The sequence below is a fragment of the Filicampus tigris genome, chromosome 2, assembly GCF_054856515.1.
Source record: "Filicampus tigris isolate MCC_2025a chromosome 2, RoL_Ftig_1.0, whole genome shotgun sequence".
NCBI lineage: Eukaryota > Metazoa > Chordata > Actinopteri > Syngnathiformes > Syngnathidae > Filicampus > Filicampus tigris.
In genome coordinates this window covers 2,889,467-3,156,471 of record NC_141218.1, presented here as the reverse complement: position 1 = coordinate 3,156,471, position 267,005 = coordinate 2,889,467, and the positions used below count along the sequence as shown (strand labels likewise).

At 47.3% G+C, this 267,005-nt stretch overlaps 28 protein-coding genes, 2 long non-coding RNA genes and 16 other non-coding genes across 83 annotated transcripts in view; 15 read left to right on the top strand and 31 right to left on the bottom strand.

The window, feature by feature from the left end:
- Positions 1-7,642, top strand: part of col4a6 (collagen, type IV, alpha 6) — a 59,491-nt gene extending 51,849 nt beyond the window's left edge. For all 5 annotated transcript variants that reach the window (XM_086021471.1, XM_086021464.1, XM_086021445.1 and 2 more), the window contains 17 exons: positions 612-734; positions 806-987; positions 2,184-2,247; positions 2,322-2,396; positions 2,475-2,582; positions 2,681-2,788; positions 2,866-2,937; positions 3,075-3,194; positions 3,327-3,443; positions 3,530-3,691; positions 3,792-3,890; positions 3,987-4,139; positions 4,296-4,412; positions 4,486-4,677; positions 4,744-4,915; positions 5,019-5,133; positions 5,908-7,642. In XM_086021471.1, the coding sequence (XP_085877597.1) occupies positions 612-734; positions 806-987; positions 2,184-2,247; positions 2,322-2,396; positions 2,475-2,582; positions 2,681-2,788; positions 2,866-2,937; positions 3,075-3,194; positions 3,327-3,443; positions 3,530-3,691; positions 3,792-3,890; positions 3,987-4,139; positions 4,296-4,412; positions 4,486-4,677; positions 4,744-4,915; positions 5,019-5,133; positions 5,908-6,168 (2,240 nt within the window). In that variant the 3' untranslated portion in view covers positions 6,169-7,642. The remainder of the gene's footprint in view (positions 1-611; positions 735-805; positions 988-2,183; positions 2,248-2,321; positions 2,397-2,474; positions 2,583-2,680; positions 2,789-2,865; positions 2,938-3,074; positions 3,195-3,326; positions 3,444-3,529; positions 3,692-3,791; positions 3,891-3,986; positions 4,140-4,295; positions 4,413-4,485; positions 4,678-4,743; positions 4,916-5,018; positions 5,134-5,907) is intronic.
- Positions 7,643-9,169: 1,527 nt separating this feature from the next.
- tmem88b (transmembrane protein 88 b) lies at positions 9,170-12,859 on the bottom strand. 2 transcript variants are annotated; one of them, XM_086056594.1, is made up of 3 exons: positions 12,715-12,859; positions 11,565-11,930; positions 9,170-10,117 (listed from the first exon to the last, which is right to left on the bottom strand). In XM_086056594.1, exons 2-3 carry the CDS (start codon positions 11,922-11,924, stop codon positions 9,836-9,838), a joined length of 642 nt encoding a protein of 213 aa, XP_085912720.1. In that variant the 5' UTR covers positions 11,925-11,930; positions 12,715-12,859; the 3' UTR covers positions 9,170-9,835. The 2 variants fall into 2 exon arrangements, with proteins under 2 accessions (XP_085912720.1, XP_085912730.1); XM_086056604.1 differs by lacking the exon at positions 12,715-12,859 and having other exon boundaries at positions 11,565-12,118.
- A 1,043-nt stretch (positions 12,860-13,902) lies between these two features.
- LOC147150889 (uncharacterized) lies at positions 13,903-34,836 on the bottom strand. Its single transcript, XM_086056580.1, is given in 24 exon segments — positions 13,903-15,196; positions 15,274-15,444; positions 16,948-17,074; positions 17,776-17,917; positions 17,986-18,173; positions 18,819-18,933; positions 19,020-19,168; positions 19,253-19,321; positions 20,105-20,244; positions 20,336-20,541; positions 20,615-20,720; positions 20,839-20,965; positions 21,040-22,644; positions 22,646-24,153; positions 24,776-25,288; positions 25,371-25,541; positions 25,629-25,796; positions 25,889-25,966; positions 26,039-26,333; positions 26,424-26,519; positions 26,726-26,849; positions 27,877-27,974; positions 29,701-29,786; positions 34,157-34,836. Coding segments are annotated over 21 exon segments (6,198 nt in total). The 5' UTR covers positions 26,845-26,849; positions 27,877-27,974; positions 29,701-29,786; positions 34,157-34,836; the 3' UTR covers positions 13,903-15,091.
- Positions 34,837-72,386: 37,550 nt separating this feature from the next.
- On the bottom strand, positions 72,387-104,819 carry dnah2 (dynein, axonemal, heavy chain 2). Of its 3 annotated transcripts, XM_086022942.1 has the most exons (89): positions 104,688-104,819; positions 104,263-104,396; positions 104,029-104,133; positions 103,576-103,913; positions 103,337-103,501; positions 103,031-103,259; positions 102,063-102,173; positions 101,749-101,984; positions 101,495-101,686; positions 100,585-100,742; positions 100,421-100,508; positions 99,605-99,810; positions 99,412-99,541; positions 99,134-99,316; positions 98,850-99,058; positions 97,987-98,133; positions 97,753-97,909; positions 97,566-97,675; positions 97,327-97,456; positions 96,528-96,716; positions 96,175-96,319; positions 95,903-96,095; positions 95,628-95,828; positions 95,390-95,546; positions 95,103-95,277; positions 94,846-95,009; positions 94,620-94,781; positions 94,447-94,550; positions 94,205-94,361; positions 94,033-94,115; positions 93,778-93,958; positions 93,561-93,699; positions 93,265-93,482; positions 93,096-93,188; positions 92,893-93,018; positions 92,350-92,460; positions 92,023-92,211; positions 91,800-91,903; positions 91,529-91,718; positions 91,274-91,454; positions 91,062-91,189; positions 89,732-89,884; positions 89,519-89,644; positions 89,232-89,450; positions 89,024-89,141; positions 88,643-88,917; positions 88,409-88,564; positions 88,176-88,328; positions 87,907-87,998; positions 87,642-87,840; positions 87,460-87,517; positions 87,293-87,396; positions 87,096-87,200; positions 86,832-87,020; positions 86,657-86,742; positions 86,441-86,571; positions 86,220-86,369; positions 85,952-86,119; positions 85,573-85,873; positions 84,906-85,038; positions 84,665-84,804; positions 84,376-84,586; positions 84,165-84,281; positions 83,958-84,099; positions 83,126-83,295; positions 82,940-83,056; positions 82,695-82,859; positions 82,502-82,624; positions 82,066-82,214; positions 81,844-81,910; positions 81,566-81,716; positions 81,329-81,477; positions 81,084-81,217; positions 80,869-81,013; positions 80,580-80,779; positions 80,365-80,491; positions 79,725-79,911; positions 78,974-79,122; positions 78,402-78,585; positions 78,080-78,270; positions 77,802-77,993; positions 77,558-77,742; positions 76,266-76,500; positions 75,414-75,562; positions 74,654-74,768; positions 73,866-74,042; positions 73,179-73,253; positions 72,929-73,079; positions 72,387-72,854 (listed from the first exon to the last, which is right to left on the bottom strand). In XM_086022942.1, exons 2-89 carry the CDS (start codon positions 104,324-104,326, stop codon positions 72,700-72,702), a joined length of 13,716 nt encoding a protein of 4,571 aa, XP_085879068.1. In that variant the 5' UTR covers positions 104,327-104,396; positions 104,688-104,819; the 3' UTR covers positions 72,387-72,699. The 3 variants fall into 3 exon arrangements, with proteins under 3 accessions (XP_085879068.1, XP_085879059.1, XP_085879075.1); XM_086022933.1 differs by having other exon boundaries at positions 87,293-87,517; XM_086022949.1 differs by lacking the exons at positions 100,421-100,508; positions 100,585-100,742; positions 101,495-101,686; ... (6 more) ...; positions 104,263-104,396; positions 104,688-104,819 and having other exon boundaries at positions 87,293-87,517; positions 99,640-99,766.
- Positions 104,820-106,408: 1,589 nt separating this feature from the next.
- acadvl (acyl-CoA dehydrogenase very long chain) lies at positions 106,409-112,248 on the bottom strand. The gene is made up of 21 exons (XM_086023938.1): positions 112,105-112,248; positions 111,809-111,894; positions 111,628-111,691; positions 111,018-111,086; positions 110,857-110,929; positions 110,712-110,776; positions 110,501-110,635; positions 110,275-110,419; positions 110,018-110,147; positions 109,534-109,659; positions 109,213-109,411; positions 108,990-109,094; positions 108,830-108,916; positions 108,682-108,744; positions 108,480-108,581; positions 107,907-108,004; positions 107,752-107,824; positions 107,581-107,653; positions 107,430-107,502; positions 107,263-107,338; positions 106,409-107,167 (listed from the first exon to the last, which is right to left on the bottom strand). Exons 2-21 carry the CDS (start codon positions 111,880-111,882, stop codon positions 107,030-107,032), a joined length of 1,968 nt encoding a protein of 655 aa, XP_085880064.1. The 5' UTR covers positions 111,883-111,894; positions 112,105-112,248; the 3' UTR covers positions 106,409-107,029.
- Positions 112,249-112,961: 713 nt separating this feature from the next.
- LOC147150886 (uncharacterized) lies at positions 112,962-115,288 on the bottom strand. Of its 2 annotated transcripts, none has more exons than XR_015085739.1 (2): positions 113,931-114,015; positions 112,962-113,355 (listed from the first exon to the last, which is right to left on the bottom strand). XR_015085739.1 is itself a non-coding variant. In XM_086023939.1 (2 exons), exons 1-2 carry the CDS (start codon positions 115,284-115,286, stop codon positions 113,053-113,055), a joined length of 342 nt encoding a protein of 113 aa, XP_085880065.1. In that variant the 5' UTR covers positions 115,287-115,288; the 3' UTR covers positions 112,962-113,052. The 2 variants fall into 2 exon arrangements, 1 of the variants encoding a protein (XP_085880065.1); XM_086023939.1 differs by lacking the exon at positions 113,931-114,015 and adding an exon at positions 115,248-115,288.
- A 1,365-nt stretch (positions 115,289-116,653) lies between these two features.
- Positions 116,654-119,918, top strand: pnp5a (purine nucleoside phosphorylase 5a). The gene is made up of 6 exons (XM_086017551.1): positions 116,654-116,822; positions 117,737-117,906; positions 117,983-118,086; positions 118,160-118,335; positions 118,399-118,589; positions 119,527-119,918. The coding sequence occupies exons 1-6, from the start codon at positions 116,800-116,802 to the stop codon at positions 119,739-119,741; spliced, it is 879 nt and encodes a 292-aa protein (XP_085873677.1). The 5' UTR covers positions 116,654-116,799; the 3' UTR covers positions 119,742-119,918.
- capn1 (calpain 1) lies at positions 119,872-132,893 on the bottom strand. The gene is made up of 22 exons (XM_086017541.1): positions 132,681-132,893; positions 131,748-132,104; positions 129,258-129,327; positions 127,258-127,376; positions 126,679-126,812; positions 126,429-126,597; positions 125,274-125,357; positions 125,108-125,193; positions 124,958-125,032; positions 124,720-124,880; positions 124,492-124,652; positions 124,408-124,419; positions 123,090-123,301; positions 122,983-123,022; positions 122,043-122,108; positions 121,892-121,949; positions 121,760-121,824; positions 121,585-121,653; positions 121,436-121,514; positions 121,248-121,364; positions 121,111-121,169; positions 119,872-121,045 (listed from the first exon to the last, which is right to left on the bottom strand). Exons 2-22 carry the CDS (start codon positions 132,000-132,002, stop codon positions 121,019-121,021), a joined length of 2,118 nt encoding a protein of 705 aa, XP_085873667.1. The 5' UTR covers positions 132,003-132,104; positions 132,681-132,893; the 3' UTR covers positions 119,872-121,018.
- Positions 132,894-133,250: 357 nt separating this feature from the next.
- sf3b2 (splicing factor 3b, subunit 2) lies at positions 133,251-141,292 on the top strand. The gene is made up of 21 exons (XM_086017488.1): positions 133,251-133,461; positions 133,756-133,802; positions 133,885-133,935; positions 134,016-134,231; positions 134,302-134,398; positions 134,467-134,567; positions 134,642-134,750; positions 134,840-134,934; positions 135,007-135,210; positions 136,876-136,998; positions 137,150-137,230; positions 137,305-137,532; positions 137,824-137,973; positions 138,039-138,128; positions 138,205-138,312; positions 139,246-139,353; positions 139,424-139,569; positions 139,685-139,786; positions 139,858-139,957; positions 140,043-140,231; positions 141,138-141,292. Exons 1-21 carry the CDS (start codon positions 133,332-133,334, stop codon positions 141,207-141,209), a joined length of 2,547 nt encoding a protein of 848 aa, XP_085873614.1. The 5' UTR covers positions 133,251-133,331; the 3' UTR covers positions 141,210-141,292.
- Positions 141,293-141,799: 507 nt separating this feature from the next.
- On the top strand, positions 141,800-151,240 carry pacs1b (phosphofurin acidic cluster sorting protein 1b). 2 transcript variants are annotated; one of them, XM_086017477.1, is made up of 24 exons: positions 141,800-142,101; positions 143,225-143,312; positions 143,880-143,969; positions 144,144-144,269; positions 144,338-144,482; positions 144,568-144,659; positions 144,777-144,854; positions 144,942-144,998; positions 145,072-145,232; positions 146,097-146,190; positions 146,292-146,372; positions 146,541-146,662; positions 147,565-147,694; positions 147,765-147,869; positions 147,954-148,060; positions 148,166-148,320; positions 148,393-148,503; positions 148,898-149,000; positions 149,074-149,116; positions 149,201-149,243; positions 149,317-149,455; positions 149,536-149,786; positions 149,856-149,975; positions 150,304-151,240. In XM_086017477.1, the coding sequence occupies exons 1-24, from the start codon at positions 141,974-141,976 to the stop codon at positions 150,420-150,422; spliced, it is 2,688 nt and encodes an 895-aa protein (XP_085873603.1). In that variant the 5' UTR covers positions 141,800-141,973; the 3' UTR covers positions 150,423-151,240. The 2 variants fall into 2 exon arrangements, with proteins under 2 accessions (XP_085873603.1, XP_085873594.1); XM_086017468.1 differs by having other exon boundaries at positions 141,801-142,101; positions 144,939-144,998.
- Positions 151,241-151,506: 266 nt separating this feature from the next.
- On the top strand, positions 151,507-159,819 carry ccdc171 (coiled-coil domain containing 171). 2 transcript variants are annotated; one of them, XM_086017457.1, is made up of 20 exons: positions 151,507-151,700; positions 152,145-152,388; positions 152,455-152,620; positions 152,701-152,842; positions 153,160-153,308; positions 153,378-153,452; positions 153,530-153,610; positions 153,762-153,901; positions 153,995-154,133; positions 154,375-154,450; positions 154,515-154,606; positions 154,719-154,808; positions 154,880-154,984; positions 156,720-156,884; positions 156,959-157,114; positions 157,195-157,809; positions 157,879-158,019; positions 158,128-158,307; positions 158,549-158,681; positions 158,756-159,819. In XM_086017457.1, exons 2-20 carry the CDS (start codon positions 152,315-152,317, stop codon positions 158,770-158,772), a joined length of 2,736 nt encoding a protein of 911 aa, XP_085873583.1. In that variant the 5' UTR covers positions 151,507-151,700; positions 152,145-152,314; the 3' UTR covers positions 158,773-159,819. The 2 variants fall into 2 exon arrangements, with proteins under 2 accessions (XP_085873583.1, XP_085873576.1); XM_086017450.1 differs by having other exon boundaries at positions 153,750-153,901.
- A 146-nt stretch (positions 159,820-159,965) lies between these two features.
- LOC147150880 (uncharacterized) lies at positions 159,966-161,920 on the top strand. Of its 2 annotated transcripts, XM_086017519.1 has the most exons (6): positions 159,966-160,356; positions 160,460-160,687; positions 160,760-160,943; positions 161,011-161,260; positions 161,604-161,654; positions 161,782-161,920. In XM_086017519.1, the coding sequence occupies exons 1-5, from the start codon at positions 160,312-160,314 to the stop codon at positions 161,650-161,652; spliced, it is 756 nt and encodes a 251-aa protein (XP_085873645.1). In that variant the 5' UTR covers positions 159,966-160,311; the 3' UTR covers positions 161,653-161,654; positions 161,782-161,920. The 2 variants fall into 2 exon arrangements, with proteins under 2 accessions (XP_085873645.1, XP_085873638.1); XM_086017512.1 differs by lacking the exons at positions 161,604-161,654; positions 161,782-161,920 and having other exon boundaries at positions 161,011-161,565.
- Positions 161,921-161,972: 52 nt separating this feature from the next.
- On the top strand, positions 161,973-169,684 carry LOC147150879 (uncharacterized). The gene is made up of 19 exons (XM_086017500.1): positions 161,973-162,135; positions 162,216-162,316; positions 162,390-162,459; positions 162,517-162,647; positions 163,280-163,368; positions 163,432-163,531; positions 163,626-163,669; positions 163,765-163,842; positions 163,909-164,105; positions 164,174-164,238; positions 164,314-164,420; positions 164,583-164,685; positions 164,745-164,844; positions 165,078-165,117; positions 165,201-165,361; positions 166,384-166,467; positions 166,537-166,654; positions 169,128-169,218; positions 169,306-169,684. The coding sequence occupies exons 1-19, from the start codon at positions 161,973-161,975 to the stop codon at positions 169,378-169,380; spliced, it is 1,917 nt and encodes a 638-aa protein (XP_085873626.1). The 3' UTR covers positions 169,381-169,684.
- Positions 169,685-169,837: 153 nt separating this feature from the next.
- On the top strand, positions 169,838-172,435 carry LOC147150878 (lecithin retinol acyltransferase-like). Its single transcript, XM_086017528.1, has 2 exons — positions 169,838-171,067; positions 172,162-172,435. The coding sequence occupies exons 1-2, from the start codon at positions 170,468-170,470 to the stop codon at positions 172,312-172,314; spliced, it is 753 nt and encodes a 250-aa protein (XP_085873654.1). The 5' UTR covers positions 169,838-170,467; the 3' UTR covers positions 172,315-172,435.
- A 5,586-nt stretch (positions 172,436-178,021) lies between these two features.
- Positions 178,022-184,493, top strand: npy2rl (neuropeptide Y receptor Y2, like). Its single transcript, XM_086016142.1, has 6 exons — positions 178,022-178,164; positions 180,111-180,528; positions 180,591-180,723; positions 181,205-181,370; positions 181,457-181,610; positions 183,107-184,493. Exons 2-6 carry the CDS (start codon positions 180,373-180,375, stop codon positions 183,695-183,697), a joined length of 1,200 nt encoding a protein of 399 aa, XP_085872268.1. The 5' UTR covers positions 178,022-178,164; positions 180,111-180,372; the 3' UTR covers positions 183,698-184,493.
- Positions 184,494-184,507: 14 nt separating this feature from the next.
- fga (fibrinogen alpha chain) lies at positions 184,508-189,039 on the top strand. Its single transcript, XM_086016117.1, has 8 exons — positions 184,508-184,668; positions 184,745-184,849; positions 185,013-185,196; positions 185,285-185,430; positions 185,505-185,603; positions 185,780-185,923; positions 186,430-186,994; positions 188,335-189,039. The coding sequence occupies exons 1-8, from the start codon at positions 184,612-184,614 to the stop codon at positions 188,961-188,963; spliced, it is 1,929 nt and encodes a 642-aa protein (XP_085872243.1). The 5' UTR covers positions 184,508-184,611; the 3' UTR covers positions 188,964-189,039.
- Positions 189,040-189,192: 153 nt separating this feature from the next.
- LOC147150875 (fibrinogen alpha chain) lies at positions 189,193-192,656 on the top strand. The gene is made up of 4 exons (XM_086016208.1): positions 189,193-189,965; positions 190,147-190,330; positions 191,217-191,362; positions 192,085-192,656. The coding sequence occupies exons 2-4, from the start codon at positions 190,273-190,275 to the stop codon at positions 192,397-192,399; spliced, it is 519 nt and encodes a 172-aa protein (XP_085872334.1). The 5' UTR covers positions 189,193-189,965; positions 190,147-190,272; the 3' UTR covers positions 192,400-192,656.
- A 632-nt stretch (positions 192,657-193,288) lies between these two features.
- fgb (fibrinogen beta chain) lies at positions 193,289-197,462 on the bottom strand. Its single transcript, XM_086016130.1, has 13 exons — positions 197,302-197,462; positions 197,197-197,229; positions 196,968-197,071; positions 196,806-196,908; positions 195,829-195,897; positions 195,421-195,535; positions 195,236-195,342; positions 194,917-195,031; positions 194,734-194,853; positions 194,094-194,216; positions 193,930-194,024; positions 193,666-193,856; positions 193,289-193,568 (listed from the first exon to the last, which is right to left on the bottom strand). Exons 1-13 carry the CDS (start codon positions 197,398-197,400, stop codon positions 193,337-193,339), a joined length of 1,506 nt encoding a protein of 501 aa, XP_085872256.1. The 5' UTR covers positions 197,401-197,462; the 3' UTR covers positions 193,289-193,336.
- Positions 195,651-203,334, top strand: LOC147150871 (uncharacterized). 2 transcript variants are annotated; one of them, XR_015082512.1, is made up of 3 exons: positions 195,651-198,335; positions 198,610-200,561; positions 201,428-203,334. It is a non-coding gene; the product is annotated as an uncharacterized LOC147150871 (long non-coding RNA). The 2 variants fall into 2 exon arrangements; XR_015082511.1 differs by having other exon boundaries at positions 198,594-200,561.
- rnf175 (ring finger protein 175) lies at positions 197,590-201,289 on the bottom strand. Of its 2 annotated transcripts, none has more exons than XM_086016156.1 (9): positions 201,128-201,289; positions 200,877-200,914; positions 200,614-200,755; positions 200,392-200,546; positions 198,813-198,920; positions 198,626-198,746; positions 198,228-198,361; positions 198,049-198,150; positions 197,590-197,967 (listed from the first exon to the last, which is right to left on the bottom strand). In XM_086016156.1, the coding sequence occupies exons 1-9, from the start codon at positions 201,146-201,148 to the stop codon at positions 197,847-197,849; spliced, it is 942 nt and encodes a 313-aa protein (XP_085872282.1). In that variant the 5' UTR covers positions 201,149-201,289; the 3' UTR covers positions 197,590-197,846. The 2 variants fall into 2 exon arrangements, with proteins under 2 accessions (XP_085872282.1, XP_085872290.1); XM_086016164.1 differs by having other exon boundaries at positions 200,614-200,796; positions 201,128-201,234.
- LOC147150855 (uncharacterized) lies at positions 201,361-207,949 on the bottom strand. 16 transcript variants are annotated; one of them, XM_086016250.1, is made up of 14 exons: positions 207,392-207,846; positions 207,136-207,185; positions 206,877-206,915; positions 206,626-206,664; positions 206,374-206,425; positions 206,124-206,161; positions 205,885-205,911; positions 205,634-205,672; positions 205,382-205,433; positions 205,127-205,165; positions 204,632-204,670; positions 204,381-204,419; positions 203,886-203,924; positions 201,361-202,874 (listed from the first exon to the last, which is right to left on the bottom strand). In XM_086016250.1, exons 9-14 carry the CDS (start codon positions 205,427-205,429, stop codon positions 202,737-202,739), a joined length of 342 nt encoding a protein of 113 aa, XP_085872376.1. In that variant the 5' UTR covers positions 205,430-205,433; positions 205,634-205,672; positions 205,885-205,911; positions 206,124-206,161; positions 206,374-206,425; positions 206,626-206,664; positions 206,877-206,915; positions 207,136-207,185; positions 207,392-207,846; the 3' UTR covers positions 201,361-202,736. The 16 variants fall into 16 exon arrangements, 11 of the variants coding, with proteins under 11 accessions (XP_085872376.1, XP_085872385.1, XP_085872392.1 ...); XM_086016259.1 differs by lacking the exon at positions 205,885-205,911; XM_086016266.1 differs by lacking the exons at positions 205,634-205,672; positions 205,885-205,911.
- On the bottom strand, positions 201,525-201,617 carry LOC147150872 (small nucleolar RNA SNORD14). The gene has a single exon (XR_015085976.1). It is a non-coding gene; the product is annotated as a small nucleolar RNA SNORD14 (small nucleolar RNA).
- On the bottom strand, positions 203,755-203,847 carry LOC147150870 (small nucleolar RNA SNORD14). Its single transcript, XR_015085937.1, has one exon. It is a non-coding gene; the product is annotated as a small nucleolar RNA SNORD14 (small nucleolar RNA).
- Positions 204,007-204,099, bottom strand: LOC147150869 (small nucleolar RNA SNORD14). Its single transcript, XR_015085925.1, has one exon. It is a non-coding gene; the product is annotated as a small nucleolar RNA SNORD14 (small nucleolar RNA).
- Positions 204,250-204,342, bottom strand: LOC147150868 (small nucleolar RNA SNORD14). The gene has a single exon (XR_015085959.1). It is a non-coding gene; the product is annotated as a small nucleolar RNA SNORD14 (small nucleolar RNA).
- LOC147150867 (small nucleolar RNA SNORD14) lies at positions 204,501-204,593 on the bottom strand. The gene has a single exon (XR_015085968.1). It is a non-coding gene; the product is annotated as a small nucleolar RNA SNORD14 (small nucleolar RNA).
- On the bottom strand, positions 204,751-204,843 carry LOC147150866 (small nucleolar RNA SNORD14). Its single transcript, XR_015085914.1, has one exon. It is a non-coding gene; the product is annotated as a small nucleolar RNA SNORD14 (small nucleolar RNA).
- LOC147150865 (small nucleolar RNA SNORD14) lies at positions 204,996-205,088 on the bottom strand. The gene has a single exon (XR_015085903.1). It is a non-coding gene; the product is annotated as a small nucleolar RNA SNORD14 (small nucleolar RNA).
- On the bottom strand, positions 205,260-205,352 carry LOC147150864 (small nucleolar RNA SNORD14). Its single transcript, XR_015085892.1, has one exon. It is a non-coding gene; the product is annotated as a small nucleolar RNA SNORD14 (small nucleolar RNA).
- LOC147150863 (small nucleolar RNA SNORD14) lies at positions 205,503-205,595 on the bottom strand. The gene has a single exon (XR_015085948.1). It is a non-coding gene; the product is annotated as a small nucleolar RNA SNORD14 (small nucleolar RNA).
- LOC147150862 (small nucleolar RNA SNORD14) lies at positions 205,754-205,846 on the bottom strand. The gene has a single exon (XR_015085973.1). It is a non-coding gene; the product is annotated as a small nucleolar RNA SNORD14 (small nucleolar RNA).
- On the bottom strand, positions 205,993-206,085 carry LOC147150861 (small nucleolar RNA SNORD14). The gene has a single exon (XR_015085881.1). It is a non-coding gene; the product is annotated as a small nucleolar RNA SNORD14 (small nucleolar RNA).
- On the bottom strand, positions 206,251-206,343 carry LOC147150860 (small nucleolar RNA SNORD14). Its single transcript, XR_015086007.1, has one exon. It is a non-coding gene; the product is annotated as a small nucleolar RNA SNORD14 (small nucleolar RNA).
- Positions 206,495-206,587, bottom strand: LOC147150859 (small nucleolar RNA SNORD14). Its single transcript, XR_015085996.1, has one exon. It is a non-coding gene; the product is annotated as a small nucleolar RNA SNORD14 (small nucleolar RNA).
- LOC147150858 (small nucleolar RNA SNORD14) lies at positions 206,746-206,838 on the bottom strand. Its single transcript, XR_015085985.1, has one exon. It is a non-coding gene; the product is annotated as a small nucleolar RNA SNORD14 (small nucleolar RNA).
- LOC147150857 (small nucleolar RNA SNORD14) lies at positions 207,013-207,105 on the bottom strand. Its single transcript, XR_015085974.1, has one exon. It is a non-coding gene; the product is annotated as a small nucleolar RNA SNORD14 (small nucleolar RNA).
- Positions 207,255-207,347, bottom strand: LOC147150856 (small nucleolar RNA SNORD14). The gene has a single exon (XR_015085975.1). It is a non-coding gene; the product is annotated as a small nucleolar RNA SNORD14 (small nucleolar RNA).
- A 19-nt stretch (positions 207,950-207,968) lies between the features above and the next one.
- trim2b (tripartite motif containing 2b) lies at positions 207,969-216,359 on the top strand. The gene is made up of 13 exons (XM_086016103.1): positions 207,969-208,135; positions 209,400-209,606; positions 209,677-209,822; positions 211,395-211,575; positions 211,681-211,940; positions 212,084-212,222; positions 212,297-212,467; positions 212,585-212,884; positions 213,078-213,245; positions 213,463-213,631; positions 213,700-213,770; positions 214,045-214,185; positions 214,299-216,359. Exons 2-13 carry the CDS (start codon positions 209,508-209,510, stop codon positions 214,449-214,451), a joined length of 1,998 nt encoding a protein of 665 aa, XP_085872229.1. The 5' UTR covers positions 207,969-208,135; positions 209,400-209,507; the 3' UTR covers positions 214,452-216,359.
- Positions 216,257-218,686, bottom strand: gltpd2a (glycolipid transfer protein domain containing 2a). 3 transcript variants are annotated; one of them, XM_086016177.1, is made up of 6 exons: positions 218,550-218,686; positions 218,333-218,444; positions 217,944-218,232; positions 217,775-217,880; positions 216,860-217,056; positions 216,257-216,624 (listed from the first exon to the last, which is right to left on the bottom strand). In XM_086016177.1, exons 2-6 carry the CDS (start codon positions 218,421-218,423, stop codon positions 216,396-216,398), a joined length of 912 nt encoding a protein of 303 aa, XP_085872303.1. In that variant the 5' UTR covers positions 218,424-218,444; positions 218,550-218,686; the 3' UTR covers positions 216,257-216,395. The 3 variants fall into 3 exon arrangements, with proteins under 3 accessions (XP_085872303.1, XP_085872311.1, XP_085872321.1); XM_086016185.1 differs by lacking the exon at positions 218,550-218,686 and having other exon boundaries at positions 217,944-218,104; positions 218,171-218,232; positions 218,333-218,491; XM_086016195.1 differs by lacking the exon at positions 218,550-218,686 and having other exon boundaries at positions 217,944-218,089; positions 218,171-218,232; positions 218,333-218,491.
- Positions 218,687-218,781: 95 nt separating this feature from the next.
- On the top strand, positions 218,782-235,903 carry gpha2 (glycoprotein hormone subunit alpha 2). 3 transcript variants are annotated; one of them, XM_086023903.1, is made up of 10 exons: positions 218,782-218,926; positions 219,247-219,357; positions 220,702-220,969; positions 223,635-223,794; positions 226,115-226,507; positions 226,958-227,155; positions 233,169-233,583; positions 234,716-234,878; positions 235,161-235,345; positions 235,456-235,903. In XM_086023903.1, the coding sequence occupies exons 6-10, from the start codon at positions 227,022-227,024 to the stop codon at positions 235,558-235,560; spliced, it is 1,002 nt and encodes a 333-aa protein (XP_085880029.1). In that variant the 5' UTR covers positions 218,782-218,926; positions 219,247-219,357; positions 220,702-220,969; positions 223,635-223,794; positions 226,115-226,507; positions 226,958-227,021; the 3' UTR covers positions 235,561-235,903. The 3 variants fall into 3 exon arrangements, with proteins under 3 accessions (XP_085880029.1, XP_085880030.1, XP_085880031.1); XM_086023904.1 differs by having other exon boundaries at positions 220,699-220,969; XM_086023905.1 differs by lacking the exons at positions 218,782-218,926; positions 219,247-219,357 and adding an exon at positions 220,283-220,314 and having other exon boundaries at positions 220,699-220,969.
- Positions 219,919-227,023, bottom strand: LOC147150852 (atrial natriuretic peptide receptor 2). Its single transcript, XM_086024569.1, has 23 exons — positions 226,991-227,023; positions 226,418-226,529; positions 226,216-226,348; positions 225,928-226,060; positions 225,761-225,865; positions 225,595-225,697; positions 225,386-225,531; positions 225,246-225,318; positions 224,988-225,132; positions 224,832-224,918; positions 224,031-224,174; positions 223,851-223,972; positions 223,629-223,767; positions 223,471-223,519; positions 222,591-222,692; positions 222,406-222,525; positions 222,244-222,337; positions 222,093-222,180; positions 221,883-222,022; positions 221,556-221,708; positions 221,114-221,212; positions 220,913-221,004; positions 219,919-220,847 (listed from the first exon to the last, which is right to left on the bottom strand). The coding sequence occupies exons 1-23, from the start codon at positions 227,021-227,023 to the stop codon at positions 220,707-220,709; spliced, it is 2,553 nt and encodes an 850-aa protein (XP_085880695.1). The 3' UTR covers positions 219,919-220,706.
- A 1,008-nt stretch (positions 235,904-236,911) lies between the features above and the next one.
- On the bottom strand, positions 236,912-238,697 carry gphb5 (glycoprotein hormone subunit beta 5). 2 transcript variants are annotated; one of them, XM_086056102.1, is made up of 3 exons: positions 238,298-238,697; positions 237,765-237,996; positions 236,912-237,141 (listed from the first exon to the last, which is right to left on the bottom strand). In XM_086056102.1, exons 2-3 carry the CDS (start codon positions 237,993-237,995, stop codon positions 236,953-236,955), a joined length of 420 nt encoding a protein of 139 aa, XP_085912228.1. In that variant the 5' UTR covers position 237,996; positions 238,298-238,697; the 3' UTR covers positions 236,912-236,952. The 2 variants fall into 2 exon arrangements, with proteins under 2 accessions (XP_085912228.1, XP_085912237.1); XM_086056111.1 differs by having other exon boundaries at positions 238,312-238,697.
- Positions 238,698-239,738: 1,041 nt separating this feature from the next.
- On the bottom strand, positions 239,739-251,641 carry ppp2r5b (protein phosphatase 2, regulatory subunit B', beta). Of its 5 annotated transcripts, none has more exons than XM_086056065.1 (13): positions 250,926-251,641; positions 248,900-249,096; positions 248,724-248,825; positions 248,568-248,660; positions 248,364-248,494; positions 248,217-248,276; positions 246,868-246,976; positions 245,170-245,223; positions 244,569-244,739; positions 242,628-242,755; positions 242,440-242,553; positions 242,192-242,363; positions 239,739-242,100 (listed from the first exon to the last, which is right to left on the bottom strand). In XM_086056065.1, exons 1-12 carry the CDS (start codon positions 251,116-251,118, stop codon positions 242,231-242,233), a joined length of 1,485 nt encoding a protein of 494 aa, XP_085912191.1. In that variant the 5' UTR covers positions 251,119-251,641; the 3' UTR covers positions 239,739-242,100; positions 242,192-242,230. The 5 variants fall into 5 exon arrangements, with proteins under 5 accessions (XP_085912191.1, XP_085912184.1, XP_085912197.1 ...); XM_086056058.1 differs by having other exon boundaries at positions 239,739-242,363; positions 250,926-251,195; positions 251,322-251,641; XM_086056071.1 differs by having other exon boundaries at positions 239,739-242,363; positions 250,926-251,195; positions 251,371-251,641.
- Positions 243,726-245,182, top strand: LOC147150849 (uncharacterized). The gene is made up of 2 exons (XR_015090166.1): positions 243,726-244,018; positions 244,545-245,182. It is a non-coding gene; the product is annotated as an uncharacterized LOC147150849 (long non-coding RNA).
- A 1,350-nt stretch (positions 251,642-252,991) lies between the features above and the next one.
- Positions 252,992-260,144, bottom strand: mus81 (MUS81 structure-specific endonuclease subunit). Its single transcript, XM_086056038.1, has 16 exons — positions 260,057-260,144; positions 259,747-259,891; positions 258,869-258,998; positions 257,908-257,987; positions 257,681-257,785; positions 257,513-257,593; positions 257,346-257,434; positions 256,703-256,870; positions 256,481-256,567; positions 256,271-256,398; positions 256,121-256,212; positions 255,188-255,403; positions 254,481-254,603; positions 254,305-254,408; positions 254,149-254,232; positions 252,992-253,502 (listed from the first exon to the last, which is right to left on the bottom strand). Exons 2-16 carry the CDS (start codon positions 259,885-259,887, stop codon positions 253,436-253,438), a joined length of 1,695 nt encoding a protein of 564 aa, XP_085912164.1. The 5' UTR covers positions 259,888-259,891; positions 260,057-260,144; the 3' UTR covers positions 252,992-253,435.
- Positions 260,145-260,682: 538 nt separating this feature from the next.
- On the bottom strand, positions 260,683-266,240 carry ovol1a (ovo-like zinc finger 1a). Its single transcript, XM_086056089.1, has 5 exons — positions 265,761-266,240; positions 262,479-262,708; positions 261,767-261,958; positions 261,526-261,670; positions 260,683-261,266 (listed from the first exon to the last, which is right to left on the bottom strand). The coding sequence occupies exons 1-5, from the start codon at positions 265,858-265,860 to the stop codon at positions 260,941-260,943; spliced, it is 993 nt and encodes a 330-aa protein (XP_085912215.1). The 5' UTR covers positions 265,861-266,240; the 3' UTR covers positions 260,683-260,940.
- Between the last annotated feature and the right edge of the window lie 765 nt (positions 266,241-267,005).

The window sequence follows — 267,005 nt, the reverse complement described above, 5'->3', positions numbered from 1 at the left end:
AGTATTTTTTTTGAGCAAATGTCAACAGTCAATAATGCATCTGTACTGTTGCGTTTGTTTGTTGTTTGTGTGCTGCCTAAACTAATGTTACAGAAGCTAATTAAGCGTGCTGTTTCTTTATACACATTGAAAACCGCAAAGGTCTGCCCAACCAACAAACCCTACATGTTCTACACATTATCATGTAAGATAATGAATTGACATTGGCATAACAAAGCTAACTTTAGCCTGAAGCTAGCTAGCTAGCAGTCCATTCGCGCTAGGAGTAATGTGGGAAACGTTCTGCTTACTATGAAATTTCGGACAAGCCGATTGTCAATTAACATTATGTGTGTAAAATACGTTACGATGACAGCTAACTTGTCTTTGAATGAACACCGGCGTGGTGAGCATGGATTTTGAATGTCGGACAGAACATCCCTTACATTTTTTTCCACACCTTGTCACATTTCAGTCATCAAAGAGCACCATTGTTTAACAGCCACTTTCACGTTGTTTGTCATAATTGACAAAAACAACAATGTTCACAAAACATATCCAAATTGTCCCAAAGCTATGTGAAGTTCAGAATGTAAGCCGGACAAATGTCCATGTGTTATTCTCCTGTTTAGGTGAGCCAGGGTTGCCCGGTCCCACGGGCCCACCTGGCCCTCCAGTTTTAGCGGTGTCGCTAGCCAGAGGAGACCCTGGAATCCCTGGAGGCAGTGGCCTTCCCGGCTTCACCGGACCCAGCGGTATGCATTGCTTCTAGCCATTTGCATGAGACAGGAGAGGCACAAGAAAAAACTGTATTTGCTTTCCACAGGTGACAAAGGCTTTCCAGGCTTGCCGGGTCGTCAGGGTCTGCCTGGACTTCCTGGTTTTGCTGAACAGAGCAAAGGGCTGCCGGGACAGCCCGGTTTTCCCGGGCAGCCGGGATTTCCGGGCGGCCTTGGTCCTAAAGGTGAAGCCGGAATCCTGGGATTTCCTGGCATGTCTGGAGCAAGGGTAAGGAAAGACTCACAAATAAGCAGACACGGCTCACAAAACGTTAGGAATGTTGGACATAAGGTTGACATTTTGTGACTTTTTGGACAATTTGCCGTTTCCTGACATTTCTCCCAAAGCAGAATATCTCAAACTTTTTGGGGAGTGGTAGGGATGGGCGAGTAGTATCAGGGGTATCAGGTAGGGCTGAAGTCAAGCCCACCTTTATCGAGTCCAAGTCAAGTTAGAGTCACAAAGGTCCATGTCCAGATGAGATAAATAGTAAACCTTTGGATAGAAAAATACTCTTTTCACGACCACAAAATTTGAGAAATGGCATTATTCTCAACACTCTTCTTATATGACAGCTTTATTCATATATGATAGCTTTAGTAACCGAGGGTGCAGATGAACCATAAAAACAATTACCTCTTTTTGTGGGGCCCTTGCAAGTGTCGAACAAAGTTCGATGTGGTGCCGTATGTGCCCGAAATTGTCTTATTAGAGAATGTGCAGGTTGCTTCTTGTTTTTTTTTCCAAGACGTTGTGGCTAATGCCGGTTCTCGATGGTTGGTAAAACCAAATTTTATAACATCGCTGTTGGCTGATATGACTGAAAGGAAATGTCAGGTTAACCAATCAGATGGCTATTTTGATCATCTGAAAAACATTCAAGTTTCTTTTGAAGGATGACATTCGTTTTCAGGAATAAAAACACAGCTGACTCGGTCCAGTCGAGAAAAATATTTTGCGAGTCCAATGGCCATGTTCGACTCAAATGCCAAGGAGTCCGAGTCAAGTCCAAGTCAACAAAAAACAAAAACATGTCGAGTCTGAGTCCGGACTGGAGTACTACAGCTCTGGTATCACGTATCGCTATCAGGCCGATACCGGCTTTATTCCAAGCTCTCAGGTCCTCGTGGAGGCGGCCGATACCGTCCGCCGATTCTTAAGGCGACAAAATCTGACATCGAGGGAGTCCCCCTCACCAGAAGTTGGCGTTATACTGCAGTGGTTTGACACACTAACAAATCACTTTATGTGTGCCAGAAACAAAGAGAGATTTTTGTTCACAATTAGTGGCATTGGTACTCAGTTTGTAATCGGTGAGTACTAAAGAGTGAATACTTGTATTGGTCTGTAAAAAGTGCTTTTGAACATCCCTAGTGAGTAGTTTGTAAGTGAAGCATTGAGCTTCAAGTTCTTTTTGTTTGCAGGGTGATGACGGCTTGCCCGGGATCCCTGGCAATCCTGGACAGTCTGGTCGTCCTGGTACCAAGGGTGAGTTTAATTTCGCATCACACACAAAAACTTTGACTGTTTTCTTTTAAAATCAATTTATACGTATTCCACAGGTCAGCCTGGAGAGTCTTATGGCTATCCTGGCGGTCCCGGCTTTAAAGGCCAGCCCGGAGATTCAGGATTTCCAGGTAAAAATAGAGAGAAAGGTGCGGCTCACAACCCTTCAATGCCCTTGTGATGATTGGTCTGAAACTGTGTCCCCGAAGGTGGGCGTGGCAACAATGGCGCTCCTGGTGATGACGGCTTCCCAGGAAGTCCTGGTTTCCCTGGTGTGAAGGGAGGGCCTGGAGAAGCTGGAGGGCCTGGAATAATGGGTGGGTTCGGCAACGGATGCCATGTTTGAATTCTTCCTCAATAGACTCTTGGGTGTGTATGTGCACTGACCAACGTATTTATGCACTCATGTTGGCAGGTTCACCTGGCTACCCAGGTCCAAAAGGTCAGTCTGGCTTCCCTGGAAGAAGAGGGTCTGATGGAATCCCCGGTTTGCCCGGAGGCCCTGGAGGTCCCGGACCTAAAGGTCAGACAACGACTGTTTTTTTTTCTCTTTTTCTGAGTGAGACATGAATTCTAGACAGAAACCTTGTGTTTTTACAGGTCTTTCTGGAGCTCCTGGTTTGGATGGACTTAATGGCCTTCGTGGACCGAAAGGCCTTGCTGGGACGCCTGGTAATTAGTTTTTTCAGGAGAACGATGAATTCATGGATAGAAACCAGAGGCACATTTTTTCCTGTTTATATATATATATATTTGTTGTAAATTGTACAATGATTTTTTATTTATTTATGTTTTGTTTTTTTTTAAAGGGGCGAGTGCTGGAACTCGACAGGGTGCCCCTGGTATTCCGGGGTTGAAGGGCGAAAGAGGCGTCTCCTACCCAGGAGTACCAGGTTTCCCAGGACCGAAGGGAGAGAGAGGAGCACCAGGTGAGACAAGCTCGGAAGGGCAAGGAAGAGAGACATGGGAAATATTTGACAGATGGACGGACGGACGAACAGACACACAGATTACATAAGGATAGGCTGTAACACAATGGGCTTGTGTGCGTGCATGGTCAGGTGGTCCTGGACTCACAGGATTTCCAGGTCGACCCGGACTCCCCGGTGCTTCAGTCGGCTCAGACATCCCTGGGCCATTGGGAGATCCCGGCCTCCCTGGCCTGGATGGAGAGTTTGGTTAGTGCAGGTTTTTCATGTTCATCTTTTCATGTCCTACCCTCTTGGCTTTTACCCATCTCACCTTCATCTCCCCTCCTCTTCAGGTTTGACTGGACCTCCAGGTCTTCCCGGGCCACCCGGTCCAGGCACGGACCAGGGAGAAAGAGGTGATCCTGGGCTCCCGGGCTTCCCTGGAACCCCTGGCAGGAAAGGAGAACCGGGGATACCCGGAAGCCCCGGACTCTCAAGCAGTCCTGGCTTCAAAGGTAACTTGTGCTTCTTTGAGATCTACTGTCTGAATATTGTTTCTTTTGTTTTTGCTTTTCCACTGGGAACAGTTTTTAAACCATTAAATCGACTTTCTAGGACTCCAAGGTGACACTGGATTCAGTGGAGCTCCAGGTCTTAAAGGTTTTTCAGGTGACCCTGGCTATTACGGAAGAAAAGGAGCCAAGGGTTTCCAAGGTAGGAGGACTTGGAAATTGACAAATGTGGCGCAAGCAAGGACGTGACTCCAACCGTTATAATAAAACATTTGTTTCTTCCTGCCCACCTGCCCAGGCCCTGTGGGTCCAAAGGGTCGCCCTGGTATCACACCACTGGGGACAGTTCCACAGTATGAGCGACCCTTCGGAGATGTCGGTCCTCCAGGTGACCCTGGACCCCGCGGTATCTCAGGAGGGCCTGGTCAGCCCGGAATGCCTGGACGTGCAGGTGAATGTTTACAAAATGAGACGATTGCTTCTTACTCTTATTTGTCATATGCAGCGGTACCTTGACTTAAGAGTGCTCCAACTTGCAAGTTTGTGGAGGTTGTCGCTTGGTCGATTATTTTGAAGTCAAGGCACGACCATTTTCTTTTCACCTCAGGTCCAAAGGGACGTCCCGGCTCTGTTGGTAAACTGGGCCGCACTGGTTCTGTTGGTCAGCCTGGAACAATTGGCGACCCCGGTCCTCCAGGTTTCCCTGGACCCACTGGAGAACAAGGTCTACTTTAGTGATTTGCCTCCCATTTGTGCCAGAGATACATGAAATAACCCCTTTGCGTGTTCTTTCTCAGGCCTTCCCGGTGGTGTCGGTCGGCCCGGTAGTCCCGGCTCGGTGGGCCGTAGCATCAGTATTGGCTTCACTTTGGTGAAGCACAGCCAGAACGCGCAGGTTCCCATGTGTCCTCAGGGCATGGCCAAACTGTGGGACGGATACAGTTTGCTTTATGTGGAGGGTCAAGAGAAGGCTCACAACCAGGACCTCGGTATGAGAACACGGCAAATGATGTGATGTTTGCTGGAAACGACGCGTTTCGTCTTTGTGTCTCCAGGTCAGCCGGGGTCCTGCCTCCCCAGGTTCAGCACCATCCCCTTCCTCTACTGCTCCCCCAACGAGGTGTGCTACTACGCCAGCCGCAACGACAAATCTTACTGGCTCTCCACCACCGCGCCCATTCCCATGATGCCCGTGGGCCACAGTCAGATTCGGCCTTACATCAGCAGGTATCGGGCGCTTTCCACCTCTGCATGTGGAGGTCGGGAATTCGCCGGTCCTCCAGCTTTTACGTTTTAAACATTTTTTGGGGGGGCGGGGGGGGACTCCCAGGTGTTCAGTGTGCGAGGCGCCATCTCAAGCTGTGGCGGTCCACAGTCAGGACTCGACCATCCCCAACTGCCCCCCAGGCTGGAGGAGTCTGTGGATAGGCTACTCCTTCCTCATGGTTCGTATAGATGTATTCGATGTTGTCATGTTTCAATATTAGCTGTGGCAAATGAATAGCTCACACGTTGTTTCAGCAGGAAAGAATACTTAAGCGGTGACGACTCCCCGGAACGTCCGCTAACAACCCAGGCTAAACTGAGCTACTCCCAAATGTACAAAGATCTTAAACACTTGAGTTGTGTCATTTCAGCTACTGCTTCCCTATTATACAGAGCTGTGGCACTATCTTGTGGCATTGTAGCTCAGCTCTTTCAGCAGAGCAAAAAAATACTCATGCGGTGAAGACTCTCTGGATCTTCCACTAACGACCCGGTCTAAATTTAGCTCCTCCAGGACATGCCTGGACCTTTAACAGTCGGGATGTGTTGTTCCAACGGCGACTTTCCCTTTCAGTACCATCTTAAGGCATCTTTGAATGACTTTTTTAGCGGAGCAAAAAAATGCAAACATGGTGAAGACTCTCTATGCCGGTTAACTTTAGCTCCTCCCAGACATGCAAAGATCTTAAGCAGTGGTGACGTATCGCTACAACTACGACTTTCCCACTCAGTGCCATCTTGTGGCATCTTACATCAGCTTTTTTTGGCAGAGCAAAAAATACAAATCTGGTGAAGACTCTCCGGAACTTCTGCTAACAACCCTGGCTAAACCTAGCTCCTCCCCGACATACAAAGATCTTAAACTAAAAATGTGTCACTTAAACTACAAAGGAACCTGTCTTTTACCTGCGAGTGATTGGTGCGGTACAAACAAAATGTTTATTTCAATTCAGCACACAGCAGCCGGAGCCGAAGGCGGCGGCCAGTCGCTGGTGTCCCCCGGCTCGTGCCTGGAGGATTTCCGGGCGACGCCGTTCATTGAGTGCAACGGTGCCAAGGGGACGTGTCATTACTTCGCCAACAAGTACAGCTTCTGGCTGACCACGGTGGATCCCAACCGCGAGTTTGTCTACTCGCCGGCGCAGGAGACCTTGAAGGGAGGCCAAGAGCGCTCCAAAGTCAGCCGCTGCCAAGTGTGCAGCAAGGTCCTGTAGGAAGAGGCCACGAGGGGGGAGCAAAGGAATTGATGGAGGATGAGGTGATGGGGAAAGAAATCTATTAAAGCGAGAACACGTGACTGAAAATGAGCCTCCTCTGCTTGACAATAGTTTTTAATTGTCATCCCCTTTCAGAATGAGCGGCTTATCGTGGGTGGGGGAGAGCGCGAGGGATGAAACGCTGAGTGGAGGGTTCTGCTCTCCTCTAGACTATCACTGACAATGGTGCTATGTGTTTAGTGTTGTGTATGTCTTTGCTCCGGTGAGCGGAAATCATTCTCGGCTACCTCAGAGCGTGCCGAACCTTCCGCAAAAGCGCCGCGCCGCATTAGGGGCGGGGCCTCGGCATCACTTGTTTGGATGCTGATTGCTTCCTAAAATTTGAATTGGCGTCTGAGCTGATTTAACCCCCAGCTCGTGCAAAAGAAAAAATAAAAGCTGTTTGTGGTGAAATAAACATCACAATAGTTCATCTGTTTTCTAAAAGCTTTTTTTTTTTTTTTAGTAACAACTGGCTAACATTCATGTATACTTATATGCATGCTCTCATCAGATGCAAAAACGAGTAATCCTGAAATTTCACGCGACTGTGGTGACAGTATTACGTGGGAGAAGTGTGCCCCTTTTCTTTAACCGTCGGGCTGCCTGCCTGTAGTTTTAACGACAACAAATGTAGTGACACAGCACATTCAGTTCTTGTTACATTTACAATGCTTGGATTGTTTTTAGTCTGCATGTATGTTGTTTTTGTTCTTCTCACCGGTGCTACTCGGAGGTGCAAAATCAAAGCAGCACTTTTCCACAAATTCCCTCGCACGGCCAACCAACACCAGTTCTGGATGACTTGAATGAGGCCACGTTTCATATATTTTGCACTGACTATGTTTTGGAATAAATATGACAAACCAAACCACTGCCCTGCCTAAAAAAACTTTTGTTTTCGCTTTTCGTGCTCGCTAAGTAATCCAACACAACATACACTTGTCTGATAGAATGTTAATTATTGCTGTACATAGTTTTTACTGAATTTCCCTGCATTTTGCCCTTCAAATGCTTTTAGTGCTGTGTTTGTTTTTATTTTCTAGGCATTTCTGCAATTGTCTTTGGATAGGATAAGAGTTTCTGCTTTTTAATGTGCGTTCATAAGGATGGACTGCTGGATTCTCAAATATATAAGTAAGAGTCAAAAGGAAGCCTGGATGGTGAAAGCTTTGGGATGTTTTTTTAACCACTCTGACCACATGTCTATAGCTCTGGCTTGTTGTTGTGTTGTCAAACATGTAATTATTTTACCTTAATCATGAAACTATCCCTTAGATAGAGGGGGGAGGGGGGCTTTCCGAGTGTTCTATATGGAAAATAAACTGTATGTTCCCTCTGCTTGATTGAATATGTTATGCATCCAGTGTCAGAAATGATGGGAAAATAAATGTGGTTTTCCTCAAAGAGGACCAGAACCAAAGAAAACCAATGTTATCGCAACACTTTAGCATTCATTATCTGTTCCAACACAACTTGCTCAATTACACATTTTGGAAAATGCACGTCTTTTGTAATCTGGATTTATACATCTAACTCGCCTCCACCATGCACAGCTGCAAAAACAAAAGCACTATTAGCTGCGTGCGGGTTATTGAGTTTGTTTATGTACTCAATACCCTGGTGCAGTTCCTCTTGTCCAAACTGCTGCCTCCACAATCCTGAAAGACACAAAGGTTTGATTTGATTTGATCAATATGGTGGGCTACTCCCTCGTGCCCTATCTATACTGTACACCCCTACTTTCAAATTGTAATGCTCAACCAACCAACAAAAAGCTGTTTCCTGGATTTACAGACCATCTCAAGCAAAAGCCTTGAATGTACCAACATCAACTAACCATCAGCTCTATCAACATTTTCCGTACCTGCTCACCTAACAATCAGATCTTTCAATCACACAATCACCATCTACTGTCGCTTTCTTAAACCAAGGCGTGCCACAAAGCTCACTACACTGCCCCCTCCTGTTCACAGTATACACCAACAGAGGTTTGTGTGCCGTGTGGTTCCTAAATTGACGGTGAAAGCACACAAAGGCTGAACCGCATCATTAGGTGTGAGCAGTGAGCAGTGCTCGTTTGTTTGTTTGTGCATATCACCCTCTTTCGATCCATCCCTCCCATTGCTCTTCAACACAATATACATTCCTAAATGGAATGCATGAAAATACAAAAAGTTCCGTTTTTGACCCGGTCTGCAAATATCGTAAGACACTACACAAAACAATAAGACGCCAGTAAAACCCGAGTAAAACACACAAGGAAAAAAGTGTACAGTACAATTCAACAAAACCACGAAAAATCTCAGTAAGCGACGTGACGTGAGGGAGCTGCCTCGACTGCTGCCGCGAATTGTGCTTGCTCTTTCTCTGCAGCAAGATTTTTGAGAATTAGTGCACTGCAAAGTTGCAAATGTGCACACGTTCCTCCAATTATTTCGACGACTGACAGTGAAATGGCCACAAATAAACGCCAGATTTAGCCCAAACATTCACATTTATTCACAAAGTCAAAAAATTATTTTTGTGTGTGTGTGCAATGACACCAGTTCAAAGGCGGAACCACTTCTGGGAGGTGCAAACATTTCCCGCCAAAGTGCAAGCCGGAAGTCATGACCCCTGTATCGCGCTGCAGCTTCCGGTGGGGGCTGTCGCCGCCTTGTGGTCAGAAATTGATGTCTCTTAGGGTACGTGTTAAAAAAAATCTACAAAAAATTGCTTATGGTTTTTTGTTTGTTTGTTTGTTTGTTTGTTTAAAATAATGTTTAATAAGTTCTTGCTGTACCTTGTCTTTTTTATGCCTTACTGTACAGGGTCTTTTAAAAAAGTTGTCTATATTTAAATCCGTAAATCCTCCATGGTCTTTCAAAATGCTTTACTATAGTTAGCCTGACTATCTCCCTTTTTTTTTAATGTTCAGAAGGAACAGAACTCCACAGAGAAAAGCTTTGACAAAGTATTTGGGACGAAATCTTGTTTATTGTCAGTGCAGGATGATAGTGACTCAGACACAATACAAAACGCGTGCAGTGGGAGCGTATGACTTTTGTAGTTTGCAATTGAACAAATACTGTTATGCTGTACATCCACGAGGAGCTGACATTGTGTCCATGTAAAGATGTTCGCTCCTCATACTTATTTATTTATTTATTTATTTAAAGTCGAGCTCAACCCAAACATTTTTTTTTTCAAGAATATGTTCTATGCACGCCCACCAGTTGAAACACAGCATTCTTGCGTTTGTGGAATATGAGTTAAGCAGTACAATCCACCTGTTTATAGCCATCACGGTGGCTGTGATGACCTTTTTGTCACTTAACTTTTGTCACGCCTAAAAATGACATCACAGTTGCTTCGGGCTCAGTTAGTGACCAATCATGGCCTAGCTTCAGAAAACAGGTGAGCTGCGATGGTCGTTACCCGAGCCCTGAGTAGTTGTGTTGTCATTTTCAGTCGACAGAAGAGTAAAAAATGGCCGCCCCCTTAGATGGCTAAAAATGGGTGGATTAACTCTTATTCCATAAACGCAATATTTATCAGAATGCCTTGTTTCAACTAGTGGGCCTGCATAGGAGCTAAGATATTTTTGGAAAAAAAAGTTTGGGTTGACTTCAGCTTTAAGCTTTCATACCCAAACCTTTCCCTTGCCCCCGCCGGCCACCCCGTCCCGCCCCCGGCAGCAGCCCCCCAGCCCGCGATGTTGAGTGGCCGGCAGGTTCTTGTACACGGCCCGGCTGTACGGGATGAAGCACAGGCCCAGCTGGAGGTGTCTGGCCAGGCGGCAGTAGGCGGCCAACGCCAGTACCAGCAGAGGCGTCACCAGGACAAAGCCCACCACCAGCAGAGCCACGCAGCCCCCGTCCGTCAGCAGGTCGGAGCAGTACGGGCTCGTCCCGTGCGGGCGCACCTTCCAAAGATGGAGACAGCATCCGTGAGTGACAGGCAGCCGGACATGCGGCCATGAGCAGGAAAATAGAAACCGTTTCTATAGCCACAAAGTTTTGCTTACTCAAGCCAGAGGTCAATGGCGGCAAGTGTAAACACAAGAGGGAGTTTGAGAGGAGACAGCAGGACTGAATCATCCTTATCGCCTAGTGGCGTGACGGAGGAGGAGAATGTCGGGAGTTGAGGTGAGGCATCAATCAGCTTGGGGGCAGCGTGGGTGATTACAACGTTTCTTCCAGTGGGAGAGTCAAAACACGCTTGGCGGGCAGACGGAGGGCTTGAGAGGAATGTACGGAGGTTAAGGGAAGGCTTTGTGGCGCATTGTCTTGCGCAAGCTAACTTACATGTCAAGATACGTGCTATTGTGTCTCCAGAGCTAAACCCGCTGTTAAAAAAAAGGATTTGAAGAGTGACGGAGAGGACACATGGGGAACGTCACCACCAGGTACTCCCCCAAACCTTTTTTTTTTTTTCCAATCTTGCCAGGTCTGTCTTAATCCCCCACTAAGCTGCTGTCACATGAAGTCTCATTAGGAGACGGGAGAGAAAGGTTGCAGTAAAGTCCGCTCATTAAAGGACGTCGTATGAGAAGTCAGTGAACCGTGGCCAATTCTTGGGCCCGTCTTGACTAATGCTTACTGGCCTGTCGGTCTCGTACGGGTGTTTCCTTTCCTGTTCCCGAAAATCTTTTTAAGATTATAATATGCATGTGATGAGAAGATCCCATTCATCCTTAGCAACCAGGCCTCAAAGTAGTAAGTAGTAGTAAGTAAACACGTACTGTCTCTGATTTCATACTGTATATTTGTTTAAAGAGAAATGCTGAAAACACGTGAGAGCTACCCAGTGTTGATTTGTGGAGATACAGCAGTAAACTTGTTTTCTAGTTTTGCTGATGTAAGGGGCGTGGCTAAAACAGCAGTCCGGCATGACTTGCCCCCTCCCGCACCAGATGCAGTCAAATCTTTAGCGCCATTAGCGGTTAGGCAGCAAAATTGCGACATGAAGTCAGCTAGCTAGCTACACCCCTGAAAATGTGTCATTCCTTTGGATGGTCCGCTAGCACGGCCCCTTAAGAGCGCCTCATTGTTGGCCGTGAGTGCACGCACGTCACGCAGCGAAAGGCGGAGGAGGGAGGAGGTGGGGTGGGGATATCAATTTTTTTTTTTAAGTCTTGACATGACAATGGGCACTTAAGAGCGCCTCGTTGTCGCGGGTGCGGAAAATCCCAATGACAACATGGCTTTAAGCCATTTGATATACCAGGCCATTTTTTTTAAATCGTTTAAATTTGGCAGGGTTGTAAACAACACTCTTCTCTGCAATGTGTCCAATTTACACGATATTTATTTTTACTTTACGGGGGACTTTAATCGCTAGTCCGGAGATGAACCTCCACTCCCGCTTACCGTGGAGTGGCAGAGGAAACCGAAGACCACCATGACGATAGCCGGCGTCAAGATGCTACCACACACCAGGCCCGCCAGGCAGGCGTTGACGGCGGCGATGACCAAGTTCTGAGCCGTCACCAGCACCGAGCAGGCCCAGCAGTCTAGGGACCCTCGCAGCTCGAGCGGGGCCTCGCCCTCGGCTGCGGAGTAAGGTGGGGGCACCACCGCGCGCGAGGGCGTCTCCCTGCCGCCTGCCGCCGCAGGAATGGAGGCCAGTGGCTGGTGGTTGCCGTGGGGGTGATGGTGAGGCGGCAGCTCCTCGGAAAGATCCAGGACCTGGTGGTGTGCCCCCTTCTCCAGAGTGCCCGTTATACTCATGGCGAACTGTGGGAAAGAAACATCATCTTTACGAGGGCATGAGGGGAAAAAAAAGCAACGTGTGAATACTTGGAGGTTAGCGACTTTGACGTCCGTAGTGTGATGATTCTCGCGCTGTAGCTAATTGTTGTCTCTGGTGTGAGACTAACAAAGTTCAGGGAGCTCTCAGCATCATCAGTATGTCGTAGAGTTCGATGAAAACGTAGATAATAGCTCCCAATAGTTTTCTACAGTAAATAAAGTTCTCCAAAATTTCAACATGTTCAAATTTCACTTTTCTTTGTTACGATTTCAAACACAAACAAAAAGTGCAAAGTGTTCCCAGGGAAATAGTTCCTTGAAGTTAACACAGCTTTCAATGGATTTATTATCGGCTATCAGATTTTGAAAAAAGGCCGATACCGATATTCGTCAAAGTGCCTAATATCGGCGCCGATAATCGGGCCGGCTGATAATCGGTCTATCGCTAACATCGACACGCGGCAATTTTTTGAAACAAGTCAATATTCTTTTTCCAAATACGTTAAAAATAAAGTAGACAAAGTTGCGGTTAGCATGTTGGCTGAGCCCTCGGCAAGCATTCCAATTTTGAGTTTTTCATTTGTCTCCTTGCAAAAATGAATAGCCCACCTCGATGGCCCAAAACACACAATCATGCATATCTACTTTTCCTGCCATTTTCCATTGGTGGTGTGTCATGAGACTTTTTTTCTGTTGTCAAATATGCGCATCGGCAACTCCTCAACATGCAAAAAAGGCCAATGAGGGTTGTGTTGCGGACTGCACTCACGTTGTCGTCGCTGTGCGCGAGGGTCCGATGGAGCTCTTGCCGCTCCTCTCACTTGGTTTTCGTGGTGTGGAAAGGTCAAGACCTTTTGAAGGCTTTTTCATCTGCTGCTGCGCTCGATGTTTCTCCTGGACGCAGGACTCTTCTTTGTCTGGACTCATCTCATTGAGTCCACGATGTTGTCCTCCCTCCACTTTCTCCCCACCCACAAGGCTTATCGAGCCCCCCCCCGGCTCAGCCCGGCCCTCCTTCCCATGCAACTCCCCTCAGCACATGCATTCCTCCTCTCCTATCCAGGGCATGAGTTGCACCCCCTTTCACCCTGCGCCTGTGTTTTCATGGGGGATGGGCGTGCGGGCGTCTCCTAAGAATGTGTCGGCTCTTGAACGTTGCTTGAGGCCAGCGTTGTGTGGGCGGGTCCACGCAGACATCAATAATGCCCATATCGGTTTAATAAGGGCGATCGTTTAAGTTTAGCAATAAGCGTGTGATGTCATTTTTGGATTGAAATTTTATAAGGTGGTACATTACAGCTGGAAAACTGGAAAAAAAAAAAATACCGCAAAAAAGTGCAGTGTAATATTTGTCAGAAGACATACTATAGTGGTACACTAAGAAAACAAGTTTGGTATTTTTGAGACCAAAAAATATTTTGGATGAAAAACGTTTGTTCTGCTTATGCCGGATTTTTACACTCATGAATGAAAACATATCCACTTCTGAAAACACCACTGGGTCATTGTGGGGTTTTTTTCCTTCTCACAACAACGAGGCACTCTAAAACTTCCAGCCTACCCAAAGCCCTGCTCCACGCGTTTAGTGACAAGTCAGGTTTTAGATTTTTCCCCACTCCTTTCGCTTCCCCTTTACCCAATGTGGCGCGCGCGCACTCATAGCAGACAATGAGGCACTCTAAAGCCGCCACATATCAAGCTAGGTGCACGTCGCAAGGCTTTCAATACCAACCACGACTTGTAGTTGTACCTCACAAAGTGGCCATTAGTTAAATGCTTCATTATCTTTTTTTTTTTTTTAATTTATGGCTAGAACCCCCACAGCTTGTCAATGACAGGAAGTTCCAGTCCACTACTTCCTGTGACCCATTGCCACTTGTGCAGCGTCCTTCCTCCAGTCTACATGCAACCGCCATCCTGCTTTTGTCGTGTTTTTGAGAGGTGACCAGCCAGGGTATACAATTCGTCTCGGTTTATTAATAGTCATAATCATGTCACACAAGTTCACAAAGTGTTTTAAGACAAGTCTGGCTCAGTTTGGTGTGAGTGTGTATGTGTGTGTGTGTGTGTGTGTGTGTACAAACTTTCTACACAGTGCAGTTATAAATAGATGAAGACAAAGAAGGAAAATGGTAATATTGCAACAGGAAAAATAGAATTCTCATGAAAACAAAGAAAGAGAATTTTTAGCACCATCGATCCCATCGTCACACTCATCAGATTACAGAATAAAATCAATGACGTTTCATCTAAAATACCCCCGAAAATGAATGATCATACAAATTCTACGTGAGCGGTGTGTCTTTAGTCTACAGGAAAATGTGGCGTTATAGCATTTCATATACATTAGAAGTGGGGGGGGGGGGAACTGCATCATCAAAGGACAGCATGAAAATGAAGGAAAGCCCTGTTTTGTTTTGCTTCGAAACGTCGCTGTCCAATAAATAGAGGGAATGTTTTTAAATTAAATGTACATTTTCCCCTCTCCAAGAGGACACAGACATACTGGATCAAAACAAGCAGGCGAGCACCAAGCAAACAAAAACAAAACAACTTTGAATATTCATCATTTCCAGGAGCGATACATGTAGGAAGTCATTAAAAAAAACACACACACAAAGATCAAATGAAACCCGGCAATTTAAAAAAAAAACAACAAAAAAAAACCATTATGAAAACCCGTATGTCTTCTTGAAGCATTCCTCACAATTGTACATTTCAAAATTCTTAATGCTTTAGAAAAAAACCTCCATATTCTCTATTATTAGTCTTTTTGTCCATTTTCTCTTTTGTAAATACAAGTGACAAGGCCAATGTGGTATATATATCTAGGCGAATCTAGTTTAAGAAAACAAATAAATTACTTTTATCTTAAAAGCAAACAGCATGTACAAATGTATTCAGTATTCAAGACAACAAGAGAAGAAAGAGTTGTTTCACAAAGCACCATCTGAGAGGCGTAAACTGCTGCGTCTTGATCTGTAAACAGTAAAATCGAGTAAACAAGCCCATTCGACTACCTTCAAGAATCAACGTTGAAAGTGTTGTTTGTTTTGTTGTTGTTTTTTTTTTTTTTTTCTTCCTTTTGTCCTGACTGGCAGGAGTTTTGGTTGTGGCTGGGGACACGTGGGAAGGGAGGACTCCGGTCACCGTGACGACGACGACGACGACGACGAGGAGGGGGAGGAGGAGGAGGAGGAGGAGGAGGAGGAGGAGGAGGAGGAGCAACTGGAGGAGGATGCGCAGGAGGCCTGGAAGAGAGAAATGACGAGTGGCGGTAAGAGAAAGGACGAGCCGAGGCGACGAAGGCGGCGGCGAGTTGGCGTACCAGGCTGAAGGAATCGTACGTGGCGGTGAGCTCCTCCATGGAGTACTGCTCCAGCACCACCACGTTGGTCAGGTTGGGCGTGCGCTCGTGGGCGCAGTCTTCGCAGTGCACCACGTACGTCTTCCTGCTGCTGCTCTCGCTCGTCACAAACAGCAAATTGAACACCTCCACCTGCAGCCCAAAGATCGCACGGTAAGCCCACCGCCATCGCCGGCTCGCCATTCTTTTGTTTTGTATGTGCGAGGAACTCTTTGAATGCTCTTGGCTGGAGAAAAGTCGTGGTCAACTCTGGTTTGATCATTAAGCTGGCAAAGTAAATGGTGTGGCCACCAGATGGCAGAGTTGGCTCTCTTTTGGATGAGATGAGCACGTAAAAAAAAAAAAATTGCTGCTTGACGCTTGAAGCAGCTGGTGATTGATCAAAGTGTTTGTCATGTTAAGTCTACTACAAAGAGTGTCACAGAAGAACGAGATTACTTAAATTTCCAAGACATGATTAACATATATACAGTACACACACACATAGACATGCATGCATACACACACTACTAAATACTACTACTACTTTTGTAGGATGAAAGTAGTAGTTAATACTAAATTGTTGGTAACGTTTCTCAAATGTGAAATTGTTACACTGGTGATATTTGTAAAACCATTATTTTGCCAACAAAAGCACATTTTCATTGTTGTTGGCATTTTATGAAAGAAAATGACTGTTCAGATGTTTGAGATGTCGCTAAAGAAAAGCTCAAATAAATCTTTTCACAAAAGGCGTGTTTTCTGCACTTATAAATCTAAAATAGGTGACTTGGGTGAAACCAACCAATATTCTACCGCTGGTTACAAAAAATGGAATCAGGTAGACAAAAACTTTTTCGTGTGTGATGAAAGAAGAGAGTTTAATCTTTCGTTTGGTAGTTTCTGTGTTGACGTAGTCCCAAAACAAATTATTTGGCGAGCCTTGAAATATCAGTCGGAATGCTCTAAATTGGTTGGTTCCTCTTTTTTTTGAAAATTGCTGCCATTGAATGAGTTAATGACAATTTTGGTCTAATGCTCATTTATATCAGGTGTAATTCCACTGGTGACCCCTAGATGGCGGGACACCTTTTTGGTTAGCTGTAAATTAGACAGAAGAACAACAAAACAGGACGTGCTATATTACAGCACAGTCACCTTTTTGTTGAGAATGATGTAATGATGATGTAATGATGATGTAATCCTGCTTTTTGAGCCCCCAGAAAGTGATGGCTCATTTTACAATGCACATCTTTTTGTGAAATGATGAAGTTAAGTTTGTTTGGGAAAAACAGAACTTGCTTAAATGTAAACACATTCAAGGCTGGGTACACCGTAAGACTGTTTGTGCAATATTTTGGTGTTAGCCATTGCTCTTCTTGCTCTCTCTCTCTCAATAGATTATATGTGTCTAAATGTGTTTATTTTTGTTGTAAAAGTATGTTTAAGGAGCTTGCCAAGAAATAGGGTCTGGAACGTAAACACCGCGATGGAGGGGGGGGGGCGTACTCGTGATCCGGTCCTTTCGGTTTATTGTTGTGCTTGTAGTTTGCAGTGATGGCCTTTAGAGGGCGCAAGCACCACATCAAGGCTACACAGAGGAGTACGGCGCTGACTTTTTGAGCTGTGACTCGACGCCAATCGGGGTGCACTCACGTCACACTCGTTGCAGTAGTAGGCAGGCTCGTCCTTGACTCGGCCCTGGTAGGAGATCTTCTTGCCCTGAGCCACCAGCTGGTCACGCAGGATCTGGATGTGCTTCATGGACTGCAGCAAACAGTGTCTGCAAGCAACGTCGAGAGAGAGAAAAAAAATCATCATGTGCAGCCGTCTAGACTACACGTCTTCCAATTCAAACTGCATCCTTCATTTTCTCCACAGAGAGCAGTAAACGCATCTTACAAAGATCATGACTCCCCTGAGTAAAAATTGTTAATGATGTCACGTGGTTCAGAAAATGATTAATAACCTCAAATTGTCAAAACCATTAAAAAAAAAAAAAAACATTAACTATGGTTTGCAGTTGTCAGGACCTTTGGATAAGATCACCGTGTATCAAAACGGAAGCGATAAGCTCATGGAAATGGCGGACCTTTGGAAATTTGAAGGTGGTAGACTGTATTCAAAGAGCTAACTCTCTTGACTTTACTCTAGATGTCCAATTGTGCAGAGGCGGGCATTTGAATACATTTTGCTGGTCCGTCATTTTTTTGTGACAAACCGAATTGTAATCGTCAGTCAGTCAGTCAGTCAGTCAGTCAGTCAGTCCATCCTTCAGTTAGTCTGTCCGAAGTCGGTTGGTCGGGGGGACCAGAAAAGAAAAGAAGGACGGCAAAACGGGCATCCGTCAGTAGCGGACCGACGGATGCAGTTAGTGACGATTCTTTTGACGGACGAAAATCCACTTGCGTCAGAGCTTGGCCCGTCATTTTGAATGAATGAACTGTGCTGATTGAAGTGACAAGATCCCAAAGTCGTCCTCACCTGATCATCTTGTAGGTGTCCGGGTCCGTGATCTTGAGCGTGCGGGCCACGTTCCACGACACGTGAATCATGGGTACGATGGACTTGACCTTCTTCACTTCGTTCCACTCAAACCTTTCCAGGGCCAGCTGGTACTGGTAAGCTGCACGGAGCAACACCGTTGCACTTCATCCGCGCCACTTTCTCCGCACGGCCGCGACGTCCGCTTACCGTTCAGGGGTCCCACGTTCCAGGCGATGTTGTTGCACCAGCCCACGGCCTGAACCCAGTGAACGGTGCCGGCGTTGATCCACACCAGGTCGCCGGGCCTCTGGATGAAGCGGTACACCGGGATGTTGGCGTTGTAGAGGTCCTCCAACACGGGCCACCAGGAGCCGGTCAGGTAGTCCACCCCGTGCCTGTGGCAAACGCAAGCAATTTGCGCTCTGAATTTGGGGGTGGCAAATGGGATGAAAAAAATATATATATCTGGACCCCGTTCGTTGACAGCTTCGGTAACGGTATTTGCGGGTGATGTGGTCACGTCGCTGCAGTTGCGTTAAACTTCATTCATTTTTTCAGTCATCACAAATTGCTTTCAGCTTACTTCAACTCTTACGCAAGTTGGGAGTCATTGTGTGTTGATTGGTTGATTTTTTTTTTTTTTTTTTAAATTGCAATATTGTGAAATTCAGGGTGGAAGTCATTAGATGAGAAGTTGCACTTCTTTTTGGAGAAAACTAACTGTGAGAATATAATGGGATGTGAAAAGAAAAAAAAATTAAAGTTGTAATTTACATGAACAAAACGTGAATAAGAGCAAAAACGCTATCATTGAGCGCGGCAATATTATTAGTATCATTATTATTTTCAACAAGAAAAAAACAATCTGACATTGCCAGAAAGACATGAGACGATTACGGGGAAAGAAATAGCCAGAAAATCAAACAAGGCAAATTTGGAATGCCCAAACGAGCAAACAAACGACGGAATGACTTTTTCCATTCCCATCCCTACCGGCGAGCCCTTCACGGATTTGTGTTGTCGTTTTCTCCGCTACTCACTTCTCACAGAAGTCGTTGATGGCCTGCCAGTAGTTCTCGTGCACAGAGAACCACTCGCAGTCTCCGGGGCCGATGTTGATGTTCACCGAGCAAAAGTTGTTGTTCTCCTGGTGGCCTGCGACATCGGAGCATCGCACACCAGCCCGGTTAGGCGCTTGCGTTCGCGGGCTCGCTGCCGCTGTTAGCTAGCAAAAGGCTCACCTGGCGTCCGGCTGCCCGGCACCTTCATGTAGAGCTGGACGGTGTTCATGCCCAGGATGGTGTGTCCCACGTGGCTCAGCATGTTGCCGCTGGACGCCACGCGCATGAAGGCGGGCAGCTTTTGGAGCTCCTGCAATTGCGGTTTCCACCTGAACGACGCAAGCCGGTGTTGTCGTTGTCAGCCTTGCCTGGGGGCGCCATCGGCACGCGAGTGACTCAACGGCAACGCTTACCTTTTGGGATCCGACAGGTCAATGTTGGTGCCAAATTTAATGATCTTCCCCACTGGTTTCTGCTCGCCGCTGTGGACAATCACACCATCAAGTATTGTGCATAAAATATTGCCATTTCATATGCGATTACTTTTTCACGATCCTCTTCCCACATAATTTTGAACAGACACAAGTTAATCCGGATTACAAAAAACAAGATCAGATTTATTCTACGTAAATGTTTTGGTGTAATAGGTTATGCTTACACTAAAATGAACCATGATTTAAAAATGAAAGAGGGTTTCATTATCGACTTCTATTAGAGGTGTTAAGTTGTTAAAGCGAAAGTCAACCCAAACCAATTTTTTTCAAGAATATGTTCTTCCCAGCAGGCCCACTAGTTGAAACACGGCATTCGGATTCATTTTGCATTTGTAGAATATAGGTTGAGCAGCAAAATGCACTCGTTTTTCGCCGTCTCCGGGGGCGGCCATTTTGTCTTCTGTCGCCTGAAAATGACCTCACAAGCGCTCACCACGACCCATCGCGGCTGACCTGCTTTCTGAATCTGAGCCGTGATCGGTCGCTGTGAGCGGTCGTGAGGTCATTTTCAGTCGACAGAAGACAAAATGGCCGCCCCCGGAGATGGCGAAAAACGAGTGGTTAAACGCAATATTGATCAGAATGCCCCGTTTCAACTAGTGGGCTTGCATGGGACTCGCAGTCTTTTAAGCGTCCACTACGACAACTTCACACAATTCTACCGAGCAAGTGAGTCAATAAGTCAGAAAGAATTGCATCCGACTACACTGACTGGAATTTGCATTTGATGAATTCTCCGGGCCGGTTGGGCTTTGTCATCAAAATCTTTACCTGCTACTTTCTTTTGCGTTGTTGTCCTTGGTTGGGGTTTCCGAGTTGCCGGGCGGCTTCTTGTCATCTCCTTGCTCGTCGTCGTCCTCCTCCTCCTCCTCCTCCTCCTCGTCCTCCTCCTCGTCGCTCCCTTTCTCCTCCTAACACAACGGCATTGTCACACCGTCGCCGCTCGGACCGCGGCTCCCCGGCGCTCCCCGGCGCTCCCCGGCGCTGTGTCGCGGCCCTCACCTGCAGACTCTCCTGGAAGCTGGACGCTTGGTACTGAGCGTACTTGGCGATGGTGGTGTGGGAGCGGCTGCTCTCGCAGGGCCACGTCTGACCCGTCCCGCTGGGGTCCCAGTTCTCGTCGGCCGGCTGCTGCACCTGCGTCCTCACCTCCACCGCCTGCTCCGCGTTGGCCTCCACCAGCGATTTGGTGGAAAACAGGCCCAAGTCTGACGAACGAGAGGGAAGCGTTCGCATCAGCGCCTGCGACTTGTGGAGGGCAAAGCATCGGCGCAAACTTACTGATCCGCAGAGATCCGGCCAGTCCTCGGATGACGGTGACGGGGTTCTTTGGGTCGGTGCAGAACTGCAGCAGCACGGGAGAGAAGGCATCCCTCTTGCTCTCCAGCTGCGCGACACAAGAAGGAATAATGAGCATTGGCAGGAATTGGCTCTATGCTTTTTTCTTTTTTTTTTCTCTTTCCCATCAAGGGCAAAAAGTCCCCAATTGGAGTCAAGCGTCTTACATAAATGCTGGGTGTGGGAGGGTTGAGCTTCTCCCTCGGAATGGGCTCCTCCGACGTCATGACCGGCTTGACGGAGAAGGCCGGCAGCAAGAGAGACTCCCTGAACTTCCCCTTCACTCGCGCCCCCCTGAGACAAAACGCAGAGACGGTTATTAGAGCGGGCGTTGGGAGGCGCTCTCGCGAAAAGCCCGCCGGACTCACTTGCACGATCGGATGATTTCGGCGGCCGTGTTCTTGATGCTGATCTCCCCCAGGGGGATCCTCTTGTCCTCCACCTCGGAGGCGATGAAGGTCTCTCGGTCGCCGCTCTCCACTTTGATCAGTCGGATCTTCAGCTCTTTGGGGGGGCCGTCCGACAGCGCCTTCAGCTTCAGCAAGTCCAGCGGCGAGCCCGAATGGCCGCTTTTCTTCGACCGCCACTCGCCGTGCTCGCCCTCGCCGGCGGAGGTGGCGCCGGACGCGTCCTTGCGCTTCTTTTTCTCGCCGTCGTGGTGACTGCGGCTCTTTCCCTCCTTGCTCTGGAGGTTGAGGTCGCACAGGATCCGTCGGTCCTTCTTGTCCTTGTGGCTCTTGCCCTCCTTGTGCCGCCTGTGGCCGCCGCTGGACGACGACAACGAAGAAGAGGAGAAGAGCGCCTCGTCCCGCTTGTCCCGGTGCTTCTTCCTGTCTTTCGCGTCTTCCTGCTTGTGGCCGTGGGCGTGCTTCCTCTTCTTCTCTTTCTCCCGCTCTCTGTCCTTGTGTCGCTCCTTGACTTTCCCCGCCTTGCATCCGTCCTCGGCCTTGGCGCGGCGCGCCGGCTGGTCGGGCTCGCGGCAGATCGCGGCCCCGCAGCCGCCGTCGGTCAGCTCGGCCAGCGACAACTCGGAGATGGTGGTCAAAGGTCGCTCGTCCTTCGCGGCTCGGTAAAGCGTTACGGCGGGCGTGATCTCCTTTTGGACAAGCCTTCCCGCTGGCTCCCTTTCATCAGCAGGCTCCGCCTTCACGCTGTGGTCTTCAGGCGGGCGGGGCGGGGACAACTTTGGAGGAGGGACGGCTGGACTGGAATCGGACGCGGGCGAGCCGCCGCGCTGTTGGCGGCAAATGTCGGGGCCCAGCGAGAGCGACGAGGAATATTTGACCCCAAGCAGAGCCGACGGCGGGGGTCTCCCAAACGGTCCGCCTCGGTACGCGTACTTCTGGCTCTCCAGGTCTGTGGACAAAGACTTGAAGATGCTGTTGACGCCCGTTTGGTGGAGGTGGGGTCTTTGAGGTGGCGGGGAGCACGACGGGGTCTCGGAATCGTCCTCCTCCTCCTCCTCCTCCTCCTCCTCCTCCTCCTCATCCGGCTCGCTTTTGGCCTGCTCTGGAAGACCGTAAAGTTTGGCCAGGTCACTGTGGCGGTAGGTGCTGTTCCCCACTCCCACTCCCGTGTTGTGGGGAGAGCGTTTGAGGAAATCCTGCTCCTGCTCCTGCTCCTCCTCGTCCTCCACCTCCTCGTTAAGCGAGGACGTCCGGCTGCACGGGGACGCCAGCGAGCCTTGGCGGCTGAGAACGGGCGGGCTGGCGAGGGGATCGGCGCTGAAGTCTTCCTGATTTGGCTGATGCTTGAGCGCCGGGAGGAGGTCGGGGGCACAAAGGTAAGTCTTGACGGGAGGGACGCTCGGCGCAAACGTATCGAGGAGCCCCTCGCTGTACATCTCCTCCTCCTTCTTGATGGATTCGTCCAGCATGGCCATGATGTTGGCCAGGCCGTCGGGGAGCAGCGTGGACAACTCCGAGGGCTCCTCCTCGAAGGGAGAAGTGTCCGAACGCAGGGCGGGCGCAGACAGAGGTGGGGGGGGCCGGCGGGTTCTCTCGGGGGAAGGCCTGATAGAGCTTGGGGGGCTCTCGGAGGGTGGGCAGAGAGCCGGCCGGGTCTTTGGACTGTTTGGGCGCAGCCTGCATGGCGGGGGGCTTGGCAGAGTAGAGCGGCTGCTGCTGGTTCGTCCCTGAGGTATTGAGCGTTGGGGGGGGGCCGCCCCACATCTCCCGCTGCCTCTGCTTCTCGCGGGCGTAGTCCGTCTGCGGCGTGAGCGGCGGCGGCCGCAGCCGCTCCGGGCCGGCGCCGGCCGCCGTGGCGCCGCCGCGGCTCAGCCACGGGTAGGGAGGCGAGGCCTGCGAGGAGGCGGGGCCCGGAGGCGCGCCGGCAGGTGCAGGTCTTAGTGGGCAGGGCCGCGCGGGTGGGGGCGCATTGGTACACAGAAGTCTTTCCAGACTCTCCATGGCAGTCTGCTCCTGAGCCTTTTTCCGCATCACCTCCTCCTCTCGCCTCCTTTTCTCCTCCTCCTCCTCCTCCCTTTCTCTCGCCAACCTCTGGCGCGCCTCCTCCCCTCGCCTCTTTTTCTCCTCCGCTTGCCTTTCCCACTCCCTCCTCTTGCGCTCCCGCTCCTGCTTCTCCCACTCCCTCCTCTTCCTCTCCTCCTCCTCCTCCTGCAGCCGCTCCACTTCCCTCCTCTTCCTCTCTTGCTCCTGCAGCTGCCACTCCCTCCTCCGCCGACGCTCCTCCTCCTCCCGTTTCTCCATCTCTCTCTTCTTCCTCTCCTCATCCCTCCTCTCCTGCTCCCTCCTCTTGGTCTCCTCCTCGTGCTTCTGCTTCATCTCCAACTCTCGCTTGCGCCGCTCTTCCTCCTCTCTGTCCTTCCTCCTCCTCTCCTCGGCTCGCATGTGGCCCGCCAGCTCCGCGTCCAGCTTGTCCAGCGCCTCCACGATGGACTGGGGGTCCGAAGCGGGAACTGGATGAACCTGCCGCTGGCAGTACGCCTGCCGCTGGCTGGAAGATTGCAAGTAGACGGGAGGAGAACTGGCAACAGGCTTTGTCACTCTGCTCATAATGACGCTGTCCCCCGTCCTGGGGAGCCCTGAGGAGAACAAAGACGACGGCGCCGAACACGCAGGAACCTGCGCCACTTGAGCCTGAGGATAGAAGGAGGTCTTCCCCTTGTGGGCTTTGGGGGGTGCATTTTCTTGAGGTCTTCCTCGTACCTCGTGGTAAGACTGGCTGGCACTCGGCGGAGGGCCGGGGGCGGCTCCGCGGGGGCCTCCGCTGGAGCTTTGGGCCGCTGGCTCACTCCTCTGCCGGTTCCTGTTGGCGGCGTTCACCAGGCAACCGCCATCCGAGCCGCTGCCGTTGCCGTAGCCACCGACGGCGCAGGAGGAACGATTGGGCGTGATGACAGGGGTGCGGGTAGAGCTGACGGGGCGCGGGCTGACGTGAGGTTGATGCTGACTGTCTGGACCCTGATTGTGGCTCTGCTGGTGATGAGGTATCAGCCCTGGAGGTCTGGAGACGCCGGAATCCTGAGGGATGACACCAACATCATGAGCAGCACTCATCGCATGGCCGCTAAATTGCATGTTCACGTCACTAACTTTTGCGCAAAGCTTTTGGCAACGTTTGTGGAAGTGTTTACGCTTTTGGTAACGCCAATGATTTTCACCCTGAAAAATCTGGGAAAGCAACGCCGGGGCAAAATGAAGTTTCAAGTGATGGAATCGGAAGTCAGACATTCGCATTGCCGGCGCAGCGAAATGACGCGGATGCGCGGGGACGCAGGGTTGAAAAGAACGTTGCCAAAAGTGACGCGGCATGACTCCTTCTTGTGACTGGCTCAAGTCAGCCTTTCGAACATTCAGCAGCTCCCAAATTGCAACGCCGGATTCAACGTCAGGCACGATCATTTTTATTTCGGGCATTTAAAAAAAATGTTGACACGAGCCCGAAATATTTGTTCTCTCCCGTTGCCTCGCCAACAATAACCGCAGCCATTGTTACGCACAGCGGCGCCGGTTGACACTTGGCATCATGACGCATTATTTATAGACACAAAATCAGCCGCAGCAATTCTAAACAAGCAAAATTTTTACAAGCAAATTTTTCGCCCAAGCAAACCTTTGCGCGTTCCTCAAGTCCACAACTCACCAGGGCGTGGCTGCCGGGCCTACTCTGGTACCTCCACACATCATAGGGCCCACTCTGCTGAGGTACTGAGGTGGCGCTGGTGGGAGGTGGTGGAGGTGCAGGGGGGCCGCGCTGCCCCAGGCCTGGGTGAGGCTGAAAGTGGCTGTAAGGCACAGCGCTGGCGCCGCCGGCGCCGGCTGGGGGGTTTGCTGGTGAAGATTGGGCGTGCCGATGCTGCTCTCTGTCCCCTCTGCCGGGGGCCGGCGGCGCGCTGAGAGGGCCTCTGTGGCTGTGGGGCTCCGCGGCCAGGCAGGGAGGAGCCGGCCCCGGCTTGGAAGCGGGGCTGCGATAGGAAGAGTGGGGGGACTGCTGGTTGACAGCCTGAGGTTGAAAGCAGTCCCTCTGCTGAGGAGGCGCACAGCCCGCGTTGAAGCTCGGAGGAGGCGGGTTGAGGGGAGGCGACGCGGTGGAGGGAGAGGGTGCGGCCGGTGCTGTCTTTTGGGGGTAGCTGCCTAGTGCTTGTTTATGGGCCTCCTGAATGAGACAAAAACGCTAGATTAATGTTTGCTGCGATGTCCCCATAGATGGCAGCGCCAAGAACCGCAAAAGTCCTCACAAGTCGGCCTTGGAACTCCGGCGGGGGCGGGTTCTTGCGATCGCAACTCTGAGGCTGCCAGGTACAGTTGTCCTTCTGAAGGGGGTTCCAGAAGGCCGCTTTGGGGTGGTGGGGCTGAGAGAGCGAAGCCTGGCCCGGTCCAGGGAAGCGCTGCTGGCCAGGATGCGAGACCTGCGCGCAGGGTGCAAATGCGACAGGGTGAGCGTGAACGCGCCAAAGACTTTTGTCGGGATTCCAAAGTGAAAAGTCTCGCCCGACCTGATCGGAACTTTTTTTCCTCTTGCTGGGGCTGGGCCAGTCCTCTGTGGCCGAGCGGGTGGGCGGGTGCACGGACGGCGCCGGAGTGTGCTGGATGACAGAGTGTTCGCCGAGCGGAGGGCGCGGCCTCTTCAGCTGACTGGCGGCCATCTTGCCAGTGTGTCCCCTCTGCCGAGACGGGAGCGAGAGACAATTGTGATTGCTGCCGAGCGGGCGGCTGGGTGATGAAACATGACCGCCGCCAATTAGAGAGCGCTCACCTGATGCACCTGAGCCCACATGTCGTCTCCCAGCGGTGGTGGCCCCCGAGGGGCGTGGTGCTCCTGAGGACCCCCAAACTTTAACAGCAAGCAGAGTGAGGAAAACGTTTGAGGTCGCGTTTGACTTCAACAACCAGCGCATGAACTCACCTTCAGCGGTTGGTTCGGCCTACTGGCGGGGAGATGCGGGGTAGGGGGGGCCCCGCCGCTGCCCACGTAGCCGCCATGGTGGAGGCGGAGCGAGTGCTCGGGGAGAGCCACGCCGGGATGTCCTTGGGGAGGGTGGTGGGAGTCGTACAGCTGGCCCAGTTGCTCCCATGCTCGGTGAGGAGGGGGAGGATGAAGATGATGAAGAGGATGATAAGGAAGTGGCCTCAGCTGCTCCCTCGGCAGACTCGGCAACATCGGCTGCGGGAGATCCAGCTTCTCCCCTCCTCGTATGGGCCTGGAAATGAAAAAAATAAAATTAAAATAATTTTTTTAAAAAAGCAGTCAACTAAAGTTGCAATGTGGCTTCCATTTTGCACTGACTTACCCATTATTAAAGAATTTATTGGCTTGGTTGAGTCCGTGAATTGGACCAGGAGGTAGATGAGGAAGGAGTTGGTGTTGGCTCATTCCAGGCAAACATCTGATGGGCAGGATAAGACATCAAATGACGCGTTTACACCGCACAGCTTTACAAAAGTTAAAAACAAAAAAAACAATAACACTCTTAACGCACGTCAGCTTTACGACAAAACCATCACGCTCCAATTTGAAGATAACATTGTTGCGCGCGTGTGTGTGTGCGTGGTTAGACAATCTGTTTGTGTTTGAGTTGGTATGGCAACCCACCTGCCAGGTGGCTGCCAGGCGCGGCCGCCCACGGGAGCCCAAGGTCCCCGGTTGAGTCCATCCAGAGAGAAGGAATCCCGTGTGCCACGCCCGCCAAACTGCTCCACTGCGTGATGCATCCAGCCTGTCCACAAAAAGGGCTGGTGAGGCCTTCATGTCATGGCAACACAGACCAAAAATACATCATATATACTCTATATATGATACATATACTCTGTGTATATATATATATATATATATATATATATATATATATATATATATATATATATATATATATATATCACACATATATACATATATAGTACATATATATATATACATCCCTACTTCGTCTGTAATTTTTATGCAATTTCAGCCAATTTAAAGTGGTGAAAATAGTAAATGCATAAAAACAGGTTGACAGCCACTCCTGAACAATCTTGTGCGGTGATACTACTTCCATTTCCTCCATCTGCAGAAGCCGTGTAGCGCAATGGCCGCCTCTATTTACCATCTGGGTGTTTTGTTTTTGTTTTTTGTTTTTTCTCGACAATATCGAGTGAAAATAGTGCGTTTCGCTGGATTAAGTTGGCTTCTGTGTGTAATTTGGGTCGATGCTTCGTTGCAGAAGGACCCTCGATCGGTGTCACGAGGTAAGTCTCAGTTTCATTTTAATATCCACTTAAAAGACGGGGTTAGTTGGCTCATTCTTTTATTCATTCGATCACCCGCTGGCTTTAAACCTTTAAAAAGGCGTTGTGTGAAAGCCTTTTTAGCCTAAATGAAGCTATATCGTATCGTATGGTATCGGGCCGACTTCTGCTGTTGTGACATTTGCAAAGGCTTTTTGCACGATGTCGGCTTCACATGAAGGCAGACTTTGAAATACTCGGCTGCCGCCAGCTTGCTTTTTGTACTCTTTTAATCAATGCAATCAGATTAGCGATTGAACGTCTTTTTTAGGTAGTATTATATGACGTGAGTGTGCAATGTCAATATACGGTATAAAACAACCTGAACGAAGCGGTGCCTGGGCACTCAAACAAGCTGCTGTTTGTTTTGACCTCCTGTAAAGTTGTCATTTTGTCACGACGAGAATTACGCCTGACAGCAACGATATGTTGTTGTTGTTTTTTTCCATTCCAGTGATGGGAGGTGTTTCTACCCACCAGACTAGCCGTGTCCGTGAAGCCCTCCACTGCAGCACAGAGAGGGCCTCACTCCAGTGCTTGAAATACGTCGACTGTCCCGTTCGCTCTGTCTTCAGCTGTGACAGGAGAGTGCATTTCATTAGGTCACATTTATTTTTCAGGTCCAAAGTCGTGTGATTCTTGTTGCCGGTATCACGGCGTAAATCTGAAATGGAACATAATGAAGGCCTTTGTGTGTGTTGTGGCTGCACTGCATCAAACGGCCTGTTGGGGGCATGAGCACAACAGTCAGTGGATGATTATCAGGGCCCAGATGGCTTATGGGGGAGCGTGGGGGTGGGCGGGGGGTTCACCTTTGAGGACATACCCTGGTTACTGTAATCCTTCCAAAGGCCTTGTGATGATAAAAGAAAGAAAAGACTTGCTGTGCCAAGTGTGTCTGTAAGTGTTTGCAATGATGGAAGTGTTGCCAAGTGGGAGAAGTGGGCGACTGTGTGCATAAATTGCGTGCCTGGTGGACACACGGGGGGTTTAATCTCATTACAGCAGACATGATGGAGGAAGGGGGTGGGGTGCGGTGGGGGGGGGGGCAGTGACAGACGGTTTGAGCAGGACGGAAGGATAGATTAAAGAGAAAAACAGTGGAGATGGAAGGCGGGAAGTGTGGGAAGAGAGAGGACAGGAGACCCACACATCTTCACAGTTGGCCCACGAAAAGTAGACACACAAAAGGAAAACACGGACGGACGGACGATTGGCTCGTCTCCCTGCTGCTCGTGGAACAGCAGACCACACAAATGATGGACGGCGGCAACAACATACAAAGAGGGTTCCAAAGCACTTCATGCCATTAAAGCGGGCCTTGTCAAAATGTCGGGGTCCGGCCAGAAATTGTTCCAAGGATATTTTTCATAATCCTAGCTAGGGCTGCACGATATTGAAAAAATATGCGATATGGATGTTGACTAGGGTGATGTCGATATTATTGCGATATTTAACATACACCTAAAGAAATGACATTTTCATGATCTAATGAAAGAAAGAAATGTGTTCATATGGCAAGAGAAGCAAACCCAATGTGCTCTTAGCTAATCAATTGTAATTGCCCGAGATAATGTTCAACTGTTGGCTGGCGATGCACATTTAAATTTGCGTGTGACTGGTCAAATTCAGATAAAAGCAGACAATTCCAGAAGAAAATGATTGCACGTCTTTGCGATATGCACATTGCATCGACCAATATCGCGGTATCGATATATTGTGCAGCCCTAATTCTAATGCCAATTAAACATGACTAACACGTATAATTTATTGTTTGTATTTGTTAAAAAGAGGACCTTGAAAAAATTAGTCACATTAAATCACAAAATTGTGGGATAAAAAACAACTTGCAATTCGACGATTTTTCAAACTCGTTCAGCCCTATCTAACTCATCCACCGCCATTGACGAATTGATTTGTCTTTTCACAATCCAGCCATTCAATCCCAGGAATTGATTTCTGTTTTCAAATTTTTCAAACGTTAGGGTAAAAGAGAGTCTGAGAATGTCTGGCAGCGAATGAGTTAATGGTGCACGGCCAATCCGTACCGGCGCTCTCTTCCACCAGTGCTCCCAAATTAGCTCTGCTCATACGCACGTCGTCCTCTCACGCACCCACACACACAAACTCGCTCGCTCGCTCGCTCGCTCTATTTAAAGCTAGGGATACTTTTAGCTCGTCGGGACCGACGCCGCCCGAGCTTATCTCGGCACCTCCTGCCGCCACCGAGCCACGCGGGGATGCTTGCTGAGAGCAGATAGGCCGCCCACTTTCCACACGCACGTGCTCGCGCTTGCTTACCTCCAGAGCAGCAGCAGGTTGTCGAGTGACGGTCGTGTTGCGCCTCAGCTTCGGCCGCCGGTCATCTCTCGGGGGCGCCCCGGACGCTGCGACACACACGCGGCACAAAAGACCTTGTTGTCAAATCGTCCACGGTACGACGCTGACTTCACATGATCAACTCGACCTCCGTCGTGGTAATTCAGACTTTGGGCAAAACAAGACGGCGGACACCGGCACACACACGGGCGAGCAAAGTGATGCCAACGACAATGAACGTGCGTCTAAAAGTGTGTGCGTGATGACTCAGCGTGCACAGCAGGGACAGGGCTTTACCCCCCCCCCCCCCCCCCCCAAATGGTTCCGGAACGTGGCTTTACAGTCAGGTGAGTGGGAATTTCTCAAAGGCCGCGATGTCATGTTTCCAAAGTTGCGTACAGGCGAGCGAGCGTGCTTGACAAACAGGCTGCTAAGTGACAGGTGGGCGGCTGTTTCGACTGAAAGGCCACGAAAAACACAAACCGGCTGTAGGTAATCAAAAATCCCCCCCCCCCCCCAACCCCCACCTTTAGATCTGGTGTAATGCCCCCACCACCACACTCGCCGTCATAGCTACGCAAATGCAGAGGAAAAATAGCACTCATGTCAAGGTAGCTGAATGTACTTTGTGTAAGCTGCTTCGATATTAGTTGTTCTTCGCAGAGGATAAAGAAAACCTGGCTGTGAGAATTGCTATTATCCAACTACGTGTTGCTCCACATTTGTGTTCAAATATACACCGCTTAAAATGTTCTAGCACGGTGACGCCGATGCTAAACATTAGCCCGTTTCCAATTATGTGAAGCATTGAGCCGGTTCACGTTAAGGCCAACCCGGACGTCGAGGCGCCTGAGCCGTGCTCGGGCCAGGCCCAGCTCAGCCTTCAACCCCGACAGGCAGTCAAAACAAAACCGATTCAAGCCGCCCCTCTGACGCTCTCTGTTCTGGATTCTCGACGAGAGTCGCTTTGAGAGCGCACGGCATGCTGGAAAAAAGTCACACAAAGCAGGGACTTTGTGGAAACCAAATCAGAAGACGCCTCTCCTTTAGTATCGCTCATGAAGTGCTTACATGTGACCTTGGAGAAAACAAGGTACATACTGGAGTCACAGTGTCTATTAACAATATTAAGGAAGGAGGAAGTCAACCCCAAATTTTTCTTAACAAGAATATATGTTCTATGCGCCTTAACTATTCTAAACACGGAATTGTGATGAGTATTGCGTTTGTGGAATATGAGTTAAGCGCTAAAATCCACACGTTTGTATTTTTAGTCATCTCATGGGGCGGCCATTTTTGCTCAGCTTCAGAAAACAGGTAAGCCGTGATTGGTCGTTACCTGAGCACCTGTGACAAGATGGCCGCCCCCTGAGATGACTAAAAATGAGTGGATTTTGCTGCTTAACTCACATTCTACAAACGCAATATTCATCACAATGCCATTTTTAGACTAGTGAAGGCGCATAGAACCTATTCTTGCAAATAATTATTTTTTTGGGTGGGGTGGTGGGGTCAAACCAGGCTGCCTGATTTGTTTATTGCAACACAGCTCAATTTATTGCTCGTGTTTATTAAAAAGACACGAGAAGAGCACCTTGGGAAATAATAGCATATATAAGATTAGACAATTGGATTATTTTTCAAAATGGTTCTTGGTGAAGGCAGACAGCGCCTGGATTGTGCAGGTGTACCTAATGACGTGTCCAGCCAGTGTGTGTGTGTTTGTTGGCATTGAAAGGGAAGGAGAAGCTAGCTTGGAGGGGAAGAGGAAGCTGTCGTCACAGCCAGAGGAAGTCGGCCTCCCTGCCCGGCCAATGGGGTGCCGGCATTGACGACTGCGGCTTCCTGTTCGACATAAACTGCGCCAGGCTCGCGTCACGGCGCGTCACGTCACGTCAGCTTTGGTTGAAACCCCCCACTAAAAAAGAAAGAAAGCCTTGCTTCCTACTCTAAGATTTTGGTGAAGGCGTCTACGTGTGTGCGACAGCTGCGATTACTCAACATTTCTAGTCGTCGTCTCAACCGAGACGCGTCAGACAGAAGACAATGAGTCAACTCCGGGACCGGAATGCTGACACACAAAAGCGCAGGCGGGCACGAGTCACTCTCCATTTCCACATCATCATCAAACTTCCCCTCAACTTTTGCCTCTTGTGACTCGCGTGCTGGCTGAAACGAGCCCCGTCCCCCAAAGTGACAAAACAAGAAATCTGATTGGCCGCAGCGCAGCAGTGGCGTCATCACAGCCACCCGGCCGGCGTGTTGACTTTGTTGCGGCAAAAGTCCGCAGGACGTCCCGGGCGTTGGTTTCTCCGGGCGCATTTGGGACCAAACGAGCGCCTCTTCTCCACAAGAGCAACCGCATGAAGAGGGAAGGACTTTCCCGCTTTTCCAACCGAGCGGGATCCTGCCTCATTTCACCACGTGTATATAAAACGCCACTGTGTCATTTTCCCAACTGGCCAATAAAGTCTCAAAGCGGTTCATAATTATACTGAAGCCAGCTCGGGAAATAACAAATAAAGACTTCACACATATGCCGCCACTACGCAGTTCATCTTTTCCAGCGCTCGACTGGAAGAGATCATTCAAAGCAAGAAAAGGGCAAAGTTTCACAGTCACCTTCAACTGGAAATGACAAAACGGATTGAAGCACGCACGCTGCGCATCTTTTCCGGAGAACTAATAGGTACAAAAGACTACTTTAAAAAGTGTGCTTTAAAACCCCCTTTTTAAAATATATTAAGACATGTCAGGTGTGTCTGGAACATATAAGCGCAATAAATGGGGCTTCAATGTGACCGGTGTGGTCGAAGGAAGTGAAAAGTAGCGCGTCTGTGGGAACATCGGCACGCATACAAGCTCAGTCTCACTGCCTGGTGGAATTCCACACGTAGCCGCCTGTGGAGCGCTTAAAAGCTTCCTCGGTGTCACCCTTACGAGGACAAGCTGAGGTGTCTGCGCAAGGTAGAAGGCAACACAACACTGGTGTGGCGCGGCGTCAACACAAATGTTTCGCATCCCCTTTGAGGGGCCGACAAGCTGCGTTAACACTTGACCTCTTGCTGTGTACGCGCTGTTATTCTACACCTGCCTTCGCTCCATGGCTGAGAACCGACACCACAAGCAGTCGCGCTACACACACGCACAAAGGTGCCTTTTTTCCTTTATTTCAGCATGTCATCCAATCCGCACTGTCGCTTGCTGTCTGGAGAAGGCAACAAAAGCAGTCACGGGGTGGCAGACACCCCCATGCCCCCCCCCCCCAAAAAAAAAAGTGTCACAAAAGCAAATATACACAGCGGCTTGTTTCCCGTTGCCACGCAACCGGTGAGTAAGCACTACACTTACTGACCCATTTCTTATGACACACGCCGTAAAATACTCAAGCAATACTTGGCTGTTTGAGTTGACTGGAGGGTGTGTCACTTTAATCGAAGGCAGTCTTCATAGTACACACACACACACGAGACAAACGTGGGAGTGGGCGTGGGGGGTCTTTTAGCTTTTTACAGCCTCACCATCAAAGCTGTTTTTCCATGTCAATCGATCAGCTCGGAAGTGAGCGTTCAAAGGCTTTTTGGAAAGGGGAGGGGCTCGGCCAACAAACACTACGGGGGGGGGGCCCGCTGTAGAACTTTATGAGCCGTAATCGAGCGGCGCACATCAAGGGGGCTCGACCAAACAACAACACTTGCGCTTTACTGTCCCGTTTGTCTGCTTTTGGCTGTGCGTAATTTGCGTAAAAATGCGCACAAAAACGCACGCGGCAGCCAGCAGGTCTGATGACGTAACGAAGCCAACCCCCTCCTCACACAGCTTTGCTGTGGTGTCCCGATTCAACCGGGGTGCTGAGGGTGGGGGGTGGGGGTTGGGGGTCAAACAGTGCCCCTCCCCCGCCAAACAGAGAGGTGATGCAAATCACTTCCTTTCAATCCGTCTCTTTGTGTGCGTCAGGATTGACTTGGGGGGCGGGGGGGGGGGGGGGGGGGGGTCAGCTCGCCATTCACTTCATACGGCTGCCGGCCCACCCCCCACTCCTACTCATGCACAATAGTGAGATCTCCTTACACAGGCATTTTCGTTTTCAAAACTCCCCGTCTATTTCCAGCAAACGGACAAGAGCAGAGCAGCGCTTATTACTAATGAATGAAACTCCTCAAATAGACCAATGGCGCGCAAGTTACTCGAATAAATTTCCCCCACATGTGCGGAATGAGTGTAAATAGAAAATAAAGAAGCCTAAACGTGTAACTGAGGTCAACGGCAGGAAAATGAACACGTAATAAAATTCCCCCAGGCCACCTCTTTGAAGGTTTGTCCTTACCACGACGACACATTGACAAACAAAAGACTTCCAGTAAGTCTCGTGACAAAAACTTCGAAGCAGCACACATGACATAATCGCGAGACAAGTTTAAAACGCGCACGCACTCACCAGGGGAAACACAAAAATGCCGATCATCCAAAATCCAAACGTGTATCCGCGTCCCTCGCGTTCGTTTACATCCACAATTTGGCGTAAATAAATAAATAAATAAATTTTAATCCCCAGAGAAAAGCAGCTTTGTAATCCTCTGAACGAGCTCCGGGCGTTCCCCCGGACAAGATCCGAACGTGTGGCCGAGAACGGCGCCTCGTACTCCGCCTGTGTTGCTTGCTCCTCGTCGAGCTCGTCTCCGTGTGGCTTTTTACACACACTCACGTAGACGCGCACACACACGCGCGCACGCAAGAGCCACGCAGCTCTCGGGTTGCGCTCGGCTCACTTTTTAAAGGGACAGAGCCAGCCACGCACACGCACACGCACACTGGCGCGCTGACGTCAGCCCACGGCCCCGGAATTCCCTGACAGAGCACACTGGCATTGAGTCAGGCCGCCTCACGACTCGCCAGCCGGTACCAGAACCGCCCCCTCCCCGACCGCCTCTGCACACTTGAGCACACAATCGCACGCTGATGAATGGACTGGGCCACTGATGCCCGTCATAAAATAAAAAGGGGGTGGCTCAACACGCTCGGCAAAGAAATATCAGGGAAGACGAGCATTGTTGCTCCATGGCTCCCCCTAAAGGTGCACTACAACCCTGTCTTAAAAAAAAAAAAAACAACGAAACCAAGCGATGAATAGATGAGGAACATATTTAATTTCGGAGAAAATAGCAGAGAGAACAGGAAAATTCGACTTGGCAAAATCTCTAGAAAAAAAACCTAACATCTACTAGTATCAAAGTATTTCTTACTTGAAGATAAACTCAATTCCTTATTAAGATTTTCAAGCAAAAAGATGCATAAAGTGAACTTCTTTTGATGCATAAAGTGAACTTCGTTTGTGCCTCAAATCATCATCACCCACTGAAATGAATAGAAAAGCCATGAATCCATTCCAGCCTCCCCCCAAAACATGAACAAAAATATTTGTATTTGTAATGTGTTTGTAATAAGTCAAATAACACTTTACTATATTGCATTTTACAAAAGTTTAAAACACATTTCAATAGAAAGTTTAGAAATAGACAGTTCATGTATCATGATTGATTCATTGCGGTTGGGGGTCCTTCTGGTGTGCGCAACTTGGCCAACAGGGGCCATATAATGTCATGCAGACAAATGAAGAAGAGTCTCACAACTACTGAGAGTAACTCAGTAAACTGCAGTCATTTTTGTTATTTTGTGCTGAGGATAAAGGCTATCTGCCAGTGATCTTGTTATATTGTCTGTGTTAATGTTGCTGCACTTTGTATTCAAATATCCTTTGCTTCAAGTCTTACAACAGCACATGGACACAATTTCTTAGCCCATCTATGGCTTTTCCAGTTATATGTTAGCATCGAGCGAAACGCACTCCAAAGCAAAGTTATGTGGTTGGTTTGCAACATGTAATTCCATTTGTTTTATGTTTAGTGCGACAGTAAACGTCAACCGGGAGTGGCAATACAGTTTGCAGCCTCTTTTCCGAAGGGATCAAGGCAGAATAATCGACCAAACGACAGCTCGTATCTTGAAAAATATGCAAGTCGCATGACTCATACCTCAATGCACCTCTGCATTGAGCTTGATGCTACCAAAAATGAAAAACATTGCGACACACATTGGAATAGCTACATTAACACTATCATAACATTAGACAGTGCCGTGGCTGGGCCACTGATATAACAGAGCTCTAAATAAAGTCATCCTGGGCCACTGTTTCCAAGCCAAAGAGTGAATTGTCCTTGATTACAAGCCAGTGTCACATCATAATACTTTGAAAAGTGCTCCTTTCACACAGCAGGCAAAGATCATCTCCGAAACACAAAATGGGCCTCTCTCACAGGCCGCAAACATTTCGAACCCATGTAGTCATTTTCGCACTCGCTAATAACAGCAAAGAGCAACACTGGTTAAACGGACTGAGGGTGTCTGTGTGTGTGTATGTGTGTGTGTGCGTCGCACGCTTGTAAACACCAAAGCAGCTATATTTAGCGAGCCCTGGCTCAGCAGGACAAGCAAAATGATGAGGGAGAACGGGAGGATGAAGCAGAGACATAAGGAACAATAACCATAACAACTCAGATGACGCACATTCAAACGGTTCCTTGTGGTCCAACTGATAAAGCCCCCCCCCCCCGCCCCCCCCCCCAAAAAAAAAAAAATGTAATGAGAACATTGTGAGCGAGCCTCTGTGCCTCAACAGTTGTGTTGGCTCACATGACAACAAGTGGCCCATTGACAACAGAAGACGTTTTGTAGGAAGGACCGATGGAGTGTGTGCATGGAGCGCTCGGGTCCATGGGAGTCAGTCCATTGTCAAGTGAGACTCAAGGAATAAGTAGCACATTGTAGGATTTACAGACTGGACCCTTGCCTACTAAGCTGTTTGTGAGCGTTGCTGCTCCGAGTGTGGTAAAGCAGAATTAACGTAACATCGGTGATGAATACATTTCATTAAACCTCTGTGGCATTCCATCAAATGTTAGCATTGGACTTCGTGCTAGCCTGCTAGTACAATTGCCCAAGTCAGTGTGCTTGCTCAAAAAATGTGTTTTTTCTGGTAGATTGTCAGTTACCCGGGTTATGGGAATCTGCAAATGTTGAATCGAGGCAACTTGACTCTTCTTGTTTGATGAACTTTAGTTTTTTCTTGTTTTCGCAAAATGTTCAGAAACGACCCAGGCAATCATGCTGTTGGGCTAATGATATACTTCCTAAAAAGATGTAAGGCTTATATAGCACTTCTTAGGATATTCAAAGCGACTTTACACAAAACGGACCAGTGAGAAGGGTAGTGCGCCGGCTAGACATCTAGCTAGCTAGCTAGCTAACTCGAGAAAGGAGGCAGATGTCGCTGGAAACTAAGATTTAGCGCACAGAGACATGTGTAAACCTGCCCAGGCTCTACTTTTTGCCACAGTGCGACGATCCCGGTAAACCGTTTACACTGAAAAGAAAACTTTTCGGAGGGGGACGCGTCGGTCAAAACGCTGCAGCGTTTCTCCTTCTGTGAGTTTAGTTGAGCATTTTTGCGTACGGTCTAGTTTGCTTTTGTTTTATGTGTCAGTTTTTCACTCAACTTCAAGTGGGAGTGACAAACAAATGAAAAGTCTTCAAAAAAGTTGACATGGTCTCTGTATTTTGAGGATTTTAACCAATTGCCAGCGGGTCTGGAATGTATCGCCTGCGATAAAAAGGGGTACCCCTTGTACTCTAAAATGTGCTTGTATAATAAACCTAATGTGCAGCCCAAACCACCATGTGATGAAAGGAGCATGATTTTATGATTGGCAGATGTGGGAACACACACACTTGCCGCACCACACACGCTGCGCGTGAGATGACAAGAAGAATCTGCAACAAAGGGCGGCGAATGTCGGGAGTCAGTCATGGAGGTCCAACTTGGTGTGTGGCGCGCACGCTTATCACTCTGATACTGATGTGTGAAAACGAGGGAGCCATGTGTGTGATGTGTTTAATTCAAGACAGCGGCTCCGTTTCTCACATTCCCATCAAAAGTGTCCAGTCTAAGCAGAAAAGTCCCCCACCACAGCAGCTGTGTAGAATTCCACAAATCGAGCTAAAAAACACGAAGGCTGCATGGCATCGTGTGTGCTGGTAGGAGATTGCGTGTGTGTCCCCTCCGCTACAGATGGCGCATCTCTGCCTCTCATATGGAGGCTGGTGCGTGGGACCACGCATGAGTGTGAGAGAGACGGCCTGAGTCAGCCTTTTGGGTACACTGGGAGAGTGACAGACACAATAAGGATCATCATGACGAGAATACGAATACAGTCAACACCTGCTATGTCGCGAGTCATCCTAAGTGGCTGGTTTTTGTTTTTTTACGGGTTTTGACTTTCCACGCTGCAGTCAGAATTTAGAGTTGTGTGCGTCTTTGATGGAGTACCATGCTGTGCCACAACACTGCCGGGCAGTATTGAACGCTAGAGGATGGAGATGCAGTCAAAGTTGTTTTCGGCCTGTGAGTAGTGGTGTATGCTTTTTTTGTATTTGTTGCAGTTGTTTGAAAGTTCGGAATGACACGGATAGCTATGCTAATGTCAATTAGCATGTCAGCATTAAGCTATCAGACTTTTGTTAAGACCACAATTTGGGTTGGGCATTTTGGTGTTGACACACGATACTGAGGATAAAATGTTCAATATGGGGCCAGACATCGCCATCGTCCAATTTCATGAATGAAACTGAATTCGACGATGAAATGATGTTATTCCTCATTTTACCGCCAATTGGAATGCCTGCTTGTGCCCATGCCTGTTTTAAAAATTGGCACATACACGTTTCATTTCTTTATCCATAGACAGTCTAGTTAAGTTCAGTGTTTACGTGCTGTTCACATGAAACACGAAAAGTGGCCCTTGAATCACAGTGGCAAAAAGAGCAATTAGACGATTCTCCAAAATGGTTCCGCCCTATACAGTATACTATACCATTAAACACATGTTTGGTTTTAACATGGTCTCTCTATATGGCAGATTTTGACCAATTGCAGGTTGGTCCGGAAATGGTTCACTGTACACAGAGTCCAAGATTACGGATTCCAAGGTGACCATATCTGGCAAAGTGCAAAATGCCAGGCAAATGCATTTCTGACTCTGACACGAGGAGACCTTTGACATCTTACACAAGCCTCAGTGTGCCAGCTATTGTGAGCGCGCCTCACACGCCCAATTATTACACAACCGACAACCTTCGCAAGGAATGACGGCGTGGGCCGCTGCTCACGCTTGCAACACTTCTGGCGCCAGCGCTGCCAAAAGAGCCAAAACAAAGAGGAAGCACGCCTTACCACGTGATCATGGGTAGCGGAGCGAAGTCCGTCGATTTCACCAGGCCGCCATCATACAGTCCGCCTCCTAAAGGAAAAAAAAAAACAAAAAACAACAACACACAAATCAGCCGGAGATTTAAAAGCTGCAGATATAATAGTCATCTTTTTCTTGATTTTCCTGAAGGCCCTGATACACCAAACCGACGTCGGAGGTCGTGAATAGTCGTGGCGTCTTTAAGCGCCGTCTGATTGGCGCGGTGGCCACCGTCGTGGTGTCGTAACCCGTCTGTAAGCGTCTTGGGGGCGTTTGCGCATGTTGAATCGCCGTCGCCAGTCGTGACATTTGGTCACTCTGATTGGCCGTTAGCTCGCAAATCAGCGCGCGGGAAGTGACAAATGCGGAAAAACAGTGAGCGCGCCTCCGCTGCCTTAATCTTCTTACAAGTACGAGAGCGAGGGTTGACAATGGAAGTATTTCACAATACCGTGTCAAGAACGTGAGGGTTTACTTCGCGTGGGAGTTCATCGTGAGCGAAGAATAGAGCCCAATGCATTGTTTAAGTTTTTATAATCCGCCCCCGGCCAACAGCTTTCCGGTCGGATTTTTCTAACCATGAGAAATAGTGACTACCGCCGCCGATGGTATGGAAGGGTATTACATCTTATGAATGCGCAGAAGCGACTTTAATGGTCAGCGTCGCTGTCTGTCGTTGCGGTGTGTTTTGCCAGCGCGACGTGCCGACAGCCGGCCGGACGCCGCAGGGGGTAAGCGTCTGTCTCTGTTGGTGAACGTCGTTTTGGTGTATCGGGGCCTTGAGACATCTGACACTGAGGTACTGGGTTCGAAGGTTAAAAGATCAACAGTTCGAGCCAGGCAAGTGTGTGTGTGTGTGTGTGTGAGAGACTCATAGTGTCAATGCCGGGCTGCTTGGCAAGAACAGGTGGCCCCCCTGATGTCCCCCCCACCGCTCCCAAAACACACCTCCGCTTGCACCATGAGCTCACACACAACACCTGTGATATGTGCTCATGCACAAACACGCCCACACGTTATCCTCAAATGACACCACCACACCCCCCGCCCCCTTTTGTCACCTGCCGTAGAAGCCATGAGACAGTCAAGACTACACAACACAAATCAAGAGTTTCACAACGACTGAAAGTGACCAGATTGGTTGTTCTTTGCAGAGGATAAAGAATATATGCACGTGAGTATTGTTATTTGGTCTGTCTACATGTTGCTGCGCCGTTTGTGTTCAAATGTCTGTTGCTGAAAGCTTTGGAGCCGCAGCCTCGGGTGTTGTGTGTGCACGTGTGTGTCAATACAGTTGGCCCAGCTCTACTGATCTCGCAGCCTGGAGGGATCAAAGCCCCCCCCCCGACCTCCGAACTCTCGGCCTTCTGCGCCTCACCGTCGAGCACATGTGTGCGCAGGTGGGCGACTATTTGCGTAGCGCCTATCCCCGCGGCAACACGCTCATAAAGCAAATGGAGTAGGCAGAAAAAAAAAAAAGCAGGAAAGAGTCACGGAAGGCCAAGCAGCGTAGCGGTGAGCGCAATCTGCAAGCCGCTCGGCTGTTCATGAGCTTGTCACGCGACCGCAACGTTGGATCAAGAACGCAGTCCCGAGCCTTTTGACCAAAGGTTAACCAGCACGGTCACAAGCACTGTGCTACATTTACAACCTAGATGGACAAATTGTTGAATAGCCATTTATTCTAGGGATGCAGATATGAAATGTTTTCATACACCCTATTAAAATGTCTATTGCGTAATGAAGTATTTGGATAACATATATATTTTTGCTTGGTTCAAGAACAATTATGAATACACAAAAGGAAATAAGACATTCTACTTCCTAATAACCAATTGTTTTTCTTTTTTTCGATAATCAACATTTTTTCTTCAATAGAAATGTTCTTGTCGAGAAAAATGAGTGGGTGAGATTTTCATTTCAAGTGACCTCAGAGCCATCGTAGCACTTTAGCTGCTTTTGAGTTGGCCTGCTTTGTTGAACTGTGTCAGGCTGTCAGCATCCAAGTGGGCAACAGGCATCACTGTCGCCGATTCAACTGTTGTCCAAAAGTAGTCAGAGGGCTGGTGTCGCCGTAAATTGGACACTCGCTGCTCGCTGCTAGTAGCTAGCTGCTAGCCACTAATGCCAGAACTTGGCCCATACTACACAATGGCAGCATAACTAATTATTTATTTTTTTATTTTTTTATTTTTGCATCGTCAAGTAGCAATTGATCATGATTTTGGGATGACGTAGTGTTGATGTCTGTGGCAACAATTTGTGATGGCAACAAAAACTGGGCTCAGGCTAGCTTCCATTTGGGAAGACAAGTCACGCCGGGCCAAGTTCATAACAAAAGCCTACCAAGGCATCTGTGTTGATATTATTCGGGAAGTGCGCTGGCGGCTTGTTTGATCGTTGTCGCGGCTAGCTCGACTTGTTTTGCAGCCTCCCGTTCAAAACCCGCCAACGACAATGACCTCTTGTCGCCTGCTCGGCGAACTCGGAAGCGCGGCCAAGTAACAGGCGAGCCCACATGGCGTCAGCACTGATTCGCCGGCTGCCGTCAAATTCTCTCGCAGGCACACGCAGGAGCCGCGCAAGACAGCAGCCGCTCGTTATATTCCCAGCTTTCCGCGCCGAGTCGCTTCACATTTGCGCTCGCAGGAGCCTCAAGCGGACAAGCCGCGATAGAAGGAGCGCTATTTTGGCGGGATGGGCGGGTGCATTCAAGGTCATGTGTGTCGCGTTCTGCCACATGCGCTAGCCAGCGCGCGCGCGGCGGCGGCGGGCCGGACATGGCAGAGCCACAGACATGGCGGGGGCGTGCTAGGCCCGCATGCGGTTGTACTTGGAGCCCTCAGCCAAAAGGTCATGTGAGCACCCCAACAAACTGACTTCCGCCCACAGGAGGAGGAAGAGGAGGAGGAGGGAGGGAGGGGGGTGCAATCAGTCAGACTACGCCACGCATATGGCAGACATGTAGCAAGACAAGACGGACAGACGGATGTTTGTTTTTGCGAAAATTCACATGACACAAGACAGCAACGCTATTTTCAAAGACGGAAGTTGCGCCTGACAACTTCTACATTGTTTTATTTTTTAGAGCTTCTCTAAATATGCAAACACACAAAGAAACTAGTTACAAAGAAAGCAGCAACAACAAAATCATGACTAATACTAAATGCTAAACTTATTTAGTATTTGCCTTATCACGAAGATAGCATAACGGGCGTATATTCTTTCTCCTCTGTAAAGAACGGCAACTATTACTGCAGCTTTGTGAGGAGTTGTGACCGTCTCCGTGTGTATTATCTGCAGGTCGGTATTATCCTGACCTAACGCGGCCAAGCCACGCCCGCCTGAGGGAGCAGCGCAATGTTTGTCGACGTGAACCAAAACAATTGGGATTTTCTTGACAAAATGTTGACTGTTATGGACTTGTTCTGTCTCAGCACGCACGCACACGCACACGCACGCGCACAGAGCTAAATGCACAACAAAGAGCCACAGCAGATCACAGTCATGTGACAAGCGACGAGCGCTCCCTCCCAGGCATGAAAACGACATCCAACGAGGCTCTGCGAGCACAAAAAAAAACATTTGAGGAGAGATTTTCTTCCTGTGAGAGCGGCTCACTCACACTGGAGTCCTGCTGGCTGCCGGCGTGCCTCCACTCGCTTTTCCACATGTGATGCTCTCAACCACGCCCCCCCCCCCCTTTCTCAACGCTTGTCTTCTTCAAAAGCAAACACCAGCACATTGTGTGTCAGGATGTGTTCTTGTTCTACTTTCAAGATGTACTCTGGGCCGCGCGCCTGTGCAAGCATGTAACGTAAAGTGTTGCGCAATGCCACTTAACTTCATTGTCACATAGCAATTAGGGTGACTCAGGGATGCCTTTGTGCGTGTTTCGTACACGCGATCGTGAATTGAAAAGCTTTTGGCCTAATGTATTGAAAATCCAAGAAAAACATCAAAAGTCCACACAAGCCGCGAGGCTTTTTAGAACACGTTAGCGTATGTGGCGTGATCAGGTTCAATTCACTCCTCCTCGAAGCGCCTAAGGGCTCATCTCGATGGCCTGTGAGCCCCAAAATGGCACATCATTCACAAATCGGTCCCAGTTGCCATGGAGAATAGCATCTTTGCATATGTCCAATACATGTCTTAGTGTGTTAACTGTGTATGTGTGTGGGTGTGTTTGTCCTTGACCAGCTGCACAGAGCAGAGGAAATGAGGTGGAACCCAATCTGGTCTTCACCTGTTTTGTCTTTTTCTCTGGAGGGGCCTCAGACACACACAACTGCAGCTCACTCGCACGCGGGAAGCGACGATGTCTCCGGCGCAGGAAGAGAACCAGCGAGACGGCCGCGTGAGAGAGGGGCGGTGGGGGGGGGGGGTTACACTGGGACGCCAAAACCCGATGACAGGACACAGAGGCGCTCTGCTACTGTGCACGGAGGCAGAGCGGAGGTGGGGGAGGGGTGCGGGGGGTGCAATGGAGCGACTTGACCGTGATGAAGAGGAGGAAGAGGAGGCGGGGCGTGCGGCGGCTCAGAGAGATGGAGACGCTGCGCATCAATCGAGCATTATGGGACATTATTTGAATTGAGGCTGAAGGATATTTAGAAAATAATGTCATTGTGATTCACCCCCCCCCCTTAATATTGTAATTGCAATTTATTGGACGATTACTTTCCAACACCGTGGAAACAAATGAGTTCTTTTCCAGTTGCTCATGATAAAAACGCGGCCCTGACAACTTCCCCTTTTTACCTCCATGAATGGATTGAAATCATATGAAAGAGAGTTTATTCATCCACTTCAATTAGTCGCAAACTTACGCAACGCCTCGACTTGCAGTCTGCTCGGCGTTTACGATGTCAGCTTAAAATTTTACCGACCGATTGTAGCGTGAGCAGATTACAACCAAACGAAGGCTTTGTCACACGAAATTGCCTTGTCCTACATCGCGATGTGTTTGGCTGCCCGTCATCCCGAGACCTTCTAGCAAGAGGATGCTCGTTTTGGGGCTCAGGCTAAGCGCTGGAGCACATCTGGAGTCCAAAGCCAGCCAGCGCCCGCTGCCAAAGTCATTACGGCACCGACGCTCTGTTCGTTAATGTGTGTCAGGAGGTCAAGTCACCGCGACGTCACACAGCAGACAGGGGGCGCTGCGCCGACAACAAAGCGCCGATGACTCGGAAATGAGGCGCGGTGGTCAAATAAAGTGTCGCCTCACTTACGCAGCTCCATGAACGTGCTGCCGCCCCCACATGAATATTTGATTTCTTCCCATTGCAGCATAGCTACATGTTACCATACATACAAAGTGCATCCAGGAAAGATATCAGTCTGCCATCTCTCCCGCAACACCTGCCAAACCTACACCAAGGTCACACACCTCAATTACCCCACTCACGCACGCACGCACGCACACACAACGAGTGAGCGAATGCGAGATCAGAGAGGGAGGGAGGGTGGAGTGGAACGAGAGCAGATTTCACGCTAGCCTGAACACTGGCTAACACGCGGCGGCATTGCTGACATTTTATTTATGATGTGCAATGTTGGGGACCCGCCCTCTCCTCTCCTCCGTCGCGACTGCTGCAAGAAACGCTTTCAGAAGTCATGCTCCCATCGGGTGCTTCCAATTAAAAGGGCAAAATCACATAATTGTTCAAAATGGAATGATTTCACACAATCATCAAGCTTTGCGCAGATATGCAGCCCTAACCCTGTCAAGTACCTCGAAAATAGATTTTTCCTTTTGATAATCCGTCGGTGAGGCCGCTTTAGAGCGCCTCATTGTCGGCAGTGAGTGCACGTATGTACCGCAGAGAAAGATGGAAGAGTGAGGAAAGGGTGAATTTTTTTGTATTTTTTTTTTGGGCTGAAAGAGCGCCTCGTTGTCCGCAGGCTGGAAGCGGATCTATTTTTACATCTCGAGCGTCATTTTGTGCAGGCACAGGAAAGACGCTCGACACGTAGCATCGTAGCTCGTAGCATCCATTTTCCAGGCTGCAGCTGAGATATTTGATTGACATTTGATATTTGAATGGGGCGTGGTTTTGGCACAGTCAGCGGACACGCCCACAGTGCTCCAGAGCGGACATTTTCCAGGATTTCGAAGCATTGTCCGGCAATTTTTTTTTTACATGATTCAAATTTACCACACTCCTCTTCCCGCTGTGCCATAAATTTGCGAGACACTTTTCACCTTACAGGGCCTTCAAAATGCATTAAAAAGTGTGCACTGCCTGGAGTAAAATTGGCAAAGGTGGAGCATATCGGCCGAGTACAGTCAGAGAAATTACAGTCCCAGCTCCACCCCTCCCCCCGCCTTTCAAAAGGCGCACACACACCCTCCTCTGATCTCTGCAATCGACACCATCTGATCACAGTCGCAAGCCCTTTGGACTCCACAAAGTGAGGGTTTGGACAGCTGCACTTCAGCTCCGACGACTTACGGTGAGGTAAAGGCAAAAAAAAAAAAAAAAAAAAGAGCGAGAGAGGCAGCATAAGGGAAAGCGGGATGATAGAGTAGAGGGGGGGAGGGGGGGAGGAAATCAGAGACGGCCGCGGGGAGACGAAGATGAAGGCAAGAGGGAGGAGGCCGCAGACAGACAAGGAAGAGATGGAGGGCCTCCGCTCCCCGAGACAGATCATGTTCACAGTCCGGAGGGGGGGGGGGGGGCACCTACACACACAAAGTCAGACCCACCCCGGTCAAAGTGCACCCTGTGCCCTCGTGCCACGCTCACACAGTCCCACGTACGAAAGCGGCGACGACGACGACGACAACGTTGAAATCTCACAAATTTGCCGTTTATGGCTGGCGGTTTACACAAGCGAGCGGCGGGGTCGGGGTTCAGCGCGGAACCGGCTTAAAGAGGCAGTCGGGGCCAGGAAGACGTCCAAGTGCACAGGTGGCCAACCCAAAATGGAGGCACATGCAAACGCCATCAATCCCTTTAGGAGAGACAATCAGGTTAATGCCTTAGCGTAAGCTGATCAGCTGCATTGATTGAAGTCAGGGGCGGGGTCACGCAGGTCATGCGCGCTCTCGTGTGTGTGAGTGTTCGTCGCTCATACATTGAGGGGGAATGTGCGCGTGTGTGTGTGTTTGAAACCAGAGCGGCCAGTAAGACTAGCAGGACCAGTAAGACGGCTTCACGGAACACTTGAACCGCAGTTCACACGAAAGACTCACTTTTCATTCATGACACGCTCACGACAATGTTTGTTTTGGGTTTTTTTCCACACACACAAAATCATAAATTGCAGTGCTGCCTCGTGATGTGACTTGCGCAATTTACCGGGAGAAATACACGCCCTTATATAATACGTCGCCAAAATCACCCTTGAAAACATTTTTCCTCTCTGTACTTGTGTGTCATACGCTTGTATCCTAAATTGTCCGAGTGAATATGAATGAATAAAGATTCCAAACATACAAATTTAGTGTAAATGCTTTACAATCCAGGTTCAAAACAATGTTCTTTTGCCATATTTACGATTAAGGTTGTTCAAAACATTTGTAAAATCATGTTTTCCAAAATCTTGTTCTTGCTCTTTTAGTCATTTTACCAAGCCACTGTCAATGTATTTACTTTTACTTTTGTTTCTAAGTGCTTTTAAATGATTTACTTTCAATTATGTGAAGCACATTGGGTGTGTGTGAAATGGAAAGCAGTGCTCCAGACTCAGTTTACAATCGGTGCCCCTAAATATTCTACTTGTGCCCCTAAAATTTCAGGTGAGGGGCCACTGGTTAAAAAAAAAAAAAAAAAAAAAAGAAAAGAATTCTGACATTCACTAAACATTTAGGTGCTTAAGAAAAGACATGGAAGTGTAATGACGCCATTTAGTGATCGTAAAAAATAATTACACTTCGTGACATTATGAAAAGCTCACATATAAGTTAACATATAGTTAATTCCACACCCTCCCACAGTAACTTAGAAAAGAGCAACAATCGTTGCCCTTGCTAAGTTACGATGCCCTCGTGTGTTTACAATTGAACGGCTTGTGGCTAATGCTAGCCGGCTAATGTTTCCAACTGACGCACAACCATGTGAACTAACTGCAAGATACGACCACGGAGCATGTACTTAATTTTAGTCGACAAACCGGTGCTGAGAAGAACACCAATGAGTTAGGTAACAAGGAGTTTTGACTAATCGCTTTAGTGTAGCTGCACTGCTGCGACCCAACTGGAAACAGCAAATGAAATGTCCGCCACAATGACAGACAACGTCGATAAAATGTTAAATACTTTCAAATTTTCTGTCGACCCTGGGGGGACAAAAAATTGTTGTTTTTTTGGGCAAAAAATTGCACTGTATTCATCACCTACAGTGCTGAAACAACAGAACCCACAAGCATATATTCTTTATCCTCAATGAAGAACAACTATTAATGGGAGCTACTGAGCACTGACCCATCTTCATGTATATACGCATGTCTGTATTATAGTGCCCCCAGCTGGCCAAGGCGCGCACACCAGAAGGAGCAGCACGATGTCCATCGAATTGAGGCAAAAAGTGTGACAAAATCTGGTGAATTCTTCACATTCTATTTAAGTATTTAGAAAGTACAATATTAGAGTGCTATATTTCTCCTGAATAAAAACATTGTAAAAATTTTTTTTGGGGGGGGGGGGTAGGACTGACTAATGGCATTTCCATTGACAGCCGTCCAATTGAGACAACTGATGAAGCTCCTCTTTTGAACAAAGCTGAGCACAGGGCCTCCTCCTCTGTTTCTCAGTCCATCGGCATGGCCGTGACCTTGCACCACACGCCTGTCCCTCCCATCTCGCCCCACCCTCCTCCAGGCTAATTACTCACACGGCTATCTTGTGCGCTCGCCATTAAAGCAGCGAGGCCAAAAAAGCAAGTCTGCCGCGGCCCTTTGACAAGCGCATAATAGAATTAAGCGCAGAACCCTAATCCAAAGTGCACTCGGCGACCCGACGAGGCCCCGGGAGTGTTTAGCGGCGGAACAAAATGCGGCTACTGTTTCAAGCATGTGTACAGCATGTTCCGCGGCTCAATTGGGATCATAAAGAACTGGCCGCGAGGGATGAAAAATACGCTCGCTTTAACAAGCCGACGGCTGTGCGCACTTCCACGCGCGTGTCGAGCATTGCAACAAAGGCAGCTGGTGTCACCTAGACTAGCAGACACCGCTGCGTGCGGGATTCTGATCCCTGCAACGCAAAGCCAACATGGCGCTGCCTTGAGATACGAGTTGAATTCATCCCATCGCCACGTTGCGCGAGTCAAAACACTCAAATCATCTTTCCCTATTGAAAAAAAATGGAAATGCCATGAAGCTGCTCCAGCCTTAAAAAAAAAAAACAAGAAAAATCTTTGTAATTTTTTTTTTATTAAAATAGCACTCATATCAATGTAGCATCATGACCTTCATGAAACATACAGCAATGACAATTAAGTAAAGACATGAAACACTTTTTGCTTCCATTCAATGGACACTGTGCTGGTCCTTCGGGTGTGTGCACCTTGGCCACCGGGGGCAGTACAATGCACACAAGCAGATATCAGCCCTTCAATAAGCCGCAGTATTGTCAATCATTCTTTGCAGAGGACAAAGAATAGATGCCTGTGAGTGTTGTTATATTTGTGTAGGTTTCCAAAACTGTGAGCATCGATGCTAATTGTTAGCATGTAAATGGCCCTTTCCATTTTATGTTAACGTTCAGCTAGTGTGGCTTTTCTTTGGGCAGTTTGGTTGATTTAACCTCACAACACGTAATTGTCTTTGTTTGATGTTTAGCTTGACAAGCGACTTCAACTGAGAGTGGCATTAAACGGCTTGAACTTCACTGCCACCGTTACAGAGCTCATATGTAAGCAAAAAAAAAAAAAATCATCCAAACGGTGGCTCAAATCTGGAATAAGTTTAACGTTGGGTGATCCGTATCGCAAGGCACTACGCTTGAAGTTTGCACGGTGGCCTGACTTCCTGCAAAGATTTTCCCAGGGTTCCTTGCAAATTGTGCATTTATTTACATGGCGAGTGCCCAGTTGTAGACACGGCGCCAGCGCCAGCCAGCCTCCCCGCACCTCCTCCACTGGCTGTCTGCTCCCCACTCCCTTGCCCCCCCCCCATGTTTTGAAACACAAGGCATCAGCCGGCCCCTTCCCCCGCTCCCCTTTCTCTTTTTCTTCTGCTTGCAGGCAGCACACTCAATCACCCCCTCCTCTCTCTTTCTCGCCATCTCAGCCTCCATTCCAATGAATGCACAATCTCCCCCCTTCAGCTGTGAGGGGACAGCCCCCACATGGCTGAGGAGGGAGGGCAGCCACACATAAAAAAAAAAAAAAATACAAAAAAAAAAACACCCCCTCATGTGTGTTTGCACATCTGCAGGGGATAGGCAGGAAGTGGACAACCGTCATCATGTTCATGCATAACCCGACATGTTGACATTAACTAGAGCTGCCAAAACCTGCACAAAACTTCAACAATGAAAACGCACGACACTGGAAAAGTTGTTGTTGCAAATAATCAACCATCAGTGGACGTGCCGCTATTCTGTCCCCGCACTCAATCCTGATCAATTCCCGTCTATCGTAATTGAATTAGCGCGCATGTCAGTTCACATCATAATAACAACACAATGATGCAAGCAAGGGAAGCAGTTGTGTAAACAGATTAGCGTAGCATTAGCATCCTGCGTTGTCAGAGGACGGGCGACCCGAGCTGAACCGTGCCTGGCACGCTGCGACGGGATGACGGCAGATGGACAGGAAGTGGTGGTGGGATTTTTGTGTGAGGGGTGGGTGGGGGGGGATATGGAGCATGAGGAGAATAAGAAGATGATGCTCCACTTCCGCTGGCAGGGAAGGAACAGATTTCCCTCGGGCGAGGGGAGCAGGAGTGTGCAGGGTGCAGCAAATGGAAGCGCGTACGTGTAAGTGTCGGCTATCAGTTGACAGTGTGAGACGCCTTTCGAGGAATCTTTAAATACGGGGGCAAGGATTGAATAAGGACACGCGCATGCATACACACGCGCATCATTCGCTCCAAACAGGCAACAGAACAAGTGTTGTGTTTTTCTCTCTCTCGCTCTCAACACACACACACACACACACACACGCGCGCTGGCTACTTTTAGCTCGATGCTGACCGCAGACCAGACAAGTGATCAGAACATGCTGAAAGGCCACAGCATACTGCACTTCCTCATCAGTCCAGATTCAAGGAAAGATGGCACCTGGTGTCAGGGGTAAAAAAAAAAAATGAGGAGGGGGGGGGGACAAGAAAGAAAAGGAAGAAAATGTGCGTTGTGAGGACTGAGCGGGGGATTTAAATGCCCTGACGTCTTCTCCTTTGTTCCAATTCTGGCTTTAAACATCGTTTGCAGAGTGCTCCGTGCAGCTTTCTGACGCCCTTCACGTGCAAAAGTTTGGGATGCCCCGTGACATAAACATTCCATCCACAAAGAGGCTCACACACAAACTCAGCTGGAGCATACAAGCTCCCTTTGTGCAGCATTCCTTCCTGCCTGCCTGCCTGCCTGCCTGCCTGCTAGCCTGCTAGCTTAGCTCCTCTCCCATCTGCTTCGCAACTTTCCCCCTCGGCTTTTGTCTGAGGGCCGGCCGGCAAGGTGAGGAATGGAGAGGAGAGCTCGTCTTACCATGGGAGACGGCGGGGAAAGGGCACGACGGGGTCTCCAAAAAAAAAAAAAAAAAAAAAAAAAAAAAAAATTCCAAAAAGGGGTCCGTCGGTTCAAGCGGCAGCCAGCTCAGCAGATTCGCAGCGGCTCTCCGGCGGCGTTCCTGCTGCCCGCTTGCCTCCCTGCACTCCCAGCTTTGTGTGCTGTGTGTTTTCCCTTTAAATTACTCAGGCTGCCTCCCCCCACCGCCTTAGCTCACTCCCTCACACACACACATGGAAACACACACACATTTACAGTCCAGCCAATACACTAAAGCACTCCCAGAAATGACATTGTTGTCAAAAGCATCTAGTAGTTGTTCAAATCATCTTGCGCTTAGTCCTCACAGAAATCCTTTTTGTCTTCTGTACAAAAAAAAAAAAAATCCCCCTGAAAAAAAAGCATGACACTGGTTTTGGAATTGCTTCCCCTCTCATGTGTTTTCTCCTCCTCACCCTCTCTCAATATTGCGTCTCGCTTTTTTTTTCTCCCACTCAGTAGTCAAACAAAGAAAGGAAAGGAACAGAGAGAGCTTGCGCACACGCGCACCAACACACGCGCACAAGCTTGGAGCCCAACCCCCAGGTTTTTTTTTTTCACTCCCTGCCTTTAAACTGCACACACACATTCATGCGTGCACACACATACAAACACACACCAGCACCGCCCCACCCCTCCACCTCCCTCCCTCAGCCTGATCTGGCCTGGTTCTTATTCGTCTACTCCCTCCCTCCCATCACCACTACACACTCCCCGCTTGTGTCAAGCAGATGGGATTAGAGAGCACACACTACCTCCACGCCTGGTGTGCACGCCCGCTACGTGCGTGCATGTGCAAACCGGCACGGGCCGGGAAGCGGATATTTTGATTATGCATGTCTTGCATAATAACCAGAATAGTACAATGACAATAAGACAAATCAAAGGTGCGAATGTGGTTTGAAAGAAAAAAAAAATGCAAAAAGCTAGCATTGATATGTGCAGTATAAAGAGCACGGAAGTGACTATGATCAATAACAGGTTTATTAAACTAGTCAATATTTGTACTACATTTTTGTCACACTTAACATCTGTGATGGAGCTGAATGCAGAACAGTAATCCCGAATGGTGAGCAGCAATTACTGTATTAAAAATGGACAGCGGAAACGAGCAGTACACACGTGGGGTTTGCCTGATTAGTCGACTAGTCCACAAGTCGCCTTTACTACTCTCAACATTAACCTTTAAAGCCTGAGGTTGAAAATTACAACAGTCATCCCGAACGGTGAACAGTGATTACTGTATTGACAAACTAGAGCAGGAGCAAGCAGTACACACTGCAGGGGGTTGATTCGATTAGTCGACCAGTACACAAGTCATGTTTAGTACTCAATATCGATGTGTAAAGCTTGAGGATGAAAAGTTGAATAGTAATCCCGAATGCTCAACAGTGATTACTGTATTGACAAACTACAGCGGAAAACAAGCAGTAAAGCCATCGGGTTGATCCGATTAGTCGACTAGTTCACAAATCATCTTTACAAATCAACAATGATGTTTAAAGCTTGAAGTTGAAATATAGAACAGTAATCCACAATGATGAGCAGTAATTACTGTATTGACAATGTACAACGGAATCAAGCAATGCACACACGGGGTTGATCCGATTACTCGACTAGGCCACAAGTCGTCTTTACTAGTCAACATCAACGTTGAAAACTGGAGGTTGAAATGTGGAACAGTAATCTTAAATGGTGACCAGCGATTACTGTATTAAAAAACTATAGCGGAAACAAGCCGAACACAGGTGGGGTTGATTCGATTAGTCGACTAGTTCATCAAGTGTTCTAAAAATAAACCAGTGGTGGAAGAGCATAGTGGTTAGCCTCATTAGCTTTGCCTATTCCGATTATTGCTAGTCTTCAAAAATTCATACAAGCATCACATCGGGACTGAAACTTGTCTATGGTGCAAAAAAAAAAAAAAAAAAAAAGTGGAAAAAATATAAATGATCTCATCGATTAATCGATTCGGGATCTACCATCATCACATGATAGCAAAAAAATCTTTAAATCACACTTGTTGGCATGTCACACACACACACACACACGCACAGAACGTGTTTGACTGTTTCCCATCAAATACACACAAGCTGGCATGCAACGCTGTCCGAGTGGCAGCCACGTGCGGACTGAAGATGGAATTCCAGAGTCGGGAGAAAGGAGGGGGCGGACACAACCACATGAGGGACGATGGGATGGAAACTACCACACGGAAAGGCGAGCATGCACTCTCCGACCAGGGCAGCGGCAAAGGAAATATCGGTGCTCCGACCGCACTCGCTGACTCCTATAGACACCCCCTCCCCTCCCCTCCACACACACACACACACACACACACACACACACACCTCAAACCACCTGCTCCTCATGAGACTGCCGAACACTTCCAGACAACACGATCCGATCCTTAAAAAAAACGGCAGCTGAATATGCGCCAGCTGTGGCGGTAGCACACAACAAGTGTGTGTCCAGGGCAACGTAAACAGCTGCAAGTACACACACACACACGCGCGCGCACACGCACACGCACACATGCTTCACAGTGGTGCTTTGAGATAAAAGTTTTTTTTTTTTTATCCCCCCCCCGTGAGCATGATCGCATCTCAAAACACAAGCAGAGGCGTTGGTCGATAGGTTAAATATGTGTCAGCAACACCCCCCCCCCATTTTCCCGCCCCTGGACTAGAATCTAACGCAATGTTATGCTCTATATTTTGCATTTGTGATATGAATGTGCCATCAGGAAAATAGCAGTCTGCTCCGGTTAAACGAGGACAAAGACAAACAAGACCAGACGAGTCGATGACTGAGTGTCACCTGGGCGGGGTTTGGGAGCAGCCGCAAACAAATATGAAGGCGCGTTACATAATTCTCCGGCTATATCGATTTCTCATCTTGCCCATCCGGCCCCCGGCCAGCGTGCTAAAGCATTTCTAGTATTTGCGCCGGCGACGGCGAGAGAGGGGAAAGCAGATGGACTGATATGGGGTTGAAAAAGACGAGGCGACGGGCCTAATCGCCGGGAATCGTGGGACGCGGCCAAAGAGCCGGCGATAAAGTGGGCAGGCCATGTCGGATGGTGGAGGCAGACAAGAGGGGAAACAAAGCGTTGAGGAGAATATTTAATTGAGTGGCAACTGAAGAAAAGGGGCAGACGGGGCAAATGAACACGGGCAACGACCCTTTTTTTTTTCGGAATCATTACATAAGAGCTTCGGAAAGACTGGGACAGGATCGACAGGATCCCAAACTGAAATTCCTTTGGGAAGCTCCTTTTCTGTTCCAGCATGACAAAGAAAGCAAGAGGCAGCAAATCACAAGTCTCAAGCGTTACGTAACTTGCAAGCCACAATGGGGGGTGGTGGGGTGGGGGGGGGACAAAAACGAAAAACAAGCAAGTGGAGTCAAGTCATCCTCAGTCATGTCAGACAATCTTCACAGTGGCCCTGTTTGCACTTCCGTTAGTTAGCTAACGCGTTCACAACGGTGGCTTTTGATGGCCGAGCCATTTTGAAAAATGAGCGCATTGTTTTCCTCAATATTGCCAGCGCGATTTAACATACGATTTTTTTTTTCTTCGAGGTCCTCGAGATCTGTATCGCAATAATCATCATCAGATTTAATACGCAAAAATAATTTGGTCTTCTGGATTAGGTTTACAGCAAATGAACAATGAATTAAGACGAAAGGCATCAATGCACTTCAGTCAGAGTCGTTAACGTATTCAACATTTTGACGGATCAAATTAAAACGAGCAAATAGCAATTCCGAAATCGGTGTTGAATGCTGTAAACGAAAGTCGCACCCTTTTGTATGTTTGGTGTGCAAACAACCTGTTCAACGTACGCTACGTCCTGTTAGCGACAATTACACGATTGGAGCTCAGTTGGCCACAGTCGCTCGGAAAGATAAATTAATTGCCAGTTAATGTTTAATGAGCTACAACTGTGTTCAATTAACATTGCCTTAGAACACACGAAACACACGCACACACACGCACATCACTCTGCTGACTAGGGACTGACCAATTAATCGGCCGTCCGATTGAATTAGCTAATATTGACAAAAATGATAAAAATCTGACAATTTCTCTCTTTTTTTTTTACATATTAACACATTTGAACATACGACAAAGACAATGACATTGATGACAATGATATGCCCCACCCCCAAAAAAATGCTAAAATAAATAAACACTTTTTCTCTCTTTATAATGTTAAATCATCACCAACAATCATCCATACTTTTATTGTCGTAACAAACAGCAGCTATTTGATTCATTCTAGATTTTGTCATTTATAATAACAAAATAACAATAACGTTACGATTAATCGTCCGATTGACGATTAATCGTAACGTTATTGTGCCGAATATCGCAACCGGCATCTGCCTCATAAAATCCATACCGCTGACATGAAATACACACTTAAAAAAAAAAAAAAAAAAATTTACTCTGAATCCAAACGATCATCAACGATCCCAAAGCGTCATGTAACCCAGAAACAAAGACGGAGGAACAAACGCAAAGTCGTGAGCCGATTGAAGGCGCCCGCACACGTTCGCGGTCACACACGCCAAAATACCGCGCACGGGCGACACAAAGACCACATGCGAACAAACAAGGCGCCACTGGCGGCGTGACGCAACGCCGCGCAACAAACAAACAACACACGGCTTGTTTTGCCGGAGCGCCAAAGTGGGACAGGATGAGATCAACGCAAAGACGTGCGCGTGACAACATCTGACACGGACGATTGTCGCGCCCTGCCGCGTTGCGGCAGCGGCCCGCACGGTTCGCCAAGATAATTTGAAGCGATTCTATGCCTGAGCAACCATTTCAGGCAAACGCTTCAATATTCCGTCATCCACAATTCTCCTCAAATAATCCCCTTATCGTCTGGAATTCCTCCACGGATTATCCTTTGGTGAACAATGACGAGAGCCGAGGGGGGAATCTTGTTTTAGGTCTGCGAATCTTGCTGGCCTTGCATTTCCCCCCGCGGACATGCTTTGCGTACGTCCATGAATGTGACACCCCCCCCCCACCACCACCACCACCACCACCTTTGTGTTTCTACCCCTTCCTTTCTAGGTATGCAGTGCAAGTAAGCCACAACAGCCTGGGGGCGCGTCACAACACAGCGAAGGGAAAAGAGAGCAAAGAGGGGCCCCGAGACGCAGCCTTGAGGCACTCCGTCCTGGCCACAAAGCAGGCGGCGGCTTCTCTTCAGCGGCATCGCCGAGCGCCTTTGTTTGGCGGGGCGACAGCGAGGCCCGCTCGCCTAATTTTGCCAGGGGAGTTGGCTGAGAGCGGAATGTAGAGCGGGAGCAGCTCGCATTTCACGGCAGGGCGGGGAGCCCCGTGAACTCGGGGGGTGGGCATCCGGCTGGAGTGGGGGCTGCATAGAGGGAAGGGTGAGTGAGTTTAGCTGCTATTTTTAGGCCAGGGGGGAGTCTGGGTTTCAAGTCCTCACACATCTGCAGGTCGGGTTGCAAATCCCACTTGAATAATGTGGGGGGGGGGGGGGGGGGGGGGGCTCCCTCTTGGGCACCTGCAGGAATCAACAGCTCACTCCAACTTTTTGGGGGTTCATTAGCTCCTCTGGCTCCCTCCCTGCACTCGTGTCCCCCCCCCCCCCGCACACCTCTCTGACTCTTCTTTTGTTTGCCGCCGTCGCCATGACATCTTGCTTTGCTCAGCGAGGAGTGTGTGACAGCCTGCACATGGAACACGCCAGTGAGGGGGCGGTGTGTGTGTGTGTGGGGGTGGGGGTGGGGGGGCGTATTGGATGAGATTTTGCTGACAAAGCGGATTAAATAGCACAGGCAGAGGCGCTTTTTTTAAAGGCTGTCTGTGATTTACGTCTCCTAATAAGTCCCCAGCCCACTTGCTTTTATGACGCCATCGTTATGAGTTACAGCGCGCCTAATGAGGGTGGCGGCCGTGTCCCCGACAAGTGGCCCGGCTGCGGAATGAGGCCGGTTCAAGAGATGCAAAGCGTGGCCGCTCGACGGCGGCGGCCGTAAATAACAGAGAGGCCACGGGTTCGGGAGTCCACTGAAAAGATTCAAATGTGCGGGAGTCGCTCGGCCCAGTTGCTAGGACACCCGCTCCAGGCACGTGCGACGGCCCCGAACTTTGACCTCAGCGGGGCCGGCCACTTGCTCTCCTCCAGAGAAACCATCACAAACGCAAGCGTTTTCAAAAATATTTTTCCCCTCACTATTACGATTTAATAAGCGATTGTTGGTTTTCACGGAACCCCCCCCCCCCCCCCCCGTGTTTTTTGTTTAAGGCAACTCAACTATCTTCATAGGGCGCTTCCAAACAGCCACAACCTTCAGACACAGCAAACTTTTTTTTCCTTTGCGATGTCGATTTCAACTTGATTAATCGTCCGACGTTGTAAGGAACGACGCAATGCCAGTCCAAAAAGCAGCCGAGTCAGCACTTTTGTGCAGAAGAAATAGACCAAACGCACAAATGCACACATGCAACATAAAAATCGTGCGTGCAACTACAAAAGAACAACAAAAGGTCCGACACACACAAATGCGCACATCTGGCTCCTCTTACACACACGCACACACACACAAGTATATATGTGTCTGCCTGTGTGTGTGCGTGTGTGTGAAGGGGAGTGAGTCGCTGTCAGACACACAAACACAAACCACATGCAGCTGTGCTGTGTCTGCCACAGATGCACGTGAGACACACACACGCGCGCGCTCGCACACACACACACACACACACACACACAGAGGCGCCGTAGCAACCGGAGAAAACATGGCTGTAAGGCCACTGCGGGTATGTTGGATGAATTCAGCGGCACGTGCGACTGTGGAAACCCTCAAGTGAGTGCGTGTGTGCGTGCGTGCGAGCGTGCGTGCGTGCGAGAAATGAGGAAAAGGGGCATGCGAGGTGAACGGGAACGAGCTTTCCGATCCCGCACAACGTTTGAAGTTCCCTCCCCTCTCGGGCCACGTGCAAACTTTAACATCAAGCGCTTTTTCTCCTGGAACCCTTTCGCCCTTCATCAGGGCCTCCCCCGCTCCTCCTCGCTCTTCATCCTAACACCCCCCGTGCCCCACTCCCCCACTGCCGCTCTCTGATCTTGCCGGCGCGTCCTGCAGATAAAGCGGCGGCCAGTCAGATTAGACACACTGATGCCAAGCGTTCTGACACACACACAGGTCAGCATGCCCTTGAGTGAGCGAGGGGGGGGGCGTAGAAAACGATAAGGCAATAATCAAGCCCCCTCTTATCTGCCAGGTTTGTGTCAATGAAAAGGAGCTGATTCAAATTTGGAACCTTCAAGGATCAGATTGTTGCACTGCATCGCACGCAATTGCTTCTTTTGAGCGTTGGGCGTTACCTTCAGTGAGGGAAGGCGGGGCCAGCATCACGCATCGGGTTCTTTCTTCTGAAAAACTGGGGCCTTAGTCAAGGTCAAGGGAATTATGAACAGTTCTTAAAAAAAAAAAAAAAAAAAAAAAAAAAAACGTCACGAAAAGCCTACTAGAACAGCGGGAATGTATTTGGCATAACTCAGAGGCAATCGGTTCGTTCTGAACACAGCCACATTGCCAGTGAGAAGAGGGTGTGCACAATTATGCAACCTCGATGTTATTTTCATTTGAGTTGTACGTTATACGTCACAATGGCGCAAAACGCTTTGAAATGATTCCTCTCGGTCCCCTTTTTGAATATCACAAAACGGCGGCATTTGAAGAGGGGTGTGTAGACTTTTTGTATCCACTGTAAAAGGATGTGGGCGGTGGGGGGGCGGAGCAAACAAACGAGGGTGATGACGCTCTCGCTGTGGGTGGCTCGGACACACGCACATGGTGGCGCTCACTCGCTTTTACGACTTGGGCATGTGGCGGGGGCGGGGCCACGCACTGCCACCGGATGACAGACACGTGGAACACCCACGCTGCAGAGAGAAGTGCCGACGCATTTGCTGAAGACGATCGTACAAATTCACTGAGCTACACTTATGAAATATGTTTGGGTTTTTTTTTTTTTTTTTTTTTTTTTTTAGATCAACGCTGTTCCGATAACCGATTAATCAGCCGATCGATTTTTAAAAAATGTATTTCTTAACGACATAACATAACGAGTAAAGTTACTGACAAAACATTTTTTATGCATCATGCCCTTTAACGTTAAATGACGTTTGTTCGACTTACGTCGGACAGCCAGAGCTCCATCTAGTGGACAAACGGCTCCATGACAGCATTTACCGTTTCGTGCCAAATTAAGTCGGCGTTTGATCGGGAAAACTGGTCGATTATGATTACGTTGAAAAGGATCGTTATGATAAAGGTACATTAAATAAGTCAATAAAGGGCAGATGTCTTAAAGGTGGATAAAGAAATGTGACGCTGCCAATAAAGAGAACAAGCAACAGCCACAGACTAAGAAAGATAAAAAAAAAAAAAAAAAAAAAAGAAAAGAGGCAGGCAATAAAATGACAAGAGTGGAGCATCTGGCCCGGTCCCAGCTTTGTCTGCGCTCTCGGGGGGCGGTAGGGCTGGCAGAGGCGAGCGGGCCGTCTGTCCTGGCTCGGCGCCAGGCGGCACGCCGCACCGCTCGGCTGCCCCCCAGGAAGGCCCGAGAGTGGCGAGAGTCGCAGGCGCGCTGGGAAGCCCCGAGTGGAGGATGGCGACCGAGCTGCGTCTGGCTCCTTCACCTTGACGCCGGGCCAAGGTTGAGACGAACGCAACACTAGTTGATTAGCCATTTGCGCCACTTTACCGACCGAAAAAGATAAGATAACGCTCAGATGTTCTCTCGTCAGACCAAAGTCCACTTTCAAATCAGCCATGAGCATCACAGTCTCCATGGTGACGTTGCATCATTGCGACTGCACAACACACACATGTAAGGGTGGACAATATGTGTGCGTGCGCGCGCGCGTGCGTGTGTGTCAATGACCTATGTGTTGGACGCGCATTCATCACCTCAGCTGGCCTTTCGTCTGTGCACAGGTTTCATCTTACGATTGGCTCCAGACTCGTCTTGCTCATGTTGAGCAGCCCTCACCTGGTCGACCGCGCAAAGACAGGAGACAATGGCCCCCATGAGCGCCCCCCCCCCCTCCCCCCCACGCACACTTAATCAAAATTATGCCAAGGGGCCCCATCGGGGTCACGCACACGCTCGACCCTGACCCTCCCCCACAAAATAGCCTTTTATCGATGAGGTCACCGGTTGAGAGCTCGAAGAAAGCGAGATGCTAAAACGGAGGCGCTGGAAAAGCGGCTGGCAAACTCTGGTACGAGACGTAACTTGGAGGTTTAATCTGCGACAAATTATCTTGGAAGAAGGGTGACAAAAGTCGCTAAACATAGCAACCAAATTGCCAAGTTGCCGAGACTGGCTGCTTTTAGAAACTAACTCCTCTGCCCGCGACCATGTTGTTAGCGAACGCAGCACACGAGAGCTAGCGGATGATTTTGGGATGCTCTTTTCTATTAAAAGCCAAGTCAAGTCAAAGAGGATGTCCTATTTTCCCCCACTAGTCCAAACACGGCATTCTGATGAAAAATGTGTTTGCGGAATCAAGCCCCAAAAGCACCTGTTTTGATCCATCTCAGTGAGCGGCCATTTTGCCTAGCTTGCACTGCCACTTGCTGTCGCCTGAAAATGACATCACAGTGCTTCAGCTCCGGTCAACTTGCGAATGTCACATGACCAAAGCCAGAAAACAAGTGAGCCATGATTGGTCGTTACCTGAGACCGCCACTGTGGGGTCATTTTCAGTCGACAGCAAGTGTCAAAATGGCCGCCCCCCGGATGGATTTTGCTGCTTCATTCCTATTGCGCGGACGTAATATTCATCACAACGCCGTTTTATGACAAGCGGGGGCGCATGGAACAAAGAATTGGAAAGAACATTTACACTTGACTTCCTCGTTGAATCATACACGACCACCAATGAAATTCTGGTTTGTAAACCACTGTCACGATTAACAAACAGCTCCCTGTAGATGGCGCTGTTGCATTGGATTGGTGATCAGTACAACTTTTGTGTAGAAGATGAAGAATCGAAGTGAACGCGAGAGAATGTCAACTAGTTTAGGCGGCTCACACTCGAAAGGAGTTGATATTTGGATGATTTAAAAACAACTCCCGCGTCTCGTCACACAGGACCGAGCGCGCCGAATCGCCGAGATGGCAAGTGGAGCAACGTGCGGCGGGCTGAGGAAAATGGCCGACACGCATTGGAGGTGAACTCTTCGAGGCGTGAAGCGAGTCCTCCTCACGAGGAAGCTGCTGCTCCTTCTCGCTCTTGAGATGAGCGCCAAAATGTGCCACTTTCTATTTTTACACTCGCTCGCCAACACGCTGCCAGCTGCACGCTTGGAAACTTCCTCAGTGTGTGCGTGTACAACATTTTCCATTGTTAGCGGACGACGTGCGCATGCGTTCTCAGCCACGTCATAGACGTCGCCATGCGCCCATTGGCAACTATTTTTTTGTCATTTCCAACTGGGAGTTCAACTTGCCGAGGCAGCACACACAAGTACAGAAAAATAAAGAACAAATACAGATCGGCGGGATTGGCGCTCTTTCATTTGTTTTTTTTTGTTTTTTACAACGCACCAGGTGAACGTGCCCCCTCCGACGCGCACATGCTGTTCTCCTGATATGGAGCATTATTCATGAATGAGGCGAGCGCCAGTGCCGTTGCGTGTGGACGTTGACCGGCAAGCAGGAAGGAAGGCGCACTTGCGCGATCCCCCTCAGCGCGGCAGATCGATTCCACGCACAAAAGGCGGCGAGGCGGAAAGAGGGGCGAGTGATGACAGCGGAAGGAGGGAAAAATTGCGGCTGCCGGAGAGCTGAACAAAGAGAGGATGAGAGGCAGGAAACAGGAAGTGGAAAACGGCTTTGTTGGGGTGACGTACAACATTCCTGCTGGGATGAAGGCGCTCCGGATGCATGGCAGGCTGCTCGCCACAAAAACAACCACCCAAGCAACCTTTTGAAAAGCGCACCCACTTAAATGAAGCTGCAGACTTGCAAGTCCCTGTCAAGTCAAAACAAACCGATATTTAGCTCTTTGACGAATATCGGCATCGGCCTTTTTTAAAACTCTGCTTGCCGATAATAAATCAATTTAAAACTGTGGAAATCAAAACAAAGATATGTGAAGGTTTAAGATTTCTGTCATTTTGAAATTTACTGTAGAAAATTTCATGGAGCTATTGTTTAAGTTTTCCTTTTAGACTTTTTAATTGTTGCTGACAATCCTGGGTGCTCCCTGAACGAGAATTTTATAACAGAGATGTATACTGTCAAAAATTTCTTGTAATAAGGATTTTTTTTTAAATCACCATCATGCAAACCTGGAACATCGTTCAACAAACATGCTTAAAAATGTTGCAACAAAGTTTAGAGTACATTTTTCTTTAGATTTTGATGCCAATATTTTCCTTTTCACTGAAAATGAATATCGGCTCAAAATATCGTTTATCGGCCTCCTTGACTACTAATAATCGGTATCGATATCGGCCCTGAAAAAAGCATATCGGTCTATCTCTAATATGTACGGTCCAAAACTACATGTTTGAGGCGGGAACATTTATTTGCATAAAGCCTAAGTCATCATGGGGAATTTTCACGACACAACGGGGCACTCTAAAGCGGCGTGAAACCCCGGTCAGACTTTAAAAAAAAAAAAAAAAAAAAAATCCTCCCTCCCCATTCTTCCGCCTTTCTCCGCGTGACGTGCACGCACTCGTGGCCAACAACGAGGCGCTGGAAAGCAGCGATGCCAGCGGACAATCCAAAGGGAAGATGCATTTTCTGGGTGCGGGCATAGCAAGTTAGCTGACTGCACCTCACAAGTGTAACGGGTGGCTGGTGTGAATGCTAGACGCTCACGTTCTCATACTGTGGGGAAGGGGCGACTCAAGTGAGCCGCACCCCAAAAGTCTGAAAAACTCAACTTGGTGAAAATGTGTTTAAGCGTTGTCATTGTGGTACGGTATAACGTGTGTCAACGTACCTTCTTTTCGTAATCTTTCCAAGCTACTCTTGGTTTGTCTGCTTTGCTTCTGTTGTGTTTGTCGATGATTTGAGGTGTTGCGTCTCCGCTTTTGTGAAGCACATTGAGTTGCTCTGCGTATGCAATGCGCTTCATAAATGAAGCCGCCTTGCCAAATGTAATTTGACTGTGCTGTATCTCCGCCATTGAGTACGTGTTTTCAGCAATTCTCTTCAAACGCGTATGATATCATTGGAAACAAAAGTCACAAATTCATTTTACAGGTCCTTGAACTTTATAAAGTGCATTCGAAATGACGCCTGCAATCGTTCCGCACGTGAAAGTGACCTCGCTGGGTTCCGCGTGAGCAAGTCACACCTCACTCGCGCAACAGTCAGCATGGCAACCGCGAGAAGTACCGGCAACAAGTGACCAATCAGATCGCTCTGCTCTGACCCCGAAAAAGTCTTCTTTCTCTGCTTGGCCTCACCGCTGTAACCATTTTCTGTGTACTGTATACCACAAAAGGATGAACGCCGCTAGCCCAAAGTGCTATTCATAAATACATCAATAATTACACGGCGCTCACACTGATTGCAGCTGTGGAGAGTTGCGTTGATGACGCACAAAAGTTTCAAGGCAGGGTTCAACGGGGTGCGCATGGAAGTGTGAAGTCAACGGGGAAGTTAGAGCCTGGGCTGCGGGGGTAGCCAAAAGGGTGGAGGGCCTCAACATTCACGCACATACACACACACGCGCACACACACACAAGATACAAACAAAGAAAACACACACATCCACAAACACACACACACACAGCAGCTTGTCGACTGGGAGCACAACACCACATTAAATATTCAGTGAGTTTTTCCAGCATGTGCTCTTTCCCCTTTCACACGTGTAGAAGTGTTAAAAAAAAAAAAATGCAGCGAGAGAGGGATGGGAAGACAGCAAGGAGGTGGGAGTAGGAGTCAATGAGGGCAAAGCAGCACAAGAGAGCTAGCCAGCTTGAAAATGACTGGCAGAAAAGAGAGAGAGAGAGAGAGAGAGAGAGAGAGACAGAGAGAGAGAGGGAGAGATAGAGAGAGGGAGAGAGAGAGAGAGACAGAGAGAGAGACACAGAGAGAGACAAAAAGAGACAGAGAGAGAGAGCGAGAGAGAGAGAGAGAGAGAGAGAGAGAGAGAGAGAGAGAGAGAGAGAGAGAGAGAGCGAGAGCGAGAGAGAGCGTGTGTAAAACCAGCTGACTGTGTTCCAAGCCACTCCCCTTAGCAACAGCCCCGGCTCCGCCTGCATGCTATTGGCCCGATGACAGCGCGCATCACAATCCCATGCATGGCGCTGCAGCCAATCGGGGGGACCACCGTGCAACTCTGCATTTTGGATTACGTCGGCATGGCAACACAAGCCTGCACTTGGCCCTGACTGTGGAGCACTCCAAAGTTGCAAGCACCCGTCAAAATTTAAACAAGTCTTTTGGTGCTCATGTTTTATAAAACTGTTTGTAAATCGGCACACCCACGCAGCCTCGTGCTGACCAGTTACCTTGGGATTCAGGAGTTTTGCTGAAACCTTAGTGGAATATCCATAATTTAAAAAAAAATCCCCATCCTTGTTTGCTACCAAATAGTGAAGTGAGTCTACAGTTAAATCCTGCTGGCCATTTTAAAACTGCATCCTTTCAGCAACACATTTTTTTTTTCTCTGTGGAGCAGTTTTGCAAATCAATGACTTCATCTGAGGAGCAATTTTCTAATGTTGTGGATTTTTTTTTTTTTTTTTGCGGGTCAATCCCATGAAGCAAGGGTTTAATAAAAAAATTAAAATGCCAAATAATGAAATTAAAAAAATATATATATATATAATCAATAGTTTATTGATTTATTTATTTCTTAAATTCACATAGTGAAAAGCAGAAAACTGTATTTTCTTGTCTACAAGCAAAGCTAAAAAAAAAAAGATTAGATCGGCTCTAATGTAATTCTGGGAACATTTATTGTGCAGACCTCAAAAGTCAAAATCAAAACTGCATTACAAACAAACAACATTAGTGATATTATGAATATTTTATACTTTATACCGTATTAATATACTTTGAATCTTATAGGTCACTTCTCCTGGCTGACGTCTACAAAAAGTGGACTTGATTGTGGTGTTCAATGCGCTAGCCAAGTCAAGCTTTGGTTAGCTAAGCAATTAGCATGGCTTCTCCATCTTTTCTCGTCATCCCTGCATGAGAATGATACTTCAGATCATATCAGAAATGCATATTTCTATTCACCGCCTCGATTACTGACTTGACAGCGACTCCGCAACGTGTTTAGACGCACTAGTAGGCTGCCCAAGCTCGGTGCGGCCTAGCCGCCGCGGCGTAAGTAGCACTGAGCTTCCCTCTACCTCCGGCTACCCCCGCTAGGTGATGTGAGCCCAGAGAAGCTTTGTGGGACCGTCTCGGTTTTGCTATTCGGCGGCTTTTGATCAGGCGCAAAATGCTAATTTTGCTTCGCAAACTGTGATACGAAACCACTTATTTCGTGTCAAAGAGGGCGTTGCCCGGACATGTTTGCACGTCAATAAGCCAAGACTGGCTAATTAATAACAACAGCAACGCTTCCCCCTTGGATTTGGTGATAAGCGGTGTAAGTATACCAAACCAGCAGCAATTAGCCGGCTAATTACCCCGGGGCCTAATTACAGTCTGCATCCACGGGGCCAACGGGGAAAGAAAATAACGGGGCGTGCTTGTACGCAAGCCTGTGTTTGTCTCAGTAATCAACCATTAGCGTGACGGCGGCTAAAGGTCAGCACCTCACAGGAGATGGCAGAGGCGCGCGAAGTGACATTTGGCGACGCTGTGGACCGACGCTTTACCCACAATGCCTCAATGTGACAGTTGAAGCTGCAAATTCAATAATGCGGCTCGGTTTCAACATCGGTAGCAGTCGTGTGTGTGTGTGTGTGTGTGCGCGTGAATATGTGTGTGCTCGGCTAATGGAGTTAGCTGTGATAACAGACATGGGCGGCAGCTGGCTTTCCAGGAATATTCTCTCAGACGACGCGTGCGAGTGGAAGTCGCGCGCGCACGCCCTTATCCACCGATTTTTAAAAATGCATGTGAAGGACTTGGCGGAGGGCGAATCCATAATGCATGTTCACATTCGGAGATGAGCATATTAACGTTGGCACATCACTGTGGCGCTACGTGGCCAACAACGTGAGGTAAAGCCGCGCAATCAAATGCTTCCCAACCAGTGCGCTGCCCTGAGAGAGATCATCGGGTGCGCCGCGGGAAATCATCCAAATTTCATTGAACTGATCAGAAATATTATTTATTTACTCCAAATAGCGTATCTCTGTTCATTTATCTTTGCCAGCAATATATGGTGACATGCAGAACTGTTAAATGTTCTTCCACTAGATGGCAGAAGGTACCTAAGGTTGTGTCCACATTTTGGGACATTTTTGTTTGATGGTGTACCATGAGATTTTTTTCCATGTAAAACCAAAATTAGCTAAAAATATTGGAAATTTTGAAAAAAAAAAAAAAAAAAAAATCAGCATATGCTGTGAAACGATAGCAGCACATAACGTCCCTGAAGTGAACGAGATTTTGTTTGAGGAATGTCTTATTTTGTAAATCCGATCAATGACGTCATCAATCGATGGCAAATTTGAATGTTACAACCGATCGCCAATTTTGCATGAAAAGCAAAAAATAAATGAAAAATTCTGTACGCTGACCCGATAAAGACCTGATCAGATCTGCGTAAAGTCTACTCGGTATTGTCTAAAAAAAAAACAGACGTTCGATCTTGAGGCAACACAATGCTGCACGACTCCAGCAGAGTCATGCAAGAGGCAATGGTATGTGCCTTAGCTTGATAAGGTGCGGAACTCGACGATACACTCGACGCAAGCAACAACTTTTAGCCCAAATTTGCTTGCTCGGACCCATTTGAAGTCCACCAACAAATGACGTAATGCCATCACTCGCCACACATCGGGCGCATGCAGAAAGCGGGACGCAAAGCTGCGGCTCAGCAGGGAAATCCAGAGAAAAAGGATCCATCTCGTCTGGCTCTACCTCCTCGCACTACTCTTCTCCCTTCACTGGCCTCTTCACACAAAGGCTGAGGGGAGGGGGAAGGGGGTAAGCACAAAAAGGACTCTTGCCTGGGGGAGAGACAGCGTGATGAAGGGGAGTAGATGGAGGGTAACACACAGGTCAAAGGGGGGGGGGGGGGGTGAAGCATGCTGGGGGGAGTGAAACCTGAGAGGCAGAAAGCCATCGAATGAGAAGCCGAGCTCTAAACACGAGCTGCACTGATTTGTCTTGTTCTCTCGGGGAAGATTTTTGGACTGCTCCCTCACCAAACTCTTGCAAGTATTCAGCTCAGGCCCAGCTTGGATGTCAAAATCAGGTTTGTGAACCTCCCTTAATGACTAACAGATCTCTGTAGATGGCGCTGTTGCATCACTTTGGATTGGGGATCAGCACGGATTTTGCATCGAAGGTCGAGATGAGGAGGTGAATTTCGGCGCGCCGAGTGAATTGTAAGGGACAAAAATGCAAACACCTTGAAAGTCGGACGAGTAAACTCATTCACTGCCAGACATTTTCAGACCCTCTTTTATCCTAACGTTTGAAAAAATGTGAAAAAAATAAAAAGAATTCCTGGGATTGAATGGCTGGACTGTGAAAAGACAAGTAATTCCGTCAATGGCAGTGAATGAGTTAAGAGCCCTCACACTCAAACATTACAAATATGTTTATGTAACAGGTTACAGTATATTATTAATTTCACCAAAACACTTCTATTACTGTTGGGATTGAATGTGTATTTTCGTTATTTTGTTACTGTTTATACCTGTACATTAATGACGCGAGCTGGTCTGCGTGCTGCTGGGAGCGATCGCGCGGTGACGTCACGCTGCCTGTGCGAGCCCGGCCACTCTCGTACTCGGTGTGGCCGAGGTAGCACACATGCGTCGCTCTCTTCCGATAGCTGCACTAATGGACGCGGTAGAGCTCGGCGTTCCGACAAACGGGGTGTGCTGTGGTCATTAGTGCTTTTGGTGGAGGTACTCTGGGTGATTTTGGGCGTGTGTTGTAATCGCGGGGAGACCATTTGGGGCCGTTGTCCGTCGACGGACTGAGCTAATGTTGCTAACGCCGATTGCCGCGCACCTTGTTTGCGTTGTTTGTGATCTCCGGGGGAGCCAGCAGGGCTTTAGGAGTTGCACACCAGTCCCACGTGTCAACGAATAAAACACCGCACAGGTCAACGAATAAAACACCGCGTGAGACCCGATTTGAGTCTACTTGACCATCACACAGAACACAACGCAGAGAACCGGTTACATTTAGTATAAACAAGAGTATACCGTGACAACACCGACACACAAAGCCCAACGGCCTTCTGCTGGAGGCAAGCTTATACAAGCCTCCAGGCGGAGGAGCTTCATTCGAACCCTCTTCCAGGTTAGTATTTTCGTGTTCTTTGCAAGCGAACGGGAGCGCGCAGAGACGCCCTCACAAAGTGGATGATGTCAGCCACGCCTCCGCTCCTTCTGCGGAGGATGACAGGAGCAGCATGAGGACCAAGAGGAGGAGGCTCACACACCCCCTACTTCATCCTCTACCTCACCCACTGCTTCCTGCCATCCACACACACACACGCATGCATGCACACCCCTCCGATCTGACTCAGCTGCGCCTCGCTCAATCTACTCACAAAATCATTAAGATGACAAAAGATTCCATGATGAAATCGTTTTGCTTTTCAGCACCACCTCCTCCTTTGTGCACCGTAATGTGTGGAACACACAGCTGACAGTATAAATACGCACAAGGATAACCGTGTTGACGGAACTAGTATGAAAATATGAGGCCAACTCACCAACATCGTCAGACTTGTCACTCATGGCTCCAGCCAGGGGCAGCAAAATCCTGAACAAACGTGAATTTGGGTCATTCAATTGAATGAATATCTTAATTCATAACAATGTCAATATAAACTGCTGCTATTCGCAAGCACAGAGGAGAAAGCAATGGATGGGTTGTGAGAGTCAATGTGAAGTGTCTCCATCTAGTGAACAATATTTTGTATTGCAGTTCACACAAGCCACAACATTAGGTAGAGCCGAGGTAAACTGATCTTGAACAGATGAGTGATTATCCCCCCCCCCCCCCCCCCCCCCCAAAATCGGAGCACTTTCACTTGATGCTCAAAGCATTCGGCAGAAGTTATGCTGTTAGAAATGCAGAGGATTTCTTAACCCTCCAATTGCGCTTGTTTCAATGTGAAAGTAGAATACAAATGATCAGAAAGACTCCTTTATCACGTTATTTTGTTGTGAATGTTTCAAATCGGGGATGTCCAGATCACGCGTTTCTGCACCCGAGTCCGAGTCTTTGGTTTTAAAGTATCTGCCGACCCCGAGTCCCAATACAATACATCGGCAATGCATTAAATGGAAAACAACCCTTTTTCCCCAAATATATAATGTTCTATGCAAGCTCACTAGTTGAAAGAAGGCATTCTGATAAATATTGCGTTTGTGGAATAAGAGTTACTCCACCCGTTTTGAGCCATCTCTGGGGGCGGTCATTTTGTCGACTGAAAATGACATCACAATTGCTCAGGTAACGACCAATCACGGCTCAGGTCAGTCGACAGAAGTGACTATATATACAATTAATTAGAAATTGGTATAAAATGAAGGAAACACATTTGTCTACTTATTCCATTGTTCTGCTATATTTACATGACTGTTGAGTGATTCCGATGAGGACACCAAAGCTACTTCAAAGCAACCCAGATACATATCAATAAATATGACAAATATATTTCTCATGATCTGCTTTTCCTTTTTGTCTAGTTGAGACATCTGACCACGCTGCAGTGCACTTGTACATGAAAGCACACTACAAATACAAGATGTCATTTCAAACAATTCGTCATTTTTGTGGACGTGAAATCTTGCTTTGGATCTGGCCATTTGTGAATGTCATTTGGAGTTAAACGCATTTAGTCGTAAACGTTAAGCACCGCTGTGAACGCAGCTCACCAGTTTCCTGCAGTGCTGTGGCGCCCTCCGGTGGCTCTGAAGGCGAGTTGCAGCAGGAACGGCGCGCAGAGGGGTGGAGACAGCAACTGCATCCATTCGGGAGGAAGAACATTCAAAACGCTCTTCCTGGAAATTGCACAGAGAACCCGCCACAACTTCACCACATGACATATCGTGAGACCAAATACGACGAACTCTCCTCCCCAACAAAAACATTACAAGCCCAAAAAGACACAATTCCCCTCCCCGAAATTGCCCGCCAGTGCGTCACTTTGCAGCGTGGGCACGACTCTGCGCACTGATTTAGGAGAACGTCGATTGCGACATCTCACCTTCCCGTAAACTATTCCCTGTATGGCATCAACAGCATCGAGTGTGTCCAACTTAACATGGCTGCGAAGTGGATCCAAGCATACGCACACGTTCTGTTCATTCGCACGCTGCTCGTGAGTTTCGTTGCAAAAAGGCCTGCAACAACGTCGCAGCTTGTTCTAATAGCTGCGGCACAAATGTTGCCTTGTATTGGATTTTTTTTTTTCCCCCTCACCTTTTTCATGGCCTAGCAGTTTTAATGGAGAAGGCGCATCTGCTCTCCCGGCCACGGATGACGCAGAGCAAGTGGCGATCTGCACATCCATGACGCGTTTCGTTGCAAACATGCGCAGGCAGGGAAGGTGTCGGCCCATGGGCAAGGCATGATCCACACAGCTCGTTTCTCCTCCTCTTGATGCGAGGCACCATCTGCTGGAAAAATCGGCTGCTCAAAGACAATCCCGGGCGAACGCGGTTGACGGAACCTGCGATAGAATCCGCTCGGGAACATTTGCACACGGGAAGGTCCACGCAGGCACTCGTCAAAAAGAAATTGCGCAGTTGTATTTTCCAGTGACACGCTGCCGAGGCTCCTTTTTCCTTGTGTCCCCCTCTGAAGGGCCCTTTCCCTCCCTTTCCTCCTCGTCCTCCTCCCTTCCTCTCCTTTCTCTCTTCCCTCTTGCAGGTTTATTTTCGGTGGAACTGCCTCGGACATGAACCGCCCCGCCTCCATAGTCACTGTACTGTAAGAACTAAAAAAAAAAAAAAAAAACTTGCCAAAATGTGTTGATGCAAAAGTGGATCTCAATCCCACGTCTCCGATTCGGGAATCAAACGTTGGGAGATGCTATTATGTGTGCTAATCTTATTTTCCCCAAAAGGATAGAAATCGGCAAGCAGACGCTGAAGCTGCAAAGCCCCAAAGGCCCCCGCCCCCCCCCCAACTTCATTCCAGTCAACAACAATGTGCTGCGGGAGATGTCGCCAGTCTTAATCAATGAATTCATCAATCAATCAAGTGGATCTTAGCCAGATCATATTGAGGCCAGGTGTCCCAATACATTAGTCCGAATCAACGCAGCTTTTATAAGGACACTAACAGATGTCAAGTCGTCTACATGCTATATAAATAAAATGTGATTGATTGATTGATTGATATGTTGAAATTCTGTTTCAACACAGCTCAGTCAGTATATACACAATTTTACTTTTTATGTAGGCTACAGTACAGTTCTGTTGGATTTAACTTTTAACTCCAGCACATTTGCATTTAATCTTTAATGTGTGACGTTCATTCAAGCACCACCTTTATTGAACTTGTCTGTGCAATTCTTAATTTAATCACCAAGTAAAGTTTTTTTCCATATATTTAAAGGGACCATCGGGCTTGGATGACCCATTTTTCACTCAAAAACTCGATGTCAATTTTGATCAAAATGAAACTAGCTGGTATTTTCAATGTTATCAATGTACTTTGGAGAAATCCGTTTAACCCCCCCCCCCCCCCCCCAAAAAAAGGTCTTCAGGTTCGTGCCTTCTTTCCTTGAAAAGTAGGCGTCATTGAGACAGCTCAATACCGTCACAAAGCAAACCTAAAATCACTACTGTGTCATTTTGTGGGAGTATTTTTTACTGCCGAAATCCATTTTAAGTCGACAACGCCAACGTTGGCGTCATTGCTGGGTTCCTTGAAGCCTCGCGGTTCAAACGACCGTTACGGCAGTACAATTAGACTTTCTCGCAATGAAACCGCAAGCTTGTTTTTGATCAACAATGGCTAATTGTTTCAATGTTGGTCATCATGCTGGTCCTCGGGGAGCCAAGTCTTTTGTGAGGCGGAACTTGGGGTAAAATGTTTGCGGGATGCCGAGAAAGCGCGTCGGAAGAGTGGTTGCAATTCTGCAGCGACGGCTTCGTCCCCGCATTGCAAAGACTGTGACTGGCTGGCCACTGGTCCCGGGTGTTACCCGCCGCTAGCCAAACGTTGTCTGGCATAGACTCCAGCTCGCCAGCGGCCCTAATGAGGACACGCAGTGCAGAAAGTGGACGGATGGCGAGGAGGAGCTTATTGGAATTTGAATCTCCCACCCACACGGAGACCACCAGTGTCTCCACACAGAATGAGCCAGCTCCGATAAAGAGCCTCTTAAAGCCAAAGCGAGTGTGTTTGGGACAATCCTTGAGTCTGAATAAGATCTTGAACTCACCCTCAACGGCCCTGCGTCCGCCCCCCCCCACCATACCCTGCCCGCCCCCGCCCCAGACCTCATTGTGGCTCTCTTGCTCTCCCGACTCACTTTCTCCTCTTGCTCCCTGACCAGCGGGGAAGTCTGGCTCTGAAAGATTGCGTCTTGCCTGAGGGGATTCATTCAAATTCATTTGTTTGAATAGCTTCATTTGTTTCCACCCCTCACAGCTTGGACTTGGATGGAATTTGCATGAAAATAGAGCTCCCTCACCTTGATTAACCACTGCATGTTTTTTTTTTTCTTTGAGACAGGGAAAGGACTTTGCGGAAGGAGAAAAACAAAGGGGAACACACAAAAAAAAAAAAGTGGAATGTGTCCAGAGTACGCCAGTACGTCAGCTGTCCAGGCTCATGAGGAGCGCTGCGCCCCTCTTGATCCAGTGATCCGGATTGACGTTGCCGGATTTCAGCTCCACGGCGATGACGAAGGAGGCTCTGCCCGCTCCGCCCGATCGCACGGGGAAGTAGTAGCAAGGACAGAGGTACATGTCTGCAAAGCAGACAGGTGAGACAATTCAGCCGTTGCAGACGGAAGCCAGCAAAGTCCGGATAAAGGGGCCTCACTCTTTGCCATCTTCTTGCGATTCTCCACTGGCTTGAAGTTGATCGCGGGGATGGGACACACCATCTGCATGGGCTCGGCCTCCACCAGGCACGTGGCCTTTTTATCCCAGGCGGCCCCCTCCAGGTACAAACCTCGCACGTACACGCCATCCTGGAGGCCAACAGACAACCAGTTTTGACATTGACAAGATTGGGGCTCAAAGACGGGAAAATGTCGACATGGGGGGGTGGGGGTGGGGGGTCAATTCACCTTGGGTGGGTTCTTGATGTGGCTGTCTTCGAGACTGGACACTGTAAAGTCCCATGACAGTGTGTCGACTGAGACCTGCAAAAAGGGGGCAGAGGTTGCGAACGTGACAAAAGCAGAGCTAAATAGCGTGACGCCAGATTGGATTTGATACAAAAGATGCACACCGAGATGGAGAGAGATTTTATTTATCTGCAAGGGAAATTGAGTCCTGCATGCAGGAGTACCCGCAAAGCAGGCATGCCAAATTCGTTACACGTTGCAGTTGGTTATTTAAAGCAACCAACAAATGTGCTTAGCTTAATGCTAACACATAATGGAAAACACCACCGACTGGCTAGCCAATGGCATCTATAGTCTTCTTGTTATTTAAGCAAAAGAGTAAATATGGTGGAGCCAGACCCGTCCTCACAGGTGGGCCAAATGGGGCTGTGCCCACCCACCAAGATTGCTGGTGCCCAACATGTTTTGGATGTGGCCATCCTATTAGCCATGAAATAGGCAAATAATATTGGTAGAATTGAGTTGGGATGACATAATCCTATCCAAAGCAAGGATTCGCTATTAATCCAATGAGTTCTATCTGGATGACACATCGCTAAGGGGTAGCGTGAATCGCTTCACTTGGCCACACCCATTGCGGCGACAGATATAAAATAATACAGAAAGGAAAACCATTCAACATGTCACCTTGTGTTGCCGAGCGGCCGACTGCAGCACGGCGGTGAGGAAGCCGTTGGGGAAGGTGAAACCGGAGAGCCAGAACAAGTTAGGGGGCTGCGCCTGCTCGGCCCAGCGTGCAAACTGAAGAACTCGCTGGCAGAGGTCACGGGTCCACGCTGCCAGGGGCTTGAGAGAGGGGTACGCCTGGCGGAGCGAGACCACGTCGCTTTTCATCAACTTTGTTTGCTCGCTTGCTCGGAGTTAAAGCAACAATTAAACCTTGTACGGGACCCCAAAGTAGGACAGCCGAGCTAGTATTAATTTTGCGACACGATCTCGATGAATGCACAGATGAGAAAGAGAAAACGGAGGGGGAGCAGGAGGGGGGAGCAAGGGATGGCAGTGAGAAATGAGCTGGAGAGGTTTCTGGCATGCAAGCAGTCAGTGAAAAAGAGAGAAGCTGAGCTGGAGGCAGCCGAGCTAATAGCTGTCCAGTGCTCCTATGAAATGGAATGCGCGCACACGCACGCACACACGCACGCACACACACAGAGTAATAAGCCTTTGGCCGACGTTCAATAAGCTCAGGGTCTTTTTGGGAAAGTGGGGCCGGCCTTAAGAGCTTTAGCTGCTTATTACACTGCGATTAGATCCACAGATGCTGGCTTTGTTGGTGCGTGTGCTCCACCTGAGTGAGGGCTAAATACATTTTTAATAGCAGAGGATTAGGAAGAGAACTTTCCCAGGCAAAGACAGAAAAAAAAAAAACACATTATTTTTGAGGATAAGTCATTGTGTCGAAAAAAACGTGTCACCTTCTCCCAAAGTGGCGGCACTCTGGCGTCGTACATGCAGTTGAAGGTCTCCTCCAAGCTGGATGACATCACCACCAAGCCTTTGATTCCCTTCTCCAGCTCCACTAAGGACGACCTAACACACAAACATTCAACGTCGTCTGATAAAGTGGCGCCTTGAGATGCGAGTGACATCGATCGCATGTTTTTTTTAAAACTATTTTAACTAAGCGGCAATTTGAGAAGGAAAACATCAAACAAAGAGAATTGCACGTTATTAAAAACAACCAACCTACAATGCCTGAAATACGCCCACCCGGTAATTTAATGCTAACGTATAATGAAAAAAAAAGCCAGTGGCATGCTAACGTTAGCCTTTTTTTTTAGTATTCTTCATCCCATATATATTATTATTATTATTCATAATATTACAGAAACGTATTGAGTTTTAGTAGAAGAAGTCTATTCTGTGTGACTGCAAGGTAAATATTACACTGCCATCCGGTGGGCAGCACAAGAAACTGCATTGCAGCATTAAATCAATTTAACTATGTCGTGACTCCATGTTTTGATAATGCACAATATTATACAGGGCTAATTTTCCTTTTTAATAAACAAAGATCAAACACTTGTTTTTTTTGTGGGGGTGGCTGGAAGAGATTAACAGCATTTCCATTCATTTCAAAGGGTAAAGCTGCTTTTATCTGAGCAGAAGGTTGGATCTATTGGGCTTATTGTGACAATTGAGCGAGATGGAACACATGTAGCGCGGGCTTCATACTTGATCATGGTCAGCAGAGCGTTGTATCTCTGGATCTCTTGCAGCAAAACCACATCCAGGGGTGAAGGATCCAGGAAGTGCGAGCTGGCGCTTTCATAGTCGATGATGGGCGGGATGGTCTGGCGCACATCCGCCAACAGATCTAACACCTGGACACGGTACAGGTCCAATGTTTTTTAGACATCAAAAGTATGCGCAGGAAACCCTTTCCAGGCGCATGCTTGTTGAAGCTGTCAGAAGTGGCAGCGCCGGCATTGCATTACGCTACACTGACAGAGCATCTCGAAGTCTTGCATAAATAGTCAATTCAAAGTGTTTTTGGCAGAGCTGGGCATTTTACGAAAAAATTTCTGGTCCGTTTACCGCCCCCAGCCGCGGTACCGTTCCGCCGTCCGTCTTTCTGCTTTTTTGTCCGTCGGGAACAAACCGTAATGGCTTATAGGCCGCTCCGCCTATCATTTCAAACGGGCTTCCGTTTGCGTTTCTCCGTCTACAGATTTCGACCAAATTCTATCCCCGACCCCACCCCCGCTTAGCGATATTTCAAAGACTCACCGCGGCCAGACCAAAAGTATCTCCTTTTAGGACCCAGAAGCCTCGGCCACGGCCAACGGGGAAAAGGAAACCTTGCGGCGGCCATTGAAGCCTCGCCGTGGAAATAGGCGACAGGCGATTACATTGACCGTAAAAATGGGCTTCCGCCTTTGCTTGATCCGTTCATTTTTTTAAGGTTCCCGTCTATCATTTATCGCCTACAAAATGGAAGTCCGTCACAAAGGCGGAATTGCCCAGGTCTGGTTTTTGGGGAGATTTGTCCCGTTGATGGCATGAAGTGCGTGGCAAAGCCCTCACCTTGTCCTCACGACTGGGACCGGCCCCCGCTGTGCTGGCGCTGGTCACCTGGGGCTGTAGTGACAGAAGTGTGTCAAACAGGGACCTGGTCTCAGCAATCTGGCTGGCAATGTCAGCGTTTGGGTGCTGGCCAAACAAGTCGGGGTGCTCGTGGGTGGGCAGCATGTTGATGAAGTCCTTGTAGGAGGACAGCGGTCCATCGTGGGGGATGTAATAGGCGGCTAAGGTTGACAATCTAGACAGAATTGAAACAAATAGGTAGTCGGGGGAGGAAAAAAAAAAAGGTGTTCAACGTCATGGATTTGGTAGCAGCGCCTTCAGTGGGGATTTAATCCACCTCTTACTAACACCGCTTTGCAGCAATTATAGAAACAATCACAATCTAACAGCACACTGCTCTGATCGATTGGTTACACTGGACAACAACAACAACAAAATCACGTGCCAAAGATATTTGAATGGTTTCTGTGTCATTTTGGGCTGCTCAGTCCAAAAATGAGATCTGCTTCTTTAAAGAAGTTTTTGAGCTATCGATATTTTTGAGAATTAATGGATTGAAAATAAACGGGCTTCAACACTGTGAGAAATGTACTTGAATTTCCTAAAAGTCATATTTGTGCTTTGATGTCACGTGTTTTTGCATTACAGAAATCTGTTGTTTATTGCTAATGTTGCCTAATTTTTACAACTTTTGCTTGATTTTCACATGAAAGGTGATTTTCAAATAGAAGGCTCTCTGCGATACATGCTTGAAAGGACAAATACAGCCAGATCATTTTTTTTCCTTGGTACTATGTACAGGCTAAAAAAGTGTTTCTTCATACTTTATATGTAGATGTATGTTGGTGTGTATATACATGTGTATATATAGATGGTTACTGCGTATATTTACATTGGTTTTTGATTCCGTTTACTGTTAATGTTATACATTAATACATTAATGGCTACATTATGTCACCGTCTCTGTGTGAACTATATCTTTGCTGCTGTAACAATGAAAATTTCCCCACCTTGGGATCAATAAAGGCCTTCTTATTCTTATTCTCATCAAAGTTGTATCAAGAGAATAACATGTCGGAAATTGCGTATTATGAGCACTTAAAAAAATGGAATCTCAAGACCTAGAGCCAATACAAAAAAAAAACAATCTCATTTTCGGATTCAGCAACATCAAAATACCCCAAAAGGATTGACATTGGCTCGGCACCAAAAGGTGTGCCGACCAGTGTTGAGAGCAGCAGGGATGGCGTCGGTCCTTTTTTGGCCACTTGGCGGCGCTGTGTGTCACTAACTTGAAGTAAGGCTCAGTGACTGCGGCTTCGCAGAAGTAGTCGTTGATGTAGGTTGTGAGAAGGCGTCTGTCCCAGTCGTCGGTCACGTGACCCCCGTAGTTGACCTCGGCGATGAGATACTTGAGGGCGTCCCAGGGTATCTGCTCGTACTCGTTCAGGTACAGACTCAGCAGATTCTCGCTCACCTGTCGGAAAAGGCCATGCTTTGAAATCAAGGCCAGGACCTGCTTTCGTCTGTATTCACCTCAAAGTCTGAGTTGTTGAATCCGTAGATGATGTTCCAGCCCAGCTGCAGGAATTTCTTCCTCTCCAACAGGATGCTGTGAAAAAAGCAGAGGGAGAAGAGCAGCTTCCTGTAGAAGACGGGCTTGGCGCAGCGAGTGAACTGAGCCTCGGTCACCAGGTGGTACAGACGCTTCATGTTGGCTCGCACTCCCTGCGGGGGACAAGGGGCGGCGGGGCGTGACGTGACGCGTGTTGGTCTGTGTTTTGCCAGCCGTACAACGCTGGAGGCGCTGCTACCTTTGGCGGCTCCGTGGTCATCTTGATGCCCGCCTGCAGGATGTTGATGGGGAAATCGGGATGTGGCGATGAGCTGAGCCAAAGTCGAAAGTCCGTGTGGGGCTTCTGCACCTCCAGCTGCTCCACCAGCTTGTCCAGCTCGGGCATCCAGGAGAGAGACAGGTGGCAGTTGGCCAGAAAGACCCAGTGACCTGGCACGGTTCAAACCACGAAGAAGCGAGAATACACGTCACTAGCAAATGGATCTCACATCACGCACTGAGTCAGTGCGAAAAGACAGTAAGACAAAAAAAAAAAAAAAAAGACAGACAATAGACAGTACCCTTTCTGACTCCCTCTTCGATCATCTTCTTGGCGATGGGGGCCTGACCTTGGCCCAGAGAGAGAGCGTGGAAGAGTTTGCTCATGCCGGTTGTCTCGGCCAACTGCAGCAGGGCTCCCGTGGGGTCCACGCCAGGAGACAGGACAAAAACAAGAGGAGTCATGCATGTGGATTCGTCCACCACCTGGAGAGACAAGAGCAGGGAGCAACCAGTCAACTTCAAAATGAAAGAACATTAGAATTGATTTATTTACATGTACATATGTACTGAGTTACTTCAGTAAAAATTTTTTAGTGTTTTTTAGTGTATATATATATATATATATATATATATATATATGTATATATATCAATCAATCAATCACATTTTATTTATATAGCACTTTTCATACATAAAAATGCAACTCAAAGTGCTTTAAAACATTCAAAGCAAAACATAGGTAATTAGAAAAAAAAAAAAAAATCTATCCGGGTTAGTTCCGACTCACGTGGAAATTCGGGTTACATCGCTCACATAGAACTTGTTCATAATCCGAGGACCTCCTGTACAAATGGCTGTATAGCCCACTTACAGCCCTCATGTCGAGAACAGGCGGCTCCACAAAGCGAGGGCCCAGATAGTTGACGATGAACGTGGTGGCGCAGAACAAGACGCGGTCTGGCCGAAGAGAACGGACTATGAGCATCCTCTGGAGCTCGTTACAGCTGTTCTCCCAGTCTCCTGCAGGGGGCACACCAGTAGGGAACAAGGAGCAGGAAATGACACAAACAAACAACACTAAGATTCATTTGACATTTCCGACAAAATGTCTTTATTTCAAAATGGTCCAAATGTGCCCTTCAAATGTAGCACGGAAGCAGCCTAGTTTTGTTGGTATGAATGTCAATTACAAACAAATTACAAACTTAATTGGTTCCAAGTACCCGTTTGTAACTTGAAATGTTTGTAAATCAAGTTAATCTTGTCTTTTTCGCCACATCAATCAGAAATCTGGGCGGCAAATTTGCGGCGACGGCACACAAAAGCTTTCTATGTGCTGCCTCGGAGGAGACATCGAATTTGATGTGGATTTTAAGGGCGTTTGCAGACAACAGTAACATTGAAGTCATTCTGAGGTCTAATTTAGACAAAAAAAAAAAAAAAAAAGAGACGGCACAACTATCGTATTGCGTTCGGCACAGAGCCAAAATAGCGCGAGAGGCGCAGCACTGCTCATCGAGTACGAAACATGAACATAACTCCAGACGTATTTCCGACTTGAAAAGTCGGTAACAAATTGTCGTTGCTAAGTGGAGGTGGCAGAGTAGTTCTAGGACACAAACCTGGCAGCTGCGCCTTCTCGGGCTCTGCACTGGTGAACCAAAGCTTCCAGTCACGTGGATATTTTTCAAATGAGGCCATGATGCCGTGGAAGTTTGGCAGCTTGTCCAGTTCTGTGATATTGTCCCAGCTGGAATCCACCAGCCAATTATTGCAGGGGTTTTCCATCTGAGCCCTCTTATCAAGGACCTGGCAACACAAAGAGTAGTTCAACGTGGGTGCGGAAGCATCGGACCAGGGGTGTCAAACTCATTTTTGTCGCGGGCCACATTGTATTCGTAGATTCACCTCGGAGGGCGAAAGGTTTCTAACCATATCAATGTTTAATCACCTCTTTATTTTATTACATATACAGTGCAAAATAAATTGATGGTTAACAAGTTTTGAAATCAGAAGTCAAGAATAATAGTTTGTTCAAGTTACTGTAACAACGTAATGTTTGCAATATCTATCATTATTTATTTCATCTGACAATTTTAAATTTTGGAACAGGTTTCATCAAGCGTTATGGAAGTTGACATGCTTGATTTGCTTTCGCGGGCCACATAAAATGATGTGGCGGGCCAGAGTTGCCCCCCGGACCTTGAGTTTGACACCCGTGCGTTAGACCAACCCCTCCGCACGGGCGCTGCCTTTTCTTACGATTCCGCCGCGGAGGAAGAAGCTATACTCGTCCATGTTGAGCGTGCCGGCCACCTCGAGGATTTTGGCACACATTTGGAAGCTGAAGAGGAGCTTGTGCATCTCAAACAGACCCCGGCACGCGTACCTACAAAAGAAGATGCAGAAGGAAATTATCCGGCTCTAAACGGAAGCCATGAATGAAAACCGAGCCGCCGACTGGGAACGCGTCCTACTTGTACACGGCATATGTGTGGTAGTCGTTGAGGTTGACGATCCTTTCCTCCAGCTTCAGGCTGCTCTTGCTCTTCTCGATGCTGAGGTTGAACAGGTTAATGTAGGCATCCAGTGAGAACTGGTACATGGGATCAATGCGGCCCATGTCGTTGAGGATGAAGAACAGGATGGAGGCCCGCTGAGCACACGCACGGTAGGCCTGGCAAAAAAAAAAAAAAAAAAAAAAAAAACGTTCAGTCAGAAATCAGGACTCACTTGAGTTGGCGGACGGATGCGTGGTATCGAAACCTCTCGAGCGGTGTCGATCTTGATTTCCGTCACTTCGCTGCTCTCCAGCTGCTCGGACACCTCCGTGGCCGTCACTTTGGACGTCTGCAAGGTGTTCACCAGCTGCACATCGTCCAGCAGCGAGCCGCTTGCCTCGTTCAGCAGCCTGGCAGAAGCGACGCCCAAGTCAAGCAAAAGCTTTTGGAAGGGGAGGGGGTGCGGGCAAAGGTGCTCACCTGAGGATCTCATCCTCCAGCTCCTGCAGGCTTCTCTTTCCTGAGGCTATGCTCATCACCAGGTTGTCCTTTTGTTCCTCCAGGTCCGGACGTTCCTTACGCACCACAATACCCAGAAGTTGGGCTTCCAGACCCTGCCAGCGGGACACACACAAAGCTCGAGGTGGACACCCTCAAAACAGGAGTAACACTCAGCAGATGAGTTGAAAGGATACCAATTTGAAACCAAAACATCAAACTCCAACCTGCTCCTTGACGGCAAAATTGACAATGGTGGTCTTTGTGGAAATCTCGGGGGTATAGTGTGGATTGGACAGTTTGGTGGTGATGTAGAATCGGAAATCCGGACTATATTCCAACTCCTTGTCGCCCAACTTCAACAAAAGCCTGCCACCTAGGAACAAAGTGAAGCAGACCGGACGTTTCGAGAGGCCCTCCATTTTACAGAGGGGAAAGTGTGTGTGTGTGTGCGTGCGTGAGACCTATTCGCGTCAAGGACTTGTTGAGAACTGGGTTGAGCGACGGGTCCAAGTCCTCCTGGACGTTCTGCAGCAAGACAGGATTCCCAAACTGGATGGCATTCTCCATGATAAGCATGTAATCTGGCATCTGAAAGTCGATTAATTTTAAGCCCTGCGCAAATTCACACACACAATTCTGGAGTTAGTCGACTTCGTTTACAGACCCGACGCATACATTTTTCATTCTCGCTGCGTCTGGCTACTTGCTACTCGTGGCAGCATCCTGGGACTTGACTTACTTTCGCCATCTCCATTTTCTTGATCCACTTCAGAGCTTGGCCTTGCGGGTCCACCATCAGCGGCCATCTTGACCACCACCCCAAAAACCCCCCCCCAAAAAGTCAAACATTTTCAAGTCTTTGAGCCGAATATTTAAATTGCGCACAAATGCTGAGACACCGTAGACACATTTAGCATCGCACGCATAGCATTTGCACGCCGGCCCGTGTTTGGGTTCTGACCGGTTGCCGCGGGTGACGATGACGCCGTTCTCGGTGGAGAAAGCGTCCGAAGGCAGGCCTTGAATGTTCCAGTCCCTGACCGAGGTCGGGTTTGAGAGGAAAGTGGCAAAGCTAAAACCTGGGGTGCATGGGATATCCTGGCACTGGACCTGAGGAGGCGGACACATGACACGAATGAATATTTTGTGAAAGTGTGAATTTTGAAGGAAGTCTTGTTGATATTTCTTGTCTTGTTTTACGTTACCTGCCAAGGGACTACAAATGTAAATGAGCTATTGCTAACTTTGGCACATTTACGCAGGTATTGTACCAGTGTTCATTAATGTGCATTGTCCCTTTCAAATAAATAATAAAAGGAAAAAAAAAAAAAGAAAGTACACGTTTCAAACGAGTGCCACACAATCCCAATCCAATCCTATCCAAATTTTGTTTTAACCTCTTTCGTCCAGATTTCCAGCAGTTCCACTCGATAGTTGGAAAGGAAAGGGCCCATATAAGAGAGAAACGAGGCTGCAAGTAAACAGTCTCCGACCAGGTAGCCCATGTTCTCTTGAAGACCCTGCAAGCACAACGTCAGCTCCAACTGCCCGACCCGACCCGCCGTGCGTGTGCGTGCGCGCGCGCCCTACCTTCACCGTCTGCTCCCAGCGGACGCCCTCCCCGGCCAGACCTTTCACCAGCTTGTCGGCTCGGTCCAATTTCACTTCCATCTCGTCCGACCTCCTCTTCAAGTCCTCCTTGGTGGCCACTTTTTCCCCGTACTGTTTGTTGAGCCGCATCAGTTTGTCCCCCACCTGCACACCAACGGTGGGCATCCATCACATAAGCCGTCCTTCATTTTCCAGCGCGGTGGGTCCCGTGAGCGGGCGGGTACCTCTTTGAGTTTGCTCTCCGAGTCGGCCAGTTCGGCTTGCTTCATTTCGAGCTGGGCCTCGGCAGCGTTCAGGAGCTCCCGCTTTGGCTCCACCACCCTGAAGACGCACCCGTAGACCTGGAAGAGAGCCAACGCGTGTCTGTGCCGTATTGTTGCCGTTGTCGCTGCGTGGCGACTAAGCCGTACCTCCATGGCTCTGACCCACATGCAAAGGGACTTGGCAGCCAGAGACACCTTCCCAATGATGTCTGGCTGGAAGTCGGGCTGCCGGCAGTAGTTGCCGATCCTCTTCAACACACGGTCCGAAATGTTTTCCTTGTCAAAGTTGATCAGGGTTTTGATGAAGTTGGCCTCACCTGCCACAAACGTTTCACCTATTAACGCCGGGAATGCCTCACCATGATCCTACCGCTAGAGCCACGAGTGCCGTCGTGTTTTTCTACCCTTAAAGTGGAAATCAACACAAACACAAGAATATGTTCCCAGCAGGCCCACTAGTTGAAACACGGCATTCGTATTAATATTGCCTTTGTGGAATAAGAGTTAATCCACCCGTTTTTAGCCATCTCAGGGGGCGGCCATTTTGTCACTTCTGTCGACCGAAAATGACGTCACAACTGCTCGGGGCTCAGGTAAGGACCAATCAAAGCGCAGCTTCAGAAAATAGCCGTGATTGGTCATTACCTGAGCCCCGAGCAGTTGTGATGTCATTTTCGGTCGACAGAAGTGACAAAATGGCCGCCCCCAGAGATGGCTGAAAAGGTGTGGAATAACTCTTATTCCACAAACGCAATATTTATCAGAATGCCTTGTTTCAACTAGTGGGCTTGCATAGAACACATTCTTGGATAAAATATGTTTGGGTTGACTTCCCCTTTAATGGGTTAAAGTGAGAAAGACGACACTGCACTTCTCATGTTGACATCACAGATGCCGGCTGCGTTAAAAAAAACAAAATAAAAAAAAAAAAACAACAACAACAACAACAAAAAAACAAAGGCGAGTGCTCCTTACTCACCCAGCTGTCTCTTGGCTTCTGCCCAGGTTGGCTCCTTGTTGAGAAGGGTCATGACCGCCTGCATGACTCTCTCCACCAGAGCGGGAGGACGGCCGTACGACTTGATCTCCGTCATGTCCTTCTTGTTCAGGGACTCCAGAGCCTTTGTTGTGGGCAAAGCGGTCACATTTGAGGGCCCATTTGCAGACATGCAGGGTTCAGCTCTACCTTGGTGGCCTCATCCAGGGCCGGCAGGGCTTCATCGAGCTCTCTTAACGCGGTCTGCGCCAGGGCTTTGCATTGAGCCTCCTCTGCTGAAATTTTCTCCTTTTTGGCACTCACCGTCTTATCGCACGCAGAAAGGACAGGGAAGAATCACGCAAGCGCACGTACTGCACTGGATTGCGTTTGCTGTCACCACCCGTCTTTGGCATCCCACCTTCTGCTGCGTGTCGGCCTCCCTGGTCTGCTGCACGATGACAGTCAGGTACTCGTCGCACTCCTTCTGGTAGTCGGCCACCTGCTTATTGGACTCTTCCAGCTGCACGGTCATGGCGGCCACCTTCTCGCCCGTGTCGCTGATCTTGAAAAGGCCGTTTTGCAGCTTGTTCACCTGCTCCCCCAGTTCCTGCCGCTTCTCTCCCAGAAGCCTGGATAAACAAAGACAACAATTCAGAGGCCGCAAAGACACGGGACAGAGTTGAGTGCGCGTCCGTCAGGGTCCCGACTTCTTATATCCGGACACCAGCTCCAGGTAGTTGGTGGGTGTCACGTAATTATGTCTTTTCAACTCCACCTTCATCTTTTCCGAGCCGTTCACCACTGACTGGTGTGTAGTCACAAAGATGGAGGCCACCTTGGTCTGACCCTGCAAGCGACAAAGCGTAACTAGTTTGTTTGGCAGGATGATACGCGGAAAAACGAAAAGCACCTGCTTAGTGGATTTTTGAACGAATGTGTGTGTCTCACTCCTTCAGAGGATCCCAGTTCCAGTCCCTCCAGGTAGCGCTCAGCAACCTCCAGAAGAGCATCTTTGGGCCACTCACAGAACCAGTCTATGGTAGTGCAGTTAACGAGAGCAGGGTACTGCAGGATACGGTTCCTGCGGGTACCAAACAAGCCTGCTTGTGACGGCAACGTTGTTTTTGCCTCATTTAAAGGGGCAGTCAAGCCAAACTTTTTTTTTTCCAAGAGTATGTTCTGTTCAGGCCCACTAGTTGAAACACGGCATTCTGATTAACATTGATTCATATTTGTGGGGTATGAGTTAAGCAAGAAAATCCACCCCCTTTTATCCATTTCAGGGGGCGGCCATTTTGCCACTTCTGTCGACTGAAAATGACATCACAACTGCGCGGGGCTCAGGTAACGGCCAATCACGGCTCAGGTTCGGAAAACAGGTGAACTGTGATTGGTCGTTACCTGAGCCCCGAGCAACTGTGCTGTCATTTTCAGTCGACAGAAGTGACAAAACGGCCGCCCAGCTCATATTGCACAAACGTAACATTCATCAGAATGCCGTGTTTGGACTAGTGGGCCTGCGTACAACTTTTTTCTGTAAAGACATTTTGGGGGTTGACTTCCTGTTAGAATAGTTGCGCAACTTCAGCAGAAGAAAAGTGTGGTACGTGGATACCTGAAGGGGTCTCCCACTGGACTCATGCAGAGAACAACGTGCATGTTGCTTCTGACGCGCTCTATCAGAAAGCTGAATAAAGAGTTGGGCGTCTCCACCACATTCTCCTTCCTGGCAGAGTCGGACAGGGCGTTGCAGACCTCCACAAACTCGTCGGGCTTATAGAGGTTGGGGACTTCTCCAGAGCTCAGGATGTTGTTGATGTCCTCCAGGAAGGATTCGTCCACAATCTGGGTGTCGTTGAACAGGAAGACAGTGGGCTTGTTGTCCACACCGGTCAACCGGTAAAGCTTCTTCACGTCTGGGATAAGATTGGAGACAATCCTTATGAGGTTAGAGAGGATGTGAGGAAGGCTGGAAGCTCGGTGGGTCCGCTTACCTTCTCTGAATTCCAGTTTGCGGTACTGTTTGGTGATTTCCACCTCGAAGACTTGGTACTCACAGATGGAAGCCGCCATCCGGGACAAGCTCTGTCGGCCCGAGCCCCCGACGCCGACCAGCAGCATGTTGCCCCTGGGCTGACTGATCACGCGGACCACGCGGGTTACTGCGAAGGCAGGGCGGAAAGCGTTGGCGGGAAGCGTTGGCGGGAACCTCGCGACGGCCGGCTGGGCGGCGGGCAGGACGTGGCATCCTTGTGTTCTCACTGTGTTCAATGGCGTCCCGGAAGAGCACCAGGTTCATGGGCACGACACCGGGCGTCAGGTTGTAGTCCTCCAGGTGGGCCTCCATGAACTTCTTCAAGATTGCCATGTCCAAAAGGTCTTCATACACTCCAGACTCAGTCAGGAAATCACCTGACAAACACCCGAATAATCTCAGTAACGACGAGCAGAAGACCGAAAGGACCTTCTGCGACTGTGAGTACCGAATACTGGGGGTTGCTTATCGGGGCAAACACTGTGGAAAACCAGGTCGAAGAGGGAGCCCATCTTCTCCCCTAATAACGCGACAAAGGCCTCCATGTCACTGTGGTCGATAAGTCGGTCGGAGAAAACCCTGAAATGTGTCATTAGAGCGAGAACATCATACCAATCAAATCTCTTGAGTCAGCCTGGGGGCACAAAACAAGTGCGCGTAATACCTGAAGCATTCGTGGATCCACAGTCTAAGCATGTTGTTTTTATTGTCGTGGAACTCTGGATGCGCCCTCAGCAGACCCTGAAACACCTTCAGTCAAAGGAATGGGAACAGAAAAAGACAAGTGAGACACGCGGCTGCCGTGGAGTTCCACTGTCGCGTCGGTCCAGCGCGCGCACCTTGGAGATATCCCGGAGGTTGAAGAGGTAGTGCGTCTTGGCCGGAGTGGGGAGAAAACGTGCCGTGACCGCGTAGTAGACCTCCAAAGTAGCCTGGGTCAGAAGCTCTCCGATGGGCTTGAGGTCCTCCTTAAAAACTTGAAGCTTCTGGTTAATCATGGTGCTGAAGATGCGTTTGATTTGGGAGTCCTGAAGGAACAACACGCTTGGATTTTGCGGACGTCGCCGACGATGCAAAGCGGAAGGGAGGCGAGCGGCACCTACATTGGGGAACGTCATGTTGATGAGGTTGAAACGACTTTGCAAGCGGTCCGAAATATGAGTCCTCCCTCCTCCGGGGGGCCCCATGGAGGCCAGCAGGGACATGTTCTAAAAGATGCATGCGGCAATTACAGCCCATCTTTTTTTTTTTTTTTTTTAAATGCTATGAGTACAGAATCTGCACATCTGCCTTCTCCCACCTTGACATACGTGGTAGTCTGTTTCTGCCGGTCAAACCAGAAGCCGTAGTCGATCCAGAGGCGCATCAGCTCCAGCGGCGGTTGCGAGCCAAAGAGGTCGTGCGCTGGCATGTTGAGATCGTCCAGGTAACACAGCAGGTCCTTGCCCCCCACGGGCACATACACACCTTTGGTCCTCTTCTCTAAGCGGCTCTCCACAATGGCCTGGATGTTGTTTGAGGTGGTCTGGACATACACACAAAGAGGGAGTCCCGCGGGAATGAAGTGCTCATGGAATACCACCAAAAGCGTTGTGATTTCAAAATGTTTTTGCTATTTGACGGCAAGGCAAAACAAAGTGGCCCCCAACCTGCGAAGACATATTGATGGTGAGCGTGGACCACTTGCCGCTGTCCAGGCTATGCAAGACCCCGTGGACCACCGAGGTCTTCCCGGTGCCCACCGGCCCAGTGAGCAGCACCGGGTACTGAGAATTCACCATGGCTGTTACCAAGAAATTGTAGCGGACCGTGTCCACTGTCGGAACCATAATCTTGTAGAACGGAGCGCTGCAAAGAGACGCAAGGCTTGACGAGTGCTTCTCGTCTGCAACCGAATGCCATCTTGCTACTCACTTGGGGTTGAAGCGCCAGCCCTTCGGCAGTTTATTTTCAAACGGAGCCCAGGATTTGTTTTTCATGTCTACGTAGTACTCATACACAGAGTCCTGAAGGACGGAAAATGGAAATAAGAAGTTGAACAATAAAACATTCCTACTGCGCTGGTTCTTCCCAGTGGCCATAAGTGCTGTTGACAGCATAACGAGGTTCTTGAATGAGGTTGACCACAAATGTTGCATTTAGAAGTCTAGTTTCCATGTGTGATGAATGACTCTAGCTGGGACCTTGATGGGAAAGGTGCCATCCAACTCCCGCAGAAAGTTATCCATCTTCTTGCGCCCGTCCTCATTGACGGAGGCACAGATGGACCAGATGAGGCTGAAGGTAAACCAGAGCTCCACGATCCGACTCAGGTTGTCCGCATCGGCCAAGTTCAACTGGGGACGCAACGGGGTCGCAACGGTTACCTGATTTGCTCCGAGAGAGACGGGCAACCAGCCGGCGAACGACGGGCAACCTTGTTCGTCGTGGTCAGGGCGTCGTAGAGGCGGCAGAGGGACATAAGGCCATTGAGTTCGGTGATTGGGATCAACTCCTTGCAGTTTCGCTTTTTGAAGTTCAGCGTTTTCTCAATGAAATTGTCAAACAGAGGCTTCAGATGTGCCACCTCGGCCTGGAAAAACGGGCGGCAAACACGTGTTGCGGCGCGGCACCTTGTCGACACGGTCGGACCGAAGGGATGGTCGCCTACCTTCTGACGTTTCTCGAGCCAGGACGTGACAAAGGGCTTCCATCCCAAGTCGACGTAATCGTTGTAGACCATCCCGCAGCGGGACACGGTGGCAGGAGACGCCTGCGCCAGGTTCTCCACTTCAAAGAGCAGAGACACCTGTTCGGGCATGGAAATTCTCTCTCCGTTGATGAGTGTCAGCACCTTGTTGTCGTCCATCACAGAGTTCATGCTCTCGATCCACAGCGTGTCCACCGGCCCGTCAAATACGATCCACTTCTCATCTGGTTTGTCGTCTACAAAGGAGTTAAGTGCACGGTTTGGCTCGTCAGACATCCATGTGTCCTAATGCAACGGAAGGTCTGGTTGTTGTTGTTTTTTTTTTTATTCTAGCCCTTTTACCTGCACAGGCTGTTCTCATGACAGAGGAGAGGACTCCATCAGACCACTCATTGGTGGCGAGGTCATTTTCCCCATACAGCTCACCAAGACTCATGGATTTGGGATTCAGAGGATAATCCTTTTTGCGCCACAAGAGGAGCACTGAATGGTCATCGCGGTTTTAGGACATGACGCAATCAAGAAATTGAGAAAAAAGAAAGAGACATACCTGCACAAGCTCGTAGCCCGGCACTTCCTTGTTGTGCATGGCAATGAGGGCATTTTTCAGCGTCTTCCACGTGACCGTCTTCCCGCAGCCCGTCTTGCCCACCAACATGGACGAGTGTCGGGAGTTTTTGGTCTCGAAGAGTTGGATGACTTTGGTCAATGTGAAAGGAGTGACCTGCAGGCCTCTCTGACGAAGTTCCACCTGGATGGCTTCCTTGAGCTCAAAGAGAAACGACGGCATAAAGTTGCACTTTCAACAACGCCGCATATGAATGAAGCTCAGCCTACCTTGCCGTAGTCGATAATGGGCGTTTCCACATCAGGGAACAAGTCCTGGATGATACCAGTGAACAGCGGCAGGTCGGCCGACGTCAGTTTCGCAATATTCATATCTTTCATGGCCATGAGCAGGACCTGAGGAGAGGGAGGGTACAAGGTTAGGAGTGGATGGAGAACACCCAAATTGCATGCAAACCTCCTCATTGTGTCGAAAAGACTCACTTCTTCACCGGGGACGTTCGGACAAACACGACGCTTCTTGCCAGCGTAGCGGAGCAAGGAGGTGAGCGCGCGGAGGCCAAAGTCATAGTGGTCCTGTTTGGACAGCTGCTGCATGGCCAGGGAGTAAAGGGTGAACACCTTCTTAGCCAGGAGCTGCAAACAGAAAGTCAGAAGCGCTGCAGATGTTACAATTGGTGATTTAGAGATTCGTCATTTCCAGAGATGGGCATTCTGTCGCAGGGACCGAACAGTTCGTCCGTCCGTCCCGGATATCCATTTGTGTACAGAGAGACGGAGGACGAGAAGTTTTTTTTAAAAAGGACAGACTAAGAAAAGACGGAAGTGGGTTTCAAGTTCCGACTGAACGTGTTGCGTTGGGTTCTTTTAAAAAGCAAGACCGCCGTTCTCTCCTGCTATACCACAGAGCCGCCTTTATTAACTGCCTGCACAACACTCATGTGCGTTCCCTGCAGTAACATCCTAACATTACTCAGGCATAGTCTGCCCTCTAGTGGTCAATCACATGTAATGCCATGTATTATGCCACTTAACATTTAGTGCAGGGGTCATCAACCCGGTCCTCGAGGGCACCTGTCCTGCAGGTTTTCCATCTCTCCCTGCTGTAACACACCAGTTAAAATGATCAGCTCAACAGAAAGCTCTTCAGAAGCCTGGTCATTTTAACAGGTGTGTTACAGCAGGGAGGGATTGAAAACCTGCAGGACAGGTGCCCTCGAGGACTGGAGATGGTGACCCCTGATTTAGTGCATACCTTATCCCTTTGCATGCAAAGTATGTCCTTGTCTGGGACATCCCTCGAGCGCAAAAATCTCTGCCAGCGCCGACGTACACATTAAATGACCTGGAAGTGGAAGCCTTTTGTTTCCTCCGAAAATAACGTTGCATTATTTTGCAATAATTATTTTATTGCAAAATAACATGATAAAAAATGAAAACGAAAGTTTTGCAACGAAACGAAATAATGCATTATAAAGCAATATTAAATATTCTCGTGATATTACCTGTTGCGCTGCGGTCTAGTGAGCGACAGTGTTCAGTCCACTCACAATACTCCCAGCCAGTAAGTGGATGTGCGTAGGTAATTAGTTTTTTTTTTTTTTTTTTCGGTTGGCGGCGGGGGTGACTGACTGAATGTAAGGAAGGAAGCGCTTAAAAGGGACGACGACGACGGACGGCGTCGGAGGACGATTATTTTATGAATAAGGACGGAGGGACGATGCCGGATGGGTGCCCAGGTCGCGGACGGAGGACAGACTGGCAAAAAAAAAGGGTAAAATGCCCAACTCTGGCCATTTTACATGGACAGTACCTTGCAGTCATTGAAGCCCTCGCCAAAGAGTATGATCTCCGCAATCAGAGTGGAGTCTGGCACCACCATCGAGATAGGTCGAAACATGGACTTGAGGTTATCTGGAAGTTCCGAACGACCGGCGTAACCTAAGAAATAAAATCACAGAAGAAAGAGTGGAAATATCGACACGGACCATTTTCAGCAGAGCGCGTTCACAATCGTTGACCAACCAGGATTCATTGTGATAAAGACGCCGCATGACGCCACCAGGGCGATGTTGTGTTCCTCAAACTGGAACCTGGTTTGCAGTGCCGAGAGCGCGGAGAGAATGGAGAGGATCTGCTGGGCCACCACGGACAACACCTCGATGTTGATCCGGTTGAACTCGTCGAAGCAGCCCCACGCACCCGTCTGGTTCGGCGGCGGGCGGCAAATTGCTTAGCTGAGTCACAGCAGGACATCCAGCCCTCCGGCGGCCTTCCTACCTGCGCCAGGCCAGAGAACATGCGGCCCATGGACTTGTAGTCCAGTCCTTCGGAGCAGTTGATGACGATCACGTACATCCCTAAACTTTTGCCTAAGTCTTTGGTGGTCTCCGTCTTGCCGGTGCCGGCGGGCCCTTTGGGAGAGCCGCCTCGATGCAGATGGAGCGCCGTAGTCAAGGTCATGTAACACCTGCGGAACGTTATCGTCTGTTATGTGGAATAGGATCATCCTTCTGTTTTTGAGGATCCGTTGAAAACATGAGCTGGCTACCTGTCTGTAAGTGGAGTGATGACAAGGCGTCCGGAGTTCCCCAAGTACTCGTATCCATACTTGAAATGCGTGTTGGTCTGTCGGATGATGCAGTTGTTCAAATCCTGTGGCGAGAGACAAACCAAAAAAATGGTCAAGTTTAGTGGGTTCCTTCTTACGGGTAACCAGGAGGGACGCCGCGCTCCTCTCTTTTTCTCTTCAAAGAGCAGGCAATGTCCAGTACCTTCTCCCAGTAGAGTCTCAGCTGGCACAGCCACTCAAATGCGTTGACGTCGTTGCAGCCCGCCTTGGCCAGTTTGGCGATGACATCCCGTGCGTGGACCTCCACCGTGACCAGGGCCACAATTTTCAGACGCAGCACCTTGGACAGGTTGCTACGGATCATATCGGAATATCGCCTAAGCAGGGACACCTGGGGGAGAAAGAGGGTCAAGCTTGTGGCAAGCTATTGTAGTCCAGTCGTGTTTGTTGTGAGCAAGCCGCGCAAGTCGTGGCCATTTCGAAAGAACGGAAGCAGCAAAAGCGGCACCAGGCAGCACCGACGTTGCACCTGTTTCTTCATCATGGTTTTCAGGGGGCCCTTGTCGTCTGTCTCCTTGCAGCTAATCAGCGACTGGGTGACGTCAGTTGTCCACTGGATCTGGCTGGCTGTAATGAGCATCTGAAAATACGAGAGGATTGAGCTCGATGAGAGTGAAAGTGATGATTCTAGCGGTGTGTTTCTCTCCACAAAAGACAATTCGAGACGGTTTTCGACGTTAGGTGCAAAACGATTCAAAGGCGGTTTGATTTGAAAGTGAAACAATTCGGTTCAGTTCAGTGAGATTAGGATTTGATTCGATATAGTATGGCTGAGTTCGATATGCAATTACTTTTTGGGTTATTTTACACACATTTGAATGAATTTGTCAGTGCTGTAAATGTGTCAATTCTAAGATATATCTCTGCAAATTTCAAAGTGGAACAATTCGGTTCGATTCGCTGCACTCGCACCTTCTAAAGCAAAAACGTTTTTCTGGTTCAAACCGGTTTTTATTACACCCCTAGTTGATTCCCATAAAATTGTCAGGGGGGGGGGGGGGGGATCGTGTACCTGTCCTGGCCAGTCTTTGGACCACTTGTCCCTCTGGCTTTTCATCTTCTTGAGCGCAACCATGCAGTCGTACAGGGAATTCTTCAGAGTGCTGCGCATGACCTTCTCAATATCGCACAGCCAAATCTAGACAGAAGACATGCCGTGAATGCCTCTCGGTTTTAGATTTGCTGCCACAGTTGTCTTGCTCATGGCTACTCCACCTCCACAGGCTTGTCCAGTGGCACCGCCTTCACAAATTCCACAAGCTCGCCGTCCGAGGAGAACATGGCAGTGGCGTCCAACCTTCTGGCCACCTGCGGGAGACGCCAACGCACATTGGCGGCACTCGGCCGGTGCAAAGTATGCAGCGGTCCCGTCGAATTGACTTGCCTTTTCGGTGCGCAGGCTCTTGATGTTGTCAAAACACTTCTTGAGATGCGGCTGCATGGCCTCCGGGTTCTGTGACTGGCCCAGGATCTCCAGAACGTCGTCGTTAGACAGGAAGTAGAATCGTGGGAATACCTGCCTCTTGGTCTCGAGGTACATGTCCAGGGCCTTCTGGATCTCCTCCAGCTTGGCGTTCATGCTGGATAAGGTGTCCATCAAGCCTGAGCAATCACAAGCCGCATAAAGGCAACGCTGCTATTTTGCGCTTGGACTCGAGTCACGACATCCGATTGGAATACCGGGGTGGTGCGTTCCCTGCAGAGCGTTGTTGTTCGCGTTGAGTCGAGTCATGACCGTCTTCCAACCGGAGCTAACCTCTTCAAATTCTTTGCACTCTTGCGGTAGCTGCTCCCTGATGTCCTTTCCTTGGAAAATATTCTGGAGGAGTGGAAGAAGGGAAAGATGAGGTGAAAACACTTCACAAGAGTCAAACGGCGGTGGCGGGAGTTGCTATGCCTCAAGATAGATCCACTGGCGCTGCACCGTCAGCACCATTTCGATGATTTCCATCACGTGGGACAGCTGACGTTCCCAGGTGTCCACCTCCTTGTCAAAAGCTTTGACGAATCGAGAGGCCTTCATGGTGGACAAGGTCACCTGGTTGTCTTCCAGGGCCTGGAGAACGTCCTCCGTGCCCCTGCAAGACGGCCTCGGTCAGGTCGGTGTGAGTCGCGGCTTTTCCCGCTTCCAAGTCACACTTGTTGGCCTCACCTGAGACGAAAGTGGCCTTTGTCCTTGTACGGTCCAATATCGAGGATCATCTCATCCCACGTCTTGACGATCTCTTCCAGACCCTTTGAGAGAAGTACACAAAAAGTATTGATTTCCCAGCCAGTGGCAAATCTCCCCCGCCTCGAATGGTGCAAGTCTAAGACGGGAGGACCTGCTCTATGGAGAGTTCCTTGCTGGCGGCCCCCGAGACGGCGCAGATCTTGTCTGAGTACTTGTCGAAACCCAGGGAAATAATCTTCTCGAGGTTGAAATCATCACTCGTGTGGTCAAAGGAGCACTGCACCTCCTCGCAGATCTCCTTCCAGTGCCTGGAGGAGGTTGCGGCAGCGGACCAAGGATTATTTGCACATTTCGACTCAAGTCAGACAGACGCTTGACTCGTGGGCACTTTACCTGTCTCTCATGGCGGGGTTCCTCATGTCAGCAATAAGGGGGATGATTCTCCTGAATTGGTCAACCCTTTTTTTGGACACATCCACAATGTCCCAGTTCTTATCCTGCCAAGCAAAAATATCAAGTTCAACTCAAGCCCCGATCAAATCCGGAGCCGTTCTCTGAACTCGGACCTTGAGCTGTCTCTGGAGTTTGTGGAGGATTTTATAGATTTCCTGTGCCTTGCTCTCCATATTCTCAGTGCGAAGCGTCGCAAACTGACCCCCTTTCCATTCGTCCCAGTTGGAGTCCCACTCCTGGGTGACCTCCCAGACCTGCTGCAAGTAGTCCATATCCTGCGCCACAGAGTCCAAATTAGCACCTTGCTCGACTGCAATTACAGCTGTTGAAGTGTCAGACCTTCTCCAGAGCTTGGATGGTTTTGGACGGTTCCTGCTCGATCTTGAAGAAGCTCAAGCCATTCAGAATGAAGTCCTCCTCCACTTTTAGCGCCTCCAGAAGTTTGTAGTGCTGTCCCGTCATCCTCAGGGCCACGCTGGTGCCAATGGAAGGATCAAATGGACCTAGACATGCAGAGATGAACACAGAAAGTCAACGTCCAAATCGCACGCGCACACACACAAGTATAAAAAAAACGAGAGCAGAATGTGCAGCACCTGTGGTGTTGAACTCCTGCACAGCCGTAAGGATCCTCTCCGTTAGTTCATCGGAGGAGCTGAGCAAGTCGCTCTTGAAATTCTGCTTTTGCCCCTGCAGCATGACTTCGCTGTCGGCAAGAACCTGCTGGAACCAGTCCCACTTGGTGTTGAGTGTCCCACGCAGGTCCTGAAGCTGAAGCGGCAAAAAAAAGGAATCAACTACTGGGGAGGATTTTGTCAGGTCTATTCAAATAACCAATTCAATCTCTTGAGCAGTTGCTATGTTCCATCACGGAGGTGCTTACTGTCTGATCCAGAGGGAAACCATACTTGTCCAGAACAGCAAACTGTTCATGGATCAGAAGAATGTCAGCCTCTGTCTTGGCCAAATTGCTCTGGAAGGACTCGAGGAGCCCCAGGCTCTCACTGAGCTGCGCCAGGGTGGTGTTGGGTTGACTCAACCTCAAAAGACAGAAACAAAAGATTGCCAAAGTCACCCCAAAAATCTTCCCGTGGGTCTGCCGTCAGCTTCGGATGGCTCACCTCTTGGCGTTGCGATTCATGGAGGCATGCATGTCTTTGAGGGCGCTGGCGGCGATGCGCACCAGGAGCTGCATGAACTTGGTCTGCCACTGGCTGCAGTGCTGCACCAGCGACGTCTTAAGCGGCGAGCAGTCCAGCACAATGAACTGGAAGTTTGTCACCGTCTCCTCCTGCTGGATACTCGTTTCGATTTCTGTGTACCTGAGGTTCATTGTGGGCGTTTCACCTTTTAGGACAAAACCACAAATTGGGCACTGGGGAAATGTGGGCGGTACCTGTGTATATCTGCATCAAAAGAGGCGACCGGTTGATTGAGCTTTTGGTAACGTTGTATGTACGAGTCCTTGTTGGTCTCCCAAATGTCCCTGTATTTGTCCCAGGTGGTTAAATATTCCTTTAGGTGGCTGGCAGTGGCTGCCATGCCTGCACCAACTGCAGCCTGTATGCCTTTTATTTCCTCGTCATTCTCTAGAGAATGGAGAAAAAGGAGCTCTGAGAAGGCAAATTCGCCAAAAGGTCACTAGCGGACAACAAAGTTGGTCCAAACCGATGTTGACGTGTATGGGATTCTCGTGCGACTGCTCGCCGGACAGCAGCTCGGGCAGTCGCTTGAATTTGGAGATGGTGCTGATTAGCTGAGGCAGGATGTCCAAGATCTGACCCAGCTCTCGGAGAGACGGGGAGAACTCGACCTGCAGGTGAGACGCATAAACGCAATGCGACACTAAACAGAGCACTCAGAAGCATCATTGCTAATATGAGATCAAGAGAAAAGGCACAAAATGGTGAAATATCCTCAAGGTGCACAACAAATTACAACCTTTGGGACGAACGTGGGCGCGTTTTGTTGCATTGGAAGGGAGGCCAAAATGGATCAAAGGCGACAATGGCTGCCCGTACCCTGAGTTCGGATTTGGGGTCCGCCTGGCGTAGTGACAGCAGCACCCGAAACAATGGGGTGGGTGAGGACTTGCGGTCTCCGTTGATGGCCTGCGCCAGCTTCTGCATGGAGCGCTTGACGTTGGCGCGCAAGGCCTGCTCCAGCATGTGGTCCACCTTCTCCGTGTACGTGACCCAGTGCTCCTGCACCTACAGCACCAAAGTCACATCGTCAGTCATGATCACGGTTGTCGCGGCAGAGCAAGGATATTATAGTTCACGGAAACTAATGAACAAAAATACAAGTAACATTGAAAAAAAAAACGTTGTTTTTAAAAATTATTCATTTATAAAAATTAAAAGAAAAACACTTTAAAAAAAAAAAAAGAGAAAACTAACAACTACATCTTGCATTTATAAAACGAAGTAAAACTTTATTTATAGCAAAAGTCCTTTGATTGCATCTTTGTCAGTTCATTTCATACATGAGCTTTCGGATTTTATTTAAGAGGTTTTTATTTGGGTGCTGGCAGGTCAACCAACCGGTTGAGAAATGTAAGTTTACTTTACTTTATTACACAATACTTAGTGACTTTTTTTTTTTATATATATCTTACACTCTCCAAATACTCCATACATTTAAAAAATAAAACTAATACTAAAACTAATGAAAACTAAACTAGTATTTTTGAGAAATTTTAAACTCGTAAACCAGCTCTAAAACTCATTCAAACTAACTGAATTCAAAAACCAAACATCAAAGCAAAATAAAAAGAAACTCAAATGAGAAATGCCAAACTCTCCGAAGCCTGGTGCAGACCTCAGGTCCATCTTTGGAGAAGGTGTTGTGGATGTTGGTCATGATGTCAAGAATGAGCTGAAGAGCAGAGCGCAGTTGTTCGTGCTGTCGCTGCCGGTGAGTTCTCTGGTCGTTCTCAAACTCCCAATTTCTGACAGAGACGACAAACAAAGTCCACAGCAGAAGAAAAAAAACAAAACATGAGAGTGATTATGGCAAGGTTTTGGTAACACTGCGCCAGATAGGTCAAGAGCTTTCACCTGTACAGAGTCTTCCCGTCCAGCCGAACCAGAAGTGTTTCGCTGATCTGGCGACAGAGGTCGGTGATGGTCAGATTGGACGTTTTGTAACCGTCAACGATCACCTGCACCTGCGGCGCCAATATGAAGGAGACTGCAGTCATGCGGCTGAACTGAATTACGACCACAATCGTGAATGAATTGTCACCTTGGAAACATGCGTGAGGCACTCCTTGACAAAGGTGTTGGAAGAAATTTTGAACATCCAGAAGAGTTTGGTGAAGCCCGGCTGAATCTTTTTGTCCAGGACATGGATTTTCTTGGAAAACAGACCCAGCTCGATGGGAGAAAGAATTCCGATGATCCTGCCAAGCGCACGTTCAAGTCAAGGGAAACTGTACAAGACGCTGGATTTGCTGATTTGCATTCGGTGTCTGCTGACCGGTTGTAGTCGCGGGCCAAGTGCAGCGCTTTTTCCCTGAGGCATCGGAGACCTTCACGATCCTGGTAAATCTCGTTCACAAACTCGGGGATGTCAAAATTTTGCCGACTCCATAACTTGATCTCAGCAAAGAGGTTCAACAGGTTGCTGAGAGAGAAGCAGCCACATTGCGAGAGGGGATTATTTTTAAAAAAAAATTTTTCAAGACATCAAATGAGAACGTCACTTATTAAAGCGGAATCAACCCAAACATATGTTTTCAGGAATATGTTCTCAGCAGGCCCACTAGTTGAAACACGACATTCTGATTCATTTTGCGTTTGTGGAATATAAATTAAGCAGCAAAATGCACTAGTTTTTAGCCATCTCTGGGGGTGGCCGTTTTGGCTTCTGTCGACTGAAAATGACATCACAACTGCTCACAACGACCAATCACGGCTGACCTGTTTTCTGAATGTGAGCCAAAAAATATGTTTGGGTTGACTTCCGCTTTAAGCAGCAAAACCCACTCCTTTTTAGCCATCTCAGGTGGAGGCCATTTTGTCACTTCTGTCGACTGAAAATGACATCACAAATGCTCGGGGCTCAGGTAATGACCAATCACGGCGCAGCTTTAGAAAACAGGTCAGCCGTGATTGTTCATTACCTGAGCAGTTGTGATGTCATTTTCAGTCGACAGAAGTGCGCCGTGATTGGCCGTTACCTGAGCCCTGAGCAGTTGTGATGTCATTTTCAGTCGACAAAAGTGACAAAATGGCCGCCCCCAGAAATGGCTAAAAACATATTCTTGAAAAAAAAAACATGTTTGCGTTGACTTCCCCCTTTGATGCCCAAGGACTGGTGAGGACGTTTGAGTGGCCCACCTGTCAAAGTTGACCTCAATCCTGTTGTCCTTGCCATGCAACAAAAGGGGCCGCTCCAGCTTCTTGACGTACTGCAGCTCCAGACTCTGGTGCCACTCGGCAAACTTCTGTGTCACCAAGTCGTTCAGAGTCTGGATGGATTGCTCGTAGGTAACCCGCACATGCCTGCAGCTGTGCGAATCGGCTTCGATGGGGATCTTCTTCAGCACCTGTGTGGGCCAAGGAGGTGGCGGTCATGATCAGGCCACGAATGGCATGCCGCAAATCCATTTGGCGCGACTCACCTCCATGAGGCTTTCCAAGTGGAATTTAAGAGCCCTCGCCCGGTGGGCTCGGCCCGCCAAAGGTGGCATATAGTCAGGGATTAACACGGCTTTCTGATCAATTTGTCTCATGATCATACTGATCTCCTTCTTGAAGATGCCGTAGATTGCATCCACCATCTCGTCTATTTTGCTCCTGATGGACTGTGAAAGGGCGAAGTACAAACAGTTTTATTTGGTCCCATGTGAGTCGTTAAATGCCGACTGTGGACGCGTGTATTGCCCTGAGGAAAACTCACCTTTCGCGCAGAAATGGTCTTAAAAATGTCCATCAGCCGAAGACCTTCCTCCACAGAGTTGACGGTCCTGAACACGGAGGTGATCTGGGTTTGCAACATGATGTCCAGCTCTTTCAAAAATGCACGGAACCTGAGCACAAACGGCTTTCAGACATTTTGGCTCTCTTGCAGCGGCAAGTCCTGGTGTCGCTACCTGTTGAACTCAATGTGCCAGGCGGTGTTCTCCACCTCGAGGATGCCCTGGTCCACCGAGCGCAGGATCTGAAGGCCGTGCTGGAACTTGGTCTCGATCTTCACCAGGGCGAGGGTGAGTTCCGGGCCCTGGTAGCCGCTGAACAACGGCAACGGTCTCTGTTCGCCATCTTCCCAACGGGCAAACTGCTGCTGGGTGTCGCACACCTGCAACAAAAGCACGGCGCCCAACGTACACTGTAGAAAAAGTGTGTCGAAATTGCGGTAAAAAATCCTGTCAAATAGCGACAGTCAAAAGTCATAAAATTTCAAATTGTATGTCACGAATACAGTACTTTTAATTACTGTACATCAAGAAATAATACAAAACTTAAAATAATAATACAAAAGTTAAAAAAATACCAATGTAATGTGTAGAAAATACTTATTATTTCTGTGAAAAATAAAATTAATAAGAAAATACCATCAAGTCACAAAAGAGTAATTGTCCTAAAATTAACAGCATTTTTCCGCCTAAATTCTATGAGAATATATATCGAGAAATAATATTTGTTTAATGTAAATGTTCTGGTAAAATGTTTTTTAAAAATTGCAAACCTTTTTTTATGGTAAATTCTTGAAGTAAGTACATTTGTTAAGAGTAAGATAAACAGTAGCAGTCCATTTTGTACCGTAAATGTTGAAAATGTGTTACCGTAATTTAACGGTAGCTTTTCGTACGCGTTTTACCGTAAAAACAGCATTTTTTTTGGTTTTGTTTTAACAGGGTACAGTCCTTCAGTCAAATTCAGAGCGGTCAATGTCAATGCAAAATTACCTCAAGCAAGTCTTTCATTCTTTGAATGCAGGCATCAATGGGGACAAAAATATTGGTTTGGTCCAGCCGCCAGCCATCTTTAGAATTGCTGAGTTGTAAAAAGGGTGGAAATGTGTTTCAAAAACAGCACAAGAAGAGCTGCTAGGTAAATATGATGCTCTTACTTCTGGTGCACCTCAGAGACACACAAGTACATGTTCTTCCAAGTCAGGCAGCATTTGATGCAGTCATTCAGGACTTTCTTGCTGGAGATCACGTAGCCCTCAAAGATCCTGTCCAGGGAGATGGTCTTGATGCACAGGTGGATGATCTCATAACTCATCTGCACACACACACACACACAGACGCACACATACAGTTGGCTGAAAAAAAAAGTGATAAGAAGGCAATTCTCCTTCTTTTGAACTTTCGAACTAGCTTAGACTTACGATCGAAACATGCCGGTCTTTTGGTGACTCCGAGAGCTAAAAAGAGGTCAGCAGGCTCTAGAGCACAGGTGTCAAACTCAAGGCCTGGGGGGCCTGCCACATCATTTTTTTTGTGGCCCGCGAAAACAAATCATGTCCGTCAACTTCCATGATTCTTGCTCGAATCTGTACCAAATTTCAACTTGTCATATGTCATGAATGATAACTGAGATATTGCAAGCATTTTTTGGGTTAACAAAGCCACAATTTGTTGTTTATATGTAATGATAGGACAGTGTTGCTTAAACATTTCTATGCTTTCTTAGTCATATCGGACCCCCGAGAGAAACCTTAAAGCGGAAGTCAACCCAAACATTTTTTTTTTTCAAGAATATGTTCCCAGCAGGCCCACTAGTTGAAACGCGGCATTCTGATTCATTTTGCGTTTGTGGAATATAAGTTAAGCAGCAAAATGCAATCGTTTTCAGCCATCTTTGTGGGCGGCCATTTTGTCTTCTGTCGAATGAAAATGACATCACAACTGTGCTTTGAAAACCGCTTTCTACGACACTGCGGTAGCGATTTGAATTTGATTGATTGCTCAGCCCCAATTAGGAGCTCCGCAACGAAGCTTGAGTGGACAACTCTGAAAATGAGGCCAACGCACCTTAAGGAAGAGGCCCGTGATGCGCTCCTTGGTGTTGTAGTGGGTGGAGTTGATCCAGATGATGCGAATGACATATAATATGTGCTGCAGCTTGGGGGCCAGTTGGCTTATGTGGGTGGTTCGCATTTCTTCACAGGGGCCCGCCAGTAAGGACAGGAAGTTCAGGTTGGACTGCGCCTCCACCGACGAATCCTGGGCAACAAACCACGTCATTATCTTATGCCTGTGAGCTGCAAAAACGACGTGGAGTCCACCTGTAGTTCGGTGGCCAATTTCAAGAAGCGCTTGACATAAAGCGAGTTGGCCAGCCCCAGCATTTTCTGCAGGTGCCTGACGCCCGGCTTCTGCAGCTGCTTGCTCATGTCTCGGAGCTTTTTGGAGTGACTCTCCCAGTACGTGATCTCCTGGAGCAGGCCGTTGGTGTTGCTCCTGGAGGTGTCTTGGACGTTCAGCAGCTCCTTGATCTGGTCCGTCCAGTGTATTAAGACGGCTGAAAATGCAGAGGAAAAATCGATCCCCATCCAGTTAGGCTGCGATGAACAAAGTGTGGTGTCGTGCAGATGCTTACATTCCATCCTCTGCACTAGACGAGTGTCCTTGCTGCCTTCCACAGCGCTGTCGTTGAGGCCTTCCGCTGGGATGTACAGCACGGTCTTACCTTCTTTCTTACTGACACTGTCTGTTGAAAACAGCACACGCAAGGTATTTTACACTGCGCTCTTAATTGGCTTCCAGTTAGGGGTAAACAATTAGCTGACGTCTAATCGACATCGCGATGCAGTCGAATGCAATTTCCTAATCGTAAGGGCTGCAGTGCTCTGCTTCTTTACGGTTGGTCAGTAGGCTTTATTATGTAGGTATACACATGAATATTTGGTTGATTGATTGAGATAGTGTCCAGAAGTCGAGGTAAGTTCACTGCTTAAGAAGTACAGTCCACATGTTTACATCTCATCTTGTTCATGAAACGATGAAGCGATAAAGCCTTTTGCCATTTGCTTGCATTATTGTAGTAATGGGACTTATGATCCACTGATTAATGCTTAAGCCACATGGAAATTTTTGAAAACACAATCGAAATGTGTGAAGCTGTCAAAGTGAACACTTAACTTATCCAGTCAAGATGGTCCAGTCCAGTAGAAATGGATCTTTGACGTCAATAGCCGTCGATGGCAGTGAATGAGTTAAAAGACTGCCAGTTCAAGTGTTTCGTAAGTTAACATCTTGAATTGAAGCAGATGTGAAAGAATGTTTATCTAAACTGTTTTTCATAATAATTGATGGTTAATTTGACTTTATTTTCACGTAAGCATAACCTAAGACCAAAACATTGAATAAAGCAGATATTTATTGTAATACGGATGATTTAATTGCTTGTTTCTTGATAAGAGGATCTTGAAAAAAAATCATCATATATTAAAGTGCAATTGCAATATTGAGGAAAAAAAGTCACAATTGGAATATTTTTCTAAATTGTTGAGCCCTACTTCCAGCCTAATATGATCTCGACCAAGCAACTTGAGCGTCCCCTCGTACCTGTGAGGATGGCCAGATAGTTATGCATGCCGTTGATGTAGTTGTCCTTGATGCCCGCTTCCCACTCGCTGCTGATGTCATTTTCGTCGGAATGCAAACTGTTCACAAAGTGAAGCAAGCTCTCGGTGGGGTCGCCCTGCACCGTGCTGTATTCCACCTCTTCGTAGACGTTCTCCGGGGTAATCACGACTCCCGGATCACGGATAAAGTAGGCCAGCTGCTCCACCACCTGAAACGAGAGCGGCTCTTCCAATATACCTTCCAATGAAAGAAGGGTCCGTTCAGTGTGCAAGTCGTCCGCTGTACCTGTGCGGGAACGTTGAACTCCACCTGCAATGCCATGCTGGCGTCCAAGTAGACCACCAAGATGGGAAGAGAGGTGTCCTCAATGAACCGCTCAAGTGACTTCACGTTTTCCTCCATCCACGATTCTTTGGTGACACCCGAAATATCTACGCGACGGATGAACTTCTGCGAGAGACAAGGAGGGACTGATGAAAGGTCATGCAAAACAAAAAAGATAACAGCAGTTATGCCAGTTTTACCTCGCAAACCTTCCTTAAGATCTCTAAGGGGTCTATTTGTACAATTTCTTCAATGGGCTCTTCGTTTTCCGTTTTGTCTTCCTCATCGTTTTTGTTCTCTTCGTCATCGTTTTTGTTCTCGTCGTCATCGTTCCTGTCCTCTTCGTCATCGTCGATGTCCTTACTGTCTTCGTCATCCCGGGTTTCCGTGTCGTTGTCTTTACTCTCATCGTCCTCGTTGAAGTCAGTGTTGGTGTCATCACCGCTGGCATCGTTGCCTTCATCAGTGGCAACGACGCTCTCTTCGTTGTTGTCAATGGTGTTGCTGTCATCTTCCCACTCCGACGTGGGAACTGAAGCTGTCGGGTGAATGCGTCATTCAGCAGAGGGCAAAATGAAGAGAGAAAACACAAATTAAACATGCTGACGTGACTCCAAGCAGACTTGTCAAGACAGGCAATGTCAAGTACTAACCAGCATCTTTGTCCTCACTGACGCCATTGTTGCTTTCGTTGTTGTCATTGTTCTCTTCAATGTTTTCATTGGTGTTACTCTCATCTTCCGTTTCCTGAGTGGTAACTTAAGCAGTCACACGAGAACACAAGAAAAAGTCAAAAGCTATTTGGAAGAATAGGCAACACATTTGGCATAATGACGTCACTATGCATAGACTTCCATGTTATCTGGAGATGACTCAATGCAACTTACCAGCGTTTGTGTTGTCATCCTCACCCTCAGGTGTTTCTGCGACATCCTGGTTTGGCGACTCCATCTCTCAGCATTTACACGCCATTTCAATTCGACAAAACACAAGCGGAAAACGCCTCAGAGAAATGGAGAAACTACAAGAAAATGAGAGACGCATTCATTTAAAACACGCTCAAGCGAGACTCGACAAAGTTTTCGAACCGCACGGGACAACTGGCGCGTCAACGTCACCATAGTAACCATGCGAAACAAGCCCACTTCAAAATGTGTTCCATAGCGACGCTGGTGTTTTTAATTTGATTCAGTGAAACTTTGAAAATTTAAATAATGTTTTAGAGCAATGGAAGCTCATTTTCATGGCAAACGTACAAAACCACCGCGTGCACAGCAATTCTTGGCTAAGAACAAACATTTTCCGAACATACCGTTCTAGAAAGTTTCCCTTCTATTTTCTCAGTGTTCATTGCAAAAAAAAAAAAAAAAAAAAGGGGATTCACAGGGTTCGAATAAAACAATTTGACACTGCTAATTTGCGTATTAGTTACAGGTGCTGAGCCACTGCGCTCAAAAGTGACGTCATAAACATGTGCCGTCATCTAATGACATCACCTAATGATGTCATACTGTGCATTCTGTATGGGTGTAATGTGTCTTTATTTATGTTCACTCAACTATGTTTTTTCTCATGTTCATTCTTCTTCAACATCACGGTGTCACCTTTTATAGGAATGCCTTTACATCTCATTTTTATTCATCATTTATTCTTCATTTATCTTTTAACCCTGAAGAGTCAGACAAAGTAGATGTCCTGTGTGAATACAATTATTTCTTTGAACTTGAATTGCAATTTGTTTTCTTTTTTCAGTGTTATACATTTATATAAAGCCCAACATAAGGGCTATTAATTACAATAAAGTCTCGAATAAAAGCTCTAAATTAAAATAAAGCTTAACTAAGAATATTAGTAACATTAATGGAATATTAATTACAGTAATATGTAGCATTAAAGCTAATGAGAATAAATAAGCATTTTTGTTAGAATATCCAAACAATAGAATGACAAACGTGCTTAAAATGACTATTTTTAATTTGTATTGACTATCATAGTATTTAGACAAGTGGGTAGCAATATTACAAAATATCAGACACAAAACAAAACCACTTTGGTCATTTAATGCCTTAAATGCTTTGACACAACTGGGTTTAGAATGCTCGTTAATCAACATTAGAACAATTTTAGCACGTAAGACATTTATTTACGCTTCGGACGGGATTCGAAGCCGGGTCCCAGAAAGATAAGATTCCTCTCACAACACACCCATTTATTGCAATGGTTCCGCGGAAACATTGCTTGGAAGCCAAACTCACCTAAAGCTGAAACTTCAAACGAGGTGCCACATTCTGACCTGAGTTTTTTTTTTCTCCAACTCAATTTTGTTACCAGTCTTAAAAAAATGGGAACACTGGAAGCCAAACTCACCTTTCAAGATCTACTTTGAAACTTTGTTTTAAAACCCGAGGTGCCACATTCAGACATTTGAATTTTTTTTAACTCAATTTCATAACCAATGGTAAAAATCAGGCGGCACGGATGTCGACTGGTTAGCACGTCCGCCTCACAGTTCAGAGGTCGTGGGTTCGATCCCGGCTCCGGCCACCCTGTGTGGAGTTTGCATGTTCTCCTCGTGCATGGAAGCCAAACCCTCCTATGAAACCCTGACTGCTTTAAAACCCAAGGACACACATTCGAAGAGTTGAATTTTTAAACGCAGTTTGGGACAGCTGTCAAAAACCGTTAACGGTTTGGCCTTTCAATTCTTAAACGCTCCTTAGAAACACAGACTGATGAGGAACCAAAGCTAAGCAAAGATTTAAGAGTGTTTTAAGAGTGTGTCCTGGGCGTGTTTCTGTCAGGTGTCAGCGAAATGAGCGTCCATTGGTACTTGACCCGGTTAGGGACGATTACAGAGATGGACGAAACCCACTTCCGTACTTGAAAAAAACAAAAAAAAAACTTCTCATCCTCCAAAATGGGCAATCTCTGTTGATTTTTACATTCAACTATAAGCATTAAACATATTCTTGTAAAGGGGTCATGACAAATGTACTGTATATGATGTAAATTTAAAATACAGAAAAATGCACATTAGTAATCGAACCATTTATTGAGTTCTCAATTTCCTTAAAAACAACATTCTGTCCTTTGCTAAATGCCTTGCATTAAATCAGTGTGATCATCACCTCTGCGATATTAGCAGATATTGTTCTATTGCAGTTTGTGAGCTGATACAAGGGCCAAGTGGAGCAGAACTTACTTTGTCATGTTACATAAGGCAAAAGTGTTACAGTCGTCACTGACACACACAGAAAAGCACTGAAAACATCATCCCCTCTATCAGTTATTAAATGTGTCATAAATGCGGATTACATGAAACAAGATTTCAAAGTATACAAATAAAACAAGTTTGACAAATCAGTCCCTTTCTACAGCTCAATGTTCAGGAAGGTCAATGGTACATTGAAGAGTGAGGCGAAGAGATGAGGCGCTTGCGGTGGTTGTTTGAAGGCCCTTTCACTCCAAAATATTATTTCTGTGGCTTGAAAGTCAATGTGCTAGTTTCAAATAACAACAGCAGACAATACGACATCCTTACAAATAAATACACTGAAGATGCAGCTTGCGACCAGCTCCAACGGATGATGAGGTGTTGTTTGATGTGTTGCTTGGCGACGCCAAAAAGAGACAATCGGGCAAACCATCGAGTGTTTAGAAACCTAGCGGGTGAGGGGCGACCGTTCCCCCATTCTCCACCACTGCTGCAGAAATGGCCCGGAAGTTGTTATAAAGTTGCCTGGACTGGCTGGAGCGCAGCACCTTGATGTCCCGCATGAGTCTGCCGTGAGCCTGCGGCACCAAAGGGCGCGTCAGCAAAGCGCACGGCCTGCATTTGGAGGCAACGTATTTGACCATGTGCGTGTGTGTCTTGAAGAAAATCTCACCTCCACACACCAGGTCTCGCACAGAACTTTCTCATGTTGGGCCGAGGACTGGCCCCGACTCAGGGAGCGCGACGCCCTGCGGAGGACAACAACCCCATCAGGCTACGCAGATACTTGGAGGTGGTTAGTAGACAAACAAACACACAAAGAGGTCAACATGCGCGTACCTTGAGAGGACGACAATCATGGTGTAAATGTCAATGGCACAGTCCGCCACTCTCATCAACACAAACTGCTCATCTGCAACAGGAAATGATGATTCATTTGCTCGCAAACATGCCAAACAACGAGACCAAGCTGGAGGTTTTGCACACTCACCAATAATCTTCTTGCCGTGTTTAATAAGAAGCTCCTCGACAGCCACGCCAAATTGTTCGATGGCTTTCACGGCCTATGTGGCAGGAAAAAAAAAAAAAAAAAAAGGTGACGAGGGAGCAAAACAAATAGAAAAATCAACGGAATTCCAGTAATGAAGCTGTGATAAGACACCATTTCGCCACTTTGAGTCAGCTCAGGGTGGATATTTCCTTGAAGTGTCAATCCTGTGCTCATGCCTGCCTTCCTAAAACAAGACAGCAAAGCAAGCCAGATGACGCGAAGAGGCACTCTAGTTCATCGAGTCCAGCAGAGTGCTCAGATGTTACCTCTTTGCTCTCTTGGTCAGTTCCTCCGCCAGGAGCCCAGCGTTGCCCAGTGGGTTCTTCAGAGCTTTTTGTAAGCTCTTCAACTGGTTGCCCGCATTCTGAGGAGAAGGGTCCGAGTCAAGGACACGGATGATGTCAAAAGATGACATGAAGTAGGGGTGGGAACGATAATCGTTTTTTTCGATGCATCGTTCTGTGTATTAAAAAGATTCTGAATCGATTCATGGGTATTAATGAGCGATATATTAAAGTTTAAAAAAAACGAAAAGCATGCGCAAGAGATTACGTGCGTTTGTACGTCAGACGTCTGTGCTAGGCTAAGCTAATACATGATAAGATGGTGGAACAAGCAAAACCTCATACGAGCGGAGCAAAAGTCTGAAATATAAATCTCTGCTCTTCCTTGAGTTTTTTGTTTTAAAAAAGGTACCAGTGTTTTATCAAATGTATTGCTATAAAATGTAAGCCAATGTAGTGATGCATCGGAATCGCAATCAAATCGAATCGTGGGCCTCCGAATCGGATCAAATCGTGAGGTACCCATAGATTCTAACCCCTAACGTGAAGGTTCACCTGGAAGCCGTTGAGGGCCACAAAAAGCCGTAGGATGTCATTGGTGCCCTCAAAGATCCGGAAAATCCGCAGATCCCTCATCACTCTCTCGACTCCAGCATCCTGAGGACAAAAAAAAAAAAACATCGCACCTCCTAAGTGTGTATTCATTGACTTGACTTTCTCCGCTACCACTGTCAGAAGCAGTGGAGCGATCGTTTACCTTCATGAAGCCCATGCCGCCCATAACTTGAATACACTCGTCGGTCACAATCCACGCAGCTTCCTGTCAAGAGGTTCACAAAGACAAAGCTGCAGTTGAGCGACGGCGACGGAGCAATCGGCTGACTTGGAACGTCAAAGGTTCTCACAGAAGCGAAGATCTTGCTAATGGCCGCCTCGATCTGGAACTCGGTGGCTCCGCTGTCCATGTTGCCGCTGATCATGTAGGCCAGAGACTGCGGGAAGCGCAAAAAAGTCCTCAGCGTGGATTTACGGCAAGCCCCTCACGTGTGCTCGACTTCTACCGACCTCGGTGACGTATTGCAGCATGGTCATGCGGGCCACCTTCTCCTGGATGGCCCCATAGGTGTGGATCTTGTTGCCAAATTGGGTCCTGTTGGTCGCATGGTCCACCTGACGAGAGGAGGAAACTGTGACAGTTACTACGGCACAGAGATGAATGAACAAAAATCTGCTCCACTTGTGTGAATGAAAACGCAGGCGTGGATGAAGAGTGCAAGGAGAAAGTCACCGCTTTGTTGATGGCCCCTTTCATGGTCCCGGAGAGGGCGGCCGCCATGCCGAATCGGCCGTTGTTGAGGATGTTCATTGCCACCTTGAAGCCGCCTCCCACCTCACCCAGCACGCAGTCGGCTGGCACGCGCACGTTATCGAAGTAAACCTCGGCCGTGTTGGACGCTTTGATGCCCATCTTCTTCTCTGGTGGCCCGCTGGCATTTGGAAGAAAAGGTCAATGGCCGCTTAAATGGCATGCTGTAATTGTGCCGATTTTTAGAGGAGGGTGAGAAAAAAAAAAAAAAAAAAAAAAAAAAAGGAATGGGGTTCTTCTCACTGTGTCACGCCACCAAAGCTCTTCTCCACAACAAAAGCTGTGATCTTGTCTTTCATCTCTCCCGTCTTCGGATCCTTCATTGGTGTCTTGGCAAACACGGTGAAGATCTCGGCCAGACCGCCGTTACTGAAAGGAGGAAACAAAATATCACAAGCGATAAAAGACTCGAGTCTGATTCCTTTTGGGGCGCATTTATGCAAAACTATTAGGAATATTTTTTGGGCTACAATGATTTCATTTGTGGGTACTCGACCTGGGCTATTTATTAGAAGAATGTGTGTTTATTGACGCTAAGTATTGGCTTAAGATCAAGCTGACAGAATGACATAATGCCATTCCAAACAAATGGCTCAATGCACGATTACATGCAGAGTGAGTGAGTGAGTGAGTGAAAGATGTGCTGATGTAGCCCTTTTGATGTTTCTTTTATGTATGTTTTTCAAAAAGTCTCATCTTGGCAAGCCTGCTTCTTCAGTGGTCTCACCTTATCCAGATTTTGCTTCCATTGAGAGTAAAGTACTGTCCGCAAGGGGACTGTACAGCTATGGTTTTGATGGAGGCAGCATCAGAACCGCTGGCTGGTTCAGTCAGGCAAAAGGCAGCAATGTGCTCACCTGGACAGACGAACCACAAGTCACTTGTGTGTGTCCTTAATTCAGTAAGTAAGTTTAGATGTTCAGAGTAGGGAGGAGTATTGTCCTTTGTGACAATACAGAGCACTGAGTGAGGGAGCGGGATTACCTGACGCAAGCTTAGGCAGGTATTTCTCTTTTTGTGCCGGGTTGCCAAAAAGCAAAATGCCCTTGAAGCCGATAGACTGGTGGGCACCCAGCGTGATGCCGACGCCGAGATCGTGAGTGCCGACGATTTCTACCAGCCGGGCATACTGAGGAGAGAGAGAGACGGATGATCTGATCGCTGACTGGGTAAACGCCACCCACGCTGGTTCAATATCAAGCGGACGCACCTGTGTGTTGGTGAGGCCCAGCCCACCCAGGTCGGCCGGCACCTGCAGGCCAAAGGCGCCCATCTCTTTCAGGCCCTCCATCGTATGGTCCTCGACTTTCTCCAGCGCATCGTTCTTGGCCGGATCGTTCACCTCCTGTAATTGGGATGTGAGTCGCAAGGGTAACGAGAAAAATCACCAGCGAGCCAGAACAGCTTCAATTTGACCTCACCTCAAAAAACTTGCCCACAGGTGGCACAAGCTCTCGGAGGAACTGCTCCTGCTCTTCGTTCAAGACTAAACACGCAAGAGAATTTTCTCATCAACATTGTTTGTGTATTTAAAGAATTTCTAGTCTAACAAGATGTTTGGTTTACCGGAAGGGTAGGGAAACACCTGAGATGTGGCAATCTGCCCCTTGAAAATATTGACAGCAAAAGATTTGGATTCCTGTGGAATAGTGAACAGTACAAAGTCAATGGCAGCATTCAAACACACCATCCACATCTGCATTGCAACGTCTTGGCAAGCAACATACTGCTGCAGCCGTCTTCTCCGCTGCAGTGGCAGCTTCCGTTGCCACTGCTGCCGGCTTCTCCAACACTGCCTAAAGTTCAGCAAGGGAACAACAACATTGCTGACAAGCCTGACATATTGTGGTCCAAATCAACATCTTACATTGACGTTATTTTCTAAATTGTATGTTTGCGTAAATTTGACCCAAATACCATGCAGTGGTATGGCAACATAAAGACAATGACTTTGTGAAAGAGGTCAAAGTTTTGAGCAAGGACACATCAGCCAAAATAACTATGTACACAGCTGACATCCCATAGTGTCTCTAGAACATTGCTATGTATTTTATATACATGAAAACAAACATCATTCGAGCACAATCGTCGCAACCAACCACTATCCACATGACTACTTCCTGTTCCTGTGTGCTGTCAGGACAGCTGCAGTGTCACCTTAAATGCGGACCACGTGACCAGTCAACTTTCACCCACTTAGTCCGGAATGGGGTGATCGTGTTATATCACCATCAGTACCCAAGCATTATGCCAAAACTGATGTATAAGGTGTGCAAGAAACACGACATTCATAAAATGGACGCGTAAACTAGCGATACAAGGCATTCTGTGACATACCTGTGTAGCTTGACTTGCATAGAGGCGTGTGTTGTTGACTGCCACGACAGCCTGGCGTTGAGCCCTGAATAACATGAACGGATTTTGGTATGTATGTTAGTAAGTAACATAGCATGAATATAAATTCCAAGTATAAATATTTTTACGAGAAGTCTTGACTGTAAACATGAACGTTACAAACCCAATGAGTCCGGGTGCGATCCGTAGAATGGCACCACAAAACGATGAAGACTGGCCCACTTTAAGAAGCAGCATTATTTCATTGAACTGAAGAGCGTAAATATGAAAAAAAAAAGAAAAGAAAGTAAAACAGCAGAACAGAGTTAAATGGTTAGCTAACTGTTAGCATCGCGTTGACAACGACCGACTACCAAACGTTACGTCACGACTGTACCGGCTAGAACCTTCTGGTTTAGTAGTGCTCTACTTAGTACATAACTAAGGTCAATTGGATAACAGCAATCTTACATGACATACCAGTGTCGGATATAATAATCGTACTCTTTGCGAGCAGAAGCAGAAGCAGACAACAGTCTTGGAAAGTGGCAGATTTTCCCCTCTCCTCCCTTGAACGGGTTACCCGGATAATGACCGCTGGTCGCGGTGCATCATGGGACAAGTAGTTTTAGGGGCCGATGAATTACAGTATTTGTAGCCTAATAAGCTATAAATACAGTTTAAAATCGCTATTTTTAACCCTGATCAAATTCCATATAAATAACAGCATTTCCAATCCTTTCCCATTGTTGTGATGCAAATAATTAGAGTCATCTTGTTTAAAATCATAGAGGGATTTTGAAATTTCTTATTGAAAATGTATGCATTTTCAACATTATGAATCATTGTTTACAATTTACACATCACATTGGATCTATATGTACCTCTATAAAACAACTGGTTAAGATCTATAAATAATTTTAAATTTACGTAAATTCCACATAAGTATATCTGGGAATCTTAAGATAAGATAAGATAAGAATGCCTTTATTGATCCCACAGTGGGGAAATTTTCATTGTTACAGCAGCAAAGATATAGGTCACACAGGGACGGCGGCATAATGTAGCCATTAATATATAACATTGACGGCAAACATTCAGGATCAAACCTATGTAAATATACGCAGTAACATGTGTATATACACATGTATATATACACACCAACATACATCTACATAAAAAGTATGAGGAACACTCATTTTGGCCTGTACATAGTACAGAGGAAAAATACTCTAAGTAAGTGACAGTGCTGCAGTGCTGTAGTGAAATGTAAGGGACAGCATTGGATAAAAATAAAACTAGACTAACAGTAGTGGGGAATGTTGAGTATTGTACGGTATTACAGTAGTGGGGAATATTGGGTATTCCACGATATGAGCTCAGGCGCAGGACTGCACAATTGCACTAATGTCCGCCAGTTTGTAGAGACTACACAATGTTCTTGTTAAAGAGTCTGACAGGAGCAGGCAAGAATGAACGGCGGAATCTCTCCTTTGCACAGCGAGGGTGTAACAGTCTGTCACTGAAGGAGCTGTGGAGTGCTGTTAGTGTGCCCTGGAGGGGGTGGTCCGGGTTGTCCAGCATTGATGACAGCTTGGCCAACATCCTCCTGTCCCCCACCGAGTCCACAGAGTCCAGGGAGCAGCTCAGCACAGAGCCGGCCCTCCTGACCAGTTTGTCCAGCCGCTTCTTGTCCCGGGCCGAGACGCCGCCTGCCCAGGTGACCACTCCCTGGAAGATGACCGATGCAACCACAGAGTCATAAAAGTTCCTGAGGAGTGTCCCCTGAACCCCAAAAGACCTCAGTCTCCTGAGTAGGAAGAGTCTGCTCTGACTTGACAACCTCAACTGACTCATATCACCATATAAACTAAAGTGGAAACTTTTCAGAAATAGGGTGCAAGTGTCCCCCTGACTACATTCAAATACATACAAGCTCGGTCAGCAAATGAAAAAGAAGGGTTCCACCAAACCAACCTCTTTTGAAACTGAAGCTGTTGACTGACATATTGCAATGAAAATATTTCTACAGGAGATATTCCTTTTCATATGACTGTATTCTTCACAGTGCAAGGTGATACAGCATTTTATGTAATGTAGGCTTACTTCGCTCATGAAATTTGACATCTTTTAGACTTCACAGGGCATCAATATCAGACGTCAAATCCCGAGTAGTAGCCAATTTCAGAATGTGGTCGTGAGTGCGCACTCCAGTGGTCAAAATTAGCAACAAAAGTTCTTTTTTGTGAAAAATTGCAGTTAAAGCAGCATATTTTTTTATTGTTTAAAAAAATTAGATTCATTACCTCATCGCTATTCATCCAGTTTGCAGGCCAGCGAGAGCTCAGGATTTCACGACACTACGCGCTGGCGCGCATGGGAAATGTGGTTAACCTTTGTCAAAACACTACCGCTTTTGTCCACATAGCGCCGCCATAATCAACCAAAACTGACATATGACACAGTGTTGTTTTAATGTGTTCAATCCCCACCGCTAGATTTAATCCTTTGGCGAGCTGGTTGCCATTGCTGCCATAGACTTTGAAACGTTTAACTATGTATAAAATCAAATGGCTCCCAAATTGTCTGCTGTGTGCAGAGGTGGATAATCCAGGTCCAGAAAGTAAAAACCCTGCCACAGTTTGGGTTTAGCCACAGGTGCTTCTACTCAACTGCAGGTAAACGAGCTCAGTTGATTAGAAACACCTGCGGTTAACGCCGAACTGTGGCAGGGTTTTTACTTTCTGGACCTGGATTACCCACCTCTGGCTGTGTGATAAAAGTCCTTGGTTTGTTTTTGCCAAACTCCAACAATGTTCAGTTGCGCTTTGAAATGTTCTAGGTTACCTATTAAGCTGTAAAAATCTTACATTTATGGATATCAAGTCACAGCTAGTACGAAGTATGCCAATGTTGCACAATGGTGTGGGCCTTAATGGTTTTGTAAGGGGAAAAACTTCAGAATATACAATAAATGAGACATTTAGGGAGGTGTTACTTCCTATAACTAGCCCGCAAGGTAATTATTGTGTGCACTCATTTGTCTTTTCAGATGTCTTTTTAAATTCTTTATAATACAGTATAGACTTTTCTTTTAAACATTTGACATCAAGTACAAGCACCTGTGACCTGGACCAGCGTTCACACGAAGACTCCCGTGTGCCAAGTCAAGCCGCGAGTTACATAACGAAAAAGCCAGGCCACTCGTGGTCTACATAATCAACAAGCTAAGCCTCAGAATCTTGTGTGAAATGTGTCATGTGAACACAAAGCTGCCAAGACACAAATACATGCAGACAAACACACAGAAATGTCATTTTAACATCTTGCTAATGTACCAGTTCAGTTTGTTGTTGGACCTTTGAACTTTGAGAACAAGTTCAATAAAGGGCAAACAGGAAGTGTACTTAAATGAAAATATATTGTGTTGCTGGTGGTATGTTAACCTCAATAGCTCCTGGCGACCTGTTGGCTTGTCATGTGGATGCAAAATGTCACACGGCCGCTATTAAATCCTCAACGGCGCTGATGGCCAACTTCCTTTGAACCAATAAGTGCGTTTACGTAACTCTTCTACAGTCACCGCACTTGGTACTTACTGTTTGTGCTTTTTTATGACTCACCTTGTTCTCGCACAGGTCCCACCATTCACACGTCTGCATTTCATTAGGCCACATGTCATGTCTAGTCAAGTCAAATCAAGTCAAGTCAATTTTATTTATATAGCCCTTAATCACAGGAAAGTCTCAAAGGGTTCACATGCCGACAGCAAATACACGACATCCCCTGATCTTAACCCCCAAAGAGGGCAAGGAAAAACTAAAAAAAAACATCTGGGGAAAAGTGAGAAACCTTGAGAAGGGACCACAGATGGGGGAATCCCCCTTCCAGGGTGATCAGGCTGCAATGGATGTCAAGTGTGCAACATTTAACGCACATTTTGGTACTATACAGTGTTAGTTAAAATAATGTGAAAGTTAATCAGATGAAGTGCTGCAGGAAGATGACATCGGTGAAGTGAGCAGGGGCCCAATGGTCAATGTAGAAATCTCCATAGCAGCGCCACTGCTGGGGTCATGACACCCCATGTCACATGGTCACCCATTCCCTAGCCTGGAAATGCCAAAAAGCTGCCCAAACCACTCACGTCATGCTAACATAGCCACCGCATGCTAATGCTTGGAGACGATTAGAAGCGGCATGGAGACTGTGGATGAACTGTAACTTGATCGTGGCGAGGAGACAATTAGATGCGGGGTGGAAACCATTGGACATGGCGTGGAGCCAAGTCGATGTGATTCAGGCCTCGTGAGGGTCTGTCCGTCTCGTGAGATCTTTTACGTCAAACGCTCGCTTCATCAATCCGCTTCGCACATGCTGTTTGATGACACGGGATGTGATGATTGTTCTGGCTCACATGTTTCGTAGACAAAAGTTGTTTCAACCTCGAATGACATTACTTTAATCCTTATCTCCCTTTTACCATTTGACCTGTATTGCGTACCCTGAATATAGATAAACATACCATACTGTATACAGCACTGTATGGGCCGAGGTGTGTGTGCACTCGTGGCATGTTGCTGTTGTCTTCCTGTTATGACTAACATCAACCTGGAGGCCAGCTTGTCCGCGAGATAACATGCGGGAACATTCAAGGACGACTTTGTTGAATCAGGAAAGGCTTTATTTGGCTTTTATGACTTATTGGATTTGAAGCCACCAAACACACACAGACACAATGTAAACAGGGTGAAAAGTACAAAGTGACACACTGAGTCTGTGGGGCTGCTTGTGTGAATGAACTTCATGATCTGACTTTGTGTGTTTTTAAAAGAATAGAACAAAACTGATATGTCTTTAATGCCACAAAACATACAAAGATGGCTACTGGTGATGATTAACGACTGAATCAGGATGTCATAAAATATCCCACCCCCGCCCCCCAAAAAAGTGGAGGTTCGGGGGCGTGCGAAGGCGTGCATTTTGAACCAATGAGAATGCGTTTTGCGCATGCGTCATTGGGAAAAGGGGCTGAGTTATAAATTACACGCGCTCACTGAAAAGTGACAGACAACGTCAACCAGCCGCAAAATACCGCGCACAACGTGACACAAGTTGATCTAACTGTTTTTTTTCTCACCAGCCTGCTTCTTGCGAGTACTCTACTGCGCCGTCATGTTTCCACAAGGTAACCAGTGGTAAGTCATCATCTACTTATTTAACAATATCTCTTAAAAAAATGTTGTCCTCAGAGAGTATACATTGATAATGTAGTAGTAGCTACTTATCAACATAAAACGTGGCGGACGTGTTTTGCTCGTCGAAGTTGTCTTTAACAAGTTTTGCCCTGACAGCTAATTAAGAGAGGATGGGAAAATGTTGATGTCCTCTCGCTAGACTTTGGAGAATGCATTTGAAATATGATTGGTTAAAGAAACAGTACTATTGCTGATATAGTTTGTTACTTTGGTCAGCACTACAGAAGTTTGATTGGACCAAAAAAACTCTGTCAACTCATTTTTGACGTGGGCTACATCGCAATTACTAATTACTAGTTACGGTGTCCGTCGGAGGGCCGTTATATGACTGAACCCAACATTCAAATCAGAGAACAGTAAAACGTGTTTGTTCAAATATTATTACATTTATTTTAAAAGGGAGATTATAGAAAATAAATGCTTGCAGCACCTCAACAATTTAAAAGTGAAGACGATTTGCAATTTTGGTACTTTAGTAAGAAACATGAAGTCGTTGCACATCATTTTCTTGGGCCTTAGTTTGACACCTGTGATGAAGCAGTACAACCAAGAAAAAAAGCCACCAAATCAATGGAACAGGCTGTTGGACATACATCAATGCAATTTCATGGAACAGATATTATAATAAACTTTACTTGGATTCGGTGATCGGTACTTCTGATAGCGTTTCATTACTATTTTAATTGTAACATGATGTCGGATTGCGAGATGGTTATCCTTTATACGCCACTAAAACTGTACATTTTTAATAAAGTCAAGCGATATAATCATCATAATAAGGATGTTGAAAAAAGAGAATCCTCCCAACGGCGTGGTAACAGGAAGTTACATATCACGTGCTTCTGCGTCTGCAGTTATACTTACGAAGACTGCAAGGTCACAGCCGATTGGCTGCTGGCTCAGACCGACGTGCGGCCTTCCGTCGGCATCGTGTGCGGCTCGGGCCTTGGCGGCCTGGCGGCAATGTTGAAGGACCAGGTGGCGTTCAACTACAAGGACATCCCAAACTTCCCACAGAGCACAGGTGAGTTTAGCCACCTCCTCCGCCACGCAAACGTCCCGCCGAAACTTTGGCTGATTTTCTCTTGGGTCTGGTACAGTGCACGGACATGCCGGACGACTCGTTTTCGGGACACTGAAGGGGCGATCATGTGTGTGCATGCAGGGCCGCTTCCACCTGTACGAGGGCTACTCCATCCAGAAGGTTGGTTGGCATTAATTAAGGTGCTGGCAAATCTCTGTGCCCCCGGGGCTAAGCTGCTCTTTGCTGTGTTCAGATCACGCTGCCCATGCGCATCTTCAAACTGCTTGGCGTGGGCACAGTGATCCTGACCAACGCGGCTGGCGGTCTCAATCAGGACTACAAGGTGGGAGACATCATGATCATGAAAGACCACCTCAACATGCCAGGCTTCGCCGGGAACAACCCACTGGCCGGACTCAACGACGACAGGTAGGACACAAAAGATGCCTGGAGCAACCGGCACGATGCTTACGCGTGCTATGCGCAACTCAGGTTTGGAGTGCGCTTCCCGTGCATGTCCGACGCGTACGACCGAGAGCTCCAGCAGCTGGCCATGGACGTGGGCCAGGAACTGGGCTTCGGGGACTTCCTGAGGGAGGGCGTCTACTGCGTGCTTGGCGGTCCGTCATTTGAGACCATCGCCGAGTGCAGAATGTTGCATAAACTTGGTGCTGACGCCGTAGGTGAGTTGCGCTAGATCGCCGCTTAGCAACACGTGGGTAGGCAACTCCGGTCCTCCAGGGCCGCCATCCTGCCTGTTTAAAGCGGAAATCAACCCAAACATATTTTTTTTCCCCAGAATATTTTCCCAGCAATATTGCGTTTGTGGAATGTAAGTTAAAGCAGCAAAATCCACCCCTAGCTATCTCAGGGGGCGGCCATTTTGTCACTTCTGTCGACTGAAAATGACATCATAACTACTCAGGGCTCAGATAATGACCAATTACGGGTCAGCCTCAGAAAACAGGTCAGCCGTGTACCTGACCGCTGAGTAGTTGTGATGTCATTTTCAGTCGACAGAAGTGACAAAATGGCCGCCCCCTGAGATGGCTAAAAACGAGTGGATTAATTCTTATTCCACAAATGCAATATTTATCAGAATATCTTGTTTCAACCAGTGGCCTTGCATAGAACATGTTCTTGAAAATAATATTTGGGTTGACTTCCCCCTTTAAAGAAAGACATAAGTGAGTCTGAAGTCGTAACCTTCAAGTCACAAGTATGTCCTAAGTGACTGTTGCAAATATCAAGCGAGTGGAGTCCCTACAATGTCAAGAAAGTCAGTAGACTCAAGTCATCTTGTTCAGTCACAATTAAATGGAGTCATGATGAAAATCAAGTCAAAGTACCAAGTCCGACTTAATGGAAAACCCAAAAAAAATTTTTCATTCCACAGATGCAATAAGAATCACTGAATCAGAATACCTTGTTTGTTTGTAAAGTGCTTTGATACAGCTCTAGCTGTTATGAAATGCGCTATATAAATAAAATTGTATTGTATTGTATTGACTCGTGCTCGGGGATTGGTTCTCTTTTGAGTCTAACGTGAGTCAAGGCACGTGACTCGAAGTCGCCGCCGTGACTTGGTTAGCTGACGTCTGTCTCGCTTTCCCGCGGCAGGCATGAGCACGGTCCCCGAGGTGATCGTGGCTCGCCACTGCGGCATGCGCGTCTTCGCCCTGTCGCTGATCACCAACCAGGCGGTGATGGACTACGACAGCGAGGAGAAGGCCAACCACGAGGAGGTCCTCCAGACGGGCAAGCAGAGGGCGGAGCAACTGGAGCAGCTCATCTTCACCATGGTGACCAGGATGGAGCACAACAACGACGCCTGAGTCATCTCGCCTTGTTCTCTAGACCAAACTTCCATTCTCTTCCATTCCAAAGTGTGCAACTGCCATGCTCCTCCTTGTTATTTTATTTGTATTGTTAACAGTTGATCAACATGTACAAGTGCGATTGAAGTCAACTTGGTTTTTTTTTATTTTTAATAAAGGTTATTTATTACAACACTCTGTGACTTTGATTGGCTTTTGCAATGCGTGTAAACAGAAAGTTCTTCTTAAGAGTTACAAAAGTGTTATTTTGTTACGCCATTAGAAAACTGACACATGCACAGCATCGCGGGTGCTTGAAAAATGGCCACCAGTTTGGCAAGAGAAGCGTAGATCAAAGCTGTGTCTACACTTTGCCCCTCCACCCTGCAGCTAAGTATGTTTGTCTAGACTCTAGAGCTTGGCTTGAAGCACAATGGCGCAAATGTATAAAAAAGTGAATACTGGCATCCCATGCTGGTCCAGGCGGTGAGGTTACAAAAGGCTAAACGAACGTTCTCCATGGCACAGGTGTCAAACTTGAGCCCTGCAGGCCAGATACGCCTGCCACTGCCCACTAAAGCGGAAAGTCGAGCCATGTTTCTGGTTCATGTCATTCTGGCTGAAAATCTCTCCCAACAGTGGCTTTTTTCTTCACTTACAACAGATAATATAACAAGCATTTTCACAAAATCCCTTCTTAACATACTGTAAATCGTCGCTGTCCTGTGAAAAACACTTTTGTCCAGTTTTGGATTTTTAAAAAATGTTCATGTTAATGAGTTGTCTGTAACGCGGAAAGACCATTCACGTAAAAATATGATTGAAACAAAATGGACGGACTGTAAGTGTTTTTCATAGGACGGCGATGAAATGGAACAAGAGTTGTACAGTTCCAAGTTGTACAGTTTGCTTTCCACAATTTTCCGTGACTTCTCCTGAGTCCATATTCAAATTATTAATATTAACGACTCACGTAAAAATAAGGGTAACATTTCAGGGTTGACCTAAAACGCACTATGAACTTTACAGGTGAGCTTAATTTGACCTCTACCAAATAATTTTTATAGTGCATTTGAGGAATTCCTGAATTCTAAACACAAGCTGACTATCTCTAACTTCTTGTGGCCTAAATGGTTTTCACAGTCGCAATTGCTACGATGTGGCCCATGCCCGAAAGGAATTTGACAGCCCTGCTCCACGGCAACCATTCAAGTTGTCGGCAACATGCCAGCGTGACGCAATGCGGTGATGAGGTCGAAGCGTCGGAAGGCACCAGACACGCCGTCAACTGGCGTCTAGGCGAACATGGTGAGGGAGAGCCACTGCAAGAAACAGGAAGTGGTGACACATGAGGACGTAAGCTAGCGGTTAGCACATTTCCTGTTACCTGAGAGAAGTTGAGCGCAATGACGCCATCTGCGTCCGTGTCCATGATCTTGAATGTTTCTGTCGCAACAATAAGCGTGACCAAGTCAGTGTGAGGCGGGGGGACTAAGGGGAACTGAAGTCACGGGAAAAACTCACTGAACATGGACTCCAGGCGAACCAGGCAGGTGACGAAATTATCAAAGTCGACGGCCATATCTTCCTCCGTGTAGCGCAGGATGATGAGCTGGAACAGGTGATTGGTCAGCTTGAAGCCTGCGGCCAAATGGCAAAAGTTAGCGCGCCCGTGAGGAGGACGCTTGCACGTAGGCGGCGAGACGGCGCACCTGCGGACTCCAAAGCCATCCTCATCTCGTAGGAGCTCATGCTTCCCGACTTGTCCAGGTCAAAGTTCCTGAAAATGGTCTGTTTGCGAGCAGGAGAGTTCACGTGATTTCAGAGTGACCTGCCTGTGTTTGTGTGCAACAAATTTTACCAGGTAGCGTTTGATCTTCTCCCACAGGACATGGAACTCGACCAGGCCAAGCTTCCCACTGCCGTCCGACTGCCAAGATGTTGAGGAGACCGACGGGGCACTTGAGTCACATGACTCGACCTCAAAAGCAAAACGGAGACGGGAGAGTCCCCAGCAAAGACGGCTGCAAGGATACGTCCATGAGGTTGATCATGCTGCGACACGCCTCCTTGGTGAAGCCGTCCGTCTTCAGGTCTTTGTCTGTTGCCATGGAAACTAGGTTGACGCCTCTGCGTGTGAGTGTCGGGGGCCCTTGTAATGTACTTACGCTTGCTGATGATGCGGTTGAGGATGGTTTGCAGCTCGTTGATGCTAATTTCCATGTCCTTCACGCCGCACGCATGCACGCACGCACAGACACGCCTTTGTCACGTAAAAGGTCAGACACCAAACAGGAGGAAAAAGCAGCACGTGCTTACCGGCCCAGCCAACTGTCGGAAGAGACTCTTGAAGTCGGCCTCAATCTGACTCTCGTCCAAGTAGTTCTACAAGGAAAAGAAATGCTGTGATGCCGAGACAGCAGCGCGACCAGGAACAAACAAGCGGTGCGTTCCAAAATGTGAAGATTTGTTCCATTCAATTGGATTCATTCAATTTCTTTCTTCTAAGGTGACTAATGTATTGTTATATTTTTGTCATGTTATTTGATTTAAAAAAAAAAAAGATTCTGAACTGCTACTGATGATGTGCTGGGAATATTTATTGTATATTGGACTTTTTTATATAATTAATTCGTTTCCATTCGTGCTGTCAAGCGATGAAATTTTTCTAACTAATTAATCGCAAAATTTTCCATAACTAATCATGATTAATCGTATTTTTTTATTTTTTTTTTACAAAACTTGGACCAGATATTTACTTGATTAAAATCTTGGGCTTAATGTGGGAAAAAATGAAAGTATATTTCGATTCAAAAACTGTTCTAATAGCTTTCTTGTCATTGAATACCATTCTCATTCTGTAAAAGACAACTGTTGAACGATAGGCCAAAGACATAGAACTAATAGGGTATACGAATTTGGCTGTTCAAAGTGTACAAATTATTTTGGATTTCTCTAATGAGCCGTCAAACAACTTTTTAAAGTAAAACTACATAAAAGTCTGTCTTTGAGACAGTGACTCTTCTCTAAGTTTGGCTGCAAAGAGGCCAGCTGTCGCAGGGATTACATAAAACTGAGTTAACTGAGTTAATTTTTTAGTGCGTTATAAAATTGTAATGAATCTCCATAGCTAAGGCTTTAACTTTGACGGCCCTAGTTTCTATCATTGCAACATGACACTGGCGTTATGAGAAGGTAGCTCGAGTCTCCATGAAGGCTCAGGTACCAAATGCACAGCCCGCCACTGTAGTTTCCTCACCTCGCTCGGAAGATCCGCCACCACGTCGTCATCCAGCTCCCTGAAGCGAAAAAACTTCACGTTAGCGAGCGGCCACGTTTGCGAGGACGTAACAAAGCGTCACTCACTCGGAATCGGCAGGCTTCTCGGAGAAAACCCGCAGGACGAAGTCGGCCTCCTTGTGGGGCTCGAACGTGGACGGCACGATGACGTATTCGCCGGCCGGGAGACGCAGACGCGAGCTGACCTCCCTCAGGTTGATGAAGAGTTCGGAGCGGGCGCTGGAGGCGTGCGTCAGGAAGAAGTTCTGCTTTAAGTGGACCCGCGTCTGCCCCCTAGCCTGAGACGCAAGTCGGTTACCACCACCATTCTGCTTTGCTGGAAAAAGCTGAATTCGCAGGGGTGCACATAATTTCTTTCATGCGGTACTCGCATGAGTACCACGAGATTGTCTTTGGTACTCACTAGTGGTACACCGGATCACATAAGTCACGGTTCGGATCGGTCATGCATTTTGAGTCACGCATCGGATCTTTTTTTTGTATGAGCAAAAAAAAAAAAAAAAAAAAAAAACGCTAAATAGAACTTTTTCTTCATTTATTTAATATCTAATCTAATATGTCCATTTAGGATTTAAGAACACAATTTAACGCAAATTTGTAAGTGGTACAGTGTATACATTTCAAGGTATCCTGCCAGACATTTTGCGCTTTTGCGTTTTCTTCCAATTATTAGGCAAATGTGGTATTATCAATTAAATGAAGACAAAGTTTTATTTTTATTTTTTTTTAAAGAAAAAGACTTGAAGTGCAATTTAAGTCACCCTTCTTAAAACATGCACAGCACATTAACTACCAGCTAATGATAACAGCTGCTAGCCACGCACGCCGGAGACCTGTGCCTTATCATACAATGACAGCGTAATTAACCAGCGGTTTATTTGTGTCATAAATTAGCAACTGAAAATGATTTCGAGACAGCGTTGTGTTGGTGTTAGTAGCAAGCGTTAAAACTGCCGAATACATCGAAAACGGAAGTCAGGTTAGCTGTTATGCCACCACGCGGGCCAACTTCAAGTAAAAGTTCACTAAGGCTATTGCACTGGCATTAATGACTCAATGTATTATTTGGTAAGATTTATTTTGAAGTTAGCCTTTGTGGAGGCGGTGTGTTCATTGAGTATGTTTGCTCTTGTACATGCAACTTACGTGATCTTGTGGGTAACTTCCTCTACTGAACGCAGACTACTCACGTTGCCTGTGAACGCGCACCGTTTTTTTCACCAACCATTCTGCAGATCGTGCCCATCCTGAACCGATGCTTGATCCTTATCCTTGATCCAAATACGCTTCGCGACGCAAATGACGGTACGCATCAGTGATTTCTGTTGCGCATGCGTACCTGCGTACCAGTTATGTGCACCCCTGCTAATTGGAAAGCTCATACCTCATTGGGAACCTGCAAAAAGAGGACTGGATGAGATTACAGAGCCTGGAAGTAATCACAGGATCTTTGCGGGCGGACACCGACCTCGTAGACGGCGAAGCCGATGGTCTCCATGTCTTTGCCCTCCCGCCGCTTCTTCCTGCGGTCCTTCTGCATGAGCGCCACCAGGAAGCTGCAGTCCGACGCGCCGGCCACATCGGGATGCTGCAGCAGTAACTTGAACTGCGGGTTCAGCCAAAAGGTCGCTGGATGGGAGCGGTTAAAAGTCAGGCAAGGCTTTTAGACCCACACTGGTCCCGTGCTTTTTCTTACCTGGATAGTTCCGGCAGCCTCCGGCCGTGCTGCCCCGCCTCCACTCGCCAGGGTACAGCGACGTGCTCCACGTTTTCATCTGGCTGTTCTGGAGAGCGTCGGCTGTCAGGTTGCAGATTTCCAAACGGGTGAACTCGCGCAGAAAGTCGCTGAAAGACATCCTAGGGCGGGGGGGAGGGGCGAACCGAGGCTATAAGAAACGACCACCATTTATGGAAGCAAAGAGAAGCGGACTCACCAGAATTCGCCGTCCTCGCTGCGGTTTTGGAGCCGAGCACGGACTCCACGGTCTATACTGTCCCATTCTCGTGAACTGTACGGAAAAAGGTTCAAATGAATGGAATCCACCAGCAGGACTGAGGCTCAACACAAGAGGCGTGTGTCTCACTTGTCGCTCCAAGCGCCGGTCCACTCCACTTCCCCCCACGGGTTCCTGATGCGGACGAGCTTGGTCATGTTTCCACGGAAGACCACCTAAGGGACACGTTTGAGCGCGGTCACATCGGACCGAGACACGCACCACCACCACCTGCACCAGCGTGACGTTCTCGCACCTCGTCCAAGCCCGTGACGGAGTAGGCGTGTCCCTTGACCAGCTTCTTGAAGGTGACCGCCTCCATGTCTCTGGAACTGGTGATCTGGTATCAAAAACCACAGAGGTGGGAGTAAGTCAGAAGTCCGAACCTTCCAGTTTGACGCTAGTCCCAAGTTACTAAAGTCCACCCGAAATTTCAAGCAAGTTGAGTCAAGTCATTACTGCAGTGAAGACTAGAGGGACCTAGCCTTGCCACCAAGGGCAAAAAAACACAAGTAAGTTGTTGCCTATAGATATAGCCAAGCACTAATTATGTCCAAATGAAACTCCTCAATCCACTTTAAAACAGTGCCTCGGCATAAAGATACCATCAGATGGCACCAAAGCAATGCTAACATGTCAGTTTATGACAAATTCAAGGTTTACTGCAGTGGAGTCTTGAGATAACTTTAGTTGAAGACAACGTTAATTCGTTTTGTGACCACACTCGCACCTCAAGCCATCTTTTCCCATTGTAATTCATGACAGAAAAGTGCCTTTCAATGAGGAAAAATAGCACTCTATAATATTGTAGTTTATAAAAACATGCAACCTGGCGGCAGTATAAGAAAGACTGACGGATATACTCTACACAGACGTCTGCACAGTCTAAATGTCTCAGCTCCTCGCAGACTCGCAGAAGATAAAGAATACATCTTACTGCTATATTGAATATCTATGTTGCTGCACTGTTTGTGTTCAAGTATCAGTATCTTAAAGGGATTTATATATGTTTCACATTATGCGTTACCATTAGCATTAAGCTACAGGACTACAGATATTTTGTTTTAAATAAGCAATGAGTAATTATCTTGGTATTATGCTCGGTTTGCCAGTAAAGCAGTGGCATTAAACAGTTTGAATACGTTGCATGTTGGTTTGGTGTTTTTTTTTACAGAATAGCATACACGTAAAAAAATAAAATAAAATAAAAAAATAAAAATCAGTAACGAAAAGTAACACGTTTTTTCCCATTAGTGTGCGTACGTGGGAATGAGTGAATGAGAGGAATTTTGTAGGTTGACGTTCAGTCTATGCACTTGCATTAGATAACAGGCAGATCTGCCACATCCAATATGGCAGCCGCACTGACGTAACGCAGCACTGGCGTATACACGTCCATGTTCCGACTCACATCAATGGAGCAGCCGAGCAGCGAGCCCCTCTCGATGGCGCGGCCCATGATGCTGAAGAGGTCGGAGGGCGCCTTGCTCAGCTCAAACATTTCCGTCACGCCACCCGTGAAGTCCTCGAAGCCTTCGGACGTGCTGCCGCCGGACAGCGCCTCGTAGCAGCCGTTCAGCCTGGGGCGGGCAGAGTCCACGCGTGACTTGGGCGGCGCTCGGCTCACCCTGAGCGCTGACCCGGCGCCGGGCTGGGCTTACTTGGCGTAGGCCTTCTCGATCAGGGCGCTCCAGAACTCTCCACCCTCCGCCGAGTGGACGAAGAGCAGCTTGCCGTCCTTGACGGGCAGACGGTCGTCGATCACCACCTCCAACCACTCGCCGAACTGCCAGAACTGTGAACAGGAGACGCCATGTCAAACAAACATCTTATGTGCCATTGCTACCTTTGGCCTTCTTCATCTTTGCAATTGGGCTTGTTTCTGCTAGTCCAGTCAAAGTGGTGTGTGGGCTCCCTCTAGTGGTATGTGAAAGAATCACTTCCTAAGAACAGTTCAGTTGTATTTGACTTTGACATGTTGACTAAAAGATGGCATCAAAGCGCTACTTTTCTATTTGACAGGGCTATAACTATCCAGACTAACTGAAGCTCCTCCCTTTACCATGAGCACATTTGTGGATTGCAAACATGTGCGGGAACATTGTGCTCCTCCTTGGGCCAACTCTTATGACACCAACACACCATAAATCTCTTCATCCATGCAAATAAATCATTCCTTCGGCATTTTGAGTACACAGCGGAAAGAAGCAACTGTGACCGTATTAGCACACACGGATTACCTGGAAGTGGAAGATTCCGGCATATCCCTGCTCAAAGCTCTGTCCATGCGGGACCACTCGGTGCAGGAGGTTGTTATTTAAGGTCAGCGAGGCGATGGCCGCCAGCAGCCAGCAGTCCCCTGCGCACGCATGCACACACATACACTATGTCACATGACGAAGCCGAGCAAGGAAAACCTTTTGAGCATTTATAGGATGTCAAAGTCAAATGGCTTTACATTTTTTTTTCAATCTACAATTAGTACAAACAAATAGTGCGCAACTACATACAGCACAACTAGCACAACAGTCGGGAATTTCTATACACTAATAGAACAACTTTGTCATGCTAGTAGAGTAAGACAGTTATTCTACTAGTGTGTGTGCGTACTTGTATGTAGAGCCTAAGTTGGAGATCAAATAAATGCACAAATGTCTTGGCTTTGGCTGTATAGAGAAAATTGTTGTTGTTTTTTTCACCCCCTAGTGGTCAGGTTTCCATTTGTGTATGCTAGTATTGTAGTTCTCGAGATCGGTCTTGGTCTCGAAACCACTTTCGGTCTCGTCTCTTTATTGAAGGCCTTTATACTCGGTCTTGTCTCGGTCTAGGACAGAGCAGCCGCAGGATTTTTGATCAAGACCGGTCGAGACCAGGCCAGTATTACTGCGATCAATGAGAAAGGCAGAACGCAGGTGCTGCGCTTCCTTCCCGGCGTCCCCCAGCACACAGAGAGCGGATGAAGACCCCCTGGAGACGCAGAGCACCCGAAATATTTGAAAAAATGTCGGCAAACTCGTCATTGATTAAGTTAGGTTCACAAAAGCATAAGGAGTTCATTTGTGTAGCACAGTGCGAGGAGAAATACTCTGCAACATGCAAATTCTGTGGCATTCAGTACAGAAACCACTGGCACAAGGTCCAACTTTTATCAGCACATGGGAGGAAACATAAAGGCAGGCAAAGTAACTGTTAAATGAACTAGCTACACTGGAAAATTTCAGAACACCCAATTTCAGAACACCCAATTCCAATTTTTTTGCTAACAGATCAAACCCTGTGCTAACTAGTACAAAGTCAATAACAGTGAATGAATATGGTTCAGCAAATGTGTTTCATAACATATGTTGCAAAAAAAACTAAACAATTAACGCATATTTTAAGACAATAAAAACTCAGTAAGGCTAATCTTTAAAATTGTTTAAAACCAGTACATCACACCTGTCAACCCCCGGGCTGTGCTCAATCTTACAAAAGTTGTAATTTGCCTGTTCATTTCTGTATATAATCTTACACAGTATCTATATATAATATTACATAGTATTTATCCCTCAGCGGGAGAGGTGGGGGGGAAACTGAACGGACATTTCTGTGTAGAATCTTACACAGTGTTTATCGCTCAAGGGGGGGGCACGAGCTTTGCTCGTGAAAGTCGGCCAAAGTTTGCAGTCGAAATCGCTAACGGATGCTCCGGATTAGAGCCGAAATGGGCAAGACGAGATCGGTCTAACAAAAAACGAGTTTTTAATTATTTTTTTTCCTGTACAAAAATTGTTATACGGCGTACACAATTTGAAATGATCAAAAAACGTATACAATACGGGGAAAACGTACAAGTTGACAAGTATGAATATATTCAAAGAAATTTGATTTCTTTCATCAAAAAAGTGAATATATCTGGACTATGCAGTGATGCATGCATGATGTGTTTCTCTGGCTTCTATAAGTTATACCTGTTTGTCGTTGTACTTGGTATTTGTGTTGCAAACAATGAAAACATGGTCATTTTGTTCATTTTTTGTGTAAGGGGGGGCGGTTGACGGCTATACAGTCTTGGTCTTGGCTCGGTCTTGACCTCCAAAAGTCTTGGTCTGGTCTTCATACTCTCTAGTCTCAGTTGGTGTGGTCTTAACTACATTGACTACAACACTAGTGCATGCACAGCATGTGCCCATTGAGCATGGGTGGGGCTTTCAGTTTGCGTCTGAATTCTCAATGTGACATACAAACATTCCCCACTTACCCAGAGCTCCCTGGCAGATGTCAGTTCGGGTCGCGCCGTCCACAATGAAAGCGGGACGCTTGCACAACTCCTGGAGACACACATGCACGCACACAACTATTTTACATGGACACACTTTGTTCATGGCCAAGAAAATCAGTGTTTCCCTATTTTTATTGAGCAAAGACACATAAAGAAAAATCTCAATGAACACTACCCAAACAAATGTCAAAAAGGTGGATAGGCATGCTAATTACAGTACTGTATGTGCCTTTCACAATTGATTGGGAGAGCATCTAATTGCTCTGCATGTCGCTGACATAGATAGATGAAAAGTTACATGTTCGTTGCATGGTAACTAGCACAGTGGTTGGGAAGCACTGATGGAGCTAACACAAAGTAGCTGAGATAAAGGGTCACCCATGTCAATGGTACCGGTAACTTGTTTGTCACTGCAAACATCATAATTGGTTTGTTAGGACAAAAATAATTGGTCTAATAATAAAAAGATAAATGATTGATGTTGCGCGGCTGAACAAATGTGTAGGTATGTCTCACCTCGCAAATTCTCACCTGCTGGATGAAAAAATTACTCATTACCAATTCAGAGGTAGCACCCTTCTGTTAGCTGTACATGGCGAGCTTTAGCATCAGGGTGGCATGTGAGGGCCTGCTGCTTTTATATTTATAAATAGATTCTATATTTTATAAGATCTATTTCTGACAGTGCATGCTAGCACTTGTGTGTGCGCGCTGAGTTGAAATGCAGCTGAAAAAAAGAGAGCGCCTATTTGTGTCATCGCACATGAGCGCACGCTTGACTTCACCTTTACATTTGAGTGCAGACGTGTGTGTTGAAAGTGCCGTGTGCGGTAAGCAACGCGGGACACACAATCACGGCTGCATCGGAGCATGCATGTCACGCTAACATGCAATACGATGAGCACGCTACCGTCGTACTTGTGAATGTGAGGGAACCACATCAGAAACTACGTGACTCTTAAAGCAGTTAAAAATCACAGAATTAAATGTTGTAAGTGTGTATATTTTTAAAGTGGCTTAAACTTTTATTTTTCGGTACATTTATTATGTACAGATCAGTTGTATTTATCTTTGAAGTACAATACAGGCAGTTACATTAAACCTTTTAGAACTGATTGTTTTTAAACATCCATTTAGGTAAAATTTTTATTTAACAATAAATTCTAATTAAATACTTTTTAGGTACAGTTTTTTACATTTCTATATTTAAGGACAGTTTTAATGTTCAAACTAGGCAAAGGCCAGTATTAGATTCTGAATGTACTATAACAGTGAGCAAAAATGTTGCTGTTCCATTGCGTCAACGCTTTGTGAAATAAAATCAGAACAGAAATGATGCTAGCCATGCTAGCTACCTAAGTAGCAAGTCTATAGGACTTATTTCTTACTTATTGGAGCGGCATGGCTCAGTGGTAGAATAAAAATTTCTCAACCCAGAGGTGGTAGGTTCGATCCCCGGACATTGTGACCGTGTCAAAGTATCCTTGAGAAAGATACTGAACCCTGCGTTGCTCCTGATGATGCGTTATCACTTTAGGTAAATGAGTGTGAGGCACAGTGTGTGAAGCGCTTTGAGTATCGAAGATAGAAAAGCGCTATACAAGTGACAGTCCATTTACCATTATTTCAGAAATTGTAGGTGCAGTATCTCTTATAGCCGGTTGTAAACATTCATTTTAATATGGCATTATATTAGAAGTAATATGGCAACATAACCTTGAATTTGTTGAAGACTAATGGATAGAGTTGTCCTGAACCGATCATGTGATCAGAAGTCGGAGACAATCACGTGATTTTTGTTTTTTTTATCTGATCTATATCGGCTCAAAAAAGATCGGATTTTTAAAATGTTCTTAATTTCTGGTTGGGTTAATAAGAAAAAAGTTCACATTGTTTAGACATTTACAAGTACCTAGGCAGTACCAAGGGGTTGTAAAAAAAAAAAAAAAACAGAATCACTGATTTACAGCGCATTATGTTTTACATACTGTAATTAAAAGTACAACATTTAAAAGCAGATACAAATAGAGTTAAAGAGATTTACTAAAATTCTTACATGAGCGTACAGTACTGTACAAGAATTTTTTGAAAGCATGATTTTAAAAATGCTTTTAATGACCTTAATCATAGGAATGGGAAAAGATAGTTTTTAACCTGGATTTAAAAGCATTTACACTTTATTGATATGTTTTGAATCTTTAGTCATTCATTTTACTCCTTTTGAAAAAGCTTGGACCGTAATATACACAAGTACAGAGGAAAAAAAGTTTTAAGGATCATGTATTTATTTATTTATTTCATATGTAAAGGTGGGCGTGTTGTTCACGGGTTTTTACAGTATTTTTTTTTTTAGGTAGAACTTAGTGTATGAAGTTTGTGAACCACTGCACTAGAGGGAATACCACAAAGTAATTCTCAAATGCTTTCTTACAACACTCTAGAGGTACTGTATAGTTTGCTGCATCTCACCGTAGGCCTCAACCAGCGCACGCCGTACGTCTTGGACGACCTCGGTCCAAGCTCGTTGAAGCCCAGAGAGGAGGCGGCGCAGGGGAACAGGCTGTCCTCAAAGAGCCTCCCGCTCTGGAGACATTGCGACCGCAAACTCTCGTAGTCTTGACCCAGGAACTTGACGGCGTTGTCGTTCTGGCCCAGACCTTCCTGCCGGTCCCTCAGACTCCGCAGCTGCACCGCCACACCCGTGGCACATATGGACTCCACCATGTTGGGCACGTGTGGGTGGGTTGTGAAGTGTGTCAGGTTCTGATGTTGATCATGAACGGGTCAAAACCCGCCTGTCAAGATCTTTGGAATGTTACACCGCCTCTGGAAGTAAACAAGAGCAGGAGATTAAATACCATGCTCTAGTCAGGGATTTGTCACTATTGGGGTCAGAAACAAATTTGCTGTATAACAGCGGCTGTAAATCACATGCAAAGTTCCTACGCTTTTGTGCCAAACAACACCCAAGCTTATCACTACCCACACATGACGGCATCAAGGCTACGCCGCCCTGCAGGACTATTAAAAAAAAATGAAGGCTTCTTGGTTCATCTCCACACACTAACAATTGATTGTAATATTCAGTGTTATATTACATTCATGATGTGTCAATAAACAGACAGCATGTCAACACAGCTGCAGCGATAAAAGGTCAGAGGTCAACTCTGACTCCTGGTGGTGGGTGTGGCCTCGTATCCGGCTGTCAACGACTGTGGGGGACACGCAAAAGCAGCTGCACCCAGACATGGTCACGTGACAACGTTCCACACCCACCCAACCCGACTTGGCATTTGTCCAGTTGAAAAAAGTTCTTGGAACTTAGGAAGGCCGCGGAAATGTTGGAAGTAAAGCAAATGTAGTTGTGCAAGTGAAAGAGTGCGGAACTGGAATGGGTGTTACCTGCGCGCGTGCACGTTCCTTTCGTTCCTTTGAGGCACTGCAGACAAGAACGTGTGTGAAGATAGATGAGGAGCACACACCCGTCTACCTTGTTTTTCTTCTTCTTTTTCCTTCTTCCCCCTCCCTTTTCAGCCCTTTTCTTCTCTTGCGTTCTTCTCCCCTCTAGTTCCGTCCCCTTCTGCCTGCTGCCTCTGCTGTGCTCGTTTGGGTCGATGGCGTGCGCATGCGCGGGAGGGAGGGGATGGTTGTGTTTTTTTGTTTTTGTTTTTTGAGTTCGATAGCTCACCGCTAAAACCACTTCAGGATTTAACTGGCGCGCACACACGCATATGTATACATTCTTACACAACCATTGAATGGTAATAATATAGATTTGTATGAAAAAGGCTAAAGAAAATGAAGAGTCTTTATTTCAAATACAATAATAAGAACAGTTAAACTTGTGAGGAAATAACATGCAATGTGGACACAAATATGTTAAAATTACAAAACGAAACGTGCAGCAAAGTCTAAATAGGCAGTCGTTGCTGGTATACGACTACATTTCCCAGAGGTCAGTGTACCTAATGCATTCCCGCCATGCATTGCGTCACACTGATGTTCTTCCCCCTTGACACGCTCCGCCATTGTTGCAGCCATTGAAATTTCAACATGGCCTCCGACGCGCCACCGGGAGCTGATGCTCACCAGCCCGATTTGGGAAGTGCTATCGCGGCTTTGAATTCTTGGAGCCACCCGGAGCTCCAGGCCAAGCTGGCCGAACTGGGCGCGCCTGTGATGGGTAAGAAAAGACCGGGGAAAAGCCATCGGAAGTCCGATAGCGACGACTGTGCTTCGCCGAATGTTGCTATGCTAACGATTATTGCTAACTTGTAGCCCGTTTAGTTTGTTCAGCAAGCAGACTTTTGTCCACATTTACTATCTGTTGTACATGTTTAAACTTGTAATAACAAACGACCATGTTTAAGTAGTCTACTTATTTGACTCGGTTCAACTCTGTCTTTATTATCTGCCAAGTGAGCTAGTTGTCGTTTTGTAAATTTAATCTAGGCATTTCTGTGTTTTTGCTGCTTAGGTCCAAGAGAAGAGTTGATTGACAGATTGAAAACTTACATGATCCAGGTAAACTCAAAGAAGCTTTTGTCGGCCGCTAGCTGATTGTATGTGTTTGCTCATGTGTTTTCGTACGCTCTTCCCTTTGTAGACGGGGATTCTGTTTGGAAAACCTCATGAAGACAATGGAGTAGGCTCTCAGGTACGCTTTTCACCTTATTTCTGAATGTCTCCATCCAAGCTTTGCCTTGCTTGTTCACTATTATGTGACCGACACACTAGATGCCTCCCGGGATGGGTGGAATGCTGCGCCCCCCGATGAGCATGATGCCCGCCTCCATGCACATGCCCATGGAGGGCTCTGGCATGCCGCCTCCGGGCATGTCACAGGATGACCAGCTGAAGATGGCTCAGCATAGGGCAGCCATGGTGATGCAGCAGGAGGAGCACGATTCCCGTATCATGGAGGACCAGGACCTTCTGGAGCAGCAAAACAGGGTAAGAAGAGGAGACGCAAACGTATGATTGAAGAGCCAACGTGACGCCACCTAACATGTTTGAAACTCAGGCCGCCATGCTGTTGGAGCAGGAACGCCATCAGGACATGGTCAAGATGCAGCAGGGCCCAGTGGGCAGGGTGATGCCCCCTGTCACCGCAGTCCAAAGTATGTAGGTGAGGTTCTTCACGTAGACTGCCCTTCGTCCCCTCATGGCTTACTTGTGTGTCCTTCAGTCGCTTTGGATGCTCATGGGGCGCTGCCACCGGGCATCGCCATGCTGGCCGCCCAACGACATAGATTGCCGCCGCCACCCCCAGGGGAGGACAACAGGGAGGTGAGCAGCCTGATCGTCAGCAAGAGAGGAGCTCCATGTTGCGCAACAATTTGATGTGTGACGTTCTATTCAAGGCCTGGCAGGGCGATGAGATCATGATTGGGGGTCCCAAGATCCCCCAGGCCCTGGAGAAGATCCTGCAGCTGAAGGAGATCCGACAGGAGCAGCACGTGGACCCCGCAGGTTGATGTCCTGTAGCTGCTCAACAACAGAAGGCCCTATTTCTTTGCCAGGGTTCATGCTGAAGACTGTCCTGTGTTGTCCGCCTGCAGAAGCAGCAGAAGACGACGCTCACCTGGGCGGCAGCAACTCTGCACTGGGAGCGCTGGAGGCGGGAGACGACGACAGCCGCATGTCTAAGAAGGATGTGAGTCTTCTTCCTGTTAGGAAGTCAGTCTCAGTTGCTAGGCTGAGCTGTAACTTGAGTTCTTCCCCTCAGAAGAACCGCCGGCGCAGGAACCGCAAGAAGAAGGGCAAGAGTAAGCGTGCTGAGGAAAAGATGGAGCAGGGCGAGGGAAAGGAAGGCGGCGGCGGCGGCGAGAAGGACGGGGAGCCAGAAGTGGAGATCGAGTATGTCACAGAGGAGCCAGACATATACGACTCCAGCTACATCATCTTCAAGCGCATCTTTGAGGCCTTCAAGGTGAGTCCATGTGATTGTCTGGCATCCAATGGAGGGTTGGATTGATGAGGATTTTTTTTTCCTTTTAAACTGATGCCATTTCCGATATTTGGCAGAAAAAAAATCCAATAACCAGTTAATTGGATGATAAAAATCAGATGTCGAAACGTATCACAGAGTTACCTTTAAAAGGGGGGAAAAATGTTTACCGGCAACAAAGTTTCTGACACATTAAGACAAATGCAGAAATTAAGCCAAGATGTTCTCCTAATTGCATTTCCGGTTGTTATATGCCTTGCATTTAAGAACATGTGTTATGTGTTGTTCTCCATCTCCACTTGAGATTTCAAGAGAGTCTAGTTGCAGAACACCCTTCTCAGGCTCTTCCTCCCCACATCTAAGCAGACTTCAAACCAACAGTCCTGAAATATGTTGAATGATTTCAAAATGAAATTCTTGGCGGGTTGGCTGAGTAAGGCGGGCTCCAGCTTGACCCTTCTTGAAGGTTTTGCTGTAAAAGCAGTATCATTCTCAGGAGCTTCTGCAACATAAACAAACGTGGTAGGATGCCATTATTGTTGTACATAGTGGCGTGTTCATGCACAAGAACCACTCTCGATCTCAGGAAAGATGGCGATTGGATTAGAGCTTCATCTAATGCACGGGTGGGCAAACCTTTTGACGTGCAGGCCACATTAGGATCTGAAATTTGACCGAGGGGCTGGGCCAGGAACATTTGGATAGAGTGTTTGGGACAGATATACTAAAGCGTTGTGTGCAGTGTGCAAACCTCATAAAACTGTAAGCACACGTAAATAAATGAACAACTTGATGTATTTTTTAAAAATGAAGAAGAAATTAGTGGAGGATGTGAACGAGAACAAAGAGAATAATTGGGAGCAAATTTTTTTGAATGTACCCAACACATAACGGTGTCTACATTTTGGCCACACGCTTTCGTTAATTTTACCCATCTGAAACTGTAACTATGGCATAGCTGCACAATCTACCAGCATGACTCGATTCGGTGGGGGAAGACGGACCTCTCAGTGTCGGCGCCGGGTAGAGGTTGACGGCGCTTCTGGCGTCGAACCGAAAAGTCCTGCCCTTCACGTTCAGCCAAAGCATGCTAGGAAATATGAGGCTTCATCATCGCTCCAATCTACTTCATGAAGTGTGTTTATTTGGCATGGCGGCGGGCAAATCGCGATCGCTTCCAGACCCGTAAATGTATATTTCGCATATTTGATGACCTGCGCCCTGCATAGGTGAATAACGTCATCGCTAGACAAGACCCGTTTCTTTTGTGTAGAAAAACAGTGGGCTCCCTCAAAGGTCAACTAATGGTCAGTGTGCCATCAACTGGGGAATTGCAGGGACAAGAGGATTGATTGAATTATATAGATTTCTTTTTTATAGTTGGACAAGTTCGGTGGACTGGATTTGCCCATGTCTGATCAAGTGGACAAATGGCCAATGGGCACGAGAGATGTTCTGTTCGTAACGTTGAACGGCTGAAGTTTTCTGTTTAATGAGATAATAAGAACATGTCAGCGTTTAATTGGCAAAACTCCAGCCGGTTATCATTACATAGAAAAGGGCTAATATCGATCGTTAAAATTGTCTACCGATCAACCAGTCGGGCTCTAGGCAAATGAACGTAATGAAAAATCTTTTGATTTACAGCTCACTGATGATCTGAAGAAGGAGAAGGAGAAAGAGCCCGAAAAGGCGGAAAAGCAGGAAATCGGCTTCCTGAGGAAGAAAGGATTCGAGTTGGAGAGGAAAGACAGCGACGACAGTGACGAGGTTGGACCGTTGTCCTTTTCACGTGCACACATTCCTTTGGCTCCACAATGAAGAACGGCTGTGCTCAGAATCAATCCTGATCCACAGTAGAGTATCCTAGATAATCAGACACACAGCCAAGAGATTTTTTTTTTTGCCCCAACCCCAACAGGATGTCCGTCCTGATGTTCCCAAGTTGTCCAAGAAGAAGTTGAGGAGGATGAATCGTCTCACCGTGGCCGAGCTCAAGCAGGTAAGCCGTGCCACCGCACCTCCTCGCCTTTATCCGGCGGCCTGTGGGTGACCACGTCCTGTGCTGCCCCCCAGCTGGTAGCCCGCCCGGATGTGGTGGAGATGCACGACGTAACAGCGCAGGAGCCCAAGCTGCTGGTGCACCTGAAGGCCACCCGGAACACAGTGCCGGTTCCTCGCCACTGGTGCTTCAAGCGCAAGTACCTTCAGGGCAAGAGGGGAATTGAAAAGCCACCGTTCCAGCTCCCAGAATTCATCAGGAGGACGGGCATCCAGGAGATGAGGGAGGCCCTGCAGGAGAAGGTGGGTTGGGCCAGACCACCATTGCTGGCTTTCTGAACTTGGGTGTCATTTGTGCGTTCCACGTTCAATTGGCAATTGAAATCAAATATCCAATAAGTGTCTGATTTTTCAGAATTCAGTTGTAGGCTCGCATCTAAGATAGTCAATTAAAACGGTTGGGTTTTCAAGACCCAGTCCTGAAGCCCGTTGTCTCAAATGACAGATCTGGTTTATTTATTTATTTATTTTTTTATCGTTTTCTTTCTTTTGCCAATTAAAAATGAACCGAATGACTTTTATCGTGTCTTGCAGGAGGACGCCAAAACCATGAAGACCAAAATGAGGGAGAAAGTTCGTCCCAAGATGGGAAAGATTGACATTGACTATCAAAAACTTCACGACGCCTTCTTCAAATGGCAGATCAAACCCAAGCTGACCATCCACGGAGACCTATACTACGAGGTAATCAAAGACGTTGGCGCCGCTACCCGTCCCGTGTCAAGACCGCTGACTGTGCGTACGTATAGGGTAAAGAGTTCGAGACCCGCCTGAAGGAGAAGAAGCCGGGTGACCTTTCCGAGGAGCTGCGTATCGCCTTGGGCATGCCAGTCGGCCCTGTAAGGCTCCGCCTCATCGGCTCGCTGTGACAATGTTGAGCACCTGTCATTGCCGTGTGTTTGTCTCCTCTCCCAGAACTCCCACAAGGTTCCACCCCCCTGGCTGATTGCCATGCAGAGGTATGGCCCCCCTCCGTCGTACCCCAACCTCAAGATCCCTGGACTCAACTCGCCCATTCCCGAGGTATCAAGCAACATGACCAGAGGTGGCAAAAGTACTCGCAAAAGTACAGATAAGATACGATAAGATCGTAAGATACGAGTGACCCAACTTTTCAGTTTTCAGAGACGCGAGCCGTTGATTTCACACCTCTTGACGTTACTTTAATTAAAGCAATTTAGTGAGGAACTGTTCAAAAAAAGAGGCTTCAAGCTGTTTATTGACACTTCTAGTTGAAGTCTACTGTCAAACTAAACATGAAATGAAAGTTAAGGTAAAAATGAATTGTTCCCATCAGGTCATTTTGATATCTTGGCATGAAATAAATATCTTCCTAGTGCTTGTACTTCGAGGAACAGAAAAAAAACACACACTTGCAAGTGCTGGCTCACATTTTTGTCTTCAAAACGTGTTCCCATAGCTATTTATAACAAATGGAAAAAAAAAAAAAAAGACTTTTTTTTTTCTCTTTTTTTCCTTTTTTAGATCAGATGGCTAATTTTTTAAAGCCAGAAGCTGCTGATGGCGGCACAGGACACCAATCCTTATTGAAAATGACATCAAATATTCTTGAATATGCATGACGGAATATTTTTGCTTCTCCAAATGTGTCTCATCATTGTTGTTAATGCTGCCTGGTTCAACAGGGGTCACAGTTGTCCCTGTTCTCTTTTTTTTATTTTATTTTTTTTATTTATTTTTTTCCCCTGCCTTAAAAGACCCAAAGATCCTAGTCAGTCATGATTTGAACTGTGGTTGTCTTTGCCTCTCTTTATTTTTAGGCTCTTACATTATGTTGTCATTCGCAATGTTGAAAAAAAAAAACAAGTGTACTTTGACAAAGTAGTGAGTAAAAAGTACAATAGCGTCAAATATAGGGAGTAAAAATAAAAGTCCTCAGGAATCTAAATCCTAAAGTGAAGTACAGAGACCTGACCTCCTCTTCCTTTTCTTCAGAACTGCACGTTTGGTTACCACGCGGGTGGCTGGGGGAAGCCCCCCGTGGACGAAATGGGCAAGCCGCTCTACGGCGACGTGTTTGGGACCAACTCGGCTGACTTCCAGGTAAGTCGGCGCAGCGCGAACTGACTCTCGTGTGAGACGTGCGCTCAAACGTGCTGGCTGATGCGAGCAGGCCAAAGCGGAGGAAGAAGAGGTGGATTGCACGCCGTGGGGTGAGCTGGAGCCTTCCGATGAGGAGTCTTCTGAGGAAGAAGAGGAGGAGGAGGAGAGCGACGAGGAGAAACCGGACGAGACGGGATTCTTCACACCAGCGGACAGGTAGAGAGTGGGGGCAGGGGCATTATTGCATTGCCTATGCATTAGGAAAATCTCCCGGTTAACAAACGTGTCAGTGGGGGATCGGGAAGAAAGAAATAATTGTTCTTTTTTTCAGTGGGCTGATCACACCAGGAGGCTTCTCGTCCGTCCCCGCCGGCATGGAGACCCCAGAACTCATCGAGTTGAGAAAGAAGAAGATCGAGGAGGCAATGGACGGGTGAGAGACGTTCCCGTCAGGTGGCCCTGACTCTCGCGCTCTCTTCATTTAACAAATTCTTCTCCTGGCAGCAACGAGACGCCACAGTTGTTCACCGTCCTTCCAGAGAGACGAACGGGCCCTGTGGGTGCCGCCATGATGGCCTCCACCCACATCTACGACATGTCTGCGGTGAGCCAGCGAGCACGCGCGCATACTTTCAGCTTAGTCCTTCCTTTGTTCCCGGAGGTAACGCGTGTGCCTTTGTGCCCGCCAGGCCATGGCGGGGCGCAAGGCCGGCATCGGTGATACTCACGGCGTGGAGGTGGCGCTGGCGCCCGACGAGTTGGAGCTGGACCCGATGGCTATGACTCAGAAGTACGAGGAACATGTGCGCGAGCAGCAGGCGCAGGTGGAGAAGGAGGACTTCAGTGACATGGTGGCCGAGCACGCTGCCAAACAGAAGGTACGCAACCACATGAGGATGATCGTAAATTGATTTTTTTTTTTTTTTTTTTACATGCAGTACAAAAAAATTAAGTCTACATTATAAGCATGCAATACCCTTCACCCAACATAAATTATCCATTGAGAAATGCAATCCGATGTACATACTTATTATAATATATCGTCGCTGTCCTGTGAAAAACACATTCATATTTTTCAATTTTCTTATTTTTACGTCAATGGTATTTACGCGTTACATAATGTAAAAATGTAATTTTTTTTCCAAAATTGGACATAAGGACATCATTATGCATAATTTCCAGATCTGGGCATTTTACCAAAAATTTGCGGTCCATTTATCGCCTACAGCCGGGGAGCTCTTCTGCTGTCCGTTTATTCGCCATTTTGTTTGGCTGGGCCAAATGGTAATCGCCTATAAGCCGGTCCAACTACCAACTTCGACAAACTAAAAAAAAACGTTACATTGCGGAGGTGGGGGAAAGCCGTGCGTCATATTGGAAAGTGAAGATGACATGTTTTTTATATGTAGCAATGTTAATTCCCACGGATTCTCAGAGCAGAGAAGCAGAGCTTTGCATCAATAACACATACAGTACGGGGGGCAAAAATAGATGATTACATAGACAGGAAAAAATGGGCTTCCGACTATTTTTAATTATTTTTTTTTAATTTCCCTTTTATTGTTTATCGCCCGTCAAAGGAGGCTAGACGGACCGGTCCGTTACATAGGCGGAATGCCCAGCTCTAATAATTTTCACCAAACATATCACCCTCACATCACCAATTTCTATTCCCTGTCTACAAAACTCTACATACTGTATCTTGTCCCGCCTCTACTATCTTGTGCCTTTTATTTTAATGATGATGTCATGCCTCACATTGCCCTTGTGACCCCTTCCCCCAGCAAAAGAAGAGGAAGGCTCAACCACAGGACACGCGAGGTGGTGCCAAGAAATACAAGGAGTTCAAGTTCTAGACAAGGCATTTTATTTCATGTTTTTTTTCCATACATACTCTGATGTTTTTCCTGTTTTTTGTAAATAAATAACATCCAAACAATGCTGTTTTTACTCACAGTTTTTAAGTGTTTGGTCTGAGGCCACTCAGAAGTATCGCGTGGTTCAGATGCAAACACACACGCTGTGAGGTTTCTTCTACAACTTTGGCTGCCTACCTGCTAACAAGTGTACATTTGATGGACTTGGCGTCACCTGACACATTTAAGTATGAAAGGTGACCCTGCTCGGATTATCTATTAACCTCCTCTTAATCGTCTCCTAATCTCCTCAATGGAGAGAGTGTGATTCAAATTCCTTGTGGGTGGCCACGCCTTCCACATGACAGGAAGACTCGAGCGCCACAGAAGTAATAAAAAAAAATATTTCCATTGTTTTTTCAACATGTAAAGCGTGTTAGCTAATAGTTTCATTACGTATTGGTTTGTATTTGTGCTCAAAATAAACACAAGATTTTAGAAACGTGTTTTTCTGCTTTAATGACCGGTAGGGGGCACGTGGACCACGGTGGCGCGCACATTCCCCACGCACGTACAAGTCCGCCTAGCGGCGGCGCGCGCTCTCGGCGATTTCCGCTTCCTGCGAGCTTCGCGACGTGCTCGACGACGTGCTCGCTGCCTGGCGGCCATTTGCGCGCGCGCACACGCCTTAGTCGAGTGCGGAAAGGAAAAACGCGGAGGAGGAAGCGGAGAGCACGGCGGGCGAGCCTCCTGCGAGCGCCAGCATGGAGCGAGGCTTAGGGGGGCTGCCGCAGCCCTCCAAGCCGGTCAGCATCTCGTCGAACCGGCCAGTTCACATGAACTTGTTCGCCACCTGGGAAGTGGACCGTTCCTCGCCCAGCTGCGTGCCCAGGTATGAGGAAGGGAAGTGGGCTGAGCTCATCGAGGGGGGGCAGACGGTTGCGTCGGTTGTCGTTGGGGGTCACCTTTTGTTTACCTGCCACATCCTTTCGTGTGCGTCACGCGATCCCCAAACACCGCCTGCGGCTATGTTCTGACGTTGACGTGCATTATATTCTCGTCCATGACATCATATGGCAACGACTAATTTCATCCTGGCTTGTATGCAACACACGGACGGTCGTGTTAACTGCTGTTGCCATGGCAACGCAGACCTTCAAGCCGAGGCGTCCAAGATGGCTGTCTTGAGTCATTTTTGGAAGTATTGTCCTCTTGCTTGTGTTGTTGTCGCAACACCCCCAACCACTTCCTGCTTAGCCAGACACTCGTGATGCTCTCCCAGGAAGTAATGTTGAACTGCAAGCTCTCATTGGCCTGAGTGGCCTCTGACCTCAACAAGGTGGTCTTGTGATGTATCATGTACATGGATCGACAAAACAGTAATCCCTTGCAAATTTCACTAGTTCCAAATGTACTTCTCCACCTACCCATACGAGATTTGGCGGTGGCCTCTAAGAAAAACTCTAGTGGGCTCAATTTGAACTGCAATTGTTAATTTTCTTTCCGACTGTATGTGTCAAAAACATGTAATGGCTCTTCAAGCAGGTAAATAGTTTCTTTTATAACCAAGCATGTCTGATTTCACAGGGAAAAAAAACAACAGAATTTTAGCACTATGGCTTGTTTTTTGAGACTTTCAGGATTTGTGTCCAAAAAGTACAGTGTGTTGAAGTGATTCATGTTGGATTATATGGATTATGGGAGGAGCTAAATTTAGCGCAAATTGTTAGCGGAAGTTCTGCAGAATCCTCACCGTATGTGTATGCTTTTGCTTTGCTGAAAAGAATGCAGCTAATAAATAGCTGAAAGACTAATCTTATGAGTTTAGTCAAATTGTGGAGTTATCCACTCTCTTAAACATACTCAACAATCTAATCAGTTATTAGCCAGCTACAACTCTATCCATTTTTTAATCACTCCGGCCTTTTCCGCTGCATGTATTGGGGGAAATTACTGTAACGTCGGTGTTGTGATGTTTTCTGGTCACCTGAATCTTGCTGTGTGTGCTGTGTCAGGCTCTTCAGCTTGACCCTGAAGAAGCTGGTGCTCCTCAAGGAGCTGGACAAAGACCTCACCTCGGTGGTTGTCGCCGTCAAACTGCAGGTGAGCGCTTATAGGTCGCGTGTGCGTGTGCACTCACTTTTTCCCCCCTGTGTTAGATTTGGGCACACACAATTAGATAGGTGACTTGAGCTAGGCTGGAATAACCCTTCCGCCGTCCGTCCATCCGCCACTTTGTCCGGCCGGACCCCCCAACCCGCTGGGCGATATTTGAAACGAAAGACTCACTGTCTCCTTTTAGCACCTTCTTGGACCTTTTTGGTTTTATGTACCTTTCGGGACCTCTGAAGCCTCACCACATTTAAAGGAGACACATTTAGTCCGTCCCCGGTGAGGCTTCCATGCCTTTGGAGGGAAAGGTGGGGGACAGACGATTACATAGATGGAAAAACTGGGCTTCAGACTATGCTTAGTCCTATTTTTTTTTTTAAGTTTCCCGTCTGTCGTTTATCTCCTACAAAATGGTGTCCGTCACAGGTGGATAGGCAAACCAGTCCATCGCATAGGCATACTAGTTGAATCCCGTTAAGACTGTCGAGTCACACATTGTTACATGAACTAGGCAAAGTGAAAATTCTTACAAACTCATCACCCGCGTGTTGTGTTCAGGGTTCCAAGCGGATCCTTCGCTCCAACGAGATCATTCTCTCGTCATCAGGCCTGACGGAGACCGATCTTCAGCTCACCTTCTCTCTGCAGGTAAACATCATAACTTCTTTCGCGTGCGAACACAAGAAAACCCTTCATTATCCTTTGGCGTGAACGTGAGCGTACATGGTTGTTGGCCTCGATGTGTCCTGCCATTTGTCCTCTTGGCTGAAGTCACTGCTCTCCGACACGCCGTTAGCTGATTGGCTCTTGCTGTGTGTGCAGTACCCTCACTTCCTGAAGAGGGACGCCAACAAGCTGCAGATCATGCTGCAGCGCCGTAAGCGCTACAAGAACCGGACCATCCTGGGCTATAAGACGCTGGCCCTTGGCCTCATCAACATGGCCGAGGTACGTCGCCATCGCCGGCGCTAGCTTGCGAGCGGGTGAGAAGCGTGACCGCGCGTCTCCTCGGGCAGGTGATGCAGCACCCGAGCGAGGGCGCTCAGGTTCTGGGCCTGCACAGCCAGCTGAAGGACGCCTCGTTGCCCGTGGCCGAGATGCGCGTCTACTCGCTGTCCAGCCAGCCCATCGACCACGAGGGACCCAAGGCCAAGTTGTCGGGTACGCCCTCCGTATTGGCCGTTGATGTCAACTTTTTGTTGCTAGATTTAGCACCATTTTTCTCAATGAGTCTTTTTCTGTCCAGACCGATCCCCAGACATTGACAACTACTCCGAGGAGGAAGAGGAGAGCTATTCGTCTGAGCAGGAGGGCAGCGACGATCCCATTCACGGACAAGTAGGCGCCACTTGTTTTTGACTCTCAAACCTTCTGGAAGCACTTCCTTGTTTTGCCCGTTAGCCTAGTGTTGCATCCCTTAGCTGCCACCCATGTTTTTCGTCCCGTCCCTTTCAGTACCTGTACGATGAAGATGAGGAAGTGAGGAAGAAGAAGCCCAGGCGGAAGCTGGCGTCCAACGCCGCCATCACCAGGGTGAGCTCTTGTGCCCGTTGTACATCAACCGGTTAACTTGATCCTTCCCATCTTCATCATCATTGTCTGCATCTTGGCTTGCAGCAGCCAAACATCAAGCAGAAATTTGTGGCCTTGCTGAAGAGGTTCAAAGTCACTGACGAGGTACGTCCGGGATGCCGAGGGAGGGGGCGTCGTGGTCTGTGGCTCACCCGTCTCCCCTCGCTGTCGCGTCCAGGTGGGCTTTGGTCTGGAGCACGTGTCCAGGGAGCAGATCCAGGAAGTAGAGGAGGACCTGGACGAGCTCTACGATAGCCTGGAGATGTACAACCCGAGCGACAGCGGGCCCGACATGGAGGAGACCGACAGCATCATGAGCACGCCCAAACCCAAACTAAGGTAACAGCTCCCCTTGTTGGACTACAGTGGTAACTCCTGCATAAAAAAAATAAAAATAAAATAAAAATATTATAAAAATGTTTGTAGTGTGATTTTAATAAGGAAAATAGCACTGTAAAATATTGTATTTTATATTTTAAAAAATGCTTGATAATTGAATAGAACGTAAAAAATTCAACAGTTTGTGCATCATGATTTAAAGAAAGAGTCAACCGCAAAAATTTCCTTTGCAAGAAAATGTTCTATGCAGCCCCACTAGTCTAAACACAGCATTCTGGTTAATATTGCAGTTGTGGAATATGAGTTAAGCAACAAAATCCACAACGTTTTAAACCATCTCAGGGGGTGGCCATTTTGCCACTTTCTGTCGACTGAAAATGACATCGCAACTGCTCAGGGCTCAGATAACCAATCACGGCTGAGCTGTTTTCTGAAGCTGAGCCATTGATTGGTCGTTACCTGAGCCCTGAGCAGATAAGATGTCATTTTCAGTCGACAGAAGTGACAAAATAGCTAAAATCGGGTGGATTTTGCTGCTTAACTCATATTTCACAAACGCAATATTAATCAGAATGCCGCGTTTCAACTAGTTGGCCTGCTGGGAACACATTCTAAAAAAAATATGTTTGGGTTGACTTCCCCTTTAAAGACTTGCTTAATCGAAAAGTAATACATTTGTGTCAAGGAGGATGTTGAAGTGAAAGTGATCTAGACCAGTGGAGCACTTAAGGTCCATTTTTTTTTTCCAAATCAAATCATCCGGAAGCCATTTATTTATAAGGGTAATTTTACAAGATGAGTTTAAAATGCAAATAGCGTACCCACAACCACAAGGGGGCAGTGTTGAATGCCCTTTCTGTGCAGACCCTTCTTCGAGGGGATGTCTCAGTCCAGCTCCCAGACGGAGATTGGAAGTCTGAACAGCAAAGGCAGTTTGGGCCGGGACACTCTGAGCCCGGTACGTCAGGATGCGGCTCTTCAGAAGCTCTCCTCGTGTGTTTGTGTGTGTGTGTGTGTGTGTGTGTGTGTGTCATATAATGAGCGCTGTTCTGCCAACAGGGGGAAGCACCTCCTGCGGACAAGATGAAAAGCTCCCGCAGCCGCATCCTGGACGAGGCGCTGTCAGAGAGCGAGACGCTGGTACGAACTTCCTTTTTGCGTGGGTTTATCATGTGGTGTAACATTACAGTTTTTTTCTGTTGTTTCACAATACACGTACATCAGGCTCTGTAGATTGTTAATTGCTCTTGGGGCCCCCTAGTGGATGCATGGCCCTAAATACTGTGTTTCACGTATGCGTGTTTGCAGGAAGGAGCAGATCAGGAGCTGGTCGCAGACGCCGCTCCCTGCATCACCGTGTCTGTGGCGGAGAAACCCCATACGCCCATGAAGACTGGCAAAAGTGAAAGCCAACCGGCACCATCGCCACGGTAACCACGTTGGGCCAGCGTTACTGCACCGGCCAACCCCTAATAGACCTTTTCGGCATGATGTCACACTTCCTGATGGCAAAAGTTCAAATCCAGTCAGTATTTTGAGTTTGTGTCAGCTAAAGAAAATATTAAGGTACGTTGCACACTCTGCTGTTGATAAAGTGTTATCGATCTTTAAAACCCTACAAGTATGTCGAATAAAAAAAAAAAAAAACATAAAGAGAAAGACCAACAAGGCTGTGTGACTGTATGAGGTTCCTAAATTGAATCATTATATTTATATATTTAAGCAATGTACAACATTTTGAATGTTAAGTGTGCCATGACAATATTGACAGTTAGACATGTCAGGCAAAAACAGCCTCCCTTAAAAAAAGCTTTTTTTTCTCTTTTTTCTTTTGTGGATCCATAAAAGGCCCATTTAAAAAAAAAAAAATACCCATAAGTCTATTTTATTTTTTAATAAAAAAAGAAACATTATTCTTCAACGTCACTGTTAAAAACATACCCCAATTAAGTAATGTCAAAACCGGTTGTCAATATTTGATAAGCGGGGTTGTCGGCAACTGTTGAATTGAACTAAAGTAACTTGTAATCTAACTTACTTTTAAAATCAAGTTATCAGTAATGTAACTAAATGACTATTAAAATCAGGTAATCAGTAAGGTAACTTAAGTTACTTTTTCAAGGTAACTATGGTAACTGCTCATAGTAAACAAACCCTTCCAGTATGATGGAGTAAAAAGGGTAAATAGCCTGCATGAGGATTCTTAGCATTCATCCCTACCGCCGTAGTTTGAATATGTGAAAATGTGCAGCACTCAATCACATCCTGCTACCCGGAAGTACCCTGGCGCCTGATGTTGACAAACATTATGAAACGGTTTGTTGGTACGCAGGTTGGATGGAGGCCACACCCCCTCCAGGCAGAAACGCAGCAGCAACACGCCCATCAAGTCCAAAGCGCCGAGTGAGCGCGCCAACAGCTCCGACTCTGAGAGGTCGCCCGAGCTGGCACACGGCACGCCGGTAAACATGGCCGCCCGTTATCGCTTGCCGGACGGCGCACTTTAAAGCAAGCGCTCGCCCGTGCGCGTAGGTGCTGAGGAAGGCCATGTACGACCAGCTCAACCACATCCTGTTGGCTGACTCGGCCCTGCCGGAGAGCCTCATCCTGGTCAACGGCGGAGACTGGCAGGGGCAGGTAGGCCTGGAACCGCCGCGTCTGCGCCCACCTTGTCAACTGACGCGTGTGTTTGCGCGCGTGTGCCTCCTCTGTGTTCATCAGTACGTGCTGGAGCAGCTGCAGGTGCACAAGCAGCCGGTGGTGTGCACGTGCTCGCCGGCGGAGATCCAGGCCGTCCTGTCCGCCATTCTCACGCGCATCCAGAAGTTGTGAGCGCTCATGTGGCACCACACACCTCGGACACAACCTGAAAAGAAATAATCAAAGGGTTTCGGGTTCACATAATCCAAGCTTGTTTGTGTTGGTCCACGCAGCTGTAACTGTAACGCTTCCATGCCACGCGCAGTGAAGGTGGCGGCGGTGGGCAGCCAGAGTTACCTCGCCGCCATCTTGCAATTCTTCGTGACGCAGTTGGCCAACAAGACGTCGGACTGGCTCAACCACATGCGCTTTCTGGTGGTTCCGCTGGGTACGCCGCGATGCCGGTGCCTGCTAAGCTCCGCCCAGCTGGTCTTATGACCCTTGCGCTTTCACTCCTCAGGCTCCCATCCCGTCGCCAAGCATCTGGGCGCCCTGGACAACCGCTACAGCTCCTCCTTCCTGGACGGCGCTTGGCGAGACGTCTTCAGTCGTACCGAGCCTCCTCCCACAGGTAGCGTCGTCTCTTTCCAAGCAGTATTAGGCACTACACTCCATGTCATTCAAAGTCTGTAGACTGTTATACAATACCTGTGTTTAATGGATGATGCTGATGGTTGTTTTGAAAATAATACTTTTGTTGAATCAACACTACACAACACTTACCCTGACGTTTTTTTTTAATGTTGCACACAAGAAATACACAAAACCAGTAAAAAAAACAAAAAAAACTAAAATGAAGCATTTAAAAAAAATTGAAAACTAATAAAAACTCATTACATTAAAAAAAAAAAAAAAAAAAAGGAACGGTAATGAATATTCCCAAAGTATGATATTCCTTCTTTGGACTTGCTTTGAACTTGAAGGTTAACCTTTGAGACTTACTTATGACTTCCGCGTCCGTCCAGACCAACTGGACGTGGCGGGAAGGATCGCGCAGTACATCAGCGGCGCCACGCTGACCCACCAACTTCCCATCGCCGAGGCCATGTTGACCTGCAAACACAGGACGTGAGTAACGTGGCCGCCTGCCACACGCACGCCACTTCCTGTGCGCTCACTAATGCCTGATGTCGCTCTGCAGGCGAGAGGAAGACTCCTACCAGAAATTTATTCCCTTCATCGGCGTAAGCGCTTGCTCGTTTTTTTTTTTTGTGCCTCCTGGCGCGCAGAAGCTGGCCGTTTGACTGACATCACTTCCTGTTTTGCAGGTGGTTAAGGTGGGAGTGATCGAGTCCGGACCCTCGTTGGCCGGTGAGTAAAAACACCAGGACGGGCCCCCACTTGATGACATCCAAATCTCACTTGATTCGTCATGATTGTTAAGGCGATGCAGAGGAGGGCGTTGCTGTGAGCTTGGCCGTGCCCTCCTCGTCCCCCCCCTCCCACGGCTCCCCCGCGGGGATGATCAAGGAGGCGGCCACTCCCCCTTCGTCCCCGTCCATGGGAAGCGTCGCCGTGCAGGGGTAGGAATATTACCGTAAGAGCATGTGCTGCACGCCTGCCGCTCCGCTAACATGCTAACGGGCGACCGCTCGCTCCCAAGGAGTCCCGGCATGTCACACGGCGTGGACGCCATCGGCCTGCAGGTGGACTACTGGCTGGCGTCGCTGGCCGACAAGAGGCGGGAAGGCGAACGGCGCGACACGGCCTGCAAGAACACGCTGAAGAGCGCCTTCCGCTCGCTGCAGGTCAGCAGACTGCCGGGCGGGGGCGCCGGCGGGGGAGGCGAGCCTCACGGCGTTCAGTTCAGCACCATGGCCATGACGGTGGTGACCAAGGAGAAGAACAAGAAAGGTGTGAGCCAAGTTAAACGCCTGGTCGTCTTCGGGAATGTTCCGCTCACGTCGTGTCTCTTGTTCCCAGTGGCCACCATCTTCCTAGGAAAGAAGCCCAAAGAGAAGGAGGTGGATTCCAAGAGTCAGGTGATCGAAGGCATAAGTCGCCTCATCTGCTCGGCCAAGCAGCAGCAGACCATCCTGAAAGGTAACCGCAACGAGCGGCGTGTCATTCCTTCTTTCGATTTCAATTGGCAATCAAAAGCTTCCGTGTCCCATAGTCCTCACTAATTGTGGCCGCTAATATTTTTACTAATGCTCATTTCCAAACTTCCGGGTCACATACACCTGATCAATGAAATATTAAAATCAGATGCTGTCCTCTGAACTGAGGCTAACATTGAAACATGAAAAGTCTAGCTTTTTTGTTATATTAAAAAAAAAAAAAAAAGTCTGCCCTATTCAATTTATTTTTGATTTTTGATTATTTTTTAATTTTGATTATTACTATTTTGAACGCTGACTTTTTCCTTCAGTGTCCGTCGACGGTGCCGAGTGGAACGACGTCAAGTTCTTCCAGCTGGCCGCCCAGTGGCCCACTCACGTCAAATACCTTCCTGTCGGACTTTTCGGTTACACCAAGCCCCCCTCATAGGTGGCCAGCGGTGCTCCATCGGGCACCCTGGCATGACCTTTGCCCCTCCTCCAATCCTGCACACGCACACACATGTTGCGCTTTATGCAATACAGACGACCTGTCACATTCCTTATGCTTTCCTCTTCACAACAGGGCCCCTCAGTGTGAGAGCTCAAGTACTACAGTGTTCCCCTGCTAATCTGTGATGACACCCCCCCCCAAAAAGGTTTATCATTGCGCATACCAAGATGGTGGCAAAGCACTACTTTCCCATTATGGCCTGACTAAAGAAGATGGGATAAGTAAGTATTTTTGCAAATTACGGTGGACATCAGAAAAAAAAGTCGGCAAATCAATTTATTAGTGAATTGCGACTATGCAGGGGAACACTGTACAGTGAAAGTGGCTATGTACGTGTAAGAATGTATCTTCCATCGCACAGAACAGGTTTGCCATGCCACTGTGTGTATATGTTGTTTTGTGTGAATAAGAAACATGGCATCTGTGTTCCATCAAAACTAAGGACGCCAAAGTGGGTGAAAAAAAAAAAACATGAACAGTAGTGATGTCTAAATGTCTGAAAAAGGCCATGTGTAAAATTCATGCAAAACAAAAGAAAACAGGAAGTAGATGGAATTTTTGTGTGCGTTTCCTCGGTGCTGAAAAGTGTTCTCTGTGCTCAAGTTCACGTTTCTCGGTTCTGTTGTGATGCTTGTAAATAGGCTGTGGTTGTATGATGTATGATGACTGACGTGTGGAGAGATGTTTTGCACATTCGCCGTTGTCTCTTCAGCGTTTTGCCTCAAACAACAATAATAATGATGATGATGCTTGTACATATGTGACATTGTTTCATGTTTTGTAGGACTGCTTTTTCATGGTTGCATTTGTCAAACACAAGTGAATGGGAAGTGCTTGTTTAGTTTTGTTGAATCAAAAAGATGGCACAATCGGATTTGGTGTGAACCTGTGTTTGTACACTTTGTTTACATCACATATAAGTCATAAAAATGTATACATGGACTATTATAAAGAATCTATGAAAGCCCTCCAAAAAACAGGCTTCCTGCATAGTAAATGTATTTAAATTCCTTTTGATCTGATTCAGCCTATTTAATTAATATTACATATATTTAGTGATTATTTTACTGTGATTAAATACTCTGCTGTAAGTACTCTACTGTCAATATACAATTAGCGGAAGTGGAGCGAAAACGAATCAGGGCTCTATGCGGAAATGACGCAACGACACTAAACATGGCGTCTGATTCAAACGGCGTCGCTCGATTTCATCAAGTAAGTGTTAAGTAAAGATGCTTATATTAGACATTTCACAACGAATCCACGTGGTTTAGCCATACTAATCCCACACGATTTCTTTTTAATTGAAAATCTTCAATTTACTGCTGCGAAGTCGCCGCTCATGAATGTTGACATTCAGTATTCGATCCGTTGTAATGATCATTACACGCTTGGCCTAATAAATGTTACAACTTTTAATAGTGCTCCACGACCTTCTCGAGCAACCGGTGCATTTTGCTTGATGATAATCGTGAGTATTTTCTAGTGTAGAGAAACATATTTACGATGGCTTCCGCCGACTATCCCTACTAAAAAGCAAATGTCGAGTTGGTGTCCAAAGCAGTGCCTTTTGTTGGGTTGGAAATGAAAACATCGGACAAAGAGTTTCCCCCATTGTCCAAAGATACAATAGTGTTTGACGCCCTTTTGTTTAAGCAGTTGCCCTGCTGTCAAGACAACCAAACAGCATCCTCACTCAGAAGCGGAAGTCCCTCTCTGTTGGTCTGACAGGCAGCGAGTCTGCTTTTTCCCCCCACCTCTCCTTGCTGCCACGAACCACATTTGGAACGCTTTTTCAGGGTGATGACGCTGACATTTGAGAAGCCAAAATGCAGGACAAGCCAAAGGAGCAAAGGAGAGTCCCCGGCCAAGCGGTGAAGAAAACGACAATGAGGGCACCAAGGTGACGCCAAATGCACCGCAATCCTATGGTCATGTCACTACTGCATTTGTTTGGTTTTCTCCTCAGCAACACCAAGCTGGACGCCCCCCAGCAGCCAGAGGGGGATATGAGCGAGGAGGGGCGAGGGAGGGACAATCTCAAAGCGTCTTATGACAGCGAGCTGATGGGAAGGAGGAGGATCCATCAGCTGAAGAAGGAAAAGCTGGAGATGATGTCTACACACAACCAGCAGGTCACACCAAGTCCTCTGCCAAGCCATCACCTTGCAGACGTCATCATCATCTACTGAATGTGTGTGTGCGTCTTTTGCAGCTGTGCACGTTGGAGGCGGAACTTACCCGCCTCCGGGCCTCCGTGGAGCACGGGGAAGCTCAGAGGGCAGAGCTGCAGTACCAGGTGACCGTGAGCCGCAGAGACGCCCAGCGAGCGTGCGAGAGCAATGAAGCACTCATAGGTGCGCAAATTAGGGGTTCTCACATTCTTCAAGCCTCATAATAATAATGGCGATGGTTGTCAAATGTCTAACTATCGATATATCTACAAAGTATCTATTTATTCTAGCGTCCGCAAAAAAAGACAACAACATTTTTGGGAATATGTTTTTTAACCAAAAAAAAAAATAGCACTGGATAACATTGATAATACTACTGGATATAATAATACTACTACTAATCCTAGATAATATGTGCTTGTTTTATTTTTTAACTTTTTTAAAGTTATTTTTCTCAGAACCAGTATATATAAATATACATATGTCTGTGTGTGTGTCAGAGCAAGCTGCATCACTGCAGAAGGTTCTGGACATGACTCAGCAGGCCCGACAGGAAGAGCGGCTCGCTTTGCAGCAGGAAATGGACGAGCGCGACGTGCTGATTGACGGCTTGACTTCAGAGAGCGAACGACTGCACCGGCTCTTGCAGGCAGGCCACGCACACAAACGCACCCATGTAATACTATTATGAAGGCTTCAATGTGGTGCTTATGTCCAGCGTCAGGAGGAGGCGCTGGAGGAGGCGCAGAGGAGGATGGTGGCGCTGCAGAAGGAGCAGGAGAAGGAGGTGCAGGTGAGCAGAAGAAGAAATGACACAGACGGGGAGGTGTTGAGAAGAAGTTCCTCAGCGACTCGTCTCTTTACCCACAGGGTCGCAAATCTCTGAAGGCCGACGTGGAGGCCGAACGAGCAGCTCACCTGGAGTTGAAGCACCATTGTGAGGTCACACAGGTGAGACGGACGCGCAAAGTCTTAGGCTGCGTTGGGAATCATTCACTAACCGACCAGTCAAATACTACTTAAAGCGCTGCGATATGGTCAACTGACGATAGAAGGCACCGTAGCGTGGCTAGGGAGTGATTTTGAATAGTCTGCTTTGAAGGCAATGCTGGCAGTGGAGCGGCGTGGCCAGCAGGAGGCGCAGTGCCAACTGGAACTACTGAGGGGAGAGCTCCGAGACGTGGAGCGAGCTTACCAGGCGGAGAGAGAGAGCAGCAGATGCACTGAGCAAGCTCTGCAGCGGTGAGTGTACGCACACGCACGCACACACACACACACAAACACAAATGACTTGATTACTTGTTAACATATTTGTGCACGCGTGCATGCATATAGCCTGCAGACAGAATACAAGCAGTACAAGTGTGACCTGAGTGTTGCTTTGGAGACAGCGAAGAGGAACACCGCTGACCTGGCTGAGAAGCTGGAGGAGGAGAAAAGGCAACATGCCAACACACACCTGCTACTGGAACAGGTCGCACTCATGCGCACACACACACACACTCTAACAAATATGATCATATTTGATAATACAGCAAACCACGCTATAGCAAATCATTGAAGCTCACCTCCATAAATATGTTGCCTATTGCCTATAGGTGGCTCAAGATGGCAAAAGAGCACCACTTGTGTCTAAATGAAACTCCTCATCTCACTTCAGCGCATTTCCTTGTCAAATATGGGCATGAAGAGACGATTGCTTTGACTGTGTTCAGGTGCTAAAAAAAGAGGGGCATTGTGGGAAACTCCTGGAAGAAGTCAGGGCCGCTCTCCAACAGCACACACGTAAAGGTACGGTGAGGACCTTGTCAGTGGAGGAAGCCACACCCACCTGCTTGTCAACTCACATTTGCAGGTGCAAAGGATGATGGGAAACAGAGTCCTCCTGCCGACGTGATGCAGCTGCTCCGTTTGGCGCTCAGCAGACAGGAAGTCGCTGAGCAACAGGTGGATTTCCTCCACAATGAAGGCTTGGCTTATCTTGGCAGGTTCAGGATCTGCTGTTTGCAACCAAGAGATGTTTGACAAAAGAAAAAAGATGCCCTGTGTGTCTTGGCAGATCCACAATCTGCTGTTGGCGAGCGAGAGACTGGACGAGGAGAAGCGGACGCTGAAAGGCGTGGTTGCGCAACAGAAGCAACGTCTGCAGGTAAACGAATCGTCACGTCTGTGGCTGACGGTCCCGACGCTTTGATTGACGGCTGTCCACACGCGCTGCAGGAGGCTCGGCAGTTGTCAATCGAGCTGCAGGAGCGAGCGACCCGCCTGCAAGAGGAGAGCTGTGATTGGTCCGTGCAGAACGAGGAGCTTCAGAAACAGTCAAAGGTAAGTTTGTCGACCGTGACTTTGATGTTTGTTAATGTGCATGTGTGGGTGGGTGTTTTTTGCCTCTACGTTTTATTCTGACGGGTTTTATATTTTTTAAGCCTGGCTTCCTTTATGTTTTGCTTCAAACTAGGGGTAGGGTTTCAAAGTCGAGTTTCAAACTAGGGATAGGGTTTCAAACTATGGTTAGGGCTTCAAACTAGGGTTAGGGTTTCAAAGTAGGGTTTCAAACTGGGGTTAGGATTTCAAAATAGGGTTTCAAACTCTGGGTAGGGTTTCAAACTAGGATTAGTTTTTAAATTTAGGGTTAGGGTTTTGAAGTAGGGTGTCAAATTAGGGTTACGGTTTCCAATTAAGGTTTCAAATTAGGGTTAGGGTTTCAAAATAACGTTTCAAAGTAGGATTAGGGTTTCAAGGTAGGGTTTGTAAGTAGGGTTGGGGTTTCAAATTTGAGTTTAAAATTGGGGTTAGGGTTTCAAAGTAGGTTTTCAAACTATTGTTAGGGTTGCCAATTAGGGTTTCAAACAAGGGTTAGGCTTTCATAGCAGGGTTTCAAACTAGGGTTAGGGTTTCAAAATAGGGATACAAACTCTGGGTAGGGTTTCAAAGTAGGGTGAAGGTTTCTAATTAGGGGTTTCAAATGAGGGTAAAGTTTTCCAAGTAGGGTTTCAAAGTAGATGTAGGGTTTCAAACTAGGGTTAGGGTTTCCAATTAGGGTTTCAAACTAGGGTTAGGGTTTCATAGTAGAGCTTCAAACTAGGGTTAGGGTTTCAAAATAGGTGTACAAACTCTGGGTAGGCTTTCAAATTAGGGTAAAGGTTTCCAAGTAGGGTTTCAAGCTAGATTTAGGGTTTCAAACTAGGGTTAGGGTTTCCAATTAGGGTTTCAAACTAGGGTCAGGGATTCCAATTAGGGTTTCAAACTAGGGTCAGGGTTTCCAATTAGGGTTTCAAACTCTGGGTAGGGTTTCAAACTAGGAATAGGTTTTAAATCTAGGGTTAGGGTTTCAAAGTAGGGTTTCAAACTAGGGTTAGGGCTTCCAAATAGGGTTAGGGTTTCAAAGTAGGGTTTAAAGTCAGGGTTTGGGTTTCCAATTAGTGTTTCAAACTAGAGTTAAACTTTCTAAATAGGGTTTCAAAGTAGGGTTAGGGTTTTAAACTAGTGTTAGGGTTTCCAATCAGGGTTTCAAACTCTGTTTAAATTGAGGTATATTTATATTTAAAAAATATTTTATGGATCATTTTCATCATTTAATGTTTTATGTTAGATCTTTCCGTACAGCTGTGGTAGTTTATTTCAGGGGGAAGTCAACCCAAACATGTGTTTTAAGCAGCAAAATCTCCCCATTTTTTTAGCCTTCTCAGGGAGCTGCCATTTTGTCACTTCTGTCAACTGGAAATGACTGAAAGGTTGCTTAGGGCTCAGATAACGACCAATCATGGCTCAGCTTCAAAAAACAGGTGAGCTGAGATTGGTCGTTACTTGAGCAACTGGGATGTCATTTTCAGTCGACAGAAATGACAAAATGGCCACCCCCTGAGATGGCTAAAAACAGGTGCATTTTGCTGCTTAACTCATATTCCCCAAATGCAATATTAATCACAATGCCTTGTTTCAACTAGTGGGCCTGCACAGAACATTGAAAAAAAATGTTTGGGTTGACTTCCACTTTAAAGTGCTCGAGAAATAAAGTGGTGTGTGCGCGTGCGTGCGTGCGTGTGTGTGTGTGTGTTAGACCCACCTGTCCTTCCTTCACTGCGTGTATCAGCGCCTGCTGGCGGGCTGCGTGTTCGCAGAGCCGCAAAGCATGCTGGGTAAGTTTAGCTGCTCAGACTTGTGTGACCTCATCAAGGAGCTGGTGGAGCAGCTGACCTCTGACCTCCAGGAGGCCAACAACAAAGTGAGGCTGTCAAAATGTCGTCGCATTCAGGTTCGCTCTTGCACCCGGCCAACGCCTCGCCCCTCCCCCCGCAGGTGGCTCGTTTGCAGACAGCGTGCCAGGACAACAGCGGCCATTTGCACCAGCTGCAGCGGCATCACAAGCTCGCGCTGGCGCGTGCCCGGGAGGGCGGGAGGAGGCGGGCGGAGGCCTGGAGCGGCCGACACAGGCGCGCCGTCGCTCAGCTGCAGGTCACTGGCATCACATGTTGTTCTTCTCCACTTGATATTTTTGGGGGAGGCTCAACCACTCCGTCGATTGCCACCTCCAGGACCTCGTCTCGCTGAGCCGCAGAAAGTCCGCCTCCTTCCTGTCGGCGTGCGCGCTCCTCGCCGGCACGGCGGCGCACGCCCAGCGCCGCTTGAGCAACCTCGCCTGGCAAAAACATCTTCTGGCCTCGCGCTTGGCGGCGCGGGAGGAGCTGGAGGAGGAGCTGCGGCGGCTGGCCGGCGCTCTGGGCGGAGCCGGAGTGGAGAGGACAGCCGGGGGGACGTCGGCCAGGAGGCGATGGAGAAAGTACGTGTGCGTGGTGTCGGCACTGCGGTGGTGGCGCGCCATCGGGAGGAGGAGCTTGGAGCTGTTTCGTCTGGAGTTGGGACACGCCGGTCCAGTGGTGTGTGTCGCGACGTCAACTCTGATGGGAGAGGATGTCGGCGAATGTCGGGACGCCTTGTGCGCTCGCTGGCTTCGCTCCAAACGTCTGTCGTCCGCCATCTTGGCCTGCATGGCCGACCTTCCTCCTCCCGCCGCCTCCCCGACACACGTGAGGTCGGCAGCGCGCTCCGGGTTGGCCCGCCTCCTGGAGCAGATTGTCAGCCAATCGGAATCCGCCCCGGAAATCCTGCGTGAGATGATCCCACCGATTCTGCCCCCCAGCGACTTGAAGGTCTCGCCCTTATTCCGATGAACCTCCGATCTCGTCTTCATCTGACCTCTACCTGCGTCCTCCCTTTAGATGCTGGTGTCCCGCCTCCAACAGCACTTCTTGCTCCTCAGCCAACGGCTGCACTCGGCTGAGGTGGAGAGGCGGAGCCTGAGGCTGCAGGTGGCCCATCTGAGGAGAACCGAGTACAGCGGGGGGGACAACTGCAGGACGGTGAGAACACGCACCCACACGCGCGCACGCACACCCACGCACACACACACACACACACACACACTGTAGTATTAGTAGTGTGACGCGCGTGTGTGTGCGTGTGTGTAGGTCCCAGCAAAGCACTTCGACAGCGTGTGCACGGACCTCCGCCAAGCACTCTCTGGGGAACAGGAAGCTCGCGCCCTGCTTCAGGAGCAATCGACACAGCGCGACGCGCTGCAGCTGCAAGTCAACGCGCACGTCACCGAGCGGGAGCAAGCCCACCGTGCGCTCGGCCGCATGGCGGAGGTACATGTGCGCACGCACACACGCACGCCATCACCTGAGGCACAACTCGCCGGCACTTGACAATGCCATGACTTACATCGTGTCTCCACATGGCTCCGCCCCAAAACCGTTATGTCAGCATGTTTAAGTGGCAATTGGTGTGTTCACGTAGTATCAGTGCATATTTAGGTGTACTGTCAAGATATAGCCGATCAGCCATTGGTGCAACCTTAGTTTGCATTTCCTGTTTGTGGTCACACAGGCACTGGCGGAGGCTCGACGGCGCCTGAGAGGGAAGGAGTGCTCGCTGAGGGTTCTGGGCAAGCACCTGTCACGTGTGGACAAAGAAAGGCGGCGTTTGGAAGGGCGACTGCGACATGTTGAGGACGCCACAGGTAACAGTCCACCTGAAGCATTTTATCGCTTGGCAACATGCCGTCATTCACTTCCTGTTTGGCTTGGTGGCCAGGCACCAAGATCGCGTGATCGGATGCGGCAAGGTGGCGGTGCAGCGCCCCAAGGAGGTGTTCCACTTCTGGTGCATTAAAAGAGCTGCCGAACCCAGCAAGTGAGAGTTTTGAAGTCATCGTGCAGGTCAGAGGTCCCCGAGCACTGGGTGATTTGGTCCCTGGATGAGGAGAGACTCAGCAAAAATGTTTGGAGATTGTGTTTCACACAACTACTCTGCCGGCGCTATGGATTAAAATGCAAGTAGAATATCCAGAGATTGTCCAAAAAAAAGCACTCAGGTCTTTGTTTCTGTTTGGAATATTCAATCTTTGGAAAGTATTTTTTTTTTTTTTTTTTTTGCAATGACAGCAACCACAATGAAATTACAGAGTAGAATGGACATAAATAACACACCTTGCACATTATTGTCTCGCTCACAATGGCCAAAAATCAAGCTTGTTGACGTACAATAGTTTGAATCATTTGTTTTTATTTGATCATCTCCTGATTGTGAAAACCATTTATGGTGCAAAAAAGCTTGGGGACACCCAGCCTCCATTTTTGTCTACATATATATATTTTTGTGCGTGTGAGTTTTCATCAGACTAAAACTATAAGTGAAGCATCAGCACGCCTCAGGCAACACACGCACACAAAATTGTGCCGACTTTGCCTAAATGGAAACCTCTTTCTTTTTTGCCAGCCACCATCACAAATTGTGAGGTTGAATCAACTTCCAAGGATAACACTTTGCTGTTTCTGTGGTGAGATTTTTTTTTTTTTTTTTAACATCCCGTTTTCCATGCTTGACATTTGTCTCAAAGGAATATCAAGTACACAAACACATCATGAAATTTTGTGTGTTGGACTAAGTTAAAAAAGTGCCATCGCGGACAGAAAAGTGGCACAAGCGCTGACGCCGGTTCTTTCATTCAAGTTCTGTCACAGTCTGAGTTTGTCCCACCAGATTTAAGTTGAATTCCGCCCATAAAAGGACATGTCTCCTTCCTGGTGGGTGAAGCACAAGGATCAAAGTCTTAATCCTCCTGACAAAGAAATAAAACGGAATCATTGAAGTATCAACTCAGTGGATCATTGCCTCGAAACATGGCCGCTCAGCACAGTAATCCTCTCGAGTCTCGAAAGTCACTTTGACAGCAAGACGGCGCTAATCGGATTCCTGGGCGCTTTCGTCCTCAGGCAACAAACAAGTTGTCGCAGCAACGAGAAAAAAACAACTAGTTCGACTTGGAGCTGCCACTCGGAACCTCTCATGCCCTCCACCTTGTCGCGGCCATGATGCCAAACGCCATTTTGTCACATCCACGGTGCCGACGCCATTTTGTCATGTCCGCTGTCAATCTGTCACCTACTTCAACTTCATGAAGGTTTGGCTGCAGGCGTTCCTCGACGTGTGCGCTTTTAGCCGATCAGCATCGCCGTTGTCCAATGGGAGGCCAGTGGGCGGAGTCAAATAGTGACGAAAAAGAGGAAAACAGGCGAGTGGCGTGCTGACGAGCGAGAAGACAACCAGGACTTGAAGGGACGAGCTGCTGTTCTTGTCTTCGTGAGACCATGTCTGAAGAAGTCGACTTGTCCACCACTAAGACGGTGCATAAGGTATGATGTGAAACTTGATGACCATCAGGTGTGCGGCGGCGAGCTCTGGGTGCCAGGAAGTGTTCAGCTCAGGCCTATCACGCTGACTTCCTGTCGCTTGCAGGTGGGTCACGTCCTGCACTCGCAGGGTCGAAAGTCGTCCCAGTGGGTGAGCGCGTCTCCCCCTGGAGACCTGCTGGCCGGCGGCGCTCCTGACAACCTTCTCTTGGGGAGGTGCCGCAACCTCGAGGAGGAGCTGCTACTCCTGCAACACTTCCTGTGCTTTGGCGAGACATGGCCCATTTTCCATGCCACGGCGGCTGTCAATCGCACAAATGCCGCCCCCGCCAAGGTGGCTACAAGCTTGTGATCTCCTGACCCGGCGATGGCATCGTGACATCACCTCCAACTTTTGTTCTCCCAGGATCAAGTGGGTGGAGCCATGTGGAATCCTGGCCTCCTTTTGATCCCTTCCTCCACTCTTTCCTCCACCCTCGATTCCACTCCTTCTCACCGCCATCCCGCTACCTGCACCCTCGGCTCCTTCCGATGGCCTCACAAGGGACGGGTCTCCTGTGACCTTTGTGGGAAAAGCTTCTATGACAAAGGTAGGCGTGACCTGGTGTGGTCATGTGACGGTCATGTGATGTCACATGGTGTGTCTTTTGCACAAAGGAACTTTGAAGATCCACCACAGCGGTGTGCACCTCAAGATTAAACATGGCTGCACAGTGGCAGGCTGCGCCATGCTCTTCAGCTCGCTGCGCAGTCGGAACCGACATAGTGCCAACCCCAACCCGCGTCTGCACTGCTCCACTTTCACAGTGAAAGATTCCCTCAAGCCTGACTTGAGCTCCCTTCAAAGTGCGGGTGGCAACGCCTCTGGCATCACGACAACGGGCCAGGCAGCATCGCCGCGTGACAGGTCGGGCACAGCCGAACGACTCTTAGCTGTCAACAGCCTGCCGGCCAATCAGCAGTTGTTCTGGGAGTCACGTGACAGCTTGCACAAAAAGAAAAAGCCGAGGAAGTCGAGCATGCCGCTAAAAGTCAAGTCGATTGGAATGAATAGGCCTACTAATAATAATTACTAATTATTTTTTAAAAATCGCCTGAATGATTTACTCTGTCGTCATCTAGTGGACAAACAAATATGGATATAAAAATGCATGCCTTGTCTTCCCCTTTCTTTATTGTCAATTTAAGAGGGAAAAAAACCCAATAAAAATAAGATTAATAAAAAATTGACTTTTTGTGTTTTTATTTAGCGCCTGGCTGCATGTTTCTACCTGGATTAGTGCATGTACCCAGAAGTGAAGGTACGCCTCGTCAATGGTCAAAAACCCAAGTCGAACAAAAGTTGTCGTTTAACATTATAGAAGAGGTTCATGGTGGAGAGATTTGTTTGTTTATATATCTTTTTAAGAAATACTTTTCAATTGTTAGCTTTTCAGGGCAAGCAACCACTTCTTTCCACCACAAGGGGATGCCATCGGGCTACATTGATAAACGACGACGACGAAGAAGACAGACCAGAAGTGCCTCCAATCTCATACCAGAGCACCTTGAACTCGGCAACTTTTCTTTCTTTTATGTTGTTTTTGTTTAGTTTTATTTGATTGTCTTACGCCTTGAGGATGTTCGCGTGCTTGCTGTGTCGGGGAAGGGCGCTAAAGTCTGTCACGCTTTCCCGTGTCAGCTCGTTGTCGAACACCAGACACTTGACGGACACCTGCGGTGACACGGGGCCGGTCCGCATCGGTTGCGCCTCGGGATTCTGGGGGGACACGGCCACCTCAGGTACAGCCCGTCCACCATACTAATGCTATCCAAGCATTCATCCTTCTTTTGTCTGTGCGTGCATGTGCATGAATTCACAGTGCCTCAGCTGATCCATGGCGGGAAACTGGACTTCTTGGTGTTTGATTACCTGAGTGAGATCACCATGTCGCTCCTCACAGCAGCCAAGGCCAAGGCGCCTGTAAGCGTGTGTGTGCGTGAGTGAGAGAGTACGTGTATGAGGGAGCCACTGAAATGATGTCGTTCTCTCGTAGAATCTGGGTTACGCTCCAGACTTTGTCCAGGCGGCCTTGGCGCCATCCATCCACGACATCCACAGGAAAGGTGAGTCTCTGTAGCAACGGTGAGGTGTGTCCGCAGCAACTGGCTTTATCCTTGCAGGTGTGCGTGTGGTCAGTAACGCGGGTGGCGTGAACCCGTTAGCCTGCGCCGCGGCCATACAGGAAGTGGTCAAGAAGGCCGGCCTGGACCTCAGGGTTGCTGTGGTGACGGGGGATGACCTCATGGCCCATGTGAGGATCCCCGCCACTCATCCCAGCGTTGACTGAGTGACAAACATTCACTCTTCTGCTGTTAACATTTTGATTCACTGATTTCACTCTGACTTAGTGACTTTTTAACTCAAGTCGCTGATTTGTTGACTAACTTATTGACTTTGACTCACCAGGACTTTGACTCATTTACTTGCTGACTCTGTGACTTTTGACTCACTGGTTTGACTTTGACTCTCTTTGACTTGTTTCCTTTTTGACTCAATCGCATTGACTTGCTGACATGTTGACATTGAATCACTAACCCAATAACATGTTGACTCATTTACTTTTTGATTCACAGACGTGTCTTGACTTGCCTGCTTAGTGACTTTTGACTCACTGGCTCATTGACCTTTTGACTCTATAACTTTTATTTACTTTTTTGATTCTGATTCATTGACATATTGACAAATTGAATCAGTGACATGTTGACTTATTTACTTTTTTACTCGCAGACTCAATGATTTTTGAATGACTGGATCCAGGACTTTGTGAGTCACTAATACTTCGACTTATTTTCTTTTTTTGAATTACTGACAAATTGACTCACTGATTTTTGACGACTTGTTGAGTCGTGAACTCAATGACTTTTTTTGACCCTGTGTCCGCAGAGAAGCCGCCTCGCTGAGGTCAAGATGGCCGACGACGGCAACAGCCACGCCTTGCCGAAAACACTGCACAGCATGAACGCCTACGTCGGGTACATGAGCGCTCGCTTGCACATCTTGTTCACGTGCACGCTAATGTGTTTGTGTGTGCGCAGGGCACTGCCCATCCGCCGCTGTCTGGACCTTGGCGCCGACATTGTGGTCACAGGCCGTTGCGTGGACAGCGCCCTCGCTCTCGGGCCACTCATGCACGCCGTATGTTCTGAATGTTTTGGGAGTATTGATTATGTGGTTGCCATGACAACACGCCACCACTCATTCACCGTGTTGATAATCTGCTGTCTCGCAGTTCGGATGGGCAAAAGGCGACTTGGACCTGCTGGCCGCTGGAAGGTGAGAAAACTGACTCGCTGACTCTTTGACTCGCTGACTTTGTGACTCGCTGACTCATTGCCATTCATACACGCCGCCTCGCTGACGCTTTTCAGTCTGGCTGGCCACCTGATTGAGTGCGGCGCCCAGAGCACCGGTGGGATCTTCACTGACTGGCATCGCGTTCCCGACTGGTAAGCACCTCGCCGCCCGCCGCCAACCCTGCTAAAAGCCCTGGTGAACCCGACGGTCTCTGGCAGGGACAACATTGGCTTCCCGGTGGTGGAATGTTCCGCCGACGGCTCCTTTGTTCTTTCCAAACCGCCAAAGACGGGCGGCCTGGTGGCGTTTGGCACGGTGGCCGAGCAGCTGGTGTACGAGATTGGCGACCCGCGGAGATACGTGCTGCCTGACGTCATCTGCGACTTCAGCCGTGTGCTCATACAGGAAGTGCCGGGTATGTGCTCCATTTTGATGTTGATGTTAGTGTTGATGGTGACGGAGGTGTGTTTTGTGTGTGCACAGGTATCGAGGGCGGCGCCGTCAAGGTGAGCGGCGCCAAAGGCTTTGCTCCACCACGAGACTACAAGGTGAGCTGTGACGAAAGGGACGCAGGGGGGGCGTGGCTACTTCGAAGCCCTCAGCACGTCCTTCTTCGCCCGCAGGTGTGCGCCACTTACATGGACGGCTTTCGTGCCACCGCCGTGTGTCCGCTAGGCGGGCCCAGAGCAGTGGAAAAGGCCCGCAGGACCGCAGAGAGCATCATCAAGAGGTCTGTTTGCTGGCATGGAAACATCTGGATGCTGCTCACCAAAATTTAGACCTATTCGGAGTTGGGGTCAAATTAAGTTTTATCTGTAGAGGTTGTAGTACATTTCAGGTTCATGCTGAAATGTCACCTGAAAGTTGAATATTCCTCACTTTTTTTGTGTAGGACAAAGCGCATATTTAAGCATTTGCATCTGGACGACTTCTCAGCAGTCAACATCCAGGTTCTTGGAGCGGAGGACACGTACGGCGCCAACGGCTCCAACAAAGTGAGAAATGCACCTTTTGACCTCAGGGTGCGAACGAGGCTAACGCGCTGCCTGCGCAGGGTGCCAGGGAGGCGGTGCTGTGGTTGGCCGTCCACCACAAAGACAAGAAGGCACTGGAGGTCTTCTCCAGAGAGATCGCCCCCGCCGGGACAGGCATGGGTACGACCGTCACGCTCACACTATCGACAGCCTTCGAGTCTCAAGCAAACCTGCATGTTATTGTTGCAAAAATCAAGCGAGTCGAGACCCCTTTCAGTATCTGTGCTTATGTTAGTAATTTCCCAACATATTCATATAATTTTCAAGGTAACAAACCAGTCTGTGTATTGTCTGTTACTTTTAGTAACCTCTGCTGCCCGTGTGTCACGTGACGTTTGTTTCCTTGCTCGCAGCTCCCGGACTGTGCGGTATCGTGGGCGGGCGTCCCCGCGTGTGAGTTTTGACCCCGCCCGCATGGCCACCTCACCCGAGTCGTTTTTTGTCAGTCGTTGACCTCGATGACGTCGTCTTCCAAGGTCGCCGGTCCTGAAGCCGCTCTTCTTCTACCACCCCAAGTCTCAACTCCAGATCGACATCCACGTGGACGGACAGTGGGTGGAGTCTCTCTCGGAGGCGGGGCCTGACGTGCCCGAGCAGGAGGCCCCTCTCACGTGGGCGGAGGAAGCACCCGACGCAGGTGCTCCGTCAGCCGCTTACGGTTGCCATGGTGACCTGCAGATGGCATGTATCCAGTGGTTCTTAAACTTTATACAGCGAGTGCCACCTCATAAATACTTAGCTCTCCTAATACGTAATGGCCAACATTAAATTGCAGCGGAACATTTGGTATTCTTTGAACATTAACACTGAGCTTAAAGACAGGAAAGAAAATGTAATTGACTAAATTGCTCTTTTTCATCTTTGTCAATGTCATACATGAGCTTTTAGGGTTAACGTTAAAAGTTTTTATTTTGGTGTTGCTGTACATCCATAGCTACAGAATAAGGAAGGTCAGTTGTTTAAGAGTTGTAGTTTACTTTTTACACAAACTTGTTTTTTTATCTTGAACTTGATAAATACTCCATATATATAATATATATATATATATATATATATATATATATATATATATATATATATATATATATGCTAATATTAAAACTAAGAAACACGAAACTAAAAGAAAGCGTTTTCCAAAAATAAAAATTAGAAAAAATAAGTCAAAATGAAATATAAACTAACTATAATGTAAAATCCCAAACTATTATAAAATTGCATACCACTAGTGGTGTTCAAGCCTCACTGAGAATGAATTGACAAAGTACTATTAAGAAGAAAAAAAAAATCATTCAACTCCCCAAGTACCACCCAAATTTTATTAAATATTGTTTTGTAGCGTTACGCGCAGTTTGCACATTTAAACTGTGCTTAAATATATATAACAAAATAAACTTCTTAATGATTCAATTAAAAGGAATGGTAAGATCAAACATATTTCAATAAATGTTTGAAAACAAACAGTTTTAAAAGGTTAAATGAAAATGTACTTAAAAGTCAAATCCAGCTGAACTGGACTCAATGTACTGTACAGGATTAAGAAAGTTGAAGCCACTGCACCAATGCACAGTTGGAACATTTCTTTCAGTGATTGTTTGTGTACCACTAGAGGGAGTAGCATGCAGGCCTCCATGATGAGATCTTGTGGTGTTGATGTTGTAGAGCTTCCCAGCGGGCCGCACTGCTACAGGCTGGAAGAACTGGCCTACGCCAGAAGCGGCGACAAAGGAGACTCGGCCAACATCGGTGAGCCACGCCAACCGCTCGCTCCGCCCTGCTTCGTCACGCTAAGCTAACCGTTAGCGTCGCGCGCAGGAGTGATCGCTCGCGACGCCCGCCTCTTCGCCTACCTGAAGAAGCACCTGACTGCCTCTGTGGTGGAGCAATACCTGGCCCACCTCTTCCCGCCAGACCTGCACGGCGCCGTGACGCGGTGAGTGGGTTACGGGCGGGCCACGAGGAACAACCGCAATAATGTTTGCAAACCACCGTGACTCGTCATGGCGAAGCAGATGACTGCTTCAGGCTGTGGATGTTCTGTTTCTAATTGGTCCCAAATGTCTCTCGCCGTCACCACACGGAATCTTGGCGCTGAAAGGAACCGCTGTTTATGTTCACAACAGCGCCAAAACGGGACACCGTACATCCAAAACTCTGTACTGAAGTAGAAATACAGATTACAGACTTTAAAAAAGACCGGTAAAATAGCGTAGTCGTACTAATTGCTGTACTGAAGTAAAAAAAAAGTACATTCACATTCCTCCATGTCACTGCTGGGTTTTTTTTCACCTTATAAGTCCCCACTTTGCCACTACCTCTCTCTGTTTAGGTCATTTTCTAAATCGCGTCATCATTTGCAAATGTGAAAAAGGTAACAAGCCTGTTTTGATGAAGACGCAGGCATTACAAATACCCAGATATGGGAAATTCAGATACAGAAAGTCAAAACCCCGCCACAGTTCGTCTTGAGCTACAGGTGCTTCTAATCAACTGAGCTGGTTTACCTGCCGGTTAAGTAGAAGCACTCGTGGCTAATGCCAAACTGTGGCAAGTTTTTTACTTTATGGACTTGGATTTCCCCTGTCTGCAAATACCAGTTTTGAAATGTACTGTAGCGAGTAACCAGTTTTGGCCACACTATCAATTGAAAGGCTGTTGTGCTGCTCTTTAACTCATTTCAGTTGCAGTTTATTCACGTCAAATATTACAGTTGCATATTTACCACCACGAGGGCAACTTGAAGTTTACCATACAACCGCCTGTGAAACAGACCCGTCCCCCTCCCTCCCCCTTTAAGCTGCGGTACTTAAAGCTTATTGAGTGGGGGCCTATAGGACACTTAAATACATAAAGACAAAACAACAACGACCAAAAAAAACGAAAAAGCATCCTTGCACTTCCAACACAAACAGGACATTGATAATGCCAGTCAGTCGATTCAGCCAAATTAGAAGTATCTAATCAATAATTCAGGCTTTTAATTCCCTTTTAAAGTTGTGGAGGGATTGGACCGAGGTGAACCTCTTGCTGGTTCCAGATCTGTGGGCCACAACACACAAGTAGTTTGAAGCCTTTGCTTCTGGCTACTGATGACATCTTTATTCCTGCTGTAATGTCTACGGAAAGAAGAGCTCGTTGGAATAAGATCACTAAAGTCAGGGTGCAAATTATGAATGACTTGATACATGAATTGTGGTAGATCCTGAACTGAAGGACTCTTCATATTCCATGGAGGCCAAAAAGTGGGCTAGTGGGTTAATTGTTTTCAGACCAGGAAAAAAACACGTACCACTTTCTTTTGCAGAGCTTGGAGTTTGTTTGTAAAGCTCGGAAAAATGTTGCACCAAATTACATTGCAGCAATATAGATGGGGCTCAAATAGTTTTGTATAATATAACAAGTGTTGGAGGTGGAAAAAACATACCTCAGTTTAACCATGAGGCCCACATATTGTAATTTGAGATTCTTTTCAAACAAGATAATTGATATGGTTTTAAAACATTTTTTTTAAATTTTTTTTTTTAGTTTATTCCCAGAAATGTTGGTAGTGCTTACTTGCGATCTTGTCGGTGCATCATATTTAATATGTACAGTATGTTTGGAATTTGCTAGTGTCAATTTCACAAAGTTCTTTGTTGACAATTTGGTTAACTTAAAATGGTCTCTTGTGGGCCAAAAAGGCTAGTTTCATCCACAAACAAGACTTTGTGGAGCACTTTTGAAGAGTTAACAAACTCATTGATATACAGAATAAAGAGAGGTGGTCACAATATGGATCCCCGTGGTACCCCATGTTTAATAATTCTATTTAATGACCTATCAACATTCACGTATGCATACTGTTGTTCCCTTCTATGTAGGTAGCTGCAGAACTAGTTCTTTCTGGTGTGCCCGCCTTGGCCACCTGGTGCTAGTGTACTACAGATATAGAGATAGAAAGATATAAATTATTAGCTCATCGGTGCGTCATTAATAGTACCGGTAGTTGTTCTTCGCAGATAACAAAGAATATATGACTAAGCACTGTACTGTATCTGCACTATTTGTCTTACGTCGGTTGCTTAAAGGGTTATAGCGCCGCAACATAAGTTCTAATTAACATTAGCGTCATGCTAGCAGACTGAAAAAGTAAGCAATGGGTTGTTTTTAATAAGTTGTAATTAGTGTCGTGTGACAGTAATCCTCAACTGGCAGTGGCGTTAAACAGAATGAATTCTAACCCTTAACCGGTGTGCTAAGCATGTGTTAGCAATTAGCCCAACGAAGGGCCATAAAAGAGGCAATGAAATGCAACATGGCCGCCACAGGCGCTTCATTAGTCCGCGTTGACGTCTCGTTAAAGTGCCGGCGAGCTGCACACATTTGTGTTGCCATGGTTACGAGTGTTTTTTTTTTTGCGTGCGCAGATACACTCTGCCAGGGATCAACGGTCTCAATTTTGTCCTGAAGAATTCACTTGGCGGGGGAGGGGTCGCATCCCTGCGCAGTGACCCCCAGGTACGACACACACACACTCTCACACGCACACGCACGCGCCCACACGGGGTGGCTGTCAATCAATGTGTGTGTGTGGACCTCCTGCAGGGAAAAGCCTTGGCTCAGATGTTGCTGGACTTGAAGCTCCATGGACTTCCTGACCTCACGCCCCTGCTCAGTTAACACACGCACACACGCAACACACACACACGCAACACACGTGCATGCTCGGTTTTAGTGGCGGAGGACTTGACTGTCAGCTTCGATCACATGACCTCACCGGACTTCATTGGAGCGGCGACCTCTCACCTCGCTCTGTGGAATGTCACTTCCTCCTTAATTGCAAACAGGCCTTCTGTCGTCACAGCGACCGCTGCCTGCTCGGCCCCCCTCGCTTTTTGGGGAAAACTGTTGAATTCCTCGGAACGATTGCGGTGAAGCCGACCGAGTGTTCATTAAAAGTGGCCTTCAGTGGCAGGAAGTAAAAGGTGTCGACAAGTCCCGCCCTCGCGTCTGGGAGACGGCCTTTTACGACCTTTAACCTCTCTGATGTTGTGTGTGTCGGCTTCATGCGAAGTCTGGGGACGAGTTGGCCCGCTGCTGCCTACTTAGCCTACTAGCTTAGCGGGATGGCCACCGCACATCTGGCCGGCGTTAGTGTCACACACGCACACACACGCACACACACACACACACACGCTGCTTGTCTGTCAACATGTGGAGTGTTGTCCCGTCAACACACACATGGGGGTGGTGGCTTAATGATGTGTGTGTGGGGGGGAGAACTTGTGTGTGAGCAAAAGCGAGAAGCCATTTGGTGGTTTGGAAGCAGTGATGTCAGCTTTGCTGCAAAACACTCACTTTATTTCCCTTCATACTTTTTGCGTGCGCATGTGTGTTCGTGTGTGGAAAGTTTCAGGAGAATGAAAACAAAGTGCTCTTTCTTTATGTGTGCTGTATGACTCCTCCCCCTTACTTCCTCTCACGTCCGATTCCTGTGCTTTTATTGGGTAGCCAACTCTCGTGTGTGTGTGTGTGTGCGCGCGTGTTTGTGTTAAACCATCCAGGTGGTATTTCGTGGTGATGCTTCGCTTTAAGTTCCACATTAAAGTAACCATACTAATAACGAACCTACATCACGCCGCCCCCTATTGGAGGCGGCGTGATGTAGCATCCTCACTTTCCATTTTTTTGGGTGGTAAAGTCAACACATTTACACCCCAAAACGTTGGTTGTTTGTCACGCCCATCTGGTCCCGCCCCTGGTGCCAATGTGCCCGGGCCCATTCGGAGCATCAGGCGCGTGTCGTCATGGTGGTCGCGCTCACCTTCCTGCCGGACAAAGTGCTGCTCTTCTCCTTCACGTCATGCTGGACGCGCTCGCCTTTCTGCTGGACAAAGTGGTGTTCTTCGTGACGTGCGCGCACCCGCCACCGCCGCCCCCTGAGCGCGAGCGCGTCTACCGGCGCGGCGACTTGCTGGAGGTGCCGCGCACGCTCTTCACGCACTTCGGCATCTACCTGGGTCCCGGCCGTGTGGCGCACCTCATCCCGGACATCCTCCCCGCAGTCACGTCGGACTCGCGCCACCTCCGCCGTAAGGTGACCAACACGCGCCTGCTGCTCGGCGTGCTCTTCAAGCGCGCGAGCGTGCGCGTGGACACTGTGGAGGACTTCGCGTATGGCGCGAGCGTGCAGCTCAACTCGCACGCCATGGAGAGCGCCCGACGCGGTCCCCCAGACGCCGAGGAGGCAGCGCGGCGGGCGGAGCGCCTGCTCGGCAGCGTCCCCTACAGCCTGCTGTGGAACAACTGCGAGCATTTCGTCACGTGGTGCCGCTACGGAGCCGCGCGCAGCCTGCAGACAGAACAGGTTAGAATCGGGGGCCGGGGCTACGGTCACTCTTTTCATGTTTTTGCATCACTGCTCTAGTATTTGATGATTGTCGTTGAGAACAGGCAAAAGTCTTGATCCGGTTGCCCAAGTTAGCCGATGTCCATGAATGTCATTTTTATCAAAACAGTGGTTCTCAAGCCTTTTTTTGCACCAAGTTTCACCTAAATTAAAAAAAATACATAGTACTTTTTTTTTAAACCACTTTCAAACTTTGAATGTGTTTTCGTTAAAAGTTCAGTACAACTTTACTTAACAAATGTACATTACTGGATAGATAAAGTGTTTTGACTACTGTATTTAACATGCATATTTTTGAAAATTACATTGAATGATTCTTTTGCTCGGCGGCACAGTGATCGACTGGTTTGCGCGACCGCTCACAGTTCAGAGGTCGTGGGTTCGATCCCGGCTCCGGCCTACCTGTGTGGTTTGCATGTTCTCCCCGTGCCTGCGTGGGTTTTCTCCGGGTGCTCCGGTTTCCTCCCACATTCCAAAAACATGCGTGGTAGGTTGATTGGACACTCCAAATTGCCCCTAGGTGTGATTGTGAGTGCGGATGTTTGTTTGTCTCTGTGTGCCCTGCGATTGGCTGGCAACCAATTCAGGGTGTCCCCAGCCTACTGCCCGAAGACAGCTGGGATAGGCTCCAGCACGCCCGCGACCCTTGTGGAGGATAAGCAGTATAGATAATGGGTGGATGGATTCTTTTGCTTACCACTAGAGGGAGCCCACGTACCGCTGAACATCTTTGTATTCATGGAGAGCTCCGTTAAAAAAAAAGAGTAATTACTTCTGAGAGGCTGACTTTAATAATAAAAATGGTTGTAGTGCTTTTTCACTTCTTTTTCAGTTTCTGTGCAAAAAGCTTGCTGGCAAGAACGATGTTTTACTGAACTTTAGAGTCACCTTGGGCATTTCGCCTTCTGGCTACTTACCTTTCACTGTTATTGTGTTTTAATTAAACAATTAAGACCGTTTGGTTCGTCATTTGAATGCGAAATGATCATTTGCTCCTCATATTTAGTTTCCTCCCGAAACCCTTTGTATTTATTTCTTGTTGTCTTTTTCAGTTCTGCCAGTGGTTGAAGTCACTGATCCGAGATCAGCGGAACTCGGTTGTAGCGGCTCTGCTGGGCTTGCTCTCCTTGGCCTGCCTGGGCGTGTCCTCCGGGGCCGCCCTGGCCGCCATCTTCATCCCCTTCACGTTGTGGATGGCCAGCTGACTGAACATCTCAAACCACCTGACATGATATTGCCAACTTTTCGCTGCAACCTTTCGTGCAGTTTTGTCACGGGACCGTAACGCTTTGAACTCATGTAAATAAACGATTCATTTGGAAAGGCCTCTTTCTATTTTTCATTTTGTCTTAGAGCATTCAGTATCTTATGTGTGTAGTAAAAGATGTGCCAGAGGATTTCAGTGTTGAAAGACTGTTTTAGTAGTATGTGAATGAAAAAAAGTCAAGGGTGTATGATTGAGCGCATTTTTTTCCCCAGCTGTGTGTGAGAGCATTTAAGTTGTGTGAGTAGACAATATTTTAGTAGTGTGTTAAGAGTGTTTCCGTTTTGTGTGAGTGAAAAAAAATATGTATGAAAGCTTTTCAGTATAGTGTGTGAACGAAAATGTTTTCCGCGGTGTGAGAGGGAACATTTTCAGCAGAGTGTCATTGTTTCAGTTGTGTGAGTGGAAAATGTCAGTATTGTGTGAGAGCATTGCAGAGTGAAAACATATTCAGTAGTGTGAGAACATTTTAGTAGTGTGTGTGAGCGGGAATGTTTTCAATTGTGTGTGTGTGGGTGTGTGAGACGATTCAGAAATGTGTGAGTGGGTTTCTTTTCCGAAGTTTGTGAGTGAATACAATTCATTAGTCTGTGTTTCAAATGTGTGTGAGCAAGAAATACAAGTAGGTGTGTGTCAGAGCATTCAAGTAGTTTGTGAGCGGAAAAGTTGTCAATAGTGTTAGAGGTGATTCGTTGCATGTGAGAATAAATGTTTTCAGTAGTGTGTGCATGAGAGGATGTTTCAGCAGTATGTGTGAGGGAAAACCATTAGCGCTGTGTGAGAATGTCTTAATAGTGTCTGTGTGGAACAAATGGCAGTGGTGGTGTGAGTGGATTTTTTTTCAGTACTGTGTGTGAGTGGAAACATTTTGAGCACTGTGTGAGAGCATTCCAGTATTGTGCAAGGGCAAATTCTATTAGTGTGTCTGTTTGTGAGAGATGTCATTAGTGTGTGAGTGGAAAATATCTGTTGTTTGTGTCGTGTTTCAATACCGTGTGTTAGCGAAAACAAAAAATGAAGACATTGAGAGAGCCTTTCAATATGTCCGATGAAAAAAATTCTGTCGTGTCGTGGCCTTTCAGTAGTGTGCGAGGTGTGTATATGAGATCTTCACTAGTGTGAGAAAAAGAAATCATGAGCATTAGAGAGCCTTTGAATCGTGTGCGAGTGCAAAGGTTTTCTGGCTGGTGTGAAATGGCGTTTCACGAGATAATGTTCTCAGTTGTGTGAGAGCGTTTTTTTCTAGCGTGTGCGTGTGTGAGCGACCCAAACGGAGTGGTGGTGCGTGAGAGAGCATTTCAATGAGGGGCGTGCGTGTGCATTGTGACCCCGGCGGCCCCTCGTGATGCTGCAGGTGCGTTCCTTGCAAACACAGAGGTGGGGGATGGAAGGTAATTGTTGTCATGGTTACCACGTATTGTTAGCGCCAGCGTTAGTCATTGTTGCGCCGGGAGTTGATTTTCCGGCCCGCCGTCTCCCAGGAGGGCCCGCGTGTCCGGAATGTCCCCGCCGGTGCGACCTTGGAACCCGGTGCCATTTCCTCAGTTGCGGCTGTCAGCCTGACCTTTAGCGAGGATGCCGTCGTGTGATTGGCTGCTGCTGTTCTTGCCCCTCCTCCTCCCTTTTGTCTTGGGCTGCGCCAGCGCGTGGCCGCGATTTGCCCTTTGTTGTCAGCCTTGACGAGGACGGGCGGCTGCCAGTCAAAAGCGCCATTCAGGTGCGGGGGAGGCGGCGCGGCAGGCAAAGCGGTTGGCGCATCCGCCTCGCATTCCTGGGCTCGAATCCCGTTTCCTCCCAACCGGCACACTTGTACATTGAGGACCCGTAACTTGTCCGTTTGGTGCGCATGGCTGTATCTGGAGTTTGTCTGTACGGGCTCCTCCAAAAGTATTGCAACGGCGAGCTCGAGTCCTTTGCTTTTGCTGTCAAGACATTTGGCTTTCCGATCAAAAGATGAACGTTCGAAAGGTTGGGAAATTTGGTTGTGTGAAAGAACTCAGGACAGAGCAGCTTTTGGTTTGAAGCTACCCACCTTTTCACCTCTTCTGGAGGTGAAATGCATGTTCTTTTGGGTTAGGCTCCAGGGATTGACCTTTCACTTTTACCCCATGATGAAGTCATTTGTTGTGTTTTGGGTCATTGTCTTGTTGCTTGATGAAGATTCTCCCGATGATTGAATAAAGTTCACTCCGTCTCTTATTTATAATTGAAATCGTTGCTTCTTTTATCCCAGACAGGTTCGTCGGTTGTCATTGACCTGACGCGTTTTGGCGGCAGACTTTTGCCTTTTTCAGAGTCAGGTAAACGACAACCTAAAAACCCGTTTGAAAGATAAAAGTACCAACAATTTGCTTTTTTTTTTGGTCATTTTCCAGACAAACTGCTTTTGTAGACATCAGAATTCCTTCCGCTGCTGCCGTCACGAGTTGCATCAACAATAAAGCTGTCGCAAAGAGGATATATGCCATAGCACGAGATGTAAACAAACCGCTCATCAACCAACGAATTGGGAAGGTCATATTGGATTTTGCAAAGAAGAGCCCAAAAAGTTTTGGAACCAAGTTTTGTGGACCGCCGAGACCAAGGTGAACCTCTTCCGAAATGACGGGACGGCCAAAGTGTGGAGAAAGAAAGGATCCAAAACACACAAGATCATCTGCGAAGCATCTCTTGGGCTTGCACGGCTGCTTCTGAAGCGGGCTCACCAGTCGTCATCGGTGATGTCACTCATGACGGTGGCAGCAAAATGAATTCGAAAGCATTTTGTCTGGCAATTGACAGTAAAAAAAAAAAAACAGCATCCAAACTCATCGCCAGAAGCGTCATCGTGCGAGCAAGACAATGACCCAAAACACAACAGAGGCCTTCATCGAGGGGGGAAAAAGTGGAAGGGCTTCGACTGGCCGAGTCACCAGACCTTAACCCCATAGAGCATGCATGTTACCTCCCGAAAAGGAGACTGCAGGGGAAACCCCCACGAGAACTCAAAGTGGCTGCAGTGTCGGCCGGGAAAAAAAGCATTTCAGTTGAAGAACGCAACAGCCCGGTCAAGTCGCCGGCTCGCAGGCTCCACGCACTTATCGCAAGGAAGGCTGTTGCCACCAAAACGTGTTCGCTCGGAGTTCATTTCATAATAGCTGTCCCGATACTTTTGCACACTTGAAAAGTAGGTAGCTTCAAACAAAGAGAGGAGCCCTGCCCTGAGTTGTTTGACAAATTGAGATGCAAATGCCGTCAAATCAAAGCTGGAATCCTCAACCTTTGTGTGATATTCTTCTTTTGATGTGAAAGCCAAACGTCGCCAGCATGCAACAAAAACAAAGGAATGGAGCTCGCCTTTCCAAGACTTTAGCAAGGGACTTGCATGTGTGTGCAAGCACCGTAGAAAATGGCTGGCTGGATGTTTTTCACGCAAATTAACATCCTCTCCCTCCTACCTCCCCCCCCCCCCCCCTCTCGGCCTCCTTTGCGACTTTGCTCCCCGCCCCCAAGTTGCGTTCCCTTGGCGTCGGCCTTGACGCGGTGCCACCTTGACGTGACGTCAGCGCTGACATCAGGAGCCAGCGTGCGCTCCTTCACACACCTCCTCTGCGCGCTGTGGAACAGGGAAAGCGTGTGTGCGCTTGTGGGGGGAAAAGGAGGGGACCATCTCAAGAGACCATCATAATAGTCTATTTTTATTTTTCTGCTGGCAACCGACGACGCCAGTCAGCCGCCCGGGTAACAACCTTCTTGTTGCTAGTGCGGGGGCGGGCAAACTTTTGTGTACGTTTGATTTTTTTAAAAATAGACATGTAAGCCAGGTCATCTATAGATTAGGTTAAAAAAAAACCAAATATGGTCATACAAATATGTCGTCTTGTTTTTAAAATAATTGAATTGTAATTAACTAAGCAATTATATAGTAACATTTAAAAAATGGTACATTTTTACACATTTGTATTTGACTAATACTTTGTTTTATAATTAACAATAAGCCATTTAATGAATTACATAATTCCATAAATGGAAAAAAAAAAAAAAAGAATGATTGAGGTAATAAATACATTGCAACTTGTAGTAAAGTAAGAAAATTTACAGAAAAAAATGCTAAATTAACCCAGCAAATTTTACAGGAAAAACTGGTATTAAAAAACAGGATTACAAGTAATGAAATTAGGAATATATTACTTCATTTAAAATAAATTATCTGTAAAATTTGACCTGGATAATTTTTTGGGTCAGCCCACCACACACCGATCAGCGCGCCTGAACACCGCTAATTAGCTGTGGCTGAAAAAGCAAAGCGTTAAGAGTCTCTGTCACCAAAATCTGGAGCCTCAAAACACATAACAACACTTCGCCAGGGATACCGGCCTGAGTTGTCACAGTATTTTTTCGCAATTCCAATTCAGTCGCGTCGGTCGGCTTGCTCTGTGTGCATATTTTGCCTTGACTTGACATCTTTCATTTGGGTTGGATTTGAGTTTTCACAGCGTACTCTTGATAATGTAATGCACTTCCATTTTGCAGTCAGCGTCTTCACCGGAATCTTGCGGTCCCAAAAGGAGGCGCTGGAGAGCTTGGCTGCGTCGTCTTCATCGCTGATGGATCGGCAAAACATCAAACAGGTGTGTTTAAATGTCGAAGAAGAATGTTAGATAAGATGAGGAAAAACTTTAAACTTCTCCTCCCAGTTGACTGCTTCAGTAAACAGAGCGACTCCGCCAAGCCTTTACCTTGGCCCTGCGCCATGCCCTTGTATGGTCGCGCCAGCAAAATGGGATACGTGAGCGGTGGCGACGACTTTTCCTCCTAGAGCTGCATACTTAAAAATTGAAAAAAATGTAAGGGCGACTCAAATTTTTCAACTTGAATTCATTCAACACCAAAACCAATCCTCACGCAATTATAAATTGTTTGTGTACTGTACATATTGATAGATGGATATAAATAGAATATAAACATTCAGAGAAGCGAGAGAAAAAAAATCCGCTAAACCCGGCCAATTTTCTGAGGGGGGTCGGGCGGGGGTGTTTGAACGTCATTATTTTTTTCTTATCTCGTAATATGTTAAATTGGCTGTCCGATGAATTGGTTTGGCCACTAATCTTAATGAAACGCGGTGCACTTTGATCCTCGCTAAGCAGCTTTTCTTTTGTAGCATTAGCGCCGGTAGCGAGCTAGCTAGCCAGCTAGCTAGCCAGCTAGCTTCTTTGTGTGTTGTGCCGTATTGACAGGCTGACGTGGGCGGGATATTCCTTTGGGATGTTCTGTTGGGGAAGCTGGATCACCAGACCCCCTCTCGCCCCTGTGCTCCTATTTATTTATTTATTTGCGTTTCATCCATTCATTTTCTCTTTTTGCTGCCACTGGGGCCTTTGTGTGATAGGCGGCGGGGGGGACAAGCCAATCGCAATTATTTTGTATTTCTGATTTTGTGTTTTTTTTTTTTTTTTTTTTTTTTTTTTACTCATGCGGTCATGATTTGGTATCGTCATGACAATGCCTCCTGCCACCTCCCCGCCCGCCTGCTCACTTTGATTTGATCTTCCTCCTCCGTCATCTTGCTCCTCGCATTCACAAGCACACCCCGCCTCCGCAATGTGACGCTCCCCTGTCTCCCTTGCCTCTTCTCCTTCTTTGCCGCCTCCTCGCATTCGCGCAGTGATGCAACGTGCTCCTCTTACTGTATGTGACGCGGTGATGGATGATTTGGAAAAGTAAACAATAAGGCTTCTTTTTTGGTTGGTTTGTTTGTTTGTTCGGACGGCCGAGGACTTTTGGAGGCCGGAGCACGGAGACGCCGCCGGTCAGTGTGTTGACCTTTTAATATATCTTTCGAATAATATTCGTACAAATCAACTATTCAAGTGTCACTTTTATTTTCGGGGGATGATGCCAGAGGCTGGTGTCAGTCATTTCTTGGACAAGTATGCCTGCCATAATGAATGAATGATTTACATACATGCGTACAGACAAGTAAGTAATAAAGAGTACATGTAAATGTAAATGAATACATGATTATTGTGTTAATGACTCACTCGCAGCCAGCCAGCCATTTGAGAGCATGCTGACATTTTCAAGAGCCACAGGATATTGTGTTCAATGATTGTATAATCTACCAAATGAAAGAATAGACTCTTTCCTTTCACCGGGGGAAAGTTGGATTCTGCCTTTTTCTGTTTCTTTTTAGTTTGTAATCAGCAGTGGACAAAAGGTAGGTTGCACCAATTGCAGCCGCTTCTCTCACAAACCGTGCTGAGCTGACGCCTCCAAAATGGGGGCGTCCAATGTCATCTACTTGAGGTTGTGCATCAGTTAAAAATGTTTCCAAGTTTGAAATTTACAGTGGAGCGGCATCAGGCGCTCCCCCCACCCACCCCCGTAGAAAAACGCAATTGACAAGCATACTTCTCGATGGCAGTGAAATGAATATCAGTGAACAACCATTAGGCTAAAACGACATACCTTTTGTACCATCTCCTAATCCTAAACATGTTCAACAAAACATGCCTCGCGAGATCAATCAAGATATATTTTGTTTGCCTTGACCCCCCCCCCCCCCCCCTCTGTCTACTGCCCCAAGACAGCTGGCACAGGCTCCAGCACGCCGGCAACCCTCGTGCAGAGACGCGCTTCAGGTCAGCGATCGATGCATTGGATGGGTCAAGAGCTAAGAGCTATGTCACTGCTTATTTCAGTTATGTCATTGTTGTGCAGTCTTTATTGATTTGCATAATTGAATGTGGCGTCCATCAAGGGGCTTTCGTCTTTCATCTCGGGGCATAGTGAGGGGAAAAAGGCTCAGTCGGGGACGCAGCGTTAGCTGACCGTGTCGTGCTGTATGTTTATTGTCTGTTTATTTGTTCGTGATTAGAACGGTCTTCCAAAACAGGGACAGACTCAAGTGGATTACTAACAACCCGATCTAATACAGAAAGTGCGCGTGTGTCCATGCAGAAAACTGCACAAACAATCCCTAATCAGGTCATTTATGACTGCATTTTTGTTCTTTCCTGACCTATTTTTCAAACAGAGAGAGCGAGAGATGTGTATATCCTCATATACATATACAGTATACATATTTATGCATCAAAGCTGCAACTAAAGATTATTTTATTAATAATTCATCCGTCCATTATTTTGTTGATAAATTGGATAAAAAAAAGTTTCAATTTCCATCCCTATAATTCAAAAACAGGACATAATTTCAAATGACAGTGCACGAAATGCACAAACATAAGTAAGAGGTACTTGTTAAGATTAGGGAATTTACAGTATTTCGCACATACGGGACTCGATAGTATTAGTCATAAAGTCAGCAAATTCTCTCGGCGAATTAATTCATACAATCAAAATCCACATTCAGTCTGCTTTCAGCGCTTTGGTTGTACGCATTTGACTTCTTCGGCGTTGCCATGTCGGGAAGCCACAATGTGACTTTGTGACGCCGTGATGTGACGACCTTAGCAATTGCAGTGGGGATCCTCAGGGCAGCATGCTAGGCCCCTGTTGCTTTGTTTACATTGTAAAAGCTGAACTGTGAAGCCTTGCGTCCAGGTGACAGCTGCGCCTCTCGCCACACGGGCTCCTCCAGATGAGAGTGAGCCAAAAATAGCGGAGGCGGGAAACATGTTGATGAATAAATCAGCGTCCGCTCACGCGTCGCTAACCGCCACGCGCTCCGTTGCTCTTCATCCCAAACATCACAATCAGCTGAAGTTCCTCACGTTTCCTTCTTCTTTCCTTCTGCAGGCAACGTGCGATGGGCCTGCCAAGCCTTTTGCCGTCGGATTTCCACTGTGTGAGAGAGGGCAGACGCGAAATGATTGAGCATCCAAGACACAGAATTGGACTTTAGACTTGTGGGTGTGGACAGCCGTCTGCGACTGGATATTGGAGATATACAACTGGATGTGGGACACACGCGATTAGGCAAAAGTGCGTGATTGGATCAACGCGCATTTTTTGGGACGACTGCGATTGGCCCTCCAACGCGTGCGACTGGACCAACGACATGGACTGGGTCAACGTCAGTCAGGACCCAGCCCTGGGCGGGGCCGCAAACGTCAGTTACCACGACGACTACGACGATTTTGCGGCCGAAGCGGAGCACCTGGGCTTCCAGGGCGCCACCTTTCCCGAAGACCCCGTCCGACTGCTCGGCGTGCAGGTGAGTGACGGATCGATGTCCCGACTGGCCTGCCGCCAACTGCCGTGTCTCGCTCCTGACAGGTGGTCTTGATCGCGGCCTACAGCGCCATCATCCTGCTGGGGCTTGTGGGTAATTCTCTGGTCATCTATGTCATCTACCGCTTCAAGACGCTGCGCACCGTCACCAACTTCTTCATTGCCAACTTGGCTGTCGGTATGTATGTATCTAAATAAATATATATATATATATATATATATATATATATATATATGTATGTATATATATATTAGTATGTTGTGTGTGTTTTTCATTTTGTTTTGTTACCAAAAATGAAAATGTTTTTTCAATTTTAGTTTTATTTCATTATGTTTCGTTAACCTTGAATGGGGTTCGTGTAAAAAAATACTTTTACATTTCAACATATATTTTGTTCGAAGAAGAACAAGTTGATTCATGTTGTGAATGAGCAATATGACATCGCTGCAATCAAATTCCAGGTTTTAATGGGCCGAAAGCGGAGGTAGGGAGGAGTCATTTGTCGACTGTTTTGTTAACTGGCCACCAATCCCCATATGCACTTTTTTTTCAATGGTACAACTTGATGATGTTGCCGACCCCCAAGCTACGGCCGTCCGGCCGGCGGACGGCGGTTCAAATGTCCCGTTTCCTTCAAATGCCACTTCCTGTGCCTTAGCCGACCTGCTGGTGAACGCGCTGTGCCTCCCGTTCACGTTGGTCTACACGCTGCAGGGTGAGTGGCAGTTCGGCAGCGTCCTTTGCTTCCTGGTGCCCTTCGCCCAGGGCCTCGCCGTCCACGTCTCCACTCTGACCCTCAACGTCATTGCCCTGGACCGCCACAGGTTGGTAGGCGGGCGGGCGGGGGGTGGTCGCGTGCGTCTCCGAGGCCCGGGGGCTGATGTGTGACAGCCGGTCGCCGTGGTTACAGGTGCATCATTCACCACCTGGAGACCAGGATGCGGAAGGACACGTGCTACAGGGTCATCGCACTCACGTGGCTGCTGAGCGCCGCGCTGGCCAGCCCCCTCGCCATCTTCCGAGAGTACGGATCTTTCACCTTCACACCGGAACACAGCATCCAGGTGGAGAACGCCGCCTACTTCCCAGAGATGGGCACTCGAATCATTGTGACTTGGACTTGATGCGCTGTTTTGATGACTTGTGTCTGACAAAAAACGAAAGACTTTAGCTTCCACTTGGGCTTGAAATGTAAAGACTTGCTGGAGACTTGAAGGTTAAGACATTGAGACTTATTTGAGACTAAGGTCAAGACTTGAAATTTGCCAGAGACATTGAGATTTAAGACTTGAGACTTACTTCAGACTGAAACATTAAAAGTCTTGAGAGTTACTTGAGACTTGAATGTTCAGGCTTGAGACGTTAAGTTTAGGACAACACTGACCTGAGACTTGAAATTTAAGACCTAAGACCTGTTTAAGACTTGAGATTTAAGATTTGAGACAACGCTGACTTGAGACTTGAAATTTAAGACCTAAGACTTGCTTAAGACTTGAGATTTAAGACTTGAGACTTACTTCAGACTGAAACATTAAAAGTCTTGAGAGTTACTTGAGACTTGAATGTTCAGGCTTGAGACGTTAAGTTTAAGACAACACTGACCTGAGACTTGAAATTTAAGACCTAAGACCTGTTTAAGACTTGAGATTTAAGATTTGAGACAACGCTGACTTGAGACTTGAAATTTAAGACCTAAGACTTGCTTAAGACTTGAGATTTAAGACTTGAGACTTACTTCAGACTCAAACATTAAAAGTCTTGAGAGTTACTTGAGACTTGAATGTTCAGGCTTGAGACGTTAAGTTTAAGACAACACTGACTTGAGACTTGAAATTTAAGACCTAAGACCTGTTTAAGACTTGAGATTTAAGATTTGAGACAACGCTGACTTGAGACTTGAAATTTAAGACCCTAAGACTTGCTTAAGACTTGAGATTTAAGACTTGAGACTTACTTCAGACTGAAACATTAGAAGTCTTGAGAGTTACTTGAGACTTGAATGTTCAGGCTTGAGACGTTAAGTTTAAGACAACACTGACTTGAGACTTGAAATTTAAGACCTAAGACTTGCTTAAGACTTGAGATTTAAGATTTGAGACTTGAAGCTTGAGACTTGAGACTTACTTGTGAGAATTGCTCTAGACCCAAAGATTTAGGCTTAAGATCGACTTGATGGTTAAACTTGAGACTTGCTTGAGGCCCGGAACTTACTTGATACTTGAAATTTAAGACTTGAGACTTGGAAGTTTTAAATTTGAGACTTGAAAGATGGGACTTGAAGTTTAAGACTTGAGCGAGACGTTGAAAGATGGGACTTGAAGTTTAAGACTTGAGCGAGACGTTGAAGACACGAGACTTGCTTGAAAGTTGTTCAGACTAGAGGGTTAATACTTGAGACTTACTTGGAGATGTATAGCTGTGGAAATATGAAGTGTAAGATATGAAATTGCTTGCAACTCGAAGGTGAAAACCTGAGATTGACTTGAGCCTTTCATGAACCCATCTCTGCTATTTCCTGTTTTGCCCGTGAAATAAACTTCCATTCCGGCCCTGCCTGCAGGTATGCACAGAGAAGTGGCCCGGCTCCAGCACGGACGGGACGGTGTACAGCGTCTCCATGTTGCTGCTGCAGTACTTCCTCCCGCTCGCCATCATTACGTTTGCCTACGCCCGCATCTGGTCCAAGCTGCGAGGTCACGTCAGCCCGGCGGAGGGCGGCGGCGGCGGCGGAGGCGACGGCGACGGCGGCGCGTCCGCAGGCTCGGAGCGCCACCGCCGCCGCCGCAAGACCACCAAAATGCTGGTGACCATGGTGGCGGTGTTCGCCGTCAGCTGGCTCCCCTACCACGCCTTCCAGCTGGCCATCGACATCGACAGCAGCGTGCTGGACATGCCGCACTTCCACCTGCTTTATACCCTCTCCCACGTGGTGGCCATGTGCTCCACCTTTGCCAACCCGCTGCTCTACGGGTGGATGAACCGCAACTACCGCGCCGCCTTCCTCGCCGCCTTCAAGCTCGGGCACGGCCGGTGCCGGCGCGGGCGCAAAGGCTCCGTCCACCGGGCGGACGGAGGAGACGGAGGGAGGACAAAGATGGCGGAGGGGCGGCCGGAAGTTGCGTCCGCCTGCCTCAACGCTACTGACGTGTGAACGTCAGCTTTCGTCCGTTTCGTTTCTTCACGGCGTCATCTACAGCCAAGGCCGGCTGACTTTGGGCAAGAGGCGGGCTTGATTGATGGTCGCACAGCAGGACCGAAAAACTACTCCAGGCACGGACCTTCATTCGCAGTTGTGTCGAGAAACTTCCTATTCATTGATTGTCTATTTTCTCTTTATTTGCTGCGGTTGTCACGGCTGAACTGCTTCCGAGTCTGCGTACGTCGACGTCCGATTTTTTTGGGGCGTGTCCACTCAAATGTCGGCCTCCTTGTGTTGCCATGTCGCCGGGGCTCAAGTGACTTCAACTGTTAGCGGTGAAACCATCTGTTGAACCAAACACGTTTCAAATTCGTCCTCACGTCAGCGTCTTTCCGTCCTCCGATTGCTCGGTCGCAGCGAAACACGTCTGTTAGCGATCTGCAAACATGAATACATTTAATGATAGGCATCTCTGTTATCTAGCATGTTTTTCCATTTGATCTTTTTGTCATGTTTTTTTTTTATATAAAAATATTCATTGTAAACTGTTCCAGCTGATAAATGTGGCACAGTTGCATGCTGCTATACTCTTTTTTTTTTTTCTGTTTTTTTTTTTGTACTGTATAAAATGTATGCTTTATATCAAGGCAACATGACAGTGGTGTTTTTTTTTAAGTTGTGTAAGTTCCCCCCTGAATGTTCCAAGCACCAAACATGATTTGTCACATTTACCGTTCGAGTGTCCACACGGCGGGATAGTACGGGTCCGTGTTTGTGTACAAAGTGCAGCCGCACGAAAGGTCGTCGCCCCCCGCCCCCCCCCCCCCCCCCCCCCGGACGCTTTGCTCAACCTTGTGTGTGAGTCACGAGTGTCGCGGGCGGCTTCATAACGGGCCAGCTTCGGCATCTTTGCAACATTTGACGAGATGGAACGAGCAAGTTTGCTGGCCTGCCTCGGCCTCGTGTGCGCCGCCGCCTCGCTGGTGAGACGACGGCCAAACGCTTTGTTTCGCTTGAACGGCAAGTGACATTAACTCCCAAAAATGAAAATGTCCACAGGCTAGCGCTCTGGACCCCAGGGGTGCGCGGCCCATCGTGCCCAACACCCGATCCGACAAGTGCGCCACCGAGAAGGAGTGGCCGTTCTGCACCGACGACGACTGGGTAATGTTTGGTTTTTTTTATTGTTGTGTCAAGTTAAAAAAATGCATTTTTTTTGTTTTTTTTTACCGCAGTAGTTGAATCAGTCCGACTCGTTCACTCTTTTAAGTCCCTGTACTTGTACTTAAGGAGAGTGCGTGAGTACTTTTTCCACCTCTGGCGCCAGGGTCCCAAGTGCCCGTCAGGCTGCAGGATCCAAGGTTTGATGGACCACCAAGATCACAGCCTTCTGAAGAAAATCGAGAAGATCCGCAATACGCTGCAGCAGAACCAACTGAGGCACCGCTCGGCCGATCAGGTGACCAAGCAAACCTACGACTTCCTGAAGGAGAAGCTCATCCTGAACTCCGGTTGGTCCTCGCGCACCTCCCCCAGAACCCCGCGCCCGCTCTGTCCGAGCGTGACTCCAGGCTGACTCGCCGCCCGTTCCTCCCGCAGGCCAAGACGCCCGCTACTACAACTTGGCGCAGAGCCTTCGCCAGAGGATCTCCGACATGAAGGTGAAGATCGACCGGCAGCTGCGGATCCTGGCGGCCCTCCGCGACCGGGTGACGGATCAGGTGGCCGACATGCAGAAGCTAGAGGTGAGCCTCGCTTCGTCAAGCCGAGGAGGAAATCGGGGGACGCCTTTCGATGGGTCCTGCTCTCTTCCCTCCAGGTGGACATCGACATCAAGTTGCGTTCCTGCAAAGGTTCCTGTGAGAAGTACTTTCAGCACCAGGTGGACCACGACAGCTACGTGCTTCTGGACAAACAGGTGAGCCGCTGTCCGACATACACCCAACATTTCCTCATCCTGAATTCTTTATCCCCCGCAAAGAGCTAACTAACACTATATCCGCATCATAAGGCTGTAAGGCGCACAAACCGCGAAGGGGAAGCGCAATGCCCATTGAATTGAAGCCAAAATATGACACAAGCTTTGTTTCCCAGATGAATCAGCTGCAGGCCCAGCCGGTGCAGAGCATCCAGTCCGTGCGCCAGCTGGAAGTGATGCAGAGCACGCCGCTCCAGGGCAGCATCTACAAGTCCAAGAGCGCCGTGACGGGAGAGGAACAGCAAGACGTCTTCCACGAGGTCAGGGCGCCTCACGACGCCGTCAGCGTACTTTCAAATGCGGCCGGTTGGCCAAAGCCCAGATTGACTGATTTCACATCCCACCACCAAACCGATGACGAGCTGGTCTCAATTGACTCGCAAATTGATATTCAGTGGCGGGTGAACCCGAACCTCATGCATTGCTGAATGTCTTCCCTGCCGGCTGTTTTCAAAGCCCTTTTCGAGCATTTTGACCTCTCGTAACCCACAAAATAATGTTTTAAATGAATTTAAACAATGAATTTAGCAAAAGTCAAACAATTTCTTTCGCCAGAAATAGGTCTGAGCGCAACACGGGCCGCTTTCACCACAAACGCCGCTTTCTGACCACAAAGCATGTTCAGAAGAACAGTGACTTTGACGCTCGTATTTTTCGGGGGGGCTTTGCGGCATCTCAAACTAGGCGACAACCGGCTGTTGGTCTCTCAGCACGGTAGTTGGGAGTCACCGGTCTGACAGATGCTCTCTTGTTCTCCGTCGGTCAGGTGAAATTGCTCCAGTTGATTCTCAAGGAGGAAGGTTCCAGCTCCTCCCCCGCGACCATCTCCAAAGTCCCAGGTACTTCAGTCTCTTCATCGAGCTCCGCCACAAGCTCTAGATCCATCACTGAGCTCTCGGGAGGCAGCAACGGAGACTTGTTTGGCAGCAACAGCAACTTTCAAGACGTGCCCCTCGCCAGTGCCGACTCGAGAGGTTGCATGACGTTGACCAAGACCATCACGGTGATGACCAAAGACGGCCCGGTGGAAAAGAAGGTGGAGACCACGGAGAGCAGTCCCGGCTGTCAGTTGTTGACCGGCACCAAGGGTGGGATGGGCTCCCTTTTTCCCGACCTGAGACACGTCTCCACCGACATCAAGACCGTTCACGTGGGCGGCGTCAAAGGAAGCCACTCGGACTCTAAAACCAGCTTCTCGCAGCCCTTTACGGAGGTGGGCTTTGACATGGGCAAGTTCTTTAGTGGCAATGTGGAAGACGACGTTCCGGCCGTGCACGCTCGCAGCGTGCTGAGCACGCACGCGGAACGCCAGAGCGATTACACGGGAACAGGTACCGCAACCTCCGACCTGGAGTGACGGCGCATTCTGCTAGCTTAGCGCCGTTAGCCCTCGTCACGGAATGCACTACTCACAGAAAGTTAGGAATGCGGCGGTCCTCATTTTAGCCGTACCGAGGAGATTAGGGGCATCCATCCATCCATCCATCGATTATCCTAATCGCTTATCCTCACAGTGAAGGGGGAAAAAAACGGTTGGCAAGATTCTCACTTTTATCTCAGAATTCTGACTTTATTCGGACTCCTAATTCTGACTCTAAAGTCAGATTTCTGACTTTAAAGTGAGAATCAATAAAGTTGTAATTCTGACTTTAAATTGTAATGTGAGAATTCTGAGATAAAAATGAGAATCCTGCCAATTTTTGGGGGGGTATTTCTTCACTGGCCCTAATCGTCTTTTGTAAAATTGACATCGTCCCAGATTATTTTTGATCATAAACACAGCAAAACTCACTAAAATAGCACCAAAAGCTCTGTGCTAGTGCCAAAGAACTACAGAATGATGAATTGATAAGGCTGGCCTAAGGGAATTCTTTGCGGTTTTGTCTGTACTTAAAGCGGAAGTCAATCCAAACCAATTTTTTTCAAGAATATGTTCCCAGCAGGCTTGTGGAATATGAGTTAAGCAGCAAAATGCAGTCGTTTTTCGCCATCTCTGGGGGCGGCCATTTTGTCACTTCTGTCGACTGAAAATGACATCACAACTGCTCGCAACGACCAATCGCGGCGGACCTGTTTTCTGAACCTGAGCCGCGATTGGTCGTTGTGAGCAGTTGTGATGTCATTTTCAGTCGACAGAAGTGACAAAATGGCCGCCCCCAGAGATGGCGAAAAACGACTGCATTAACACTTATTCCACAAATGCAATATTTATCAGAATGCCCTGTTTCAACTAGTGGGCTTGCATAGAACATGGTCATGAAAAAAAATGTTTGCGTTGACTCCCTTTGACATTGGACTTGCAAATGAAATTTATAAATATGCAGTGGCTGAAACAGTTAAGTTGAATTTGAGCTCTCCATTTTAGAATATCCAACCCGTGAACTTTTCCGCACTCAATTTCACAACAGGTGTTTGATCTACAAACATTTCCATTTTGATGCCTTTCTGTGACTCTTGCAGTCCCTGGAAATCTCCATGGATCAAACACCTCGTTCGAAAGCGGCAAGTTGGTCGAAAAAAAAGCAACGAGACACTGAGCGGCTCGGCAAACGTTTCGAGCTCAACAAACATCCCTAACTTTTTGAGAGTAGTCAACCAAGTTGTAATTCGTAGCGTTAGCATCCGTGTTGAACTTTTTGTGGACTTTGAAGAACCGAATGATGTGTTGCAGATTGCGTGGATATCTTTCACAAGCACACCCGCGGGGAAACGAGCGGCTTGTTTAACATCAAAGCCTCGGCCGCCGCCGACCCGGTGTCGGCGTACTGCCTCCAGGAGGGGCTGTTGGCCGGCTGGTTGTTAGTGCAGCAGCGAGAGAACGGCTTGCTCGACTTCAACCGAACTTGGGCCGAGTTCCGCGAAGGTTTCGGACGTGTGGACGCGCAGGGGAGGGGGGACGTGTGGCTCGGCAACCGCAATCTCCACTTGTTGACCAGCCAGGGTGAGACCCTGCTGAGGGTGGACATGCAGGACGGGGAGGGGGGCGTCACCACCGCAGAGTATATCATTAGTGTGGGTCCAGAGGCCGAGGGCTACCCGTTACATGTCTCGGGCTACAGCGGCACCGCGGGAGACGCCCTCGCAATGGCCGCCCCGGCCGCCGCGTCCCACAACGGGATGAAGTTCAGCACGTGGGACCGGGACAGCGACGCGGGGGCAGGAAACTGCGCGGCCAGCCACGGCGGGGGCTGGTGGTACAACGACTGCCAGTCGGCCAACCTCAACGATGGCGCCGGCGCAGTGTGGGCCGGTCGCCGCATGAAGAGTGTGCAAATGTTTGTGCGACCCGCAACATTGTGACCTTCCGTGTTGACATTAGCGTCTTGCTTCCCAAATGTTCAGCACTGAACGCAATCAAATAAAGTATGGACATTCACCTCGTCTGCTCTGTGTGTGTCTTTTAGTGGGATCCACTTGTGGTCCTGGGGCTCCGCACTGGTGAAAGATACACACACACACACACGCATACACACGCTGCTCACCAAACATTAGGGATGAGCCTAAAATGCTGTCCAACCTTCACAGGTTTCTCTCATGTTTTGAATGTGCATCCTGGGTGTCCTCATTGGTGAAGTTCACATAGTAGATGACGGTACTCATAAAAAAATGAGGGAGAAACCTAAAAGCCTCGCAGGTTTCCCTAAACTTTTAAATGAGCACGTCCAGCTGGTTCAGTCCTTTTTGCACAACGAACAAAATAAGGAGCTCAGGTGTTTGGTTTTTTTTCAATTGATTTATCTCTGAAGAAATCCACTTTGACAACTTTTCCGTCGCCGTATCCCGGCTGCAACCTGCAATCTCACCCCAGAACATTTGTAGCGTCCAGTTTACGGTATCATCGGGAAGGTTGCAACAGAGAGAGCGAGGAACTGGAAGAGTAACAGAAAGGCATAGAAGTAGACGTCCTCATAAATGGATTCAAGGCTCAGAGTTGTGTTGTGGAAAAGTACTGAAACATTGGACGGTTGGACATTCAAAAGTTTAGAGAAGAGTAAATCAAGTTGACCTCGACCGGTTGAAGTTGATTGTGAGTCGACCGTATAATTGCTTGGTAGCCGCGTCAACAGGAAGTTGCTTATTTGGTGCTTGCATTGGGCAAACAAATCCGTCGGTGTGTTCAAGTTGTATCGAAAAAAGCAAACAAACATGGCGTCCTTGGACCCTGCGCGCGGCTAACCACATATTTGCTCTGCGCCCACAGCATGCGCAGTCCAACATGGCCGCCAGCAGCCCGGCTTCTCCCCCCATCAACGACGCTGCCCCGCCCGCGCCGCCGTGCCGCCGTGTTCCCATGGCGACCGGGTAAGAACGGCGAACGTGTCTCGTTGGCCTTGAAGCCCATCGGATGTTGCAACATGACGTCACATTTACATCCGAACAAACAGCTCATTACGTCCCCTTCGACCAGGGCAGAGCGCGGTTGAGAAAACGGGAAATAGCTCCAATGAATATGAAATTGAGCTTTCTTCTTCTCTGCCGGCAGGGCAGGAAGTGTCCGTCCGGCTGCCGCCTGCAGGCCGTCCTCTCGCAGGCGGGCACGGACGCGGATAGGAAGCTGTACGAGTTCTGTAAGACTGCCAAGACGTTGGAGGCCTCGGTTGAAGAGTTCATGGCCAAGATCGCTAACGTCTACCGCCACCACCGGAGGGCCCTGGTCATCCAACACGGTAAAGCCAGCCGCAACTCTTCACTTGTTTTGTGCGGTGTCCAAGATCCTGCAGCTACTTTTCATAGCACTACTTTTGTACAAATCAGGGGTGTCAAACTCATTTCACATTGTGGGCCACATACGGCCGCGGTTTGGTGTAAAGAAGCACATTAGGAAAATGTTGACATTTAATGAGCATTCCTTTTACAAAACATTTCATGAAACATTTGTGCAATTTACTTTTATCATTCACCTATATGAGATGAGATGATACAAATACGTGAAATGTAATTTATTTGGGGAGATTTAATTTGGGGGGGCACAACATTTATTTGGGGGGGCCAGGCCCCCTCCTGTCCCTGCCTAGACCTGGCCCTGTCCTCACTTCAACATATTTCCTTGGCAACAAGATGCCATGAGACAACAAGTTAGTGGCAAGTCACTCATTTTGTCTACTGAACATAGTTCCTTGGCACCAATATGCCTGATGGTGGCAAAGCACTACTTTTGTCTAAGATAAGCTTCTCAGCTCATTTTAACATAGCTCCTTGGCACCAAAACATCACAAGGTGGCAACAAAGCACTACTTTTACATAAATGAAACTCCTCAACTCACATCCACATAGTTCCTTGGCACCAAGCTGCCACAAGATGGCACCAAAGAGATACAATCATCAAATCATTTTTCTTCATTGAAAAGAACTGAAATCTCATTCGTCCGTTCCAGCGTGTCCATATTTTTGGGGAACATGTTTCTGATCATAACAAAGTTACACTGTATGCAAACATAGTCAATGGAGACTTTAAAGTCCTATCTGGGTTTTGTTTTCTTTTTCTAAAGTGTATTTCCTGGAGTATTTGCATGTGCGTGCTGTCAAGTAAGCGCTATATTGTGTCCTCTGCAGTTTCGGAGCTGAAGTTCGTGCAAGATGCTTCTGAGCTGGCAAGGAACCTGACGTCGCTGCGGCAACGATCTTGGCGGCTGCAACAGCGGCTGGAGGAGCTGAATGAGCGCGTCCAGCGGCAGGTGGAAGAGCTGTGGAGAGCCGAGGTGAGGCGCCCCAAGGTCTTCAGGTCGGGGCACGCGCTGGCGTCGTGGCTCCTCGCCAACCGGGGGGCGGAGCCAATGGTGAGCCTGGGTGTGTGCACGGGCCCACCCAGATTGACAGACTGCCCACCAAATGAGATTTATGAAAAAAATATATACTTAAAAATTTTTAGTAAATTATTAAATTATTTTTGAATTTGTATTTTTTATTTTATTGAATATTAAGAATGGCGTTATTGTGGTTGTCTATGGAAGATCCGAACTTCATATTATTCAGTTGATCATTTTATTTGAATATACGCTGTGTCGGGCTCAGTGAGAGAAATATTCAGGCCCACCCTGATTTTTCCAGGCCAACCCATTAGCCACGTTCTGGCTCCGCCCCTGCTTGCCTAACTGCATGAACCCATATATCGTCGCTGTCCTGTGAAAAACAAGTACTGTATGTCCAATTTTTTTAATTTAAAAAAAAATTTCACGTTACAGGGATGTCCGTAACATGGAAAACCCATTAATGCAAAAAGAAAAAAGAAAAGAAAAAAAAAGAACCCTTACGCTAACCCTAACCCACGTTCTGGCTCCGCCCCTGTCGCCAACTCATTTGCTGTCGCCGCACAAGCCAAAATCAACCACCGCCTAGATTACAAAGTGGAATTACTCCAATTGTATGGCCGTTGATTGCATGATTACAAGCGCTGAGTTGGCATCCCCGCTCGCCTCGGCAGGTGGACGTGGACATGAAGCTGCGAGCGTGCGGGGGATCCTGCAGGGCGGCGCTGCCGTTCAGCGTCGACCGCGACGCCTACGGGACGCTGCGGGCCCATGCGGCCGAGTTGGACGGTCGGAGAAGCAAGCAGGCCCCACCCCCACGAGATATGGCGCAACTCAAACTACGGCCTGCGCTTGTGGGCCCGCCCCCGTCCAAAGCGTACAAGCGGATCCCGGCGGTGCGTAGCCAACTGCTCACTCAGTTTGAGGACATTGGGCAAAATCAGCTCTTTGTGGAGAAGCCCGAGAATGGCCAAGCCCAAGAATCTTAGCACTTCTACAACATACACGACCGGCAATATTATCATTATTATTATTGTATAGCTCAGTGTTTATACGCAGTGACATGTACTGGAGCATTTCAACATCATGAACAAGTAACAGCACCATTGTCTTCGATGACGTCAAAGTGCAACCACCGACCACACCACAAGCCAGCAACCCATCTTAGCAAACTTAGCTTTGTTATTGCAGAGGTACTGTGACGCAATGATGTAAATCTTGTGATGAATAAATTCCAGCAATGGCCTCTGACCGTCTTAACTAGTCCAATAATTGACACGCGACTGAACGGTGAAGGCGCCGAGGCCAAAGTGCCGCCGGGATGTAACAGAGGTCACCTGGGGCCACTGGAATGCCGCGGCCCATCTTGGTGTCAAACTTTTAAGTCAAGTCAATGGGTAAAAACATTTCTGTCCCCAAAGACCGGAAATGCGTCATGAAATCAGACAACAGAGATGAACCAAACGACGTTACTCGTCCTTGACTAAATACTAAATAGTGTGTGCATTATTATATAACTGAGTGCTAGTGCTCATCTGAAAAATAGATTTACATATTTTGGAATATTTAATGTCATTTTTTTTTTGGTCTGCAAGGAAATAAATGTGGTGGGCAGCCTCTAGCGCCCTCTGTTGACCAGCTGCCATTGCCAAAAGCTCAATATCCACATTTTTGGAGAAGTAATGTTTTTTCCGCGCTCTGATAATGTTAGCAGTCCAAATGTGAAATAAAGCTGAATGAATTATGATTGAGCCCATAAACACTTTGATTGTGTGTTGTCAAACAGCAACCAGGAAGTATGTCATCATTGCAAGTTTAATGAGCAGCAAGATATCAACAAGATATCACATATATCATATAAGATCACGACACAAGATATCAAGTAAGTGTGACCTTTATTAAAAGTGTCTTTATTGTTGTTGTTGGTTATCGGGAGGCGAAGAAGGGGCGTATCTTCATGCTGATGGCCTTGAGCGAGTACCAGCTGCCCTTCCAGTTCATCCACACGATGCCGTCGTCTGTGCCGTGCTTGGCCATCTGTTTGTTGTAGGCTCCGCTCATGTAGTAGCGGCCGTTGGGATTGGCCGAGTGGCAGCGGTTGTACCACCAGCCGCCGCCGTCCTCTCTGGCGCACTGCTTGGACGGGTCGCCGGGGTTCCTGGAGTCAAGCGGAAGAGGGTGAGTTTGACGGGAAGCGTTTTCGCTGACGTAGGGGCAGGCGCCGCAAAATCTGCAACGTTTGCGGCCGCACCCACCAGTTGTCGTTGTCTCTGTCGTAGGTGCTGAACTTTGCGCTGTGGTGTTTGGTCATCGTGCGGTTTATCCCAAACAGCTCCAGAGCGCCGTCCAGGAGACAGTTGCCAGCGTTGCCCGTGTAATCGCTCACCGCCAGGATGTAGTTGGACGACTCGGACTGCATGGTGAAGTGGCGGTACATGGCGTGGACCTGAACGCAAAGCGACACAAGGCTTACTGCCAAGTCCATTTGTGTTTGCGACGAGGCCGAGCCCCACGCTCACCTTAGCGCCCGTCCAGTCCTGCATCTCAATGAGAAGCTCCGTCGGGCCCATCTTGGTCAGCTGACTGATCTGCTCGTTGCCCAGCCAGTATTCACCTGTCATGTGACAGGAAGTCAGATTGGTCCAGGCAATGAGGGGGAAAAAAAAAAACCCCAAAAACTGACCTGGGGTCTCGCAGTGACCCTTGCCCACATCCAGGGCGATGTTCCCAAAACCGCGTCTGTACTCGTCCCAGCGGCGGCCGAAGTCCACGCTGCCGTCCAGTCGGTTCTGGATGAGGAGCCATCCTGGTGGGCAACATTCATGTGAGACGATGCTCCTCACGAGCCCCACCCTCCGTTAGAATAGCTTGCGATTGCTCTTTATAGTTAGGTTCCATTTCGTTTTGACTTTTGTTCGTCCAATTTCGTCAGTTTTAATTAGGTTTTAGAGCAGGATTCTCAATTTTATTTTTTTTTTTCAAAAAGGCTCCATTTTAGTTTAGGTTTTTTATTTTTATTTTTTAAATTAATATACGGAGTATTTGGTGAGTGCAAGATGATAAAAAGGTGTAGTGTAAGAAAGTAAACTGCAATTCTCAAATGACAGTTTGACCTTCCTTCCTGTGTACGAACAAACAGCAAAACCGAAATGAACCCGGAAAGCTCATTTGTCAAAGACCAAACAAAAGACATTTTCACTACAATTAGTCTTATAAACATAAAATGGAGTTTCAGTTAGTTTTTGTTTTTATTTCATTAACAAAAATGTTTCTTCACTTTTCGTTTTGTTTTCATTAACTATAATCACCTTGCCCCTACCTACCTCCATTTTGTGAGCTTTGGTCACAGAAGACTTTGTACGGGGCCGCAAAGGGGTCCGGTTGGATCAGGTACATCTGCGAGTCTTTCCCGCCGCGCCGGTAGATGTCTTCGCACTCCTTACCTGGAAGAACAGAAAGGCGTTTGATCTTTTCTTTTGACATGACTGGCCTGCCATTTTTCTCACCGGTCACCACGGGGATGGGACATTTGGTCTGGCACGGCTCCTTGCAGCCCTCCCTCTGCGCCTGGATGGCCTTCTCCAGCTTGTCGATCTTCAGGCGGATCTTGTCCACCACGCCCTGCATGGGTGTGACAATAACACCCCCTGGTGGTCAAGTCTTGTCACTGCCGATGACTAACTAACTCAGCGCTGCCAACCAGCCAAGATGGGATGTTACAATATTGGGAGGCGTCATTGCGTAAATACGGTAGCCGAAGGGTAAATTGCTAATTATAGCAAGCAAAGTATTAATTGCAATCAACGCATGTGCTGTGCCGCCCACCTGCAGGACTCGAATGGTGGAGGGAAAGACGGTGTCGACGGTCTCCTTGACGAAGGCGTGCTGTTCCTCCACCTGGCTGGTGAACTGATTGACCACCCGCCCGTTGTCTGTAGGGGGCAGGAAGTGCGTGAATTGGACGCGAGGAGCGCAGGAGGTAAGAAGACTTTGCGGGCGAGAGGCGTCACCTCCGATGATTCGCTGGCGCTCGGTCAGCGAGGAGGACATGTCGCTGGCGAAGTTGTAGACCTCGTTGGACGAGCGTGACAGCTCGTCCACCAGAGGCGCCAAATCGTTGATGCTCTGGAACAAACAGGAAGCGCCCGATTGGCCGAGGGGCTGTTTGGAGGCTCCGCCCACTAAAAAGTTTGCAATAGAACAGTAATTCCCAGCCAGTTGTGCCATGGCCTTCGGACCAATTTCACTTGGTTGGTCCGAAGGTAATTATTTTCTTAGATTAGATGGTAGAAGGTCAAATTAACCTATGTGTTTTTTTTTTTTTGTTTGATACTTTTTGTTGGGTGGTCTGCTGTAAGACTTTTTCTTTCTGTTCGCCTTGGCACAATTAAGGTTGGCTAACCGTGGCGTAGGCTTACCGTCGCGACGCTCTTCTCCTGCTTGAGCAGCGCAATCTTCAGCTCGCAGCCGGTCGGACACAACACACCCTGGCGAGGACGGGAAAGCAGAGAAATGAATTGGGGAAAGTATTTTTTTGTTTTTAAGTTTGACCAAGAAAAGCTTGCGTATACGGATTTTACCATGCGTTGTCATTTAGAGCTATGACGTTTCAGAAAATAATTCCAACTGTTGCTGAACCTAACCCTTAATTCATAAATATTAGTCAATATATAACTATATTCCATACACTATTATTATTATGATGATGAAAACCTGATGTGCTAGAGAAAAAACAAGGGCAGATTCAGAATCAGCGCAAAAAATGAATCTAAACAAGTTTACTTGCTTTTTTTGATTAATACATTTTGTGAGCATTTTTTAACCAGTGCAATTGCCATTTTTTTTCTTCATATTGCGATTGAACATGCAATTATTTTTTAAGTATAGCAAGTGGTAAGTATATGTACTTTTTTTTTAAACAAACAAGCAAAAAATTAATTTGTATTACTATAAACAATATCAGATGTATTATACATACATGTTTTGGTCTTCTAGGTTTGGTTTACATTAAAATGAAGGCAACTAGGAAAGACCTCAGCTCGAGTTGTTTACTTGCATTCTTTGAAGCATTCACTGTGACAACGTCACAAAATTCGACCAAACAATTGTGGCATAAACATAAATCAGTAACTCATAAATCAAATTACAACAATAATGCAATCAAATACGTTTTTTTTAATCACTTTGACGTTTCACGAAACCATGATATGGAAACGTGGACTGCACTTCTTAAGCACCGGACTTATCTAGACACTATATTAATAAAAAAATAAAATCAGGCATACTTATTAAAATAAATAAATAAATAAATAAAACACGAGTCTACAGAAACGAAGCAAAGGTTGGTGGTTTGTTTTGAAAATTAGATTTTTGTGGCCGAAAAATGTAACCGTACCAATTCCACGGCGCCGTAGGAACATCCGCCCGCCTCGGGGTGCACCTTCTTCTCCTCGTCCACTTCACGTCCTCTGGACGGGCTGGTGGGGCGTCCTTGATACCTGGACAGAGGCCACGTCGGCATCACAGCTCAAACGCGTGTGCGTGCAAAAGGACCCACCTGCTGCCACCACTAATGGGGGGCGGCATATAGCGGTTGGGATTGTAGACGTCCCGCCCCGGAGTGAGCTGGCGGTGGCCGCGGACGTCGGGCACCGACTGGTCCTGTGAACACAAAGACGCTTGGTGGATGTGAAAAGTGAAGAGCCCGACGGAGGGCGCGGCGGATGAGCGGTTGGCGGCCAGCGACGACCAAACGGCCGCGTGGCGAGACGAAGAGCGCGACGCACCGTGGCGTTGCTCTTCGGCGACGAACTTGCGTCCTGCGGGCAAAGCGCGAGTGTCAGCGGCGACTTTGAACAGAGGCCACGTTAAAAGAGGCCGGCCGGGCTCACCGTGTCGTACTCGTCGTAGTCCAGGTTGGACTGCGGGGCCACCCCACTCGCGCAAAGGAACAGCAGCAGCAGCGGCGGCAACGTGCGCGTCGTCTTCATCTCGGCTTTGCTCTTGTGCCCCGCGGCTCTCAAAGGCGCTTTTTATGCTCGCCCGCTCCACCCCTTGCGCCCATTGGCCCGTCTTTCTGACGGTACACGTCAGCACACAGCAAACATGACCAGGACTGACGGGAAAAGTTGGTCGGTGTCAGGAACCTTGATGGATGTTTGAGTCCAAAAGGTCATCAGCATGTTGAAGTTGCGTTTATTGGATTTGATTTTTTTTTTTTTTCCCCCTTCCAAAAAAAACATTCACTTCAGTGACACACAAAACATTACAACCTCCAAAAGAGACGTAAGGTCAACTTAGAGTCAATGTCCAAAAAACGCATCAAGTGAAAGAACGCTTAAGTGTTCAGGAAGCAAAAACACATCCCGAAATGTAGTCCACAAACTGGGGATGTTGCTCGAAGTCACTTTGTTCGGGAGTGGCGCCCCTCAGGGTTCTATTCCAGCCCCAGTGAAAAGTTAATCCCGTGGACGATGCCGATGATGATGGGTTGCCAGGCAACGAGGTACCGGAGCCAGTCCAGCAGCTGTCCGTAGAGGACGTGCGTCTTTTCCCAGCTGGATGCGGGACCACGTTGAGGACTGACAAGCACGCGCGTACACACACACACACACGCACAGAATTGGACAGAAGGATACGGGTTGTTCATCATTATCTTCAAGTCCACCTTCTCGTTGCAGTAAGGACACGTCTGCTTCTTCCCCACAATGCACCAACCACGGATGCAGAACTCGTGGAATCTAAAAGGCCAGGTGACCGGTTAAGGCGCCAACAGGAAGCGGCTGTCGTCAAGCTGCCTTGGAGGCGGCGAGGATACATGTGACCGCAGGACAGCTGGTACGTGTCTTCGATGACGCCCTCCTCGTCCACGTCCACCAGGATCTTCTGAGCGCACACGGCGCAGATGTGCTCGCTCAAAGTGCGGGTAGGAATGCCGCCGCCGCTGTAGTACTGGACACACACACACATACACAGATTTTTAATGTAAATATAAACAGAAAATAAAGCCCAAACTATGATCCTAAATCACTTTAATGCACATCACTTCCAACTCCTCTTAGAACAGTGATTCTCACTAGTGGTACGTGGGCTCCCACTAGTGGTATGTGAAAGAATCACTGAATTAAATGTTCAACCTGTGCATAACGTTGCAGTGACTTCAACATTTATTTTTTTCATTCAGTTCATTATACTTGTAGATTTGATGCACGTTACCCCGATAGTGGACGCCATAAAGTCGGAGCAGATCTCAGCAAAGTCCCGGCCCAACACGCCGTAGTAAAGCCCGTAGAACAACATGACCACGCCCACGTCCATGGAGTCCTCCGCCTTGATCCTGCACGTCCGCGCAAACGTCATGTTGCGGTCGCGCGAGCGTCACATGTGCGCCACGTCGACTCACCTGAAGAAGACGTTGAAGCCAAACATGGTGAACATGATGGCCATGTAGCCCAGAAGGCCCACGGCGTAGCTCAGTTTGTAGATCAACAGGAACCACTTGTACACCATCCTGACGAGAGAAGAAGGTTAACGCACAATTTTGGCTACAAAGTGCCATGGATGGAAATCTGAGGGTTGTGTTCAGCTGATAACTTTCTTTCTCTTTTTTTTTTTTTTTTTTTTTTGCCACGGCCAGGGGCGATTTTAGGTTCAGAGCTTTTGGGGTGCTGAGAGTGTCTGGCTGGTTCCAATTTTTTTTTTTTTTTTTCCATTTCACTTCAAGTGATTTAGGATCATTCAACACTGTTCAGGAGTGTCACTTTTCCATTTGTGAACAGCACATTACACTTTGTGGTTAGCAGAAACACCATTACTACGCCGTGCCCAGTTTTTATTCATTTATTTCTGATAGACTACACACACAGAAGAAGAAGCATGGAACTTATTAGACAACGATGCATTCCATTCATCACTTTATAATTCAACCCTACACTTTACGGATTAAGCTGTGTCGCCTGACCTTGAGGGTTGCAAAGCTGTCAATAACTTTTTGGTCAAACACTTGTTTTTCAATTGCCATCAGAGCCAGTGAAAGTCCACAAGTCAGTCCATTTTCTTACCTGGCTCTTCCTGTTCTTGCACAATCTCCTCTCCCTTTTCTTTAGCTCTCTCCCTTTCCACTAACAACCACATACAAACATCTTTCAGTTATTAAAAATATTCATTCAGTTATTTAAATGAGTAATAAATTATAAAATAATAAATAATCTACCTCTGTGTTATCAAACACAAGCTGTTTTATTACCAAGAAGATAAAAATTCAGTATCATAAAAATCAGTATCAATTCATAACTTTTTTTTATAGATAATCCATCAATAATGTGATGATAATGTGGTCAACTGATGAGGAGAAAATACATACGCACGCACAAGATAGTTTTTTTACGCTTGCTTGTTTCTCTCTACTGCGCGTACAATACGCTGATTCGGGCTTGCGATTCAGGCGTTATAATTGTGCCACAATTCTTAACCAATCAAGAGTCGGACAGTAAGGCTAATTCTGATTGGCTGTTTACTATCTAACCGTAGCTAAGAAGTGGGGAGAAACTATAAGAAAAAAACCTGCTTGTGTCTCAAGGGACAATAACGTTAAACCAAACAAAGATACTTAGAAATATATATTTTTGAATTATTACCACAACAATATACCACACCCTTCCATCGACTGTTTGTGTTTGAGGCTTCCCGGACGTCGTACTTTCTGCTGTAAGGTTAGGTGCGGGATGTTAGCGTAATGAGATATAAAACAGAAATAATGGACAGAATTTAAAAAGGGCCGTTTTGTTTTTTTACTGCCAATCGACTGTGCCCACTCCAGTCCAGTAGGTGGCGGAAATGCACCTAAAAGCAGGATGCCAGCTGCCAATCAAAACTAACAGAAGAAGAAGAGGAGCATTTCCCCCTTTGGATTGACTAGGCCAAACCAGACGTAAGGGCTTTTTGGCCCACAGCAACTTGAGACTCCGCCGTCCACCGCCTACCTTGGCGTCCTGCAGGAGAGCGGCTTGCGCGTGGCTCTGAAGATGACGTAGCTGGTGATGACGGAGAAGACACCCCACATGGACAGGAATCTCCACCAGTAGAGCTTGATTGTGAAGTAAAGAGGAACCATCCACATCTGGACCAGCGTGACCAGCTGAGGACACCAAATGTGAGACTTTCTGAAGCATCTCACACGCACGCACACACACACACACACTTACGTTGTAGGAGCGGTGATGGCGCTGCTTCCACTGGACCAGAACGATCTGTGCCACCACCAGAGTGGCGACCAGGATCAGAACCATCTCGGCGTGCATGGCCTCGTGACCCTGGTGTTTGACGTGCAGACGTTCGTGTTGCATTCTGCAGCCACGGTCGGCCAAAAATGAGTCCACGCTTTAGCACTTTTTTTTGCATAGAAAGATGTAGTTTGAACCGATGCGTTTTAAATACGAATTAGGAACAGCTGGATCGGTTCACTCACCTCCAGCTTTCTCTGTGAGTCATTTTCAGCAGGTCATCCTAAAGGCAGGAGCGGAGATTGGATGTGTGGAAGGAAGGCTAACTTTTTTTTTTTTAAAACAGACGACTTAATTTTGGAGCGTTGTGCCACGTCGAAACAGCAGCACGTTTTTTTTCCCACACACGTGCTAGAGGTTAGCGACGAGGACGACTGTGAATCATTTGAAAGCCAATTTAAAAATAAAAGCTTATGGTTGTTGCGAATTAACCTACCTGAGTTTGGCCACCCGCCATCCTAGCAGAATTCGAGAAACCGCTGCCGGTTAGCCAAGCAGGCTAACAGCAGCTGCTAGCTTCACCGGCTAACAGCTGTAAGCATAACTTCCGATTGTACGGTAGGACAGGAGGGTCAAAACACATTGGCATGTCACTACTCCTACAATTAACACGTTAATTTCACCCAATTTATCGTCAAAGGGTGTTTTGAGCGTAAGTAAAAACGCAAGTCAATGTTTCAAGTCCTTTTTATTCAATTGAAACAGAATTAAAAATCAAACAATTTGGTTCTTCCAGATGTCGCCAACTTGAAAGTCAATCTGTGGGAAGGAACAAGACTAGCATCAGCACTCTGCCCCATGACCATAACTGACACGTGACCCATGCAGCAATGTCGCTCAGACATCCAAGGAAGTATAAAGCCGTCTTTGGTGGCATGACCTCTGGTGGAAACTACGAATGGCAGGAAAAGTCAGCATCACAGCAACAAAGACGTTCAAGTACCGTATTTTCTGGACTATAAATTGCCTTTTTTCCCATAGTTTGACCGGGGTGCGACTTATACTCTGGAGTGACTTTTGTGTGAAATTAACACATTATCTGTATATGATTTCACACGTTATTTTCACACCAAACCGCAAGAGGGCGCTCTAGGCCTGTGTAAGTAATTTCAAAAACAACTGAGAAGGGTTTAACAAAAATGGCACCGAAAAGAAAATCATATTGTGCAGATTACAAGCTGCAAGTAGTAAAATATGCAGCCGAAAACGGCAATCGAGCAGCAGAAAGAAAGTTTGGAGTTAGCGAGAAACTTGTAAGGGACTGGCGAAAGGCGGAAGTTACTCTTACTGCAATGAAGAAAACAAAGAAAGCCAATCGCGGTCTAAAAGCTAGGTGGCCACAGATAGAGGAACGAGTTCATAAATGGGTGCTTGAACAACGTGCTGCCGGGAGAGGCTTGTCAACAGTGCAGTTGCATCTCCAAGCCCAAGTATTTGCCAAGGAGATGAATATAAATGACTTTGCAGGAGGACCTTCTTGGTGTTATCGCTTCATGCAACGCAATCGCCTCTCTATGAGAGCAAGGACAACTATGTCGCAAAAACTGCCAGCAGACTTCCAACTCAAGGCTGACAGTTTCCGTGCGATCATTGAGAAGCAACTAAGTGAGCACAATGTGAAACCGGATCATATTATTAACATGGACGAGGTCCACCTCACGTTTCACATTCCCCTGGGCCGAAGTGTTGCAGACAAAGGGCAAAAGAGTGTGAATATAGTAACAGGTCATGAGAAATATCACTTCATAGTGGTGCTGGCATGTTGTGGAGATGGATCAAAATTGCCACCAATGGTCATTTTCAAACGAAAAACTATGCCAAAAATCCAATCCCCATCAGTTACAGTCGCCGTGAATGAGAAAGGGTGGATGGATCAAGATATGATGAACTTGTGGCTTACAAAGTGCTACACTAAGCGTCCGGATGGCTTCTTTAGAGCACACAAAGCTCTGCTTGTGATGGATAGCATGCGCGCGCACATCACGCCACAGGTCAAAGAGAAATTAAAAAACGTCAACTCCATACCTGCCATCATCCCAGGAGGCTTAACCAATATACTCCAGCCACTTGAGATTTCTGTGAATAGGAGCTTTAAGGCAGCCTTGCGTAACTTGTGGGGCCAGTGGATGATGGATGGAGAGCACAGCTTCACGGCAACTGGGAGAATGCGCCGTCCAACTTTCCTGGAAGTCATTGGATGGATCGACAAAGCATGGGCTTCTGTGACAACCGAAGCCATTCTGTCAGGATTCAGAAAGGCTGGAATAATCGGGAATGCAACTGACGACGAGTCTGACGGAAGTGACGTGGAAGAGGAAGCACCGCAACTTCTTCCTCCGGATTTAGCGGAGTTGATGAAAAGTGACACAGAGGATGAAGATTTCATTGGATTTTAGTTATATTTGGAGTGACATGGATGGTTTTGTTAAACTTGTTAGCATGTTATTCATGCTGTAGTTATTGGAATAAATCTTAAATGTCATTTTAACATACCACGCACATTTTTAGTTGCGCCATGTAACGTAAGCATACCATTTAGCCTGTTGTTGCCTCTATTCTATTTTTATTTGTTCATCAGTTAAATTTTAAATGACGTGTCTGTTCTTGGTGTTTGATTCATCAAATAAACGTCTTCATTCCCCATTTCTATGACCGTTTTGGTGAGTTTACAGTTATCTTACCTGTTATAAATTCTTCATTAGTGCTTCGTTTATACAGGCATTGGTTTACTGTTGAAATTGTGTGTTTTACACCAGGCTTGTTTTCGGGCAGCTAATGGGTCATTTCTTTACGTTGATTTATGTCGGGCATGTTGTTGGACAGCTAAAAGGGGTCCTAATGAGAGACATTTCGAGTCAGTTAGCCCTTAGCCGGTAGATGCCGGTAAAAGTCGTCATCACAGCGACGCAAATGTTCAAATGGTCCCAAAAAATATTTACATACCCAAGTGGCTCCCAAAATGGCCTCCACGGGAAGTCCACCCTGAAAATGAAACCAAGAAAATTTGTTCAAATGTCAACTAACTTGACAAAAACATATTTAAAATTTAAAAAATATTGTGGGTCGCTCAGACATCCAAGGAAGTATTTAGCCGTCTTTGGTCATGTGACCTCTGGTGGAAACTACGAATGGCAGGAAAAGTCGTCATCACAGCGACGCAAATGTTCAAATGGTCCCAAAAAATATTTACATACCCAAGTGGCTCCCAAAATGGCATCCACGGGAAGTCCACCCTGAAAATGAAACAAAGAAAATTTGTTTAAATGTCAACTAACTTGACAAAAACATATTTAAAATTAAAAAAAATATTGTGGGTCGCTCAGACATCCAAGGAAGTATTTAGCCGTCTTTGGTCATGTGACCTCTGGTGGAAACTACGAATGGCAGGAAAAGTCGTCATCACAGCGACAAAGACATTAATTACTTTTTGCACTTACCTGACTGTCTCTTGATTGCTTGCTTATAAAATGTCCATCAGTGGACATTCACCTGGAATAGAAAATGGAGGATGTCAGTTTTCAATGTTAACAACCAAGACAAGAAGCCACGTTTCAAAGTTCGCTCAGACATCCAAGGAAGTATTTAGCCGTCTTTGGTCGCATGACCTCTGGTGGAAACTACGAATGGCAGGAAAAGTCGTCATCACAGCGATGCAAATGTTCAAATGGTCATAAAAAATATTTACATACCCAAGTGGCTCCCAAAATGGCCTCCACTGGAAGTCCACCCTGAAAATGAAACAAAGAAAATTTGTTTAAATGTCAACTAATTTGACAAAAACATATTTAAAATTAAAAAAATATTGTGGGTCGCTCAGACATCCAAGGAAGTTTTTAGCCGTCTTTGGCCATGTGACCTCTGGTGGAAACTACGAATGGCAGGAAAAGTCGTCATCACAGCGACGCAAATGTTCAAATGGTCACAAAAAATATTTACATACCCAAGTGGCTCCCAAAATGGCCTCCACGGGAAGTCCACCCTGAAAATGAAACAAAGAAAATTTGTTTAAATGTCAACTAACTTGACAAAAACATATTTAAAATTAAAAATTATTGTGGGTCGCTCAGACATCCAAGGAAGTATTTAGCCGTCTTTGGTCATGTGACCTCTGGTGGAAACTACGAATGGCAGGAAAAGTCGTCATCACAGCGACAAAGACGTTAATTACGTTTTGCACTTACCTGACTGTCTCTTGATTGCTTGCTTACAAAATATCTCCATCAGTGGACATTCACCTGGAATAGAAAATGGAGGATGTCAGTTTTCAATGTTAACAACCAAGACAAGAAGCCACGTTTCGAAGTTCGCTCAGACATCCAAGGAAGTATTTAGCCGTCTTTGGTCATGTGACCTCTGGTGGAAACTACGAATGGCAGGAAAAGTCGTCATCACAGCGACGCAAATGTTCGAATGGTCACAAAAAATATTTACATACCCAAGTGGCTCCCAAAATGGCCTCCACGGGACGTCCACCCTGAAAATGAAACAAAGAAAATTTGTTTAAATGTCAACCAACTTGACAAAAAAATATTTTAATTATTTTATTTATTTTTTTTTTTAAATGTGGGTCGCTCAGACATCCAAGGAAGTATTTAGCCGTCTTTGGTCATGTGACCTCTGGTGGAAACTACGAATGGCAGGAAAAGTCGTCATCACAGCGACAAAGACGTTAATTACGTTTTGTACTTACCTGACTGTCTCTTGATTGCTTGCTTACAAAATGTCCATCAGTGGACATTCACCTAAAATAGAAAATGGAGGATGGCAGTTTTAAATGTTAACAACCAAGACAAGAAGCTACGTTTCGAAGTTCGCTCAGACATCCAAGGAAGTATTTAGCCGTCTTTGGTCGCATGACCTCTGGTGGAAACTACGAATGGCAGGAAAAGTCGTCATCACAGCGACGCAAATGTTCAAATGGTCACAAAAAATATTTACATACCTAAGTGGCTTCCAAAATGGCCTCCACGGGAAGTCCACCCTGAAAATGAAACAAAGAAAATTCGTTTAAATGTCAACTAACTTGACAAAAACATATTTAAAATTAAAAAAATATTGTGGGTCGCTCAGACATCCAAGGAAGTATTTAGCCGTCTTTGGTCATGTGACCTCCGGTGGAAACTACGAATGGCAGGAAAAGTCGTCATCACAGCGACGCAAATGTTCAAATGGTCACAAAAAATATTTACATACCTAAGTGGCCTCCACGGGAAGTCCACCCTGAAAATGAAACAAAAAAAATTCGTTTAAATGTCAACTAACTTGACAAAAACATATTTAAAATTAAAAAAATATTGTGGGTCGCTCAGACATCCAAGGAAGTATTTAGCCGTCTTTGGTCATGTGACCTCTGGTGGAAACTACGAATGGCAGGAAAAGTCGTCATCACAGCGACGCAAATGTTCGAATGGTCACAAAAAATATTTACATACCCAAGTGGCTCCCAAAATGGCCTCCACGGGACGCCACCCTGAAAATGAAACAAAGAAAATTTGTTTAAATGTCAACCAACTTGACAAAAAAATATTTTAATTTTTTTTTTTTTTTTTTAAATGTGGGTCGCTCAGACATCCAAGGAAGTATTTAGCCGTCTTTGGTCATGTGACCTCTGGTGGAAACTACGAATGGCAGGAAAAGTCGTCATCACAGCGACAAAAGACGTTAATTACTTTTTGTACTTACCTGACTGTCTCTTGATTGCTTGCTTACAAAATGTCCATCAGTGGACATTCACCTGGAATAGAAAATGGAGGATGTCAGTTTTCAATGTTAACAACCAAGACAAGAAGCCACGTTTCAAAGTTCGCTCAGACATCCAAGGAAGTATTTAGCCGTCTTTGGTCATGTGACCTCTGGTGGAAACTACGAATGGCAGGAAAAGTCGTCATCACAGCGACGCAAATGTTCAAATGGTCACAAAAAATATTTACATACCTAAGTGGCTTCCAAAATGGCCTCCACGGGAAGTCCACCCTGAAAATGAAACAAAGAAAATTAGTTTAAATGTCAACTAACTTGACAAAAACATATTTAAAATTAAAAAAATATTGTGGGTCGCTCAGACATCCAAGGAAGTATTTAGCCGTCTTTGGTCATGTGACCTCTGGTGGAAACTACGAATGGCAGGAAAAGTCGTCATCACAGCGACGCAAATGTTCAAATGGTCACAAAAAATATTTACATACCCAAGTGGCTCCCAAAATGGCCTCCACGGGAAGTCCACCCTGAAAATGAAACAAAGAAAATTAGTTTAAATGTCAACCAACTTGACAAAAAAAAAAAATATATATATATATATATTTTTTTTTTTGTTAATGTGGGTCGCTCAGACATCCAAGGAAGTATTTAGCCGTCTTTGGTCATGTGACCTCTGGTGGAAACTACGAATGGCAGGAAAAGTCGTCATCACAGCGACAAAAGACGTTAATTACTTTTTGTACTTACCTGTCTCTTGATTGCTTGCTTACAAAATATCTCCATCAGCGGACATTCACCTGGAATAGAAAATGGAGGATGTCAGTTTTCAATGTTAACAACCAAGACAAGAAGCCACGTTTCGAAGTTCGCTCAGACATCCAAGGAAGTATTAAGCCGTCTTTGGTCGCATGACCTCTGGTGGAAACTACGAATGGCAGGAAAAGTCGTCATCACAGCGAGTGGGTGAAGAAATCAGAAAAGTATAAAACATGATGTTTCGAACCTGTTGTAGTTTCCAGATTGGATGAGTGCAAGCCCTGCAATCACAAAGAATCGCGAGGTTCAAACGGGCACTGTCACCACGTGTTGACATAGCAAACCAACGTTGAAATAATCGAGTTAATCTCGTTCAACTTTTTCCAAAAGCACACAGTCGGTTTGGGGGAAAAAAAGTTTCGAAGTAAGTAGTCCACACTGTGGCGCGTGCTACTGACGTTGTAGTTAAGCAACGGAGGTCGCTCGAAACGAGATTACGGTGAAAACACCATCGGCAAGCATCGGTGTACTAAAATATACCTACACGCAGACTACCGGAACAATAAGATGCCCCGTGCTTTTCTGGTGAAGTACAGCAAAATATTAGATGATAAAACGTGCACATTAAATTATAGTTACCGCCATCTTCAAGATCGCCTTGCACCTAGGCAAACAGGAGCCGATCTATGCCGAATGCTTCCGATCCTCTGTATATGTAACCTCTTGTACATCATCGCCACCTAGTGTCTGGAGCGGAAATAACGGAGGACGGGTCCATTCCCTAAACTTGTCCCCGATTGGTGGACGTAACATTGAAGCCGATTGGATGCCCCTCCCCCCCGCCCCTGTCTGCTTCTGCTGCTGCTGGTGTTGCCATGATGATGATGATGGTGGCATCCCCCCCGCACACACACACAGAGGCAGAAAAGGATGGCTTGAGGCTGGAAAACACACATGCTGCTCGGCCGTGCGTCCTCCGCACTGGAATCTGGTGAGTTTCTACCCTCCCGCTTGTTACATGACCCCACGCAGTGATGAGATGCTGGGTGAAGGAGTGAAGATGGAGGGATGATGATGGAGGGAAGAGACAGTAGCATCTGTAGCTTGTCCCTGTGCGACATCCGGCCTGCGTGTGCGCATGAAGTTAGCATCCAGAGCGCTAATATGACAGCAGCTATGCCACTGGGATGACATGATTATTGTGACATCGCTAAATGCAAATGATACTGAATGTCATTTTCCAATACTAGAGAAAGGATGATACCGTACGGTAAACGCCCACCACGAGCAGGTGGTAGGGGAGGGACCGAGCCCCTCCGCAAATAGCGATATTTGTATAATTACCTTTATCAACTGTTTAAAACAGTAAATGTACCACTAACTGTGATACCAAAAGTCAATAAATCAGCGGTTGACTGAACAGCGGTGCCTTGAGCTACGGTACGCATAGATACGTTTCTCTGAGCAATTGTTTGGCCGAGTTTTTTGCTTTGACTTGAGAACAAAAATTTGAGATAAGAGCATTGTATGGTTACAATAAAAAAAAGAGACTTCGGGCTGTTAATCCCCCTCCAAGTTGAAGAAAATGACATGTTGTGTACTGTTTATTACTTTAGGAGACTTCACAAGCTTAATGCTAACAAAGAATGCAAAATGCATTAGATGAGCTAACAAATCTAGCATCATGGTCACTGTGTTGTAATAACCCTTTAAGCAACTGATATTTGAACACAATTAGGGCAGTGACGTGTAGACTTACAATATAACAGTACTCATTGGCATTTTCTTTATCCTCTGCGAAGATCAATTAATATTACTGCCACTTACTGAGTTACAGACAGTAGTTGCGAACGTTTCTTTGTGTCATGACTGCATTGTACTGCTCCTCGGAAGGGCTGAATGTCATTCCCATTAATTTTTTATGAGGAAAGCGGATTTAAGATACAAGTCATTTGAGTTAGGAGTGGGGTCACGGAACAAATTGAATTTGTATGTCAAGGTGCCATTGCAAATGCACATGTGTGCTACAGGAGACATACAGTATGTGCGTAAATGTAGCATTTTAGGATCAAAGGCTTCACTTTTGGTGTCCATGGCAACCACAGCATCACCCTCACTGAAGACACGAGTGTGACCTACTTAACTGTTCTCGCGGGGGGGCGTTTTCGTCAAAACCGTCCTCTTTTCCTTCTGGTCCGCAGGATGCCGAGTGAAGTGAGCGCAACATCATCCGTTTGTGTGTTTGATTTTTCGAGGCTTTGTTGGCTTATGCCTTGGCTCGGCTCTGACAGCCTCATGGACTGAGGGCGCTGCGGACAGCATCGCAGCGGAGACGTCCCTCGACCATTTCGCCACCCCGGCCGATGGCGGCGCATCAACACTCTCCAGACAGCAGCAGTGAGGAGTGCACCGTGCTCGAGGCTCCGCCCACTAAGGACACCTGCCCGCAACATGGCGGCAAGGTGAGGCGGCCTCGTGGCCACGTGATGCGTACGCGCGCTGTGACCATCCTTGACGCCGTGTCATCCGCAGGTGTCCGACTACTGTTGGGCGTGCACGCGCGCGCTGTGCGGCGAGTGCGTATCTGAGCACAGCGAGCACCCCATGGTGCCTTTAGGCGAGGCCTTGGAGCAGCAGCGGCGCACCTTGGAGGCGGGAATGAGGGCGGCTCATGACAGGTGAAAGGAGATTGGCATTTGAGTCAGGTTGAGTTCAGTTGCCAGTTGTCGGACTTGGTTGGCTAAAACCTACCAAGAATTTGACTTAGAATTCATGAGACTTGGCTTAGACAAGCCAAACCTTCCCTTAAAGCGGAAGTCAACCCAAACATGTTTTTTTTTCATGTATATGTTCCCAGCAGGCCCACCAGTTGAAACACGACATTCTGACTAATTTTGTGTTTGTGGAATATAAGTTAAGCAGCAAAATGCACTTGTTTTTAGCCATCTCTGGGGGCGGACATTTTGTCTTCTGTCGACTGAAAATGACATCACAACTGCTCACAACGTCCAATCACGTCTCAGATTCAGAAAGCAGGTCAGCCGTGATTGGTCGATTTAAAAATGGCTTGACTAAGTATGGCCGGAAGTGGGTTTTAGTCCGGCCCACTAATCGGCACTCATGCGTTTGGCGTGGTCGCGAGGCGGCCAAATTTAATCTCTGCCTACTCAGTGAAAGGCTTCTTTTTCGGCTTCTTTCTACTCCCGCATCAGCGCCAGCGACAACTGCCGCATTGATTCACGTGACGGACGCATTGTGCTGTTGGCGACAGGTCTGCAACACATGCCACGCACCCATCAGGAATTGTTGCTGCTCTGATCGGTCCATTATGTCACGTGTTGCGATGACATACAGTTTCCTACACGGAGAGGAGAGAGAGAGAGGATGCAGCACGCAGCTCGTTGCTGCTGCAAAGCAAACTAGTTTGGCAATAAAATTAAATGCATCGTCTAGTCATCTCGGTCCCTTTACGGTTGTAGCAGGCACGATATGCATTGTTGTCGCTGTCTTTTTGAAGCGACGCCCCCCGACTTGGAACTTAACTGTTTTAAAACAACTTGTGTCCGGGAGTATATTAAGCTGCGCGCAGAACTCAAGGATGCCGCCGGCACATCAAGGTGGAGTTCATGCACTTCTTCTGCCGTCTTTCCTACTTACGGAAATACTCTGTAGCAAACCTGCTGCGTATAGTGGTTTGCTGGTATGCTTTTATTTTGAAGGCCGTGAACGAAGGGAAGTTTGGTAAATAAGTAAATAACTTGTTGAATGCGACTTCTGGCCATCTGTTGGACCCAAATAATTATACAATACGACAAAACCCAACCCGGGGCTCGCAATGGAAGTAAGCACGCTGTTGGGCAAGTAGTAAAGTACTAGTGGCGCATTTTGAAGAGTGTCCACAGCGGGTTCGAATAGTAAATTAGCCAGCTAATGATCCTTAAAAAGCTTCTGCCGTTAGCATCTCTCCCGCGGCGGAGTCAATCACGGACCCTTTTTTTGGGGGGGCGGAACGGGGCGGGGGGTGCTAATTTTTATGAATAAGGCTGGGAGGTCGCGGCCGGAAGGGTACCCAGGTCAAGGGTGGAGACTTGCGGCCGGACCGGCAAAAAAGGGTCAAGTGCCCAGCTCTGGTGACTTGACTTGACAAGTCAAAATGACTCGAGACTTACTAGTGTGACTTGATCCCAACTCTGTGGCATGGACACTTTGAAAGGATTCCCGGAATCACCAGACGGCGTTGTGCTTTCCAGATTGCCGCAGATTTCGGCTGCCGCCGTGGTGGTGCGAGAGATGGTCCAGCAGCTGACCAATCAGAGGGCGGCCATCGAGGAGGACATCCTGTCCAGCTTCGAGGACCTTCACAAGCAGCTAGATGTGAGGAAGAGCGTTCTTCTCATGGAGCTGGAGGTCACATTTGGCCTCAAGCACAAGGTGATTGAAGCCAAACCAAAGCATTTGGGGTAACCACGTATTGAAGTGCTTCTGAAACTCGGGGGTCCGCGAGCCGTAACTTACGTTGTCCTGCGTTGAGCCCAGGTGCTCCAATCTCAGCTAGAGAGCCTCCTGCAGGGTGAGGACGCCGTGTCGTCTGCCTGCACCCGTGCAGAGGAAGCCTTGGCAACGGAGGCGTGTGCTGGTGGCTTGGAAGTGGAGCTGGACCTCAAGGGGAAGCTGGAGGAGCTGGCCAGGCGAGGTCTGTCCTGCCAGCCGGAGGAGAACGACCAGCTGGACCTGGTCCTGGAAACGGACGGACTGCGCAAGTGGATCCACAACTTGGGCACCATCGTGACCACCAGGTGAGAGGCTTCCAACTCAGAGATTCCAGCGAAAACTTTACAGAAAAGTCCAGAGGGGAAAGTGTTCGTCTTTCAGGAGGAGTGAGGCTCAATCCGAAACCGCTCACCTGTCCGATTTTGATCCACATCTTCCTCTTCCTCAGTGCCGTGGCGAGCCAGAGCGAGGCCATGGGCGCCGGCCTGGAACAGTGCATCGTGGGACTCCCTTCTTCTGTCACCATAGTAACCAGAGACAAATCGGGAGGGGCTTGCAAGGGCGGAAACGCCATCTTGTCAGCTGAGGTTGTGCACATGGCCGCCAAAGCAAGATTTGGGCGAGGATTGCTGACCTCGTCTTCGTCCTTTTCTTCCCGCAGGTGTTCACGCCCGACGGCAGCATCGTGGACGGCGAGATCGTGGACCACAAGAACGGAACGTACGAGTTTGTCTACGTGCTGCCCAAAGAGGGCGACTTTTCGCTGGCGCTGCGTCTGTACGACCAACACATTAAAGGAAGCCCCTTCAAGCTAAACGTCGGAACGTCACAGGTGGGCGAAAAACACACCAAAGGCTCAGTGCCTGTGTAGTCAAAGCCGTGTGCAGACACACACGACTGAGAGCACTTTCACTCTTGGGTGTCAAATATTTGTCGAATCCTAATCCAGGTGTCACCTTCCACCACCACGCCCTCCAACTCTGCGGCCATGGCCACGCCATCCACGGGCTCCTCGGAGGGCGCCAAGAGGCGGGGCAAGTCCCCCGGCCAGAAGAAGAAGGGCTCCAAGAGGGCCAGCAGCGCCCTGGGAACGCCGCGCCGCAAAACCCAGAACCCAATCGAGGACGACCTCATCTTTCGGATCGGAACCAAGGGGCGGAACAAAGGAGAGTTCACCAACCTTCAAGGGGTCGCCGCAGCTGCTAGCGGGAACATCCTGATCGCTGACAGCAACAATCAGTGTGTGCAGGTGACACCACACTTGTTTGGTCGAATTTTTTTATTTCTATTTTTGCTGTAGCCAGCCCAGTAAGGACCGCGACTCAAAATGTACTATCTATATTGTAACCTTGACCTTGAAAAAGTCATCGCAATTGCATTATAGGGCGGGGTGGATTGCAATTACACTCGATTATTTCTCAAAATCGCTTGCGGTGTTTCAGGTGTTCTCAAGCCAGGGAGAATTCAAGAGTCGATTTGGAGTGCGCGGACGGTCGCCGGGGCAACTGCAGCGGCCCACGGGCGTGGCGGTGCACGCCAGCGGCGACATCATCATCGCCGACTACGACAATAAGTGGGTCAGCATCTTTTCCAGCGATGGCAAGTTCAAGGTGGGTGTCGATCTCGCGCGTTTATGGAAATTCACATTACATCGATATCCTAGTAAGACACAATCGTTCTTCCGCGCCGAATTGTCTCACGTGTGAGGACAAAGAGTGCACTAGTTGGATATGACGGATATGGAATAAATGCTCAAACCACTTTCCATACGCGTTGGGCTTGCTAATGGCCTCATGCTAAGGTTGTCACGCTAACACGGGTGGACAGGCCAAGCTTGGCTCGGGCAGGCTGATGGGACCCAAAGGCGTGTCGGTGGACCACGAGGGCCACGTGATTGTGGTGGACAACAAAGCGTGCACGGTCTTCATCTTCCAGCTGAGCGGAAAGCTCGTCACCAAGTTCGGGAGCCGCGGGAACGGCGACAAGCAGTTTGCAGGTAAGGCGCGCCGGCCGCATCACAAGAGCGTCTCGGTGACTTGACCTTTGTGTGTTTGTGTCCCCAAGGTCCGCACTTCGCCGCCGTCAACAACAACAATGAGATCATCGTGACCGACTTCCACAACCACTCTGTCAAGGTAGAGGTCTCCGCCTACTCTAAGATCTAAGACTTCTTTTTTTCTGGAGCTATGCTCTGTCATAGACATTGTCTTAAGATTCAGGACTTGTTTCCTGGAGTCTCAGAGAGAACTAGTTTCTCCTTGAGACCCCCATAGCCTGAGTACGTGACATCGGCTTGAAAGAGGTTTGCTAATAAAGCTTTGTGATATTTAGATGGTTGCCTAAGAATGAGTTATTTACACCTACAATTGCGGAGACCGTGCACCTGAACTAACATTTGTTTCCTGTCAGGTGTTCACGCCGGAAGGAGAGCTGCTCCTCAAGTTCGGCTCCAACGGCGAAGGCAACGGACAGTTCAACGCCCCCACCGGCGTGGCTGTGGACACCAACGGGAATATCATCGTGGCCGACTGGGGCAACAGTCGGATACAGGTGCGTTGTCACTTGTTAAAAAAATAAAAAATAAAAAATAGAAAATAGAAAATCCAGGCCTCTCTGCAGTCAAACTAAAACGTCCTCACGGTCTTTCTGTTCAATCTGTGCAGGTGTTTGATGGCAGCGGTTCTTTCCTATCCTACATCAACACGTCGGCCGACCCCCTGTATGGACCGCAGGGATTGGCCCTGACCCAGGACGGACACGTGGTGGTGGCCGACTCAGGAAACCACTGCTTTAAAGTTTACCGCTATCTGCAGTGATGGCAAGACAGAGGAAGAACAGGTGGCCGCTGCCATTTTCATTCCCATGAGGTCAAAATTCGTTTAACATCCTTGGATGGACAGCCAAGATGGCGAATGTGAGCCATGTCCTCTGATCGATTTGATGTCATTGCGTGATCGTTCAATTTGGGTATGTATCCCACCTCCCAGCCAGTTAAGTGCTAACTAGCATGGGTGGCTAAAGGGCAACGCTAGCAGTCCGCAGTGTTGTGACTCGCAGTGGCCCCCCTCCCTCACAGGGACAACACGGTGACCAATCAGCCCTTTAAAGCGACCATTTAAAATTCGACACGTTCGCATTATCAAAAGAACGAATCCGCGTGCGCGCGCACCAGCAGCGACATCCAAATCAAAGACTGTGTGGGCGGAGTCGGCGAATGACGTAATTAGCAAATTCATGAATTCATTTCATGGCATTCTTACTTTTGATTGTGTTCCATTGTGTGCATTGACATTCTTAAGTGCCAAAGCGTTATGTTCATCTCTTATTAAGATTGACTGACCTGCACTACTGGCAAAAAGTTGGCTTTTTGAGCTTTTTCGCTGGTATTTTAGGATGAACCTAAAATGCACAGTTATACTGTAAAAACCCGTAAAATGATGGCTTAAAAATACGCAATACCGCAAGACAGTGATAATTAGAACAATGAACCGTGACCGAGACGGGGGTCACTGAAACAGAGACAGAGAAACTGCAAGAGAAAGGCAAAGAAGAATTTTGGGGGGTTGATTGATGAATCAAACACCTGTTATTAATGTTGACAGCAAGTTGTGCAAAGTTCATAAGCCGGTGCTATGTATTTTCTTTGAGAAGCGTAATTCGTGTCTGGCAAGCTTTATAGTCCATTTTAGGTTCAGTTATTATGAAATAGCAGCCGAAAGCCCAACATCCATAACTCTTTGTGAGTAGCACATTTTCTTCGATATTCAGTAATCAGTGGTCAACATGTGACGCTAACTGGTGTATTCGAAGCTAACACGCCAGCACACATCGCAAGCCCAGTGCTTATGCCTGTTTTTAACTATTTCCCCACCAAGATTGTCATTAGCATAATTAATTAGCATGTTCCCTCATGGTGGCTAATGTTCTACGTTTAGTAGTAGCAGCACTAACAAGGCTGGCATCATGGGTTTATTAGCCTGTGGGCCAACTCAGCTAACAATATTAGCATGTTCGTTGCTTGGCTTACACTTTTTTTTTTTTTTTTTTCTTTTTTAATCAGCATGCTCAAATGGCGTAGCTAATGCTACCGCATCTCGTTTCTACATTGCACACGGGGTCATATTTTATTGTTTAGTTTTTGTGGTACACATGATGCATTAATCCCCTGGTATTCGTGAATATGTAATGAGTAGCATAATTGATGCACCCGCCCCCGCTGCCCCAATGTTTATAGTTGCTTATATTAATAGTTTAAACCTTAAATGCACCACAAACTATGATGTTAAAATAATTTCAAATTCATCTTACAGCATTACCTTTAAAAATAAATATCTTAAAGATGATTTGATCTCAATATAGCTAAAATTATCGACGAACACCCACTAATTTAGATCCGTCAACATACAAAGTTGATAAACAGTCGAAAAATGTCATAGGTGACTTTCTGAATGGTGAACTGTGAATATGCAGGGGATTACTGTAAATTGGTTGCATCATTGCATCATATTTCCATAAATAACTTTTACAAGTGAACCAGCCTTGTCGACCAAAGATTGATGGGGAAAAAGTTAACAAACCAGCTTATGCTATCAATGCTAACAGTCAAACCAAGGCCAACGAGGGATGTTGATGTGTTTTTGATTGTTAATCAGTTGTACACGTGAATGTTTCCTGTCTGCATGTCCATTCAGTAATCAATAAATGACTTTCTTCATCCATTCGAAGCTGCACTTTGTCCCTTTGGAAGACCGGGGGTATCTTCAGGGCAGGTCCAGCATGGCGTGCTGCTCCAGGATGCGCTGGGTGGCACCGTGGACCCTCTGTAGAGCATCGATGATGACGCGCAGGACGGGCTCCGCCTCGCGCTGATTCTGGGCGCACACCAGTTGCAGGAAGTACTCCCGGTCCGGGAGGGCGAGGAAGACCAGCTCTGCGGCTTGCCGGAGTACCCACGAGTGGTGAGGGGCCAGCGCCACCTGGTAGGCGTCCCTTTGGGGCACAGGTGGCAAAAGAGCTCACGCTTTTAAGCAGACGTACAGATGCCTGTGTCAAAAAAAAAGACTGGTAAAAGTAGTACTGAAACCACTCTTTTACTTAACTAAAAAACAAGACTCCTAATTACTCAAGTGCAGATACGTAAAAAATCCTAGTACACTAATGAAGATGGGAACACAGGCGATGACATCACCCGCCAGCACTTGTGCAAAAAGAGGTGTAACCATACCTGCTGAGCTCGCCGGGTGTGTAGAGGCGTCCGTGCTTGTCGGGTGCTTGCGTCAGGCCGTCCAGCGTCATGGCGAGCCACAGTAGCGAGCGATGCAAACGCAGAAGTGTCCTGCAGCCCGATTCGGTGCGGCGGGAAAAGTCCACCACGCCTGCTTGTAGCTCCGCCTCCACCATGGAGCGCACTGAGCGGTACGTCTGCGGAGGGAGCACAGGCAGCCCTTCTAGGCCCGACGTACACTTGCCCTGACACCTGAAATTTTTTGTTACATGTCTTTATTGAAGAATACATAAATGGGTGAAGCCCCTAATACTACCCTTCACAAACCGTTTAGGCAGCTAAATGGTTAAGATCGTACTGCTGTCGTGTGCAACTTATTTAGACAGCAAACCGGTTAAGCCCCCACACGTGACCATTTAGACAGCCCCTAAAGCTGCCCTCTGCATCCTAACAGGTGTCAAATGGGTTCAGTTCCTAACGCAACCATGTGTAAGCCGTTTTGACAGAGCCGCAAATTCTATACTATGCAACCGGCACGCAAACAGGCACCCTAGCACAACTATATGCAACCCGTTTAAGCAGCACACTGCTTAGGCTCCTAATGCGACAGTCTGCAACCTGTTAAGAAATCAAATGGGTCAAGCCCCTAACATGACCCTCTGCAACCCGTTTGGGCAACAAATGGGTTCAGTACCTAGGATGACCCTCAACAACCCATTCAGGCAGCAAACTGGCAAAGCCCCTAGTGCTGCCGTGCGCATTTCATTTTGATAGCAAACTGGTCAAGCCCTGACTATACTTGAGCCAAATGAGTTGCGGACGCTTGGCAACTAATGAAAACTTGTTGCAGAACCACACACACTGTGCATTTGCTCAGTGTGCCGCTTGAGGTCGCACATCCTCAGCCCCTCTCACCCCTCCCTTCGGCCCATCTTTGCCAGCCAGCTGTCGGATCAGGTCCATCTTCTCGTTGACCTTTTGGGAGAAGAACGAGACCACGGGACCGAGAGACTCCATAAAGCTGTCGACAAGAAGAGAGAGAGGTCAGACTCCCATCCCATCGTGGTGTGTGATCGGAGCGTACGTGATCAGCTGATCCCAGCTCTGCAGGTATGGCTCCAGCAGGACATCGTCGGCAACGGAGATGCTGGACATCAAAAAGCGCAGCAGACGTGACGCCTGAAACGACTGGCCGGGGCACTCCTTGATGAGGGGCGGGGCTCCGTCAGGCTGCACCAATGGAGGCTGAGAGGAAAGGACTTCACACCAGGAAAAAAAAAAAATCCAAACAAAACATAGGTTTATTTTTACCGTTTTTCTCTGTGGCCGGCAAGGGAAGTGTTCAGGGCCACAGTCTCCATTGCCACCCTGAGCTGTGGAGTGTGGGGAGAGCATTACAAGCGCCTAACGTCAACGGGGAGTGGCAGGTGGGTGGACGAGCCACAGTAAAAGCTCGCCAGTGAAGTGACTTACGGAGCCACATAGAGCTGAGGAAGACAACCAGTGCCAACATGGCCGACAACAGCAGGCAGCGAAGCAGCGCCGTTCGTCCGAGTGTGACCATGGCGATCACTCACACAAAAAGCTTCAAAACACACACACATTGATCATATTGTGCACACTGTGACAGGCACACACCCATCACTGGATGAACTTTAAACTTGACCTTTGCTCTCTGGTGTTTGTTTACCTTTGCCACACACAAACTCACGGAGGTGAAAAGTTGTCAGAAGTCGTCAGAAAAATGAATTTCAAATATAGTCCATAACTTTCTACTTCAGTACAGTAACGCAGTACTGTACTGTATTTGTACTAAAAAAAGTCCAGGTACTGTTCATCTTTTTTATTGGATTAAAATGTAATTGTAGCTCTGAACACCAAGTGGCGCTGTGGCTGCATGGCGACACACCAACGAAGTACAAAGCGTGACGTCACTCGATAGCAACTCATTTAAAATTCCAGCTTTGGTTTATGAAAAAAAGGAGAGTGCCTTTGAAGGGATATAGATAGTAAAGTGACAACATGGTGGTGGTGAGCAGACGAACGCTGGACTGGATTTATTCGGCGGTAATGTTCACGTTTAAATAATGCTAAATGGTTCGGGTTCGTTGGAGCTAGCTAGGTTGCGAGCAGCTAGCTAGCCTAATGGCTTTGTATTCACAATACCACACCATGTCGAGTTTGAACAAATTGCAGCATTTCTGGGTTTTTGATATAATTAATATAAGAGTTTAGTCAACACAAACATGTCAATGACTTCGTGGACAGGAGACAAATACATCGTTTTTAAGATTTCACAAATCCCACTTTTGCCGCCGTGCTCTTTTAATGCAATAAACAAGAGTCCTCTTGTTGCTCAATTTTTTTGCTTTTTGTGTTTCTGTCAGGTTTTGTTTGCTGTTGTGCTCTTGTCATGGTCCTACGTTATCTACGCCGGCAGAGTCGCAGCTCATTGGCTGCTGGAAAACAGGACCACCCCACTGCTCCATGATTAACAGGTGCTCCGTTTTTTAAAAGGCTTCATTATTTCCATTTGTGAAATGGATATCGAAAATCCCCAAACAAAAATTACCATTCGTTTTTTTAAAATAATTAAAACAAATAAAAACATTTGTCCTAATTCAGTTTTGGACTCAGACCAAACATACAAAATTGGAAAATAGCCCACGGGCCTGCGATTGAATTAATATTAAATATGTCAAATTTACACTTTTGCACTACACAGACGTTTGCTAACAAGCATCACACAAGATGTTATTTTGTTTGCTACCGTTATCACTCAATCGAGACATATTCACACAGCTGCTTATCACTAAACAATGGTTGATAGAAGAATGAAAATAACGGTGCTATTAAAGTGGTCTGACCTAAGTCGAAGAGTCCACATGTGATTGTCTGCGTGGACACGAATGAGTTGAAAACAATCGGATCAGACAGACGAACAGTAGCGCGAGCAATTGTCATGTCTTCTTCCTGAAGAATTTTTTTTTTAGCTCACCAGGACCAGGTACCACCATAGTGACTGACATTAAAATACAGTAGCATAGAATGCTCAAATGTTTGTCAAAAATGGGGAGAAGTTTATTTCGAAAGGGTGTATTTACTGTAAGCCACTGTGACATTATCCACAGTTTGAAGTTCTCTGAACATTAAAACTGTGGTTTGAATATAGGAAAATACTGCTTAATGGTTTGATTGAAATGTATTGCTAAAAAAAAAGAGGCAGTAAACAGACACATGACAAGGTGGACAAAGCAACCATGGAAACGCTGCATTGTTTGTTGGTGTATTCTGATGTATTCTGTAATTAAAAGACGGGACACACGCTACCAAGCTTTAGAGTGCTTTGAAAGGCGTGTGTGCACATGTGTCTCAGATATGTAAATGCGTAATAGAATGAAAGGGCAAGCTTCACAGCGGCCACTTGACAAAAGTGGTCCTCTGCATGCACACACGTACGTATAATTAAAAAGCTGCTTTGCATGTACGCTGTAAACGGTCTTTGGAAATTAAGTGAAATGAAAAAACGCACACACACACAAGTTATATATCTATTTTTGCCGACATACATTTGTGGACTCTATCCACGTCACATTAAAACACGAGTCCGGCTGACATTTTGTGGGTATATGGTGGGAGAAAGTCACATAGTGTAATGCAAGTTCTAAGAACGTCTTAACCTTCCTTAACCGTTCTTAACCTTGTGAGTGCTTTCATATTGTACAGGTGTTTGTGTGCTAGACTGTTTGCCCTGTTCAATAAATGGCTAAAAGTGCCTCTGTAACTGACATATTAATCGACAAGTATCTAGCTAACACTTTTCAACACGTTGTCTTCAGCAGGTGGTTCAAAGGTCCCCGACATGGAGTTGGCCTGGCAGGGAGGACCGCAGTTCTCGCTCTTTGCCCGTCTCCATGGCGACACTTTTGCTGTCAAACTCCTTGGAGGTCTTGCCGTCCAGCCAGTATGTCACCATATCACCTTTACCCTGACAAGGAGACGCTCGGCATCAGCGGCCGTCGGCATCCAAGCGGCGCCGGCGTCGTCGCTCACCTTGACCTGCAGCGTTCCTCGGCAAAGCAGCACGTAGCCGCCAATCTCCTCCAGCAGGTAAAAGACGCTGGCGCTGCATTGGATCTTCAGCGCTTGTGTGACGCGCACCACAACGACAACCACCACAATACACAGCACAACACGCTGGGTCACGCACAGCGAGGGCGTAAGACAGACACGGCGAGGGCGTGGATGCAATACCCAGGCTGGTGGACTCCATACGAGAAGCCGTGTTTACCGTGTCGCCAAACAGACAGTAGCGAGGCATCTTAGTCCCGACCACGCCCGCCACCACTGGACCTGACCACAGACACAAACACACACTTATTGGATACACCAAAATTTAACCACTTCGGATTTTTCATTGTTCAGTGACAAAATGGCCGCCCCCTGAGATGACTAAAAACGAGTAGATTTTGCTGCTTAACTCATATTCCACAAATGCAACATTCATCAGAATGCCTTGTTTCGACTAGTAGAGGCGCAAAAAAATTATTGCAAAGAACATTTTTGGGTTGACTTTCCCTTTTAAAAAAACAAAAAAGTTTCCTATGAAAATAAATAAATAAATAAATAAATAAAAAACTAATATTTATGTTTTCCCCGTACGATCCTGGCGGCGCCTGTGCGCTAGCGAGCGTACCCGAGTGGATGCCGGCGCGGATCTGCAGCTGCATGTTAGGCTTGTGGGGGATCCGAAAGGTGCGGCACACGCCCACCAGGTCCAACGCCATGCTGGCGATCTCGGAGGCGTGAAGGATGCCGTTCTCTTGCGGGACACCCGACACCACCATGTCTACTCACACATCGGCCTGAATTATTGTCGCATCATTTTGAAAAAGTACAAACCTCCAAAATAGCCCCGCCCCCGCTTTAGGAAAAATGTCTTCCCTGTAAAGTGTCCCTGGACCCCAAACGTTTGCCAAGCCCTGGTGTACTGCACATGCGCGTGGTCGCGTGCGGCGCTCACAGGCGTCTCCGATGGTTTCCACCTTGTAGACGTCGTAGTTGTCAATGATGTCGTCGAAGGTGGTGTAGAGCTTGTTGAGGAAGTCCACCACCTGGTACGGCGTGCTGCTGCTGGACAGCTGCGTGAAGCCTACGATGTCGCTGCACACGCACACGCGCAGCGTCAGCTCGCCCAATCACCAGCGCTATGCTCACTTCCTGTCCGTCCCACCTAAAGAAGACAGTGGCGCTGACGTAGCTCTGAGCCTCCGACGGCTTTCCTTGCCGTAGGTCGTCGGCCACCTGGCGAGGAAGCATACCTAGGAAGCGCACAGCAGATCAACTTGTGTGTGCGTTTGCGCGCGTGTGTGTTTGCTTCATACTGTAGAGGAGTCGGTCAGTCTTCTGCTTCTCATGCATCAGATCTTGTGTTCGCTCGGCCACCAGCACTTCCAGATGCTTGCTGTACTTCTCCATCTGAAACGCAGTGCATGCGTGTGTGTGTGTGCGCGCACGCGGGCGCTTCGGGGCGCATGGCGTCCTACCAGGTTCATCATCATGTCCACCGGGCTGACTTTGACGGGGTTGATGCGGTAGACAAACTTCCTGATTTGTTCAAAAGTGGGTCGCTGGGCGGGATTGTGAGCGCCGCATCGGCGGATGAGCTGCATCATCAAAGGCTCCGTTAGCGCCCGATGCTAGTGTGAAGGCAGTTAGCCGGCCGGCTCACCTCCACGTAGTCGGCGGGGCACGGGCAGGTGTTGTCGGCTTTGCTGGAGATGAGCTCGGGCAGAGGCGGACAGCAGGAACATTCCAGGCTGGACTCGTCCACCTGCACGGCAGTGGGCGGGGCGCTTTTTAGTGCTGCAATTCCCGACTGCTATGCCGTTCGAGGCAATCAAATGTGGCGAGGGAAATCAGGATATTTAACCTTATTGCTCTGAAACTTATTTTTTTTGCCCGCCCTCTATGGCAAGGCAACTTTAATTCTATAGCACACAAGGCAACTCAATGTGCTTCACACGTCACATTGAAAAGCATTTACGAGCAGAGCAACTGAAGACAAAGCAAAGAGAACAAAAGTAGCTTATTGAAAGGACCAAAAGGACCGACATTGACAACATTTAAGCACATTGACAAGCAAAAGATTTAAAGGCATTAAAACAGCAAAGGAAAGAAATAAAAAGTAGCCTTCTGAAATTACTAAAAGACTGTAGAATGAAATTGATTTTAAAAAGACCTGAACCACGGGAAAGGTGGGGGGGGAAAAACCCCATAATTTTAAACTTGACTTGAAAAATATTTACACTTGGAGCTAACCTCAAATCTTTTGGCAGCTCCATTTGCGCACAGCATAACAGCTAAATGCCGCTTGGCCATGTTTGCTTTGAAATCTGGGCTCCACTAAATGACCCGAATATGCAGACCTCAGAGCCTGACGGGGTTTATAGTCAATCAGCATTTCTTGAATGTCTTCAGTACCGTTCCGTGATTTTGACCAGGAGCAAAAATGTCAAATTAGTTCCATATCATGTTTCTTTGTTTTGCTATCTACCGTATGCCGGCGACTTATAGTGACAAGCGGGACAATATGTAGCATGCACACTTACGGGTACAGGGTCACTGCGTGTGGCGATCTCCAGTAGGATTATAGAAAAACTACACACACACACGCACGTACACACACACATACGCTGTTGTTACTGTGCAGTGTGTCATCAAACCAAATTGACCTGTGCTGTCTTTGTGTGCTGTGCTTATGTGTCACCTGAAGACGTCTCCAGCCAGCGTCGGCTCCACGTTGGCGTCTTGGAACTCGGGAGGCATGTACACTTCCCGGACTCTCTGCTGATAGGTGGAGAGAGGCTCCGCCCCTTCCCCCCGCCGATACGCCCTCAGCCCGTAATCTGCTGGACGACACGGACCGGTCAAAGGTGGGTGGCGTTCCATCCGTTGGGTGGGCGGGGCTGCTGGGGGCGGGGTGGCTCACCGGTGATCTTGCACACCCAGCGGTCGTCCAGCACACAGTTGACAGACTTGAGGCGGCCATGACAGATGCGGTGCTGGTGTAGGTACGCCATCCCTCTGGCGATGTCCGTGGCGAAGGAGAACCTAGGAGGTGGCGACGTCACGGCCGCCTTGCCGCCAAGGCGTGCCGAGGCCGGCTTACCTGAAGCCCCAGTTGAGTGGGATCTCCTCGTTGAGAAGGACGTCGTTGAGGCTCCCCTTGGGGCAGTACTCGGTCACTATGGCGACACTCGGCACTTGGACGCAGCCGCCAATGAACTTGCACAGGTTGGGGTGGTCCAACTCCCTGCGCGACACACGCAGGCTCGCTTTGGGATCGCTCCAAGTCCACGACATCACTCCCAGCTTTTTACACCAAGTGCCACCTCAACACGAAATACTCGGCACTCCCAAGTACCGCCAAAATGGTGACTGCTGTGGCGCAGTAGGCCTAAGCGTTCATCAAAAAACAAGGCTTTATTCGACAAAGCATTCGTTTTGTCATTTAAGCCACTGTAACATTGCGCTTCAAGCCCGCCGCGCTCGACGGCTCATTTTCATGAGTGGCCGATTAATGTTTATCGTCGGCCAATCAAAATGCTGTCTCACACAGTCTAAAAATACATTTCAGGTTTTAAGCTAGTGACACCCATCCAGCCTCCACCAAGCCGCACAAATACAGAATCCGTAGATGGCGTGAAGTGCACCCCGCTTGAAACATTCAGATGTTGCTCTATCTATTGTTTCTCCCGCATTTATTATGGGAGATCCGCTGCGTTGCAATTACGCAACAGCAATGATGTCATCAACAGCGCCCGAGTAGTGTCATCAAACTATTTTCATTTGACTGATGACTCATCTACTGTATATAAAAATCGCTATCGAGTGATTAGGAAGTAAGGAATGAGTGAGTGATTACGCAACGCCCCACCTCCCTCCCCCTCCCAATCATGTGACGTCTTACCGAACTTGCTTGACTTCCTGTCTGATGCTCTTGGACAGAGAGAAGGACTTGCTGGGAATCTTCTTGATGGCCACCGTCCTGCCGTCACTGTAAAGTCGCCGGCGTCAGCTTGCCTTTGTTTGCGGATGGGGTGAAAGGTCAAAAGGGTGAGCGTACTAGATCCCCGTGCAGGTGAAGGTGGTCTTCTTGCTTCCCGCTTGTCCGCCGCAGGAAGTGAAGGCCGTCACACAGCTGGCGTTGCTGTCGCTGTGGGCCACGGCCACGCTCATCAAGCTTCCCATGGTCATGCGCGCGTGCTGATCTGTGGTGCCAAAGACACGCGATGCCCACTTGCTGCCCACTTGCTGCCCACTTGCTGCCCACTTGCTGCTTCCTGGCCCGATGGCGCAAACGTCAACTGTGTGGCCGATTTACCTTGCTTGATGAGGTCAAAATCGATGATCCAGCTCTCATCCCACAGCAGCTTCTGCTTCTGGTAGCGCAGCCACTAAACACACGAGTCGCCGCCGCGCTCAGAAGCGTACGCCTTGCGGCCGCTTGAGGCGGCTTCTCACCATGGCGGTCAGGAGCAAGCAGAGGCACAGCAGGCTCAGCGGCAGCCCGATGGCCAGTTTGGTGGACGCGCTCATGGGGCAATCGCCGCAGTCGGCGGGGCAGGTGGAGCAAAGCTCCGCCTCCTGGCACTCTCCGTCGCCGCACACTTGAAACGTCGGCAAGGTGGTTACGCCTTGAGGTCGCGGCGGAGGCGGCGCGCGTCTCCTACCTGCCGCGGGCAGCACCGTGCTCTTGGCCTCCAGCGCCACCTGCATGCGGCCCACTCGGATGTGAGCGATGAGGGAGGTCAGGCCCGCGTGGAGGAGAACCACCTGGGGGAGGGAGACACGCCTTCACTAGGCCGCCCCCCCCTCCGCCGAGTCGCTCGGCCTTACCTTGGCACTCCAGTTGCTCTGCGTCATCTTGCCCGACGTGGAGATGGTGTGCGTGAAGATCTTTCCGTCGTCAGGAATCCACGGACCGCAAATGCTCTCTGAAGTCTGAACACAAGTATGAGCGAACGGAGCACTTGGCCCGCCTGCGTGTGCGCGTGCACGTGTACCATGTATGCCAGCGGGCAGGAGTGGACGTTGGCGTGATGAATGCAGCAGTTTTCACCGTCGGCGTCTTTCCAGTTGGCGGGACACTCGCGATGCTCACAGAACCTCCGAGCGTCTTCCACGTCCACTATGGAACTGAACATGTGTCCGTGTACGCTCAACCCCCACTTTTTTTTTTTTTTTTTGCAGGGGGGGGATTTTGGCTATTCCCCGCCAGGCTCGAACCAATCGGCGGTTTATTGGCCAGACGTGTACATACCTGCAGTCAGTGACTGCGTGTGCAGGATTACCTGTGAGGGAAGATGCGGTTGTCCACGGCCCAGCTGTAGAAGGAGTCATGGACGGAGACGGAGTAGACCACGCTGAACACCTGGCCGCTCTTCACCGTCTCGGGAGGCCGCAGCACCCACGCCATCTCCAGACCTGCACGCCGCCGCCGCCGTTAGCGTTGCCGTTGCCGCCGCCGCCGCCGGACGGGACCAAGATTCTCACCTCCGCAACTGATCATGTTGGAGTCGTTGGGGCGCTCCAGAGGCCAGCAGTCGTACTCGCTGTTGTCCAGATCGTGCCAGCAGGACGCAGGTGTGACGCAGCACGCACACGCCTACGTGCGCGCACACACGCACCACAATAAGCGGCTTTTCACTCAATCACCGCCAAGGACGTTCATGTTCCTTAACTGCAATTCAACCGTTTACTGCCACCAACGTATTATTATTATTATTTTTTCAGAGCTTTACTTTTCTATAGCTTCCATCTTTTTGTTTTTGGGAAAGTGTAAAATCACGCGTTCGGTTCTTCTTTTGAGGAAACAAAGGACGCAGGCAACAGTGTCATGTGTGTCGAGCGGAAGGCAGTTACACTCGCGGGAGCCCTAAAAATCGCCTCATCTCATGACATAATTGTCCTTGCATTTTTGTTCCTCCTTATAAGTCAACAAGATCTCAACCCGAAAAATCCACTTGGGTGCAGCCGTCAAGTATTTGTACGTCTTCACTAGCCACCACTGATGATTTTTAAAACACTGAACAGGACGAGATGGACGCGGGCGGTGAAAGGTCTCACCCAGATGATGTAGCAGAGGTTGTTGCTCTTCATGACGGACCGGACCAGACCACGCCAGGGTGGAGGAGGACGTACTACTGTAGACAGAGCCGGGATGGAGTCGTTCAAGGAGGGCGGAGCAAAATGCAGCAGGACGTGTGCAGCTGTTGGAGGTCTCAGTCCACAGTGAGTGTCGAGCAGCAGGTTCTCACTTTTCGCCCTTTCCTCATCATCAAGCGCTTGCAGCAAAGTTGCCCTCTGCTGCAGGACGCTGGTAGTACACCTTTTATCAGCACGGTGTTTTTTTTTTTTTGCCTTACTATACCATCCATCCATTATCCAAACCGCTTATCATCACGAGGGTCCAGGGCGTGCTTTAGCCTATCCCAGCTGTCTTCGGGCAGGATGCAGATCATGTCATTTTTAGTCGGACTAAACACCCTGTTTTCAAGACGTCTTCCTACATACACCATGGCATTAAAAAAACAAAGCCTTTTTTAAGGCATCCCATTCTGAGTCTGACTGTAACTATCGATTTTTTTTTTTTTTTTTTCATGTGCTTGACTACGTCGTTTTTTTTTTGTTTTGTTTTTTAAAGGGACATCAAACCCCCAAAATCATTTGCAATATTATATTCTATGCGCCTTAACTAGTCTAAAAATGGCATTGTGATGAGTGAAAGCTTTATACTAGTTCTATGTAAGGTCATGGTAGAATACTAGTGTTTTTTTTCAGTAGTTTTTGTAAAGGACCACGGACAGTAATGTCTTTATAAAGCTCAAGCAATCTTGATGTGTGTATGGGAGGTTTTGCGGCATTTCCTGACCTAAAAGTTTGATTTTATATATATATATATATATATATATATATATATATATATATATATATATATATATATATATATATATATATATATATATATATATAAATTTTTTATTTTTAATTTTTTTACATTAGTTTGAACTGATGAAATGTGGTGGGGTGGTTCTTTTGATAGTCGGGTTTTTTGTCAAAATGTGTAAGACATGTCAAAGAGGAAGACCGCCACCAAAAAATTATTTGCTTCAGAAAACAGGTGAGCTGTGATTGGTCACTACCTGAGCAACTTTGATGTCATTTTCAGTGGACAGCAAGTGGCAAAAGGGCCGCCCCATGAGATGGCTAAAAATGGGTGGATTTTGCTGCTTAAAGTAAAAAAGATAACCCAAACATATTTTTCTCCAGAAAATGTTGTATGCGCCTTCACGTCCAAACACGGCATTCTGATGAATATTGCGTTTGTGGAATATGCGTTAAGCAGCAAAATCCACTCATTTTTAGTCATCTCAGGGGCGGCCATTTTGTCACTTGTTGTTGACTGAAAATGACATCACAGTTGCTCATGGCTTAGGTGACGACCAATCACGGTTCACCTGTTTTCTGAAGCTGAGCCGTGATTGGCATCATTATTTGAAATTGACAATGCAGAAAATGCACAAACATATTTTTACATGAACGGAGTTTCCACATTACACACATTGTATTAATGTGAATTTTTTTTTTTCTTTTCTTTCCAAAGTTGGACATAAGTGTTTTTCGCAGAACAGCGACGATATGTGTGTGTATGTATATGTAACAAATAAAGCCTACCAAGCAACCAGAATGAAGTTGTTTTTCCCAAATTGCAGGCTTATCGATTTACAAATCGCATCCTACTACATGGCAATGTCAATTTGCGTTTGACGAATTCTTCAGCCCATCGTGTATTTTTAATGTGCCATGTGCCACCAGTGGGCGCCAAATTCAAGAGCCCGCTCCAGACTTTTGGCGTTCCGTCATCCTTCGCGGAAAAGCCCAATTTGTGGTGCTCACGCCTTTTCAACGACATGTCGATTGATGTTCGTCAGGGAAACGAAATGCCCTGTGTTGCTATCCGCCTACACTTTCCATCACATGATAATATACGGTAGTCATTCTCCCCCATCGCGATAGCTGCTAATTAGCCGCCGTTGCTCAATACCGGTCGCTCCCCGACAACAAAAGTGCATCCAAACAGTGGCCATATTGTCGCTTGTAAGGCAGCCTCAGGCAAGCATGAGTGCAGACAGGTCGGCTAACGAGTGTGATTAAGGCTAATGATAGCGTGGAGGCAGTCACACAGAGTGCACGTCTAATTGTGTGTTGCTGCTGATGGCAACCGAGTCTTTCTTCAACACTTGTCCGCTCCGACTTCGCTGCACTTGCCCGCCCAAATGCGCGTTAGTTTGGAATGGAAAAAATGATTTGCGCTAATTGCGGCAGCCCATTGAGTTATTTGTTTTCTTAACATGAGAAGGAGGCGCCTTTACAAAGCTTGCAAAGGCTTTCAAAAGTATTACATTTGATCTGGAGGGTGAGCTCATCTCCGGCGCTGTCGCGCACAACAAAATGAGAAGCAGTCACAGGGCTGGCGATAATGACACTTCCAACGTTTATTTAGAAAAATAAAACGACAACAAAAATCCTTCAATCCACATTAGACTGAAAAGGAAAAACAGCTAGCCTCAACTCTTGTGAACAGATTTGTTTGGCTGCAGTGTTGTGACGTAACCGAGTACAAATACTCGGTTACTAAGTAAGAATTGTGTAATCAAGTAAAGTAAATTACAATTTCAAACGACTGTTTGACCTTCCTTCTTCTGAATGGACGTACGGCAATTCCCAAATAAATACATATAAAACGAACCACAAATGTCCGATTAATTGACAAAGAATTGTATAAACGGAAGTTGTCGGTTCAGTAATGTTTAGTGTTCCATTTTACTCCGTTAAAGAGGAAGTCAACCCAAAATGGACAAGAATATGTTTTACGCAGCCCCACTAGTCTAAACATGACATTCTAATATTGCATTTGTGGAATATGAGTTAAGCAGCAAAATGCACCCGTTTTAGCCATCTCAGAAGGCGGCCATTTTCTCACTTGCTGTCGACTGAAAATGACATCACCGTTGCTCTGGTAACGACCAATCACATCTCACCTATTTGTTGAAGCTGGGCCATGATTGGTCGTTAGATGAGCCCTGAGCAACTGTGATGTCATTTTCAGTCGACAAAATGGCCGCCCCCTGAGATGGACAAAAACAGGTGGATTTTGTTGCTTAACTCATATTCCACAATCGCAATATTAGTTCGAATGCCTTGTTTCAACTTGTGGGCCTGCATAGAACATATTCTTGAAAAAAAAAAAAAATACAACAAAAATATTTTTTCAGTTGTAGTTATTTGCTTTCGTGTTTGTGAACTCTAATAAGAGATCAACAAAGGCAAAAAGCTTCTCATGATTATTTGACCAAATATGTGATCACCTCGTTTGCGGCTTTTTACTCAATAAGAAACTGGCCGATGACGGCGCTAATCCCTCCAGGAAGGATTTGCTCGCCATCTTGTCATTTACCGCATATCGTGTGGATGAAGACTTGAGAGATTAGACGCTCTTTTCTCATCCGTCTCATGTCGAGTGGAACACATTCCAAGGCGTTCTCCTGCTCATTGATGGACATAATGCCGCTCGCTTAATGTTTCCACTTGATGGCGTGTGTGCGCGCCTAATCTTCAGTGAGTGTCGCCATATGGAAAGTCCACTTTCCTCCCGTCAGTCTAAATTAGTTAAGTGTTCCACCTCCAAGGGTGTGTGTGTCACTCTCAGGCATTGTCACGATTTCTGGCACACACACCCGCACAATGTGCCATACACGCCAAATTGAGTCCATTGTGTCATGTGTGTTAGTTTATTGGCGGTGCACGGGTGTGATTTTTACGTGGATGTATGTATATATGGTGGTGGTGGTGGGGGGGGGGTTAAATGGGTCAATGTGTTGGGGGGCAGCTGGGGGGTAAGGGAAACTTTGCCTCATCCTCTCCTCACATTATCACACAGCCCAGAATAACACACAAAAACACTCGAATATGAATTGAGTTCAATGCTACACACACACACACACACACACACAAACACACTCACACTCACGTGTTGGCGTAACAGTAATGACAGAGACGCCATGGTAACCAAGGTGACAAAAGTGCTATGAATGAATACAAACATGACTGAGTCACATTCAAGTATGTGCGTGTATGCGTAGTAACCGGGTGTCCCCATGTTGAAAAGAAAAAAAAAAAAGAAAAGTTCCCCCCCACGTCTAATGTGAGGAGACCGTTCACTTGTCTGTGCAACTAACTGTCACCACAATAATTGTGAGTGTGCGCGTGTGTGTAATTGGGGGTTTGGATGATGATGATGATGTCACAAATTCCGCTTTTCCATCGACACAGCCAGATTGGGCATGTGTGGGGTGGGGTGGGGGGGGGTGGGGGGGTGCGGTGCCACAAGGTGATCGCCACGTTTTCCGGCTCCCTGCGTGTGTGTGTCATTTGGAAAACATCACGCTGATCAAATCTTTGGGATTTGGTATCCGTCATTTTAAATTCAGCCTATTTTGTGCCCTGGAGGCCTACGCCTTCCGTCACTTGTTCAAATGAACACCGCGCAACACAGATTTACAACATTTTGTCGTCAGTCACGGATGCAAGTAAAATTTTCGAGATGTTTTTTTTTTTTAGGGCTGATCTGAATGTGCCCTGGTTTTTTTTCTCCAGCACATAAGGTTTTCATAATAATAATCATCATCATAATAGAAAAACAATTATGTCATATTATTTATGTAATATTTATTTCCTTAAGGTTGAGGTTCAGCAACAGGTGGAATTTGTTTTTTTTCCATAAACGTCATAGCTCTTAATGCCAACGCGCGGGAAAATGTGTATTGCGCAAGCTTTTTGAGGTCAAACTTGAAAACAAAAAATGTCAATGGAAAAAAAGCAAAACACAGATAAGGAAACATAACACCATCTCTGATTAAGATGTGTTCTCGACCCGTGTCATCAACATATCGCTAGAGTCGGGACAAAACCTCCAAAATAAAAATGTCACTTATCGGGAGACCCCAAAAATGGCAAGTTTGTTCAATCATTAGCATTGCATCGTGAAAGTAAGCAAACCATTTTCAATACTTCGGATTAGTCAAAATGTGAAATTCACCCAAATGTGACTTGTGAGGTTTTGGCCAATATTAATCAATCAATCGATCAAATGTATTTATATAGCACTTTTCATACAAAAAAAAAAAATACAATTCAAAGTGCTGTCCAATAAAATTGTCTAAAACACAACATAAAAGTTAGCATTAAGCATTAACAATGCTCAATCGAAAGCTGCAAATACGAAATATATGCTGACAATCACAAGTTCAAACTCTGAAATGTACTTAGAGGGAAATCAACCCAAACATATATTTTTTCAAGAACATGTTCTATGCAAGCCCACTAGTTGAAACAAGGCACTCTGATAAATATTGCCTTTGTGGAATAAGAGTTAATCCATCCGTTTTTAGCCATCTCTGCGGGCGGCCATTTTGTCACTTTTGTCGACTGAAAATGACATCACAACTGCTCAGGGTTCAGGTAACAACCAATCACGGCTCACCTGTTTTCTGAAGCTGAGCCGTGATTGGTCATTACCTGAGCAACTGGGCTGTCATTTTCAGTTGATAGAAGTGACAAAATGGCGGCCCCTTAGATGGCTTAAAACGGGTGGATTTTGCTGCTCAACTCATATTCCACAAAAGCAATATTTATCAGAATGCCGTGTTTCAACTAGTGGGCCTGCTTGGGAACATATCCTTGAAAAAAATAAGTTAGGGTTGATTTTCTTAAGTTAAAAAAAAATGTTGTTGTTGTTGTTTTTTTTTACTGGCAGTTATCTACAAAACTCATTTTGAGAACTTGGCACATTGACAAACACACGATTGCTTGCCCCTTTTCTTTAATGACATATATTGAAAACAAGGGCCAAAAAAAAAAAAAATCATGTTGAGCTTTGCTACCATTTTCAACTGATGAACAGAAACATGCTAAACTAGCTCGCGATATCTGTAAAAGCATAACTTGTGTATGTTTGTCTTCCACTGCCACTTCCAATTCCATCACTTGCAACTTGCTTTTGCACTTGTGCACCTGCTGTTGGCAGCTCATCATTTGGCGCCTGCTATTTGGACTTTCTCGCAAAGTCCGCGTCTCAAGCTAACATTCCGCGTGTGCACGTGTGTGTGTGTGTGGGGGGGGGGGGGGGGTGTATGCTGCCAATGCATTGATGGAAAAGCTAATCTAGTTTTCCTCTGTGTCACAGAAATCTCATTCTCCCTCGCCACCACCGGCAGCAACCTCCCCCCTCCCCCCCCCCCCCCCCCCCCGTAAAGGTTTTTAAAGCGCGTCGGGGAGGTGGCACCCGGGCTGACATGCTAACACGCCGCCGCGGGAGGACAAAGAGCACGAAAGGACGTTCTGGGAAAAATTGTTGCCATCGACTCTCGAAGGAGAAAAGTCAAGGGGGGGGGGACCTGTATGGAAAAAGGAGAGGCGCACTTGTGGGGGTGTTCCCAGCCGCAATTGACCTCTCTCCTACCTGCTGCTGGCATCGCGACGTGAGCCTCACGACACGCAGAAACACGCACGCACGCGCGCACACACACCTCTGCGCTGCCGTCAAGTCAGTCAGTCGGTCGGTCGGCTGGCCTCTGCAAGTTGTCCTCTCCACTCTCCAGGTAAGAAGACATTTGCATTTCATCCGCACCAAAAAGGAAATGATGCCCGTTTGGTCAAGTTTTTTTATTTTTTTTTTAAATGCTGGATGCATTTTGACGTTAGAAGGTGGATTTATTTTTTCCCCCAGAAAGAACGTTTATGAAATGCTTCTATACAAATCAATGTTATTTTTCGCAGGAACGTTTACATCATCAAGTTTGGTTGTGCGCGCACGTTTGAATGTCTCGTCTTCAATGAGTTTTCATTTGAACATCAGTTCATCCCGATTACAATGTCCACGGCAGTTGTCGTTAGACAATGAACGCGCGCACACTTTAACCCTAACCGCAACAACAATGTGGACGTGCTTCTCAAAACGAACCCAAAGGGGTTGACGCAGGGTTAATTACGCCTCACACACGCTCAGTCAGGAGCATTTGGCTGGAGTGTGAAACGGGGGTTCCCTCTGCTCCCGCTGGAAGGAAACAAAATGCCAAAGGTCAGGCCAAGCAAATTATGGAGAAGAAAAGCGGACTTGTTGTTTCCAGGCCCGTGCGTGTGTTTGAAGACGGAGATTCTCAACTGCAGTCGATCACGTTTCCCTTGGCACAAAATCACAAAATTTACTCCGAGAATAAATTCAAACATTCAAGTAAAACGTAATCTGAGCTGACTCAGGCCGAGCGCGCCTTTCACTTGCCGACCTCGGCAAAATGCCCCTGAGAGCGAGCGGGGACCGAAGGGCACTTCACAAATCCCGCATCCGCCGATGTACGCAATGGGTTGCGAGTTTGCTGTCTTCAAATGCCAACGCTTGATTTGTTTGTTTGTCCCGTGACTTTTGGTGCCTGAAAAAGTGGGCGTCACCCAGCGCAAGCGCCGTCCATCAGCCAAGCGCAACTCATCCCGGCTGAGATGCTCACATCGGCAGTATGTTTAGCCCGGGTTGTTATAGCGAGTCTCAAATCGTTTTTTGTTTTTTTTTTTTTTTTTGGGGGGGGGGGGGGGAGAATGTTGCAAATTGAATTTGAAATCAAATTGCAGCATTTGGGGACTTTTCTGCTTCCAAGCCTTCCTATTTATTGTCTGTTCTTGACTGTCGACTATGGTGTCGTGTGCGCATCGTGACGCGTGGTGTTTCTTTTGTCCCAGATGCGGCAGCCGATGAGCTTCGACGCCTGCTCGCTGCTGCTGCTGCTGCTGCTGCTGCTGCCGCCGGCCATGTCACTGCTGCTCTTCTCGCCCATCGCCCGCAGCGACGACGACGACGACGCCGCCGCCGCCGCCGCCCTCGGCCCGGGCTGCCACCTGCGCCGTGAGTCGCCGCCGCCGCCGAGCCCGCACCGAAATTCCCAACGCCGGCTGCCACGAACAAATACTTGAGGGCAAAGTCACTCGCCCAACTTTGCAAAGGCAGATAGACACGAAACACAATGCACGCGCTCAGCTTCACACCTCCACCTTGTCCGGATCCTTTTTTGAGGCGCGAATGAAAGCAGCTGTTGTTGTAAAGGTCCCAAAGCGCGGCGCAATATCCGATTTGCGCTTTCCCGCCACCGCGCGCTCTTGCTAAGCCGGCCGCCTGTGCTCCTCTCAGCTTTCAACGTGAGCATCCGCAGCGACCGCCGGGGCACGTGTGGGGGCACCCACCTGGTGCACGCCTGCGTGGGCTACTGCGAGTCCAGCGCCTTCCCGTCCAGGTACTCGGTGCTGCTGGCCTCCAACTTCACGCACAACGTCACGTCGGCGTCGCGCTGCTGCACCATCGCCAAGGAGGCAAAGGTGAGGAGGTGGGGGGGAGGGGGGGGGGGGTGCCGGGGGGCGGGGGGCTCCTCGCCTAGCGGGCTATCCGTCAGCTCATCTGCTCAATGACACCGCCTCTGGTCCGCTAGGTCAAAGTTCGCCTGGAGTGTCCCGGGGGGCGTCACCATGACGACTTGGAGATCCTGACCGCCAAGGCGTGTCGCTGCGACATGTGCCGCGCGTCCCGCTACTGACCCAAACCGGGACCGGAAGCGCAACTCACGTGACACTCGAGAAATGACAGGACCGGACAACATCGGGATTGCTGCGACTCATATTTCCGAAATTTGGACTTTGGAATTGTCATATGCACTTGAAAGCATTTCCATTCCACTTGAAGACAGGAGCAGATCATATTGGAAAACAAAAACAAAAAACAAAAAAAGAATAGATTCCACGTTTTAGCACAAACCGTAAACAAAAAGACTCAAGAATGTAAAAGCACCAAATATTTATTTGTTTGATTTTTATTGTATTTTTGGGGTAAATTATCTTTTGGTGGAACCAAAGAGTGCTTGAAATGTCTGTAAAGGAACGTTAGATCCATGGAGTATTTTTGACATTGTGTGAATTAAAACAAAAGCCTTTGAAATTATGGACTTGTGCCTTTTTTTTTTTTTCTTTCATTCCAATGACGCACAACCCAGAAAAAGGACATGAGAACAAAAAAATTGGAATTTCTTACAAATAGTTTCTCAGTCTGGTAAACAGTCGCATCCGCCATCCTCTTTCCATCTTCCTGGCACCAAAGTTAGCAAAGTGTCCAGGGAGGCCATGAGGTGATAAAGCAGTCAGTCGCAAGCCATGAAAGCTGACGACGCTTCGAGGCTGCCACAGATCGTGTCTTTGAGTCTAAAGGCGACACTCCTGAATCTTTCTTCACCTCATTGTTTACAGGACGGGAGAGCTGCAGCAGTAGTGCATAAAGTTGCCTTATAGCGTGGACTGAGGAAAGACTTTTGCTAATTTGCCAGTCGCTCAGTGATCATGTCAACTGTGAATTACAACCACGTCCATTTTAGTAAACGCCTTATCTTTTGACGCGTCTCCTTGCAGCAATTGACATTAGGTAAACATCTTTTTCACACATTCAAAGTGCAGCATAGAAGAAGAAGGCCAAAATCACACACTGATTTTTTTTTTTTTGGTTTTTATTATTTTTAGGCGGCACGGTGGTCGACTGGTTAGCACGTCCGCCTCACAGTTCAGAGGTCGTGGGTTCGATCCCGGCTCCGGACTCCTTGTGTGGAGTTTGCATGTTCTCCCCGTGCTTGCGTGGGTTTTCTCCGGGTACTCCGGTTTCCTCCCACATTCCAAAAACATGCATGGTAAGTTGATTGGATACTCTAAATTGCCCCTAGGTGTGATTGTGAGTGCGGATGTTTGTCTCTGTGTGCCCTGCGATTGGCTGGCAACCAGTTCAGGGTGTCCCCCGCCTACTGCCCAAAGACAGCTGGGACAGGCTCCAGCACGCCCCGTGACCCTTGTGAGGATAAGCGGTACAGATAATGGTTGGTTGGTTGGTTATTATTTTTAATGGGCAAGTTGAACACGACATGGTGCACACGAGTTGCGTCCCTGCCCCGTCAGAAGCTCTCACACTCGCTGTCCAGGGTGGTGCACACGGCGCAGTGGCAGCGCACGGCCACCGGGTAGTGATAAAGAGGCGAGATGCCGGGCTGGCAGCCCGGCAGCCGCGCGCTAGCGTAGCGGGTCTGCGCGTACGTGCACACGCGGTGGTGCCGGAGGATGTAGGGCGGGTCCAGCACTGGCCTCTGCGCACAAGTGGGGGGGGGGGGCAAACACAAGCAGACCAGGTCACCCACAAATGTGTAATGGAAGCCTCCCTCCAGCAGGGCGGCACTGTCAGAAATATCAAAATATCACTTTTTATTACTCATCATACTCAGTTACTGCTTGCCATTAGTAGTTCGCAATATAGATGGAGAGAGACTGGAAGAGTCACAGAAAGAAAAAAAAAATCCTGGGACATTTTCATTGATGAAACACCTGTTGTGAATTTTGCTTATCAGCGCCATTTTAGAGAACAGCAAATTGAAATTACACAAAAAAAAAAAAAAAAAAAAAAAGCCTCTGTGTCCCAGCGTTGTAACCCTACAAGCAACACACATTTGAACACATGCAGATTGGTAGTGAAACTGTATTCATAGGTATGTATTTTTTATCCTCTGTGAAAAACGACTCATATTACGAACATACTGAAGGGTGTCGATATGGCCACCAGGTGGCCATAGCACACACCAAAAGGAGCAGCACAATGTCCATTGTTTTGAAGCAAAAATGTGGGAAAATTTGTTGAAATTAATGACATTGTTGACTGTACCATTTCTGTCTGCGTTGGGTGGAGTTGTTTTCTTTTTTTTTTTTTTTTTTTTACCTCCCAGGTGTAACAGCGCCCCCAGCAGGCCTCCGTGGTGACCCGCAGCCCCTTGCAGCCTGGCTTCTGGGCCACGAAGGTGAATTCCCGCACTGCGCAGCCTCGGAAGCCGTGCAGCGCTGTCGGCTCGGCGACGCGCATCGCGGCCGCGCGCTGGACCAGCAGCAGCAGCAACAGCAGCGGCAGCGGCGGCGGCGGCGGCGGCGGCGGCGGCGGAGGAAGGACGCGCATGCTGGGAAACAAACGCACGCTCGTTACACAGGAGCAACGCTGCTCTCTGGTGGCCACTTGAGGAACTGCTGGAACAAGGTACTTTACAGTAATTCAAGCTTTAAAAACTGTTGCATAGACTAGGGGAGACTGGGCAGAAAAGTCTTTTTTGGGTGGTGGAATCATCTTAACTCAGAAATTATGAATGTTTTTTTTTTAAAGCAGGACTACAATGGTAAAACTAACATCCCATAGTTTCTTTTCTAAACACAAAGCAGCAGTCTAAAATGTTTGACTTCAAGGAAAAAAGAAAAAGTTCTCACCTGAGGCGTCTCACCTCGTGCCGAGATCGGAGCGTGTGTGGCTCCGTTCCTGCGAGCAGCTTTTAAGTGAAATGGAAGTTGGAAGGCTTGTCTCTCTCGTCTTTTTTCCCTCCCCGTTTTCTTTGTGAGAAAGTCATTAGGGCCGACGGACACTCTGACATCATCGTAATTACAATTAAAATACCACGCGAGAGATCCGAGGCAGCAATAATGGAGACTCCCACCCTGGAAAATACTGATAGTCGTCGAGATGCTATTTTCTTAACCTCAGCGTGTGCACGTGCGATTGCATGCCACATCTCGGCACTCGTGGCCACTGCGTTACACTGAAAAAAAATGCTGTGTTGAATTTATTCTAATTTATTTTGCCAAGTGCTTGCACACAATAGAATTATCTGGATGTATATTTCTTTTAAGTAGATGTATAGTCTACTTTAAAAAATGTATCTGGATCCAGATGATTTTATTTTGTGCAACCACACGACGAAATAAAATTTAGTATATCAACACAGCATTTTTTTCAGTGTAAATTCACCTGCACGATGTGATGAGCCTTTTTATTATTACCATTATCAAAAGTAATTTACAACAAGAGGTGGGCATTCTGTCAGACTAACGTACCGGTCCGCTTTTGCTGATGATTGACGGGACACTTTTTTAAAATGACGGACCAAGCACAGACTGAAGTGGATTTTCGTCAATCAGAGACATCATCACTAACCGTCAGTGACAAATCGTCAGTCTCTGACAATGTGCCCGTTTTGCTGACATTTTTTCGGGGTACTGTGACGGACCAACGGACTTTTGAAGGACTGATGATTACAATTCGGTTCCTCACGAGAAATGACGGACTGACAATGACGAACAGGTACGCAAGCCGCTGACGGACAGCTAAATTGAGTAAAATCATGCCCACCTCTGTTTATAAGGTAACGATAATAACTACAATAAGGCCACGCCGAAGCGTCGGAGGCTGTGTCCAAATTCACAAGCTGGATCCTCCGAAGGGCACATTTTCAGCAAATTGTCTTTCTAGAATTTGGAAACCACGCGCTGTCGAGTCGCGCAGAATATGACGTCATGAGACCGAAAAATGCGGCCGTTGGGAAGCTATGATTTTGGACACAGATGCTTATTTGATTGAAAGGAGTCGGAGCGCCAGCTAGTGGACGGACAACACAATGACATCATTCTGAGTGACTCCCAACATTGAACAACATTGACTGCTTCATGAGAAACTTAGAATATAACGGAATTTAACCGGCAAAACATGGCCAATTATGATTACTTTGAAAAGGGGCAAATATCAGATGATATAATCGCCCGGGCCCGAATGAAAACGTTGCTGCTTGGATGTTCTTCCAATTCAAAAAAAAAAAAAAAAAAAAAAAAAGGAACAAATCAGAGATTGTTCATAAATACAAGACACACAGAGCCAGAGTTGTTTTGTCCAAGTGAAGTGTAATGTCATGGTACTTACAGTAAACTTTCTATATCCAACTTCAGCCATCCCCCACCCAAAACAAAACATCTTTTTCCAGCTGTTCCTTCTTGGAGACGACAAAACCAAATTGAGTGAAACTGCTACGTGAAATGCATTCAAAACAACACCACCCAGTCAGACTTCTTTGGAAATAAATAAATAAACAAACAAATGAATAAAGTATGTATAAAAACAATTCTGCATATATCAAGATATTTGGCAACACAAATACATATTTGGGGTTGATGAAAAGAGACAATCAGCAGCATCAATGAAATACTCGCTGCGTTCTTGCTGGGTTTTTTTTGTGTTTTTTTTTTTTTGCAATGTGCCAAAATGAAAATATTGTATCAAGTCTTTCGCTTACAGGTAGATTGTTAAAACAACAACAAAAAGACAATCAATTTGATTCACTTTACATTCAAATGTATAAACCCTGTCTCTCTTGTGCACACGCACGCACGCACACACACACACACACGCACACACTCACTCACGTGTTCAAATGATCGTGCATTTCCTCATTGAGTACAAAAGAAAAATATCATTCAGTCAATGTAATTGATTTGCAGGTAAAGAACCTTTAAGACAATGTGAACAAATGTTGTAATGAAAGTATTGCTAAAGTAAGATGGACGAAAGCACACTTAAGGTGCAGTTGCTCAAGCCAGAGGTCAACTTTGTTTGGAATTCATCCAAGAAAGCGGATCACTTCGCACCCGGTTCGCGCCGCCACCACAGAAAAGAAGAAACGAGCCGCCGCCATCCAGTTGTTTTGCTTCCCAGTGCTTAAAGTGGAAGTCAACCCCAAAATGTTCTTTGCAATAATATGTTCTATGCGCCTCCACTAGTCCAAACACGGCATTCTGATTAACCCGTTAAGGCCTAAAGGGCCTGGCTCAACATCCGTCTAAAGACGACCTTTGGAATCACCCTCGAAAACCGGACGTTTCAACACCTCCAAAATGATTGCTATCTCAGCTACAGAAACTTAATTTCAAAAGAATTTGAGAGCTTAGACATGTGCCTTTCACACAGGCAGAGTTGATTATTATTTACTGTTTCCATCAAAAATTTTAAAAATAAAGTGACAGTGAAAGAGAAGCACTATTTTTTATTTTTTATTTAAAATGGAGTGGTAATGACCAGCCTCTATTCTGTTCCAAAGCCGTCGATATCGTCATCGTCTAAAAAACATATATCACGATCGACTGGTTCCACAAGCCCGTCGTCTTTTTCGCTGCCGCCCGTCACTTATCGCACGATCGTCTGCGTCCGCTACTACGGCTCGACAAAATTCCGCACATCCTCCGAGGGCTCACAACACCGTCACGTTTATATTCTGATGCATTTCACTGGCTAAGACACTGAGAATCAGTGAGAAAAAAAAAAAAAAGACATACTATACACTCTTACGGCTTTAAGGGTAGAAAGACGCAACAGTGCTCCCGGCGGTTTCCCAGCCTTAACGGGTTGATATTGCATTTGTGGAATATGAGTTAAGCAGCAAAATCCAGCCGTTTTAGCCCGTCTGAGGGGGCGGCCATTTTGTCACTTCTGTCGACTGAAAATGACATCACAGTTGCTCGGGGCTCAGGTAACGACCAATCACGGCTCAGCTGTTTTCTGAAGCTGAGCCGCGACCGGTTGTGATGTTGTGATCGGAATGCCGTCTTTCAACTAGTGGGGCTGCATTGAACATATTCTTGCAAAAAAAAAAAAAAATCAAAAAAAATGTTCGGGATGACATGCCCTTTAAAGGGCAATTGTGTGGAACTTCTGCACGTCCTCGCCAGGTTATCTGCTACACTAGTGTTTCTTTCATCACGCACTAAAGACACGTTATGTAGATAGAATGATTTCAACATACAAAACATCGTCATTGTCAGTAGTTACGAGCGATAATGATGACGTTTACATACGGTGCCGTGAGAAAGGGGCAAATTCTTTTTCATGGCACTCTACAGAGTCGATTAGTAGGAGAGTAACAAGTAAGAAGAAGGAACTTTGTAGTACATTATATCATCTTTGTTGGTCAATCACCTCCTGTAAATACACGTTTAATCCTCGTGCGTGGACAGTCGATTCGGAGAAGACGTGCGTCGATGTTTGCGGACGTGACGAGTGAGACACACGCTTGACTGAACCGACGTGAACCGTTCAAGCGTCGCGACGAGAGAAACGAGCCCGAAAATTGTCCGCCTGCCAGGTTTTCCCATCCATTTTCTGATTGACTGAGTGGCAAAAAGATCCAGTCCCGGCGCGCCACTCAGTCCCAAAAAAAGAAGGAGTTACCATCTTGACCTTGGAAGTGTGTGCGCTTTGAAAAAATAAAACGAGAAAAAAGCTACCACCTCCATGACACGAGACAGCAAATAATCGATTGTTTTTTTTGTTTTGTTTTTTTGTACCTCGATGGGTCTGAGCCCTCCCGACTTTGTTCGGTAGGCCTAGGTGGCGCTCTTCCCGGCCTCTGCATCGGGCGCAGGGCTTGGCCGCTCCCCTTTCTCGTGACGCTTGCCGTCCGCCTGTTCCTCCAGGCGCCGCCACAGCTCGGCGTGCTCCCTCTCTCGCTTGACGTCCCTGCGGAGAGCACACAGATGACGGCGGGCCCGGCGACCGCATCGGGTCGGAGCGAGCGCTCTGCGCCTCCACTCACTTCTGTTTCTCCGCCTTGTAGGAGGTCGCGAGCTGTTCGAACAACTCGCCGTTCATTTTCATGAAGGTCTCGAGTATGTCGAAGACGAGAGCCACGATGGGTCTAGGGGGAGACCTTTGCATGGTCAATACGGTTAGGGCAGCCCCAACTTACAGCCAAAGCCAAACATCCATGTGTGCGCCACCTACTGGTTCCATTGCTCCTTGGAGAACGTGTAGAGGTTGGCAAAAACCAGCGGGAGGATAACTTGGCAGTTCTCCTCGATCAGACTCAGGATGTATTCGTTGTTCCAAAAATAACAGGCTCGCTCCACCACCTGATGCACACGTGGGCATGCGTTACACTACATCGGTTCCAACGTCGCCAAAGCTAATGCTAGCCAGTCAATGCAAAAGCCAGTGACATGCTACTGGAAAGTTAGCATCCAGCTCCGGGTGTGACATTCCTTAAAATGGCAAATCTTCACACGCAAACGCTGTAGTAACACATACAGTACAGATGGGTTTAGAATTATTTAAAGACGTGTTTTTTTCCTAATCTGTGAAAAACGAGTTACATCAATAAAGCTCAATTGCAACTTTCTTCTTGTACTCTTTTATCTGAATAAGAATACCTCTTAAGTACCTCAATTTCCTCTGAATATTCTGCCCCCTTTTATAATACATCCCCCCCAAATTACCCTTATAAAGCATTTTGTTCTCTCTGTGCTTGTGTATAATACGGTCCCCCGATTTGCTGGTATTTTTCATTATCAGAGTGAATAATGTGTTTGAATAAAGATTCAAAACACACCAATAAAGTGTAAATGCTTTTAAATCCAGGTTTAAAACGATGTTCCGTTTCCATACCTATGATTAAGGTTGTTCGTACGGTTGTTCATTTTCCAAAATCTTGTTCTTGCGCCGTACATTCTTTTAGTCATTTTCTAATAAGCGACTTTTTATTTCTTTGCTTTTAAATGATTTCAACTCTTTTGTTTGTAACTGCTTTTTAATGTTGTCATTTTAATCATGTGAAGCACACTGAGTTACCTTGTGTACGAAATAGCCCAAATAAACAAAGTTGCCCGAAATTTGAAACAGTGCAACTATAATTTTCAGTAAAAATGGGTGGGATGAATATTTACTTTGCAAGTCAATTTACAGTGTATGCCCCTAAAATTTCAGGTTTCACTACTAAAAAAAAGAAAGAAAAAAAAAGATACAAATATGCTGCCCCAAAATACTGGCATTCACTAAACATGTAGGATTTCAAGAAAAGACAGTGTAATGACACCATCTAGTGGCCCTAAAAATACTTACACTTTGTGACGTTATGAAAAGCTCATGTATATTTTAACATAAATTCCAGACCATCCCATATTAACTTTGTAAGGAGCAACAATCGTTTCAACATTAGGTGACTACAGCATGCAAATAGCCAACGACATGCCCTTATGTGCTTATAATCGAACGGCTTGTGGCTAATGCTAGTGGGCTAATGTGGCTAACTGACGCGCGACCATGCAGTCTTAACTGCAAGCTACGAACGTGGACTTACTTTTCATCAAGAAACCAGTGCCGAGAAGAACAGTGATGGGGTAAGTAATAAGGAGTTAACTTATAAAGCAACTAAGCTCTTATTAAGCTGTACTCCTGTGACCGCACAGGAAACAGGACATTAATTGTCTGCAACAACTCCAGACAACTTTTTATATTACGTGAATTGTATATTAAATACATTTGCAACATTAGACGTTAAATATCATGTTCGAATGTAAGTACATATTTTTAAATGTAAACTCTTTGTACTGGTGAACATCAATAAAATGTGAAAAAATGTCATTTTTATTGACAATTGTGCAATACAGGGGGCAATTTTTTTGTTTTGTTTTGTGTTTACCAAAAAATGCATATTGTTCACAGGAAATTATGGTAAGTAGATCAAATTCAAGCACAGCACCACACTGCCCCCTAGTTATATTTAAAGTGAAGTTTTGATGGTTGAATAAATACTACTTTTGAAACAATTGTGTTTACAAATCATGATTTCAATCAATCAGCGCAAATAGTTGTGATTATGATTCTTTCCCATCCTGGCTCATGAGCCAACGTGTGTGTTTTTAGAGTGGAGGTGTCGGCGTGGTTCACCTGGAAGTGCGGACTGGCGACGCAGGCGGCGATCTTCTTAAAGAGCGGCTCCTGGACTCGCACGAACTGCGACGGCTCGATGGCGTCCAGGATTTGCTCCATCTCGCCCAGGAACATCACCTCCTTGCGCGTGCACGTCTTGGGCCAGTATTTCAGCAGCCCTCGGATGATCTGAGACAACAGCACAACACGTCCACGCACCTGCCGGCTTTGCCAAGAGCTGTCCCTTGAAAACTTGTCACCCGAAAATTGTGTGTGTTGCCCAACTGGACACGTGCTCTTGAGTGGCCACGCATAGCTGTGCTCATCTCGAAGCCATCACATTCAAACTCGTGATAAATGAGAGTCAGCACACACTTGCCACATTTCCAAATCCATTTCAGATTTTAAAAAATGATCTGCTCAAAAAAAAAAATCCTGCATGTCTGATTCTACAGCATCTGAACTTTGAGACAGACAAGCAAAAAGTCACATAAAGTGGCGGGCAAGTTTTGAAGGGACTTTTCTTGGCTGTCGACTCATTGACAAGCAACGATTACTCGAGTCATTTACTCGTCCTTAGCTTCAATTTTATCAGTGTAAAACATAAACTCCAACTTACATGTTCAGCGCAAGTGGAGTCTTTCTCAATGAACTGCACAATGCAGTAGGTCAGCTGTGAAAGAAGCAAACACACCCGCACACACACGAACACGCACACACACACAGGACAATTGCTGGCATTAGTCTTTTTGGCGCACCTTGACAGACATTTTTTTGCAGCTGTTGCACGTGTGATGGGTGACGAATGACGGACGCTCAATTTGTAGTTAAATGCCCAGCTCTGACAATGCAGTCGGACTTGCAAACAGGAAAGCGTCGCGGCTTGCTGCGCTTTCATTTGCTGAGGTGATGCGACATTGGCGGAAGGAAAAGAAAAGCGCCGCGAGGATTGGAAAGAACGTGAAGATGGGTCAAGCCATCGCAAGTTTTGTTCAAAGGCTTAGCCAGCATCAAGCCCGCGCGGGGCAAACACGACGTTCGGAATGCGTTGCCAAGATGACCTTTTGTTGCTGGGCGACTCTGCACTTTTCTTTGCCTTGCCAGCCAAACTCGCTCCGAGCTTGTCACATGGTCCACGCAAGTTTGAGTGGAGGAATTGAGAACCAAACATTACGACCAGAGAAGGGACGTAACAATGTACAAATATTTCGTTATTGTACTTGAGTAGTTTTTTTGTATTTATTTTTTTTAGAATACTTTTTACTTCTATCCGTTACATTTTATCACCAGTATCTGGACTTTTTACTCGATACATTTCCAAAACAGGGTCGTTACTTTTGTTTTACATGCTGTGTGACGATTAAAAAATAAATTAGCCCAATGTTCGTGCCTCCGCCAATCATATGAAGGCTTACACGCGGTCCCGGATATCCCAGCTTTTGATTGGCTCTCAAGCTATGACATCAGCCGGGAAGGCGCTACGCTACGAAGATAATTGAAGGTGAGAAGAAGTAAAATGATGGTCGACGTTGAAACTGTCAACAATGTGGGCTCGACTCAGAACGATCCAGCGCCAGCGGCTAGCTGACGCCCAGCCATGGCCTTTTCTGAGAAAACATATCGAGGTAAAGCTAAATGATTTACCCTTTCGTTAGCTTGGCCCCGATTAATGATGTTAGTTTTATACTGTTTGAATGAAGCAGCAGTTCATGAATAAAAATGTGATTGCAAGAGCTGGGTCTACCTGAATGGTGTTAAGTGACGAACTTTCAAATTTAATAGCCTTCAAATTATATGACATGAGGAGGAAACATCTTGTAAAAATACTTTTTACTTTTACTCACCAAGTACATTTCAGAGCTTGTACTTTTTTTACTTGAGTATTTGAATGAGAGATTTTATTTTGAGCAAAGTCATTTATATACAATTAAGTAATCAAGTACAGAATGTCAGTACTTTTTCCATCTCTAAATACGACCACATAACATTTGTCACACGCTCACACTAAGAGACACATACGGACACACGCAGACACACACGCACGGACAGAGACAAAATAGACTGAGACACAAACACAGACTCGGAGAGACACACACAGGCAGAGTGACACAAACACTCACAAATACGCGATCACACACGCAGTGAGACGGCGAGCTTCAGGCAGACACAAACAAGGCATTTGGATGTGTGATTCGACTTCGCCATCTAGCGGCGGCCGGGTGTTATTACAGCAAAGCCGGTGGCGCACGCGACGAGGCAAACCAAGTCGAGCGAGCAGCGAACTCGCCCGACCGAAGTGAGTTTCTGCGTGACTGACCGGCGCGTGGAAGACGGCCAGCGACTTTGCCGTGTGCAGCGGGATGAGAACCCGCACCAGGAACTGCTTGTGTTCGGCCTTCAGGGGCTGCGCGAAGCCGTTGATGATGCTGGCGGGCGACACAAAAGCCAAAGTTAGCTACAGCTGCATCGTGGGGAGCAAAATACTGCAGCCAAGGTTCATTTGGTCTTAGGACAGCTAAAAGGAACTTTGCATTCCTTTGCATGCTAGTGCAGCTCCGCCCCTTCCAGATGGCGTGACGTCACGTCACTGACGTCGTCGCATGCGTGTCCTCCTTCGTTGCTCGTCGCCGGTGTGGGCGGGGCTATAAATACCTCTTGTTACCAGCAACATGACTGCCAGCCAGCCTCTCCTCCCGTCCCGTGACTCATCCATCCACCTCGATTTCCATTTTTTTTTTTCTCGTTACATTGACTTTCTCTTATTTGAGCAATTTCCCCCTAAATCAAGTGCAGTGGCGCCTTGCGTTTAATTTGGTGCTGAACTCAAATCATCTTGCCCACTGAAATGAATGGAAATGTCGAAATATGTTGCATCCTCCCCTAAAACTAACCCCAAAAAAATGAAAGAGAAAAGTACTCATGACAATATAATTTATATAAAAAAAAAACATATTTGACCCATTCAGTGCCAGACATTTTCAGACCCTCTTTTACCCTAACGTTTTAAAAATATATAAATAAGTTCCTGGGATAGAATGGCTGGACTGTGAAAAGACAAATAAATAAATCTCCTTGGCAGTGAATGAGTTAAATAAATATTGATTAATTCACTCATTCAATCACAAAGACATATTTATATGTCAAGACATATAAATAGAATAATGACATCATTCAAAACAATTCAAGTATTTGTCACGCTTTCTCTTTCAGTTGCATCATTCCGATGTGCCACCTGCAGGCATACGGGTAGAGACGCAGCTCCTCTTTCTGCTCCGCACGGCAGTAGTTTGATTAGTTAGTGTTAGATATATTTTTATTTATTTATTTTTATTTTTTCTTTATTACTGTATGATGTATGCTTTTTATGATGTTGTGTTTGTGTTGTCCTACATGCTGCTTGTTACGCCTGTAAATTGCCCCTCGCGGACAAATAAAGTGTTTTGATTGATTGATTGATTGAGTGACCGATCTTTGCAGAGGATAAAGAATACATGCCAGTGAGTGTTGTTATATTGTCTGTCTACATGTGTTGCGTTTCGAGATCCGTTACCAAAAGGGTGACGGCACCGCCGCGTTGTTGCTAACTGTTAGCACGCGTGCCTCCGGATTTTCTCATTGTCTGCTAGCAATCAGGCAGCAGAGGCTAAAGAAGTGTTTTGTGCTCACCTGCCGAGGATCTCCAGCAGCTCCGCGACGCCATTAAATTGCTCAGCCTCATAAATGAACCTGGGAAACAGATGATGCGTTGTCATTATTAGCATTATTATGACGATGATTTTGGCCATTCTTTGCTAGGAGCACGGGGACCAGTACCTGAGGAAGATGTGATTTATCTGCTTGCGGATGTAGGCTCGGAGGCCAAGGAGTTTTCCGTACATGCGGTGTAAGATGGTCTTGAGGTACTCCCTCTCTCTGGGGTCCTCGCTATCAAAAAGTTCTAGGAGCTAAACACACACAGCGTGCGCTTTCAGTGGCAGGCTATCTTTCGGGAACGGGACGGACAGGAGAGAGGACTACCTGGAATACAAATTTCTGGTCCACGTAGCGCTTGGCCACGGGGGGCTTGAAATCGGGACTTTCCAGGAAGCGCAAGAAGAATTCGTACACCAGCTAGAGAAGAGGCGCAAAAGTTTGTTGACGTCTTCTGACACGTTGTGCCAAGGTGGCGTCTACCTGGAGATGAGGCCAGGACGCCTCCTGCGGGGGGTCGTCCTCTTCCGGGTCAAACTCGGGATTCTCGCACGGCGGCAGACAGCGGAAGATATTCTCGGAGATCTGCCGTGAGAGATGCAAGTAGACGCGCAAAAGTGAGGCGCACGCGCGCGCGAGAAGATGAGCGGCGGCCGTACCATCTTAATGGCCTCCGGGTAGAGCGGCTCGATGAGGACGCCTTTGCTGGTGGCCACGTTCTCCACCAGCTCGTTGAGCGCCGCCCGCTTGATCTCCTTCCCGTTCAGGTCGGCCACGCAGTCCAGGAAGTCAAAGGTCACGCAGCACTGCTGCAGCTTCTTGCAGAAGAGCTCGTGGAATTCGGCGGCGGGGGCGTCTGCCCACCGGTCAAGGGCAAGAAAAAAGCCAGGGCACCTTTTTAGACCTTTTTTCGCGGCAACGTAAGCCAAGAGCACCGGAGAAAAGACATTTGAAGCTTCTCCTCCCCCGCCGCAGTTTGAGCGTGTGAACTCGAAAAAGGAGAAGTCAGGTGAGCTCGAGCGCCCTAGCGCGGCTGGAATTCCAACAGGCGCGTTTGGTTCAAAAACACGGCGTGCTGGAGTCAAGGTGATGGCGCTTGCGTTTCAAAGATGACATCATCGCCCCTTTGCATTCACTTGAAACAAGAAAGCAATTTCAGGGAGGCCCACTCGAACAGCTGAACTTTACTTTCACAGTGTGGCAGGTGTCCCGTTTAAGATGGCTTGTCATGTGCTCGGCAGTTAGGATAGGGTGTGCACACTTGTGCAACCACATCTCGGTTACTTCTTTTGACTCCGTCTCCTGCCGGAATTTGTGTTGTACAGCTTTGAAAGGATCTCTCTGGGTCTCATTTTTTTCACATCACAAAAACATGATATTTGAACAACGAGGGGTGTGTAGACTTTTTCTATGCATGTACAGTGAGGCAAATATTCCAAGAAGTCGGTCATGTGACTTGAGACAGTTTTTTAAGTTTGTCTTCCACCAAGAGACCTCCTCAACTTTCGTAGCCGTGCTCCACTTGTTGCTGTTAATTCGACGGCGGCTGGAAATGTTTCAATGCTCCAAAGCGCAAACGAGACTTACGGTTACATTGGCCAAAGCCAATGTTGCCCAACAACCGTTGTCGAGCCAAGGCACATATTTTCTTAGATCATTTTAGAGGATAAAGAATCATTTCAAAACTTTCTCCAACAGTAATGAGACCTTTCATCTTTACAAGGTCGTTAAAAACAAAGGTCATATTGTTGCACAAGTGTGCACACCCTCTTCACCACACCCATTCAAACTCTTGTTGAACGCCTGCCCCCATTTTAAATTGCGTCTGCTTTAGTGCTGCACAATAAATCGGAAAAAAAAAAATCGATATTGCGATATTAGCCCATGCGTTATGCATATCGCAAAGACATGCAATCATTTTTTTCTGGAATTGTAAGCTTTTATCCGAATTTGACCGGTCAGACGCGAATTTAAATGTGCATCGCCATCCAATAGTTGAACATTATTTCAGGAAATTACAATACAATACATTGAGCTTGCTTATTCTGCTGCATGAAAAAAAATACTTCTTTAGATAGTAAAAATGTCCTTTCTTTTAGTAAGTTTAATACTGCAATAATATCATTATATATTCAACAACCATATCACATATCGCATGTTTTTCCTATATCGTGCAGCACTAGTCTGATTAACAAAATAAAGGTTAGATCTTCTAGGAGGCTTTTCCCAACATTTTTTTTGGGGGGGGGTGCTTTTGAGAAGAAGCGTGAAGAATTTGTGCTATTTGGAACTGTTCATAATTCCCTTCACCTTAAACTGAAGACAAACAGCCCCCAAAACATGAAACCACTTTAGCATCAGTTCCAAATAGCAGTCAGCGTTAGAAGAAAAAAAGCCTACTACAACATCTGAACTTCATCTAGAGTTAATCAGAGGTACTTAGAATGGTGGCAGGTGTGTGCTGACTCTCATTGACCATAAGCTTGACGTGACCAGTTAATTCTTAAAGCAGCCACATCACCAGTTGTGAAAAGATTCCAATTTAAGAGCTCAGTAATTTTGCACAAGTAACTTTGCAAGGAAATTGACCGGACCGCGTTTCGGCGATCGACAATTGATTTGTGTATGTGTGCGTGTGTGTGTGTGTGTGTGTGTGTGTGTGTTCTCGGGGAGCTGCGGACTGACCTTTGAGAAGCGGCAGCGGCGTCAGCTCCACCAGGGAGCTCTGGTAGCGGAAGTTCGACGAGCTGGGGGACCTCCTTCGGCGCGCCCTGCGGATGGAGCGTCGCACGAAGCCGTCCACCTTCTCCGCTGACGGCACCGAGAAGCTGCTGGTGGGTGAGGACGGGCTGGACGGGGGCAGCTTGGTGGTCTCCATGGCTGGAGGGGGGCGGGGAGCGGGGCCTCGGACTCACAGATGGGACAAGGTGAGGTGAGGAAGGGAATCTTCTGGGACTTGTGGGGGACAATGATGACAAACCACGCACGTTAATCAACGGCCGTCCTGCCGCTCCACATCCGAACACGTCCACTCCTAGCACACAAGCCCGGGTGGTGTTTCCAACATCAATCGGGGCCCACCTCGGCTCCCCGTGAAGCACCTCGCGGCTCTCCTTTGCTCCGGGCCTACCTCGGATGCTGGTCCCGATGTTCGCCGTCCTCCAGACGCGCGCGCAGATCAGGGCGGGGGACGTGCCTCACCTCACTTCAGCATGCCGCGCCTGGCTGGCGCTGGCAATTAATGAGACCCCAAAATGACTCCCGAATGCTCTTTGGGAGACAATAGCAAGCTCGGAGGCGATGCGCTCTCTGTCCTCTGCGAGTCGTTCTCCGTAACGGGAAAGGCTCAGCAGCTCAGGTTCGACTGCTCATCGCCAAGCCAGACGCTGGGAAGGACCGCGCCGGAAAGGCACTATTTGCTCTTTCACAATAAGACAACGGGTCGTGCCCAATATCTTCGGAAGCGGTTGAAACGAGAAGACTACAACACTCGGTGCGCAGTACTTCCTAGTCTAAATCAAAAGCGATCCGTTAAGTAAACTCGCAATACTTTTGATAAGCGCTCTGAGTCAGGTCAAGGCTTTATTTTGAAACAAGACCAGACGACATGTGGTCTCCACCTGAGCGTCTGGAATTGATGCGGGAGGAGAGACGAGGCTCCATCCACACTGCGGATGATGCCAACGGACGGATGGATGGATGGAGTTTTTCATGTTACTCTACACGTGAGATCATCCCAATGATCTTGAAAGAAATTAGAAATTTAAAACGTATTGTTTAAAATCTTTAAATCAGAAAACAATTCATTACTATTTTTTTGGGGGGGGGGCGGATCAGCTTGCATTATGTCAAGTCAACTTTATTTAGAGAGCATTTTAACAGCCGTAGCTGAGAAAAACTGTACATAAGATCGAATATAAAACAATCTGCAAAACAATTGTAATATTACAAATTCTGATTACTCCACTTTATTCCCACAACTCGCGTGTCGCTGATGGTTTCGTGGTGCACTCGCCTGACTTGTGTGCGGGCATCGGTTCGGTTCCCGCTCAGTGACGCTGTGTAGGCCGTAGAGTAACTTGTTGGTCTGTCTGTGTGCCCAAATTTAGTTCTATTCGCAAAATGACGTTTAAATGCTAATTGTTCAGTCTAAACCCCATAAGATGTGATTTGAGTGTGAAATGATTGCTCCATCTTGAAGTAAAAAATGAATGAGCCCGATCGCATCTTGCACTATCTGAAACGTTGTATTTTGTCACATGCAATATGGCGAAGACGTCAACGTAAAACAGGGTCGACCTAAATTTGATGTTTGACAGACCTCTCGCCACAAGGCGGCGCCATCACCAGCCGGAAGCTGGAGGGCAAAGCCGAGTTATGACTTCCGCATTGCGTGTTGGCGGGAAATGTTTGTCACACTCACAAACCCGAAACTGGTGCCGCTGTCTTTGCGAAAAATGAACGCCGACCGACCTAACTTTGTTTTAAAGATAAACACGCTTATTTTGTGGCTCACCGGATGCAACTTGTAAATGAATGTTCTGTTTGGGCTTCACTTTGTGCTCATGCAGAAATTGCAGTGTCGGACATCAACATAACTGGAGAAAAGTCACATTGTGTCATTGACGGAGGTCATCTCAAGGTTAGGATGCGACAACTTCACTGAACCCATGTTTGAACGGTAACAGCGCACATGATAGCACTGAATAAAGAACAACCAAGAGAACACACAAAGGATCACTTTGTCTGCATTCCTGCTTGTGAATGTCAAACTACACATTTTATTTTAAAACAGGATTTAAAAAAAAACAACCTCAGATAAAACAGACTGACGTTGTACACACATCAGTGGAGACACTCAACAATCATACACCTAAAAATAAACATTAAGAAATGCCACTGTGATGGAAATATCATTGATGAAAATTTGGCACTTCAAAGTTCTGATTGAAGCACTGTGTATTTTTTTTTTCTTCTTCTTCACATCAACTTATCACAGTGGGGACGAGTGGAATAAAAGGCAGTTGTTATTCCCGATCCATTGTGCCCTCCTTCGCGTCACCTTGTTGTTGCTTTCCAGCGACATTTACCTGAGCAACTCCGGCCAACGGATGGGATGCAAATGTACAATTTGCGGTCGCGTGCTACTGACTGCTTCCTGTATCAGCACAGACTAAAAATGGCAGCGAGACAATTTAGGACAGCGCTCCTTTGGTGCAGTACAGCTGGTAGAGAGTTCGGCTCAAAGCGGGACCCAGATTCCTTGGGAAACAAAGTGGCAGAGTTTGAGTGGCTTTCCAGGAAGTTGTTTGTGCGTCAGCTCGGCGATGGGCAATCATCTCGATTCAAACATTCAATAAAAACTACAAAAAAGCACTGCGTGGACCTCTCACACGACCTTGTGTAATGTCACGGCAAAACTGTCGGCTGCAGAAATGGATCGATGGAAAACCGGCAAGCAATTGGGCCTGGAGGGTTTGTAATTGGCAACAGATGCCACAAGATGGCACCAATGAAATTAGAATTGGAATCATCTTTCCCCACTGGAATGACTGAAAACGCCTCCAGAAAAAAATAATGTAATTTTTTTAACACAGAAAATAGCACTTCAGATTATTGCCCTTTCTTCAACATATTGCAGTCGCATAATTAAATGGAATGTCGAGCATTAAACGGTGTGAGCATCGTACTGCGATGCGACTCCTTCCTGTGTGTGTCTGACTTGCCCACCGGGGGGCAGCATAATGCAGTCATGAAGACAAAGATGATTTTCACTACTGTGACTCAGTAACTTGCAGTAACGTTAGTTGATCTTCGTAGTAGATAAAGAATATTTGCTGTGGGTATTTCTTAGAGGCTTACAATAACAACGTCCCAACTATCCCAACTAGCAATGCGATTGGCCAACCTGTTGAGCCTCCCATATCGAACGGTGGACAGCAGCTTCTCTTTGCCTGCTTCACTTGCACACTCGCCGTACGCCGCCAGGAGACTGACGAGGGAACGTTGGAGGTTAGCAGCTCACGTTTGCCCGCGCGCGGCCATCACAGAGCGAGTCAAGTACCTGTGCGGCGTGTTGTATCTCTCCAGGACGGCCGCCGCTTTGTCCGCGGACAAGCCGCTGACTTGCATCAGCTGTCTGGCAAAAGCTTCACGCACCGTCTGACTCTAAAGCAGAGACGACACGCGCGAGGCGTCACTCACTCGGGGCGCCGGAAGCGGGCGGGCGGGGCGGCTCACCTTGTTCTTGACGGCGCCGTTGTGAAACTCGGCGAAAGACAGCAGGGAGCAGAAGGGGGCGCCGTCGTCTCGCCGCCGCAGGTCGCCGTTCAGCTCGCGCGAGTGACACACCAGCGTGCGTTTCTGCGGAGGCCGATTCACAGAACACATTTGTTTCTTTCATTTCATTCATTTTTACATCAAATGTTTTTTCCACGTATTTCATACTATTTATACTTTTTCTACTACCCTTTTAGTTTTCATACTGTATTTTCTGATTTTAATATGTACTTTCCATCTATTTCTATTGCTTTTTTTTGTTTGTATTTTCACATTTGTATTTTTCCTAACAATTGTATTTGGCAATAACTTAAAAAAAATATGCTTAATATTTGTGTATTTATCTATAGTTTTTTCTAAAGAATTTTGCGACAGTCAAATTTTTTTGGTTTTTCTAATATTTGTACTTTTCTAGTACTTTTTTTCTAGTATCTATATTTTTAGCTACTATTTGTGTCTTCTTTGCTAATATTTGTATATTTTCACCCAGCAAGTTTTATTTTTTTTTCATATTTTTTGTCTAATATTCGTGTTTATTTTGTTTTTACACTTTTTTTTTTCTTTTTTTTCCGCACATTTTGTAGCAGTGTGAAAATGATTGGTTAGGTTGTGGCTTGATTGTGGAGGTGCCCCTGAGGTTTTGTGGCTGTCACGACACGTGGCCTGACCTGGTAGAGTTTGGTGAGGCGTGTGGTCATGACGGCGAGGTAGGCCGCCGATTCCCTGACGTCGCGCACCCGTTTGACGAAGAAGCCGTCCAACACCTGCGTGTTGACGACGGCCTGCTGCAGCGTCATTTCGGGGAGGCTCAGTTGGGGCGCCGCCTTGCCGTGTCCCTCCACCAGGTAGATGGGCCTGCGCAGGCCGCACCTCTTCAGGCGAAACTGACGCACCGACACAAGGTGTTATTTACAAAAACTAATCATTGCAGTGCGTGGACTGTGGAACTTGAGTTTTTGTGATGAATCCGTTCCAAAAAGTTTGACCAAAACTGATTTGAACAAAATCCAAAAGCAATCGTTCCCATAGGAAATAATGTAAATCCAATGAACGTGTTCCTCAAAATATCAACAAAAATACACGTGATGGAAAATAGCAGCAGCACTAGAAGAGTGTAAAATAGAAATAAACGACGTGAATAAATAAACATGGAAGATGATTTTTCTGGTGACTGATGACAAGGATGGTTGAGATTGGAGCCATTTTGTGAGTTCTTTCTTGAATTCTATCATGTTTCTCTGAACTTTGTCGCATCGTGTCAAAATCAAATCCTACAATCACGCTCAAGGCAGTAACAAGCTTCGTGTGACATCGGCTCGGCAACATCAGCAACCTTCAAAATAAAAGCATGCCGTAAGTCTGGTCCACTCCAAACGATTTTGGGCTTGATTGAGTGTGACCCGAGAAAGTGTGCTGAGATTATACAAGGCGCTTTTATTTTGAAGGGCGGACTTCTGATAGGATAGGCTGCGCAAAATTAAAAAAGTGTCGTCTTGGTGTCGCAATGTCAAAATATTGAAAGTTTATCCTGAAATTTCACCCTAAAGGCCAATTTGCCAAACTTTTTGAGACTCGTGGAAGTAAAGTTGTCCTTATGTGACCTTCTGCTCCCTGAAGCGTCCGTCGATGATGCTGCCGCACAGGTCGTCCATCCGCTTCCTTTCGATGATGTAATCAAGGACCAGCTCTCTGCCTGCGCAACCTTGAGCGTTAGCGCGGGCGGCGCGGCCGGACGAGAGCAAAAAGAGCACCTGACGCCGGCGCGGCCTTCTCCCGGGCCACCCACAGGAAGTCGCCCACGTTGAGCTTGCGCACGTCAAAGTGGACGCGGCGCCTCCGCAGCTCCGTCAGCAGCTCCTGCTTGCAGTGGCGGCCGCCGCTGCGGGAGCAACGTCACCGTGACCAAAGGCGGCGGCTGAACGGGACCGACAAAACCACGGCCGCTCGGGCTAACCGCTCACCCGGTGGTCTCGGAAACATCCACGCAGAGGACGACGTCGAAGGCCCCGGCCGGGAGGCGTCCGCCGCTCGGCGCCTCGCACCTCGGCCTGAGAGAGGAAAACTCGGGTCATTTGCAAATGCACCATCACTCCATGTGCACTTTTTTCCAAGGATCAAATGGAATAACTTTAGTGAATCCCCAAGCGACCACTCGAGGACGCTAGTTTTACTCGCCTACTTACGCTACTCTGTCGTCATCGCCGTCGCTGCTGCTCACAGTGAGGTCCACGGTCACCGGACAAGCTTCATCTTCCTCCTCGCCGCGGTCCTCCAGAGGCGCGTCTTCGGACGCGGGCGTCGCCGAATGCAGGCGGCGCGCCAAAGACACGCCTTCCTCCGTCAGAGAGTAGCTGACAAGACCAGTTGCCAGCGAGTCAGCCGGAGAGAAATGTTCACCCAAAATACTTCTGCAATTTCCCCCCCACTGATTGCTTTTGTTTTGCTCTGTCAAATTTATTTCTATAGCGTCTCAAAGGGATTCACATGGCCATAGTTGACAAAACATTAGCGACATCCCCCGATCATAACTTCTATCAATCAATCACATTTTATCTATATAGCACTTTTCATACATAAGAATGCAACTCAAAGTGCTTTAAAACATTCAAAGCAAAACATAGATAATTAGAAAAAAAAAAAAAAAAAAAAAAAAATCTAGGCCCTCAAGGAAAAACGATTCATTTGTATATTTGTCTCATATTTTTCTATTCTGTGTTCCACTATTTAGTCCATCTGGTCTTATATTTGCTATCTCCTATGTGCCTTTCTGTTTTTATGATCAAGTATTGGTATTTATTGTTGGCCAAACGCGATGCGTGAAGGTACCGTGCAGGATTGTGCGTCTTGATCATCAGGTTCCTCTTGACCAGGGTGGCGACCGCCGACCAGGCCGCGTACTTGCTTCCGAGCTCGGGCTGCGGGCGGAGAAAGCGGACACGTCCCTGAGGTGCCTCGGCACGGTTCCCAAAGTCGAGACGCTGGGCGGGACTGACCACCGTGAAGGATTTGTGGCAGAGATGCTGAGCTTGGGCCTGCAGCTCCATCTTGAACATGAAGCCTTTGCTGCCCACCGCCTGCACGCGCAAATACAGTAAACACACGCCACTCGCCGGCCATTCGAGTTGCAACGTAAAGATCCTGCGGGACGATGATCACCTTACCTGCGAGTGTCTGTAAAGTGCGAGCAGCACGGCGTAAGCGCCGGATCCTTTTTGAGGTGCGTAGTCCTTCTTTCGCTTGGTCACGGGTCTTTCTCTTTTCTGATCCTGGCTCATTTTACACAGAAAAGCACGACCGAGGGAGACATTTGTTGCATTTGTTTGACGTCAAGAACACTCTTCACTCTTTTCCGCTGAAAAGAGAGAAGAGGTTTGGGCTGCTCCGTCACCTTCCTGCCGGGACGTGGACTCTTGTCATCAGAGCGGACAGGAGGTGGCGCTTCTCCTCCTGTGCCGACGGCGTCTTCGCCTGAGGGAGGGACGGACGAGCTGGTGTTGACTTAGTTTTGTCCAAGATTTTTGTATTTTTCATATTTTCCACAATTTGTATTTGGTTATTATTTCTTAAAATATTCATCAATGTTTTTCACTGGCTATTTTTGTTTGTATTTTTCTGGTATTATTTAGTTATCTCTCATCTATTTTAGTGTAGTATGTTTTTCCCCCTTAATATTTTGTTGTTTTTTTGTCTAATATTTTGTTTTGTTAATTTGTGTATTTTTTATTTCATGTAATATTTAGGTTGGTTTGTGTCCAATGTTTTATTTATTATTTTTCATCTAGTACTTTGGTCATTTTCATCTTATGTTATGCTTCATTTCTGTTTCTAATATGTATTTAGTGTCTACTATCTTATATTTTTTTAATGTCTGTGGTAGTAGTTTTGGTCATTTTTACATTATTTTGTGATTTTGTTCTGTGCTGTAATATCTGCGTAATTTTTATTATATTTTCACTAATATTTAGTATTTTCTGTCTAATGATTTGTATTACATCCTTAATGTTTTCCTATATTCTGTATTGTTTGATTATTTTGTCTTAATCTCCTTATGTCTTTGTTGTAATATTTTTGTGTTTTTGTCCAATATTTGTGATTTTTATTTTTTTGCCATCTATCATCTTTGCCTATTTTTTGCATTTTCAACTGATATTTGTGTATACTCTGTTACACGCTGCATTTTGTATGCTTGGGTAATATTTGCATTTTTTTTCCCTCTCTTTTACTGTCAAATTTAACCAGTCCCCCATTGAATTCCACAGAATAAACCTCCTTATTTCATCATATGACGCAACTGAACTGAAAAGCAAACCTTGTGAGTCACGGCGTGCATGTTGTTGTGTGCATCTCACCGCACTCTCTGTAGTGTTGCTGCAGCTTTGAGTCCAGGATCTTGCAGATGCCATCTCCAAAGTTCTGCAGGATCTTGGCCTCTCTGGCATCCCGAAGCGGGAGAGGATATTTATTCAGCGAACTGATGGCCTACAAACACACAAACAACAATAACAATGCTTGGTTGTAGGGTGAGTCATAGATTTTTTTTCTCCCGATTCATTCAAGTGTACTTGTTCAATAATACAGATGAAACTTGGAAATGTTTAATTGTATTTTTTTTTTTTTAATCTTAAAGTCATATTGCTAAATCCTATTGGGTTAGGTAATTGCATTCAAAAGATATTCTTCTCTGTATTTCTGTTTAAAATTGGCTCATCTGTTGATTTTAAACTAACTGTCATTGTCAAACAGCAGCTCTGGGAGGCGATTCTGACACCCTGCAAAGAAATTCAAGCAGAAATCCGCGCTTGAAAAAGAAAGTTCAATGAAAATAAGAATTGTGAAGCTGCTATGAAATAAAGGGTCCTTCATCAAAATGTAACCTGTTGAGATGTCTTTGACTGAAATAAAGTTGGATTTCAGTAAATATGACTTCCAAAAGATGCTAAGTCATGTTATACTGCTGATTACAAAAAAAATAAAATAAGGTAGGAACACTTTTTTGTGTTGAAATTAGAGAGCCTAATCTTTCCTTTGCAATAGCAAAAGCAATCCAGTAATACACTGCTTGCCCCCCTGTTGTGACGTAGACAGCTGGACGGAAAAAAATAACAAGCCGAGGTCCAAAAGGGAGTGTGCTAATTTGTATAGTCATTTGGAACGGAACCTTTTCGTTTTTATTCAAACCCCAAGTGTTGCATATTATGAGTCAGGTGTTTTTGAAGCAACCGTGTACCTTCTGGTAAGTGTACTGGATCTTCAGGCCTTTCTCCCTGGCCTCGTCTCGGAGTTCAGTGAGCCATTTGAGGAATAGCGGGTTCGGGCACGCGGGCAAAGCTCGTTTGCGGCCCATCAGGACCGGCACGGGGGGCGACATGTCGCTGGATGAGAGTAATAATAAAAAAAAAAAGTGTCACAGAAGCCCAACGACATTGTGCCACGTACAGACAAGACGAGCCTTACACTGATTATCTGATCTTGAAGAATTGGAGGGCTGCTCCGTCCGCACGTCACCCACAATATTAATTCTGCAAAGTCAAACGCACCTTTGAAACGGTAACAAAGTTTGCCATCCCCTCGCTGGTCCAATCGCAAGTTTCCATGGCGTTACTTCCTGGTTTGTCACGAAGAAGAAGCTGGAGAGGGAGAAGACATTGGCAACATTGCCATCTAGCGGTCTTTTCTGAACTAGCAACGACGTATGAAAACAAAACAAGCTATCCATACACACATCATGACAGTATTTTCAAGGAGGTCCAAGTCCATATACTGTAAAAGTAGTAGCATTATGTCTCGATTTTTAAGAACATGTGGAATGTTGTGAACATTTTCAATTAGAATCATTTGATCAATGAACGTTCAGTCTTTGGTAACCACACACTTGATTTGTGAACTATTTCACACTTTCTGTGATAGTTGTTTTTTTTTTTCTGACAGTCCCCCTGTTGGGATTGGCCCAAGTGGAATTTCCAGACCGTTATCCACGCGTCCGCCTTCACACGTCCTCAAGCTAAGAGGGCGTTTGCCGGATTCCTCCTGCAAGACCTGACAAGAGAGCAGGAATCCGACCGCGCCCTCTCATCCAGCGCCCGCCTCTGCTTTGCAAGCGGCAAGTTTGCATATCCGCCCGATGAATAGAACACACACACACACACACACAAACAGAATGCCATTGCGATTTCAGCGAGATATGTCCCTTTTAATGGAATAAAGTGGTTTTTCATAGAAAATTCATATTAAGTTGCTTTACAGTAAGTCCCGCAGGTCATATTCACATGCAGTAAAAAGGTGTAAAAGGTATGTTTATAAGTGGTCCCAGCCGAATCCCATGTCGAAGTCAAACTGCTTGTTGTGCTTTCCATACACGCACACGCACAAACACACACGCACACACGTATTGCCACAGTCCTTTTGGCTCCTTGTCCTGGCGTCACTGGCCTGCCGAGCCGCTGGTGTCGTCACTGTCGGCTCCTTGCGGGGAGCCTGGCGTGGACTCGCCCTCCCCTGGCGACGCCCCCCGCCGCGCCCCCTTGCCCTTCAAGAGGGCACTGTCGGGGTGGCTGGAGTGCAGGTGCAGCAGCAGCTCGTCCTGGGTGGCGGCCGTGTGGCCGCACTCCTCGCACACGTACAGCTTGTTGCGCCGCTCCTTGTAGGCGTACTGCAGCGTCACGCTGTGGATCTTCTTCATGTGGGACTCCAACGAGCAGCGTTGCGTGAAGGCCTTGTCGCACAGCTCGCACTTGTACGGCCGCACTCCTGCACCCACAAAAACGTCAACATCGTGGACGCAAAGCCGGTTCGGCATTTATTCCATAATCCCTGATGTCCAACTTGAGGTCCATGTACCAGGAAGCTCTTTGTCCTTACTAGGAAGACGATGTGGCGCTCTACTGTAATTATGACGACTGTGTCTCATTTTGAGCACTACTAGAGACACTTTCGGCCTAGTGTGCTGAGTTGTTTTACCGGTATATGGACCTCAAGCTGTACATCACCGTGCGCCCATGTGACGTACCCGTGTGCGTGCGCACGTGTCTCTTGAGGTCAAAGGTGTCGTTGAATCCTTTGCCGCAGAAGCTGCACAGGTGGCGCTTGGTCTCGTTGTGACACTTCATGTGTCTGTTTAACATGCGCTGGTACTGGAACGTCTTGTGGCAAATCTGAAACGCAACAAAAGACGGATGTTCAGGTCCGCACCAGCGCCCCCCCCGCCCCACCCAAAGGCTCCGCCCCCAAGAGCCCGGTCCCGGCGTTACCTGACAAGCGTAAGGCGGAGCCGCCCCGCTCGCGGAGGTCTGACCGGCCAATCGGACCGCAGAGGAGTCGAAGCTGGCGGGTGCGGCGACTGTCGTCATGGCGACGGGCATCTCGACGGCGTGTGGCAGCGCCAGGGGGGTCAAGGTTGGAAGATGCAGGTCGGGGTCGGATAGCAATTCGCCCGTGGTCACCTGCGATGGGAGGGAAGCAGAAGTTCAACCCAAACATTTTTTTTTCCAAGATTATGTTCTATGAGGGTCCACTAGGTGAAACAGGGCATGCTGATTAATATTGCGTTTATGGAATATGAGTTAATCCAGACGTTTTTAGCCATCTCAGGGGGCGGCCATTTTGTCACAACTACTCAGGGCTCAGGTAACGACCAATCACGGCTCAGCTTCAGAAAACAGGTGAGCCGTGATCGGGGCCTGCACGGGAACGTATTCTTGAAATAAAAAATGTTTGGGTTGACTTCCTCTCAAGCAATCAGATTTCAAATTCCCCTCGCAGGGCCAGCTAGCCGGCCCACTATTGTTAACGTTTTCCCAACCGCTGATGGCTTGCCAAGAACAAAGTTCGACCAAAAAAAAAAAAAAAAAAAAAGGATGTCTAGTTGAGTCGGCCCCCACTAAAGGCCCGAACACAAACCGAACCAGAGCGACCAACCGGCGACCTATTCTGTAGAAATGAAAGCGAGCCGACGCTTCTCACCTTTATTTTAGAGCGGACAAAGACCAGGCCGCCCTGCAACTCCCTCCTGACCTCCGACCTCTCGTCAGGAGGGTCCGCCGGACTGAGCGGGCGGCCCAGCGCCGTGCAGGACGGCAGCTCGGCGTACGGTTGGCGCTCGGGCAGCGACTGCTTGGCCAGGCAAAGCGGCGCCACCTCCGCTGGACTCGCTTTGTCCTCCATCATCAAGACGGACGGCGGGAAGATGGAGACTGCACCAAAATTTATTTTGGAGGTGGAGGGGGGGGGGGGGGTTGTGCATTAGTCATGTTTTTTAAGCAGAAGCTTTGAACAGTAACTTATGAATAGACACTTCGAAGAACCCGTGTTGGACCTGTCTGACCAGACAGGCCTGCAGGACCAGCTCCTCTCATCTCAGCGTGTGAGTGCGTGTGCATGAGAGAGAGAGAGAGAGTGAGAGAGAGAGTGAGAGAGAGAAGGTGGCGCTTACATGAAACCCAAAGTGAAATTCAAATATGTGATGTGAATGGTGTGTTCGAGTGCTTTCTGCGCCTTTGGTCCGCCGAGGGGGGCTTGTGAGGGTTGCGGCCCCGTCACAAACCGGGAACGGCGACATTGAGTGTTTAAACATCTTTGCAATTAGCCCCGATAGTTTCCGTGGTGACTGCTGCAGGCTGGATATTTAATCTCATCTTATTGTTTGCTCAGCCCGCCCCCTTTGCCAAAGAATGAATGTGTTTGTGTGCGTGCGTGTGTGAGTAGCGTTGCATTGGTGTTGGGGGCGGGGGGGGGGGGGGGTGCGGCGGGGGGGGGTTAATCGGAGGGGCGGAGAGGGCTCCGTAAATAAGAGAGAAGAGGAAAAACTTGACTTGACTTGTCACCATAATTCGCACTTCATATTTTCATGTCATTCAAGCACCTTCGGATGGGAGAGTCTGGTTGTCGGGCGTGTGTGTGTGTGTGTGCGTGTGTTTGCTCAAGGTGTATAGCGTCTGCTGGGTCCGTTATAAGTCCTGCGTCCAATAAACATTAACCTAGTAGAGGAAGCGCAAGACACACACACACACACACGCACACACCCACCCACACGATCTATCAAAACAACCTGACGAGTCGACTTCGTTTTGCTGTTGCACCCTTTGTCCACCAGAGGCAGCGCGGGTGAGATTCCGACAAAGGAGCGACTAGAGTTGACGTAAAATACTATCTTAGCATGTTAGCGTAGCATGAGTGGTAAAAGCGAATGTCAGCGTCAAGTAAATCAGATGAATGATGAGATTTTGACAAAGAAGTGGCGAGATTGTACGAACAAAAGCGTACTCGTCACGGGCACGTAGCTATGCCCAGCTTAGCGTGTTAGCTTGGGATCGGGCTAAAAGTCAAATGTCAGTGTCAAGTAAAATGGATAAATGGTGAGATTTCGACAAAGAGGTGGCGAGATTGTACGAACAAAAGCGTACTCGTCACAGGCACGCACCGGTAGCTATGCCCAGTTTAGCATGTTAGCTTAGGATCAGGCTAAAAGTCAAATGTCAGCGTGAAGTAAAAAGCGTTGTTGGTGAGGATTCCAAAAAGCGATGAGACATGTACACAACGCCATCTTTGACGTGAAGAGGACTTGAATGAATTTGGAAAGAAAAATGCTGGTGACTGTGTAAAGTTAAAAATACTCCAGGTGATTTGGAACTTGCCACGCACACACGCGGCGCGCACGCACACACGGGTCGGGCAGGTAGAGCAAGTAACGGCACATACCACAAGTCTGGTGGAGACCGTTGTTGGGCTTGGTGGAATCACCTTTTTTCGTGTACGGAAAATGTTTCATACAGCCTCCTTCCGTCTGTCGCTTGAAGTGAAGTGAGGACTGCTTACTCTGAGCGATTTCGAAAAAAATCATCAATTTGCAGTTTCTTTTCCCTCAATATTGCGATTGAATCTGTGATTATTTCTTCAAGGTCCTGTTCACGTGTACTTTTTAACAAACACAAGCCATCAACGGAATCCAGTTAATTACACATACATGTTTTGCTTTTATAGGTGAGGCTAACATGAAGGCGAATGACCCGTGCATTAATGTGAACAACAGTTGATGTATCTTGTTAACGTCCAATTTGCAGTCTTTTAAGCGTTCGCCGCCACACCTTACACTTGCTTGCCTTTTAAACTTTGAAAAAAAAAAAAAAAAAAGGGATGTTTTGTAAAGTGTGTCCCTTCTTTTGTATGACAAGATGGCGCACTAGTAGAAGAAGTTGTGGTCCATGCAGGACAATGATGACAAAGTGATGGGTGTAGTCTGTCATTTGTTATCTGATGTTGACAGTCAAACGCAACAATGGGGATTGTTGTCTTGAGGGGGTGCGCTTCAATGTAAAGTTGGTGTGTGTGTGTGTGGTGGGGTGGCAAAGCAGCAGCAAGGTTGGGTGCAAAATTGATTAAAAAAGTAAATGTTAGAACGCTTTGAATTTGAAGCGGGGATGGAATTTGTATCCCGTTGTGTGCAAGGAAGTAACGAAACACAAATGAAGTCTCTGTCAGTGAACTTAAACAATCTCAGGTATCTTGAGTGTTTATTTGACCACTTTTTACTTTTACTCGCATTTGAAAACCGATATCTGTATTTTTGCCACTCAAAATAGGATCATGACTTTTTTCTTCCCAAACGTGAAAATGAACACAACTAGAGAGAAGTACTTTTTTTTTGGATGACAAGAAATTTGAAAGAAGCAATCAAGATATTCGACATCATTTTTGAAGAGATTTCTTTTAAAATGTTGGCTCCGATTAGACTGATTTGTGATGAATGTGTTCTGTCTTGTGCCAGCCTGCAAAACCACCAGCTTGTGGTGCATGTCCAAAAATTCTAACCCGAAGAAGAAAAAAAAAAAAAAAAACGAGATCCAGCTAAGGTGCATTTTTTTAGCTGTTGTCATCAACTAATTGAGCATTTTTGCTATTGTTGTCAGCTAGCAAAGACGTTGTTTTGATTGTCCAATGTTTTTTCACCCTCAGTACGAGCACGTTAATAAAATTCTAACTAATTCGTGTACACCCCACCCCCCCCCCCCTCCACCCCTGGCAGATTTCTAAACAGGCAAATTTCCCCTCCTTTTATGAAAGACATTTCAGTGTTGACTTGAGTGGAGTATTTCAATCCGTCCTTTGACTTTTGCTTTGAATCCAAGTGCGTGCTCTCCAGCGCTGCCCGTTACTCGGCCGCTCGATCGGTCCCGTTACAAGGCTGCCCCCACCCGCCCCCAAGTAGGTCGGCACCGGAGAGCTCCACCCGAGGTAGCGTGCACTCACCTGGGATATACACGTCTCCTCGCTCGTGGTCCGGCAGCTCGCTCCAGTTCCGCTTGCCAGGCGAAACGTTGGCCTTCTTCACCAGGAAGGCTCGGGGCATGGCGACTTCAACGCTTTCCTTTCTTCTTCTTCTTCTTCTGCTTGTTGTTGTGTTGTGTTCGTCTTCTTTTCTTCCTTCCACCCCCTCCGCACACCTGAGCTTCTCCCTCCGCGAAGTTGCACGCAGGTGAGGGGTCCACCTGAGCTAAAGTCCGTTATTCACCGCGTGGAGGGGGGGGGGGGGGCGACGAGGACGGTCCACGCACGCACGCACACGCAGGGAGCCCGGGTCGCGAAAACTTTGGCGGATCGGATCGAGCGGTCCGGCCACGCACAGCAGCACAGGTAGTGGAGTCGCTTTTAGAGGAGGGCGAGCGACGGCAGCGCGCATGCGCCTCAGAAATAACGGTGACAAGGAGAGGAAGAAAGAGAAAAAGAGAGGAGAGGGGAGTCTCTTTCTTTGGGGCGGAGGCCTCCGTTTACCTGCTCGACCGGTTCGCCCGCCTTTTCCTTCTCTGCCACGAAGGAGGCCCGGGCTGCAAATGAACACGCTCGTGTCATCGTCGCAATCTCCATCAAGTTCGAAAAAATGTTTGCCCGTCAGCTGGTCACGCAACTGGACAGCAACAAAACAACAAATACCAAACAAAGGTTTGGATTGTCTTACAAGTAAAAAAAACAAAACAAAAAAAAAGCTGAAAAAAAGACAAAATTATTGGTTGGACACGATTCAAATGTGGTCAATAATTTAAACCTCCTCGACTAAAACAAAACAAAACTGAATAATAGCAAGTTTTAATCATGTGCAATCGATGCACATAGTTGAATTAGGTCAATTCAAATGACTTTTTTTTTTTTAAACATATTTTTTAGGCTAAAATAAAATGAGCTAAACACCCAACAATGCACATTTTGCCCCCCCAGCAAAAAACAAACAAACAAAAATCAAAGACATGAACACAAGTTGAACCAACTTTAAAAAAATACAAGCTAAAAAAAACAACAAACAAACAGCATGCCTCTCAGCTCTCCTAACATGTAAGAGGTGAGGTGAGGTGAGGTCACACATGTAACAGTTGTTGCGGTGTTGACTAAACTAGGCTGACAATCAGATTTGCAACGTGAAATCCTACTTGTATCTAACTATCCCTGACACCCCCCCCACACACACACACAGATTAATTGATGCTTTTCAATTGTTGTGAA

What these genes read in the sequence shown, in the direction of transcription:
- sf3b2 (XM_086017488.1), top strand. Translation starts at nt 133,332, where the DNA reads ATGGCCTCCGACGCGCCACCGGGAGCTGATGCTCACCAGCCCGATTTG. An exon ending in GCCGCATGTCTAAGAAGGAT is followed by an intron (nt 134,935 to 135,006) that starts GTGAGTCTTCTT and finishes TCTTCCCCTCAG; the next exon opens with AAGAACCGCCGGCGCAGGAA. An exon ending in ACATCTACGACATGTCTGCG is followed by an intron (nt 139,958 to 140,042) that starts GTGAGCCAGCGA and finishes TGTGCCCGCCAG; the next exon opens with GCCATGGCGGGGCGCAAGGC.
- ppp2r5b (XM_086056050.1), bottom strand. Translation starts at nt 251,118, where the DNA reads ATGGAGACCACCAAGCTGCCCCCGTCCAGCCCGTCCTCACCCACCAGC. An exon ending in ACCAGAAATTTGTATTCCAG is followed by an intron (nt 248,495 to 248,567) that starts GTAGTCCTCTCT and finishes GTGTGTGTTTAG; the next exon opens with CTCCTAGAACTTTTTGATAG. An exon ending in TACAAGGCGGAGAAACAGAA is followed by an intron (nt 242,364 to 242,439) that starts GTGAGTGGAGGC and finishes TGCTCTCCGCAG; the next exon opens with GGACGTCAAGCGAGAGAGGG.
- rnf175 (XM_086016156.1), bottom strand. Translation starts at nt 201,148, where the DNA reads ATGGCGGGTGGCCAAACTCAG. An exon ending in CTCTCCTGCAGGACGCCAAG is followed by an intron (nt 198,921 to 200,391) that starts GTAGGCGGTGGA and finishes TTCTCTCGTCAG; the next exon opens with GATGGTGTACAAGTGGTTCC. An exon ending in CAGCTGTCCTGCGGTCACAT is followed by an intron (nt 198,151 to 198,227) that starts GTATCCTCGCCG and finishes CTGGCCTTTTAG; the next exon opens with ATTCCACGAGTTCTGCATCC.
- LOC147150852 (XM_086024569.1), bottom strand. Translation starts at nt 227,023, where the DNA reads ATGAAGAGCAACAACCTCTGCTACATCATCTGG. An exon ending in CCTGCCCGCTGGCATACATG is followed by an intron (nt 225,866 to 225,927) that starts GTACACGTGCAC and finishes ACTTGTGTTCAG; the next exon opens with ACTTCAGAGAGCATTTGCGG. An exon ending in GCCCCGCCGACTACGTGGAG is followed by an intron (nt 222,526 to 222,590) that starts GTGAGCCGGCCG and finishes TTGATGATGCAG; the next exon opens with CTCATCCGCCGATGCGGCGC.
- dnah2 (XM_086022933.1), bottom strand. Translation starts at nt 104,326, where the DNA reads ATGGAGTCGCCAAACCAGGATGTCGCAGAAACACCTGAGGGTGAGGAT. An exon ending in ACTTGGAAAGCCTCATGGAG is followed by an intron (nt 99,059 to 99,133) that starts GTGAGTCGCGCC and finishes TGGCCCACACAG; the next exon opens with GTGCTGAAGAAGATCCCCAT. An exon ending in AGGGCTTCAATGACTGCAAG is followed by an intron (nt 89,885 to 91,061) that starts GTACTGTCCATG and finishes TTCTGTTTGCAG; the next exon opens with CTCCTGGCTAAGAAGGTGTT.
- fga (XM_086016117.1), top strand. Translation starts at nt 184,612, where the DNA reads ATGGAACGAGCAAGTTTGCTGGCCTGCCTCGGCCTCGTGTGCGCCGCC. An exon ending in TCTGCACCGACGACGACTGG is followed by an intron (nt 184,850 to 185,012) that starts GTAATGTTTGGT and finishes CTCTGGCGCCAG; the next exon opens with GGTCCCAAGTGCCCGTCAGG. An exon ending in GAAGCTCATCCTGAACTCCG is followed by an intron (nt 185,197 to 185,284) that starts GTTGGTCCTCGC and finishes TTCCTCCCGCAG; the next exon opens with GCCAAGACGCCCGCTACTAC.
- gltpd2a (XM_086016177.1), bottom strand. Translation starts at nt 218,423, where the DNA reads ATGGTCACACTCGGACGAACGGCGCTGCTTCGCTGCCTGCTGTTGTCG. An exon ending in CCTCAGCTCTATGTGGCTCC is followed by an intron (nt 218,233 to 218,332) that starts GTAAGTCACTTC and finishes CACACTCCACAG; the next exon opens with CTCAGGGTGGCAATGGAGAC. An exon ending in AGCTGGGATCAGCTGATCAC is followed by an intron (nt 217,881 to 217,943) that starts GTACGCTCCGAT and finishes TCTTGTCGACAG; the next exon opens with CTTTATGGAGTCTCTCGGTC.
- LOC147150855 (XM_086016229.1), bottom strand. Translation starts at nt 207,769, where the DNA reads ATGTGCACGTTTTATCATCTAATATTTTGCTGTACTTCACCAGAAAAG. An exon ending in ATTGTTCCGGTAGTCTGCGT is followed by an intron (nt 207,426 to 207,688) that starts GTAGGTATATTT and finishes TTGTGATTGCAG; the next exon opens with GGCTTGCACTCATCCAATCT. An exon ending in CCATTTTGGGAGCCACTTGG is followed by an intron (nt 202,875 to 203,885) that starts GTATGTAAATAT and finishes AATGACTTCCAG; the next exon opens with GAAAGTTGGACGGCGCATTC.
- LOC147150875 (XM_086016208.1), top strand. Translation starts at nt 190,273, where the DNA reads ATGGCCAAGATCGCTAACGTCTACCGCCACCACCGGAGGGCCCTGGTC. An exon ending in GGCCCTGGTCATCCAACACG is followed by an intron (nt 190,331 to 191,216) that starts GTAAAGCCAGCC and finishes TGTCCTCTGCAG; the next exon opens with TTTCGGAGCTGAAGTTCGTG. An exon ending in AAGAGCTGTGGAGAGCCGAG is followed by an intron (nt 191,363 to 192,084) that starts GTGAGGCGCCCC and finishes TCGCCTCGGCAG; the next exon opens with GTGGACGTGGACATGAAGCT.
- ovol1a (XM_086056089.1), bottom strand. Translation starts at nt 265,860, where the DNA reads ATGCCCCGAGCCTTCCTGGTGAAGAAGGCCAACGTTTCGCCTGGCAAG. An exon ending in AGGAGACGTGTATATCCCAG is followed by an intron (nt 262,709 to 265,760) that starts GTGAGTGCACGC and finishes ATTTTGGTGCAG; the next exon opens with TCTCCATCTTCCCGCCGTCC. An exon ending in TTGTCCGCTCTAAAATAAAG is followed by an intron (nt 261,959 to 262,478) that starts GTGAGAAGCGTC and finishes CTCCCATCGCAG; the next exon opens with GTGACCACGGGCGAATTGCT.
- LOC147150879 (XM_086017500.1), top strand. Translation starts at nt 161,973, where the DNA reads ATGTTCGCGTGCTTGCTGTGTCGGGGAAGGGCGCTAAAGTCTGTCACG. An exon ending in TGGCATCGCGTTCCCGACTG is followed by an intron (nt 163,843 to 163,908) that starts GTAAGCACCTCG and finishes GGTCTCTGGCAG; the next exon opens with GGACAACATTGGCTTCCCGG. An exon ending in CTCCACCACGAGACTACAAG is followed by an intron (nt 164,239 to 164,313) that starts GTGAGCTGTGAC and finishes CTTCGCCCGCAG; the next exon opens with GTGTGCGCCACTTACATGGA.
- npy2rl (XM_086016142.1), top strand. Translation starts at nt 180,373, where the DNA reads ATGGACTGGGTCAACGTCAGTCAGGACCCAGCCCTGGGCGGGGCCGCA. An exon ending in CATTGCCAACTTGGCTGTCG is followed by an intron (nt 180,724 to 181,204) that starts GTATGTATGTAT and finishes CCTGTGCCTTAG; the next exon opens with CCGACCTGCTGGTGAACGCG. An exon ending in ATTGCCCTGGACCGCCACAG is followed by an intron (nt 181,371 to 181,456) that starts GTTGGTAGGCGG and finishes CCGTGGTTACAG; the next exon opens with GTGCATCATTCACCACCTGG.
- tmem88b (XM_086056594.1), bottom strand. Translation starts at nt 11,924, where the DNA reads ATGAGTATAACGGGCACTCTGGAGAAGGGGGCACACCACCAGGTCCTG. An exon ending in GTTTCCTCTGCCACTCCACG is followed by an intron (nt 10,118 to 11,564) that starts GTAAGCGGGAGT and finishes CATCTTTGGAAG; the next exon opens with GTGCGCCCGCACGGGACGAG.
- LOC147150878 (XM_086017528.1), top strand. Translation starts at nt 170,468, where the DNA reads ATGTGCCCGGGCCCATTCGGAGCATCAGGCGCGTGTCGTCATGGTGGT. An exon ending in GCAGCCTGCAGACAGAACAG is followed by an intron (nt 171,068 to 172,161) that starts GTTAGAATCGGG and finishes TGTCTTTTTCAG; the next exon opens with TTCTGCCAGTGGTTGAAGTC.
- pnp5a (XM_086017551.1), top strand. Translation starts at nt 116,800, where the DNA reads ATGTTTCCACAAGGTAACCAGTG. An exon ending in TTTCCACAAGGTAACCAGTG is followed by an intron (nt 116,823 to 117,736) that starts GTAAGTCATCAT and finishes CTGCGTCTGCAG; the next exon opens with TTATACTTACGAAGACTGCA. An exon ending in AGGGCTACTCCATCCAGAAG is followed by an intron (nt 118,087 to 118,159) that starts GTTGGTTGGCAT and finishes TGCTGTGTTCAG; the next exon opens with ATCACGCTGCCCATGCGCAT.
- capn1 (XM_086017541.1), bottom strand. Translation starts at nt 132,002, where the DNA reads ATGGTGGAGTCCATATGTGCCACGGGTGTGGCGGTGCAGCTGCGGAGT. An exon ending in AGCGAGGACGGCGAATTCTG is followed by an intron (nt 124,881 to 124,957) that starts GTGAGTCCGCTT and finishes CCCCCGCCCTAG; the next exon opens with GATGTCTTTCAGCGACTTTC. An exon ending in TTGCGCTCAACTTCTCTCAG is followed by an intron (nt 121,046 to 121,110) that starts GTAACAGGAAAT and finishes TGTTTCTTGCAG; the next exon opens with TGGCTCTCCCTCACCATGTT.
- ccdc171 (XM_086017450.1), top strand. Translation starts at nt 152,315, where the DNA reads ATGCAGGACAAGCCAAAGGAGCAAAGGAGAGTCCCCGGCCAAGCGGTG. An exon ending in CCAACAGCACACACGTAAAG is followed by an intron (nt 154,451 to 154,514) that starts GTACGGTGAGGA and finishes TCACATTTGCAG; the next exon opens with GTGCAAAGGATGATGGGAAA. An exon ending in AGCTTCAGAAACAGTCAAAG is followed by an intron (nt 154,985 to 156,719) that starts GTAAGTTTGTCG and finishes TGTGTGTGTTAG; the next exon opens with ACCCACCTGTCCTTCCTTCA.
- gpha2 (XM_086023903.1), top strand. Translation starts at nt 227,022, where the DNA reads ATGACGGACCGGACCAGACCACGCCAGGGTGGAGGAGGACGTACTACT. An exon ending in CCCGGGCTGCCACCTGCGCC is followed by an intron (nt 234,879 to 235,160) that starts GTGAGTCGCCGC and finishes TGCTCCTCTCAG; the next exon opens with CTTTCAACGTGAGCATCCGC. An exon ending in CCATCGCCAAGGAGGCAAAG is followed by an intron (nt 235,346 to 235,455) that starts GTGAGGAGGTGG and finishes CTGGTCCGCTAG; the next exon opens with GTCAAAGTTCGCCTGGAGTG.
- LOC147150886 (XM_086023939.1), bottom strand. Translation starts at nt 115,286, where the DNA reads ATGCAGACGTGTGAATGGTGGGACCTGTGCGAGAACAAG. An exon ending in GGGACCTGTGCGAGAACAAG is followed by an intron (nt 113,356 to 115,247) that starts GTGAGTCATAAA and finishes GTCATCTTCCAG; the next exon opens with GGAGTGGTCACCTGGGCAGG.
- fgb (XM_086016130.1), bottom strand. Translation starts at nt 197,400, where the DNA reads ATGAAGACGACGCGCACGTTGCCGCCGCTGCTGCTGCTGTTCCTTTGC. An exon ending in AGGAGAAGAGCGTCGCGACG is followed by an intron (nt 195,536 to 195,828) that starts GTAAGCCTACGC and finishes TGTTTGTTCCAG; the next exon opens with AGCATCAACGATTTGGCGCC. An exon ending in TCCCATCCCCGTGGTGACCG is followed by an intron (nt 194,854 to 194,916) that starts GTGAGAAAAATG and finishes CTGTTCTTCCAG; the next exon opens with GTAAGGAGTGCGAAGACATC.
- mus81 (XM_086056038.1), bottom strand. Translation starts at nt 259,887, where the DNA reads ATGTCGCCCCCCGTGCCGGTCCTGATGGGCCGCAAACGAGCTTTGCCC. An exon ending in GCAACACTACAGAGAGTGCG is followed by an intron (nt 257,988 to 258,868) that starts GTGAGATGCACA and finishes TCCCTCCCTCAG; the next exon opens with GCGAAGACGCCGTCGGCACA. An exon ending in GGCGATGACGACAGAGTAGC is followed by an intron (nt 256,568 to 256,702) that starts GTAAGTAGGCGA and finishes TTCCTCTCTCAG; the next exon opens with GCCGAGGTGCGAGGCGCCGA.
- gphb5 (XM_086056102.1), bottom strand. Translation starts at nt 237,995, where the DNA reads ATGCGCGTCCTTCCTCCGCCGCCGCCGCCGCCGCCGCCGCCGCCGCTG. An exon ending in GGCGCTGTTACACCTGGGAG is followed by an intron (nt 237,142 to 237,764) that starts GTAAAAAAAAAA and finishes ACTTGTGCGCAG; the next exon opens with AGGCCAGTGCTGGACCCGCC.
- pacs1b (XM_086017468.1), top strand. Translation starts at nt 141,974, where the DNA reads ATGGAGCGAGGCTTAGGGGGGCTGCCGCAGCCCTCCAAGCCGGTCAGC. An exon ending in GGTTCAAAGTCACTGACGAG is followed by an intron (nt 144,999 to 145,071) that starts GTACGTCCGGGA and finishes TGTCGCGTCCAG; the next exon opens with GTGGGCTTTGGTCTGGAGCA. An exon ending in GGAAGCGTCGCCGTGCAGGG is followed by an intron (nt 149,456 to 149,535) that starts GTAGGAATATTA and finishes CTCGCTCCCAAG; the next exon opens with GAGTCCCGGCATGTCACACG.
- trim2b (XM_086016103.1), top strand. Translation starts at nt 209,508, where the DNA reads ATGGCGGCGCATCAACACTCTCCAGACAGCAGCAGTGAGGAGTGCACC. An exon ending in ACGCCATCTTGTCAGCTGAG is followed by an intron (nt 212,223 to 212,296) that starts GTTGTGCACATG and finishes TTCTTCCCGCAG; the next exon opens with GTGTTCACGCCCGACGGCAG. An exon ending in CCAGCGATGGCAAGTTCAAG is followed by an intron (nt 213,246 to 213,462) that starts GTGGGTGTCGAT and finishes ACGGGTGGACAG; the next exon opens with GCCAAGCTTGGCTCGGGCAG.
- LOC147150880 (XM_086017512.1), top strand. Translation starts at nt 160,312, where the DNA reads ATGTCTGAAGAAGTCGACTTGTCCACCACTAAGACGGTGCATAAG. An exon ending in CCACTAAGACGGTGCATAAG is followed by an intron (nt 160,357 to 160,459) that starts GTATGATGTGAA and finishes TGTCGCTTGCAG; the next exon opens with GTGGGTCACGTCCTGCACTC. An exon ending in CAAATGCCGCCCCCGCCAAG is followed by an intron (nt 160,688 to 160,759) that starts GTGGCTACAAGC and finishes TTGTTCTCCCAG; the next exon opens with GATCAAGTGGGTGGAGCCAT.
- acadvl (XM_086023938.1), bottom strand. Translation starts at nt 111,882, where the DNA reads ATGCTGCTTCTTAAAGTGGGCCAGTCTTCATCGTTTTGTGGTGCCATT. An exon ending in AGCTTTGGTGGCGTGACACA is followed by an intron (nt 109,412 to 109,533) that starts GTGAGAAGAACC and finishes TCCAAATGCCAG; the next exon opens with CGGGCCACCAGAGAAGAAGA. An exon ending in AAGGGGCCATCAACAAAGCG is followed by an intron (nt 109,095 to 109,212) that starts GTGACTTTCTCC and finishes TCCTCTCGTCAG; the next exon opens with GTGGACCATGCGACCAACAG.